Here is a 246,180-nt window from a genome sequence, read left to right on the forward strand (position 1 = left end):
GTGATCAATCAAGGCCTACATGTATGAGTCTCAAATATTTCACCTTGCATGGACAGGAACCAACCATGTAATCTGACAGTACCATTTTAAAAGCACATCAGTCGTCCCTCACTGTATTCAATCACTTGCTGTTACACTGTTGCATCGTTTATAGTGCTCACTCAGTCAAGACACTTAACTCATGGTGTCACATACTTGATGTCATTCACCAAATAGATAATATTACAATAAACCAAAATATGTTTTACATACAGTAGCATATAGTTTGATTCATACCTTTATGTCACATTTCTACATTCAGTTTAAAGAAGGATTAATGGGGAATTTGACGTTCAAAAATTGTGCCCGTACAGAATTCTGGATTATTATAATTATGGTTGTACAAGACTACTGTGAGGGAAAATAAACACAGAGGTGCAAACACAAAAGTGGGTGAAATTGTAAGCACAAGTTGTTCCCTTGGATGGAGAATGCACCTATGATGTCAGTAGAACTTATTTATTTATTTGAATAATAATCTACATACTTGTTACCTACGTGTAGACATGAATAACGTTGCCAACATAATTAAGTCACCAATTATATTTTGCTCTCTGTTAAGGTGCGCCATCACCTGGTTTACTGCATTTTCATCTGCGTGCACGTCGGATGTTACCAGTTTTTATATGTGAGGAGGTGCACTGTCACGGCTTATGTCTTCATCTGTTATGATGCTCCAACACCAGATTTTGTAAAGAAGGCTAATTTGTCACTATCTTGGCTTTGATAATATGCATTAAGCTGCATGTTTTCATTTCTTTCATCCACTACTGACATTAGGTTATACCACATCTGATTATGATGGGCAGGGCCCAGTTTGAAAATCTTGCATTGAGGCCCAGTGGTAAATTGCATAAGTTGACTATCTGATACAACTTTAACTTAAAAAAAAGATAAACATAACTTCTCCTCCTCCTCCACACCAGCGACAGCCAACTTAAATTGTGCCATATGTTTCATTAAATTCCTTCAAAGTTTTCATGACATACTGTATATTAGGGCAGACATGGATGTAAGCTGCATCTTGACTGGTTGGCGGAGGCATACAACTATGAGGTGGTAATCCTTATCTAATCCAAAGAGGTACTCAGTATTGTTTTATTACACTAGTATTGTATCAAATGTTTAAAATTCTGGTATTGTGACACTTGCTGGACACCACTAAACTTTATCAAATAAGACAGAAGAATCAGCAGTACTAATGAAGCACAGACAAATTAAAAATGCAACTTCATGAATGGATCTGGGTGACATTTTGAGTTCATCACCACAGTGGTCTGCTGTGGATTACTCTGGCCAGGTGGGTCTGTCACTCGTTTGGCTCTGAAAAGGTCGAGAGCCGCTGATCTACCAGCCTCAGGATCAATGAAAACTGTCTGACTCATTCATGCTTCAGCAAATTGATTTCCAGCTGGACACGGTTTTTGCAATTTCAGGGGCAACAAATTAGTTGAATTCAGGGAGTCTGGGCAATCAGCCAGGAACTGGCAATACAAAAAAAACCCCACAATGCATCAATTCCACTGAGAGGTCAAACAAATAAAAACATGCCTCTGCATTGACATGATAATTGGCTTTTTCAGATGTAAACAATTACAGTTATTTCCATAGAAGTGCTCACTCAAAATATATTGACAAATTTGTGTTTACAAGTGTTGTCTGCAGCCGACGCAGGTGTATTGAGTCTGTGCAGATTATGAATGAAGGTAATCTCATGCTGATCTCGTGACATAATGAACTGTGGCAGGACTTTGTGTCTCTGACAGGGCAGATGGAGAGAGGAGATGATGGATGGAGGTGAGGACAAGGAAATGATAAAAAAAGAAGAAGAGAATAGTTCACTGGTAGGAGAGGAGAAGAGGTGGAATTCAGAGGAATAAATTGGAGAGATGAGATTCCTGACAGGGGAGCAGAGGAAGGCAGGGAAGAGTAAATTAAGAGCAGGGGAGAGTGATTGAAAAGGGGAGAAAAGAGAGTAAAGTGGAGGAAAGGTGAGGAGAAGAGTCCAGAAGAATGAATCAAATGGAAAGGACAAGAAGGCAGGATAGGGGAGAGAGAAGGAGAATTGGAAAGGCAGGAGACGAATTGAGACAAGAGTTGAGAAGATGGGATGACCTGAGAAAAGGGGTGTGTGTGTGTGTGTGGGTGGGGGGGGGGGATAAAAGAGGACAGGAGGGGAGAGCAGATGAATGAGGAGTCGGCGGGAGGAATAAATGAGATCCGTGAACAATTCATCCACTTTTCCACCTTCAATCATAGATTCCAGGGATCTACCAGATTGATGGAAAAGTGGGAAACAAATGACTTGTCTTGTCTGTCTGATGCATAGAGGACAGCTTTGATGAGCGGAAGGGAACAGCAGAATTTGTCTGTTTATGTATTGATTCATGGAGGTGCTAATTTGTCATTGTGACAAGTGTGGAGTTCTGGAGCACAGCTGTGACTGGATGATGGGAGGCTGCAGGTTTAGACACTCAGGTGACAGAAAATTATGTTGGATAGAGATAAAGATAATTAACTTTCCAACTCAACCGTCTCCTTCTTGTTTGTTTGTATATGCCACTTCTTTAAAGCTATTAGAAGTGAGTTTCAATTGATTATGAAGCAGTTTCAGTTTGATACTGACACCTCTATATCAGTCATTCCCAAACACTGGGTCGGGATCCTCAGGTGAGTCACATGAGATTTTATGTTGGTCCCCAAAATAAATAAAATACTGCAAATGTAAGATTCATATCTGCAGTGCAGTTTTAATTATAAAGCATTTAAATATGTTTTACTGATGAGAAGAAAAAAAACTTTTAAAAACGCACTTATTTTGTTTCATTTATGAAGAAGCTAAAATGTCTAATATTGTTTTCCTGATAAGAGGAAACAACAATCAAATTTCTATGATTTCAGCTTCGTGAGTGTAAATATGTTTTGATTTCTTTATGAAACTAAACTGAAAATCATTGGGCTGACAGACTGAATGATACTGAGAATAGTTTAAAATTATAGTATTACCTATTTTTCAACTATTGTCATATAAGACAGAAGAAGAATTAGTTTTTGGAATCATTAACATTTTTCACCATTTTCTGACATTTTAAAACAAAGATCTATCAAGCAAAAATAAAAATAAAAAGTGTCAAGATAATATAGGGTGATGTAAAAATGGTCAGGAACATTAATTTATTCACAAATGAACTACTATCAGAATTTATTCATAAACTGACTTGTGTCATGATTGTTTATCATTTAAAAAAACTTGGTCCACCGGACACTGCTCTGTATGACCTGCAGAAGTTAACAAGACCATCAACAAGAAGATTGGCTCTTTCTATTTAGTTAATTTAATGCCTACCACCAGGTCATTTTGTCTTTAAATCAGATAAAACGAGCCTCTGTTTTTATATTTTCACAGGCAAAAGTTACATTGAGTAATGCATTAGCCAATGAAAAAGAAGAGAGAGGAGATTTTTGTTCAAATAAAATTATTTTTGATGTTATATTTTGTGGTTATTGCAGTGGAAACACTATCACTTTTGTCCACAAGGGGCTCCAAAATCACCAAAATAGAAAAGTTCTTTGTAGTGGCTGTAAATTCACTGCTTTCTTGACCTAAGATTTTCTTTATAATTTTGTCACTCTACAACATGATGTCTTGGACATTTTGCAACAATTAAAGGGATTGGATTTTTTTTTTTTTTTAAGTGATAGTCAGTATATTACCTAACAGCAGAAAAATGCATTTTTGCCACCTTAAAAAGGTTTAAATGCATGCTACATTCAGAATATTTTCACCACTTTACCTCGCTGTCGCTGTTTCTCCATTGGCACTCCATTGGCAAAAATGGTAATTTTATGTTGCAGAACACAGGAGTTACTTGTCAGCCTGCTTGTGTTATTGTGTGACTTCAGTGTTTTAAAGCGTTAATTCACATTCACCAAAGTCACACAATAATACAAATAAACAAACTGACAGAGGCAATGATAGACCAGCAACTCCAGTTAAATGACTGTTTTTGCCAAAAGAGTCTGGTTGATTTTGGTATTTGATATCTTGCCTATTAAACAATGGTTTCCCATCATAAAAGTCTTCTGACTGCAAAGTAAATTGGTGAAATATTCCAAATATAGCATACTCTTTAATTGATATTGATTTTTTTAGGTAATAATAATAATAATAATTAGGTTTAATACGTGTCACTGCTGACCCTGTCCACAGCACTGCATTATTACAGGAACCCTAAATAATCAGATAAACAACTCAATCAGAATGAAATTAAGATTAAACCCTTAATTTGATAGTTTCTCTCTGGTTGGAATGAATACATTCTGTTGCCCCAGGTGGAGGTAGGTGACATTTCACAAACTTGTTTTGGGTTTTAAGCAGGAGGTGTCAGAAAGGTTACCACAGGGATAACTGGCTTGTGGCGGCCAAGCGTACATTCATCATCTTTTCTGTAAGAAAGCTTCAAAGATTTAAAGATGCTAATATTGTTCCCAGGATATTGAGGCCTATCTCAAAAATTACAGAGAGGAAAGACTTTTTCTTCTTCTGCTTTGTTTACTGGCAGCTGGCAAACCCAAACTGCTTCTTCTTCTGCTGTTATATTTTTGGCAGACCTGATGCTTAAAATGTTGAAAAAAAAAAAGTTCAGATTAATTCTTTGGGGCATATTCAACACACCTGTTTAATAAGAACAATGTATTTAGTGTCCATGTAAACAGTTAAGGTGGATTTTCAAATCAAACTTATTTTAATCAGATTGAATAAATATTATCCATGTAAACATAGCTACTGAGTATTGATAAGTACAAACACACTTCAAATGATTTAAACTATCCCTTTAAACTAGTTTATGTTTAAATATTGGCTTATTTAAATTGAACAATGTACAAAGTCCCAGATGTCTAAGTTAAAACTAATGTGTTATTAGGACCTGCTTCACATTGAAAAATCATTGACAAATTTAGCCCAGTTTTAGTCTATACATCTGGCATGTGCAACTATTTCTGTTATTAAATATGTAAAATTAAAGAGGGGCAAATATTAAAAAAATTAAGCGGTCAAACTTTTGACATTTATTGTAAGAAAGCCCTTATGATTTCATGTGAGGGTATTTACTCCACTCTTGAGGCACCAGCGTACTTCACCAGAACAGCTTGTCGGATGGTTAAAAGTAACCCCCTCTACACACACACAAACACACCGTTGGATTAGTGCACACTGTCCAACAACTTCTATAACTTATTCAAAAGGACCATCCAACATTAACACCCACTTCACAGTGTGATCGGTCTACTGTGCAGAGGTGAGAAAGGCTTTAAATGGGTGCAACACTATGAGTATCTTCCAGGAGAGACTGTCTGGACATGTATACCAATATCAACAATGTTTTTTCATATTTTCGTGTCTCATCTCTTTCTATGACAACCTACTTCTCACCTATCACTTCCTTGGAGTCCGACTGTTCAGAACAACTATTAACACTTCTGAGCATGTGTGATTGTATCAGTCATCATCTTGATGTGGAATATAAACAAAGCTGTACAACTATAAAGTGTTAAAGCTCTTTTCACAGCGTCCAGTTCTGTCAGATCGAATTTGTCCGCTTAATATCATTCTAGAGAGCAGCTCTGTGCACTCAACTCTCAGATGTCAGAGTTTCTCAGCAGCATGTGAACGCACCACAGCAGCAAATCTTTCAAACCAACTCAGGTGTTCAAACTGTAAAACCATTTAACAAAAACAAAACAGGGCATCGACATAAAATCAAATATATATATATTGCTCCTCTGGCCTGTAGTGCTGTCTATCCATCCAGACAGTTTTGGTAGGAGTTGCAGAGTTTTGAAGATATCAGCCATAGAGATGTCTGCCATCTCTCCAATATAACGGAACTAGATGCACTCAGCTTGTGGTGCTCAAAGCAACAAAAAAACACATTTGAAAAACTCAACAGCAATGTCTCTCTCCAGAAATCATAACCAAGATTCACTCAAGATAATCCACAAACCTTGTTGTTTGTTGCTGGGCAACGTGCCTGTTGGCCACAACTGCAAGGAGATTTTTCCGACTGATATGTCCTTTTATTTTGTTAGGCGTCAGCCTCTAGGGGACATAGCAATTATAACAGGAGGAGTATAAGCAGTGGTGGACAAAGTACTCAACCCCAGTACTTGAGTCAAAGTATAGATACTCCTGGTCAAATATTACTCAACTACAAGTGGAAGTTGCTCAGTCAAAATTTTACTTGAGTTAAAGTACCAGAGTACTTGTTTTTCAAAATACTTAAGTATTCAAAAGTACATGCTTTTAAAAATACTTACGTATTCAAAAGTACAAAGTACAAAGTACATTATCTAATATCAGTATATTTTGTATTTTTCTCACAGTACATTTACAGAAGCTTGTAACTCTCTGAAACCATCTAATGATGCACTGACCTGCTTGTAGAACCACTCTGCTACACAAAGTCTATAGAAACACCTATAAAAACTTCAACATAGAAATACAATCAAAAACAAAAAGGACAGCTGCTGTCTACATTAATTATGTGGTATTTTTCACCCCGATAAAACAATCCAACATTAAAAGCCTACCTGGAATTATTTCTCTTTTCTAATTATAATAACATCTTGAGATTCAATTATGTCTTTCTCCTGCTGTCACCATTACTGAGTTTTGTTAGAATGAAAGAGGGAGAACTTGCTTGTTCTTGTTACAGAGCGCCTGGATGATGTATCTCTGCTTTTACATCAGTCCCAGTTGAGAGCGGGTACTGTGATTGGTTTCCTTCTGCAGGGCCGTGCAGAGACCTTTGGAGGGGCAGGTGCTCAAAGTTAAAAGGGGGCCACGAATTTGCTCCATGGTGCTGGTTCATAATCTGCCCTTTATTATTTGTAGTGCTAATAATAAAGTAAAAAAAGAATTAAATGATATAGAAATCATGTTATTTAAATGTATTTGTGCTTTTATCCAGCTTGACTATCCGCTTTGTGCAAGACAGCAAGGTTATAAAAGTTATATATTTTATATTTATGCATATTATATTGAATTTGTGTGTATATATACAAATGTTAGAAACAAGTACTGATATGTTTAAATGAGAGGTTGAGAAAGTCACAATTCAAATTCTTCTAATTATTATTGTTATTGTTGTTGTATTTATACTATAATAGTCCAAAATTATGTGAATATGCATGTATATTGCATAGTTTTAGTGAAATAACAGCCTATGCCTCATTGCCTCTAGAAACATAGGAAAAACACTGCAATTCACTTGACAGTAAAATGATACATCTCTCTAATGCACTTTGCCCACGACAAAAGAAACATATAGACACAAAAAGAGGCCTGACATACTTTTTCCCCTCAGCACGCTGTGTGTGGTTAACTAGCGGCTATAACTTATGAGAGGTGTGTGCAGAGTCACACACACAGACAGGATGCTCACGGATCGTATCACGGTTTTGAGTCACGGATCGGATCATTTTTCAGATCAGCAAAAAATAAAAAAGTGGTGGGATTAGGGTTAAATTATTTTAAAAACGCACTTGTCTTTGATCTTTGTCTGTAATTATCACTATAGTTATGTAATGTAATAATAATGATAATAGTAATGATAATGGTAATAATATTAAAAACTTCAAACTTATACAGTGCTGTATGTACATATATTAGATCATTATACACTGTACAGTATAACACACAACTATGCTCTGTAGTCTGGCTCAATGTCCCGCTTACAGCAGCACATCTGATTGGTTAGAAGTCATGATCAATCAGCAGACACACTGTGTCACAGACGGGGTGAGACAGAGCTGCTCTGGTGAACAGAGAGGAGCTGTGTAGAAGTTAAGACAGCTGATATCACCAAAGTTTCAATGATCATCACAGTTTTATGATCTGTTTCTTTGGTGATAGCATAGTTACATAAGTGAAAAAAGTTATGGTCTGGATTTCACTCAAGGCGATGTGACGGATTTCAAATCAGTCGCTCTTCACAGAGATGAGCTGCACACAGCAGCATCAGTCCTCTCTGTTCACTGCAACTCTGCATTGAGATTTCTGGTATTATAACTTATACAAAAGTAACAGTGACAGTAAAACTATGATGCTCACATGTGGTCCGCGGATCACACGCGAGCTACAGGGCACATCTGGGCAGTGAGGGCACATCTACGTGGATCATGTGACCAACCGAGGGTAGATCTGAATTATTTTGTTTTATTTATTATTTTGGGCCACACAGACAGACTTTTACACACACACTTACAAAAAACAAACAAACAAAAAAACACTTTGATAAAAGGGCACTTTGGGCATCAAGGGTCAAAGGGGCAGGTGCTCCATTACCCTCCGATCGCCCGCCCCCCCCCCCCCCCCCCCCCCGGTACGTGCCTGTCCTTCTGTGAGGAACCCAGCATGTGACCAATTGCATTTCAGAAAACAAAACACAGTAACAGCTGACTTCACAGCTCAGTCAAAAAGTAACAACAACCTTCCTAGAAATGTAGTGGAGTCAAAAGTACAATATTTGTCTTTGAAATGTAGTGGAGTGAAAGTCAGAAGTTTCCAAGAAAACCAATACTCAAGTAAAGTACAGATACTCAAAAATGTACTTAAGTACAGTGCTCAAGTAAATGTACTTCATTACTGTCCACCACTGAGTATAAGGAGCAAGAAAGTCCACATCTAGAGGGGGCGGGGTACTTTTGTGGTCATGGTAACACCAAACATTTTATGATAAACCTAAACATGTAGTTTTTGTGCCTCAACATCACCAAACTGTTGACCCTTTAACTGACCATGTCAGATACAGCAGCTAAAGGATACCTTCTGCATCAGTATCAGATGCTGAGGGGTGGTGACATGTTGACAAGTTGGGATGAGAACGTTCTGAACTGACAGAAAATCTCATCTTGAACTGCTGCTGACTTGGTTAATTATATATTATGTTATAATGTGGCCTATGGCATAATGCAGTTGAATGTATTTGCTTCTAACATATTGTATCCTGCTCTTCTGTATACCAAGAACATTCTGAAATCTCCAGCAAGACCTAAATTATTTCTCTATTTTAGGGATGCACCGATACCACTTTTTGTCAGACCGAGTACAAGTACAAGTACTTACATTTGGGTACTTGCTGATACCAAGTACTGATACAAGTACTTAATAATGCCATTTAAGTTCTTACAGTAACTTTTAAAACATATTTTATTTTTTATTAGATGGTCACTTTCTAAATGTAACAAATCACTGTTTCTGTTTCCTGCTACAAGTGTAACCATGGTTACTGTACACATTACATTTTTATGTTATTTGTAGTAAGTTACTTTACAGATTTTGCGGTCCTTATTAAGCTGTGCAGTTTACTGTATATGATATATTTCAGTATAATAATTTCACAACATTATTTGTGGACTTGCAGAATTAAGTTTACTATTATAAAAAGTGGTATATATGATAATTATTTCATTATCATTTACAGCATTTTAACTAGTATTTTAATTATACATTTACATATGTAGTATTAAAGTTTCTTCTACTTGTCTCTCTTGTCTAAGAGCTAATAGTTCCTACCTGTCATTGTTTACGGGGGACAGGTATGAGTGTGGTGGCAGGTGTGCAACAGTTTTGTTTACCCTGCTGTGAACCCCTAAAGGCCCCAACACATGATCAGCGGTAAAAACACTTTGTGCTGGTTGTCCCATTGTTTTCCTTTGGAGAGCAATGTCGCCCGACCAAGCGGCACCGCTTGGATCTGCCGCTCAAAATTCAAAATATTTGAACCTGACCTTGTTTACCACTGACTTTTCAAAGCGCAACCAATGAGATAACAACTGAATGTGACGACGCAGGCAGACGAGACCGCAGATGTGTCGAAGTGACTCAAGAAGAGGAGACGGTGACAGATGGTCGACTCTTGAAGGAAACCTCAGAACCGCAGAAGATCTCACCAGAGTGATCATTTTAACGTCACAATGAAGAGACGACAGAGAAAAATCTTGCGAGAACTTCGCAAATCAAGGGTTCCCTTCCAGACACGAACTAATAAAAGTGTTTCAGGGTTCCCAAAACTCAGGTTGGGTTATAAGATTTCTGAATCATATCATTTATGAACTTAGCTACATCTAGAGATAAAGTTAGCTCAGCCGTTTGTACACCTGTTTTGGTGAAGATTAAGTACACAAAAATAAGTTGTAGTAGCTTATTACGAAGTAAACGGGGTTACAGACTGGTGGCAGTCGGGTTTTTTTCTTCATCTTCGGATTAATTTGCCGAGGCATTCAAGTAGTTTACACTCGCCAGGACTGATCGGATAGCAGCTGGCTGCGGTCTACAGCTGTACTCTGTGCTTTTATTTCGGTTTTACATGGACTTACATAGGATTTTGTGGACAATTTCCAACGTTGCTGTGGTCATTAGTGGATGATGCTGGGGACAGCCAGTCTCTCCCTCAAGAGGGTAAGCATCAGCAAATGCCTTGAACTCTGTATCATGGCGGATCTTTAGATGTTTACTTGTATCTAGCAGCTACTTTTCATGACGTGGTATCGGGTGTGGGCTATAGGAGTAGTTTTGTGAGTATGAGTACAAGTACGTGAGGTCAGTATCGGACCGATACCCGATGCTGGTATCGGTATGGTGCATCCCTACTCTGTTTTATTCATTACTAAAAAAATCTAAGACAACACGTTACTGGCTAAGATAACTATGTATATTAGATATTAATGTGCATGGAATAATTGAATTATACATGACTTTTCTTTGTCCAGTGTCGAGCCCTGTGTGAAACGAAAAGTAATGGTAATGTTATTTAAAGTTTGGAGTACCTTCGACATCCATCACGTCACCTTGGTCGTGCAGGTGACTTCTGGCACATGATATACGTGGGGTAGGTATTTTAACCAAAACCATGATCTTTCCCCAAGCCTAACAAAGTAGTTTTTGTGCCTAATCTGACCACCGTTTTGCAACATAAGTGACATGTGTAATGTCAAGTGATCTAGTTGTGCAAGTGTCATCACTATTATACGGCTTGTTAAGTACTGGATTATGATTGGTCACTTACAGCATTCTAAGGTCTGTTCACATTGAATAATTTTAAATGAATATTTTGTGTAAAAATATTGATTTTTACAGTATGTAGCTGTGTAATAAGCATGGTAATGGATAGTGAGTGGCTCATTATTGCAAAATAAATTCCTTACTTTGTGGTCCACATTAGTTTCCTGTGCTGGACCTTCCACCTAAAACCTCCTGTTGCTGTCTTGAGTCCATCAACATGGAAATTAGGTCAAGTGTTTTCACTAAAGCTTATCTGGGCTTTAAAAGAGGAGTCGGTCACCCTCCTCCTTCACATTGCTGATTTGTGATTTGACCTGGCAACCTTTTGACCTTTCAGAGACAAGCTTCTCTAACATCAACTGTTGGGGGGATGTGGTGAATTGATTTTCCTGAATGGACTATTAATATTGGAGCTTCACAGGAAGTTTGGTGCGGTCGTAAATGGCAAAACATCTCATTAATATTCATATATTGTTGTATGAGTGCAAAGACGTCCTCACTGAGTGCTTTTAATGTGATATCTACTTCTTCAGATGGCTCTGCGGCAGCATGCTGCTGAGTGAGAGATAACAATTAGGAGCCTGATTGATTTTTTCTCCATCTGTGTGTTTGAGGGGTCCTAAGTGTCTGGATTATTTATGCACAGTGTTGCTCTTGAAGGCTTGTAGTCCACATCAGTCTGTGGCTACTATCAGATTTACACATTGATTACAGTGAGTCACCAACTACGGCTTCACTACTTTTAGCTTCCAAAAGTCCTTGACCAAGAGCCAACATAGAAATTGTCCCAGCCTGCATCTGTAGAGCAGGAACAGCGGCTGTGAGAAATATTCTGTTGCATTTTTATAAAACTATAACAACACAACACACAGCATTTGGTGTCTGATCATCTGCAGCAGCCAAACATTCTGTCGAAGTGTCCTTCAATAACACATCAAGCAGTAATCTCAAATCACTCAGTGTGGCAGCGACAGAAAAATACCAACATTCAGAAAGTTGTAGAAAGAGAGCTCTCAAGGAGTGAAACAACTTCTCCAACCAGATCTGTACTGTAAAGGGATGGTTTGGATCATTTGAATGGGGAATTGTGTGAGGTACTTATCAATGCTCAGTGTGTTAGCTACAGTAGATGACAGTCTGCACATCTCTAGGAGAAGCAGAGAGGGACACCAGCATGGAAGCCAAGCAATAAACTGCTGTGGACAGGGTCAGCAACAAAAGATATTTTAGCCACGTAAAGAAAGTCCACCTAAAAAAGTCAATATCAGTTTAAGTGTACACCATATTTACAATATTGTCAACTCTTAACTTTGCTGCCAGACAGCTTTTTCAGATTGGAAACCGCTGTTAAAGAAGCCAAATATCACTCTCTCCAAACCACCCAAACTCCATGGGTGAAATCAGCAATTTTACCTTGCAGAACATGGGAGTTGTTGGTCTACCACTGCCTTGATCTGTTAGTTTGTTTGTGTTATTGTGTGACATCTGTGTCATAAAAGGATAGCTTGGATTCACTAAAGTCACACAATAACACCAACTACCTAACAGATAGGCGCAACAGTATACCAACAACTCCTGTGTTGTGTGAGGTAAAATTACTGATTTTGTATATGGAGTTTGGTCAGTTTGGAGAGAGCAATTTTTGGCTTGTATAATGGCAGTTTCCTGTCAGAAAATTCTGTCTGACGTCAGACTAAAGTGGTGAAATTATTCTAATTGTAGGGCACATTTAAAGTGTTACTGATTCTTTTAGGTAGACCATATGCCTTTTCGTTGCTGGCCCTGTCCACAGCAGCAAACACCTGCCTTCATTCAAACTGATCTTGTATTTGCACTTTTTGTCCCAGTTATCAGTCTAGATTGTTGCATTATGTGATTAGGTTTTTCATGATGAATGTGCTAATATTCCAAATTTCCCCTGGTAGGATAATAAAGTTTCACTCGACTTGGAGAAAGTGTCATGAAATATCAAAGACTGCAATTTACACAGAATGCCTTATCATCAATATGCATGTAGTGTAAGAGGTTCACTTTGACTGCTGTCAGTGGAAACTTCTATAATACAGGACGTCCGTATACAGTATATATAATCCAATAATAATCCATAATGACATGCCTATAATGACATGTTAATGTTTCTTTTTGAAAATGTGATATTCCTGCAGGCAGTGGTGGATCGTAAAAAAGTACATTTACTTAAGTACTGTACTGGAATACAACTTTGAGGTACTAGTACTTTATTCATTAGTAGTATTCTTATTTTATGCTACATTATACTTCAACCTCATTTAGGAGGGAAATATTATACTTCTTACACTACCACTACAAAGATTTGATACCCTAAATTACCACTTTGCATCCAACTATTTTGACTTAAAATAGTTAGTGTCTGGGCTACCTAATAATTTTAAGTTGACTTGATTTGAAGAGTCAAGTTGAGGTGATTTTGTGATGATTCAAAATAAATAAATATTTCTTAAGCACAACTAAATTTATATCAGGTTTATTTCACTATAAAGGTTTATTTGTTTTGAGTCATCGCAAAGTTACTTCAGCTTGTCTTTTCAAATTTGGTCAACGTAAACTTTTGAGGCAGCCCTGAGACTAACATCTTTTACTTTTATATTATTATAGCACTGTGACATATCATAAAAGTTTATTATTTGGTTTTTATGTTAAAAAAATAACTAGTAGCCATATCATGTATATAATACATGTAGTGAAGTGAAAAGTTCAATATTTCCTTCTGAAATTATTAGGATTATTATTATTATTATTATTATTATTATTATTATTATTATTATTATACATTAAGATAAGATAGCACATATAGTATTTAAAATTAGCCCCACCTTCAGCAGCTGTAACATTAAAGTGATAAATATTTAAATTATTACTATTAACTCAGCTTGTTTCTTCAAAATAATACATTTTAAAGTGGCCTAGACACTAACTATTTCAAGTTAAAACATAAAGTCAGATAGACTTGATAAGCTGAAGATACTGAACCCAGTACTAACCTTCTATGTAGTTTGTAGTGTTTTTATTTTTGTGCAAAAAAAGCAACCATGACCTTAAAACAAACAGCAAGTTTTCATCATTTATGTTTTCTTCAAACTAAGGAAGAAGGGTCTCAGCAGAGTTTCAACTTTCAAACAATGCATGCTCGGAAGTCCACTAAGAATATTTAACAAGTTTCACATAAAAAGACTTAGAGTTTTGATTACATTACAGTGTATTAGTAGGTACACTGTAAAAAAAAAATCATACAGGAATTTGGTGGAGTCAACTAAACTTTTTCTTATTAATTTAACATTAACATGCAAGTTGCAATTTTTCAAATTAAGTAAACTTAAAATTTCTAGTCGTTATTTTCAGAACACTTTGTAACTTAAAAACATGAGTTCTTCTAACTAGAAGTCTTCTGACTCGAGTTCAATCGACTCATTATGTTTCTGAAGAAACATGATGGGCATATTAGTAAATTTCCCATTATGCATTGTATGAGAATTAAAACCATCCTGAGACCCTTCTTTTCCATAGTTTGAATAAAACATATATAATGAAAAATTGCTGTGTGTCATAGTTGCTTGTTTTCACAGTAATTAAAACACTGTGAATCAAGAACAGCTGAAGCTTAAAGGGACAGTTCATTCCAAAATTAAAAATATATATTTTTCCTCTCACCTGTAGTGTTATCTACCCATTTGGATAGTTTTGGTGAGTTTTGGAGATATCAGCCATAGAGATGTGCGCATTCTCGGCAGTACACTAGGACTAAATGGCACTTGGCTTGTGGTGCTCAAAGCTAAAAAAAAATACATCTAAAACATTCAACAGCAGTGTGTCCGTCCATAAATCATGACCCAGTTACTCAAGATGATCCACAGACCTTGCTGCGAGTCCTGTCGTACTGTCCTTCTAGAGTTCCTACATGAAACCGCTCACAACAAGGTCTGTGGACTATTTTGAGAAACCGAATCATTACTGAAAAGAGACATTGGTTTTGATTGTTTTTTTTTTTACTTAATTTGTTGGTGCTTTAAGCCATCTAGTCTCATTATGTTGGAGAGAAGGCAGAAATATCTCCAAAATTCTGCAACTCACACCAAAACTATCTAGATAGATAAATACCACCACAGGTATGATGAAAAATATTAATTTTTGAACTGACCCTTTAATCCTTGGTGTGAAATGGAGAACTGATTCATGAAACTGACAAAAGTTGAAGTAAATCAAATTTGTTTATGTTCATCAGTTTATTTTTATAGTATTATAGCACTGCATCATATCATAAATCCTTTATTTTTCATGTTAAAAAAATAACTAGCAGTCATATCTGTCAAATATAGTGAAGTAAAAACTACAATATTTCCCTCTGAAATGTGGTAGAGTAGAAGACTATTACTTTGTTACTTCCCACCAATGCCTATAAAAATTCATTTCCACACCTGATAAGTTGATAACGTGCACGAGCAGAACACGCACGCTGTACCTGCTTTCCTGAGTTTCCTGTTCCTGAACACGGACACGATCACCAGCAGGTTCCCGATAACATCCACCACGATGGTCGTGATGAGGACGCCGGCCAGCAGGGTCACCACCCAGGGGAAGGACTGGTGCTGCTGACCCGGAGCCCCCTCCTCACCCTCCGGCGTGGAGTTGCGGGGCACAAGGGTCCCCTCCACCATGGTGGGCTCATGGTCCTCCAGGGACATCAGTTGCGGGAGGTGCCTTGGGTCGACGAGTCGCATCGGGTCGTAGTCGCAGAAGGTCGGTGGTCCATTCAGCATAACGCACGGCTGTGACCGGAGACGCTGGAAGTCAGTCAGAGTTGAGGAGGTGCTGATAGAAACTCAGTCTGCTTAATGACGTCATACTACATGCTTGACGACATTTGTAGTTTTTGCTATAAGTGAATGGCTTTTAAATAGTTTTAACAAGAATTTACAAGTGTTTTGGAGCGTTTTACGCACGAAGAGCAACTACCTAGGCAATGAAGGCCGAACTAACGCACAGGAGGGATATGACCCATGACCAGGTTCACAGATTGTTCAGTGGGAAACTTGGAAAACTTCCTCTAAAACACCTAGAAAAGCTCTAACCTGCTGCGACTCCACATCACAAAGACTGTAATGTTGGACTAATGTGAAGATAAACGGATTAAATTAAATTACATATACAGTCTATATTCCAGTAACAAATGGGAAAACATTATATTTTGGTTTCATAAATTGTTGTATTTTTTTTTATCATGCCTGGTTTCAGAGGATGCTGCAACGTTCTCAGCATCCCTGCTTCCCGCGTCCATCAGCCTAGGCGCACCGGGGAGCTGTGCGCATCGCTGCGCGCAGTGGTACCTGAGCGACGCGTCTTTTATGCGTTTCCAAACGTGGCATCACAGTATATTTCTGTCACACTAGTATAGTTTTATCTTTAATTAGTCTGCCTGTGTTAGTTCACTTGTCACTGGTGTAAACGAGAATTCACAAGCGACAGATATTTACGCTCAAGAAATCCTTAGTGATCAACATTCGGTGATAGAAAACGCAATAAAAGTCCTGTAGGTGGAAGAAAACGAGGTTTCCAGTCTGTTTCCAGTCAGTCAGTTCCCATTTAAACTGGAGTAAAAACCGCAGATGAGAAGCTTCTCAGTTCAGCCGCTTCCGTCTGAGAATCGAGTCCTTGCGCGCAGCTGGAGCAATGTCTTCATTCACAAATCCGCTCCGATGATTCCCGCTTCATTCAGAATCTTATGCCACTCTGCAGCCTCTCTCAGTCTCCTCCTCCATTCAGAGCAACTTCGGCTCTGAGCTCTGGGTCCTAGTCGAGGAGCTTTTACGAGCCTTAAAGCATCCGACAAAGATGCGCTCCCTCTCCGCCTCTCTCCTCTTTTCTCTCCTTCACACACGCACACACACACACACACACACACACACACTACACCCCCTCTTCTTTTCTCTCCTCTACGGTCTCCCTCTCTCCCTCTCTGGCTGCTGTGTTTTGTGTTTCTGTTTCACACTGTCCATATGATCCAGCAGTGATGCGCTTTCTTTACGTCTTTTCTCTCTTTCCCTTTTTCCATCTGTTAATCACTTTTTCTTTTCTTCTCTCTCTGTCCATCATCTGTTCATCTTTCCAGAGGTTTTTCACCTGCGCGCTAAATGGTTTCATTTGATCCACAGAGATGCTCTCTCGCGCTCAGCTTCTTATCGCTTCTTTTAGATTATGCTGCGCGTGCCTCTCGGGCGCGCGCCTCCCGCTCCGTCCTGAAGGCCTCATCGGACGGTTCATCTTCCCCTGTGGTGTGGAGGAGCTCTGAGTCCATGTTTGATTCTCAGCAGTGAACTTACCCTGACCTTTCAGTTATTTTCTGGAAGAGGAGATCTAGACATCATGGCTGAATAAAAGATAGATAGATAGATAGATAGATAGATAGATAGATAAAGTGTTACAGAATTTCCTTATTTTTGTGTAATCCAAGTCTCCTAAAGCCCCAACATGCCAAGCTAACTAAAAAAAGTTATTTACACCATGTTTGTAGCCTGAATCTTCACTGTAGATCCTTAGCTTGGAGTCACGTTCACACGCACATGCACACTGTCTGAACTGGGTGTGTGTGGTGTGACGGTGTGCAACTGTTGGTCACCATCCACATCCATTGTTGGGGAGAGTAGCATTTTGCAGAATAACAAAATAATCTGACCCTCAATCAGCATGAGGGTGAGTAGATAATGACTGAATTTTCATGTCTGGGTCAACTATCCCTCAATAGCGATGTTTTAATTTCTCACATGACTTTCATGAATCCTTTTTGTGGCTTTCTTCACATGGTTCAGCTCTGTCCAAAATGACCTACTAACCTACTTTATTTGATAATTAAGTAATGGAAAGCTGTAAAAATGTACATGTTGCCTTGAAGTAACACTGTCATTATGGATTTCATTGGTGTTGTGTATTTAGGTTTATGTACTGTTGAAACAATATAAGATAGGGTGTAAAATGCACTGATAACTATATTTTAACTCATAATCAGTGAGCCAAAGATGTCAGCAACACAACAACAGGCCGTATCTTAGGAAAGACACACAACAGGAAACTGCAAACAAGCATTTAACTATAATAAATTATCAAACAGTGAAATGTGACTGACTGACTTGTTTTGAGGAGGGTTAGGACAGGCTGGTTTGATAGACTGTTGATGTAAAATATACTGAAATATGTTTACAATTTCAAACACATTCTTTCAGGCTGTTCCACAATGATAGAATAATGTCTGAAGATAACATTCAGACAAGCAAATTTATGAAAAAAGAGTTCATTCTAAATGTTTTTCGATTTCAAATGGAATAAATTTGAAATAATGAGGCAATTTGAATATTTTCAATTAATATTATTATAAATTTGATTAAAATTTTAAACAATAACTCTTTTTTATTACTTACAGTTATAATACAGTATTGCTTTAAGGTAATGTCCCCTAACATTTATCCTAAAAATAACTTTTTTGGAACATTTCTTCAAATAATGTAATACGCATGTGTATGTGTGTGTGTGTGTGTGTGAGAGAGAGAGAGAGAGAGAGAGAGAGAGAGAGAGAGAGAGAGAGAGAGAGAGAGCAAGAGAGAGAGAGAGAGAGAGATGTCGTCTCTATTGACCTACGTTAGATTAACAACAGGATAACCAAAGTTATACTTTGGTGTTAAGTGTCAGTGATACCATATCAGATTTTGAAATAAATGAACAAAAGGCACCAGTAAAGTCACAGTTCACTGTGCAGCTGTACCAGGTAATAAATAATGTCAGCAAGTATATTTGGCTGTTGGATGCTGGCCAGTCATTTAATGGCAGATAAAAATGGTAACACCGTTATTTAAAAATCCCCTTCACAGTTATTGCCTTTCTGAATTTGCTTTATGGGCAATCAAAGGGTGAGAGAGCTCACACTAGAATTTCTGCACACATACACCTGTCCTCACAAACAGCATTGATTGGCTAAATGACAGTGGTGTAATTTCAAGCAACATTATGTAATTATTCTACCTTAAACAGCAGCTTCATAATCATTTTGATGCTACACTGACTCATACCTATGACTGATATCACCTTTACTGTTTCTCTTTTTGTCTTTTTTTCATGTCTTTGAGTGTGTGCTATACAAATAAAATGTGTTATTATTATTATTACATTATTACTACTATATTATATACATTATATTATTATTATATTATTACTAGAAGAAGCCACTCAGTAGAGTGTTGACTCCCACCAGGCAACAGATGGTGAAGCACCTACTGCAATGCCACCACAACTGTCAGATGCAATCAGTGGAGATTTGCAGTGAAGTTCTGCCAACATTAACATGACCTCCACAAACATTGTCCCAAACTGAAGCAAGGTTTCAAACTGAAGCAGTTGTTGATCACTTGTAGCCCCTAGTGGCCAGTTAAGAAGAGTGAGAAGTCAGCTGTCAATGCTCATATAAACTAGACTAAGACTTTTTAAAGACTAGACGAGACTAGTTATCTAGAGGAGGACAGAGGACTGATAGAGAGTTGAACATTATGATGTCACAATGAAGTTGACCTATTTGTGTGTCATTTTGTCATAATTACTTGTACAGCTTTACGGCACTAAGTCACAAATCACCAACTTTGTCACTGACTTTGGTGAAACTGGATCATATTTTGAGGAGAAATATTTCTGTTTTTCCTTGTGATGTCCTCCAGCTGCTCTGCCTTAACCCTCTGTGATTTATGGAGTTTCCTGATGGACAGATAGATTTACTTGTTGCTAAAATAACTGCCAATATCTAGGAATATTAATTGCCATTAGTTCAGTTAGCCATACAGCTAGCTGACTCGGATCAGACCAGACTGGGAGCTCACTGGAGTACCTGGAAAGTATTGGTGCTTACATCACTATTGCCGGGAGGAGGATTTTTTTCAGGCCTGAGGTGCTGGGGATCTAAGGTAACACACCAGATGATTTGTTAGACGGAACCATCTGGGAAGCCATTCATAGAAACTATTTGGACGAGGGCGGACACTTTCAAGAACACTTGGCAGGTCTGTCATGTCTAACACAGGCTAACTTCAACCAATCAGATCAACTCACCGAACCGAAGCTGAAGCTGGCCAGAAGAAGAGCAGAAACATCTTTTCCATCGACAGAATCCTTCAGTGTCGTTATTTGCTCTTTCAATGAAGAAATATTCTCCAGTTCTGATAGAACCGATGCTATTACAGTATCTATACTGCCGCTTTGAGATGAGTTGTTTCTATGGATGCTCCTCACTGTCAGTGGACCTAAAACCACACCTGTAGCTGCCAGTAGTCCCTCCAAGGATGCTGATTGGTTCGCACCACCTGTGGTGCGGACACAAATGGATAGCTTGGACCCTGGCAAGATGGTTTCTCACATGATCTTGTGATCTCATGAATCCAGCTGCCTCACAAGGTAAGTGGGAATGAAGCGTAGTCTCACTAAACAGCTACTTCTCACTGACTCACAAGTCAGTCTCAAAATGCTTTGCTCAATGGAGACTGAGGACAGTTTCTCAGATGTCATTGTTAAAACTGTGTGGAAACAATCAGAGTTTAAAAAACATCTGGAGAATCCGTCCAGAATCTTTAGGATGGTCCTTTATATTGGGGCAGTGACGCACAGAAGTTGTATACCTGCCACTAAGGTGAATGGGGCATAGTATCCAGTAAAGTATGTCCTTGAAAAAACATAACAGGCATGGATTTGTTAGTGTTTCTTGGCAACCTTATGCTCCTCTTTAATCAACTATTTTCCACTTAGCAATCCCCAGGTGTTTGGTAATCAGAGAGACTTCCAGTTGTTTGGTATTGTGAAAATAAACGGGGAGTGGCGTCAGAATGGGCACTGATGTAATGCACAGCAGACTTGAAAATGGGTTCGGCAGCCTCAAACTTTTTTGGGCTTCTGAAAGGGGGGAATGCCAGAAAAAGTTTGGGAACCACTGACTTAAGTTCAGAATTTTAAAAAGTTACATTACTTCACTGCCTATTATGGCTGAAATCTTGAAAAATTCCCACTCAACAGAGAACAGTTAAGGTGCACTGTAGTGCTAAAACTGCCACAATCAATCATTCATTCATTCAGACTCAAAGGCTCTTCCTCAGTGCAGCTTTAGATAAATACTGAATGCAGTACTCCCCCACCTCAAACAAAGAATAACATCACCTACTTTTTGCCTGAACTGAACCACCAATAGCAGCACAGGACCTATAAATAACCTCAGATTTAAACTATTCAACACATGATACATGACGGAGTGAAGAAGGAGATGAATCTAGACCATCGACACTGGTCCAAAAGAAGAGAAGAAGAAGAAGAAGAGGAAAAGAAAGGAGGTGGGAGGCTGGGGGTAAAAAGAGACAAGATGGTGCCCAGAGAATTTAAATCATTAATTTTCACATCAAACACAACGTTTGCCAAGTCTTTGGATTTTCATCCAAACAGGCCAAATATTCCTTTCTCTCATCTGACATGCACTTTGTTGGTGCCTAAGAGGCCCGGGTCTCTGTGAGTAATGTGACTCAGTTTGTGTTGATCACACGTTAGGCACACACACACACACTTAACACACGGAGAATATGCAAATATACCTGTGCTTCATTGGGATGTTTGACCAAATGTGGAGAAGCTGCTTTATGAGTGTTAATGCAGCATGAATACACAAATGCTCAAAACACACGTGGACGCACACTCATGTCCAGAGATGCCTCATGTGTAAAGAAAAATACATAGAAAGAGATACAAACACACACTAGTTGTTTTTTATTTTGTTAACATATTCTGTCTCCTGCGCATCTGCATAAATAGCTCAGTTTCAGATCACGTTCACACTCAGCATGTTCTGAGAGGTTTATTTAGACCCTGAGGCATTTACTTGCAGAGTTCAGTCAAAAAACAGCACAGAAACACACCTGAAAATGATGAATGGATGTCTGATGATCTGCAGTGGAGCGTACTTAGAAAAAGTAGAAAAACTAAATTAAGCATAAACACCGGGACTGATTAAAAGTTCACTTTCAGATCAGAGTAAGTTTTCCTAAACTTTTCCATTTTTTTTTTATTTTATGTGGCAGATAATTTACTCTTGGAGGTACTAAATATAACAAAAGATCCTCCAAACTAAACATCCATCTTCCAAAAGTGCCTTTATCAATGGGACAGCCTTCTAAAATAATCACATAAGACTGCTAAAGAAAAAATTCAGTGTTTTTTAATCTAAAATCTCTATTATTAATGGATCATCTTACTGCAGTCTTGCACAGGTGTACAGAAGGTGTGTGCAGTGCACTTTACTGTTGAGTGTGTTTAGGTGCACAAGTTAGGTAGGTTTTTGAAGTGGGGGTATCCATAGTCAGTGGAGAATCGGTGTAGGAAGCTATGCAATGTCCTGCTGTGGACTGGGTCAGCAGCTTTGTCTAACAGGAAACTGACGTGATATAAGCCAAATATTGTCATTTTGCCTCAAAAGACATGAGTGCTGCTGGTCAATGACTGCATCCATATGTTAGTTTATTTGTGTCACTGTGTGACTGAATCCAAACTAAGCCTTTAAAACAAAGACTGTAGGTTATACACTGTCTATGGATGAGTAACTCATACAACCCACTTAGAAAAAACAAAACTATCCCTTTCAGGTTTGATAAACATTAGGCTTCCGAAATAATTTGGTTGTGGGTTAGTGAAAGTTTCTGGTTATAGAAACCAAATTTGTCGATTTGCAGTGACCTTTACAGTTTTGTTGTCAGTGTGAGACTTTGGCAAGAAGAGGGTGTCCAAGAGTTCTTGCTGTTGACTCGTCAGTAATCTGACCTGCTTGCTGCGTCTTGTGTTGTTCTACTTGCATGACATTTGGTTGTGTTAGCAAAGTTGTTGACTTGCTAGTTTTTGATCATAAGTAATGTAATCAAACACACAGCTGTCCATATTTACAGAGATGTATAAGTGATTTGCATGAAGAAGCTGAGGGCACTAAACTGTGAAAAATACCAAATCTTACGTGAGACTTTGGCAAGTTACTGCATCTGGTTAAGAAACAGTCCTGCACAGAAACTCCAAAAGTAAAACAGAAACTTGTCCTTTTTTGTGATAGCAGAAAAACGTTTTTCTTTCTAGTAGAAAGGAAGTAGTTCTAGTAGATTCTAATGCAGAAAGAAAGCAGTTCCAACTTGAAAATCACAACAAGATGTGTGGATTATCTTGACTAATTGGATCACCATTTCACGACATTGCTGTTAAATTTTTCAGATATATACTTTTTTTTTGAGACCACAAACCAAGTGCCATCTAGTTCCATTTTATTCACACTAAACAATATAGATGGATAAGCTCAAGCTAAAACAGAGCTTCAATTAAAACATAAACAAAAGATTAATAGATTTAAAAAAAGAATAGAGACCATATCACATATCATCTTGTCAATATAAATAACAAGAATAAAACACGTAAGAAGACACCATCCAATACTGTAATATCACTTGAAGGCAGTGCTGCTGCATTGTGTGCAAATTTGACCAATCCGTGTAGTTTCTCAAGAGTTCCACCAGTCAACAGTAGTCCCCCTACAAACATCACACATGTACGTCTCAATGAACTGACTAAGTGTTTTCTTTTATTATTCACTATGGTTTTTGCATTTATATATTTTTTATTGTGTCATGGGTACTGAAAAGAAAACATTTGTTGTTGTAATCGACTTTTATTTTATCATTTTGTGCTGTTTTTGAGTTCCAGCTCCAAAAACATTTGGCTTCTCAGGTTCACTTCTTCATTCACACAAAGTAGATTTTTAATGATTTATGCAAAATGAATTGCAACTTTGTACCTACTATACAAGCCTGTGGGGGCAGTGTTATGATCTGGTGTTGCTTCAGTTGCTCAGGTCGAGGTTCAGCAACATTATGTGTCCAAAAAATGAAGTAAGCTCACTACCTGAATATACTGAATGAGCAGGTTTTTCCATTGATGGATTTTTTCTTCCCTGATGGCACAGACATATTCCAAGATGACAATGTCAGGATTCATGGTGCTCAAACTGTGAAAGAGTGGTTCAGGGAGCATGAGACATCATTTTCATACATGGTTGGACACCACAGAGTCCAGACCTGAACCCCACTGAGTATGATGTGCTGGAGAAGATTTTACAGAGGTCTGACTCTCCCATCATCAATACAAGATCTTGGAGAAAAATTAAAACAACTGTGGACAGAAATAAATGTTGTGACATTGCATAAGCTTACTGAAATGATGGCATGGTGAATGTGTGCCATAATCAAAGTTTAAGGCAATCCAATGAAATATTCGAGTCTGTGACTTTTTTTTGGCTAGGCAGTGTATTTTAAATTGGCTGAATTATGTATAGAAGGTGTTTCAGTGTAAACAATAAATCCAGTTTCTCATGAATAAATAGTTAATGTGCTGTGACACTTTTAGCAGCCTCTCTTATTGATTCCATTTATTCGTGTAATTCAGGCCCATTTTGCTGCAGTAAATCACCTGTTGTTTCCTTTTTCTACCATCCTATAGGTGCAGAATAATAAGGTGCAATTTTAGGCCATATTTCCCTGAAATATCTGCAGCCTTGCATCAGAGGTGTGGGGCTGTAAAATAGGTTTTTCCTGACTTCTGACCCCCTCTCTCTGTCCGCTGGGCTCATTACTGCCCATAGTCACAACAGGATTGTGTGTGAATTGCTCTACTATTTCCAACAAAACAGAACGGCAGCAGAGCTCGGCCTCACGTGACGACCCGGCACATGGAAATACATGCACACACAAATACATGTTCAGGTACACACACATTCCCACAGAGACTAACATGTATTTACACACACACACACACACACACACACACACACACACACACACACACGCACACACACACACATGCTGCTGCAGAGCCATGTGGATTACATTAACGCTCTCTCACGTCACATCAATGGTGTTTCAAGTTGTTGTTCCAGGAATCAATGCAGTACAGATAAGTGTGTGTGTGTGTGTGTGTGTGTGTGTGTGTGTGTGTAGAGATGGAAATGGAAGTTGTCAATACCAAGGCCTCTTCATATGCTGCACACCCAAAGAGGCACACACACTTGTACCTTTTGATTAATTTAAGTAGATATTAATGCACATGTTCAGATCTGCATATTTATGAACATTCCTTAACCTATGAACCATACATAATCTATGAATTGAATATATGTAATAAGGTGTGTGCCGTTTTTAAAATCCTACAGCTACACACCAGTCACATGTATATACTTATCAGTGACAAATTAAAGCAAAAGCCTGAATAAATGAGAAACATAATAAATGCAGATGCTTCTACAGAGGTCACAAGGGGTCACTGAAAGGCTTAATGAGTATGGAAATTATGTGAATCATATGTATGTAATATTTAAGGGCCTCACAGATGCTAAATCTCAACCTACTAAAGCAGGTTTTGGAATGACACCTCATCAAAAACATTAAATGAGTGAATATGTTTAGGAAGAATTTGGAAAATCAGTGACAAGAAGCACTGAAGCTTTTTCGACAGATTATGGTCTTTTTTCTACAGACTTTAATTTTTCACCTGTATGAGAGAATTAAAAGAGATTTCTCTTGTTCTGTTCAGTATGATTTGTATTTTGCACATTTATACATGCTGCAAATCAGTGGTGAATCATCCGACCTGGAGGGAACAAGCCACCTTTTTCTGGTCGAGAACCATGGCCTCGGACTTGGAGGTGCTGATTCTCATCCCAGCCGCTTTGTACTCGGCTGCAAACCGCCCCAGGGCATGCTGAAGGTCCTGGTTCAAAGGAGCCAAGAGGACAACATCATCCGCAAAAAGCAGAGATGACAAAGGGTAGCCCTGCCGGAGTCCAACATGCATCGGGAACAGGTCTGACTTATTACTGGCAATGCGAACTGAGCTCCTGCTCCAGTCATACAGAGATTGTATGGCCCTTAGCAAAGGGCCCTGGACTCCATACTCCCAAAGCACCTCCCACAGAATGCCACGACGGACATGGTTGAATGCCTTCTCCAAGTCCACAAAACACATGTGGACTCCCATGAACCCTCAAGCACCCTGCGGAGAGTATAGAGCTGGTCCAGTGTTCCACGACCAGACCGCATTGTTCCTCCTGGATCCAAAGTTCGACTATCGGCCGAATTCTCCTCTCCAGTACACTGGAATAGACTTTATCAGGGAGGCTGAGGAGTGTGATCCCCCTGTAGTTGGAGCACACCCTCCGGTTCCCCTTCTTAAATAGAGGGACCACCACTCCAGTCTGCCAGTCCAGAGGCACTGTCCCCAACTGCCACGTGACATTGCAGAGGCATGTCAACCAAGATAGCCCTACAACATCCAGAGACTTGAGGTACTCAGGGCGGATCTCATCCACCCCCGGTGCCTTGCCACTGAGGAGCTGAGGAACTACCTCAGTGACTTCAGCTTGGGTGATGAATGAATCTACCTCTGAGTCCCCAGCCTCTGCTTCCTCTACGGAAGGCATGTCAGTGGGATTGAGAAGATCCTCGAAGTATTCCTTCCACCATCCAACAGTCGAAGTCAACAGCTCCCCACCACCACTGTAAACAGTGTTGGCAGGGTACTGCTTCCCCCTTCTGAGGCGCCGGACGGTTTGCCAGAATCTCTTTGAGTGCGACCAATAGTCCTCCTCCATGGCCTCCCCGAACTTTTCCCATACCTGAATTTTTGCTTCTGCAACCGCCCGAGCCGCAGCACGCTTGGCCTGCCAGTACCTGTCGACTGCCTCAGTGGTCCCATGAGCCAACCAAACTCAATAAGACTCCTCCTTCAGCCTGACGGCATCTCTTACCTTCAGTGTCCACCACCAGGTTTGGGGATTGCCGCCGCAGCAGGCACCAGACCTTACGGCCACAGCTCCAAACGGCCGTGTCAACAAAAGAAGTGGACAACATAGTCCATTCAGACTCAATGTCCCCAATCTCCCCTGGGATCTGGTCAAAGCTCTCCCGGAGGTGAGAGTTGAAGACCCCTCTGACAGAGGGTTGTCCAGACATTCCCAACAGACCCTCACAATACGTTTGGGCCTGCCAAGTCTGTCCAGCTGCCTCCTCCACCAGCGGATCCGACTCACCACCAGGTGGTGATCAGTTGACAGCTCAGGCCCTCTCTTCACCCGAGTGTCCAACACATACGGCCGAAGGTCAAATGACACGACCACAGTCGATCATTGACCTCTGACCTAGGGTGTCCCCATGCCATGAGCACTGATGGACACCACTCGGATTCAGATTGGTGGGACCGTTCCTCCCAATCACGCCCCTCCAGGTAACACTGTCACCACCCACATGGGCGTTGAAGTCCCCCAGCAGAACGATAGAGTTCTCAGTGGGAGCACTTTCCAGCACCCCTTCCAAGTTCTTCAAGAAATCTGGGTACTTTGCACTGCCATTTGGCCCATAGGCTGAAACAACAGTGAGGCACCTATCCCCGACCCAAAGGCGCAGGGCAACTCCAGAGTAGAAGAGAGCTCAGCCTCTCTCAAAGAGTCGGGTTCCAGAGCCCAGACTGTGCGTGGAGGAGAGCCTGACTATCTCTAGCCAGTATCGCTCAACCTCCCACACTAGCTCAGGCTCCTTCCCCCCAGCGAGGTGACATTCCATGTCCCCACAGTCAGATTTCATGTCCTGGGATTGGGTCTTTGGGGCCCACGACTGCCACCCAAACCACACTGCATCAGCCCCTTCTGAACCCCCCCTGTGGGTGATGGGCCTACAGGAAGGCGGGCCCACTTCGCTCATTTGGGCTGGGCCCGGCCGGGTCCTGTGAGCGAAGACCCAGCCACTAGGCACTTGCCTGGTAGCCCCAACCCCGGGCCTGACTCCAGGGTGGGGCCCTGTTAACGCCAATCCGGGTGACATAGACGTCCCTGTTGTTAGACCATTCATTGGGGGCACTGGAACTGCTCATAGTCTGACCTGTCACCTAGGACCTGTTTGCCTTGGGAGACCCTAGCAGGGGCAATACGCCCCCAACAACATAGCTCCTAAGATCATTCAGGTACTTAAACCTCTCCACTACAATAAGGTGGCAGTTCAAGGAGGAAAAACAAAAAGTGAATAATAAAACAAAACATTGAGATGTGCATGTATGATGTTTGATTATTGAGTTTGGAAAAATTTCAAGGTTGTATAGAATTCAGGGGGATTGGCTGAATTTGTGTGAACTGTGTGACCACTACAACATCCTGGAGGGGCTGAAAAATGCAACAAAATGGAAAAAGAAAGCCCCAATATGCCAAGTTGGCTAAAAAATGTTATTTACACCATGTTTTTAGCCTGAATCTTCACTGTAGATCCTTAGCTTGGAGCCACGTTTGAAGACTGATCAAAACAGTGTTTCAGAATCTCCAAAACAATGGAAGTGAATGGTGACCAGCTTTCAAACAGTTTTCAAATGCCTCCATACTGCTTATCTGGCATAATTCAAGACTGCTAAAGTCCTGACATGCTGTTTGCACACTGTCACACCACACACATCCAGTTCAGACGTGCATGTGAAAGTGGCTCCAAGCTAAGGATCTACAATGAAGATTCAGGCTAAAAATGTTGTGTAAATAACATTTTTTTAGTCAGTTTGGCCTGTTGGGGTTTTAGGAGACTTGTACTACAGCAGATGAGCAGTATGGAGGTATTTTATGTTTTTATTCTGTTGTTTTTTTACATTTGAAAACTGGTCACCTTTCACTTCCATTGTTTGGGAGATTGTCGATTGTGACACTGTTTTCCTTTGACACTCCAGCAGTGTTTTGTGGACTTAAAAACTAAACCAGACCTTCAATTGGCATGAGTGAAGAAATACTGAAGAAAGATTGGTCGGTGTTTCATCATAGTAATGGAGGAAATTTAAGATACAGAACATCACAACATTTTTTTTACACCTGGAGAGCAAGATTTGTAGGTCAGGACATCTCTGCAGCTCTACAGAACTTCATGATAATGCTGTTTTGTCACACATTTTTCCTTTATCAAAAAATTGAAGCTTCTGTGATTTTGATATTACGCTTACATATATACTGCATATTGCCATATTGCAATTTTGATAATACTACCATTAACTATGCACCCCTATTAAAAAGCTGTCTTTGTAAATTTACTTACCATTGATGCTCTTTCAGTATTGACTGAAAAGGACAAATACATCAGTCACTTCTGATCAGTAAGTCCAAAATTGTTAAATCATTCCCCCAGAATCAATAGTGGACTGAAAGCAAAATAAAAAACATGTGAATGTTATACCAATCAATCTTCTGTTATGCATGATTTAAATCTTCATCATAGGTTTCTGCCCAAGTCATTAATTCACTGATCACTAAGATCAAGTTAAAATGAACTCTCAGGGCTGGTTGTCTCTTTCCTGCTGTGTAACAGCAGCAGGACTGTTAACTCATCTCTCATAACACACACACACACACACACACACACACACACACACACACACACACACACACACACACATGCAAACACACACACACACACAGGCACACTGGTTGTTCTAAGTGGATAATGAGGATGATACCCGGGGTGCTGAAATAATTGAAGCTGTTTGATGTCTCGTCAAATACTGTTCACACACACACACATGCACACACACACCTTTAACACACTCTCTCCCTTTCTCTCTTTGTCACACACACATACACACACACACACATACCTAACCTTTCCTAAAATACACATACCAGCAGGACCACAAATGCAGACTCACACACCTTCACAGTGCTTGATAGATGTTTGATCCCTCATACTGTTCCGATAAGCTCAATATACAGGCTTTTAATAAAGCCTGACAGGATTGTGTGTTTATGTGTATGTGTGTGTGTGTGAGTGGATGGTATGGTTGCTTTGGAAGAAGAAAGAGGTCAAATATGCAATAACTGTGGTGCTCTAGTCTATTCTAAATATTTGGCACCAGATCCAGTAAAACAAAAGTATGAAAACAAGACTAAGAACCTCCAATTTTTCCCAGTGGTCACTCGTAGTATTGCAGCAAAACATTCCTCTACAGTCCAAAAAGCAATTTCTCCCATGAGCCACCATTATATAAAGAGTTGTCAGTAACACCTGATTTGTCAAACTGCAAAGAAGAAAAATAGAAAATCATGTCTCGGTGCCGATGTTTTTAATGTGGCGGGCCGCAATAAATAAAACACTATTCACTGACCCACAGAGAGTCACTGAAACACTGATCACTGACCTGCTGTGATGGAAAAAATACTCACATTCTTTACTTAGGTATTTTTACATTATGGTATTAGTGTTTTTACTTAATTACAATTTAAATATTTTGCATGTTATTGTTTTCTTTTTGGAAAAATCAACATTTTTATTGCTTTTGTTGTACTTTAAAGGTATTCTTATCGGTATTTTTTGATTACTAAATACAGACCTGCAAACTCATAAGAGGAGAAAAAGGTGGCATGTTGGTAAACCAGTCCCCTGTCCTCTGGGGGTCTGGGAGCGTCTGTCCTGCTCCAGAAGAAAAATGTTGTGATTTTAACATGTGAACCAAACATTCTGGTGACTGTTTCAGTTAGTTCCATCTTCTGTTTGTGGTTTCTGCAGACATTACTACCTTCACTTTTACCTTTGTGCTTGAAAAAAAAAGTAAAGTAAATACAGTAAAAGTAAATCTACATTAAAAGTAAAGTTACTTTACTGAGTATTGTTAAACTTTTTTACTACTACTCATAACACAAGTTAGATATTATGATGTTCTGGACCTTTGCTTTAGGAAATTTTCTCTAACTGGACCTCTTTGAATTTTAGTTGAATACCCCTGAAACTGATAACAGTGGGCTTGTTGTAGGGAGAAATGAGGTTGCCTGTGCAGTAGGGCAAACATTTGGGGTCAAACTCTTGAAGTTACAGTAAAACCATGCTGCTTTTCATTATTAAAATGAAGGACAACACTTGATATGTGATTACATCTTTGCAACTTTTCATTTATTTAAAACTTAACTTTAGAGAATGGGAACAAAGGCTATGGAGAGTCTTTTGAGCGCACTTCTGTAGCTCAGCTTTGTCTCTTGAAGACAAAGCTGAGCTACAGAAGTGTGTGCCAAGTGCGCTCACTCATGTCCATATAAGGAAATGTCCGTCACACAGCAGGTGGAGGTGACTCCCCTTATTATAGCTAATAACAGACGTATCCCCTTAGCCAACATGTTGTCTGTCTCCCTCAGATATGTCAACTACAAGTTTTGCCTATCTTGGCCACCCTACATTTTATTGTAATTGTTTTTAAAAATGAATTTAAATAAATTAAAAAACTGTGATGCTTTGGTGGAGGAGAAAAAATTCAGGAACTTCAGGCAAAGGTGTTGATGTTTTGTCTTGTTTGAAAACTTGTACAATGCTGCACGATGTTTGGGCGGGGGGTTGACACCATCGTCATCGTCATCATCTTCTCCTTCATTCTCCTCCGGAGGAAGACGTGCTCGTGCACGCACAGCAATGTTGTGTGACAACGATGACAGCACAGCATTTTGCAACATTTTGCATTTTGAACTTGAATTTGAACCAGAGCTTCCAATGGCCAGTGGTGCGTTCAACCAAGCCCTTAGTGAGGATGTGGGCAGAGTTGTACTCCTGCTCAGAGTGCGTTACAGGAACCGCCACTGGTGTCAGCAGGTAGCTTCGGAGCGGGTATCCCCGAGGAAAAAACCTCTGCCGAACGCTCATCGCAGCATCTTGTCCCACAGCCGAGTCGGCCCAGATGTAACTGTTGTGCATGCTGCCAGGCCACTTGGCAACGACATCCACAAAGAGTCCTCTGTGGTCCACCACTACTTGGGTGTTGATGGCGGAATACCCCTTCTGGCAGATGAAGGCCTGGTCATCCATGGACGGGTTGGACACGGGGATAAGGGTCCCATCCACCAGTCCAATCACCTGGGCAATGCCAGCCATAGCGTGGAAGCCCTGGTGTTCCTCTATGATGTCCTCTCTTTTCGCAGGCATCTTGATGTACTCTTGTGCATGACACACAAGGACCTTGGTCACTGCCTCCACACTTTGTGAAACCGATGCCTTGCTCAGCCTGAATCCGTCTCCCACCACCTCCAAGAAACTACCCACTGCGTAAAAACACAAAGCTGCCAGAAGCTGTACCTCTGGGCTAAGAGTGAAGTTGCACTTGGTAGCTCTGGAAATGTACAGGGACAGGATCTCCTCACATGGCAGCCGGTACTTGGACAGGATGGCACTGTCTGAAAGGACATCAAGCGGACTGAAGTTTGTCCTTATAAAATGGTTGACATGAACCAAATGGCTACGCAGACAGCAAGGCCTTTGGTTCATTTGATTGAGCGCAATGATACTCTGTATTTGTCACAGCAGCCATGCTAATATGAAACAATAGAGCAAACACAGGTGCTGCCAATTAAGGCCATTCAGAGTAGCAGAGCTTTTCCAGTGAGCCAACATACACAATAGCAGCACCATGATTCTGTTGGTTCCCAACACAGAGACTAAACTGGCCTTGTTGGATGTGCATACCCAGGATACCTTGTGGAAAGACATGCCCCTACTTTGCCGTGATTGGCTCTGGGCTATACCCATAGACATATTGGCATTTGCCAACCACCAACTCGTCCACATATCTACCGTACCAGATCTTAAGACAAGTCACATTTAACATGTAGTTAATTTTGTGAAACAGTTGCAGTTTGTTTAGGTTTAGGTGCCAAAACTACTTGGTTACATTTTGGAAAAGATTATGGCTTTGGTTAAAATAAGTCTTTTATGTCTTTTTTTTTTCTCTTTCCATCTGCTTATGTATGTATGTGTGTATGTATATACATATATGCATGTGTGTATGCATGTGTATGTGTATATATGTATATGTATGTATATGTGTATGTATGTGCATGTATACCTGTATGTGGGTATGTACATGCATACATTCTTCTTTCTTTATTGTCTTTCTAATCATGGAGATATGGGGAGGATTAGATGGGCAGGGGGTACTATGACAATGTCCTAGGAAATGTCTTACAGTGTTCATGTTAGGACTAAATGCTGGACTTAAATATCAAAAAAAAAAAAAAAAAAGTCTTTCATAATTGATGTCATTTACAAAATGAAACTTACTTACTTAAAAGTAATTTAAAACTTGATTTAAGTGAATGTTGACTTTTGGTTTTACACAGGACATGAACCCCCGTCTCCTGGTTCAAAGTCCTGTGTTGGACCCATCACTCCCTTACAGGCTGTCCAGTTCATTGTACTCAGTGTTGTGCCTGAACGCGTTCAATGAACGATAGTTCATGAACTCGTTCATATTTTGGGCGAACGTGAACTGAACGTACAGTATTTCTGCCTGATGAACGTTACTGTGAACGCGTTCATTCTGATGTCTGTGAACGGCACGCTCATTCAATTTAACTTCATTCAATAGGGTGCCAGATTTTCATAGAGCCTTCCAGGCGAAAACCCGGCTAAAACACACCGTAAACAGGCCTTAATATGTAACGGAAAAACACCCAATCTGGCAACACCAGCCACCACAGTGTCGCACCACCGCATGCATCATCAAAACAGCATGAAGGCGACAACAACACCAACATGTAGCAGCAGCACTACCTCAGACTCTTCATATGATCACTGAAAACAGTTTTATGAGAAGGTCGGTGAGGATTGCAATGGGAAGAATCTTACATTTTGTGCAAACTTTGCCCGCTGGGTTTCAAAAAGCAACTCTGCACATCAGTTACATCACATGTGTCAAACTCAAGGCCCACAGGTCACATCTGGCCAGCGATTCAATTACGGCCCGCGAGATAATTTCATGTGTCTATTATGAATGGCCCGTCGGTAAATAGCGCTCCCACCACTCATACTACAAGTCCCACAATGCACTGCGTCAGCTGCCGCGCAACTCGAGAAATAAATCAGCTTGCAGTTGCGAAGACGTGAGCTTCTGTCAAACGACAATGTAAACAGGTTTGTCTGTTTAGACAACTGACTCAGTGAAAAGAAACACAAGTATATGAGGAGGGAGATGAACTGCAGCTCCACCTGAAACCACAGCAGAGAGAGAGAGAGAGAGAGAGAGAGAGAGAGAGAGAGAGAGAGAAGGAGAGAGAGAGAGAGAGAGAGAGAGAGAGAGAGAGAGAGAGAGAGAGAGAGAGAGAGAGAGAGAGATAAAAAACTTTTTATGATCATGAATCATATTAATGTACACTTCTGTGGTGCGCGATTTTTTTTACTCCAAGTCTGATTTGTGTACTTTTAAATACTTAATTTCTGCATTATTGTAAATCATGATGAAGAGTCAAGACTCTGTCTCTCCTCTTCATCTCCTCAGTGTGTGTCAGTGTGCAGTTTAACCTTTTCCTAAAACACTGTTGGTTCTGTGGTGTTAAATTTTAAATCTGAAGCCTGCAGTGCACCAGAGAAGCTACAGTTGACTTTTCTATTGATGTTCTCAGTGTGTTTTGACCTTAATGTTAAATTGAGCAGGTCAATATGTTCATCTGTACCTGATGGACTGATGGGTTTGTAATATTATTATACGATCATATTTATAATGCAGAGCCATTGAGGGTTTGCATGATTAAAGTGTGTGACATTTTCAAATGTAACCCCCACCTGGATATGTGAGCTTAAATATTCTGAGCTGAAATATTCTCGTTTTCCTTTGTTATTGTTGAAGAAAAAAAAATATTTTAAATCTTATTTATTTAATTGAGGACAAAGTTGTTGCAGTCTGGCTGTTCAAATTCATATTTCTGAATAAAACATAGTCAGTTTTAGACAGTTTAATAAATGTTAATCATGTTTGGCCCGCGACTCAGACTGTGTTTTAAATTTTCGCCCCTTCTGTGATTGAGTTTGACACCAGAGTTACATCAACAGCAAACCTGAAACGGCACATTGAACTCAAGCACCCGGTATATGTGCAAGCGAATAAAAAATCAAAAGATACTCCAACGTTAAAACTGATAAAATAATTGCTGTCTGTGGTTCTATATGGGCTGTGTCAATAATTTTGAAAAATAATAGCTCGCAGCAACATTTTGGAAAAAAAAAAAAGAATTATGAACTAGTTCATTTTTGGAACTGTGAACTTAGTTAAAAAATTTTGAATTATGAACTATGAACTGAACTAGTTCATTTTAAAATTTGCGAACTGAACTTTGAACTAGTTCATGTAGAAAGTGAACTTTCCCAACACTGATTGTACTGCTCCAGTCATAATTACTATAGCCACTAAAGGTCAGCATGCAACAGCAAACGTAAGCCGTACCCCTGAAATTGCCTCCCAACTTCAAGATATCCTGATTGGTCACTTCAAATCTATGATGTGGGAAATTAGCAGAGTTCATCTTGTCAATGTGGTGGGATTCAGGTCAGAACAATACTGAGGCTACCTGAAATGTGTTAATATTACTTTGTATGTTTTTGTATTTTCAAATGACTTTACATTTTCCATGTATTTGAAATACATTTGATGGGCAATTATTTGTAATTTGTAATAAGATACTTTTTTATGTATTTGTGCCTGTCTCTGCCCTGTTTTGGTCTCTATAGCCAATTTTCCAATTCATATATAATTCAGCTATTTAAATTATATTAAGGCTTAACATTATGCATAATTAGGGGGTCTCATCTCTAAGGCATGATAGCATCAATTAAAACATAATCACGGTCCAAGTGGCGTTGTTGTGTGTCAAAATCTAGTTTTCAGATCTTTTGTGCTTACATGGTACTTATTCCCTTTATTTTTTTAATCATATTCTCACAAACTAATTAAGACAGAGCAAAGCTGTGGTCAGATAGTCTACTGGATGTTCTTGAGGCTCTGGGCAGAATATAATGAAGCTGCCATATGTATTCTGTGACATAAACTGTATGTGATGGGTATTTGAAGCTACCAGGGTGCAGACAAAGGGAGGAACAGTGGTCACAGTTCATTTATGGTAAATTAATCGGGTCATGGTGACAGACAGCGCTGACAGACAGTGACGATACAAAGGAAATGCCTCAAGTATAGTATGTCACCACTCAGCATATAAATCAAGTGCTTTGTATGTCCAGGCATCCTCTCCTCCTCCCCCTCATCTTCCTCCTCGTCCCTCTAACAGTTCATGGTACGATTTAAGGAGCATTATGTAACAATTCCAAAAACGAGTACTGCAGTCAAAATAGCGTATTAATTCTTCCTCCGCCATTGACAAGATATCTTGTCATTTAAGACACAGTGCTTCCCTGCCAATAACAGGATAACTCGTCAATTGACGTTTTCACTGCCATGTAGTATGGGATACTGTAATAATGATAATAACAATAATAATAATAACTTTTATTTACATAGCACCTTTCAGACAAAACAGGCAACTCAAAGTTCTTTACAGTGTGGTATTAAAAACAACATGGGTAAAAAAATGGAAGACCAGGGTAGAAATGTATTACATTAACTAAAAGCTCACCTGAACAGGTAGGTTTTTAGTTGAGGTTTAAAAGTGCCAACAGAGCTCTCATGTCTGAGGTAACTGGACAGAGTGTTACAGAGTCCTGGAGCAGAGGAGCTAAAAGCAGTTTCCCCACTTGTTTTGTGGAACAGTTAAAATACCAGCGTTGGCAGACCAGGGTGCTCTTGTTGGTTGATACAGGTTTAAAAGGTCAGAAATGTATGATATATCATTAAGAGCTTTGTATGTGAGTAAAAGAACCTTAAAATCAATTCTAAAAGAAATGGGGAGCCAGTGCAGGGAAGCTAGAACAGGAGTAATGTGCTCTCTTTCCCTTGTCTTTGTTAAAAGTCTGGCAACAGAGTTTTGGACTAACTGACGTTTTATAATCAGTCTCTTTGGTCGGCCACTGAACAGTGCAGTAGTCCAACCTGCTGATGATAAAAGCATGTACTCATTTCTCTGCATCCTGCTTTGCTAGAAAAGGCATTACTTTGGTAACATTCCTCAGGTGAAAGAATGCTGTCTAGTGTTGCTTTCGTCAACGAAATTTATGACGAAATATCGTCGTCAATGAACCTTTATCACGTGACGAAAACGAGACGAGACGAAACGTAAATGGTGGTTATGTGACGATAACTATAATAAAATATATAAAGAGGCCTAAACGTAAAACAGGAGAGTCTGTGTTTGTCTGTGAGAAACTTTCAGACCTTCTCACAGCAGAGTGAACAGGTGAGGGAGGAGAGGAGGGCAGACTGATCACTAATCAATCACTGATACCGTCGTCCTCTTGGACTGATTAAAAAAATAAAAATGACGAAGTTGGTGACAAACCAAACCTGGGTGTCCACACAAATAAAGTCTTTGTGTGAAACACTGCAGTTTAACATCGTGCTGTTTACAGACAGTCTGCTGTCTGTAGTTTGACAGAGACACAGAGGGTCGTGTCTAGAAGGGAACCCTAGACCCGCGAAAGATCGCGCGAGTTTGATTATTTTAGTAGAAATAACAAACACAAATCTCGCGAGAGTTGTGCAAATAAAGAGTTACCTTCTAGACACGACCGAAAAAGGTGCGCAGCTCCAAAAATAGAAAATCATGTCTCGGTGTCGATGTTTTTAATGTGGCGGGCCGCCAAAAATAAAACACTATTCACTGATCACTGACCTGCTGTCTGTCTTGGTCATTTTTCTAATGCTGGCCTCAAAGCTTCAGTCAGAGTCCAAGATGACATAGAGACTATTAACCTGGGATTTAGTTTGTTGAGCCAAGCCCACATCTGTCATAAACTGCCTCTCTTTTGGCCCTAGCAGTAGTATTTCTATTTTATCTTTAGTTTTAAGAGACTGTCATTCATCCATCATTTTATTGCTTTTAAATAGACAATCAGAGAGGGAGAGAGGTCAGTTGGCTGAACAGAAATATACAATTGTCAGTTGGCTGAACAGAAATATACAATTGGGTATCATCTGCGTAACTATGGAGATTTATGCTGAACTTGTTAATAATGTCACCTAATGGGAGCATATATATGGAAAAGAACAGGGGACCAAGACAGCTTCCTTGTGCAATACCAAAAGGTAAGTCGTGAGTAAATCGAGAATCTCCTACCAGTTATATAAGATTGAAACCAGTCTAAAGCGCTGCCAGAAAGACCAATCCATCTGTCAAGACGATTGATTAAAACTGAATGACATATGGTGTCAGATGCTGAGCTTAGGTCTAAAAGGATGAGGACTGACACTTGATTCAAGTCACTAGCACATCTGAAGTCATTCACTATTTTAGTTAGAGCTGTTTCTGTACTATGATTGGGCCTAAAACTAGATTGAAACTTCTCAAACATAACAGAACTTTACTCATAAAAGGCAAGTTAGATATTGGCCTATAATTACTGATATTGTCTCCATCAAGATTTGACTTCTTCAGCAGAGGCTTCACTTCTGCTGTCTTAAAGGCAGTGGGAAAGATGCCTTTTTAAGTGAAGTGTTAATATCTTTAATATGGAGGGAGACAAGCTTATATACATTCTTTAAGAGTTTGCTAGGGACAGGGTCAAGAGCACAGGTGGAAGACGATGTTCCAGCAACAATCTTAAGAAGGTCAGTATTTGAAACACTAGCAAAAGGGGGCAGTAACATGCTGATTAAGTTCAAGGCTGTCCAAGATATTGAGGAATGTTTTTGGCCTTAGGGTCAGATGAGTTATTGACATGGACATTAATATCACCCTTAACAATTATTCTATCATAGTTGGTAATAATGAGAGACAAAAGTTCTGAAAACTCAGAGAGAAAACCTGTCCACAGCTTTGGAGGACAGCACACTATAAGAATGAGTATCATTGGCTCACACTTCTTTAAACATAGATGGTTTTAAGATGTTTAAAGTATGTGTGGAGATTCATTCTTGAGTTCAGGGGATAAACATATATTTATTCACTCACTCAGGGAATTCTGATTAGAAGACTGTAGTGTCAGATAGTAAAGACAAGAAATAACTTAAATAACCTCATTCTTTCCTTTCATCCAGCTAATTTTACTTTTCACCCTGTCCATGCAAAGCATGATGGTAGTTTTCAATGACCATCAGGTACTCAGACTCAGTGCTGCAAAGTAACAAATTAATAAGTGATTAATGGTAGTCTCATAAATGTCAGTTGGCTTCAGAGTATTTGCATAACATGCCTCTTATCTGTGGAATAACATGTCAAAAAACTACACTCTTAGAACTTAGAAGTTAGCACCATCACCTTTTAAAACATCCTATAATTTGCCTTCTTTATGGTTTGTCTTATGTATCCTCTTTAAATGTTTAGTGCATTGGGACCATGCTGAAAATGCTGTACACTTTAAATAAAATTTGATTGATTCATTCATTGATTAAATATATACTAAAATATTCATTTTAAAATATCATTGGTAATTCCTGTTACCAAACATTTAAGTTTTTTCTCAGCTAAGGACCCCTTACAAAATAGAAAACACTTCACTGGAATTTTTGAAAAAATACTTCTACTTAGTTATGTGAAAAAAGCAACACAAGAGGAATGTATTAGAAAGATATTACGTTTTTAAAATATTTGCACCATGTCAACACAGAATATCCATAATATACATAAACACATTGAGAGAGTGTTTCACACTTAGTGCATATATAAAAATTAAATGCAGATTCTGAATATTTTAAATTATATGAAATTATATTTATCTAAAATATAAATAATAGAAAATATGAACAGGCTGCATAAACCATTGCCAGAAACTTACCGACTGTGCTTCTTAGGAGACAGGTCCCTCATACCACCAGGTATATCCAAACAATGATTTTAGAGTTGAACTGCCAGGATTTATTGGTGCTCCAAGGACATTGCCTCTTTTAAATTGTTAATTGCAAGGACTACTGATTATCAACTTCTATGAAGTCTGCTTTAATTTGTCTGATGTGCATGAAAAAGTAACATGAAGGAACAAAAATATTCTCACCTTTTTATTTGCCTTGTACTCTCTTTTTTTCTGTTTCCCTCCTTTCATTTATTTATTTTTTACATTTTTAGTGCTGGTATCTGTTGTGTTTTGCTATGTTTGCTTTGTTTAATTTTGTCTCTGACATGTTGCGATTTGCTCTATAATGCCTAACATTGTTAATAAAATTGAAAAATCAGTAACAAACTTGAATTAAAAACAATAATATATTGTTACATTAGAATGTAATCTATTAACTATTTTTTTTATTTTTTTTAATAGGCTGTTTTTTTCTCTCTCTTGCTTGTGCAGTTGAAAAAAAGAGAGTTGTGATCATTTTTTGTTCAGACAGTTCAAAGGTCAGCCAATCAGTCTTATTAGTTTGAGCACGCGCCCTCTGTTGGACAGTTCCAGAAAAAAGGTTTTAATGTGTTTATAACAGAGAGCAAGAAGATGTAAAAGAATGCGTTCATGTGGATTTATGTCCTGTAAAAAAGACAGATAACTATGTAACTTTATTGACAATAAGTTTGGAGTATTAAAATTAATAGTATTTACCGGAAGAACCAGCTTTGTTTTTTCAAGTAGGTGCTCGTCACTGCCAAGACGTTAGCATGGTGCAGGGGGGCTAACGTTAGCCAGATGAAGCTAACGGCAGCTGCGTTGAAACCAGAAGAAATGTTTACCAACAGGTGAGCGAGCTAACAGGTGAATCACAGCATCTTTCCTCATTAAGGCAAGAGGACACAGATCAGCCGTTAGGTCCTCATGAGATGAGGGGAGGACTTTTCTGTAGTTTTTGATGTTATCCCGTCTATATAATTTAGGACTGTTGAAAAATTTCTGGCCCTGTTGGTGTCGCGTCCTGACACAATTCAGTCTCCATCAGGTGGGAAATTTGCAGTGGTGGACAGTAGTGAAGTACATTTACTTGAGTACTGTAGTTATGTACATTTTTTGAGTATCTGTACTTTACTTGAGTATTTGTTTTTTTTTGGAAACTTATTACTTTCACTCCACTACATTTCTAGGAAGGTTGTTGTTACTTTTTGACTAAGTACAGCTTTGAAGTCAGCTGTTACTGTTTTTTCTTTTCTAAAATGCAGTTGGTCACATGCTGTGTTCCTCACAGAAATAAACCAATCACAGTAGCTCCTCTCAAATGGGACTGATGTAAAAGCAGAAATACGTCCAGACGCACTAACAAGTACAAGCAAACTCTCCCTCTTTCATTCAAACAAAAAGTGGAAATGGTGACGGCAGGAGAAAGACAAAATTAAATCTCAAGATGTAATAATAAATAGATAAATATTCCAGGTAGGCTTTTAAAGTTGGATTGTTTTTATTGGGGTTAAAAATAAAACATAATCTCAAGAAAGAAAGAAATCTCAGTTATTTAACAGACTTGGAGAACTCCTTACAGTTGGCTTCAATCTAATTTTATGATGTGATTTTAATACAGTTACATCAGAAAATGACAACAGCTGTCTTTTTTGTTTTTGATTGTATTTCTATGTTAAAGTTTTTATAGGTGTTTCTATAGACTTTGTGTAGCAGAGTGGTTCTACAAGCAGGTCAGTGCATCATTAGATGGTTTCAGAGAGTTACAAGCTTCTGTAAATGCATCATGAAAACAATACAAAATGTATTGATATTAGAAAATGTACTTTGTAATTTGTACTTTTGAATACTTTAGTATTTTTTAAAAACATGTACTTTTGAATACTATACTATACTATATATATATAGAGAGAAGGGTAATGACAAGTAATGTATGATGATGTACGTCACTATGATCTTTTCTCATGACTTGGTGGTAAACAGCTCTGTTGGTCTCAGCTCCAGTGCTGAATGGTGTGAGATCATAAAACCTGTGAACTATCTATACTCTGGAACTGCTCCATCTAATGCTGTCTGCTATTTTGGATTTTCACTTCGACTTCACTTTACATCAGAAATTCTAGACTTGAGTATGATGAGGACAATCATTCTTTTAAATATGTGGTAATATAATGTATTGGATAGAGGTGTCAAAATTTTAATATTAAATCGAAAACTGATCAAAATGAGCTTTTAGTTTCAGTAATCCAATCAAAAGACAGATTCTGTGATTCTCCTATTTTTATTGACATTTCATTTCCGAAGAAAAAAAAGAATTTAAAATGTAAATGACAGTTGGCAGGGGAATGATCTGTTGATCTTTACAAATCAAAACTCAAAACAATGGCATGACCATCAGTGCAAAGACAAAAAAGAGCTTACATTATAAAATCAAATTGTGACCTTAGAATTGAAAGTCGTATTGAATCATGGACAATCTTGACACTAGTAATGGGTGGATGAATCCTAATGAAACTTTATGCTTTTCAGTTTGTGAAAGCTTCAGGACATTAAATGCAGCAAACACTGGTGGCCTGGTAGCTCAGTTGGAAGAACGTTTGCCCCATGTACAAAGTCCTCTGCAGCGGCCGAGGGTTTGACTTCTGCCTACAGTCCTTTGCTGCATGTCATTCCCCCACTGTCATATCTTCACCTGTCCTGTAAAACTAAAGGCATAAAAGCCCCCCCAAAATACTTGCAAAATGCAGCAAGCACAGTTACATTTGTTGGCTTGCAAAACGTACCGTAGCTCTTCAAGACTGTGGCCAAAGTAGTCGTCAACACCTCTCTCCTCTTTCATAGTTTTAGCATATACAGTGCCTATAAAAAGTATTCACCCCTTCGGGTGTTTTCTCCTCTTATTGCTTTTATAAATTGAATTATTATTCAATATCATTTGGCTTTTTTGACCAAATAAAAGAAGTAATGTTAAAGTGAAAACAACATTTCTACAAAGTAATGCTTGTGTCTGGAGGGTCCAGTCACTGGTGCATCAGTGTTCCTGGCTACAGTTACACCATGAAGATAAAAGAACACTCCAAGCAACTCAGAGAAAAGGTTATTGAAAAGTAGAAGTCAGAGGAGGGATACAAAAAATGTTGTATTGCATTATGTGTGCAATAAAAGTCTAAGAAGCCTGCATGTTATTAAATCTGTGATACACTATTCAGACGTGCTGCATTTGTAACAGTAAAAATAACTGTTCAAACACTGCAGTTATGAAATACTTTTGCAAACAAAATGTTAAAGTAACTTATTGATGTAGTTAAGCTCCTGTGTTACTGTCAGCTCATATGTTTTAATTTCATGGTTGATGTAACATTTCATCTGAACCTCCATCCTCTAAATATTCAAAGCATTTGTTAAAATTGCTTAATTAGATTTGATTCTTTAATTTTTTTTTATACAGTTGGATAGTAATCACAATGAATCTTGAATCTAAAAATCTTAAATACCCAGAACATTCATCAGTGTCATGTTTCTCTTCCCTGAGCTGGTGAAAACGTAGTGCCTCCGGACATCATAATCTTCATGAGGGTATCACGGCTCAGGTGTTTGCCTTTGCCATCAGGGCATCAGCCTCCAGCCATCTTCCTATCACTTTCTCACACAATGGGGTCACTCTTCCCAAAACACTGATTTGTTCCCAAAGTGACTCTCCTTCTTCCTCTACTGTGGCCACCTGAATATAATCCGACATAAATAATAGGGCTGGGCACTATATCAACATTATATTGTATCGTGATATGAGAGTAGGTGTCATGATAGAGTTTGCATATTGTTATATTGTGATATGGCAGCCACTTCCATCCCTTGCAGTACACAACATGTTGTCTGTTACAACCTACATTATTTATATCAACTGATATGAAACTTCACTATCATGATATGATTTGATGCCTTCCAAAGATTTTTCCAACATGCACAGGGGAGTAAAGTATGTCATGCGGGATTAGGAGTACAACACATTTGTAGAGGCATTGCTTTTACGTGATCTCCATAATAAGGGGAGCATGTTACATGTGTCTTATTTTTTTGATAATGCTAAGACAGAGACAGACAGACGCATGGAAGCATGAACACACTGTTGACATTTTTATCTGGGAGGGGACATTAATTCCTCTCCCTTATTTAAAGGCATCCCCACGTCTGGGGATATGTTGGATATGAATGTCACAAGTCAGTGAAATGTGAGCTGCTGAAGTCTGATGTCTTTTTAAAGCTGTTGAACTACTATTAACAAACTTGCTTAAATGGTGGCTTTTGTGAAAAAAATTACAAGCTGATGCTTGAAGATTTGAGCTCTTGTTAGATATTGATAACCCTCTGCTGTCTGTGCTTATCATATTATTTAGGGTTCACGGTCCAGAATTAACTTTTGTGTCCAGAGGCAATGTGCCTGGAGGATGTTTCAATTTTACTAGTCACTCAGTAGATTACCATCGCATGTTTGACTGGTAAGGTGAAATAAATTTACTAGTCATTTCCTGGCTGGTGGATGATGCTAATTTTGTTTTGTTGTTATTTTGTTGTAAATATCAGCCACTACCATCACTGGATGCCATTTTATTTGCTGATGGGCTGATTGCAGTCAACAAGGTGAATATTGGCCGACAGTGTGATGAGCCAATAAATCAGTGCATCCTGATGGAGAAAAAAGAAATCTATGATACCTGTACATTAATTGAATCAGTCATAGTACATTGAGTGCACTCTACTTAGTAGCCTAAATTAATTATGAACAAACATAAAAAGCTAAATTATTTTTAACCTAATTATTTTATACTGAAAGATAACAACTGACTCAGATCTGACCAGCGCGCACTAGTCTGACTCACCAGATACATGCTAATGGTATAAGTCCTGCCATTGGTCACTTGCTTCAAGTGGCATTGGGGTGTCCACTATCAATGTTTTTAAAATCCCTGGGAAACAAGAACTACCTCTGAGCTGTAACCTACACGCTGGCATATTAGTGTCTGGGAACAGTACATACATAAACAAGTTAACAGCTGTTACCTTTTCTTTTGCAGCAATGTAGTCATTAAGGCCAGAGCTCGCCTGCATGGAGCCACACCTTTCTCTAGTGCTGAGCGCTGGGAGGTCCGGCTGTGAGAAATTAAGCTATTCAGTAGATTTATAGTCACAAAATTAGAATGATATGAAGTTTTGTTTTATAATAATAATAATAATAATAATGATAATAATGATAATAATGATAATAATGATTAATAAGTCCAAATTTGCTGATTTCATTTTGTGAATGTAGATATTTTCTGATTTCTTCACTCCACACTGAAAACTGAATATCTTTGAGTTGTTGACAAAACAAGACATTTGAGGATGTCATTTTGGACTTTTCTTATTTTATGGACCAAACAACTAATTGATTAGCAGGAAAATTATTGTGAGATTGCTCCCTAGCTGTCAGTCCCTAGTCGGACTGATATAAGCGCTCCAATAAGCAGTCCATTTTCCGCTCCAACACTTCTATCCATAGGTGACTCTGGTTGCTGACTATTGTTCTCTGTTTGAGTAACATCACTTGATCAAGCCTTTTCTAACATTCCACACTACAAAATAAGTAATAAAAGTATGTATGATTTGTGCTGATATCGTATCGGATCTATATCGGTATCGGCTAATACTCAAGGCTGCAATATCAGTATCATATCGGAAGTGAAAAAGTTGTATCGGGAAATCCCTAAACCAAATAAAATCTCCTGTGACCCACCTGTGGGTCCTGACCCAGTGTTTGAGAATGACTGGTCTAGAGTAGAGCTGCACAATATATCATTTGAGCATTGTCATCGCAATGTACGTGTGCGCAATAGTCACATTGCAGGTCCTGCGATGTAGGAGGCAAATGAACTAAACGTGTTCTCATCTAATTTCAAGGGTACCTGACACACACTGTGCGCAGCGATCCACCAATCACATTTTGTTCTTAATCAGTTTGCCAAAGCAGACCACGCCCCTGCATATGGAATGAGTCACAAGATCAGTGCAGGTTAATTGTCCACAAGATGGCAGCAGTGCAGCATAACATAAAGTTCTATTCAAGTCATCTGGTGAAAATTCCTGTATTTTTTCATATCGCAATATATATCACAGGGTTAAAAAAAATTGCAATGTCAGTTTTCCAATATCATGCAGCCCTAGTCTAGAGTCAACTCTGGTTCTGTCCTGAAGATAGTCTTTCACCTTTGATTCTGTGGAAAGTTATTTTTTGTTTATTTATTTTTTTATTTTGATCAAACCAGAGTTGGTGATTGTTGGAAGTGTGGACAGACTAACAAAGATGGTTTTGATGAGTTTTACATGTTTTTCTGTTGAGTTTGAATTAAGTGTGTTTTCTGAGGAGTTAATGAGCCAATTAAGGTCATCTTAGTCGTCTTGAATTCAGAAGGTGAATGGTTGTATTTCTCTGTTTAAAATGGAAAGTGAGTGTGAGAACATGTCATTTCTGGACACTTTGTGAGTTTATTTTGTCTATTGGATGTAGTAAACGTACACAGCATGCAAAATATAGTGAATTCGCCATTTGCGCACATCTCCCAGCTGAGACTGGAGACAACAGGAGGAGATGGGAGGGGGGATGTAGATATTGCCAGTCGGCGATGGATGGATGATGATGATTGTTTGGAAAATTTTAATTTATCACCCAACTCGAGTTCACAGGTATAATGTTGAGACACAGCCCTCATTTGCATATGCTCATGATGCATTGCATTTGCATTGCAAAATACAAATGTTACATTTTGTTGTTGTTTTTTTAATGCAGAGTTGTTACTTTCTGTTCATGTTTGTGATGTGTATGGTCAGAAAATGGTGGTTTATGTTGGTAATTGTCATCTTGTGCTGGTTTAGAGATGTTTTACTTGACACCATAAGTGAGGGGTCTTGTACATTTCACCATTGCAGCTGGAATTTCTCTGTTTAAAGGAGAAGTGTTTGATTTCCAGTGGCATCTAGCGTTCAAACCTTAGATTGCAACTAAGAGGATTTACCCCGACACTGCCCCTCTCTCACCAAGAGTACGGTGGCCGTCAGCGGACAAAATGGCGAGCGAAAGCTATCTCACAACAAACTACAATTATGTGTGTAGGATGAATTACCTGTCCAGCAGAAAACAGGCAACCTCGGTGTCACTGTGAAAACATTTGTCCTCCATCAGCGATTTCCAACGTGTAAACACTATGCCGATGTTGATTCGTGTTTTTGCCGTTTCCTGTCATGCTTGCATTTACTTTCTTCGCGTCTCCGCTTCTTGGATGACGGGGATTCACTGTCCGCTGCTTTTTGTTCTGGTACAGTGTATGTATGATCCTCCATTTGTCAAAACTGTGCCAGTCAAGGTTTACAAGGCTAAATGATCTGCCAGCAATCACCCGCGTCTATCCTCCCGTCCCGTCTACTTCCATGTTTACGCTGCGGCGTCTACGTAAGGTCGCCATGGGCTTCCCAAGACTCACTGTTAGTGCAGTTTGTCCGCTCTGCACTGCCGTAGACGGCGCAGGATGATGATCTCTGTAAGTCGACCCGACAGTATGTAACTATAAATGGCTATTTCTAAAGTAACGGGGACATGTAGATTATGAGTTTACGTTGATTGATAATACTAAATAACATACTTATATATAATATATCTCATTTATGTACATAAATTCCTGTAATTATTACACACTGGTCCTTTAAGTGGGAACAAGAGTTCACAGTGCATAGTATACAGTGTAAGAAATAGATGCTTCAGTTTGTGTTATGCGTAGTAGAGAAGGAAAATGCAACAGTACATGCAGACCAGAAATACATGCACAGTATACACATACACATGAGTTTTATTAGTGTGGGTATTGATAGTGGAATTAAAAATTCTTTCTTAATTAAGTTTCTTAATAATATCAATGGAATTTATTTTTGGAAGTGGTTCCTAAGTTGAACCGGGTCTTGCTACCCATCCCTACCCTACCTTTTTTTTTCTTTGTGTGTGTGTGTGTCTCTTTCTGAAATGTCCAACCATGTTGTGCAGCAGCCATGTTGCAACAAATCAGGCCTTGTTTGAGAGCAGTGTTAATACAGCACTGCAAGGTGTGCCCAGCACATCTGGTCATTCATCTGATCCCTTTAGTGTCTCCATACAAAGTGCTATATTAGCCATGTAGTCACTTACAAGGCAAACTCTTTTTGCTCCTGGAATTGCACTGGGTTGTGTACCAATGTTTGTGCCTGTGTGCAGCTCTTCCATTTGTTTTGTCTCTAGAAGACCCTGTAGTTTCCACTCTTTGTCAGTAAAATGGCAACCAAAGACATGCATGACGTATGATGAGGCTGTCACTAAGTTGGGAGATAACTCCCTTTATCAGCAAGCAAGTCACGGGATCTCAGCTTGTGTCTGGAGGAGTTGTAGCATTTATCCACTGACAAAACAGCCACGTTCACAGCTATAACATCACACAGTGCACACTCAGGTACATCCCAAGTGTCTTAATTGCATCCATGTTACCGTCACTTGTGTCTTTTCCTTGTGTCTTAGTCCCTCCCACCAGGGATCCATGAGGAGGCTCAAAGAGATCATGCGAGGGGAGAGGAATTGCGGAAATATGTTTTTAGAGAAATAAGATGTACTTTGATGAGACGTCAGCTGAGGGAGCTGAGCACAGCTGGGTCAGCACTCAGTCTGCTTTAGAGACTTAGAATTAACTTTATTTATTTATTTGATATGGACAGTGCATGTTAATGAACATAAGTATAAAAATAATAGCTATAAATATGGTGAATTCTTGCAAAAATGGTCACCTGTAGTCCTTAGGTAGGTAAGAAAAACACTACAAACACATGACAATGACAATATACAAATATACAAAACACAAGTAAAAAAGACAATACTGTATGCAACATGTCAAATTATAAGTGATCACAGTTTTGGTGTACTTTTAGCCATTGTTTGAGTGGTAAAAGTGGGAACGAATGAATGAGTGAATGAGAGATATATAAATTTTATAATGATGGTGATCACTTGAGTAGCACTCACTGTTTTATTGCTGGTTAATGATCTTGATTAGGGATTTCAGCATACTGACCAGCATGCACTGCTATTTCAAGTAAGCAGGGTGGCTCAGGAAGGACGCCTCATGCCTTCCTTTAGCATTTTACTATATTTAGTTATGTAGCAATTTTTTGTTTCATTTTCTGAATACAGTACAAGAACAAATTTATTTCAGTGCCTTTGTCACGACTCTTTATGTTCCCCCAGTCTCTAGAAACCATGCATCAAACTTGGGAAAGAAATCTGAAAATATTAGACCTAACCATTTGTGGTGGCTTCATATTGTAACAAAACGGGCGGGAGCAACCTCAGTATTATGACAAATGTGACATATTTTTTTCTTTTTTAATCCTTATTTCAACCTGTCAAGACTTAACTCTGGGTTTAATCCATTTTTTGGGGATTAACACATCTGAATGTGCCCTGATTTATTCAGAGGGATGAGGAGCAAATGTTCAACACTATGAATCTCAACCTGATTTTTATGTGGAGTTGGGCAGCTTTTGCAAGCATGCCTCAAGTGAAATACAGGCTGTCGTGTCTGTCTAAACAAAAAGACATACAAATACTCAGGCTGGTTAAATGTGTGTGTATATATTTCTCAGATTTTAGAATACCTGTGGCTACCATCCCAGGCTTTTACTAACATATTGCAGTATGCCATCTAGGATGTTGCTTTTTATTGTCTGTCATGTCATGGGTGTGGCTTTGAGCCCAAGCAATTTAAGATTGAGTGAAATGTGAAAACATGTAGCAGGTTCTGTTCTCTGTCATCCTGTTTGGTTCTATCACCTGATGTACTAATACCCTTGCTGTCGGACACCAGTGATTTCATGTGTTTTCACTGTGTGTATGTGTCTGTATGAATGACAGGGATGGAAAGAGTGATTGACAACTGGTTGGAGAGGACAGGCAGCTCCACAGCTGGGGTCTAAAGACAGGAACTGGCATTACACACTTACTGTGTGTGCATCTGTGTGTGTAAGAGGGCAAAAAAAGTGTGAGCAAGGGATGTACCATGTTTAGCTGTGACAGGAAAAAGTAGGAAAAATAAAGGGTGAAGTGTCGGAAAAAATACTTTGTGTATTAAGAGCCACTTGAAGCCATTAATCACAGTCTAAAATTGCCAAATCATATTTTAAATGCTGCTAAAAATTGAACGTGTGACACTTTGTACTGTGCAATATGAACTCTGCATATTCACCTACAAAACATGACAACAGCTCACTGAGTGCTTCAACTTGTCAGACCAAAAAAGATCACAGAGTCTGTAGGTAACTTATATCGTTTACCCGGAGTTGATTTTAGCTGCCAGCTTGACACCCAGTGTGGCTGATGTTAGCAGTGCTAGCAGCAGCACTCTGCTCTGCTTTCAGGTTTATGTCCGTGTCTATGCTGAATGTGGTCACATATTGCTCCAGTTGAGTGGTTGCAGGGTCCAACATTAACAGTTGCCCGAATGCCCGGGGCAACTAAAAAACAACCAGCGGGCAAACAAAACCTGCCCAGGCAGTTCCTGACTAAAGCCAATAAAAATGGATCAAACAACAGCTACAGAAAGCAGAACTTGGAGATTTCATCTGTGATCTGGCATTAAACAGGTAGCTCACCTGTTCAGAGAGGGCATGGAGGGTGTAACCAGTACAGTTTAGCGATATGTTTAAATGTCCCAAAAGATCATCATCAACCTATCCATCAGCGATTGGCGATATCTTTGTCCCCTTCCAACCTCCTCCTGTCCTCTCAGGTGGCGAGTTCAGTATGCTTTGTGCATTCACTACGTCCAGTAGATAAAATAAACTCACAAAATGTCAAGAAATTACTTGTTCTCACACTTATTTTCCATTTGAAACTGAGAAATACAACTGTTCACCTTCTGAATTCAAGTTTCTCTGTTTTACTGAACTAAGATGACCTTAATTGCCTCGTTAACTCCTCAAAAAACACACTAATTCAAACTCAACAGAAAAAGATGTAAAACTCATCAAAACCATCTTTGTTAGTCTGTCCACACTTCCAACAATCACCAACTCTGGTTTGGTCAGATGAAATCCTCACTTTACCACATGGACAGAGTTTAAAGAGTCTGTAGGCTGTTTTCCTCATGGTCATCTGAGTGGGTGTGAACTGCACCGCTGGATGAGACCGTGGTGCAGAGCAGAGGCTGTCACTCTGTAGATTATTACATTAGCAAAATAAAATGACAAATATCGTCCTAAAAATCGGCCAAAAAAGCAGTGATAGATTCAGCCCATCATCCATAGAGGATATATTCGTCCAGTTGCCTAACCCTAGTAACTGGTACTGTTTAATTACATAGCACTTAAACATTTCACTGATCTGACTGCACTGATCTGTACAAATTTCCAGCTAAATATAATGTTGAGCTGAGTTTGATTTATTTTGTTAAAATAATACAAACAAAATAAAAACAAGCTATAAAAAAGAAAAAAGACAAACGGGATCCTCAACAGCACATTAATGACAAATAATGAACATAACTCATATTGTTCATGTTCAATAGGGGTAAGAGGAAGTTTTAAAAAAAACTTATGGTTCTACCCACTCTGTTCTTTACAATTTCTTTATCTCCTTTGTCCCTTCATTGTTGGCTATAATATAGCTAATAAATACTGCTCTCTGAAGACAAAAGTGTTGTGTAGTGTTTTATACAGTCAACAGGCAATGGATTTTAGTTAGAAATATGTTGTGAGTGAACGTATGCACCACACAGCCAGAAAAATAACCTCCCAAACAGGGCAAGTAGGAATTTAGATGGGGCAAGTAGGTTTGAGAAGTACTTGCCCTGCAGGGCATGTAGGAAAAAAGCTTAATGTCAGACCTTGGGTTGTACACCACTTTATTCTGACACAACCTACATTCAACCTTATTTCTGTTTTCTACATCAAAACACTGCCAAACTGTGCTGGTTTACAAGCTGTCATCTGACTTTGCTGATTAAGTCACCAACTAGTGGTGGGCGGCTGAATAACACCTTAGAGGTTATAGTTAACTGGCATTGTGCATGAAGAAAATATTGATAATAGTTTAACTGACTGGTATTTCTGGTGCCAACCAACGAGGTTGCAACATTACATCATGTAGTCACCTAATTACACACATCCCTACTGCAGAGTGACACAGAGAGTGAGAAATGGTCGTGTCTAGAGGGGAAAGAATGTGCGAGTGTGATTATCTTAACAGAAACAACAGGTACAAATCTCAAGAGTTTTGCAAATCATGGGTTCCCTTCTAGACATAACAGAGAGAGATGAGCAGCTCCAAAATTAGAAAATCATTTTGTGTTGGCCGATGTTTTTATTGTGGCTGGTTGCAACAAAGAATGTGTTCACACAGTCAAACAGAAAGTATGTTGATCTCATTTACAATTCTAAACTGCTTTTAGATAATGCTGCTATCAGTAACAAGTCACAGATATGCAGCACAAAGCTAAAATCTAGTGGTAACCCCCCTCCCCTACCACTTAACAGCTCATTAAAACCCCATCAACATTTAAGATGCAGAACAAACTAACAGATTATTCATTTGTAAGATCATGGAGAGAAAAGATAAAGTGAGACACTGAGTGTGCTGTCAATAGTGAAGTTCTGCAGCCACTTGCGTGTTCTTCATCCTCCACCGTATAAAACCCTGTTTATCAACCACACCTTAATTATTTGGGCTCAATGTTTTTGACATTGTGAAATGATGTTGAATGTTATATTGTAAATCATTCCCTTGGATGTTGCTAAGATTAAAGTAGTTCTGGCCTCTTCTGCTAACAGCACCTTCTCTCTCAGCAGGTCTGTCCTCCTCCTCCTGCACAGTGCTGAGGCCGTCCGGTGTGGTGTGTGGAGCAGGCAGGTTTGAGCTTCTCTCTCACTCTTTCCCTTCAGATCTCTGGAATGGGATGTTTTTAAATCTTGTAAATATGCAAAAAAGTTCACCACTTGTTATGGTAGCTCTCCCTGAATGTTTTAGTCTGTTAAAATGATGGACAGCCTTCAGATTTTTCCATCATTGTTAAAATAATCTGTCAGTGAGGAAAATGTCTGTTAATGTGATCTCTGCTGATGCATGGACTTTACACTGTACACATTAAGTTATAGACCTGCTTCTTACCATTTCCATAATCATCAAACTAGAGCTGCAACCAGCTGATTAAAAGAGTAACTGATTGATAGAAAATTAATCTATAACTATTTTGATAATTTACTAATTGTTTTCACATTCAAAGCAAAAATGCTCCCCATAATCAAATGTGTCAAATTATAACATTCACTATTTTTGTTATATTTAATGTTAAAAAAAGAGAAAATAATGTAGAAATTAAGCTAAGTCAGGGCTGGTCATGCTAAAAACTGTCCGGTTCCAGTCTCTGGCTGGTCTGTTGATGCGTCCCTACATTCTTGATTTGTCAGAAACCATTGTAGTTTTGTCTTTCTGTAGCTGTTTTCATGGAGCTGTTAGTGTCAGAGTCAGTTCAAATTACAGTTCAAATTTCCTGCAATATTCTGCTGTCTATTGAAAGCACCAGAAATAAATAGTGCCACAGCTAACATCAGAAGCTGAACGTCATATTTTATTAAATATACTATACTCATTGTGCTAAACAAGCAGTGGAGCTACATCACAAAGTGAGGACCATGTCTTTAATGAGCAAGGAGACTGAAATGTGTCAGGATTTGTGGGGGTCACCTCAGCAGGTCATTAGCTTATAAGACACATCCTATGCATTTTCATTGTCTGATTGCTCGTTATGACCCAGGTGGAGGTGCAGGCTATGCAGCTGAGGCTCAGGGCCTTAGAGCTGGAGCGCCAGCCTAGTGTCGCCCCCCAAGTCCCCTGCTGTGCAACAGACCCCACACTCTCCCTGCGACAGTTTCGATGTGAGCAGGCATATTGCACTGGTGCCACCTTTCAGGGAGTCAGAGGTGGACTTGTATTTTAATGCATTCGAGCGCATTGCAACCACATTGAATTGGCCGAGGGACGTCTGGACTTTGTTGCTCCAGTGTAAATTTATGGGGAAAGCTCAAGAGGTGTGTGCCACCCTCACTGTTGAACAAAGTTTGGATTATGATGTTAAGGCTACTGTTTTGCGTGCCTACGAACTGGTGCTGGAGGCATACAGACTAAAGTTCAGAAATTGTGGAAAGGATGTCAACCAGACATGTAGAGTTTGCGCGTGAGAAGGAAATGCTTTTTGACAAATGGTGTCAGGCCAGTAAAGTTACGGATGTTAGGCAGCTGTGAGAGCTATTGCTTTTGGAGGAGTTTAAAAGGTGTTTACCGGAGCGCATTGTTGTGTATCTGAATGAACAGAAAGTTATGGCCCTGGCTGAGGCAGCCGTCCTTGCCGATGAGTTTGTTTTAACTCATGAGAGTGTTTTTATGTTATCCGTGCACCGGGAGTCAGCGGTGAATGAGGATAAAACGGGGAGGGCGTATGATGTGTTTATACAGGTGGTTGTGCCAAAAGAGTTCTGGGCCCAGGTGTTAAGTCTAGCTCATGACCACAGTTTGTCTGGGCATTCGGGGATTAAGAAAACGTATCATCAGGGGCTTAGGTATTTTTTTGGGCCAGGGTTGAAGGGTGATGTCGCTAGATTTTGCCGGTCTTGTTATGTTTGCCAATTAGCCGGGAAACCAAAGCAGTGTATCCCACCGTGTTGTGCCGTACAAGGATTTCTAACAAAGGCCTACACTTTCTCCATAAACTTTTGGGCCTACATGTAACCATCAAAGCCTGAGACCGCATGTTGGCGCCCAAAAGAACAAAGAAATCAATCAACCCCCTTTCTCTGTGTGAATCAGCCGATTCAACCCCCAACACAGAGCCCCAGCTGACCAGCAGGGCTCCTATGAAATCCACAGCTCCCATTGGGTGAAATCCGCCATGCCAATGATGTCACACAGGCTATATTAACACGAAGCGTGAAGCCAACACACTGGTTCCCTTGCATCCAGTCCCGGTAATTGGTGAGCCTTTCGAGCATGTCATAATAGATTGTGTAGGTCCCTTACCAAAAACAAAAACCAGGAACCAATATGTGCTTACTATGATGTGCGCGGCCACGCGTTTCCCTGAAGCCGTGCCGTTGCGCACCTTGAAGGCCAGGGCAGTAGTGAGAGCCCTCATCAGGTTCTTTTCTACCTTTGGGTTACCAAAACGTATCCAAACTGATCAAGGGTCCAATTTTATGTCAAAGGTTTTTGCACAGGTAATGGCGGAGCTGTCTGTTAAGCATCAGGTCTCCAGTGTGTACCACCCGGAGAGTCAAGGCGCACTGGAAAGGTTTCATCAGACGTTAAAATCCATGCTCCGCAAGTATTGTACTGAGTCCGATAGGGAGTGGGATGAGGGGCTGCCATTGTTAATGTTCGCTGCTCGTGAAACCACACAGGAGTCTCTCAGGTTTAGCCCAGCCGAGCCAGTCTTTGGCCATACTGTGCGCGGTCCGTCTCCACCAGGAGAGGTGGCTGGTGAACAAGCCAAGCCCTGCGCACAGTATTTTACACTATGTAAGTTAATTCAGGCAGAGGTTATACAATGCTTGCGAGCACACTCGTGAATCCCTTTCCATGGCTCAGTCCAAAATGAAGCAACAGTATGACAAAAAAACAGTCAATCGCAGTTTCAAGCCTGGCGACCGTGTGTTAGTTCTGCTACCTGTAACTGGGTCCACTCTCGGGGCACGGTTCCGTGGTCCATATGAGGTTGAACAACCGTTGAGTGACACAGATTACATCATCAAAACGCCAGATAGGAGGAAAAAGTCCAGAGTGTGTCATGCCAATATGTTGAAGCCGTATGTGAATTGTGATGAATCCAGTGAGTCGGTCCCCGCCGTACCTGCAGCTCCGATGGGAGTGGTGGTGTCCCCGCCATACTGTCCCGAGGAGGATGGTCTGCTCGAGCGGGCCTTTCCAATGTCTTGTGCGCATTTAGGGAATTCCCACATTTTGGAAAATCTGGAGGGGCAGTTGTCATATTTGACTGAGTCTGCTAAAAGTGATATTTGCCACCTCATTCGTTGTCATGCCCCGATATTTGGTGATAAACCCACACAGACCACAGTCCTCCAGCATGATATTGATGTTGGTAATCATGAGCCAATTAAGCAGCACGCATATCGCGTTAATCCGGTGAAGCAGGCTGTGATGCAAAAGGAGGTTGAATATCTCCTCAAGAATGGTTTGGCTGTACCAAGCTCCAGCCTGTGGAGTTCACCCTCGCTTCTGGTACCTAAGTCGGACAAAACACCTCGGTTTTGTAATGATTATCGCAAGGTAAATGCCATTACTAAGTCAGATTTGTTTCCCCTCCCACGCATGGATGACTGTGTAGATCGTGTAGGGGCAGCCAAGTACGTCACTAAATCGGATCTATTAAAAGGTTATTGGCAGGTTTCCCTTTCATGCCGTGCATCTGAGATCTCCACTTTTGTCACTCCCGACCATTTCCTCCAGTATACAGTCATGCCTTTCGGACTGAGAAATGCCCCTGTCACCTTTCAAAGGCTAGAATATGGTCCTCTCAGGTGTTAAAAATTGCGAGGCGTACCTCGATGACATTGTGTGCTATTCTTCCACCTGGTCTGAGCATATGGGTACGTTACAGGAGGTTTTTAACCGTTTGGAGACTGCCAACCTGACTCTGAATCTGGCCAAGTGTGAGTTTGGCAAGGCTGTGGTTACATACTTGGGGAATCAGGTGGGGCAGGGGCAGGTGTGCCCTTTGTCAGCAAAAGTCCAAGCAATTTTGGATTTTCCTGTACCGGAAACACGGCGTCAACTTTGCCGGTTTCTGGGGATGTGTGGCTACTACTGTGGATTCTGTAGGAATTTTGCAAGTGTAGTTGCGCCCCTCACCAGTCTGGTAAGCCCTTCTAACCCATTTGTCTGGACCTCTGAGTGTCAAGAATCATTTGAGGCTGTTAAAGCCCTCCTGTGCAGCACGCCGGTGCTGGTTGCTCCTGATTTTGCGCACCCCTTTAAAACAGAGGTAGATGCCAGTGCGCACAGTGCAGGCGCTGTGCTGTTGTAGGAGGATGGGCGGGAAATTGATCATCCTGTGTGCTACTTCTCAAAGAAATTCAGTAAGCATAAAGTGAATTACAGTACGATTGAAAAGGCTCCAGGCATTGCAGCATTTTGAAGTTTATGTTGGGTCAAGTTCAGCTCCGATTCAGGTGAATTCGGACCATAACCCTCTCGTATTTTTGTCGCGTATCCGTAATAACAATCAGCGCCTCATGCGCTGGTCGTGCTGCAGGATTTTGATATCTAGATCCATCATATAAAAGGTACTGAAAATCTAGTAGCTGACGCGTTGTCTGGTGCAGGTCGGTAAGTATCAAGCATTTCTTGGGGGAAAGAAATGTTTGATCTTAGGTAGGGTGGTGTTATGACCCAGGTCATGAAGGGTGTTACTGTATGGAAATATATTACGTCAATGTTGTTTCCCCCTCCTTGTCGGAGGGTGGTGTTGTGTTCCTATTTGTGCTCTTTCCTCATCATGGGCGTCGGATGATGATTGGCTCTGAGGCTGAGGCTGCCTACTTAAAAATGGCACCTGCCGGCGTTGGAGCGTCTCCTCTGTTTCCCGACTCCCAACCAGACCGTGCCACGCCGTCCGTTTGTGCCGTGCGGCCTGGAGAAGGCTGATGCTGTGGTTAATGTGTTGCCTGATGCAAATGTAAATACTGAACAGAGAGCAGTCCTGGTAGCGGTAGGGGTGAGAAGCCCGTTTATTTTGTAATCCCTTTTTTCTCCTGTTTATGTTAGGGAGTCAGGTAAGATACCTGTATTTCGGTTATTTTATTTTATGGGTAGGTAAGTTAGTTAATTTAACCCCAGATCGTTTTGTTTGTTATTTTGGGCCATGCTCACACTGACGTCTTTCTACCATGTTTTTCTGATGTGAGTGATGAATAAATCATTCTTTGTCGGACTGCACCTGCCCTGGCACTGGTCATCCTTGGGAGTGGGGAAAGAGGGGAGACGCTTTTGTGTTGTGCTTAGGTGATGATGGAGCTTGTTATGATTAAACCCCAATTTCAGAAAAGTTGGGACCTTATAAAAAGTAAATAAAAACATAATGCAATGATTTTGCAAAAACCTTTTGATGTATAATCAGTTGAATATACTACAAAGCAAAGATATTTAATGTTCAAACTGATAAACTTTGTTTTTTGTAAATATAAACTAAGTGTGAATTTGATGCCTGCAACACACTTTTAAAAGTGAAATTCTTTCTCATTCTTACTTGATATCCAACTTCAGGTGCTCAACAGTCCACGGTCTCTGTCGTATTTTGTGCTTCATAATGCTTGACACATTGTCAATAGGAGACAGGTCTGGACTGCAACTCTTTTACTACAAAGCCACGCTGCTGGAACACATGCACAATGTGTTTTGGCATTGTCTCACTGAAATAAGCAGGGACGTCTCGGAAAAAGACGTCATCTGGATGGTCCTTTTGCTCTTTAACCCAGAGGACACAATATCCATGATTTGTGAAAACAATCTGAAATGTGGACTCATCAGACCACAGCACACTTTATACCACCTTTAGTGTCAGTCCATCTCAGATGAGCTCAGGCCCAAAGAAGTCTGCAGTGTTTCTCAAAGTTTTTGATTTATGGCTTTATACAATGGTGTGGGTTTTTAATGTAGTGCTGCCTGAGGGGTCAAAGGTCACACACATTCAGTGTTGGTTTTCAGCCTTGTTCCTTACATGCAGAGATTCCTCTGGATTCTCTGAATCATCTAATGATATTACGGGTTGTACATGGTGAAATCCCAAAATTCCTGCAGTTTTGTGTTGAGAAATGATGTGCTTAGACTGTTGGGTCTGTTGGAAAGTGGTGAACCTCACCCCATCCATGCTTATGAACAACTGAGCCTTTCAAGGATGCCACAGTAACACCCAATCATGATACTGTCACCTGTTTACCTGTGAAATGTTCCAGACAGGTGTCTTTTGAGCATCCTTCACCTTTCCCAGCCTTTTGTTGTGCTTGTCAATTTATCAGTTTGAACTTGAAATATCTTTTCTGTATACAGTATTCTGTTCAGTACAAGTTGAACAGTATTTGCAAATCATTGAATTCCAGTTTTATTTATGTACACAACTTTTTTAGAGGTGGGTTTGTTCTTCATAGCTTTGATACCGCTGTAGTTTGAAGGTTTCTCCTTTAAAAACCACTGCAAATGTAGATGATGTGATGTCACATCCAGATATTTGCAAGTGCTACAAAGAGTTTGAGAGCTGGAAGAGTTGGCTTGTTCAGATGATTTTGGGAAAACATGAGAAACACTTGAAGCAGAAGTTCGAGGAAGAAGTAATAGTTCGGGGGAAAGTAGGCTCACCCAAATAAACAAAAATATATCATCACAATCTGATGATATATTTCAGGCCTCCAGGCAACAGAAATTAAAGCAGTGGAAAGTGTTTTTGATATGCAGTGTGCTATAGCTACACGCACACATGCACGCACGCACGCACACACACACACACAGTTATCATGTAGCGTCAGGATCTGGCAGAAAGTTGCTGACTGGGTCAGATAAGAGCTGCTTCTGTTGTAATGAGAGTCTGAAACACACAGACAACTAACTGTCTCACCTTTATCAGCGTGCCTCCCTCGCTCACTTTCTGCTTCACACAAACACACATTCTTTCATCCTGTCACACTTATGTATTCACAAAATCTCAGACTGCCGGACAAAGGTATTCGCTGTGTCATCCACCCTTTATTCTGTTTTTTTCTTCGTCTCACATGTACATACACACATGGCTGTTCTCTAGTATCTGGCCTGAGTTGCACTTGTCGTTTCAGAAATGTGTTGGACTAATTTTGTGTTTATTGCAGCTTCTTTAACATCATTGTAATCGTTTTAGTGCATTATGACATGTTTTGCAAAAGAAAATTAGAAAATGAAATATCAGCAAGAAACTCAAGGCAAACTCAAATGATTCTCTGAATAATTCCATGTTTTACACAAAGAGAAGTGACAGGTTTGTTCATGGAGTGTCATGCTGCTGCATAATTTGCTTCTCTTTGTTGAGATTCAACAAGGAAGTTGCTTCATCATCGTCCTCAATGGGTGTAGATCAAAAGTACTTTTCAGAAAATTGAATCAGCACTTAACCTTAAAGCTTTTGAATTCAAATTCATTTTAACTTCATAGCCCTTGTTTTTCTCTTAGCTGTTACACTTTAAAGACACAATATTTTTGATGAGTTTCAGCCTGGATTCAGAGCTTTGTACAGCGCCAAATTAACCCTCTTGAAGTTCTCAACAGACCTTGTATTGAAGAGACTGTGTCATTTTATTTTCATCAGATGTTCCTCACAAATCATTGTTGCTGTTTCCTACTGCTAGTGTAACCATAGTTACTGTACACATCACATATTTGGGTTATTAGTGGTAAGTTACTGTACTAATTTTGTGTTCCCTTTAAATGTTGTAGTTTATTGTGTACGGAGTAGGAATAATTCTACAACATTGTTATGGTATAATTGTTACATATATTTAATTCATTATCATTTACAGCACTTTAACTAGTATTTTAATTTAACATTTACACACCATGAGCAAGGGGTCTTGTATGTTTCACCACTCCAGCTAGAGGATCTACGAGGTTGTTGGGACTTTTGTTCCGAGGGCAGACCATAAACTGTAAGAATGAATGAGTGAATGTTTGAATTTATGTTTATTGTTGTAGACAAGGGAAATAGAGATATATGCGAACAAAAAAAATGTGCATACTCACAGTTTGAATTAGTGCAGGAATCGATAGTGGAATGGAATCAAAAATACATTTTCTTAATGATGTTCATGGATTTGTAATTTTGGAACCACATGGCCACCCCTACTTCAAAGACAACACAGTTTTGCTTACTGTTATATCACTCTTGATACCATATAGACTTTGAAAAACTAAATGACAGTTAACAGGATAGGATAAAACCAATGATCTATTTATCTTTACAAGTTAAGACCCAATAATCTAACAACGGCATAGCTGTCAGTACTTAAAAAAATAAAAAATACAAAATAAAATCAGATTAGAATCGAAATGTGACACCCTGAGTAAATCATGCTTTCACTTTCACAGATACATTGAGACTCACTTCTTTTATCTACTGTTGAAACAAAATAATCAGTGGAATTCAAAGGTTTTGATTAAAACACCCTTAGATATGATTTCATCACTCAAACAAATCTGTTTTATCAGGATGAGGTAGGTGTGGTTTGATTTGATTAACACCGCTGACAACATAAACAGGCTGCAACTGATGAGCCAGTTAATAAAGTAGTTATCAGCTAGTTAACTAATAGCAACTATTTCGTTATCGATTAATTGCCTTTTTTAAGACAAAAACAAATCAAAATTCTTTGTTTCCAGCTTTCCACTATAACATTTAACTGGGTTGGGACAAAACAAGACATTTGAGGACATCAACTTTAGCTTTGGGAAACGCTGATCAACATTTTCGCCTTTTTCTGAGATTTTATAGACCAAACAACTGATCACTTAATCAAGAAAATTTGGGCTGCGCCTGCGACTTAAGCATTAGCCAGTCCCAAGAGTACTACATTTAATTTATTGATTAATCACAGAAAGAAAAAAATGCCTTGTATTCCCTTCAGGAGCTGCATGTTGCCGTTAAACCTGGGGGATTGTGGCAACGCAGACCTTTTTTCCAGCACACTGCTGCTAATTGTGCTGTAGCTGCCATTAGCAAGTTAGCTCATTTAGTGGTCCTATGGGTTATGGTCTTTGAGGTCAGTAGAGGTCGACAGGGAAAGCAGCACCTGATGGGATTTAACATTACAGCGGCTCTAACTGTACTCTGACTCTGGAGATAATGAAGACGCAGAGGACTCAGGTGGGGACTGTTGTGGTGGGCTCAGGAAAGGCAGGGTTGGACCCAAACGCAGGCAATGCAGGAGGCAGAGGAGAGCAGCTCAAAAAGGATATTTAATGAACAAAAAACCAAACAAAAGCTTACATGAATGACGAGGGTGAATCCAAAAAACAGGTAGGGAGGAACAAAACCAAAAATCCATAAATCCGAAAACACTGGGAAACACTGACCAAGACAGAGATGAGACAAGAGAGTGAGAGTCAAATGAACCAACAAAGGAAAGAGGACAAGACACAGGATTAAATACACTAGGAAGGGGAAGGAAAACAAGACACAGGTGAGGGCAGTCAAACAGATGAAAATCATTTGTGAACACAAAGGGCGGGAAGACAACAAAGACAGGAAGTAAAAACAGGACACACGAAGGAGGACTAGAAACTACCAAAATAAAACAGGAAATAAACCACCAAAATCCAACACCGTGACAGGGACAGGATGCATGAAGCAGTCAGGGAATGAATTTGTAACTTAGCAACTTAATTTAACTTAATTAAATTGATATCATAAATGTGTGATGTGACTGCTAAATCCTGATTGGTGCAAGTGTAAATCATATCACCTTTTCCCATGTGAGACCCACCCACTTTGAGCCAGAGAGAAAAGCAGATATTTATCATATGAAATAACTAAGACTGCTTAACTTTGGCTGAAAATGGTGTTTATGGGACCAAAACACGCACAGGTGGAAGCTCATTAAAAAGAGAATAATTTTCAGAACTGACCATTAACTCTCTCCAGATGAACAACCTTATATTAGCTGGCAGGAGAAGTTATCTGAAAATGTTGAACTTTTTGATTAAAATCATGGTGTTATTTTTGGAACATATGATATGACTTTTGTTGCTCTTCAAACGGCAGACTAAACAGTTTCAAATTGCATTACTTTAATATTGTGATACTTGGATTAGGTTACTGACTACATTTTTTAACAGGTAATTAGTGACTTGGAATACATTTTTAAAGTAATCTTCCCAAAATCTGTAAATATGACTGCAGAAAGAAAACAAGAGACACTGCTGTTAAACTTATTTTTTTTTACAACAAGTCGAGTTACAATTAGTTCCATTATATTCAAGAGAAGACAGACATTTTCAAAACTCTGAAACTCAACAAAACTGTCTAGATGGAGAAACAAATGAGAGGAAAGAGGTTGGGGATTTGTGTCCTTTTAAACATTTTAACACCAGTAGTTTTGCCATTTTTGGTTCATTTCTGTACACAGTTGGAGATGCAGAGAATATTTTGCTGCTCTGTACAAGTGATGTCTTTAAAAAGACAAAATGTTTGATGACCACAGCCACACTAACAGCCACACATGCTAACAACCATGCTAACAGCCACACATGCTAACAGCCATTCACGCTTACCTGCCTGCATGGATGAGTGTGAATAGGTACGTTCGAGATGAACTGCGCCTCGCCTGAAGAGTAGACAAGATCAGGCGGCCACAGCAGGAGGTGGAGACAAAAAGCTGCAGTCAAGTCGGACAGTTTTCCACAGACTTACGAGAGAGTAGAGGAAAAGACATGAACATCCTGTTAGATCACCTGTACCTGTAGTCTGCAGATCATGATCATAGCTGAAGAAATAAAATGCGTTCTTGATCGCTGATTGAAGTTAAAATAGAAGAGATCCTCCTTTTGACACGACTGGCCAGAGACCGGAACCGGCCGGTTTTCAGCATGACCGGCCAGGTCAGTATCACATATCCGATTCTGTGCCCGTCATTGTCACACACATGTTCTGCACGATGGTCACATCATGCACGCAGCAGACAAACTGACCATGATATCACCACAGCGCTGATAACAGCTACACACTCTGACACGTCTGCTTGAAGTTGGTGTCAGTGACAGATTCCAAGAACAAGATAAAGAGAAGACAGACAGTCTACAATGAGACAGAGCAGCTGACAGTGTCGCAAAACAGCCGTAAAGTATGTAGCTCTTCATGCTAATGTTAGCCAGCAGCAGACTGCTGTTCACAGACTGACAGTTAAAATCTCACCTCCTGTTCTGTCTGAAGAATAAACAACCTGTGTTGATGTGTCTCCTCAAACATTTTCTCATCCAGACTCCTTTAACTTCTGCTTCTGTTTTTCTCACGGCAGCAAACTGTTGCATCGCGTCCGTCTCTGGTTTGTTTACATCTGCTTCCACAGGCGATCACGTGAAATCGCATCCTGCGAAATCCCGCGAGATCACATTCAGCTGATTCATAATCTTAATGTAAACCTATAATAAGCCCTGGCTGTAACCTGGAGGACTTTGGAGAAAATTTAAATAGTATTTAATGAATATTTAATAGCCAGTGTCATATTATGAACATCTAATTTAATTTTTACAAGAAAAGTTGCAAAAATGTTTGTGAATGCTGCCAATTACAGTTCTTAGAAAGACTGAAAATCGGAATCGGTCAAAATCGGAATCGGCAGGTCAGACCCTTATAAAAATCGGAAATCGGAATCGGCTAAGAAAATTGCAATCTCTAATAGTTACATATTGGTTATAAATGGACACTTTCTTTGTATAAAAGGTATTGTGTGTTGCAATGCCGGCATGTGGGCTACTTTGCGACTAGATAAATGATATGCAGTTAAACATCAGATCATACTGTCACACACAGTTATTTCTTACTGTATCATCATTCATTTCCCACCTGTATTGCTTTCATTTCATTTTTTTCACACAGTTGTGTTGAATAATGCATCAGTCCTGATCCAATGACAGTGTGATCCCCATGCATTTACACTTTACATTAAATGTGTTTTTCCTTGTCTGGATAAGAAGTCCAGATGCAGATTGCATTTTAATACCATGTGTGAATGGAGTCTTTGACTCTGATCTTAGCTTTGATTTGCAAATTAGTTAGTTGTTAAATCCAATTTTCTTCAGCTAAGGGCAAATTTGAAAATAAAGTCTTTCCCCTGTGACCTGTTGAAAGTTTATCCATGCTGTAATTTCTTAGCACCTAAACTAGGGGTGTAAAAAACAATATCGATACTAGGGCTGAAACAATTCTCTGAGTAAATGGAGTAATTCAATTACTAAAAAGCCTCTAGGCAAATTATTTGCCTTGATGCTTCATTTAAATCTATACAGTGCACTGTGTTACACACATAAGGATTGGTACTGAAACTCAGAGCTGAATTATTAAAGACCCCAAGTATTGACAAGCTCAGACGTTTAAGATTTAATGTAATTTATTATCACACGGCTGCAGCCTGTCTCCTTTCTGTGACCGTGCAGCTCCTCCATACACACACAAACAGGATGAGGTCAGTGTAGTGAAATGAAAGAGGTGAAGTAACAAGTGGGCAGCATTTCACTGTTTTAATTCTATTTAATTCTTCTCCTAATTTTACTGTTCAGTCACAAACTACCTGACTCTGCTCACCGTGCTTTTCTCCTCATGTTTCTACGCCTCACTCTCACACACCTGACAGTCTCATTGTGGCTCATCCTGTAGTGGTATATTTTGTGCACCAGATATCCCATCCAGGGTAACAGCTATCCTTTAGGCACGAGACTCATTCCATCAACTGTAGTTCATGCCTCAGACTTGTTCCATCCAGGGTAACAGCTATCCTTTATGCACGAGACTCATTCTATCAGCTGTAGTTCATGCCTCAGACTTATTCCATCCAGGGGGACACATATCCTGTGCGCACGAGACTTATTCTATCAGCCGTAGTTCGTGTCTCAGGCTTGTTCCATCCAGGACAACATTCCCTTTTATGGAAGATCATGATGCCATCCGGCAATGTTAGTGAGGCTGGGGACCTTGGAGGTGCGCCTGGTGCTGACCATGCAGAAAAGATATCAGACCAGCTGCTATGATGTCATTTAAACAGTACAGTGTTCTTTTCATGTAATGCATTAACCTGTATTATCATTTAACTATTTTTAAAAAATATAAGATTAAGGCGTGCAAACCTAAGGGAGACAGCAATTTGTGAGAAAATGAATGACATTATGATCCCATAAGGTAAAATGTAATACACAATTATGTTTGATTATGAGCCAAAATGTTCAAAGAGGGAGGAGGCTCCTAGAGCCTCCTAAACAGTATATAACAAGGTGTTTTGCACCTCTTTCTTCAGTCTAAACCTGGGTTTGACTCAAGCTTGTTGATTTTTCCACCTAGAGAGATCAATAAACTTTGTGTGGCTGAACTTTGTTGCTTCTCCAGTGATTTTTCCAGACTTTGCCTGATTCTTATTTTTGATGGATTAAACTTTGGGAATATACAAGTGATAACAGTGAATTTTTATCAAGGTTTTTAGGGTGTTGTGGCTTTAAGCCCAGACCTTACTGGCCTATTTTTCTGAGTTTTTTGTCACAACAATCCCACCCCGCCTCCCTCTGTTTCTTTCCCTGTCTGTCTGATCTATTGACTTTCTTCATCAGCATGATGGTCACCCCTAATGACAACTCACATTTTGAGTTTTCTCCATAGATACATTCACCTGCGATTCAGTTTTCACAGCAACAGAGCTACATGTGGAGGAGGCTTGTTGTTTACAACTGTGTAAGTGGTCTGTACACTAAAAAGGAGACTGTGTTCATAGCAAGGTTTGTAGTAGGCAACTGGACTTAATAGAGTTCTTGAATGCATTTCGCCTCTCATCCAAGAAGCTTCTTTAGTTCTGACTGACTGGTTGGGAGTTCAGCTATTAAACCTATGTGGGGTCATTAACACCTAGAGGGTCATGTGACTCATGATCCCGCCCTCCCATTGTGTGAACTGTCAGGGTCACCTGGAGGGAAGTGTGAATGAGAGTTGTTAAGGTCCCTGCCATCATGACTGTAGGTTGGTATCCAACTGCCAGGGAAGTGATCTTAAGACTGCATTGTATGTGGCAGATAGATTGTGTCTTAGACCTCCTCCTCTGTTGAGGGATGGCTGCTCCAGGTTAACAAAAATGGCCTCTGTAACTCCTCTCTCAAACCATCTGTCTTCCCTGGCCAAAATACGAACGTTGCTATCTTTCAGGTGTAGATGGACTGCTGAGTCCTGACCTGAGGAACTGGCTCTCCTGTGTTGTGTCATGCGTTTATGCGTTTGTTTTGTCTCCCCAATGTACAGGTCTGTGCACTCCTCACTACACTGGACTGCATACACTACATTTTCCAGCTTGTGTCTGGGTGTTCTGTCCTTGGTGTGGACAAGTTTTTGCCTCAGGGTGTTGCTGGGCTTGAAATGTACAGGAATGTGATGTTTGTTAAAAATCATCCTGAGTTTTTCCAAAACATAGAGCTGGGTATTGATTCAGATTTCCCAAATCGATTCGATTCGATTCACAAGGGCCCGATTCGATTCGATTCGATTCCATTTCAATTCAGTTAGGAATATTTCAGTCACAATACCAGTTTTACTTGAATATGGAAGAGATTATCAGAAAACTAATGCTGTAAATAGTAGAAGAACCCTATAACTTGGCGCATTATTAAAAATATTAATGTTTACATTAAGAATTTAGCCCAAAGCAGTTACATTAATCATGTACTTTTTATTAAACATGACCTGACCAAAACACTCAAATTTAATAATTTAAATCAAATCAAGTCAAAAGGCAGGCAGTGTAAATAAGGTGGCTACAAAACCATTGTAAACTGAGGACATTTACTTTGCTGCCTGTGACTGTCTCACAAACCTTTTGTGCAATATACGACAGTGGTTGCAATGCAAACCTAACAACTGTATCAGAAGAGAAACCAAAAAAGACAAACAACCATATAAATTTATAAAAAATTAACAAATAATAGTAAACAACCAGAAAGTAAAAAGGCTCTGAATTGTCTTATAGTGCAATAAGTCAGGTTTTTGGTACATGTTGGAAAAGTCTTGTAAATTCTTGTGAACAGTAAACTTATATATAGTATAGTATAGTATAAAATAAGATACTGAAAAAGCCCTCTGTCTTACAAAATGTTTAGTGAAATTTTATATTGCTTTTGAGGCACTTTCATCCTGAACTCTGAACTCCCCCTTGTGTCTGATTGTGACTGTCACTGCATTCAAAAAATCACAAGAAAGAAATATCACACAAAAATATTTGACAAGGGCTCTGAATTACTTATGACAATAGTGTAATAAATGTAGCTCAGCGTAAGTTCAATCAGGAAGACCTTCTATTACACTGCCTTCATTCATAATTTTACTTTACTCCAGCTCTCTCCTCCTATTCCCTCTAATCAGCTGTTTGTGGGCGTTCACCTCCGTCTTTACTATCCAATCAGATTTTGCCACGGTCGCGATAGCCAGTCAATTTGCTGCTGCCAAACTTTAAATCGCCTCTGTCTTTGCTCCATCAGTTGTCATTCAGTCAGTCGCGCGACTGGCTCATGTTTTACTCACCATTTGCTCCCTGGTGCGCCCAAGTGATTCCTACCACAACCTCGATTCCCTCGAGGGCTCCAGCCCCGACTTCCTCCCTCTCTTCTGATGGCCTCCAGACGAGGACGAGCTTCTTATCCCATATTCATGAACCAGCGTTTCTCCTGCAGCGGGCATGCACTCTTCCAAATTGTGAGTTGGCCGAACAAGTGCCGTGTTCATCAGAGTTTGCTCCCAGGGCAAGATTTAACGTCAGTCGGCCCCCGCCGTGTGCTCACGGCTGCTAAGAAGAAGGAAACCAGGCTTCCTCAGTGATGAGAGGACGCCTCCACTGCACCTCGATCTCCGCTCCCTCCTCTCCTCTATCCCAGGCGACGTGGACAACTCCTTGCCCTCCTCCCTGCAGTCTACCGACTCTACTCATGCCATCGACGCACGCCTCCAAGCGCCGGAGACCGCCTCAACCCATTTCACTCATTTTATAGCTTTCTTGGAACTAGAGGATTTTCTACTCCTTCTCAATCATTTACCCTAATATAGTCATTACATTAGATCTGGCTTCATTTCATCACTACCGTCAAGTCAGCGCATGCTTCGTGTGGTGTCGTTGAAAAAAAAATAATAAATAAATAAATAAATAAAATAAATAAATAAATAATAAAATAAAATAATAATAAATAAAATAAATAAATAGATAATTAAATAAACATAAAATTTGACCAATCACTAGCCTCACTCTCCACTGTTCCTACTCAGGGAATTCCTTATCAAACGTTGGTCTACTATCTTTCAAGAAGGTTCTTGTTAATGTTTAATAATAGATTTTGTATCCACAGCAAATTCAGGACAGCCTCTTCAGCTGCCTCTTATGCAAATCAGTGCATTCTCCCTCATCCCTGCTACAACCAGGCTGCTGGTCATCTCTGCTTCATGTCCTACATTTATCCAGACATCAGTGCTGTGTGCTAATCAAATACCTCTGAACTCTTATTTTCAGTTTAAACAACATATAACTGGTGGTGGTGCATGATCCATGGTGTTTACATCTTCTCTATTTCACTTCTGTGCAATTTCAGCGTTCGTCTTGTTCTCTGTACCTTTCCATTCTCATCTATTCGATCAGGCGTTCAGCCAGCATTGCCTTCCTATCCTGTCTTATTCTAGATAAGTGAAAACTGGTCAGTGGACCTCATGAAAAAACCTCCATGCTGCAAATCTGTCTATTTCCAACGACCAGGCGATCGCCGGCGTTGCCTCCCTATCCTGTCTTTCTTCAAGTTAAGTGAAAACTGGTCAGTGGACCTCATGCAAAAATGTCCATGCTGCAACTCTGTCTATTTCCAATGACCAGGCCAAATGCCGGCATTGCCTCCCTATCCTTTCTTTTGGGCTACAAGCGTCGCCTATCTGTGCATCTCCGTCTGTTTCTTTGATCGTACACCTTTATTTCTTTAGTTGGTCTGACCTTCTTCCAACCCTATCCAGATCACCCTTTGTTCAATCTTTCAGTATTTTCTAGTCCTCATCACAGTGTTTACTACTCCTCACCTCAGGCATACTTTTCCTTTTACCAACCCTCTGGTCATTCAGCCATTCTGTGGCTGCTTTCTTTTTTTAGGGGGTTAGGTTTTTCCTTCAGTCAACTCTATTTCCTTCTTCGCATGCAGCCTATTGCGGTAGACCCCACATTGGTTATGCTCTCTCACCTCTGCTTGCACAATCCTAGTTGCTTATTTCACCCAGTCCATCGTATTCTGATCGCATTTCTTTATTGCTAACTACCATCTCCTTTTCAGCTTGTTGTGCTTTCATTTTTATTTCTGTGCCTAACTCTATGGTTTATTTCATTAGAATCGTGCTGTCTGCTGAGGTAAGGATGCATGATTTAATCTGAGTATCCTCTCTTATTATTTTATTTTTTTTGGGGGGGGTTCTCTTCACTACAGCTTCATCACCCCCATTTATATATATATACATATTGTTTCACCTCAATGGGGTCTAACCACCAAAGACTGCTCATGTTCATATATCATGCACGTGCCAATAAACCATTTCTCTTTTACTCTTAGTCTCTCCTGATTGAAATCATGTTTTTGGAATATGTTAATGAAAAAGGGCACTAAACTCAAACTGTCCATGAAACGAAAGCCCCTTCATGAGTGTGTTTCTCACTTGTTGTAGACTGTAAGATTTTTCTGCAAGAAAAGGAGCTGATCTACATGTTGTGGAGTGAGGCAGCTCCTTTTTGCCGTAACAATATTGCAAGCGGTTGAAAACACTCTCTCAGATGGGACACTGGTCCCGGGTATACAGAGGTACCACTTTGCTTGGCAAGCCAAAAGGGGATACTCCCCAGCATGCACCTTCCACCAGTTCAATGGATTTTCAGAAAGTGGAACATGTGTTACTTCCCTGTATCTTTTCACTTCTTCCTGTGCCTTGTCAGACAGGGTTTTGTGTGATACAGTGTCTTTTGGCATGTAGGCTGACCCGAGGAGAAACATCAGTGCAGAAGATTCTTTTGGCCTCTTTGGTGGAGTAGGCTGAAGGGAGCTGTCTCTCTGCTGTACAGGCACAGTTTCCTCAGCTTTTTTTCCTCAGAAAAACAATTAGGAACTCACTGTGGAATTCAGCTTCAGGATCTAATGCTGACGCTACATACAGCTTGTCCTTCAGGGCTACATATCTTGAAGAGATTTAACATATTTAAGTCATATTTATATCATAATATTGGATTTTTGTTATACATATGCATGCACAGAAAACAGACACTTAAGCATACCTTGAATTTAAGTTGTCATATGCAGCAGTCTTGGTGTCTTTAATCACTGTGGAGTCGTGGGGGGTACAGCTCATCTGGTCCAGCAGCTGCGCATGCAGAGGTGCAATGATGGATAGAGTTGGGGACCTCTCCTCAGACATTACCAGCGTGGCTGCTTTCAGTGGCTGCAGAGCTTTCACCACATCTTCTGCGACTGTTATGTCAGCCTCTGTCAGAGTGCAGAGATCCTTTTCATTCCTGCGTACTTCAGGTGACAGTAGAGCTGCTGAGATTGCTGGTTGCTGCTCAAGGAAACAGTCCAGCATCTCCAGTGTGCTGTTCCACCGTGTCACCACATCAATCACCATCTTATGTACAGGCAGGCCCAGTAACCTTTGCTTCTCTTTAAGCTTGTAGCTTGCCGTGGTGCTACGATGAAAAAATGATGCGATGCGCCTCAATCTGCTGAGCAGGCGCGCAACAGCTGGGACTTTGAGAGCTGCTTGCGAAGCTAAATTGAGTAGGTGTGCGATGTAACAGCAGATGTTCACAGCACGTACAATATTTGCAGAATTGTCCATCATGTTGGCTGGCTCTTTGTCTGTCAGCTCCCATTCTCCTATCACTTCGAACAACAGTTCAGATAAATTACTCGCCGTGTGGCTGGTTTCAACTGCCCTACTCTGTAAGACATGAGACACGAGGTTCCAGTCACTGTCGATGTAGTGAGCAGTAATGGTCAGGTATGAATCAGTTGCTCTGGAGGTCCAACTGTCACAGGTCAGGGTGACTCTCGCTGCTGACTTAAGCGATGCTGCAATGCTGTGTTTCATATATGAATACGTTTGGGACTGTCACTTCACTCAACTGTTTGCGTGTCGGTAAAACGTAGCGTGGCTCCAGAGTCTTAATAAGGCTGCGGAAACCATCATTTTCAACAACGCTGTATGGTCGTATGTCCTTGCATATGAATGTTGCGACAGCCTCGGTTATTTTCTGGGCTCGAGGAGAGTTTGCTGGTAACTTACGTACAAATGCCTTCTCCAGCTGGGTTTTGTTTCGGATCCGACGTCTTTGCAGACTGTGTTTCGGGGTGATGTCTCATTAAATGATTTTGGCGATTCGTTGTGTTTCCACAATATTTCACCTCCATGTTGCATATCTTACATATGGTTTTGCTCTTGTCTTCTTTTAGTTCATTGCTGCCTTCGTGTTTTCTAAATCCAAAATGCATCCAGACATCTGCTTTCAAGTTTATTGGCGGTGCACTCATGGCTCCCGCCATGTTGTTAACAACGCTCGTCACCTGGCGACGAGATCTCGCGATACGAGATATCTTGCGAGAACTGCTGGTCACACGAGACTACTCTGGGCCGTACTACACATGGTAGAAAAGACATATTAAATAATCGATTTTGGGATTTTATGAATCGATATTGGGCCATGCACAGGAAAATCGATTCAGATCGATTAATCGATTTTTTAAACCCAGCCCTACCAAAACACCCGCAATGTAAGGAATATGAATGTTTTTCTTTTGGATGTTGTTTTCTTCTCTCTCAGACCTGTTTCTTTTGTTGGTTTTGATGAAAGCCCAGTTTGGGTATCCACAGGTTTTGAGAGCTGCACTGATGTGGTTCAGTTCCTTATCCTCCCCCTAGCAGGATAGCAGGGACCTTAATGTCTCTCATTCACACCCTGACAGTTCACACAATGGAAGGGCGGAATCATGAGTCACATGACCCTCTAGGTGTTAGTGACCCCACATAGGTTTAATAACTGAACTCCCAACCAGTCGGTCAGAACTTCTTGGATGAGAGGCGAAACGTCTTCAAGAACTCTATCAAGCCCAGTTGCCTACTACAAACCTTGCTATGAATACCATGACCTGGATCTGGATCTGTCACACTGTCAGACTTTCTCACAGTACAGGTGAGGGAAGGGGAGGAGGGTAGATTGATCACTAATCAATTGTGGATGCCAACATCATCTCGGACAGATTAAAAACATTAAAAAAACAACATTGGTCACAAAACGTACCCCGGCGTGTGAAACTGCAGACTGTAACATCATGCTGGTCATTGACAGGTCTGCTGTCATGTGTTTGAAACAGTGAGACAGAGTGAGAGAGGGTCGTGTCTAGAAGGGAAAGGCCGACCCACGAAAGAAGTTTTATTTTATTAGAAACAACAACCACAAATCTCGTGAGAGTTTTGTAAATCAATGGTTACCTTCTAAACACGACTGCCAGAGTTGTGTCGCTCCAAAAATAGAAAATCATTTTGTGGTGGCTGATGTTTTTAATGTGACAGGCTGCCATAAATAAAACACTGTATCACTGTAACACTGATCACTGACCTGCAGTGATGGAAAAAGTACTCACATCCTATACCTAAATAAAATCATTCATACCACAAAGTAAAAATACTTTATTACAAGAAAAGATCTTGAATATTCTACATAAGGTACTAAAGTAAAAGTAATAAGTAAAGTAACTTTACTGTACCTTACTTAGTACTTTTTACTCAAGTATCAAGGTAAAAGTAGGGGTATTTATGTTTGCACAAAACATGAACAGAACATGTAGGTCACTTTTTTTAACCAAATCAGAGTGCACCAGAATGCTTTGTCTACATGTTAAAATCACAACATTTATTGGCTCTTAAACAAAAGTATTTTAATGTAAAAAATTGTAGAGCGTTCAATATTCTTATCCGATTACTAGATTGATCACCAGAATAATTGATAGATTACTTGATTACTATAAGAATTGATAGCTGCAGTCCTAATCGATGCACTTAAATATTGTGATACTATGTTTTGTTATACTGTATTGATGCTCAGTTTTGTTTTGTGATATTGTGATACATGCAAAGATTTATGGTAGTGGCACATTTTGTGTTGTGTTCAAATAAAATAAACCTTTTTAACTCATAACACATGAGAATATGCATAAAATCTGACATGTCATCTATAACAGTTTTCCAAAAAATAGATTAAAAAAAAAAGCAATATCTCACTTTGCTTACAGTGTTGCAAAATACCACAATATATTGACTCTCTATATCACCTCTGTATGGTGATGTGTATTGGATTGCCATATTCTTACCAAAACACAGCCCTGACAAGGGGTGTGACTAGGGGAATCTCTGGGTACCTCATGATTCAATCATGATTCGATAATAAAACAGTTCTCGATGCAGCAATGCTGCATGTCAGGTTCATCCATCCTCACCAAAACTCAAGAAGTAGCCTAGTTTAGAAGTAAACATGATGCACATGTTCAGCAGCCTTTTTATTTGAAAAAATTAACTACATTAATTAATTAGTTTGAAAGAATCCTTCAGTCCCCTGCATGTATGAAAACAAAGAAATGAGGTGGAGGCAGAGTGTTTCACTGTGTGTGGTGTTCTTCATGTTGTGTCTCCATCAGTGGAGAGCAGCGTCTCTGCTGCACTGTCAGCTCTGAGGAAAGACCTCGCTGTCCAACATGCAGAGCAGGTACAGAGTTTTCAGGCTAAACAAACTGAGCAGAGTTAAATGCCATGGTGTGTGACACCCAGCTGCTCTCGCAGCATACAGAACAAAATATATCTGTATATAAAATGTCTCAATCTTCACTTATTCACAGTAACATTTAAGTACTGCTTGTTGTCATCATCTAAATTATTTCTTGTAAAATACCTGTTGATCAGGCTAAAGACTGTTTGGCCCAGTAAACTTCTCAGTTGGTGAGACTGAAAATGATTTTACATCACCAGTGTGCATGGGCAAATTCAAATTACCTTGGATTTCATGTGATTACACTAATCCTGTCTGGAAAAGCTTTACGTTTTTGCACTTCTCTCCAGATGGTGATGAACCCCACAGATGTTTTTTTTTTTAATAAACCTTGTCTACTTTAGCAGACGCTGAAAACATGAAACGGCAAGATGTCTGATATCTCAGTGTTCATAGAAGATAATATCTTTATTCATATTCTCTTTACAATATTGAAAAACAAAACAGAAAGACAGAATCTTAATAAAAATCTCTCACAGAGAAACAACAGAGCAAAACATGGGGAGGCCCACATTGATACAAAAATAAACTTTGAATGAAAACAAATGTAAGTTACATTCAAGTGAAGTCATTCTGCACAAGCAACAACCTACAACAGCAACACACAAATACAGACTGTATGTACAACACAATATCTGCAGATTATTACTAGTCTTTTTTTGTACAAAGGACAGAAGAAATGTTCTTTTCAAACAGCAGTCACAGTTAAACCACCAGTGATAAACAGACATCGTACATTAACCCATATTAACCCATTTAGGCAGCTGGAACAGCCTGGTTAAAATGAAACAACAAGAATTCCCTGATCTTGCTCACAAAATAGCATCACAATGTTTGGACTGAAACAACACAGCAGCACAAACACTCACATTTCTGATGGAAAACACAAGTTTGATTCAGCACTCCTTAAGGAACAGATTATTCACCCTGGATATTAACTTCAAAAGGCTTTTTTTAAATGTGTAAATGCACATTTTTCTTCTTTTTTTCATGACAATGATTTGTTGTTGGCTCAACACCGTCTTCTGTGAGAGTGAGTGACACTTTTTTAAACATTAGGTTATTGCTGTGAGCCTTTTCTCTATTATTCAAACTTGAAAGTTGTCTCTGGCTAAGCAAGAAGAGATTAGTGTAATTGTTTAATTTTGGGAAAATGTGTTTCTCTTTTTGTCTAATTTGCAGTGAACTTAAAGATATGGCCATTTAAAGGAATACTCTTTGGAATACTTTCTGTAAATTTGCTTATTTGCACTTAACAAGAGTTGGATGAGAAGTCAATCATGTCAGTTCGTCTCTTTCAGTCAATACAGACGTCTCACTGTGACATGCTTCGCTTAGCATAAAGCAGTGGTTCCCAAACAGGGGGGAATGGAACCATGCAGTGCGGGGTGCAAAAGACCAGGGGGAGACATGAAGAAAGAAACAAAGTTGAATGAATATGATCTACAAGAGTTTGGTTATTCTACCCTGCCTTAGTTCCTATTTGACAAAAATACTGGGGTGGGGCGGGGCACAATTTTGGAAAGGGGGGCATGCTAGAAAGTTTGACAATCACTGTTTTATCATATCATTATTACTATTTAATGTATGTTGATATTATGTGCCAACAAGCGTGCCAATGATGTGGCAATGTGCCAATAAATCAATTTTATTGATTCCAGAAGCTCCCAGCTCTTCATAGTGATAGTGATTTATCTGATCACGAGAAAATGTTATTGACAAATAAGATCCAGAGGCTGTACTGTCGTCCTGTCCTCACAGAGAAGCTTCATAGATTGGTGAATACCTTACTCGCTACAGCTAATGCTGAACTGCATAGTTTGAAGCTTTGTTCATAACACTGACATTCAAATCCTAAATCAATATTTGAATACTTTGCAGCTTTTCTCCTTTTTTGCATGTCTGTTTATTAATTAAAAGTTTGTTTTATTCAAAATGTATTGATCAAGACAATGTGATCAGTTCCAAATTTACAGCATGTTTTCATCTAACTAAATATTCTGCTTCAGTGGGTATTTGTTGGTGTTTCAAACTGTTTGCTCTTCGACACGCCACAAAAGAAGCTTTGAATGGAAAAGAAAATGACATTTGGTACATCCCTTCTTTGATACAACATCAATACACAGCTGAAAGGTATTTTCTTTTTAGTCTGATGGATACTCCTAATTTAATATACACATCATGAAGCTACAGGTCTTCTTCATTGAACTTGAAGAGATGAAACTGATATTGATCTTCTCACCCAACTAAGTAAGACGGCAAATAAACAAGGTATTCCTTCAATAATATTTCAGGATACTCTGGTTGGATAACTGGGCTTTTTTTGAGTCTGTTGTTCTGTTTGTTGTGTTTGTAAAATATGCTTTGCTAGAAGACGGATTTCCCATTTCAGACGAGAAAGATTTGGCCTGTGTGTACCAAATAAACAGATTTAAGAAGTGATAATCATCTAAAATCTGTCAAACGTGATGATACTGCACGTATGGTGGAAGCCATGGAAGTCTCTGTTAATACAGCCTGAATTCTGCTTCCAAACTTTAATTTCCTTCAGTCTTCCTTTGTCAGAAACAGCTCAGCAAGACTGCAGTAAAAACAGCAGCGACTAAACATGTATTAATGTTTGCGGTGTGTGTACTTCAATTTAGTCCATTATGGTGCCAGATGGGAGAAAGTTGGGAGTTAGGACATTAAGAACTAATGACAGAGTTACAGTGAAAACATTTTCTCTGTGACTGACAACTGAGCGCTCTCTGAATCGCCCTGACGTCCATTAACACCCACATGCCTTTTTCTAGTACGAGCTGTGCCCTCATGACTTGTTTATCCCCGCAGCCTCCAAGAGTTGTGCAAAAATTCAGTCGATGCAAGCTTTGATATTGAAAGCATCATCTGCATCCCCGACACGTTTACATGGAGGCAGCAGCAGTAAACACTGTGTACACATTCACCCTGCGCTCCATCGTTTGCCAAAACACAAACTGTCCAAACAGCTGGAAAATCCGATTTGTCTTTTAGATCTGATCTTTGTAGCCATCTATCTGCGCTGGAATTCACAAACCACCTGATTAAGGTTTTGTGTTGTTTGGACTGTATAATCATCTGCTGACATGGGTTGTTATGCTCACATCTGTATGTGCTGTATCTAAACAAAGTGCACACACTACACACTGTATGTTTGATTTATTAAAAGGGACAATCCATGGCTTCTGCAGTAGGCTTCCCTTAGTGATTTGACATAATTAGAAAACAGTCAAATCCTTTAAGACCTGAAATGATTATTCAGTTGATCTTGTATTGAACTGATTGTGGCTCAACAATAAAACTGAAAAATCTTATAAAGTAAATAACCAAATGTGCAGATAACACTTCCTCAAATTTAAATGCTTCTTTGTTTCTCTCCATCTACATTATACATTAAATACCTTTTAATCTTAAAATAAGGAATTTTGGAGCAAGTTTTAGTTTCCATTTGAATTATTTTTCACCTTTTTGGACAATCAGTTGAAAAATAAAAAAAATGAGCTGAAATGAAAAGTTTTTGAACAGAAATTAATTCAACAATTGTTGTTTAAGAACTTATATTTCATGCAAAAATGCCAAATAATTGCTAGTTCCAGCTTAACCAGAATAATGACAGTCATTAGTTGCTGCTCTTAATTATTTATAATTTAGTTTGAAGTGATATTTAATTGAGTGTTGTAGCTCTCCACTGTCAAACAGTTTATTTTAGAAAATTCAGTTCAGGCTGAACATCGACTCTACTAATCCGTTAAACACATTCACTTTTTAGTATGCTGCATTCAGCATAATAAGTTCCTGACCAAAACAAGGATTTCTTTTATCTGACGCTTGCATATTTACACCATTTAAAATGGCTGCATAGACACTTCTTCACTGCTGCAAAAGACTACTCCACATTAAGTGTTCCCTTTATCATGGAGGGCAACAACAGTGCAGAGCTTAACTTAATCACAAACACTAACGTATCCTCCAAAGAAAATACTGAAATCTAGCTCACACTAAATAAAATCCATGAGGACTAATCTACAGAATTTACAGTAATGAAAACAGCGATACTAGCAACACTGAAAGATAACATACATCTATTTCACAACTAACATCACCTTGTCCCTCTTGTTTATGGCTTTCATCATTTTTTACGAGGATCCAGCCCCCTTCTTTGTAACAGACAGCAACATTAATCAACAGCGACAGTAAGCAGATTAAAGAATTCAATGAAATGTTCATCCTGCATGAAATGTGACATTTTTGATTTGAAATTGTGAGCCAATGTTAGACACACATTAAACCTGTGTGTTTTTCTAACACTCTTGCAGTTCTTTTATGACCAACTAAATCACATGAACACAAACGCAGAATGCAGAATGGCAACATGATAAACCCTGTTGGTGATTCATCTTTCATACAATGCACCAAGCCAATTCAAAGCTGTTTATCAGGATTTCATCAGAAAGGCATTTCTGAATGAGCATTGGTGTCTGAATGTCACGCTGGCCACTGTCATGGCAACTGTGTTTCCTCCTGTCTGCTGTGGCATGTTCAATCACATCATACGGCGCATAGTAAACATACTGTTATCAATGTTTGGCAGAGCTGAGACTGATGTTTTCAAAGTGGTTGGCTTGTTAGACAAGTGTTCCAGAAGTGAAATCCAGGAGATTGCAACAGTTTTTTGGAAATGTTTCAAAAGCAGATTCATCTTCTGAGAGCCAGATTCTCCCATGTTGGCAAAAAAATTCTTGGCTTTTGCCTGATTTTGATTTTGAAAGTGTCCACAGTCAAGTTAGTAATACTGTTCATAATTTCACAACCTTAACAAGTTAACAAGTGCTCTCGGCGGCGTCTCTTTGACAAAGGGATGAACTTCTGCTGAACTTCTTCTGCGGAGGTAACTGAGGAGTCCTGATTTACCCCCGTCTAGTCTGGCATAGCAAGGCTACACCACTTTCAAAAAGTCAAACAAATGAAAGACATCTGAACTATTGTTTCACATGCGGCTCTCATCTCCATCAAAGTGGAAAAAAGATTCAGATCTCACACTGTGATAGACTGCTGAGCTGCTGTTAGTTAGAGTCCCATCTGAGAAGTGTGCTTCTACACAAAGCTGCCTTAGAATGGAGTTACTTGGACTGTTTACGTTCCTGTATGAAACTAAAAGTGAATTATCACTTGAAAGGACGTAATTTGCCACAAAAGGCTTCAAAACAAAATTTCGCCTTAAAACATCACCTCCTCACAGCTTCCGTAATCACTCTCCACCATACTCGAGCCGTCGTAGCTGCGCAGGTTCTGCCCTGCTGGTCTCGTTTGAGGCTGGGCAGGGTTTGGTGCAGGCGGCGGACTAGCCTGCTCCGCGTATGATGGCATAGCCACGCTCAGACGCATGCTGAGTCTCTTGTAGCCTCCTGAGACGTTATCGAGGCTGCGGGTGTGCTGGGTGGGGTAGTAGCTGATGGCGGTGTACTCGTTGGGACACTGGGAGCTGGGGAGAGGAAGTCCATCGGGACCCAGGAAGTCATCCAGGTTCTGGTTGCTGTAGCAGGGTGGTAGGGGAGCACGGCGGTCACAGCGTTCCAGTGGGAATGGGAAGCCACCGAATCTAGAGTTCCTCCGTGAATCCATGGTGGAGGTGGAGTACGTGTCTTCCACAATGTCAAACTGGGGGAACTCCTGGACTGCTGGACGGCCATAGTAGTCAGGGTCTGCTGGATAGACTGAGGAGAGAGGATAGATACAACAGATGTGATCAAAATCCAGATGTGTTGTTAAGATTTACTGGTTTATCTGTTGGTCAGTAAACACTATGTATTTTTTTATTGAAAAATAAACTTATCATTGCTCTTTGGAGGACAAACTATGCAACGGTAACACTCATATACCTCAAACTTATACCCTGAACCCAACGGGACCAGACAGGTTTGGGTTGTGTCAGACCATATTTATCACATATTTCATGGGCTTAATGTCAGGTTTGAGGGAAACCTGTTAAGAAAAATGTTGGGCTGTAATTGGGTTTGGGCCAAAATATGGTATATATTGGTTTGTTTTGGGTTTGGACAGAATTTTGCCAGGCTTGGGCCCTTTTCAGGCTCAACTTTTCAGGCCTGATTAAAGCTGTACTGCACTTTTGTCAGTTTTTGCCTTGCATATCCTAAACTCTCCTTTGCTCTAGGAATTAAACTGAAATTTAAAAGCTTCCACAAGGAACTTTCATACTGTGTTTATTTTGGAGCCGCCTGTGGACAAAAAGGGTAGTGGTGGTGTTTCCACTATAATAACCACAAAATATAATGCTACTGACTGTAATTTCCCTGGGAAAATGCAGACACAAGCTCCTTGCAGTAGCTTTAAATTTACCAGTTGTCTTCCCAGATGGTGAAAACTGGGAAAACACAGACAGACACAGAACTATTCACAGCATATTTCAGCCCAAGCCTGATTACAGCCCGATTAAAGGTCATCCTGTAACCTTTACCTTTATTTTAAGACATAATTTGCAGTTGCAATATATCACAGTTTATGTTTTTGCAATACTCATATCGCCAAATCCCAGCAATATTGTATCATGACTCTTAAATAAATATTAAATATTTATAAATAGTACTTTAACAGACAAGCATTTCTGGTGCCAACAAGAAAACAACATCCCTACTTTGCACAACCTCATAATCTACATGTAGAGCAACAGAATGCATTTTAGGTCAAATATTTCCCCTGCTTTAATAAAAAAAACTAAAAAAAACTAGACACATCAAAATTGTCTGTTAAAATGAACATGACACTATGCCAGTCCACACCCACCAGAAAGAAAAGTTCACCAGTTACAGCTGTGACTAGCTGCCACAGACACAGATCAGCTCTCAGACTGAACAAACAACTCTAATCAACACTTATCACTGAAAGATTAATGCCAATAAACGCTGGGGTGGTTGTTGCTGTCTGGATGGATTTGAGCAAGCCCAGGGGTTTAAAGAAGATTTGACTATTTGCATATTAAATCCTTCGCTGTGGGTTTGATTAGTGGAACAGGAGGAGGGGAGATCTCCAAAGAAAGTTCAGTGTCCTACAGTCACCACATTTACTGAAATATTTAAGACAAATGGCTGATCCAGACTTCTAATGACTGCAAAAGCAGATTAATCAACAGAATTATAATCAACTTACAATTCAAGGGCAGCCTTGATGATAAGCTCTTCTAGCCTTTGGTACATCCCCCTGTGTGCTTTTTACACTTAATCACATCTATTTTCCCTAACCTTGAAACACTTATTTAATGATAAATTATGTCCTTGTCAGTGTGCTGCCCTCGAATAAGAAGTTACACCCAGCAGACCTTTTAATCCTCTTCTGCAAGTCTAATAACAGGAGTGTGTGGCAGGTGAAGAGTTTGATCATGGAGGACAAAGCTTGTTGATGACCTTGCAGTGATTTATACTTTTGTTATTTTCCCTTTCAGATTGTTACCTCTGCACACAATATTGTTGTGAGAAAAGCAGTAAACAAGTTGTTGGCACTTTAACTTACTGACACACACCAATAGACAGAAACATAACCTGCAAACTTTTTGATAATTGAGTAATACTGAGTAGAGGTTGTGATTTTTCATTAAAAATGCCCAACATCCACTTGTTGCAGCTCCTCCAATGAAACTATTTGTCTTGTGTTTTATATCATTGTAGCTAAGGCTGGGTTAAAAAACATCAGTTAATGGATTTTCCTTTGCCTGGTCCAATATGGATTCATAAAAGAAAGAGATTTTGTAGTGTAAGATCTTGTAGCATGACATTTTGCTCATTTTAATGTGTTGGTCAGGTCATGTTCAATGAAAAAGTTTATTATAATGTTAACTACTTTGGGGTCAATTCTTAATGTAAACATTAATATTTTAAATAATCCACCAAGTTAGAGGGCTCTTTGTACTATTTACTGCATTAGTTCTCTGAGGATCTCTTTCATAGTCAAGCTAACTTGGTAATGTAACTGAAATATCCCCAACCAGAATTGAATCGGGACTTCGTGAATCGAATTGAATCGAATTGTAGCCTAAACCTCTTTGGGGTTTGAACATTAGAGGAAACAGCCAGTAAGACGTCTACTTGAGAAATTGTCATTGTTAGGCATTTTTTAAACATTTTTTTTCAAAGGAGCTATTATCAAATTATTAACCAGCTATTTTAGTAACTGATTAACTGTTTTGAGACATTTACAGCTGCTGTGACCTGACTTCAAACTGTTTTATGTTGTTTTAGTATTTACTCAGTAGCTTATCCTGTTGAATTTGGCACCACTATGTTGCTAACATGGTTATTCCCACGGGTTTGGGTGCTGTCGGACCAACTGTGTAACACTGGGCGACAGCTAAGTGACACTGTGTGGATGTTAAGCCTCATTTGAAAAAATGATATAATGAGAGTAGGTACTGACATGCTGTAGTTGTTTTTTCATGTTGCTTTTGTCTGCAGTGCAGGTGACTTTGTTTATGTGTGGCCCTCAGCTCTGGCTAGTGTGAAGTGTGTGTGTGTGTGTGTGTGTGTGTGTGTGTGTGTGTGTGTGTGCGTGCGTGCGTGTGTGTTGCTGCTGTGTGTACATGGGTCTTTCTATGGTTGTGTGTGTGTGGTGGAGGTGCTGATCCGTTCTCCGAATAACTGTCGAATAGTACCCAGTGAATATTAGAAATGCCCATCCCTAGCTCATATATCTATTAATGGAAACAAATAAACAGGCAAACAGATAGTAATGTCTGTCTTAATAAGCCACTGTGGTCTAAAAAAATTAAATAAAAAAAAAAATAACAGCAGAAATAACAATAAAGTAACAATTATAATCACAATAGAGTAATAATTATAATCAGGAGTAAAAATCCAAAGGAGGGAGGCGTTACAGCTCAGCTCCCGCTGCTGTCCAGCTGACTGTGAGCACCCTGCAGCGCTGAGCGCCTAGCAGAAGAGATGGGAGGCAAAATCTGAAAACAAAACGAGGATTCTTGAGGATTACCTCTTCAAATTTCTCCTCCTCATCCTTGAAATCTCAAACTAACAAGGCAGACACATTATACAGTTTGTTCAAACAAAACGACATGAGGAAAGTCTCCTGCTGTCACTTGTGGTACCAAGAATACTAAACAGACTACCAGCTGCTCTTATTGTGAAAGAGAAAGAGAAAGTGAGACAAAGTGGCAGAGGGAGTTAGAAGGAAAGAGTGGAAATAAGACAAAAATGAGGGAAAGTGAGCTACTTAGAGGTAAGTCTGAAAGATGGATGGTGGAGGAAAAATATACACCAAGAGAAAACCAAGAGAGTAAAAAATGGAGGGCGAAAATGAAGGGTTGGGGAACAAACAGGTGAAAATGACAACAGACACAAAATCTGGAAGAGAAAGAAGCAGGCAAAGACTTCAAGAGTAGAGAGAGAGAGTGAAAGATGGAGTGAATGAAAGAGGGTGTGAAAGGGAGATAGAGGTCAAAGAGAGAGGTAGGTAGATAACAAGAGGGAGAGAAAGAGAGGCATATAAAGGAAGGAGATAAAGTCAAAGTATATGCACATTGATGAAAATGTTTCCAGGCCAAAGAGATGAAAAACTGGCAGCATCTTTAAATCTCGCTCTGCAGACTTAATAGACATCAAATGGATTCAGCATTCAGCTCAGTCTCTAAATCTTCGCTTGTTATTTCCACACTGTGCACAGTTCAATAAGTAGTTAAGAGCAAGCGCAGTTTATTTTCTTATGCTGGAAAGAACAGACAACTGAAACATGGTTGATTAATGGAAGAAGTTCTTTGTTAACTTAAAAGACTCAGATTGTTTTTACAAATCTATTTTAATGCCCTCATCACATTCCCTTATGTACTGTATGTTACTGTGTTGTCTCACTCTTTGCTAATCATTCTTTTTCTGTGGTCTGTGACTCTACAACTGTAAATCCTTACAGTTATCTTTATATGCTGCTAATCTACAACAGCATGTATGTCTAAGAAATTTAACATCACCCAGATTATGTCTTTTGTTTTTTGAATAATACCGACTTGTGACAGCTTAAATATTTTCTAATATTAAAATACTTGCACCTCTTGATTAAGGGGATAGTTTGGATTGTTTGAAGTGGGCTTGTATGAGGTTATTCATAGTCAGTGTATTAAGCTAAGCAATGTACAGCTGGGCAAAGGGTCAGCAGAAAAACATTTTACCTGCCTAAGAAATCTATATCAATTTAAGAGTGTGTTACATTTACAGTATTTTCACAGCTTTACCTTTCTGTCAGACAGCCTTTTCAGATGGGAAACTGCTGTTATAGAAGCCAAATACTGTTCTTTCCAAAGCCACCAGATTCTCTGGTCATTTTATCTGACAGAACATAGGAGTTGTTGGACTACCATTTCCTTGATTATTGAGTTTGTTTGTGTTATTGTGTAATTTTGGTGGAACTGAACCAGAACTTTAATCTCACCTGAAAAGGTGAGCCCAAAAAGACCCAAGCCTGACAAAATCCTGTCCAAACCCGACATGAACCTTTCCCTCATTAGCATTTTTCAGCCCAAGCCTGATTATAGCCTGATATTTTCTTAACAAGCTTCCCTCTATGTACCAAATAGAGCTGACGCTGACAGACAATACATGAGGAGAATTTGAACTGTCAACAATTAAATTGGGGAGAAAAAAAAAACTAGTGATACTCTTACAGGTAAGTCTCATTAGGAAAGTATATTTTTAGGACCAACATGGACAGGAGGAATTGTTACACTGACCAGTTTTGTGCTTAAATAGTCTTGAGAAAATCTGAAGCTATCCTTTAATCTACATACCTCTCTAAACTTAAACAACAGGCATCAAACAGGGGATTCAGCTCCGACTCAAACTTTATTTCCACACTTCAGTAAGTGCTTCAGAACTTGAGCAGCTCTGTTTCTAAAGCTGCAGAGAACAGAGGGGTAAGCAATATTGCAATACTGATAATAAATGGCAGAATTACTTACTGTTCACTTAAAGGCTTTTTATACCAAAGTAAGCTCTACTTAGAGGTAACTTTTTTACCTGAAGCAGTTTTTTTTTTTTTTTAATTCACGTCCTAGTGGGAGTACAATACCCTGAAAAGTAACTCAAGGCCTTATGAAATGTGAATAGAATAGACTACTATGCAAATATAATATTTGTATTTATTTGTTTGCCCTTTTCATTTTACCTGTGAAGGAATGAATGTTTGCAGCCTTTGGGCCTCTCCTTTCAATTTACCAAGGAAACAGTGTGTAAAAGAGAAACTAAAAATCATAATTAGTGTCAGAATTCACCACAAAGGTTTGTATGCCTGCAGCAGGGGGTTCACTTCAGTTTTCATTGGCTGCTGAGCCAGAAAGATTTGTGAACTGGGGACGTACAATTTAGCGAACATGCATTTATATGCTCCCACATTTTTCCTCTAACAATGTATGCTTCTAGTCATCCGCCCCCCAAAAAATTAGTATTTAAACGGTGAAAGGAAAGGAAAAACAAAATCATGATTTGTTAATTAAATTCCCTATCCTTGCCATAGCTGAAAGGTTCAGGAGGGGTGAACCAAGGGGAAAAGCAGAAATCTGATTTGAGAGCTGAAATTAAGCCAAACGTCTCCTTCAAAATCAGTTTAAGCTTTGTGAAAAGTACATACTACCATGTAAAAAAACAGGTAATTTATTTTTACAAAAGCCCTATAGTGTGCTTTGAAACACTTTTGGAGACTTCCATTTTGAATTTTTGATTGAGACCATGTTCCATGCATGTAATCACTTCTACTCCACTGTCTTCATGTTAAGCTGCATTTGATTTTGAGTCTGCTGTATGTAACTTTCTGCAGATCACTGTGGCTTTTCAGTCTTAATCGGAAAATGAATTCAGAAAATCTACACAATGAATAAAATATTTGGTAATATTCATCCTCCTGCCTGCACACACTTGACTAAACGGAGAGATTGTGAGTCATCACCACTTTGACAGGTCACAAATAAAATACATCTTTTCTAACAAATGTTCAAGGAGGATAAGAAAAACCTTGACGATGGAGAGTCAATGGAGAATAAAGCCTCTAAGCATGTGTTTAATTAAAAGTTTTCAAAAGTGTATTAAAACAACAAGTCCAGGGGGCTGCCAGCAGCAGCCAACTGAAAAATTAATTAATAATCAAGATAGCTGCACAAAAAGTTTTATAAAGTAAAAAATAGATAAAACTAGTCAAACTTAAATTTGTACTGAAATTTGTACTGAAATGGCGAAATGTAATGAAATGAATCGTAAAAATGCCAATTGCTTGTAGGGGTGGACAGAATAAATGGTACAGAGAGTATACTGGTATGAATATTGACTATAGCATATTGACTGGTCGAACTCTCACTTTTCCTTGACTCAAAAAAGCTTTAGCATTTTTGTCCCAGGATTCATTGTGATCTGCCTGCACCAGCTAATCGCAGAGGAATTATGAGAGCCCACGCTGCTTTGTTTTGAAATGAAGAAATGGCTTAAAGCACTGCACAGTCAAGCTGGCACACTGCTTATATAAAACATGGCAGCCGTAGATTAGAGCATAACAGCGCATACTATAATATTCGGTCTCTCCAGAAAGATGCAATTGCAGTAATTCACACAAATGCAACATATTGTGAATTCTGTGACTTTGCAGTTTTGTCCAAATGCTGGAACTTTTCTACAAATTTGACCAATCATTTTTGCTTCCTGCAAGTTCCACCAATCACAGCAGTCCCCTGTGCATCATACAGTAAAAATATATGTGTTTGTATGTGATCACTGATAATTTTGTGCTGTTTTTGAGTTTGAGCTCCAACAAGAGAAGATTTTACTTATACTTTCTTAAATTTATTTCACTTCAGTTCCACACACACTATCAGGCTGCTCTGTTTTTGTTATAAACTACAGTGACCAGTTGTGTTATGAAATTTCTATGGCTTCTCATTTTTTCAAAAAAGGAAACTATGTATTCATGACCTGTTCATGGAGATTTATGTCCTCGAAAAATCTTTCATCTCTGTTTGAAGTTAATCCTTTTTCACACTATTTATACAGTTTTATTTATTATGTGTTTGTGCTTTGTTTTATCTCCTTGTGAAGAAGGCATTATTATTATGAACTTGGTAAGAACCAATAGGCTTGAGGCTGAGAACCACAGACAGGGTAGCAAAGTCATAAAGTATTAAGAGATGGCTAATATAGATGGTTTTGGTGTTTTTATTATGGCATTTGGTGACAGTGAGACAAATATAGAATACCACCAACCTTATCCTTTAACCCCTACCTCATTAGTTTTTAGTTGTTTAGAATTGCAGTAATGTAAATATAAAATCATCTTCTGGCAAGTCAGTGAAATTTCAGTTTTGGAAGGTTTTAAACAAAGCAGCTTATTAGAGGCCTTAAGCTCACATTGATTGTTGACAGTCTCTATGAAAATGATTACTTTCTACAAATGTATTCTTCTTTGAAACAAAATCAAATCTTTTTTCCTTGTACATTCTCTTTTTGCTTCTCTTTCTCGCCAGCACCATGTAATTTTACCATCTTGGTTTTTGATAGCCGTAAATCGTCTCATGATTTCTGACAGTTTTATGGGCCTCTGTCATTGGATGCTTCATCACCAATTTAATAATAGTGCTGGTGATACAAGACAAATACCCTCTTTTATGTTTTTTTTTTTTGAGTTTTTGAGCTGAGAACATGTGTGATCAGGAGCCATAAAAGATATAGATGTAGCTCCAGGGTCACAGGAGGAACCAAAACCAAAGTGTAGAGGATTCAGCTGCCGTCCCCTCTAACAGGGAGTCTGGATAACAAGTGAAGAACTACAGGAATGTGTCCTTTAGTCTCTGTGATAAGGTCAAGCAGATGAATGACCTGCCAGGCGGGCGTTGCCTGGGGAGCGATGGCATGACGAACGCTTGATCTGCCTCTCTTCATCTGTCTCCAGAACATAGCAGTGGATGTATGAGTCACGGCTCTGCTGTATTGATTTCTTACATATAAAAAAAAAAAATGCACACAAAAGGCGAGAGAGACAGAATGTGAGAAAAGCGAGGAGGACACAGAGAGTGAGAGCATGACCAAAGAACAAAAGAGGAGAAAGAAATTGAGTGAGTGTGATAGAGGGAAGGAGAATGAGACAAATAGACCAGGGGGAGAAAGAGGGAGGGGCAAATGAAGAGGGAGGGGTGGAGAACAAGAAAAAAGAGGGTGTGACAGAGAAAAAAGTGAAAAAGACACAGTGAATGAGGGAGAAGAAGAGAAAGATTGGCAGAAGTGAAAGAAAGGGAATGTGGTATAGGGTAGACGGACAATGGGACTCACACAAGAACATTTTTGTATTCTTCTGAGGGCTGCTTGTGTGTTCAAAGTCAGATTCAGCAGTCCTTCCTAATTGCACAAACTTGTTGTAAATTTGATGATATATGTGATAAATGTCACCTTTTCACAGGTGTGCATTCAAGAGATTTGGTTGTTAGCAAAATGAGTGCCCCAAAGTGGTATTTAAAGATATCTGTGTTGCTCTGTTAGGAGTTTTATTCATTCACAAAGATATCATCCAAGATTAAAAAGAAGAATTTAACTTTGAGGAGGGTGAAGTCCTGGGCCTGCGTGTACAAACAAGACATGTGCATGAACTTAGTATGACATTTAGGGCTGGATACTGAACTCTGCATCTTTAGAGGAACAGACTGTAAAACATGGCAGCGGTAGATGAGAGCCTGAAAACAGCACAGATTATAATATTGCTTTCTTTCTTCTTCTTCACTGACTCTACAACAGCCCGTCACTTTTTACAATCTGAGTTACATCAGTACTGCAAAGTTCCATTTCACATTAAATTAGGTTGAGAGAGTAAAAAAGAGAAAGAGCAACGTTACCCCTGCAGCTTGCTCAGGTCACAGTGAGTCAGGGTGACAGTGAGCTTTAAGTCTGGTTACACTGTTCAAAACTTGACACAACACTCGCTGCTGTTTTTAGTGCAGAATGCAAAGCTGGTGAGGGCTAGAGATATACTGACACCACTTTTTTCAGACCAAGTACAAGTACTTACATTTGGGTACTTGCTGATACCGAGTACCAATGCGAGTACTTAATAATGTCATTACAGTTCTTACAGTAACTTTTAAAACTCACTGTCATTCACAGCACTTTAACTAGTAGTTTAATTTAACATTTACATGTATAGTATTAAGTTTCTTCTTCATGTCCCTCTTGTTTAAGAGCTAATTAGTTCCTACCTGTCATTGTTTAGAGGGGACAGGTATGAGTGTGATGCCATGTGTGCAACAGTTTAATTTACCCCAAAGAGTGAAGTTGTGTGTACTGTGCTTTCAGGCTTTTTTTGATGAAGAATAAGTACACAAAGAGAAGTTGTAGCAGCTTATTACACAAAAAAGATGGTTACAGACTGGTGGTGGTGGTGTTTTTTATTCATCTTTGGATTAATTTGCCGAGGCATCAAACTAGTTTACACCCACCAGGACTGATTGGGCAGCAGCTGGCTGCGGTCTACAGCTGCACTCTGTGCTTTTATTACAGTTTTACATGGACTTAGATGGAATTTTACAGACAGTCGCCAAAGTTGCTGTGGTTATTGGTGGATGATGCTGATGATGACAACGTGACCAAAAAAGAGGGTAAGCATCAGCAAACTCCTTGAACTCTGCGTCATGTTGGTTCTTTAGGTGTTTTATCAACTTCCTTGTGTTGAGTGGCTGCTTTTCGTGATGTGGTATCAGGTGTGGGGCATCAGAGAAGTTTTATGAGTACATGAGGACAGTATCAGACCAATACTGCTCAGACCAGTATCAGACCAATACTACTGGTATTGGTATCGGTGCATCCCTAGCAAAGACAATATGTCTAACCTGAAGCTAAAAGCTGAGGAGTGTATTGTGTTTGATATTTGTTAGCCCCCTCAGCAGCTCCAGATAACATTAGGCATGCTGCACATCTGCACCCAGTGCCTAGGTTCAACCCTCCATGGATGATAAAACTTCAAAGTAAGAAATCGACCACTTCAGGTAATTAATTAGCTAATTAGATAAGTTGCTGTTGTAGATGACTGGGCTTTTTTCAATTCCTTGGTGGATATTAGCTTAGCATTCTTCTGGTGTTAGCAAACATGTAACCACTGGCCTGCATCTGAAATTGCTTACCTTAGGTGACCCTACTAACCTCAACCCGGAACCTTTGTATGAAACTGTTGGAACGTGAATTGCAGACTGTTTATGGGAAAATATAACAGCATGCAATCACTATGGTAGTGTCAACAACAGGAAGAATATCACGTGCTGCAGGCTGTAGGATGGATTGCAGTGTATAAAATGCTCTAAATAAATTATATATTGCTCAGAAATAATAACATTTGTTATTACAGAGAGTAAAGTGCCAAAAACAGGTACCACTGGATGCATATTCAAATGTGAACAATAAGGACGCATTTATAACTTTAATTATGATTAATTACTTTAGTGTGATCAAATTTATCATTGTTTTTATTTACACTGGATACACTGATTTCAATTCAAACACATATCACTTAACAAATCAAGTGAGAGTGGGAGTGAGAACCAAGAACTACAAAGGACAAAATAGAGGGAGACCAAACAAAGGGAGATATGTAGAGGGAGACAGGAGAAAAGAGCAAAAGACAGCAGTGAATGAGGGAGGGTGTTCGGGATATAGAATGTGATAGAATAGAATATTAACAAAGTCATACAGGAAAAAAGAGGAGCGATAGAGCTGGTAGACGAGAGAACCAGAGGCAGAAAGAGAAAGTAGAAAATAAAGACACGCTGAGAAATGAAACAGAAAAATCACTTTGTTATTTCCTGATGTTATCGCATCCAATCGGCCTCATCTATGAATGTTTCATCTTCCAGAGTTTAATCAGCATTGTGTGTTGACAGATGACTCTACAGGCTATCTGGTGTTTCCCATGATGCACCACTCCGCATGACAATTAAATACTTGTTTACAGTGACCTTGAATGACTGAATAATTCAGCCTGTCCTGACCTTTTGTGTTACTGTGCGCTGGCTTTGCAGCATGACAGGAAATGCTGCAGTGATTCAGTTTACATGTCGTTTACTTTTTTTTTTCAGTGCAGTTGACATTTTACCAAGTGATTTTTCAAAGAGTCTTGCAATTAGATTATTTTTCACCACTTAATTGAAACAAACTGCACAGCTAACAAAATGCAAACAGCCCTGCATGAAAATACATGTGACAGTACAGTGACTCACTTGCAGCAGATATATTAATTTTCTCTTTTAAGTTTTATGTTCACATAGAAAAAAAAAATCTAAATGAGTTATTTAAAATGTGAGTATACAGGCAGGCTAAAATCACTCATTGTTTGAGGCACTGATGAATGATACAAAGCTACTCACAGTAGGTGAGTGAAAGAAAATGTAGGCAGTTGTGTGTTTACTGCAGCATTTCCTGTATAACGTTGTCAAAAGTATCGACAATTCAACACTTTTTCAGTACCAAGTGGTTAAAACAATACAGTATCCATTAGTCTACATTTTCTAATGTACTGAAGCTATAAAAATTATATAAGTGCTCATTCAGACTCAGATTCTTTCTGAGATTTTTTTTTATTATAGCATTGAATAGAATTCTGGTTTCATTTAATTCTAAACCAGACAGGAATTTTGAGGCAGATATTTGTACTATTTGTACTTACACTATGTAAGTACTGGAGATAAAATCCCTGTGAACATGACAGGGTAGTGTAAATGCTTAAAGGTGCTGTAGTCTGCTGTCAAACAGAGAAGAAGAACCCCTGCAAGCAGCACTGAACAACAACAACAACTACCACATGTGTAAGATAACGTGCAGCTGCAGCAACCTCTCCGCTTCCAAAAAGCAGTGACACACAAAAGAGGTTAAATCATGAAACTGTGGACTTCTTCTACACAGTGCAGCTGAACGCCAGGCTATAAAATACAGACCTACAGATGTGTACTACTAGTCTGTAAAATTTAACTGTTAAAATAAGAAGGGAAAAAGAGGGAGAGAAAAAGCAACCGACTTAATATTTGAGCAGAAATCACTTTTGCATTCCTGTCCAGAAATGGGAACCCGCTCTCCTGACAGTGATTTGGCTCAGTGGCTCAGTAAAACCCCCTCTGTCTTTTGTCCTGGAACCTCAGAAGAGTTTTCATTCCAGGAAATCAGGATGAATTTTATTCTTGTGTTTGTATTTTACCGTGGTATCAAATTAGGTATAGAGAATCATGGAAATTTGCTAGTATTGGTATTGACTGCTAAATTCCTGGTATTGTGACATCCCTCACGCTAATGGTCATCATCCTAAAGTAATACAAAAAAAACAAATACCTTCGTAGTCCATATCCCAGTGGTTCTTCCTGATCGAGTCATTGTCGGAGCTGGATGGTGGCCTGGCAGGGAGGTTGGGGGCAACGCTGCACACAACTGGCCCCTGCGTCTTTGGAGAGGAAACCCCACCTCCTGACGAACTGATCTGGCTTCTTGGGCGAAGCGACCGAAACGGCGAGTGGTCGAGGTCATTGATGGGACTGACCAATGAGCTCATCTCGATGGGGTTGACTTCCTGGTTGTCAGCTTTGAGGCTCTTGGCCAAACTGGGCTGGAAGTAGCTGCGGGTGTGAAATAATATGAACTGGTTTCAGTTAAATGTCAATCTTTGGAGTGATTACAGATACTCAAATTTATGCCTCCTTTATGAACTGGCTTCTTTTATTTGGTTTGTTTTGTCTTTTACAAAAATCTGCACAGACACATGATTCCAAATGGATGACTGCGCTGCTTTGTGACTGCTGGAGGCACAGTTGTTTGTGAGAATTAATACAGAGTGTCAGGGTTACGTGCCTATCTGCTACTTTTGTACATACTTGGCCCTCTAGTTACTAACAATCGATTAATCCAGCTTTTACTAGATGTTTGGGATGCTGGACGAGAATGGAAGAAATGTTTTAAAAATTGGAGGGCAGATCAATTTTTAGCCTGCTGTGTTGCAAGTAAAGCATGTTTCCAAGGGAGAGAAAGTTTCTTCACTCTTGTATTATTGAAGGAATGCTGTTTCGGATGAAATTAAATCCTCAACTTTCTTTTCTCCTCCTAGTCAGCTCCTTTCCCTTTGGATGTCCACTGGAAGCACAAAGGCTTTATAACTACACAATGCAGAAAGTCGGAGGAGCTGCAGGATGAATTTTGTTCTTTCTGCTGTTGGAAAAGAGTTGTGATAAGTTGTTTTAATGCTCTTCATCAGTGTAACTTTGTCTTTGAACTTCATTTTAGACACAAATCTGCTCTTACCCATTAGAGTCCTGGACACAGACAGGCTTCTTCTTCTTCTGCTGAACATAGCGTTTCCTTATACAAACAAAGATGGCAACCAAGCAGAGTAATCCAAACACACTGGCACCAATCTCTATGATTTCCATATAGCCAACCGATGAAGATACCTGATAGACAGACAGGAAAAATGGATGATGGATTAAGTATAATTTACTTTTCGATGTTAAGTGGCAATTCCCTCAACAGTTATCTCAAAAACTACAAATTCTGTGCTACTTTCAAGAACTGCAAAACAACAGTAAATAAAATCAATATATGCTGTTGTGACTCACCAGAGGCAGCGGGTCACAGTGGATGGAGCCATCAGTGACTTTACAGTCAAAGCCTTCAGCACACGGGTTGGGTGAACAGACTTCTATCTGATTGTGACACCTGTAAGAATAAAGGAAGATGGATTTAGGACATTAGGTGATGACAGGAATGATTTTGTAGTGTGCATGTAGTTCAATGATTTTTGGTGGATGCAGGACAACATAACTTTACCCCCCTGGCAATGTTTGTGCTCCGGTAATCTTTAATAAAGACTAAAATAAGTATGTTAGCAGCCTCTTGAGGCTGTTATGCTCATCACACATAAAAAAAGTGGATCTTTGAGCTACAAGTGGGCTACAAGGGGCTATAAGTGATTCTGGAGAAAAATATTGTTCAGTCTCATTCCCAGGTTGTCATTTACCAACACTTTAAGTTGGTGGCTCAGGTATTTGGCTCAGGTCTCCATCAAAAGCTCTTTTGTCCAACAGCCTGTTATCCTGGAAGCAAACACCCAATACACACTCTCCCTGTAGTTTTTAGGGTTAATGTGTGCAGGAATAGTGGGTAGTTTTTTGAGCTATGGGCTGTTGGAACAATAGCAGGGGACTGTTAGTATGTTAACAGTGGTATTACCTTGAATAAACTTTAGATTTCTCTGGGTTCAACCAGCTTAGGAAAAGCACACTTAATTTAACAAATATAAAATGGGTTTAGCATTTTTAGACAATTTTTATGTGGAAATGTCACATAATATAGCTTGAAAATGTTGACATTTTGGATGTAGCATTTATTATGCTAGTCTGATAGCTTTAGCATGTTAACATTCTAACAAACAGTACGTAACATTCAGCCTGTTAGCTTGTCAGTGTAGTATCATATAGTTTACATATTGACATAAATTAAATAAAAAATTAAAATACTTGCAGTTAACATGTAACAATTTATTACACTTGTTAAGTTCCAAGCAATAAACATCAGTCAAACTTTATTTCTAAAGCACTTTTCATACAGGTCAGTATGAATATACTGACAAATGACAGATAAATTAAATCCATTGAAGAAGTCATTCACCAAGCTCTTCACTGCATCTCACTAAGTTTAGAAACAGCTTTAAAAGGCCTGAAAGTAGTGGATTATTTTAGTCAGGCTACACAGAAATAAACTCATCCTTCATCTGACATTAAATCATGATTGAGGATGAAAAGTTAGAAACCTTTCCCATGACAGAAGCGACATGTATTCACATTTTTACTTCATCACTTGGACTTTGCAGGTCATGGAACTGTCAACTGTGGTCAAAACTTGAGCCGTTTCTCTCTGAACAGTTAGTGTTTATGACCAGCCTGCTGTGGACTGCTGCTGGACTGTCTGTGAATATGGAGTGTGAACAGGAGTGCTACAGTGAAGAGCAGCACAAAGGATGCCACCTTGGCCCGGGAGTGAAGGTTAAATTTGGCTGATGATACTGAAAGCATCCATCTTCCAGGCCCAGGCACAAAACACAACCCTGAGGACCCACTGGCAGAGCTCTGATTGCTAAGTGCCACTGCTGCTGTGGTACTGACAAAACCTATCATTTTGTTTTACATAAAACTGCCTGTTGTTCAGTTTTACCCACTCATTTCCCAGGTGCTGAATTCCCTCGCTGTACAGCATGAAGTATATTCCAGCAGTTACAGAATAAAATACAACATTCAGGATTTTTTCTTGCACTGGGAGTTTGGTTTTGGAAAGTTTTTTGATGAACTGAGTCTGTATTTTTCTTTGCATTGGATATTTTGGTTAAATGCCGTCCACATGAATCAGTCGTTCTCCATTCAAACAGAGGATGTTGTATGTGCTGCTGTCGGCCGTGCGGACTGATTACAATGTGACGCAGATGTTAAGATAATTATGAGGACGCATCAGAAAACATTCGCAGCGTGATAACACATATCTCTGTGTGTTTTAGAAGTGGCACAGCAAACACCCACTTTCTGCAATTACGATCCTCCGGTGGTCATTTTTCATTCACTGACTTAATCAAAACTCTACCTGGAACACAGGCCGCTGGGAGACGGCAAGGAGAGATGCTATTCCACAGGCAGCCTTAATGAAAGGAGGAATATGCAAATGCTGCTGTAATTTCATTTGAACGTGACTGTTCTCTTCGTGAGCCGTTGGAGGTGTGAGTGGAATACAACGAGCAGTAGGCTGATGAATACAGTGCGTGACTGTGTGCACGCAACAGTGTGTGTTACAGAGTTGTGTTCAATCACATACGCATGCAAATTCAAGACCATGCACCGTTTTATAGACTGCGTGCGTGTGCTTCAGTACAAGTGATGCCGCATATAATGAGCTGTGTGCGGTTGGCCTTGTTGGAATCATGATAATACCTTTGTGTACCTAATTATGATTTTGTGAGTGACGTGATCTATTTAACCACAATACGTTTGGGAGAGCTGCAGCTGCAGGTAATTATTCACTTATTAATCTTTTGTTTTGAATTAGGCCTATTTGATAAATTAGTCAGTCTGTTAAAGGGAATCCACTTTATTGTAACTTTAATTTCATTTTAACTGCTCTAGCCATCATTTATAATATAATTGTACTCAAGAAAAATGCTGAGTTTTTGGAAATTGCTATGTTGTTAACTAGAATGACTATCCAAACTGTAGTGAAGGCTTTAAAAGAATTTAATAAAAGTGCATTTTGATGAAATGGGAGGTCTCACTATATTGACATGTATGATTCCAGTGAATAATTTCCAGTGAGAAAAATGCTGTCTTCATTGAGAGACGATTTTTACAGAAGAGAACAGAGGACTGATAGACTGCTGAACATCATGATGTCACAATGAAGTTGACCTTTGACCTTTTGGATATAAAATGTCATCACCTCATCATTGTGTCCTACTGGACATTTGTGTGAAATCTTGTCATAATTAGCATACGAATTCTTGAGTTATGACCAAAAATCTGCTTAGCGAGGTCACAGAACCTTGACCTTCCGAAATCCAAAATTTTGAAGAAATTCCCTCTGGGAGTTCTTGAGCTATCACATTCACAGGATTGGGATGGACAACCCAAAAACATAATGACTCTGGCCATGGCTATCGCTGACGCAGAGGGATAAAAATATATCACAAAAGTTCAAAACACACGAGCATCAGACGATCAGTTTATTAAGTCTATCCATATTTATCTGCTTTTACGTAAAGGTAAAAATGACAGTGTAAACAATGTAAACTGTGATGAATGTGAACAAAAGACAGTTTGAGTAACAACTGCACCAGTCAATGTTAAGTTTTCTTTCGAATAAATTTGTTAAAACTGTTTGTTTTCAACTTGTGTCATGATAGTGACACACAGGAGGGAGAAGTGCTGCCCAGGAATCAGAGATTGAGAACCAGTTTCAAATTGCCAGATCCATCTGTATTTATCAATGTCAGCATGTTTTTCTGACAGTTGCGCATCACTAAACAATGACGTCCTCCTGGAAACTTAAAACAGGAGGGGTGCATGGCGGAGAAACTACTGTTTCTCAGCAGAGACAGCTGCTACAGAGGGTAAAGGTTCTATGTTGTAATTTCAACATTCACTCAGGTAAGTTTACCAGATTTCTTCTTTAACTAAGAAAACTTAAATGAAAACAAATTCTGTGCAAATATTCTCACATTTCATCCATTTTATATGATGAGTCACAGACAGAGACTAAGACTAATCAGGAATCAATCCAGTAATTGATGAAGAATCGGACCAATAAGCAGAATTGATAATGGCGTTGGTATCAATAAAATCTTGTCAATTCCCATCTCTACATGCCTGCATGCATCCTGTATACACACTGGTGCTGCTGCTCTCCTCTGTAGATCCGCTGTCAGCAAAGATGTTGTGACAAACTTTTCCTCTTTCAAGTGTTGGCAGAGACGGCATTAAACCTTTTCAATCTGGAGTCAGCCACTACATGCCGTGTGAAATATGTGTTTAATCAGTCTGTATTGTTCTCATTGATGCTGGTGGTACATGGGGTATTTTGTTAAGTGCTGCATGCTGCCATCATTTCAAGTCAGCATTAAGTGTGACATAAAGAAATGGAGTGGAAACAATGCCCCAGCAGCTTTAAGTGGCACTGTACCATGTTATTAGAAATTGAAATCATGGATAAGAGCCAGAGGAAAAACCCAATTTGTTGGCCTATAAACTATAATTTCCCTTTTAAGAAAACCTGTATAATACAAATGACCCGCTACAAGAGGCCATTGTGACATTTACACTGATGTTACTGTAGATCAATCAGCAAATATGGCATTTTTAGTTCATCAGTGACTTCAAGTTTAAGCAGTTATTAAACTAGTATTTGTTGACCAATAATAAATGACTTCAGCACTGAGGATGGCTGATGCTGCAGATGCTGAACCCTGAAATTCAGTGCTTTCAAGAAATATTTTGAACATTGTTGGGCATTTTGAAGACATTCAAGTCAGGATTTTCCTCAGAATTTAAAAAAAATGTTTTGTAAACATGTCTTTAATATAGAATATTGGACACTACACCCTTACAGTGAAACCAAACTAATGTTTTAGAGTGACCTTATTCAATGAGTGGACCTCAGGCCAAGTCCTGTCCTTTGATCATTTATAAATAGGGAAATAAAAAGTATATTGTTATGATTTTATTTTAAGTGTATGGGTGTTTACAGTGTTTATTTGAATATCATGATTATCAGCTCTTTAAGCTGAGAAAATGTAGGAGAGTTTTAATAAATGAAAAAAAGAACTCTCAACTTTGTGTTTATTAAAATAACAAGCCACTTCTACTCTGTTATCAGGAAGTTGCATTGTTATTTCCTGTACTTTTATACTTAATCTTTCTTCTCAAACAGTGAACAAACTAATAAAGAGACATTGTTTTACACATTCAAATTCCTTTTTTTTCTGATCTGGCCTTCTAAAAAAGTAATGGAGTGGGCCTGTGTTAGAGCATCATCAGCTCACAGCACACATGTTCAACAATAGATAAACTACAGCAGGATTTTCCCAGGGATCCACTTTTGAAGACTGACATACCATCACAACTTAATCTACAACAGACCTTATTTACAAATCTTGGTAAGATTTAATTTGAGCTTTAATCACCATTTTCACTTCCATTTCTCCATCACCTTATCATATCGTCACTAGAGCTACAACGATTAATTGATTATTAAATCAAACAGCAGCTGTTTTTAAAATCAGAAAAACAGTTTGAGTAATTTTTAAAGAAAAAAAGTCAGAATTCTCTGATTTCAGCTTCTTAAATGTGAATGTTTTCTGGTTTCTTTACTACACAACTCTTTTTTTTGAGTTGTTGACAAAACAAGACATTTGATGTCATCTTGGACACTGATCAACGTTTTCTGACATTTTACAGACCAAACAACTAATCGATTAGTGGAAATTATTATTAGGGGACATTATTGCCAGATCGATATTTTTCACCATTTTTCATGAACAAGTGATCGATAAAACGTGAATACAGATTGATTGGCAATAAATTATTTGCAGGCCCTAATCTTGATCCATGTACAAACATATACAAAACAATATACAACATTTTAGACTACTGAATTATAAGAATATAATTAAGATACTATTCTTCCATAGTCTTTTTATTTATTTGGCGACCCAAATAAAATCTCCTGTGACTCATGTGTCCAGTTTGTGGGAATGACTGAAATACAGCATATAATTAAAGAACATGTTAAAAATACAAGAAAGCAAAGAAATAAAAAGTGTACATGTGTATGTGTGTTTACCGTGCATCAGCGTTGTCCAGTGAACAGTTGCACATGTAACCTTGAACCTTGGGTACACACACCCTGCCGCTGGCACATGGCTGGGAGGCGCACGGGTTGTCGGCCAGCTCGCAGCGGGCGCCATGGAAGAGTCCTGCACACCTGCAGCGCGGCTCTGCAGAGTAAATAAAACATGCCCAGACGTTTGAGACAAGAGCTACTGATCAAAGCCACAGTCGGTTTCCCCTACAGGCAGTAAATAATCAAGGCAAAGGTCAACCTGATCCAGCCAGAGAACACCGGAGTGGGTTTGATATTTAAAGAGAAAAAAATCACCCCAAAAAAACTTCAGCTGTTGTTGTTGTTTCTCTTCTTCCTGTGGATAACTGCTCACAAACAGACAGCAGCTACAAAGGACTCTGTTAACAGGAATAGTTTCACTGAAAACATCAACATCATGTTTTGTCAGTAAGAGTAAGAGCTTTTTTCTCAAGCCACCATTTTGCATTCAAGTTCAACAATCACACAAAAAGAAAACCAATTGAGAGGAGGAAAGAGACCAATTTACCCCCACAGGAGCTGGAAATAGACCAGAGTGCAATGCAACAAAGATATAAACTGTTTTCTGACTCTCATTCTCATGGTGTTGCTCTGCTTTCTCAAAAATGGAAACTGATAGCAATGTTTTGGAAATGCAAGAAAGCACCTAATGAAAGAAAAAGTAAATCACACCTTAAAGTTTTAAAATTATTATTATTATTTTTTTTTTGTTAACTGGCCGAATGGCTCCTGAATATTCATATTTTACCAGCCACTAAATAAATTACCACTGTTGACAATAAACATAGAGTGACAGATTCCTATCAATATATAATTCCTCCAGTGTCGCACATTTTCCTATTGATGTCATTGTTACCTTTGACACTGTGTTTTTACTAATTTTATAAGAATGACTCATTATGAGCGCCTTCATTTTGCAGGGGCTATATGCATTATTCTTACTTAGTTTATTTATTAGAGAACAAAAAAAAAGAAGAAAACAGTGAAAGGGAGCAGGCAGAAAAAGAAGAAAGGAAGGAACAAAGAAAGAAAGAAAGAAAAAAATGCATTCCAGCTGAAGTTCAAGCTACAAGATTTTTTAGATTCACTAAAGGCGACTGCCACATCTGTACCGTTTCTTCTTTTTCCCTGTGTACTCAGGCCGTCGACAGCTCTAGGTACACTAGATATGTTAAAAGCCACGGAGAGAGCGTGGGGAGGATACCAGTGGGTAAATAAAAGGATTTTTTAAATTTATTATTATTATTATTATAGTGCCTCGGATTGTTCCATCCATTACGTTACACTTTCACTGTCAGTAAGCTGACAGTGTTTGTTTGTGTGGCCCTTTTGCAGTGCCAATACTATTTTTTTCATCCAGTACAGCACTCCCCATTTTTTCCTCAAATTACCACTGTTTGTTGGCTGGTGAATGCAAAAGCAAATCTTCCCACCACTTGCATAATTTACCAGCATTTAGGTCGTGGATGTGTTGCTAATGTGCTAATTTTGCGATCCTGCTGTAGATGGAACTTTTATGTTAAGTTTTAAAGTTCAAGTCATCCACAGAGATGCTCAGAGATGTTTTGAAATTACACATCGTCTAGATGAAAGTATTTGTCACGTTAAAGAAGCAAGTTATTGTTTCATTGCAGATATGAGTCACTCTGCACTGTTACATGGACACTTGTGTTTTGCTGGTGGTTTGTAATGAAACCAGTTATTAACAGTTTCATCACTGATATTGCGCCAACGTTGTGGGAACCTTCTGCCTTTATTTGCTTATTTGTCTTGATGCTTTTGTCCAAAAATACTAACATTTACACTCACATACACACACACACTTTGTACCAATGAGTGGTTCAGTGTCTTGCACAGGGACACTTTGACATGCGGGGTCCGAGATCGAACGACCAGCCCCGGAATTGATGAAATATGATATGATAATACAGTATGGCCACCCTTGTTTTTAAGGGTGGGGTGATGTGTCAGTTGGACACTGGGTATGAGAGCACATCCCTTGGAGATTTCCACATTTATCCTACATGTATATCTCCTAATATGACTCATGACTGTAATATTAACCTGTAACCTGCTGGGGATCACAACTACTGTTTCAAAATATTTAGATCAACTATTTTCATTTTCAGAGCATGCAAGTTCATGCTTGATCTTTGGGGACTGTATGTATGGATTATTCTCAAACTTAATGGTCTAGTAATTGGCTTCTGGAGCACTCAACACAAACAAACAAACAAACAAAGATAATTATAGGATGACAAGTAACAAGAATAATGCAGTACAGAATAACATCACAATACACTCGCATCTGCGCCTTTTTTATTCCATTTCATTCCCCCAAACACACTATAGCTGCAGAAGACAGCTCTGGTCCTCATTTGATGCTCCAAAATTGAAACAAGTTCGCAGTGCGAACATACAGGCAGTTTGACACGCATCAAGATGCTTTCAGTGTGTTCTGCCATTTAGAACAATGGGTGTACTTCAAAATGTGAGTGTCAGGCCCCTTTAGTGTGTTTTGGTCTGAAGACGCAAGGAAAAGACACAAGTGAGGGAAACATGGATCCATAATTTATGCAATAATTCAACTGTGCAATACTGTCTAGTATTCTGTACAATAACTCAACAAGGCAATACACACAGTATTGTTATTTACATCATCATATATTGTAGCTTAATGTACATTTTGTACATAATTCTTACATTTATTTCATTATTTTTATTTATTCCTACATTTTTTGCTGTGATATACTGAGAATATTTTTATTTTCCTAATTCTTATTTGTATATATTTTGTTACATTATTGCTCTGTTCTGTCTCTGCTATATATTGTAGAAGAATGTAAATATTTTTACATATTTCTTATTTTCTATTGTCTTATTTCTATATACTAATACATTTTTCTATTCTTGAATGGGAGCTTCTCTAATTTCCCTCTGGGACTTAATGAAGTATTTCTGATTCTAAAGCAGAGACTTAGGATGTAACCTCGGTCTTCTATCCACTTCACTTGCTCCAGTTTGATAACCTTTGACCCCTTCCAAGTTAGTGCTGTGACCAGTTTTGGTTTGAGGTTTACAGACAGCTGATTTCGTCTGGGGTTTGAGGTTCTTTACCAGTGTGGTGTTCATTTCATTTGTTGATGTCTTCCTCAACCACTTCACATCCTGTTTTACTCAGAAAGTAAACAAAACTGAAGCCTCAGTAAAACAGCAGGGGAACAACTTCATATTCTGGAGTAAAAACAAAAAAACATCCACAGCCCTCATTGTTTTTGCCGCCTGTCTGATTACATTAGCCTGACCTGGAAGGATCTTTTGGGAAATAATGTTTACTTGTTGTTCAGCACTGCACCTGAGAATCTGTGCCTGAAGCATAACTGAAATGTGATTTGATGTGATATGATGAATACAGTCCTGAGAAAAGTAATACCTGCCTGTGACCTTCTGTCCTGTGTCCACTGGGGGACCCAGCAGACATTTTCTTATTGTACAAAATTCTGTAGCTCAGTGACCTAACAGGTAAAGCCACAGTGAAGAAAAACCAACATGTGTCAGGTTTTTGATAACAGCTACAGGTTGGTTGGTTTGTTTACACTGTTCTTCTAAAGCACAAAGATCTATATCTTCTTCATAGCTTTATGTTAGGATTCATATCCACCTTCCTAGAAAAAGAGGAAGAACATATTGCCCTCACACAGTCTCATAAACTCATGACAATAATATTACTTTAAAGCTGTTTTTCTATCTGTAAAATTGCAGTGTGTGTTATCAGCTGCTATTCTAAGTAAAGAATAAGGCAAGGCAAAAAAAAAGAAAAAAAAAGAAAAAAGGACGCTGCCATCCTCCATGACACCAGGTTTTTTTTCATCTTTTATGTTTTGCCAAGAACTGATGCATTTGTCCCATTAGTGATAACCTAAATGATAATAAAGCAAACAGTCACATAAAGGGCCATGGGTCAGATAAGTATTTCATCCCAATCAAATCTTTCAAGGCAAAGTTGTGGTTTGTCTCTGAATGACAGTACTGCCGCTTCATGAACTTTGGGAAATATTTGATGCTAGGAAAATGCAGTATGTTGTACTCCTTCCTTCTATAATAATAAGAACCTGACTGATCTGCAGGGTTCTACCTGAGAATCTCTGGCCCTGGAAAGTAAGGTTAGGCAGATCGAGCCCAAAGTATCGATACCTCCGATACAACATCTTGTTTTTGAAGATCAAACTGGCTGTGCAAACAAGGGTGTTTAATTTGTCCATAATTTATTTAATGGCAGCCTTAATGTAACCATTATGTTACCAAATGTTTCTGAGATGCACTAAATTAACATCAGTTGAGATATGAGTTCATATTTTTAAAATCTAATTAAAGAGGCTGTTCTACACTCTGTTAAGTGTGTACATGAAACTTAATATTTTCTTTTTATGAACAGAGGAAAAGTCTTGTACAAGAGGTGTAAAAGGATTTGCTGTTACCTAAATCAGTATGTGTAATGTTCAGAGTAGGTGGGCTGGAAGCCAACACTGCATACTTTTGTGTGCATCTGTTTTCCTCTGGTGTAAAGCTTTCATACAAATCTGTTTTGTTTTTAAAGTGATATATGAAGTAAGTTAAAGGTCCAATTAGCTATCAACTTCCTATGAACAATGTGCTCTTACATGAACAAAGTTGGTGCAGATTTGGATTTTTTTCACATGACACATGCTTGCTATTTGTGTTTCTGTTTGATCTCCTCTGGTCTGAAGTGGGCAGGACTCAGTTGGGAATAGGTGATGTAGGTGCACCAATCAGAATTTAACATTTGACTGAAATACAGCAGATAGTTGTGGGGTTATTTGCTCATGTTGCCAGGCAACAGTCAACCAAATTTCATCACATTCGTGATGAAGCAGGTAAAGTTTTTGAGTTAAACTCAAAATAAGTTGAAACAATTTTTAAGGCTTCAATCTTAAGTTAAATGAACTCTTCAGTGCACTCACCTCCGCTGGCCTCCTCCTCACAGACCCCTCCGTTCTGACAGGGGTTGTTATCGCAGGCTCCTGCCCTGTTGCAGCAATGGTACACCCCGAAGACTCTTCTGCTGCCCATCCCCGCCCACTCTGCTGTGTCACCCACTCTGATTGGCTCCCCATTCAGCTCCAGGCCTTCCAGGCAGCCGATGAAGTTATGAGGGTGCCAGTGGATGTCCAGCGTAGACCCGTGAGTCACAGAAGCGAACAGAAAAGCACCATGTGAACGCATCATCCGGCACGGCTCGGTCAGGGTGGTGGCAGCTGGATGCTGCTGGTCCAGGGTCAGTTTCAGGGCAGTGGAGTTGACTTCCAGCAGGACGCTGTGCCACTGGCCGTCTGACACTGGATCGGATCTGATCAGTAAGGAAGCAGGGGAGGTGTTTCCACAGCTGTACCTGAACCGCAGCTCGCCATCAGTCAGCTAAGGAGGGAAAAATAGCTTCAGTTAGCAAAATGTTCATAAGACTCTTCAGAGCTACAAGACCCAAAACTTTACATTCACAAGAAGAAGCTCTCATCACATTAAAGTTGTGGTTCGGACATAATTAGGTAAATTGATACAATAAAATAAGTCTAATAAGGGTCAAATTATTTTCTAAAAACATGCTTGTGTCATTTTATGGTTCAGGTAGTGAGGCTGAGCTAAAATTAACAATTTTCTGTGAAAAAATAGAAAAAAAAGCTTCTGCTCATTCACTGCTGATAATGATAGATGTAATATTTTTCTTTCTAAATAAAATATAATTTTTTTTGTTATCTAAAACGAATTGTCATTTAGTGATAAAGGCAGAAATGCTGAGATAATACACTCAAATGTTTTATAAAATAATCTAATGCTAAACCATGTGATGTTGCACCACCACACATGAGCAAGTCTGATTCATTACTTTGATAATTAACTTTTTATCTGACTTTTTCTACATGTATTTTGATACTTTTACCATAACGTGGTATCTCAAACATTTATTAGAGGTGTAGATTGAAAAAAATCTAGATGAGCTAGATTTAGGTCTTTTTTGTTGCTTTACTTTGCTGTCAGACAGCCTTTTCTGCTGGGGAACTGAAGCTGTGATCTATGCTCTCTTTAAAGCAGCCAGATTCCTTTTACAAAAACAGTCATTTTACATTGCAGAAGTTGGGACTCGCAAGTCTACAGCTGTCTTAATATTTTAGTTTGTGTTATTTTGTGACTTTGGTGTATTAACATGTTAATTTAGATCCAAACTAATGTTTCTTGCTGCAGACTGAAGCAGCAGTAGACCAGCAGCTCCTGTGTCCTAGGAGATAAAATTATATGTTTTTTTCTAGGAATCTTGGTGGCTGTGAAGGGAAACTAGACGGTGGCTTCAGGAACCCATCAGAAGAGGCTGTCTGACTGCAAAGTAAAGCAGTGAAAATGTCCTAAATATAGAATACACTTAAACTGATATTGATTTCTGTGAGGTAAAATGAGTGCATTTGTTAAAGGAGTCTGGAGCAACAGAACGGTTTCACGTCCCTGTTGTTGGCTCAGACTCAGAGGCAGATTAAGTGAGGGCAGAGTGCACCTGTTTGAGTAGGACAACTGTTTTTTTTTTAAATAATTGGTAAGTGGAATTAATTGCTTAATTAATGTAAATGAGCATAACCACACCCCAATATGAGTAAACTGTAACCTAAATATTACACTCATAGGAGTGTACCATTTAACAGGATCTATTGGCAGAAATGGAACATGATAAAGGTATGTCTTCATTACTGTATTATCACTTCAATTCTTCTACCAGCATGGCAGACATGTTAGTTGAAATCTGCTATTTCACTGCTAGATGCTCCTAAATCCTACACTCTAGTCCTATAAATGACAATATTTCAAATTTAGATTCAAACTAGTTTCTAATACTTTTTTAGAGGCTTACTATTATGTACATCTCATAGTTAGAAGGCTGTTGTGGATTTGGGTTTCCAGAGACTTTAATAAATGTATTAAAACACAATACCTTGGAAGAGTTAAGCTCTTTAACTTTCTGTTTGTAAAACAGAAAGTTAAGATCGCCTAACCTCTTATCAGCTAAAGTAGAGGCTCCAGATTACACATTATGTAAACAGTTTTGTCTCGGCTTATATACTCTCTCTTTTTTATGAGAGAGTGTTTGGGCGAGTGGGGAGAGATAAGGACAAGGTTCTGTTGAGTTAGAATTTTAATTTTAAGTTAGTTGTCTTGCTTTTGAAGAATAATAACTGTGACTTTAATTCAATATACTTTGTATTCAGTACATTTTTAATAAACTCAGATGAAACTTTAAGGCAATATTGTTTTTTACTGAGTCATTCTAAAGTATAACCAATGATCATCTAACCAGTGATATTTTTTTTATGTATGCATTCACAGTTTATAAGCTCCAAGTAATGTTTTTATGATTCTCTGCCTTCAGGGTAATTCTGCTGTCCTAATGAGTTTTCTTTTTTCTTTTCTTTACACTTTATCACGTTAAACTGAGGCGACAACTTTCGATTTAGAAATCAAGTGAAAATTCTTTCTTCTCAAAGACTCAAACCGAACAGAAATTCATTTGAAAGTTTACATATCTGGGTGTGTTAAACATGTCATCATCTGTGTCAGTTCACTTGGAATTTTAGACTTTGTTGTTCTGTATTTTTGCATCATATTGTAATGCTTATTATATTGATTTCTCTGGTGAATTATAGTAATCTTTGCTGGTGTTATTAGCCCGCTGGATGCATTGATTTGCTGGTTTGAAAGTCAGAAGACGTCTAGACATCTTGGTTAAAGCTGGGCCAAAGTGAAAGGTTCTTACATGTTTAGATCACTGTTTAAACAGCTTTATTTCAACATGGAGTTAGAATCTTCTCTACGCTGAAATAAAGTCCTTTAAATGCTGCTGAAGCAACATTAAGATGTAGCAGTTTTAACCTGCAAATCATCAACGCTGCACTTCTGTTTTGTGTTTGGTCTGGTCTAAGCCATAGACTATATAAAGATGGATGACACGTCCCCACCTCCTCCCACTGTACAGAACTGAAGCCATATCCCAGATACAAGCGCTGCCATCCTGCACTGGTGACGTCATTTGGAGCCAGAGTCTGTGCAGCAGGTCCTGCCTACACAGCCAGCCTACTCAATCATGTGAAACCACCTTTTTGTTGCATCGACCAACTATTAAAACCAAATTAATCAGAAAAATTAACACCTGCAGGGTTCAATGCTAATGCTTTTTTTTTTTTCATTTGCCCAGTTGGGCAAGTGGGTCAAAAATTATTTGCCCTAAGTCAATTTTTACTTGCCTTTGCACAAACTGATTTACTTACGAATGAATATACATACATATATATACATATATATTATACATTATTTAATTAATCTCTATTTTGATAATTGGTTAATAAGTTTGAGTAATTTTTTAATAGAAAAACATCAAAATTCTGATTCCAGCTCCTTAAATGTTAATATTTTCTGCATTCTTTATTCCTCTCTGACAGTAAACTGAATATTGTCTTGAGGACGTCATCTTGGGCTTTGGGAAACAATGATCAACATTTTTCGCCATCTTCTGAAATTTTTTAGACACACAACTATTGATCGATTAATTAAGAAAATTATCGACTTATTAACTGTGAAAATAATCATTAGTTACAGCCCTACTACAGTTAACTGTCATGTTTAATGTAGAGCTGCAACGTACATAAAATGTCGCAGTGAAAGTAATGAAAAATGTCCATCACAGTCAAAGGTAATGTCTTTAAATGTCTCATTTTGTCAGATCAAAGCCCTGATTGGACCCCCTAAAATGACAAAAATCATCTTTGGGAAAAATGTATTTGACATGTACTCTGATGTTTTAATTTGGCTTAATGTCCCACCTGTTAACATGGTGGGGGGGCTTTACTGCAGCCAGCCACCAGGGGGCGATCGAGATGTTTTGGCTTCACTTTTGGGGAGCTGTCATGTCATCCATCTTTATATACAGCCAATGAACTAATTATAAAATCAGTGCTGCAAGCTTGGTAGTTAGTATGGAGTATAACAAATACTGGTATGTACTGTGTTAAAGATTCAATATTTATGCACCAAAGTAATAAATAAACAAGGATGTGAATTAAGCAATAGGATCAAATGAACCAGTGCCAGCAGCTGACAGCCTGTGGAGGTTTAAGAGAAAGACAAACACTTCTGTGGTTTTGTTGACAGGTCCTTTGTGTTACAAATAAAAATCTGCTCTCACTGTTGGCTCCCCATGTTCTCCCGGTACAACATCACACAGGGTGCAGAGTCACACACATTTATTCAGCACTTCATCAACATCAGCGGGATCCACTCAACGCTTCTGCATGCTCAGCATTCCCACAAACTAACAAGCCAGCGGCTTTTTTTTATTCATGTTTTCTTTATGTAATGGAAAGCTCCTCATATCTCCCCCATTAAATATACAGAGGAAATGTGTATTTTGCAAATTGCCAAGCATCATCCCATTGCGACGCTGAAAACTGCAATGCATTATTGATACCAATCTGCTTGGTTCCTGCTTCTTTAATTGCTGCAGGATGCTGAGCTTTTCTGTCTTTATTTTGCAGATCTATTTTCCGTCTTGAGGTTGTATTTTTTTGCTTTCTCTTAAAACTCTTTAAGTAAAACATGGACAGGTTGCTCAGCATTCAGCCTCTGCAGGGCATCCTCCGGGCGACGCTGCTCTGTTTTTAGTCTAATTCCCCGTGGCTGGAATGATGAAAAATACCAACAGGAATGATTAATTTTGGAGGAACAGATCCGCAAACATCTTCCAATGGATCACTGATAGCTCACAGTGAGGAGAGGAGAGATGAGGGCTGCTCTGGCTTTGGCTTATCATGGAAAGATGCCGAAACGCTCCCTGGCACAAGAACAAGTGAAGACCTCGAGACATCTGAGGCGCCTGTCGCTTGTCTTTTGATCTATTTTACATGACTTGGTGTGACTTCTGGTGTGATTTATGGTGGATATTTGAAGGGAGATAGCACAGTTTGATGCTCTCAGGATTTTACAATATCAGCACAGGCGGTGTAGTGCGGGCACTGTGTCAAGTCTTACTCCACAGGGACCGAAGCTCTACAGTATCAGTGCTTCATGACTCCATAAATCACTAATGCTGCAAGCTTCCTGCAGGGAGTTTTAATACTGCTGGGCAAAGCTCAATATTCAACATCGGCTGCTACATTCATGCATTCTGCTTACATGTGATGTATGTGCACACTTGCACACAAACACAGGCTGGGAGCACGCCGGGGGCAGCTCTGCGGCTTCACTGAGTGCACTCACTCGTTTGTTGTGATACATAATAGCATATGGTAACATGGAAATAGCTTTGTCCACTAAGTGAAAGGTCACATGTCTTATTCTCTTAAAGGGATAGCTAGGATTATTTGAAGTGGGCTTGTATGAGCTATTTGCCTATAGACGAATCTGGCCACCACTTTGTGTGTGCCGCCATTGCTGTGGCGGCACGTCGTGTCCAGTACCCTTGGTGTCTGTTGGTTGTGTGTAGACAGGAACCTCAAATCTGCGAGACTCTTGCAAGATCTTGTGGGGCTGGAGTTTCTCTCTAGACACTGTGTTCTGCGAGGTAAAATTACTGATTTCATGGAGTCTGGTGACTTTGGAGAGAGCAATATTTGGCTTATATAATGGTGGTTTCTCATTAGCTGTTTGAATGCAAAGTAAATCTGTGAAAATATTCTGAATATAGCATACACATAGGTTTTGTGTTCCTACACTTTTACCACAGTCACGTTCAAGCACTTTTCAAGGAGCAATCTGAATCTTTCCCAGCACCTTCGAGCTGTGCAAAATGACATTTCTATATGCTCAAAATGATTAGGCTCCATTTCATTTCTTCGTCACATTAAATCAGATGGTATTGCACAAGCAAGGCTCGAGCAGAATCATCCTCATCTTGTGACTTAATCTGACGCTCTTTAATCCTTTCTGAAAAGCAAACTATTTAGAGAATGATCTGTTTTGAAAGTACTGCAATTACAAATTCAAGCAGTTTCAAGCACTTTTCAAACCTTGAAACTATGACATTGAATTTGAAGGAATTTCAAGGATTTCCAGAACCTGTAAGAACCCTGTAAGCTGATATTGATTGTTTTCAGTTGACCTCCTTTTAAGTGGCTAAAATACCTTTTGTTACTGACCCTGTCATTGCTTCTACAAACTGGGGGCAAGTACCTCATACAATATCACTTCAAATAATATGAACTATCACTTTCACTCTTGTACTGTGTCCTTGAGCAAGACATTGAACTTCTTCCTCCTCGTAGTGAGATAAAAGCCTGAATTGGCTTGAAAGTCAGACAGTTTGTGTGTCTGCAGCGAGCATGAGAGATAAATGTTGGTGCACTGATTTCACACCGGTGTGTATCAACATCTTTGTTCACCGTTGAGTCCACAAACTGCTCTGCTGTCAGGTCTGCGCTGTCACTCCTCATCAAGGACGTCGTTTTCCTTCCACTGACAAGTCACCATTACTTCTTCTGCTCGGCTTACCATGGCGACTTTTCATTCGAGCAGCTACAATTTCCATTTCAAAGGTGAAGACTTAAGAGAGATGTGTGCAGACATAAAAGAGAATTAACAGCAGCAAATAAGTCAGAAATTTAATTTGTATTTTCTTTTTTCAAAGGCACAGCTCTTGACGGAGCATACTGATGAGATTTATGAGAAGCCTCTGAGACGTACGGCAGCTTGTGTCCCAGAGGGGAATGAAGAGCGCAAATGGTGCCTTGTATGTCTACGAAGTTTCTTGGAAGTCACCACAAAATAACTGGGCGAAGGACTTCTCAGATGACCACATTCAGAAATTCCTTTTGAAGCCATTTCTGCTCACAATGAATCAAGGCAGGGACACATTCTTGCACGTGCGAGGCGAGAACCAAAACCCAGGAGGTAGAACCTTGGGAAAGACTGAATGCTGCTTTTGAAGTTTTCCAAGAATCAAAATGATTGAATATTCTGCTCGAGTGCACACGGATGTCACACAAATGAGAAGAGCCCACAAGGGGAAGTACCATGCTGCATTTCAAGTCCATAGAAAGCCTTTTTTTGGTTATCTGTTTAGAATTATTCATGTCTCTCAAAGAATACAACAATTCATTATTCTCTTTCAACGTGTCTGTTTAGTATGGTACAGTAGACCTTGTACTGCAGTGCTGGGATGAATCCTCCTTTCCCTTGACAATGCCAAAAAAGCACATCAATAAATCTTGAAGCTTTTCATTAGGGCTCCTGCAGAAGCCTCGCTGCTTCCCTCAGCATGTATTTTGAGGGAAAAGGGCAACATGTGACTCACGTGCTGCGTTCAGAGACAGCAGCTCTCACAACTCCAGTTAAAAGGGCACTGATGTTCTGATTACGCCGGGAAAGCGGGGAATCATAAACCCAGACGTGTATCGCCGGCTTCATAATCCGATGTGGAACTTTTAAATGTGGGCAGGGTGGGAGTTCACCACTGCCTCTGATATTCAATCAGGCATTTAAAGCACATAAACACATGAAACAATCTGCCACCCAGAGATAAAACAGGCATTCCTGATATGCTCTGTCTAACTTGTGATCATCTGCAGGATTTGGCAAGAGAGAACTAGCAGGGTTTGGACAGTTAAAAAAAAAAAAAAAGTCGACAACAAACTCTCTCACGCTGGCTTTTCTTGTCAGCACAGCGAATGTGAAAAGGCCCAGGACACAGCTGGTATTTCACGGTGAAGAAGGGCACGTTGTCTGAAATGTCAGCGTTGCCACAATACAACAAGTTTAAATCAAGTTGATTTTATTTGCCAAGTTTCAGGATGTCAACAGGTGCTGTGTGATGCTGACAGTGCTGACCCAGATACAGAGCGGAGAGCTCGGCTATTATGGGATGTGTGTTTGCAGTAAACACAGAAAAGGACAAACAGATTAGACACAAAATGTTCACCAGATATCAAATATTTCAAAAAATGTGACACCTGTGCTGATAACATGACTGCTGGCACAAAGTAGCAAATAAAATATTGACATTTGAGATGGTATCAGTTGGCACAGTTGGAGTAGAACATCCAGTGTTTGTGAATCTGAGCTGGAAACCTTTTGGATTGAAAAGCTTTGCGTTCCCCAGTGAGAACTCCCGCAGATTAAATCAGCTGCCCTCAGATTTTATCATTCTCATGCTAAGTCAGTGCCAAACAACAACATTATATAATCAGCACATGAAAATTAGGAGGAGATTTAATCGCTCCACAGCAGCTATATTCCAAGAGCAAAATAAATTACCTACCAGCTCAGGGGAGAACACAACAAATATTTACACCTCCTTCAAATTACTGAAAAATAATGATTTTCTTGTTCGTTTATTTGTAATTGAATTGCAGTTTTTTAGCATCCGACTGACAATGAGGTGAGCTTTGTGTGTTGTGAACAGAACAAACACTGACAGGTGTGTCTTTTCTTCACTGGTTTGTCCTTGGTCCAGTTTGTAATAAAAGCTGCGGTGTTGCTGAGAGCCCACACTATTTAATCAAGCTTAAGTGTGTGTCAACTTTTAAATCACTTCAGAAAACATAATTATTTCAATTAATATGACTGCATTTCATCGTCAAGTAATATTACTGTCATCATTAGCCTTTATTGTTATTGGCTTATTATTACTGATGCTGATATGGTGTAAATGTTTTTGCTGGTTGAGATGAAAAAAAAAGATTAACGATATAGAACAAGATAAGTACAGAACATCAGAGTAAATGTAAAAATAGGGATGTTTCTGGCGACTAACTTCCTTGTTGATTTAAAGAAAACTTTAATTTAGACTAGTCGACTAGTCAAGTACATTCCTACTTTAAAATGTGCAAAGTTACTGACCAGCCTTGTATTAGCTAAACTAGCACTAGCACTGCATCTCAAGTTTTAAAAGAATTTGGAGTAAATGTCTAATAGAAAATGTAAATGAATGCTTGATTCCATCCACCATCATTATGCAATTTGATTATTAGGAGTTGGCTCATTGAAATAAGCAAAACCTAACATTTGTTTTAACTGTGTAGAGCAATCATGGGTGCATTATAGAGCTATGAAGAGTCAGACCAGAAACAGCTGATCAGTCATGTGAGTTAAAGATCTTGTAAAACAACAAAAAATGTGTGCTCTGAGTTTGTCACACCATAGACACATGGTTGGGTTGGGTGGTTAATAACACCCAGCCAAATTTGAATTTAATTTAAGAAATTGCTAAATATAGAAAATCCGGTCTTAAAATCATGTCACCATGCTCGCTAGTCATCACCAGAAATACTAGTTGGTTAAACTATTTATCAATATTGTATTCATGCACAGTGCCAGTTAACTGTTGCCTCTGAGCTGTTATGCAGCCACCCACTACTAGTTGGTGCTGCAGCTCTGTCTCATCCAGCACATATGCCCAGATGGCCAGATGTTGTTATTAGCAAAGTAGAACAGATGACAGCTCTTAACAGGGCGGTTTGTCAGTGTTTTGATGTTGAAAATGAAAATAAGGTTGAATGTAGACTGTCAGAGCTGGAGCAACTGGAGTAACATGTGACCACATGCAGCACAGACACAGATGTTAACCTGTAAGCAGAGCAGCTGCTGCTGCTAGCACTGCTAACATTAGCCACACTGTGCGGCAGGCTGGCCACCAACATCAGCTCCAGGTAAACAATGTTGTTTACCTGCAGACTCTGATCCTTTTTGATCTGAAAAGTTGAAGCATTTAGTGAATTGTCATGTTTAGAAGGATGATGTGCCATCTTCGTACTGCATGGTGCAAAGTGGCACACATTTCAGCAGCATTTATAATGCAATTGGAAGAACGTGATTGACAGCTACAAACGACTCTTAATACACAGTGTTTTTTCAGATGAGGTTTAACTATATCAATAAATGACATGAGCTCAATTTTACCTGCTTTCTGAGTGTTTTCTTGCTGTTAGACTGGGTGACTAGTCTAAATTATTAAGTTTGCATTTACTCGACAAAGAAATAGTCACCAGTAACATCCCTAGAAAAAATGAGCAGTTTTCTCTGATCTGAAACACTGGGGGCTCCATTTAGCAGCTTTACTGGACATGTTCAAACCACCAGAGCCAGAGGATGATGACAGGATGGTATATTGTGTCAGGTTGTTGGAACTGAAGTGAGCTTAAGTGAATTGCTGGGCTGATTTGGACTGACAGAGTCACTGAAGGTACATATATAACTGACCATAAGGGAGGGTGAGGGGCGGAAGAGGCGGTGTTGTTTGTGTGTCAGTTTGTGGGGCTTATACAGTGTTGAGGGATCATGGCTCCGGCACATCACTGAGCCATGTTTCAGGTCCGCTCAAAAAAACACCTGAACACAAAGATTGTGAACAACAGTTTCACAACTCTGCAATTCACTACATAGTTCTCACTCTTTTCACGTTTTCAGCAACTATGTTCTGAAATGTATAATGTGTTTAGAAGAAAACTCAATTTCTCCTTTACTAGTGCTTAAAATATTTGCTACATATGTTTTCATCCCACATTAACCATTCATTAAAGGCAAAAACCACCTTTCCACCAACAACAACAGAACAGCTGTAGGCGGACAGAACAGAAACATCCAGTCACATACTGAACTTTTGAAACAAACAAAAAGAGTCTGCATCTGTTTCTAAAAAATATTTCAGAAGATGTAGTAAGCCATGAGAAGAGTAACATCTGCCACAAGTGGTTCAAAATAAATCCTGTCAGCTGTTCCTCTTTAAATGCAGCCTTAGAGAGAGAAATACCTGTAGAGTCCCCCAGTCCTTGGTGCTGTTGGTGGACATGATGAGGCCTTGCTCCTGGAAAGTCTTGAACCTCAGTGACAGTTTGAAATCCTGGTTGTCCTCGTCCATCCCATGGAGGTACTTCAGGTAGGACTTACCATCGAACCTCACTGCCGTCTCTGAAACACAGAAACACAAAAACAAGCGACGGTGAGCAAACATGGCAGTGAGATGACGACAGGGCTGCCACGGATTTGAGCTCAGGACCAGAACTCCTTTACTCAGTATCTTGGATAAACAAGTGATATTTCAATTCAAGTAAATCATGTAACATTCTTTGCAAATCAACTCATCTATTTGAGCCTTAACTTGAAAGATTCTCAAGCCGACATTTACAAATCATAAATTCTCATTAACTAAGCTTTTTTGGGGCATCATGCTCCTGAACAATAATTACAACCAAATGACCCTTTTTCACATTCTTATTCAAGGCAACAAAATTCTGAGAAAAAGAAAAAAAACATTGAGCTGAGCTTTATCAGTTTTCAAGGCATTGCTGTTTTCCCACCTTCACTCTGTACTAAATGTGACAGCCAAGTCTGCAGATGAAACGTTGTAAACTGAATGTAATGTGTGATCTCAGATCTGACAGACAAGACTGAAAAGAGAGAAAAAAAACATGTTTTTATAAAATTTGTTTGATCTTTTTAACTAGAAAATTGCAAAAAGCTGTAAAACCAAAACAACCCCCAGGAAAAGAAAAAAAATGAACAAGAACAAAGTTGTCTGCGACCGTCTGGTCTGGCAGAAGTTTGAGCATCAACAAGGACAGACTGAATGAACGAGGGGTGAATTCATGAATGGATGGATCAATGATGATCCCAACTCCAACGCTGAGCACATTAGTGTACAGACAAAACTTGTTCTGCTTCTTTAGTGGTTCTCAGATGAAACTTTAATGATGCCTGTGGGGAGGTTCAGTAACAACACGTTCTCAAAGTCTGCTGGTAAAAGAAAAAAACAACTTTCCTCTTTTCTTCTTGTATCCATTAACTTTTTATTTTTTGACCTTGTGGTCCACACTGCTCTCTGAAGGAAATTTTAAAAAACACCAGTTTGTTTGATGAAGTTTGTGTGCATCTCAAAGTGCCCAGTTTGAAATCCAAACTGGCTTTGTGGAGAGGGAAATGAGTGCTGATCATCTGCTGCTGTGTGCTGGAAGTGTAAAACAAAGTGTTGCTGTATAAACACGACAGCGGCCAGTCAACTTTCAAAAGATAAAAGTTAAAAAGAATAGCTTACAAACAACTACTAAACATGAAATTTAATGACAAATACAAAAGGTACAACTTTTTAATCAAACTTTGAATGATTCAAAAGGTCAAAAATTCAATAGTTGTTCATTTTGTCAGTTTCTTTATTTACATCGTTAAACTGTCTAACCTTTAGAATCAGAAAAGCAGGAGCAGAAAATCTTTTTCATTTTTATGCAATAAATGACTTGATTGATTAGCCAAATTGCAATAAGGGAAAATACATTTTAATACAATGTGTAAATGCATTGTGATGGTAGAATGTGATCAGATCTGTGTGACCACATCTGGAGTCAGTCCGGGTCACACTGTGTTCAGATCTTAGGGAGGTGTAAAAGCAATTTGTACACAACATTGAATTGATACAGATATTAATTTTTACCAAATATAAAATATAGGTTGCTGATAGTGCAACTGATCTGCAGATAATTTATCAAGCCACAGGGCAGCACACCAGGACAATCTGACACAATATTTTATACCAAGAAAGGAATAATGTATAACATTTGCTGAATTTACAAGAGGGGGCAACTAATGAAGAATTTGTCGTAGCGAGTGTTTAAAAACTCAGCAACTCACAAAACTGTACAGATCAAATTTTCATACCAGGTGTAAAAGGGGTGAAATACTCTTCTGGATTTATTTCACAATAATGACCTGCTCAGTGCACATTATCGCTCTTATTACATGGTTATTTACCAAAAAAAATGTAAATTTGACACAGAACATTAATTCCAAAATAATTTTATGGAATTAAAAATGATCTTACTGTTCCTCCAGAGTTTGTGATCAGAACTGCAACAAAGCAACAGTCTGATCTTCATAAAAACAGTCCGTTATACAGAAATAACAAACCTTAGAATACTGTATTTAATAAAGCTGTGTAATCATTTTTAATAATACAGATTTCAAAGTTAAATGTAGAATTTATTTTTAGGTTCCACATGCAGACTGTATATCGATCACCGATGATGTGATTTATTCAGCATTTTGTTTAGCAGGTTAGACAAAAAAGATCTATTTTCTCTCTAGGTTGCTTTTGATGACTGGGTTCTTTTTAAATAAAGTAACTTGATTCTTTAAATAATAATAATAGCAATAATAATAACACTACTACTACTACTACTGCGAATAATAATAATAATAATAATAATAATAATAATAATAATAATAATAATAATAATAATGGATAATTTTAAGTAACTGGATTCTTTTTAAATAAGAACACAGAAGGTTCAGTGGATGCAACTAAAACATCTTAAAATGCAACATTTTTAAAATATGCATGTTTTGGTTATTTGAAGAAATAAAATGGACTTTCAACATCAGAGCACAAACTGCAGTTTAACAGCATGGGTACCACTGCTGTTAGATGTTTTTCTTTCCTGTTCTCCATCCTCACACGACACCTCCTTATCGAGCCTCTTAAGACCAAAGAGGTATCCGATATAGTCAAAATATGGTGGCGATAACACATTCAGAAGATGTTCCCGAGGGAAGAAGACACTAAACAAGCTGATAATGAGTACATATCCTGGAGAGCCCCTAGCTGACTTTTGTTCTGTCCTCACACCACTAATCCACACAGGAATGCCAACACAAATCACTGGGGACGCTCAGATGAGGCGGCGCCGTTGCTCAATGATAGAGATGTTCTGTTGGCTGTAATAGAGGCTAACTGAGGGCCCACATTCATACTCCATATGTTCTGAAGGATCTATAGGAATTGTTGGGGATTTATACCCTCAGTTCACTCTGTTTTAACGAGTAAGAACAAGAAGAAGGCTCTCTGAACTCTGGCAGCAACAGATATCTTCATCCAGTTGCGTGAAAATAGAGGTCTGTTTAATCCGAACCAGCTGATGGAAGATGGGTCTTTATGGTTGCAAAGTCCAGCAGAAATGAGGGAAAAACACACAACGCGCTGATGCTCATAATTATTTTTTTCTTCTTCTATTCCAAACTGGTACAAATACCAAAAACTCACCTCATCCTCAACCTCACAACAGAAATCTCAGTGTCACTGTATGCACTGAAAGGTTCCCGAAACACTCCAAAAACACTCAAACCTGAGGAGAGTGAAGACCACATGGTGCAAATAGCACAACAACGGGCCTCATAGAAGAACATTTTTGCATTCTTATTGTAACTTTTCTTACTTTTTTCATACCATGGGCTTGTATGAACATGCTACCTCAGATTGAGCAAACACTTGTAACTTCAGATAACATGTTAATAATCAGTGTTCAGTGTAAATGATCCACCTGTGTGTATTTGAGTGCAAACACATGAGACTTGTAAATTAGCATAATCAACACCCCAACAATACCATATAAGACTGCACTTCCTGCCCCATATGTCAGGAAGTGTTCATTCATGAAAGCCAAAGAATAAAAAGAAGAACTTTATAAGTTCCAAGAGTGAAGTCCTGTTTTGAGAGACCCACAAAGTCTATAATTTTAGCACTGTTAAAGCCAAAGAACAGGAAAATGAGTGCTGTTAATGCTGTGTTACCTGAGGGTCAAACTGTCACTGACTCCATATAAAATGACTCTTTTTTAGAAACATCATGCCACAGCAAGGTGATCAATAACTGCAACAGGAGGAGGTCGAGGGGAAGTCTTACTATGTGATGTTCCATCAGGAACTGCAACAGAGGATGTTCCCCTGGACAGAGACTTATATAACCTGCATGTGAAGATAACGCCGACCAGCCTGACAGCTGGTAAAAGACAATTTAAATTAATGATGATATTGTTAGGCTTTATGTGTAAATTTAGAATTATATTATGATTTTAAAGGCAGTCAAACAGGACAAAGTTGACATAATTATAAAAAGTAACTTAACTTTTCAAAGTCAAAATTTCTTCTAAGTAATGAAATATGTAAGGGATAATGTAGAGTGAGTGGATCACTATAGAGAAATAAACAGGACAGGTCCTGCATTACCCTGTCAGGGTTTATTTATCTATAGTGACCTGATCACTCTACATTATCCTGCTTATTACACAGCTACTTACTAAAGAAATCAAATGTTTGACATAAAAGGTTGATTTAAATATGATTTTATTAGTTTAGAAAAGATTTCAGTGCTTCCGCTTGAAAAAACAATGTTTGTTTCTACAGTTAGAACTGTGTCCATAACAACGGTAACTCTGTAGCAAAGATGAGCTTACTTAGCATTATAATTCACATTAAACTGAATATTTCACAGTCATGGCCCATACCATGTTCTGTTTAGTATTTACTTCATGTCTGTCTTCTTTAATTTTGTCAGTTTCCTTGTCATCCAGCTCCTTGTGTCTTTTCACCTCTGATCAGCCATTAACCATGAATTCAAAGTGCTGTTCCCAAATATATTAAAATTGATATTGGAAGATTTTTTTTTCTGATGTAGCAACAGAAAACTAATGGTTTCTTGCCGCAGGGTGTAGATGTCTTTCTGTAGATTGAGTCGATCAGACTGGCGTCCATAGCAACAGTCTGCTATGCAGAAATCACAGACCTTAGAATGCTGTAATTGACCAATCAGAATCAAGCATTTGACAATGCTATGTAATAAACAATCATTAGTAAAAACTGTGGAGTACAGCAGATGACCTGCACATAACTCCTATGACAGGACAGGACCACCAAATTCTGCCTGAACCAAAGAGAAAATTCAAAATGCAAGAAACTGGTGAGGGCAACAAGTTCTCCTCAGTGACTCATATAAACCACTTACAAGTCTGTTCATTCATGTGGCTCTTGCCTGAAGCTCATTGTGTGCTTGTCACAAATTCATGCTACATGCTAACTGTGAGCAGCTTTTCAGTATCTAGTGTTCTTATGCAGTCAGTATACTTCCTGAAACTCTTGACTTCTGAGTTTACTGTTGATTGACTCTATTGTTGACTCACAGCAGTAAAAGATTAAAATTGCAGATAGCTAATGTTAGCAGAATGCTAGCTAACTAGCTAGTTCAGAGCTGATGTAGATAATCTAGCTACTAAGCTAGTGTTTTGCTAATATTAGCTATCAGACGTAACTAGCTGGCTAACTATTGATGTAGATTAGTTAGCTAGTCAGCTAGTGTTTCTCCAGCATTAGCTATCACATGTAACTAAATAGCTAACAAGGTATTTTGTTATACTTTTGCTGACATTAACTAGCTTAAGATGACTATATGTTTGTTGCTTTAACAGAAAAATGTCTTTTCACCTTCTCCAAAATGTGGCTTTCTTTTCAACATAAATAAGCCTAGCACACAGCATATCTAAGTAAAGAAGAACAGAAAGGACAGGTTGACTGATGTATAGTGTGTTGTTGCGTAGTGCTGTTACTTCTCAGGTACATTTCTGTGCGGCATGAATGAGCAACAACTGTATCTGTGTCTGTTTCTCCCAATTTCTTTTGTTCCCTATTTGGTTTCTATCCTTTAAAATATATATAAGTTAGTGTGTCTTGTTTATAGCCTTTCAGTAAGCCCCACCTCCTGCTTTTTCTTTTAATTTACTCAACATTGTCTTTTATGAGTCTTGTACTTTCATGCAGAAATAAATAATAAACAAAAAAAAACTCCTCAAAAGATAAAAATGACCAGTTTTACAGTATAATAGAAAAAATAGAGTGTAAGTGTAGGTGGCTGTAAATCTGCCTGCACCTAAGTTTTCCTCAGATTTTCTTCATGTGATTTTCTGTTGCACAACTTCATCCACAGTCGTGCAGAGCATGCACGCTCTGCTCTGTGTGAATATTAACAGTTGACTGAAATGACTCTGCTGGAGCAAAAGTACGGCTCATTAACTTATTCAATGCTGTAGTTTTGAATTGGATCAATTGTCAGAGAAGCAGGAAGACGCTGCAGACGGTCCTTCTGTTCTTTAAAAGAGACAAGGGTGATGACGTGTGTGTTACAATGTTTGTGAAACTCAGTCATTCCTGTTGATAAAAGGCTCCTTCCATGGTTGACACACTCTTACATCAATATCCACGCGCACACTCCCTCATTAATCCCCCTCCAAAGCACAGGTATACATGGACACACATACACACATGGACAGACAGACATACCGTTACAGGGGCAGACGCTCTCCCAGGTGTGCTGTGGGGTGATGTAAGCAGCTCTGGCAGTGGTGAAATGGCTCAGTCTTTCTCCTGTCAGCTGGATAGCATTCCTGCAGCCTCGCGGCGGACAGCCGGTGCCCAGACACCCGTTGTGGCTCACCCTGAGGATGCTGAGGCCCAGGGTGTCCTCGATGTCGGATATAATACCTACATCAAAGAGTTCAACTTTCAGACCACACATTCAAAGAGACTCTTGGTCTCACAGGATTATCTGCCTGACTTTGTGCATCCAAATTACCAGTTGCCAGTTTTTTCAAAGAGTTCAACTCTACTGAAGAACTGTACCTGATATTTATTGCTCTGTATTTCAGCATAGTTGATACCTTGGAATTGCAGTAATTTTCCTTCAAAAGCAAATTAATGATGTGTTTTGGGGCTGAATGTCATTGTTTTAAATCTGAAACTTTACTGCTTGTCATTTCCAAAAAAAATAATATGAAGGACACAAATCTAAGTTTATATCTTTTGTGTTCTTTCTTATTCAAAATGCACCATATGTTTTATTTCTTCCATATCCTTTAACACTAATTAAGATGCACGATAATATTAGCACACCATCAAAACTGTGTGACAAAGGTGTTGAAGAAGCAGTATATAAGATTTAGTGACATCTAGTGGTGAGTTTGAAGACTGCAAACACCTCTCTTCACCATCTGCTCTTACACTTGTAGGAGAACCTACAGTGGCTGTGAAACTCCCTCAAAATGCAAAATATCATATCTAGAGTTAGTGTTTTGTTTGTCTGTTCTGTGCTACTGTAGAAACATGGTGGTGCAACATGGCAGTCTCCATGGAAGAGGATCTGAGTCTGTGGATATAAACAGCTCATTCTAAAGTAAAAAAAGACACAACAATTTAGATGATTGTACACTAATGAAAAGATGCTAATGAATATTATTTTCATCATTTTTTCTTACTTTTCAATGGTTTTGATTCTCATTTCTTGCTATTTTACTGGTCGATTGCTGGCCTTATTTTTTTTTTTATTTTGTAACCTGATTGGTTTTAGGAATATTTTTATGTGTCTGTTTTATGCATCTGTTCTTGAGGCTGCAACTTTTGTAGCTCACTCTCTGTGCAGCATGCTGTGCATGCATCTGGAATTAAATGTGATATAGAAATAAGAGTTGTGGTTGCTTGCTTCAGTTGGGCCTTAAATAAACAGGCTGGTAAGATGAATCTTTAATTATGCTTGTGTGACTCGAGTATGTCTGCGGTGTGGAGGTTTTATCAAAGTTGCCATTTGCAGTAATTGCTCTGCATTTGTCACGTGAGGAGGGGCCAAATCTGATCCCTGGAACATTATTAACTTATTTGCCCATCTGATGATTTAGGGGTGTCACAATGTCATTATAAAGCCAAAATCAATTGAAATTAGCTTTCAGTGTCAATAATAGAAATCAAAGGCAGAACTATTGATTCTCCCATTACGTTTTCTTCTCCCCAACTCATCTACTTTTGGCCAGTGGTGGACAGAGTACTGAAAATCTGTACTCAAGTACAAGTACTGTTATGCTACTTAAATATTACTCAATTACAAGTAAAAGTACTGGTGGTAGAAAAATAGTAAGTAGTAAAAGTAAAAGTATAGTAAATAAATAATAATAATATAGTAAAAGTATTAGTATTAGTGAAAGTATTATTCTCAAAAACTACTTGAGTATTAGTTACCTTTTAACTATTGATGTTTAATACATTACCCATAGCAGCTATTCAATGAAACAGGTTTCTGGTTCTTCAAATCTTTACTTTATTTAATTCCTCCAGACTCTCCTGCTCTGTTCTGCTCTGTGCTCACACTCACCTCTACATACTAGGGTTGCAAATTTTGCACATTTTCCTTAACTGATAGCCAAAAATGCTGACAATCAATTAGTCGTCAATAATTTGTAAGAAACAAAACACATTTCTATTTTTTGTTCTCATTTTCAGTTTTTTCTGTTTTGTTTGTATAATTTCTTGTCTCATTTATCTCATTGTTTTCATTGACCTCTTTGTGACCACATAACCTTATTGGCTAAAAAACATGACTTTTGAGTTTTGACTTTTTGATATGAATTCAGATTGTACTCAGTACTCAGTTATGATTTTAAAAACTAGTAGAAGAAGATTACATAGTGAAATGCATACTTAAGTACGGGTAAAAGTACAGCCTTGAAAATCTACTCATAAAAGTACAAGTACCCCAAAAAAAACTACTTAATTACAGTAACTTGAGTATTTGTAATTGGTTACTTCCACCCCTGCTTGTGGCATCTGGTGTATCTCGAAGACAAAAACAACACTATAAAGATGACACAGCATAGCTTACCGGCTGCTATATAGCTGTTTATAAAGAATTTGAACATGTTAATGATATTTGTCAGGGTATAAAAACAATGAACTGCTTATCTAACTGAGTTAGGGCCAATTTAAACTACTCAGTATGTATCTTTATTAATCACCTGCGAGTCTGCTGGTGGGCAGAGTCTGGACTTGTCCACTCTGAGGCCTCCAGACCAGCAGGGCCTCCAGGACCTTGGTGTCAGGTAGCTGCTGCAGGCTGGCCAGGTGAAGCTCTTGCCTGGGTAAACTCAGAGCCTGTCCAAGGCTGCGCTGGAGGCCTCTCCAGTGGTCACCCAGAAACTCCTCTGGTGACAACCCAACCAGCTGCAGCGTCAGGCCGGAGTCCAGTGTCCTCTGGTCAGCCGCCCACACGTGAACTCTGACCCCCGTCCAGACGCTGAACTTCCCATCAGTCACGCTAACGTTGAGGGAGTAGGAGCCCTCCTCCAGGTTTTCATCTGCCCAGATTTTGCCATCGGTCATGTCGACAGAGAATCTCCCCTTGTCTGGATTTTCTGACACTAGCTTGTAGGTCAGGACATCCTGCAGGTCCTGGTCTGAGGCATGGAGCTTTCCAATGACCCGGTTGGCAAACAGCCCACCAGAGGTAGTGATGAAGACCTCCAAAGGCACCACAGAGGGAGGATACTTGCTCTGCTCAGTGACGTTAATGTTGACCACACAGATGGAGGAGAGAGGAGGGTGGCCGCTGTCTGTCACCTGATTTGTACACGGACACCACAAAATACAGATATTAGACTGATAATTGAATTGCAGGGTTCCTACTCATTTTCCATGTCAAAATTGTTGGAGATTTTACACAAAGTTTGCATCTAGCTTTTTTTTCTCAGTTGGAATCCTTCTGAAATGACTTTATATTTGAAATTTGAGGGCTTTTTTCAGCCTCTAAGGGGGGGGCATGCAAAACAGTGTTTGGGAACCACTGGTGGAGCTTAGCTTAGCATAGAATAAAGGCTGGAAAAGGGGCTTTAAAGCCATGATGAAGACCTACAGTGGTCCAAACATGTCTGCAAATGATTTAAATTGAACAATCTAAAAACAGTCACTCATGCACTTTGTGTAAGGGCTCACAAGCAAAGAAGTTTGACACCGACAAGACATAATGAATATGGTGGAGTCTGCATAATTACGTTTATTGCTGAATTGAGTTGAGTATTGATTATTAATATTTATAACCTCAATGAACAGTTTATGTCCCACGATTCCCTAGATGCTGTGTGTGGATGTTTTACACTGACCAGAGGCTGGCTAAAAACAGATTTTTAAAGCATGGGAAAGGTCAAATTAAAAATTCTGTTATCTGGATCAAAATATCATCCATCAGCAAGTTAAACCCAAAAAACATTTGTATCAGCCTACAAAAATCCATCCAATGCAGTCCACTAATATGCAGATTCAGCTGCATTTAAAAATGCTTTCAGTTCATAATCTGCCTCAAAGCTGTAACCTCACAATAACCTTTTATTTCTGGTGGAAAGACATATCAGGGTAAACTTTATTAAAACTTGCTGATCATTTTTCATACTATAAACTACTCAGTTCAGATTATTTAAAGTGGGTTGTCAGAGACACTTATTCATAGTCAGTGTATTTCCTACAGTAGATGGCTGTTGGCACTCACAGTGTGTAGAAGCAGCAGAGCTGTGCACTGCACTTTAATACTTTTGTGGCACTGACTGATTTTGTTTCATAACTGTCGAGTACTGAAACATGCCTTGTCATTCTATACCAAATTTCAATACTTTAGGAGTAAATCTCGAGGCTGTGGTTTATTTTTTAAGTTCCAAAAAAGACTTGAAACAGACAACTGAAGTTTAACCATATTGTGCTAAATCGGTTTAGATTTTATATCATGAAAGTGCTTTGAGTCTGTAAGACAGGAGCTGAAACTAAACTTAAAATTTGTACAGAAATGTGTAATGTAACTTTTATTTTTATTAAAATGGATTTTATGGAACTGGTATTGAAAATGTATTGTTCAGGAATTGATGTGGAAGTCAAGGTATCACAACTGGTAACAATATTGAAAATTCCTGACTGATGCTGAGCCCTAAGATACAGAGAGGAGTTCCAGGACAGAAGCGGAAGTGTACACTAGATTTTCATCACTTTACGTTACTGTCAACAACCTTTTCTTATGGTAGACTGTTGTTACATTGTCACAAGCCAAATATCAGAAATATCTCCTTTGGCAAAACATTCATTTTACCTCTCAGAACACAGGAGTTGCTGATCTACTGCTGCCTTGATCTGTCCACACTCACTGTTCACTGTCCTGATCACAAAATAATAAAAACAAACTAACCAAATGAGGCAGTGGTAGACCGGCAACTTCTGTGTCCTACAAGGCTAAATTGCTGTTTTTGCAAAAGGAGTCTGGTGTAGATAAGATATCTTATCTTGCTTTGCAGAGAGTGGTATTTGGCTTGTAAAATGGCAGTTCTATAAGAAAAATCTGTCAGAGAACAACGTAAAGCAGTGAAAATATTCTAAATGAAGAGCAGACTTGACTGATACTGATATTGATGCATAGCTTCATACACCGTTACTCCTGCTGCTTCTCCAACTGAGGGTGAGTCAACTGACATCTACTGTACAACCCCACTTCAAAACACCCAAACTAACCCTTTAAATTCAATCAAAGTGGTGGACTTCATGAATAAAACAGCTTGATTTTCACATAAACACATACCTGTCTATATAACTCTAATGGTAATATGCAGAGGGTGTGACCCCACATCCAATAAAAGCTGAAGAAAATGCTACTGCTGTGACTTTCTGGCTCACTGCACAGACTCAGATTGTGAGGTCAGTCCTGAACCACAGCAGACAATAACAATTACCACTTCTTCTGTTTGCCAGTGTGATTGCCACCTCTCCTGACAGCTCTGTCAGCAAGACAGCAGCCGAGGCCGCGAGGGACTCTGCAGTACATCAGCATTTTATCACTGAAGCAGGACTACAATAAACGCTTTGTAATTTCTTTCATAGTGTGTCAGAATGTGTCAGAATTTCATTTTCTGGTCATGGGATTCCAGCAGAAAGTTGAAAATGTGAATCTCAGGGGTGAAATGTGAGATTTGGCAGATATGACAACAGATTTTTATCATCCCACTGGGTGAAAACAGCACAAGAAGTCAAAGTTATTAATCTTACAGTAATGTGAGAAACAGCTGAGCAAGCAGGGACTGAACTCGTATGTGAATCAATATCAATATCATATCCTGTCATTGTTACCTGAATCTTGAGTTGGTGTTGGGGTTTGACTTTCTTTCTCAGTGGAGCAGAGAGCGACAGCAGGCCGCCCTGGTCGACATGGAAACGCCGGTCCTCGTTCCCGCTGACGATATGAAAGGAGAATGGCGGGCCGTTCCTGGGCGTGTCTTTGTCTGTCACCACGAGCTGGAGGATGGTGCTGCCAACCGGCTCGCCCTCCTGCAGAAGACAAGGTCCATTAATTCTAATTTAAATTCATTTTATTAATTTCTAGTTTATTTCAACAGCTGTTCAGGTTTGGTTTAAACTGTGTTAGAGGTGTTAATTAAACTTTATGGTCATTTTTGAGCCTGTAGCTTGTGCTGCTGTTAAATTCTAGATAGTTAGTCTGCCCTATTTCATTTAAATTGGGTGGTTATATTAGAATAAAATAGAAAATATGAGAAAGACTATATCATCTTACACCACCTGCACTGCTCCAAGCTGATTTCACTGTTTTCTCCTCTGATTCTTTCCTGTCAATATGGTTTTTAGACACGACACCGGTGTCTTTTGTTGAGAGTCTGAATCCTTGTTGGGCAGCATAAAGCCATCCACTGCACAAATAATCAGTGGATTTGTAGCCTCTTGTGAACGGCTGTAAAACTGGGCTGTTTGACTACAGTCTCATAAATTAGCAAATGAATAAGATAAATGACAAGACTGTCTTTTGTCTTTTTGACTCCCCACTGTCAAACCAGTCCAGTTATAGAGATTAGTCCAGGGCTAAGTGTGTATGAACTTCAGAAATTGGTATAAATATTAGTAATTTGTAAATAATAAAATCCATTTCATCCACTCATTTCAAATAAAATAATTCTTAACCATTAAGTCAAATTCATTATTTCCATTTGATGGCCTTGCTGCCCTGTCATTTGGCCTTCATGCCCTCAAAAATTGACATCTATATTACCACTGATCATTTTCTATAGCATTTGATTCACTTCTTAGATCAACTTCCAGTCAGCTGGTATCGACCTTGTTGATTGCTCGGCCTATTGGCAAATAATACAACATTCACTGATGGCAGTGCTCTGTCACATCAGTTTTGACCTCACTAAATAGTTGTGTTGGTTGTGGCTGGACTCAGACAACAGTAGCTGGCATATCGAGCTGCTGTTGTGGAGAGGAAGTCACTGGATGGAGACATCTCTGGTATGAAAGCAACAGGTGGCCTGATTTTTATAATGAAGATTTCTAAACATCTGTACTGGCCCAGACTTTAACAGTCAGTACATTCGGTATTCTATGAAAAGTCACTTTAACAAAGACTTAAAAGTATCAAATCACACTGAACAGTTTGTTGTCTTTCCACTTTATCAAAGTTTTATTAGCACTATGTGATAATGTGGTTGCATCTGTTTTCAAAGCCCGCACTTTCCCAATCAAAAGGTTTAGTATCTGCTTGAGTACCCAAATTTGGCAGGTGATTGGATGAACCATCTGGCTATCACATCAAACATGGGCTAACTCCAAACTTGTCATTTTCATGGATTCTTCTCGCTGTTGTCAAACCTAAAACCACGCCTGTAACTGCCAGAGGTCCCTCATAGGATGCACATCTTTTGGTGCAGACACAAAACGGATAACATGAAGCCTGGCAAGATGGATTCTCACATGATCTTGTGAATCCAGCTGCCTCACAAGATAACCAAAGTTCATTAACCTTATAAATTATACATTAGTTATTTTTTCTTTCATATATCTTTCCACTAACATAGCTCATTAATTCAAAACTTTGTTGTATTAAAAGTACTGAACCACCAACAAAAGTTTGGAAAAAGGCTCCTGCTTGCAACTTTAGTACCACAGGACAGTGTGACTAAAAAAATAATTAAGTCCTTAAGTTGTTCACCATGACTGATTACCCATCCAAAGCCATATTAAGGGGCTCTGTCCGCTGATTTTCATAGCATACTGACAGTAATAGAAAGCAGTGTTTCCCTGAAAGTGGGTTATCAATCTAAAAACATATGCTTTGGGAGGAGACCAGCAGTGTAATACAAACAATTTGGAGTTAATGGGCTAAAACATACAGCACCCCTGGTGTGGTATTTCAAATTTCAATTAGAGCACGCATCAACAGCTTCACCAGACTGTGAGGAATGTACAGAGTTTTTTTGGCCAGTCATACTAAAGAGTATGTCAGGGGTAGGAGGTGGATTCCTTGTGCACGGTTAATACTGGAGGTGATTCACCTTCTCACACTTCATACACTGTTTTTTTCAGGTGGATCCAGTGTGATAAATACAGGACTGACAGGCTGCAGTGTGATTAGACTGATTTGTGTCTATTCCTGCATCAAACTGTCTTTGTGTCTGATACACTTCGACCACTCTGTTTTTCAAGCATGGTTTAATTCATCATTCCGTATCACCTCGTGAACCAGCACTCTGACCTCTTTGGCTCCTCTACACCATCACAAAACCACAAATGAAATGATTAAAGCAATGTAAAACACTTAACAAGTACTGTAGAACATCTGAAAACTTTTAATCACACACAACTGAGACAACGGTCTTGACTCTAGAAACACCAGTGATGGACAGTGAAAGCCTAAAATTGCAGTTGTTTTTTTAATGTTGGTTTATAAGGATTGCTTATAACTGACAGCATTTAAAGTCACTCTGCATGTATTCTTTATGGGTATATAGAGTTTTTTTGAATCTATTCTCATGGCATATATTTGTAAAAAAAAAATAGATGGTCAAAGGTAGAAATTCTACAAATTGTAGTTTTAAATTGTTATATTTAATGTGAAGAAGTTGTGGGAAAGATTTTCATTTAAATAAATATCTGTCAAGTTAGCATATAAGGTAACACAATGATGATCGAGTCTATGGCCCTATTAAAGGCAGTCTGATGTGAGCGAGCGAACAGCTGATTGCTTCAGTTTTCCTGAATAAAGACATCCTAACCTGCTCTGCGTTGCAGCCAGCAGGCTGAGTGATATGTTGCTTGCTTGGAAAATGCTTGCCTTGGTTCTATTTCAGCAAAGTTCACATACCTCTGACCTGTTTTGTCTGGTTAAAATCGATGGACATCCCTGACATTTCTGTTTCCCCTCATCAAAGCAGTCAAAAGGGAGGACAAGAGACTAATGAGGTTGACTTCTTTACTAAGACAGCAGTAGTTTGTTTTGCTGCCCCCAGATTTCTGGGACATGTAGTATTATGCATTTGCTGTTACGACCAGTAACCACAGGTGTCGCCAAATCAACCAGGACTGAGATCTTAGAAGTTCCCACTTGAAAGCTATTACAAGAAACTTTCAGATTTTGTTGATCTTGTGTGTTTCTGTGGACAAAAGCAGTTGTGTTTCCACAGTAATAAACACAAAATGTAAGTTAAAAATAAAATAGTCTAAATTAACACTTCTTGTTTCTTTTCAACTGTCTAATTTAATACTTAACTTAACTTTACCTGGGAAAATGTAAACACAGGCTTGTTTTAGCTGATTTCATGGAGAAAAACTGGTGGCAACCATTAAGAACAATTTATCGAAATATCTGATATTCTCTTGGATGTTCTCATGTGCTTATGTTGGTCATACACAGGTGTCAGTATCAAAATGAGACTGTCTCATAGCTAGAATAAAGCTCCTTGTAGTGGCAGTAACTATAAACTGAAATACAGCAATTGAAATGTTCTTAAAACAAAGGTTCTAGATGTTTAAAAACTTTAACTTTTCAACCCAAATGTTCACTTTTAACCAAGACAGCTTTTGACCTGTAAATCACCAAATCAAAGCTTTTATAAATCTAAATCCATCACTTTGTAAGTGACAGAAACATGTGACAGATGCAGCTCAGCACAGAACTGAACAGATCACTTCAGTGGAGTTAAATCCTGTTCATAGTGTTCATGTGTCTGTTTAACATTCTGGAGTGACGACAAACTTCAGTCAGTATTTGCAGTAAATCAACACAGATGCAATGTGTTGTAGCACTTTTGCATCCCTTGAAGACGTTCTGCAGAGATACAGAGTCACCTGTCCATCTGCTGCTTTTTACTCAAGCATTCAAATTTGACTGCAGTGTAACAGCTCCGACGCTTCACTAAAACAGATGTGCCAGCCGTAAATGTGGCGAACAAAGGCATGTGATGGCTACAGCAGAGAGGACGCTGACGCTGCTGATGACCTGTAACAACTGTCTGAAAAAACATGACAACTCTGTCTTTTACTTTAGCAACATCCATCTGCTTGATGCAATCAGGGCTTCCTTCACAGGGCTGGCTGTGGAGACATCAGCAGATGGGATGATATCATAGAGTTTGGATTCATCACCACACAGACGCAGACGTTTTGGCTCATGAAGCAGCTATTCTGTGACTGGATGGGAGTTTCTGAGCTGGCAGAGCTGCAGCAGGGTGAGTGATGGAGAGCTGGCAGAGAGAACTTAAACTGTCAGGGAGCGACAGCCAGTGTGTCTGCAACAGTACCGCCCAGGGCATGAATACACACACACACACACACACACACACACACACACACACACACACACACACACACACACACACATATGGGTCTCAATTATTGAATGGAGTTACAATCCATTGTGATCTTAAGTACGAATTGAGTAAAAAAAGACAAGTATAAGTAGTTATTTACAAAATTTTTCTTTGACATGGAAATAATCAAATCTGTAAGCAAAGTGTAGATTTGACTTAAATCGGTGTTCCTCAAACTTTTTATACTGTGTACCACCTCAGAAAATATAGAGCTCTCCAAATATCACCTAACTGTTTTGTGCCATTTGGTGTGAGCAGGTGCTGTGGACACTTCACTTCTTAAGCAGCCACTAGCACAAGAACAAGTTCATGTCATTCATATTCTCCTCCTGATCTGCACTTCTCTCTGTAATAGTTAATGTTTGGAGACACGATTGCAGTGTTTTTGAAGAACAATGATAATAATAATGATAATTTTCTGACCTCTTCATTTCACCCCTGCTGACTATTTTGCCATCACAGTTTAGCTTGTACCTACTGGTCATCATGGATGACATGTGAACGAGCTACGTGCTTGATTGTGACTATGCGGTGCTCCCATAGCTCAGTTGGTAGAGTGTCACCCCATGTACTGAGGCTGTTGGTCCTCTGCTGCGGTTGCTTGTTTGTTTCCCGCCTGTGGCCCATTTGCTGCGTGTCATTCCCCCTCTCTCTACCTCCTTTCCTGTCATATTTCTGCTGTCCCTATCCAAATTAAGGTAAAAGCCCCCCAAACATAATCTTTGATTGTGACTATGTGGCAGATAAACAACTCAAAACTTATTTTAACTTACATTTTAGTTATCTCATATTTGTGTGCTTTCAGTCAAAATTTTGCAACATTTTGATTGAATAATATATTTTTGAAATAATTCATTTAATTTTAAGAAAGTGGTACATGTATGTACATGTTTGTCTTTGTTTGACAGCTCATTGTTTAGTCCAGTGAATAACACGTGTTGTCTGGCTTCAGTCTCCTCTACCATCACTGTGATCTCATCTTCCAAACAGTTCACTCTTCTCTTTTGGTCCATGGCTACTCACCAAAAAACTCAAGGGAACTGTCTTTACTTAATCTTTGAGTTTCTCTTAAGCTTCTCTTTAGTTGAAATAAGCTCAGAAAGGTTTTGTCAACCTATAATCTTTTATTGTATGAATAATTTATTGGAATAATTTAGGTATTCGCTTGCCTAAATGATGCAGCAGTTGCTCATCTGCAGTTGGTTCAGAATGCAGCAGCAAGACTCCTCAATGCAGAGAAGACATCACTCCAGTCCTCACAGAACTACATCGGTTCTCTATCGGGTAAAGAATTCAATTTAAGATCCAACTGATTACCTTCATGGTCGAGCTCTACCTTACAGTTCAGAACCGTTAACCCCTTATGCTGCCCTGAGACCCCTCAGGTCACAGAATCACACTTTGTTAAAAGTGCTGAGGCCCAGGCTGAAAACAAAAGGACACAAAGCTTCTGCTGTTTTGGCTCCAACATTATGGAACAAACTCTCCTTCTCAGAGCAACTGAATCAGTACCCCAGTCAAAAAGCTTTTAAACACCCAGACTAGCATTTTTATCAATTTCATATTAAAGTTTATGTAAATATATAGATTTTAATATTTTAATGTTGTTATTTTATATCTTGTTTTCTTCATTTTAATTTTCTGCACATGTTGAACTCTTAAATTGTAATTTTATTTTTCTGTGTTTTAACTTGTGAAGCACCTTGTAACTCTGCTTTTGAAAGTTACATAAACTAAAGTTTTACTTGTTATTATTATTATCATTTTCTTTTCTCCTTTATGTAAGCTTGAAACTTCAAGCTTTAGAAACTCAAAGAAATCTGTTTAAAAAAAAAATAGTTTGCTCAACAATTTTTAAAAAGTAAGATGTGAATTGTGTCAACAAAAGATTATATTGTTTTAAGTTAAAAGAGTTTGAGTTTGGCGCAAAACTCAAAAATGTAGTGAAGACTGTTGCCATGAAATTATGAGTTTTCTCAGCTTCATTTTTTACATCATTCTTGACAAAACCCTCCTCTGTACTTCATTACTGAATGGGACATCACTAATTGTAAGGCAGGTGCTGTCAGTGAGTTAAGTTGAGATTTATAGATCACAGATGTTTAAAGGGATAGTCCACCCAAACATGAAAATTCAGTCATTATCTACTCACCCTCATCAGGCTTATTTTGTTAGTCCACAAAACACTGCTGGAGTTTCACAGGAAAACAGTGTTGCAGAATCTCCCAAACAATGGTCTCCATTCACTTCCATTGTTTGGGAGGTAATGACTGAATTTTCATGTTTGGATGAACAATTCCTTTAAAGTACAAATTTTCTTCTCAGAACCTGCTTATGGAATTTTTTTTAAACTCAGTACCTGAACTGGTATCATCATCATTTTTACTTATTTTTATACTCAAAGGCATGAGGGCAACTATGTCACATTGATGTATGCAGCGATACAAGCTTTCACACACACATGCTCACATACTACAGTGGAGGTAAAAGTTAAAAGTTTTTCCACTGCAGCACACGTCGGCCTGTAATTAGAGGTTGGAGGTGAAAGGGTGGCCCTGATGTCCTGCACCAACATACACACACACACACACACACACACACACACACACACACACCATCTCTAGCAAATCATGACAACTGATCTTCCTGTCTCTTTGATCCAGCGGAGAAACTTCGCTCTGGTTTTGGCTCTCTGAAGAGTTTCACTCTTGAACTCTCAGCTCGCAGTTTTAATGAGCTCTGGGCGCTGCAGTTATGACGGAGCAGCACTTACAGCTCAGCATATCTTTACTGGAGTGTGTCTGAGAATGAGAGAGCGAGTTATAATGATACAGAAAGACAGATTGATTGATCGAGGATGACTGATTTTTAGTAATTTCTCTTTAATTGCCTTTAGTCATTAGTTCATCTGTCTTCATTATCAGCTTGTTAGGCAGTCAGGAGCAGAGCAGGTGGACGTTAACAGCGTTGCTCGGGGAATATTTGGCACGGCTGATGGCTGTTTTTCCAGAATACCTTAAAACGTACAAGCTTTTTCAGCTTACTAACACATCATGACCAGATGAAGTGAACATCGAAAAAAAGCGAGTCCCTGTGCTCATATTTTTCCACTGAGCTGTCAGATTTAACACATGACTGCGACTGCTGCTTCCCCCCTCGGGACACCAGAGATTATTTGTGGGAGCTGATGAGCAGATGATTCTTACCAGAGCATTCTGGGTGATTTTTTTTTCTTTTTTTTTTTTTAACTTTTTGTTGATGCAGTGGTTTGAGCAAAGTTTGTGTTTTATTCTACTGCCGGCAGCGTGGTTTCAACATGTTTTTAACTGCTTCAGGCTCTGAATGTGGTTGATTTCAGAAAACAAAACCAAGGCACCTAAATACACCAGAGAAGAATCTCTCAGACTTGCCTATGGTGTCCCGCAGGGGTCAAATAAATGAAAGCAAAAAAGAGCACTCCTAATTATTGGAATACACATTGTAACTTGTAAACAAAGCGTTCTGATGCTCTCTTGGATAAAAACAGAGAGAAAAGATAACTGTTATAAATCAAGTTTTTGTTGGCTGTAGCACTGTGCCAACACATCCTCCCTGCTGTGCAGACACACTCACATCCTGTTGAGAGGAATTCAGTTGTGTGTGCTATTATCTTGCATGTGTCCTGACACTATAATCATGCCTAAAAAGTTAAACCCATCAAGGCCTGATGCCAACAAAATTCTGTACGAAACCGACCCGAACCTGTCCCTCATTAGCACATTTCAGCCCGAGCCCAATTACAGCTCAACATTTTTCTTAACAAGCCTCCCTCTATACACCAAACAGTAGGAGTTTTCAGTGGCAGGGACAATACATGCAGGGAATTGGAAATGACTAAATTGGGGAGAAAAATTAAAATAAATAAATGAGTAAATATAGTACAGCCTGAAGCCAACGTGAGACCGTGAAATATGTGAGAATCCCATCAGGTCCCGTCGAGTCTTGTCAGGTTTGGACACAGATCTCAAGCTCTTAGCCTGTGTGACCAGCAGACCTGGAGCTTGTTGCCCTGTGTTGTTTGTGTTTCTATGCAGTCTACAGTCTAAATCAGTCCACTGACATATGAAAAAGCCAGCTGTTTTTACATGTCATTTTTGTTCATGACTATGTAACAATGTTGTCATCATCTGTCAGCCCATCAGTCGCATACTTTCTTCTTCTCCATGATGATCAGTCAAAGCAAAATGAACAAATACAAACTGGTTTGCGGCTTAAGATTTTTTAAAAAAGAATGGCTGTCAGTACTGGACCAATCAGAAATAATCAGTGCTGCAAGCTTCATCCTTAAAGTTTTTTAACCAGGGGTTACTAAGCTTTCTATGTCAGAATAGATGCATATTAGATCACAGACCCCCTGAGGAATCCCCACAGAGTCACTGCTTTATTTTTTAGCTTTGAAGATAGAAAAGTCTTCATAGTCAATCAATGATCAAACAAGTATAACTGCAAATGACATCAATCAAAACAACCAACCCTTTTCCTCCCTTGTTGTTCCAGCTTCTGAAAAATGTGATTAAAGTTCAAATATTATGTTCTATTATCTTGCTGTGGACCACTGATTTAAACTCTGGTCCCTGTGGTGGAAATGCATGGACTTCCTCCAAAGGCTCCTAATCCCTGGAGAAAGTTCCTGTAGTGGAAACAGCTATACATGCAGAAGAAGCAGCCAGGGTAGTTTAGCCTGGACCTGCTGATCTGTGGAGCAGCTGTGATAAAATTCTTGGCTTGACAAGACACCATCGGTGTATGGGATGTTACACTGAAAAAAAGTGGAGGTGTTTTGACACTCATCTTATGCTGCTGGCTACAATGCTTTGAGTTGTGAGTCACTTCTATTTCATAGAGGATGAATAGAAGTGTCATTGTGCTGCATTAAAACAAAGCTTAACTTAGTTGGCATCGTTGTCAAACTGAAAACAGAAGCGCTCAACTCACCAGAGAATAAGGATCTGCTGTTATACATGACATGAATGTGTGTGTGTGTGTGTGTGTGTGTGTGTGTGTGTGTGTGTGTGTGTGTGTGTGTGTGTGTGTGTGTGTGTGTGTGTGTGTGTGAAAATATGAGCTGTTCTCATGACGACAAACATGTCATGTGAGGTGTTCTGGTTGTCATACCTGCAGCAGTAGACTGTGGTTAACCTGTGAGAAGACAGGTGGGTTGTCGTTGACATCGGTGACAGTGATGGTGATGAGAACCGCAGAGGACAGAGGAGGATCACCTTCATCTGCTGCCTGCACTGTCAGCGAGTAATGAGGGGTCTAAAGAGGAGACAGAGATTAAATTCAGCATGTTTTTGTCCTTTAAGTCACTCCTCTGCTACATTCTTCGTTTTTTTTGGCCTTTTCAACAAATTAATTATCTTTATTTCAAGTTTGAGAGTTAAAAATATAATAAATCTTTATAACTTTCTCATTTGTTTTTTACTGATTTAACACAAAGAGAAACCCACTGACCTCCTCTCTGTCCAGCGCAGTGCGGACAGTGATTTCTCCACTGCGAGGATGAATAGAGAACTGCTGCAGAGGGTCTCCGCTCACGAGGGAGTAACGCAGCAAACTGTTGATTGGACCATCCAGATCAGTGGCTGTTACCTGAAGGTAAAGAAAGGGAGGAAAATTGAGGAGAGGAATAACACTTCATTTTCTTGTCTGTCTGGTCAGGGAGAAAAAGGACCAACAGATCCACACATTACTCTGGTAGCACCCAATCCAATAAGGTCAGAGGTCATGGTCAGCTACAGAACAGCATCTCTCTGAAGAGCAGTTTTTCATTGGTTCTGGGTTCACAGTTCTAGTTTGTTGTAGCCTTGTTACTAGCTTGAAAACAGATAAATTGCATTAAATAAACAGAACTCCCTTTGGACAGCCAGTATCAGGGATCAGGTACTGGTCAGTCACAGGAACATTTCAGGTACAAATATCAACATAAACCAGCGCACACTCAACTGATTACTGTGATTTTATTAGAAGCAAACAATACGTTTTGCCCGTAGCTTGATCAGGTTCACTCAACAGAATCACATGAGCATCCACAGGTGTGATAAATATATATGGGTCACATGACCAATTATCACAGTCATTTCCTTTTTTCAACATTTTTCAAAAAATAATTTTCCAGTTCATCCAAAGAGCATAATAATTTACACAAAATTACATTAATCAGAAAACATAGCATGATCCATAAAGAGTCACAAGAATAAAATTTTAACCTAATCCCATTATACAACTGACTGAGTTGAAAATCTTAAAAAAGAGACAACAGGTCTTCCTTCTGTCCCTCTACACTGATAGGTGGACAGGGGGAGTGACAGGGGACCTTCCATTTCCTTTCATTACTTTGCTGATGATATTCAGATCTATTTACCCTTAAAAGCTAATGGCAAAGAATCTATACAGCCATTAATAAACTACTTAAATGACATTAAAACTTGGAAATCTTTAAACTTTCTAAAGCTTAATGGTAATAAGACTGAGACTGTCATTATTGGATGGCCTGACTAACTTGCCGATTGTCTTCACACTCTCGGCTCCCTTGCTTCATTTAATTGACCCCCTGTTAAACAGTTTTTTTTAATTAGACACACAGATTAGTAAGACTCTTGGCTAATGTAAAGCCCTATCTCTCTTCTAGAAATGTTGAGAGTGTCATTCACGTCTTCATTATGTCACAACTGGACTACTGTGATTCTCTGTACATAGGGTTAGAACAGTCGTCTCTTTCTCAACTTCAGTTAGTCCAGAATGCAGCTGCTCGATTTTTAACAGGAAAAAGGATGTATGATCACATAACAGCAGTTTTGGTCTCTCTCTCCACTGACTTTCTGTCTGGTTCAGGATCAGTTTTAAGATTTTATTGCTTGTTCTTAAAGTTTTAAATGAGATGGCACCACATCTATCTGAACTCTTGCATCCTCAGACTCCACTCATAGAAACGAGAGCTTCTAAACAGTTGCTCCAGGTTGTTCTTAGATCCAGATGCAGAAATAGAGGTGTGTGTGTGTGTGTGTGTGTGTGTGTGTGTGTGTGTGTGTGTGTGTGTGTGTGTGTGTGTGTGTGTGTGTGTGTGCGCGTGTGTGTGTGTATGTATATGTATGTGTGTGTGTAGTTATACATGTTAATATACATGTATGAATATATTTTTGTTTTGTTTGGTCAACCATGGTTGTTTTAAATGTGTTATATAAATAAAACTGACATTGATGTTTCTATCACAGAACCATAATCACGACACTATCACAGAAATTGTCACCTTTATTAGTTGGAACACAATGTATGAGGTTGTTTTAGCCTTGTTTTTTTAACCTATCTATATCAAAATTTTGTTTTGTGTGGATTTTGTCAGAGTGGTAAGATTGACATTGTTTAAAGAACTGTGTAGAATTAACATTTTTCTATCTTCTGTTTTGATTGAAAGCATTGAGTCTAATTATTCATTAAAAACACAAAAAAATGAAACAATTACACCGACTGCACCATAATAATCTTTAATGACAGATTGTTCAATTTGTTTTCAGAAACTAATTTTGGGCTCAATAATAGATAAAGATGACTCATTAAGATTGAGATGTCTTGCAATAAAATCATGGGCTCATCCTGTCTTTGTTTTCCTCTTCATTGCTGTGGCTTTAGCTCATTCTAACAATGAATCCTATTATTTTCTCCGCTGACAGGCAACAGTCTGCCCCAATTATGTGAAAACAGTTAAAACATCTTTAAACAGTGACATGTTGCAGTTAAATGGTGAAAACAGAGAGATGGGAGCAGGACAGAAACGAGAGAACATGAGAGAAGAAAAATGTCAAATATGAAACCATATGATTACAGACTCATCATCCAGCCGTGGTTCAACCATCAGCGAACCACTGAGCTGTGTTATTGCTGTGTTATCTCCGCTGCTGGCCTGACAGATGCCGGCTGACATGTCGGATAACTGTGTGTGTGTGTGTGTGCATTAAATCTGTTTTTTACACATCTACGTCATCAATGGGCTGCCAGATCATCTTATACCGCTGTGTTGTTATAGTGTGTATGGAATTCTAAACATACGTGAGTCAAATTCTCTGTGCTTGTCTTAGACTTGTTGGTGTGTAATCATTTTTTTCCATTACCTGAATCATTGGCGAGCTGCCAGGTGCCAGACGCTGTCATACTGCGTGTTTGTGTGTCGGTGTGTCTGTGAGTGAAATGAGATTATCCAAGTGCATTTGCTTGTATGATCAACAAATATTTGTATGTTACACCTCTGATATGTGTGTGCTGATGCATGGTACTCATGTGCATTCTGCTCTGAACTTACAGATAACAGAAATGTCCTTTAGTTAAATTGAACCTTGGAAATATATTTAATTTAAAAACCAATTCAATTCAGTGATTCAATTAAAGATTACTGACGTTGTGTCTATGTTGTATGAATGTGCCCCACATTATGTGTGTGTATGTGAGTATACCTGAAGAATTTATCATATAGTAATTTATATAATGTAACTTTCACTTAAATGTATCTTTTTTTAGAGTGCATCACTCTGAAGACAACAGCTGTCACTTCACCTGCTCAGTTTCTGGCTCCTTTCATGTGAGCAGTAGGAGCTTTTAAAGCCACAACTTGAGCTGACTTTTTTCACAAGTTGAAGTCAAAAATCTTTTCTATGATTTTTTTCTACAAACACAAAAGTTTTTTTTTGTTTTGTTTTGTTTTTTTACCAATTTTGTTCATAAATTGTGTAATATCTGTATTTTAGAGCAGTGTTCTACAAACTTTTTATACTGTGTACCACCTCAGAAAATACTCAGCTCTCACAGTAGAGACATTTAGCATAGTTTTTATTTTGTAACCACATTTCGTCTTGTTTTTATTTGTCAACAATATTGCATTATATATTTTATTATAGTTATCGTCACATAACCACCATTTACGTTTCGTCTCGTCTCGTTTTCGTCACATGATAAAGGTTCGTTGACGACGATATTTTGTCATAATTTTCGTTGACGAAAGCAACACTACATACCATCAGTTGAAGATGTACCACAGTTTGAGAATCTAGGTTCTAGAGATGCAGATGAAACATCAGGACTGTCGCACAAGTAAGACTTGGACTGGTCACAGTAAAAGGCCACTCTGAAATGTGCAGTTTAATCTTGAAAAAATGCATTTAAAAAGATCACAACCCACCCTGCTCTGCCTATGATTGGCTTACCCAGTTATTTTTACCCTAACCCTAAGCAATCACTCCTCATGCCCAAACCTAACCAAACAAACTAATGAAGGCAATGAGAACCAGCCAATCAAAGGCAGAGCAGGGTGGATCATGATTTTTCCCACCTGAAAAAAAATTGTTTGATATATCCCACACTGCCCAAACTCATTTTTCCACTTTCTGCTTTGCATTTTTCCTGTCAATATGTTTTTTTAGACATCAGTGTGTTTTGTTGAGATTCTGAAATCATACTGGGCACTTATAATTTGCTCTGTAGCACGAAAACATCAGTGCTCAGCCGCAGAGAGCACCAGTGTTTTCCGATGCACAGAGGCCCGGCACAGAGTGGGGCTGCTCAAATCCACAGCAGCCGGGACACAGTGAGGCCGCTCACATACCAGCCCCTGAGACTCATGCTGCAGCCGGGGACAGAGCCCCCTGAGCCTGTTGGGTGTTTCAGCTGGGTCAGCTAATGTTAACCACACTGGTCACAGTGATGTCATACATGTTAACATAATATGAAGTGATAAAAAAAACAAAAAACAAAATAAAAACATAAAGTCGATATTCAGCTGCAAAATATACCTTTCACAAAAATACTGTTTTCTCAGTTTATTGTCTTAAAAAGTGGATTTTTTGATGCAACCAACCAACAATCAAGTGCTTATAAAGTATAATAGAAGATCTGTTCTTTCTTTTGATACATTCCATGTTAACAAATTCATAGAACTGAATATTCCGTGGGTGTTGGAAAATCAGTGGATTTTGCCAAAAATGCTGCTGCTGGCTTTTTAAAAACTTAAAAAAATGCTGGTGAAGAAAGAGTTAAACAGAAAGATGCAACCAATCTCCTAAAGTCATCAGTTTTACTAAACTAAGATGAGCTTTAACTGCCTTGTTAACTCTGTAAAAGACAGAACTCAACAAACTCCACAAAATGATGAAATTCCAGGCCTGATATACAAATATCTGCATCCCTTCCTGCATATCTTTCTGTGTAACTACACTTGTGCGTTAGCTCTTACCTTCATTACCAAGCCTCCAGGCGTCAGATCCTCTGATATCTCCGTGCTGTAGTCGCCTCGTCCGAACACTGGCGTGTTGTCATTCACGTCGGTCACGTTGATGATAACCGTGGTGATGTCGCTGAGGGACGACTTGCCACGACTTCCCTCTACAGAGAGGTAGTACTCCCGGGAAACCTCAAAGTCCAGCGGTTCAATGAGGGTCAGAAGGCCTGTAAAAGCACAGAGAAAAGACTGAATTATTGAAAAGTGAGAGAAGATGTAGCACAGATCTGATCCATGTTTGTACAACAAAAGCAGATAAATTTAAAAAATAAATTGATCGATTTTGCGGAATCTAAATTGAGAACCACAGAAAGTGAGACCCACTGGTGTGAACTTCTTTTCTTTTCTACCTCTCTATGGTTTATTTCACTTTGAAACTTCACAGAGCAGGTTGCTGTGTGCAGCGCTCTGATGTAATGTTACAGGATTTGTTGGGGATGATGAAATATTTGATTTTTAAACACTTCAGAGCATACTGAACATAAGTACAGACTTTGTAGTTTGTATTTTGTACTACAAAGTTCACTAACTGGACAAAGCTGCCCACTTCACCTCATGAGCAAAACACAGTGGATTCATAAAACATGTGAAAAGTCTTGATTTTGTTCTGTGTGGTTCTGCAGCCTCTTCGCCCCGTTAGTCTCACCAGTGGGTCCACCATTACAAATACATGTTGCATTGCTGCACACTCTGTCTGTAAATTCCAGTCAAGATTTCAAAGTTTTTCTTAAAACTACCACATAAAGCACGCTGAAGTCTAAATTAATGGTGAAGCCCATGGGCGTTGCCCAGCCTGGGCTGATTTTTTAACAACCCCCAAATTATTCTTTGTCCTCTTTATTAACCCTCCTCTAATTGGGTGGTTGGACGATGGCAGTGTAGTAATTTTGTATCTTCAGTGAATGCAACAGAGGCAAAACCTATATGTTGAAGTAGCTACCTCACATAATCAGTGTGAGGAAATGATGGTCAACATGATGTTTTACTGGTAAAATGGTTGAAGCTGAAGCAGTTGCACAAATATCCTCTAATGGTGAGCAGGAGAACGAGGTGTGTTTATGTCTGCACTGAGTAACTTTAGATCCAAGTTATGTGAAAATGATATGAACAGGGCATAAGTTAATTTGTTAGTGTTGAGTTTGTATGAAGTGTGTTTTCATTGAGTAATGAGGCAATTATATTAGTCTTAGTCTGGTAAAAGAGGAAAAACTTGAAATCAGAAGGTGTGCGATTGTATTTGTATCTTTAATAAGGAAAATAGGTTTAAAAATAGTGCGTTCATAACTAATTTGGAAAGTAAAGAACAGTTTTCAGGGATTTTAGGGGCATTACAATTTTTCGATGATTATGATGTGTACTTTGAATGTAAATAAGGCGCCATAGTGTGTAAAAAAAAAAGCTAAAAATAGAGCTTTTAAGAGTTATGGAGGATCCCCGAGAACCCTGTACAGAGGTCTGGGCTAAACCCTGGATATCCTCAAGCCCTAGAAACACCCCTGGTGAAACTGTATATAACATGGCATCTTGGGTTTGAATATTAGAGCCTGTAATGGCCATTATACCCAAGGCAAAAAATGGATGGATAGATGAAAAAAAAATGCCAGTAAAAATGGGAACCATTTTTAGGTCCATCAGTGTGTCAAACAATGTCAAGTTTGGCTTGAAGGTGGCACTAACATGGAGAATGGCTGGCTGTGTCTTTAAATTTAACTAGTCTTTAAATTGTAAGCGGCTCTCCTCATCAGACTCCACTTTCATCAGTCTGGGCTATAATTTGTGTTTCAGCTCTGGCTCAGTTTAATTACAGTGTAAACATGCCTCAAATAAAGCATGCTGACATGGTCATGTGTAACATGTCATCAGATGTAGAACTTTAGCATTAGGGCTGCAACAAACAATGTTATTGATTATTGACTAATCGGTTGATTATTATCCTTAACTAATTGGTAAATTTAGTTTATGTGATGCCCTCCAATTTTTCATTTTGTGCAACTTACAGTACAGAACACAACCATTTTCAGAATTATACAAAAGTAAGACAATATGTACATTTTTTAGTTGTTGTTTGATAAATGACTAGATGATAATTTACTTGTGAAAATAGTTGCCAAATACTGACATGCCATTTACACACCATCATACCACACACACCCACGTGAACATGGCTCCAAGCTAAGGATCTACAGTGAAGATTCAGGATAAAAACATGGTGTAAAATGTAAATTAAAACATTTTTTGAGTGAACTTCGCATGTTGGGGCTTTAGGAGACTTGGATTAGCAGTATGGAGGTGTTTTATATTTTTATTCTACTGTTTTATTACATTGGAAAACTGGTCACTATTCACTTTCATTGTTTGGAAGATTCTGCAACACTGTTGGGTGAACTATGCCTTTAAAAAGCCACTCACAGGCCTGTACAGCAACAGATTTTAGTCAGAAAATCTGGTCCAGATGAGTGACTCGTGATTCTTATTCACATTTTATTCAATGCATTTCCATCCTCACCATCACTGCTTTTCGATCTCAGCTGTCATCATCCCCTCTCTGTGTAAAGTAGCGGGATGCTGCTCCGCCTGAGCGCACATCATGTGAAATGCAGAATGTATATTATGTAGAGTGACAGACATAACACATATTTAAAATGGATGTTCTTGTGGTACAAAGTGCTTTGGATGAAAATCCCCCCCATAAGTCAAACACACAGTGCGTGTGTGGTATCATGTGACATATCTGGTGAACTCTCACTTTTGTCAGCTCAGTGAAGCTGTGAATTTAACCTTTCAGGAACCATAAATCTCTCCACAGCTGGCTGCTGTCCTCATGTGTTATCTGTCATCCACATGTGAAGTTTAACCTCAATTTATGGCGGCGATAAAAGAGGCGTCAGAGTCCTTAAAGGGGATATACAGTGTCATGTTCGCTCTCTTGTCTGTTATCGAGTCACTCCCTTCGGTTCGGTTTGAAGTGCTCATTTATCTGACCTGCCGTAAACCTGCTCAGCTTTAACAGATAGACCTTTTCACCTCCGCCTCTCTCCTCCTTTGGTCATTTCACCAATAGGACGTTGTTATTGAATGTTTGGAGTGCAGTTTCTAGTAGAAATGACTTGCCTCCAAGCTGGAGGACTGACTAAGACAATACATATTTTTTTCTGTTATTTGTAAAAGAGAAGAAATGAGATCAGGTAGAATGAGTCAGTTTGCTAATTACTAGAGCTGAAAAGTTGAACAATTCAGTTTGGAAATTTGATGCTTTTCTGTGTTTTGTTTTTTGATTTTTAAATAAATGTATTTAAGTTTTAGGCGGTTGGTTCAACAAAACAAATGATTGGAAGATGTCACCTTGAGCTTAGAGAATATCTGATGAACATTACTTTTTAATCTTTATAAAAAGAAATCCATACACGACTTTAGAATCTGTAGGATAAAGTCAAGATTTTGGTATTGGAACTATATCTGCAACAATCAGTCTATCGAAATAAAATTAGTTAAATTAAAACTATTTTGATAATTGTCTCAGACATTTACCAAAAAATAAATGTCAAACATTTGCTGGTTCCAGTATCTTAAATGTGAGGGCTTGCTGCTTTTCTTAGTAATATATTACAGTGAATGAAGAGTCTTTGGGTTTTGGACTGTTAGACAAAATGTACAACATTTTTCAATACTCAATCATAGTGAAGCAATTCGGATGATGCCATAAAAGTATAAGTTCAGTACCCAGCCTACACATTTGAACATGCTTTGGTTGAGTGCAGGTTCAAGGGGAACAGTTCGCCCCCAAGTCAACCCCCCCCCCCCCCCCCCCCCCCCCACACACACACACACACTTTTTTGCACACTGTTTTTTTCGTTTTTCAAATGTATTCTTTTGGTGCTTTAAAGACCACAATCTGAGTGCCATTTAGTTCCCAATAAAGTTGAGAGAAGGCAGAGATCTCTATGGCTGATATCTCAAAAACTCTAAAAAAAAAAAATCTAGATGGATAAACAGCACTACAGGCCAAGGGAAAAATATGTATTCTTGATTTTGGGGTGAACTGTCCCTTTAACAGTCCATGTAGGGAGCAAAACACATGGAATGCATTGGCTGAAATACAGTTTCAGAACCTACTGACTATTGTCTGACTATAAGTTAGCTTTTTATAAGCTATTTAAAAAAATACTTGAATTTATGCATAACTTAATTTGGTTGAAGATGTCTCTTGGCTTAAACTCCATTCTTGCATCTCAAGTTGCTGATTAGACTGTAAACAATAAGTGATGCTCCTGAGACTTAGTCCAGATATCCATTATGTGGACGTCCACTGGCTACACTGGAATCCCCAAAACACTGGCCATTACCCCAGTCATTGTTAGATGACAGCCACTGGATTCAGAGATCGACTATATTTTGACTTGGACATGGACATTATGGCTTTATATCCATCTCAGTCTTTCTGTGTCCCCTTAGTTATAAAAAACACAATTAACAAGTAAACTTGTAAATCCTAATCACGTGTCTCAGTTACCAACAAACCAGATCTAAACATGAAATAATTTGTGTTCTGATGAACCACTGCCACTTTTTATAGATATGGCTGTTTGGAGACAAGACAACCATAAATTGTTCCAACTTCATGTTTATGACACTCAACATGTCTGAGGAGACAGGATTTCTCTGTTAGTGATCTTATTATACCACACAAAGCCTGTGTGTGTCTGTGGACTGCAGCGCGTCTCCAGCAGAGTGTGTGGGTGAGACACACAACCTATTTTCTTGGGCTGCCAGCCAGTCTGCTGAGCCGCACTTCATTAAGATAAAACAAAACGGGATCCAACAACAACACACGTCTACCACCCCCTCAAACTAAACACCTCCAGGTTTCAACAAGTAAATTATTTGTACCTTGTACACTCACAGCACAGATCTCACTTTATTGATTTTTCTAAGATCAAGGAGATTTGTACAAGCAGCCTGAGTCTGACTGATCCAAGCTCTGTGATTTATTTATTTGTTTTTTTGTACCTTTTTCTACTGAGAGAGAGTTGGCTGAGCTCCTTTTTTTTATCAATGCAACACATCTCATTCATGCTCTTCTGTGCATTCATACTCAACCAGCACATCCACAGTCTTTACTTTTCACCGCAGAGAAGCTCTGCTGCTCATTTCTACACATTCAGACACTAATCACGGATCGAGTGCTTCGCTCAGGGAACTCTTGATGGTGTTTGATAAGAACAGACTGGCTGCTTTGTACATTTATTATCAGGTCTGAGTCAAACCTGAGTCCCATTTATGAGGCTCTGATCCAAATGGACTTGCATTCTGTATTATCTCTGTGTGTATTAGGCCAGCGCTGGCAATTCTGCAAATTGACAAGGATGACCACTTTATGGCACTATTAGATTTTTACAGGATGGACTGTTGCATCAGTGGCCCCATTTACAGGGCTTTATTTCAAGTGTCTCATCTCAATCAGTGCGGTCACATCTGCTGAAAACAGTGGAGCTGCTTTCTTTATTTGGCTTTAATGATGCAGGGACAACGACAGCTAATTACAGTGCAACTTCAGCTGACATTATCACTGGGCCTGTCCCAGACCCAGTATCTTTTCAGTTGAATTAGGTTTGGCCCTACAAAGGATTCACATTCCTTTTTTACAGTTCAGTGTGCCACACTCAATTCAGCCTACACCAGTATGTCCAGTGTCACCTGTCCTGCATACTCCACACTTATTAACACCAGGAATTAAGGATTTATTTCAACCAAATCAGGGATCCTTTCCATAATGCTGGGCTGAACCAGACCCATGTCTGAACCCAGGATTCAAACCCACTATCTTCAAACCTACGACCTACTCTTCCATCCACTTTTCTCCATGGTCCAGCTACTCCTATCCCAGATTCAAGGCCTACATATCCAGCCAGGCCCATGTCCAAATGTGGAATTCAAACCCACAATCGCAACCATTCTGCCTGGTCCAACTTCTGTTTGCCGTGGTCCAGAGCAGGGATCTCCCTGATCCAAGTCATTCGTTCCCATCCAGGCCCGTGTCTGAAACCACAATTCAAATGCACGACCTTCTTGCCACCTACTATAACTACTGTAACACTTACTATAACAATATGTGCCTGCCAGTGGCAAAATCAGGTAACAAAGGAATGTGTCACCCACCCTACACACTCTGCGGTGAGGCGGCTGCTGCAGCACATCACCTGCACTCCATTTCTGTTACCCATCTCTGCTTCCATCACTGTTAGTTTTGTCATTTGTGATGATTCAAATACTAGGTTTGTAAAGTTCACAGTCTGTCATGCTGTTGCATTTCTCTGAGTACAATGATGTAGCAAAAAAACATGAGCTGAAACTTCTTTACTGAAGATGAATCTGTGCCAAAAATTGCCTTTCCTGAAAAGGCCACTTGATGCTGGCCCCTAAAGTGAGTCAGCCCCTGTAGAATCTCATATGAAATTGCCCAGATTTACTGCAGGAATGAACATGTCTCGATAGCTAATCTCCCCTTTGATGACATCTGTTTAAATTATATTAAGACTTAACGTTATATTTTATTAAGGGCAGGACAGTTTTGAGTGACAAGTGCATGCCGTCACGAGTGGCTGGTTCATAAGCTTGCAGCAGCTCAACCTCTTTGCCCTTTTTTGGATTGGCTTAGATTTAGTCAGAGTCAGGCACTGCCAAGATGGCTCTTCAGAAACCTATGGTCAACGTCAAAGAGACTACATCTATGTTTTATATAGTATATTTGTACACCAGAATATTTGAAACACTTTGCTTTGCAACCTAGCAGGGAGTGTTCTTAAATTTCACTATCAGCTTGACCTACTGACCTATAAGTAAACTAATAGTAGAGGGAATTATAGCAAGTGAAGTTGTGCTGCTTGGATTATCACAACACTGAAGCATCCGAGCAGCACTGTGAGGAAGTGTTCTGGTTTCTAGACGGCACAATTATCAACAAAGAGGAGGCTGCTTTAATCTACAACCACAACACATCTGAGGAATCAGCTGCCAGCTGCAACCCATATGAGGCAGTGCAGAAACCCGGAACAATATTCAACCAGTTCTAACCTCTAGTCAGTCTGGAAAATGGATCCTTCTTGTTCTAATTATGTTAATGATTCACTGATGTCCCAACAGCTGTACATGAAAGGATTTATTGGCTGATGCATCTTGTTGAACTGGTTTCTTGGTGTGAGCACTAGGCTTGGGTGGTATAAAGGCATTATGGTATACTGGGCTATTAAGAAATCCTGACAGCATGATTTTCAATACCATTGTAAACACAGACGCTCCTCTTTCTATTAGACTGACACTGAGACACTGTGTTATAGAGTACATCTTATGCCACCCGGGGTCAGTCTCTGTGACAGCACAGCTGAGTAGACAGCTTCCATGTACAGAAGAAACATGATGTTTTGGGGATAAAGTTGGAGGATTAAAAGAAGATAAAAAGAAGAAAAATGCACATGCATTCCTCTGTTCTGGATTATGCTGTATTCAGTCCAGATAATAAAGGCAAGCTAACAAACACTGCAGACTGCTGACTGGTCAGTGTAGTGTTTCGTCCTAAGTGTGTAACTTTAGTGAACATCACAGACGGTGGGGGGCAGACTAATTACTGGTGACAGAGCTAAGGTGAATGCGTGCTGAGCAGAGGGAAGGGTGAGGAGTTAAGCTGTCATTCTGGCAGATTATGTACAGAGACTGTGCTGTGAATTTACAGATTAGGTTTGAGTTTGTCAGTGAATGAAGGCTACGGTTTCTTAAGACTGAAGCAGAGTTCCTATGTGTGTTGTTTCACAGCTGTGGGAATAGTGCTGCTGTGTCGATCAGCTCCGTCTACGTTGTGGGAGTATTAAGTACAGTGGAGAACAGCATAGTTGAGCCATTTTACACAAATTTAATACAAATACAGTTGAATGGTGTACATCCCGTTAAAATATCATGAGAGTACGAAGGTATGAAAAAATTCAATTTTATTGTGCCTTATTGTATTTTTTCATCATACTGTGTGAGTCTTTACTTTGGTTGTGCTGGATGGGAATCGGGGGCTCTGAAGAAGAGGTTGATTTTACTTATGATCATGTTGTCTGTTTTGTTTGTTGTCAAACAATAAAAAAAACAAAAATAAAATTCAACAAAAATCCCTTCTGTCAACCTCAGTTGTGAATATTGCAAAAGTTCAAAATGCCCATTAAAGTTAACTTCCAGTAAAATGAACTTTGCTTCCATTTTAACATGCTTCGACAAACTGGCAGACAAATCTTTGCCTCTCTGACTAGAGGTGAACCTTCCTTGTTTTCCTCCTTGAATAAAAGTCTTGGCTGTGATTTTTCATCAATTTTTGACTCCTTCCACCACCTGCCGCTTACAAGCTCAACAAGCTCTTTTTGTTCACTCAAAACAAAACCTTTTTGTAGTATTAGTGTAAATAATTCCCCAAATCCAGCAGATTTCCCTCCACATTCACACTATGTAATCACAGAGCAGAAACAACCACAGGCAGACATTTTTCTTTGTAACAGTCATGTTGGTGCAAGTAATTATGCTAATGTCTCAGATTTATTGTGGCACTGACTTACTACTGTTAAACTCCTGCACATTGTGTCTGTAATATAAACGGTGATATGGTTTATGTGCAGAGCTACAGCAGCTCCAACACGGCTCATCGTGCTTCCCGCTGCCAGCTTTCTGTCAATAAGGGTTCATATCTGTGTTTTGTGTTTTGCTCAAAGCAGTCTGAGCTCATTCTGCACAGCGTGATTCAACTTCTCAGAAAGAAGAACCTGGGTGAAGGTCATTTGTCATTGTCAAGCTAAAGGACTCTGTTTCCCACACGTCTCATTGTACACACACACACACACACACACACACACACACACACACACACACGCGCGCGCGCGCGTGCTCAGTGCAGGTTTCAGAATGTCAAACTGAAGATTTAATACGATGTTTTAAATGCTGCGGGTAATTTAATTTGACACTAATTTAAAACTAGAGGAAAGAAAGCTTTTCTTGAACTGTAACTGGGCCTTACTACGCAAACATTTATATATGTGTACTTGTGAGGACCCTTAACTTAAAACCAAGTCTTGATCTTTAAATAGCCCTTTGAAGAAGTGAGGACTGAACAAAATGTCCCACTTCCCATAAATGTCCTTACTCTTACATTTAAAACCTACACAAATCCTCATGAAGAAAACAGCTGTTCCAGCTGAGATTATACTAGTTTAAGTTACAGATCCATAATTTTAAAGGGATGGTTCACTCAAAAATGAAAATTCAGTCATTATTCATATTCATGCTGAGGTCAGATTCAGCTTTTTAGTCCTTTAACCTTTTAGTTCAGACAGTGTGCATGTGGCTCCAAGCTAAGGATCTACAGTGACGATTCAGGCTAAAAACATGGTGTAAATGACACCTTTCAAGTCACTGAACTTTTCCGAGTCAACTTGGCACCACCAGTCTTGAATTACACCAACACTGCAACACTGTTTTCCTGTGAAAATCCAGCAGTGTTTTGTGGACTAAAAACTAAACCTGACCTTCAATCAGCATGAAGGGGAGTAGAAAATGACTGAATTTTCATTTTTGGATGGACTATACCTTTAAAGGTTCAGATGCCAAATCACTGCACAGAAGTTTTGATCTCAACTAAACAACATGTTGCACAACAATCCACCAGGAACATGTATATGCATGTATTTGACTGCTGCACCTTGTCAGAGAATGTCAAAGGTAAACATTGTTCATTTGTTGAGCCAGAGACGTCTGTGTTGGTGTCCCCACTGAATTAACAGACAGGTCTCACTGAAATGAATAAAGAGGCAGTATTTTTGTACAGTTCACATCATTATGAATGAGGCTTAAAACCCAGCTGATTAGTCTGATCATTTTAGTCTTATTTTAGCCCAAGGGTCTGTAATCTTTACTGTCAAAAAAGTAATTTTGGGCCAAAAAAGATTTGTCCGGAGCCTCTGTTTTCCTCTGAGATGTTTTTGTTTTTGGATTTGGCATCCATAGTGAGCCTAGAAGGACTCAAGAGTAGCCACCGGCAAAATTTAGAGAGAAATGCACCAAGCTGTAGACATAAGCTATGATGCACATTTCTGCTGATGAAATAGGAAAACACTGGACCATACACTACCCACTTTTACAATAGAGAATGTAAGAATATCTATTGTAAGAAAAAATATCAGAATCATTGATAAATGAAAATTAACATGTTAAAAAAAGTTTTTGTTTCTTTTGGTCATTTTAGTCAAACATATTTCACAAAAGATTGTGTCTCATGAAAAGCACAGGCTGTCTGACCCACAGTAAAGACAACATAACAGCTCCCTCAGCTTCTCTGTGGTGACTCTTACACTATCTCTTACCAGCTATTTTATTGCCAGATTTTCTTCCTCTTTGATAAAACAATACTTTTTTTTTTTTTCAAATACCACCCTGTTTCTTTACCCCAAGCCCTGTTACCATTAATTTCAAGTAAGTGCTTCATTGAAAAACAGCCATAAAAAATATAAAACACAGCATGTAGTTAAAAATATTGAATTGTAAGCAAATTCAGAGGATGTCTTCCCCCTCATTGAATCTAATGTAACAGTTTTTTCATTACTTTGGGACAAATATAATAGCTAAGAACAAGGACAACAATGCTAAACAAATGTGGATAAACCCTATCCTGTGAAATGATAATAAATGATCTTGCAGCCTTGATAGAGAGAATACAGGACTGTTATGTACATGAGAATTTGCAAAAGTGTATACAGTCCAAGAAATCTATATAGAAAGCGTCAGTAGCCAACATCATAACTGAAAACTCTGTATATAGGTTATAAACATTCCAGAGGAGATGGGAAGAGGTGGTGCTAAAGAAATATACGTATAATGAATGAATATACATGTAGTGGATGACTATGTACAGTATGTGCACGTATTACTTTGCAATATTCAGGAGATTAAAAGTAAAATGTTTCTCATGTATAGAGAAAAATGGTCAGTTATACGTGGTAGAAACCAAAATTCCAAACTTACTGTCTCATAAAAAATGGTTTGATGTAGGAACTTATGTGAAGTATAATTTTAAACAAAGTACAAATGGTTATGTGCACAGTTAGGTTCAGGAACATTACCACTGGCTTCAGAGAGTGGTAGGTTTAATGTCACTCCAGAGGAGGACACACTCTGTGTGCTATGTCAGCTCGGTGAAACTGTGAGTGAGAATCATTTTTTGTTTTGCTGGCCAGCATATGAGAACTTAAGGGATGTACTTTTTACTAAAATGTCCTCTATTTATGCTGATTTCTTCTGGCTGGACAGTTATAAGAAGCTTGAGCTATACATTAGAAAGTTGGGGTTATACAATACTGCTAAATTTGGTATCGATCCGATACCACATAAATACAGGGCAAGTATTGCAGATACCAATACTTTTTACTTAGAAAAGCAGCTTATCTACTTGTGTGTAGGGGAGAGTAATGTGTCATAGTTTATGAAGTGAATGCATCATCAATGTGCAAATTTGAATGAAAATTGAAAATTTGAATTTTCATGATCATTGAATGAATTTGTGATTTTTCCTTTAATTAGTTAGTTAGTAACACAGGACAAATAAAAAATACTTTGTATTAACTAACTCAATATTTGCAATTTTATCAACAAACTCAATTTGCAAACATGAAATCTGCACAAAATTATCACTGGAGAACCGAGCACTGACAATTTTACTTTTTCAGTTAAGAGTTTTGTTCAGTTTTTGTTCATAAACAATATGACAAAAAAATTCCCTTTCATTATGTACAATTGTTTGTGAAAAATAAAGTCAATAGTGCAAATTAAAAAAAGTGCAAATAACTAAAGAAAAGCAAAAACTACTATTGGCTCTCATTCACGACCCCCAAACCCCCAAACCCTCCTGTGTCCAAGGAATTATTCCCTGAGGTCCCCTTCTGGGCCCTGTCCCCATATTGAGAACTACAGATTTATAGGTTTTTGTTCAGAAAATAATAACATGTTCACATTTTTCCCTTTTATTGCACTTCTTCTCTGACTTCCTAATTGTCCTGCCTTTGAGAAAATTCTTTCAGCTTGCAGTATTTTTGTCTGCAGCTGTAAAATAACTCCAAACTGTGCTCTTCTTCCTCTCTGCCATCATACAGCCAGCAGCGCTCTGCTGAGTCGAGTATCTGCACGATGGCAACAACTCACAGCAGGGGAGGAGGGGGAGGGGCAAAGTGAGCATGAGCGAAGTGACACAAACACTATGATGTAACGGGATTTGTGTACTGAACATAGAGAGGAGAAACTAAAAGTTAACTATTGATCTCATCACGCAAGTATTGATCAATACTGATACCAACGTTGGTATCGATACCATCGATATTTAAGATAGATCCGCCCACCACTATTAGAAAGGATATGTTATTTGTCAAGCTTGGGAGAGAAGGCAGAGTACTCTGTTTTAGACTGAGTTATGAATTGGACTGTGATTTTTCTATTGAAAGGAAAATGTTTGAGCACTGCAACTGTATTTGGTGTCTTATAAACCCATGAGGACTGGGCACTGACACAAGAATAAAAGGAAATCAATCAATCAAAAAATATACGTCTATAAAGTATATACAATATATTCCCTCTACCTTATTTTTTTAGTAACAAAAATAAAGAGAAATTAAAGAGATTAAAGTTTTTTTTTTACTTTTTCAAACTACATTTTACTCTAGTCTTTTTCTGTCAACAATATTGCATGTTAACATGGTTAGTGTTGGTACTGTGCCATTACCATCTCGTCATCATCTTGTTTTAGTCATGGAAAAAATGGTTGTTGCCAAACATATTTAATTGTGTTTTTTGTTGACAAAATGTACCGCAATACAGATAATACAAATGTATCCCAAATATGACTTGAACACTCAAACATGTCTGCGTATGGAGCTGTACACCCGGGTCTCATTAGTAGACCTAAATCCCCTCGTGCTATTTTATTTAACACACTGACATCAACTTGACACTGCAGTAAATTACAAAGTAGTTCCTATATCCAACATATTTCCATATACCTGAATCTGTTTTCATGTTTTCTATTTGTAGTCCACAAACAGCGGCACTTTTTTGCTAATTTATCACAGAATTGTAAATGTATATCTCATGTGTTTGTGACTATGCTATCCGTGTCTCTCTTTGTATCAGATGGGTGTTTCAGTCATTCGTCCTGCTTTTTGACACTTTCATGGACTGTCAGACACTTTGCTGTGATTCACTGACACATTACACTGTCATGTTGGGGAAAGCACCGTCCATCTGGCACCTGCACTAAGATTTGACAAACTGCAGTACGGCAAGTGTTTGAGAAAAAAAAACAAAACAAAAAAACACCTTCTGATCCAGGGTCAGTGTGAGATTTACTGTTTACAACTGTGTCCTTCACGGCATCCTTGAGGAGAATTACTGATGACATATGAGCACTCATAATTTATGTGTATAATTTTGAATCATTCTGTGGACATCAAAAAACCAAAACTCATAAATTATCGAATGCGATCTGAACAAGCTAGTGACTTGTTCTGGATTTTGTCATATCATTGATAAAAAGAAAGAGAGAGAAAACTATTGATTAAAAATTTACTTACACAAAACAAGGAAAACTTTACTTCATACTGTTCAGTTAAGAGTTATTTAACTTTTTGATGAATCTGGTTGCTGGTTGCAAATGTTGTGCACATCTCTTAACAACTGATTAATCATTGATAATTAATAACATACAAAACTGATTAATTGTTACCATACTTTGTTCAAGAAAGTAAACAAACACCTTACCTAAAACTACAGTTTGACATAAGAGATGCTGTCATGTCAGTCAGTTTATCCACAGTGATTATAGATACAGTTGGTGTCTCCATTAAGAATTGATAAGAGGCAAAAACAGTAGTTCTCCACAACAGTACCAAGATCGATCACTTCTGGAACCAGGTTCACAGCTGGGCTATGAATCAATTGAGACTACAGTGTGTGTGTGTGTGTGTGTGTGTGTGTGTGTGTGTGTGTGTGTGTGTGTGTGCGCGCGCACTGGTTATACTCAGTTCTGTATGAATTTTCATTACTTTCACTGACATGTCTTTAAACAGATGCTGACTCAGCAGGTCAGGCCAGTTGACCCCTATGTACAACTGGTTTGAAGATGTAGCTGCACAGCAACAGGGAAGTAAAACGGGTTGAATTGAGTGTAAATTAGAAACAAAGACAGGTGCAGATTTAAAGCCCTGTACACCTCAGGTAGTGGTTCAGCTCTCGGTGTAATTACATACTGAGAGAGTAAACAAAGAAAGGCGAGAAGAAAACTGTGTGTGATGTGTGCAAGGCTGATCAGAGGACTTATTGATCAGTACAAGCTACACAGAGAGAGAACAAACAGGATGGACCAGCAGGAGATGTCCTAGATTGTAAAGTTACCATCATCCTTTTACATTTAAAAGGACCAGTTCAGCTTTCCAATGAAAATTATGACTTTAAATACGTCTGTCTGACTCACCATTTCATAAATTTGGGGTTGAGATCCAGACCCATGTAGCAATGATACATGAATTGATGTTCATGTACGATCTCGGCCTGTACCCACAATCTGTTGTGACCAAGCAGATTTGTCCATGTGGTCACTACAGATGCTGATCTACAGCACATATGTGAACCTGGCCTCAAATCACACTGGAACAACCAGAAAATGAAAACGGGTAGAAGATTCTGATGCCTCCACCTGCAACAGTTTCATACAACTGTGACTTTTTGTGTTCCCTACACCTGATTGAAATCATTGATTCATTATAAATCCCATTTGCAAGTGTCCCAGGAGTTTGAGAAGTATGGCTCTATTGATACAGTATACAGGTAATGAGAAAAAATTGCAAGGAAAGAGCTATTACCTTTATTACCTAATAGTATCCAACACAGTTATTCAAAAATATATCAAAGTCAAAAACTCGGCCATCTTGAAAGTCAGCTATCTTGAAAGCGTTGGCCTCCAAAATATAATCAGTTCATGTACCTGTTATAGAGTGTTAGCACACAAGATTTGGTGCAAATCCGTCCACCCGTTCAAAAGTTATCACGCAAACAAAAATCTGTGACGGACAGACGGAAGGACGGACGCACAGACTCACGTACGGCCGGACAACCAGAGAACAGTATGCCTTCAGCCCGGCACCTTCGGCGGGCGGAGGCATAATGAAGCCAAGATTGAATCAATAAACAATTATACAAACTGTGTATGTCATGTACTTTTTTTTTCTACACCATATGATGTTACATGTTACACAGATGGTTTGTGGAGTAAGTGAAACTTCCTGAGCATTTGTCAAAACAATACGAGTCATTTAAAAAACTAGCAGTCATATACATTCCCTCTGGGACTGTTAGTATGTCACTTTATTAGATTTTAATATTTTTCAGGCAAGAAAGTTTCCATTTAGATTCCCAATATGCAGCCAGTTTATCCAAATAATGCATATTTGGATTTTTTTTCCATTTGCAGTGTTTTTGTATTGAGTGTCTCTACTGCCCCAGAATTGTCAGATACCACGTTGTTGTATCCCATGTGGTATTTTTATTATAAATGGAACAATGTGACATTCTTATTTTCAAGCACAGGACAGAACAATCCATCTGTATCTATATGAGTATCTACCATTCAGAATAAATGAGTCTTTAGCTGCAACATTCTGTCCCTGTTTCATGGGCCTGTGTCTCAGGGAGACAACAAATTTCTCTTTTGGTCCCTCCCCAAAGTTTGGAAACTACTGCTCAAACTCAACACCAAAACCCTCTGGAGAACTGACTGTGATTACTTTCAGTTAGGGCTAATTTCTGACGCTCGATTTATTGCTTTAGAAACGTCAGCACTCTGCCTGAGGTATTTTAGTTTTGTTCTTCTATCTAGCTCCATATGTCACATGAATAAAGGAATTTTCTATGTCCAAAGGAGCTCAACAAAATTGCGAAGTCTAATGTATTTCTACCAGTGTCTGTTTATTTGCCCAGTTTAGCATTTCTTCTGCTGCAGGATGCGGTCTGAGATTCTGATGGCCACGTCTTGGCTTTCCAAACTTTTAAACTCCCTGCTCTCCCCAAATAATGAAACCTAATGCAGTGGACAGTAATCAATGAGTGCAGTTCTTCTGACCAGCTGCCCTTTAATGATTTATTGGCAGCAAGCCGTGAGACGGTCCCACACAGTCCAAAGAGCAGACTGCAGTTCACTCACAAACTCTTCAAGTTTTTAAATCCAGCAGGGGACGAAAACAAAAACTCAGGGTACTTATCTGAAAGTCCAACTCTCTGACCAGAACCTTTCAAAGCAATAAAACTTTTATTTCTAAAAACAAAAGGTTGACACGTTCATTTTGTGTCAGCAGATTTGCTCAAGCATTAGATAGAAATCATAATACTGAATTGAGACAACCAATTCTTCAACAAAGAAACTGGCAGGAAGGTGTTAAATAGAGAGCATCTAGTCTTTTAATCCTCTTATTACCTGTTAAAAATCAATAAATAATGTAACTAGTTAGAACTGGTCCTCATTTGGGATGTTTAAGGTATTCAAAGATACTATAAACAATACAATGACAGTATTATTAATTAAAAAGACTAAACTAATTACTGTAACCCTGTGACTAAAATGCTGGCAGCCTGCAGCCACCTTGGAGGGAAATAAATTATAACATCAAAACTTTAGTCGTGTTTGCTGTGGAGGCAAAGCACATCCTGTGTTCAGAGTTTACATACAGATGTACTGCCCACAACAAACTCACCATGTCACCATGTGCTGCATGCTGACTATGGAATGAAAAATGAAGTCTGCCATCAGACATTTCACACTGAAGTATACTCAAGAAATATGTTTTCTCTGCATCACATTACTGGTCCGAGCTGCTGTTAAATATTTATTAAATATTTTTTGACAGTACATTATACATGTGAGCTCCTGCGTTTTTTCCTCTTCCTCTAATTATTGTACATGTGGGTATTTCTCATGTACATTCTTTTTATTTATTTATTTATATTGACTAGAAAACATCTCATAATGTCTATAATCTCCCTCTATTTATTCTTATTGTCGTGTTTTTCTTGTTTTCCTGTTCTTGTCTCTTTTACTGTTTTCTCCTCTTTTACTAGTTTTAGTGTCTTTTGCTTGTGTCTTAGTTATATTTCAATTTTGAGGACTCAATACACTGAATTTAAGTTGCCTGGCTGTCGTCATTCCCTGCATCCACACCTCAAAACCTCCAAGAGAAAAGCTCCTGCCCTCTCAAGACATCACAATATAAATGATCCATGATATCAGATCGGTCCATAGACCAGATACTGCATTTTAGCCAGTATCAGAGGCTTCCGATCCCATACTGTTATCACTAAAGCAACAACCCTGAAAGGGTGGCTGATAGGTTTGGAGAGTTTCTTGCAATGATTAACAGTAAAAAAAAAAAAAAACAGCTTAACGAGCCCCACAACACAGGAGCAGCAATCTGGCTCTGCTAAACCAACTGTGTGCTACCTGTTCAGCACCAAACAGCTGACAGAAACAGTTAGTGTCTGGCTAATTGTGAACTGCAAGGCAGAGTTGCATTCTCTACCGACTCACACTCTGTCATCAATGTGTTTCTGTTTGTAACTACACCCAAGTGAATGAAGAATGGATCATTAAGATGTAAGATAAATATATAAAGTGTATAACAGCAGCCAGGACATAAACTGGTTGGTTTTTGCAGCAATCCTAGTAAATATGCTATTATAAACACTTTACAATCAAATGAACACGTCACATCTTTTTAGACTAGAGAAGGGTATATTTAATCCTGAATACAGAGTCTTAAGTCTGTACAACAATATTAAATGTCTATCTTAGTCTGAGCAGTTTAGCAGTCTTCTCTGACAAACACAGTAAGTGAGTATCCATGTAGACTCACTATTGAAGGGTTCTCTAAATGGTTTGGGATGGCACTTTATGTTGTGAACCCTCCATGTGAACATGTAAACGGAGTGGGAGTGAGCAGTAAGAGGGTGTAAGAAAATCCACTGCATTTGTCTCATCTGAGCCCTCAGAAGGCATCAGTTCTATTCTCCTTATTCATTAAAACATGGACACTTTTTTCTGGAGTTAGTCTGGCTGTCAATTTTGTGCACACAGTAGACAACAGGGATGGAAGTAACTAATTACAAATACTAAAATACTCTAATTAAGTAGTTTTTTTGGGTACTTGTACTTTTCTGAGTAGTTTTTCAAGTCTGTACTTTTACTTGTACTTAAGTATGCATTAATCTACTTAGTTACTTTTAAAATAATAGTAGAGTACTGAGTACAATTTGAATGAATATCCTAACCTTTCATCTGCATTTCTCTAACCAATCAGGTGATCTGCCAATGAAAACCAGGACATACAAATGAAAAACTAAACAAAATGCTGCAGCAGCACGTGTTTGGAGTAAGGATATAAATGATTAATCATTAATGAATTAATTACCATTAAGAATTGAAGTGAATTCATGGACATTTAATCAATAGTTATGACATTAATATGCACCTGTCTGGTGGAGTCATTTGTTGAATAAGGAAAATTAAACTTTAACATGACAAAACATGAAAAAGAAATTGAATATAAGAGGACAAAACATGTTTTGTATCTTATGAATTAATAGCTTATTACTATTACTTTTACTTGTAAAAGTAATATTTTAGCAATGTTATGGTACTTGTACTTGTGTACTGATTGTCACTACTCTTTCCACCACTGCTAGATACAGAGAGAAGAAAAGAGGTAAACTCAGCAGGTGTTACAGCTGTTCTCAGAGAATGAGTCAGTGTTCCTATGATGAATAAACTGACCTTTATGTGTTCAGTCATTGAGGTACAAGAAATACAGTCATGAATCTTGTGTCTCATTTTTTAACCCTGTATCACAGAAATGTTTTTTGAATCAAATATTGATTTTATTTGACTGTGTAAAGTGCAAGAAAGCTCTTTTAAAACTTGTCTGACCTGTCCGTGAGTCCAGCAGGAACCGTCTGTCCTCATTGCCAGAGACGATGCGGTAGGACACAGGATCCGGCCCCCCGCCGTCTCTAGTTAGGGCGGAGACGCTCACGACCTCAGACCCCACCGCCAGGGATTCTGGGAGCTGAGCGGTGTACTCCGAGCTTAGGAAGACCGGCTGGTAGTCGTCCAGGGAGACCACATCAACCGTCACCGTGGCTATGGAGTAGAGGTGGCGAGGCAGGCCGCGATCGGTGGCCTTCACCTTCAGCTCAAAGGTGGGCGGGGTGTCAGGAGTCAGCGGTTGTTCGAGCCGCAGGATCCCCGAAAACTCATCCAGAGAGAAGTAGCCGCTGTCGCCGGCCAGGAGGGAGTACTTTACCTCAGAGTTTATACCTGGAGGAGGTGAGGATGGACATATGTCAACAACATACTAACTGAAAAAAAACATTACAAAGCACTTTTAATATGCCACTGAGTTTGTTTTCAGTCATGTAAGTATAAGCTGTATATTGTTGCTGAGAGACGTGCTGCTGCATGACACCTGGAGTCTTTTCTGTGAGAGAGAAAACAAATTAGCCAAGAAATTGCAACTGTTATCAAAACCACATCTGGATTTCCACAAGATGTGGTTATAATTAAAAGTGAAGACATGTCAAAGCACAGGGAGGGAAAAGACAAAAACATCCATATAACTTTCATCTATATGATCAAAAGATGAAAAGATTTTGATGTTAAAACTTTTATGCACGTACCAAAAGACACAGTGATAAAAATAATGATCATCATCGAGTGTTTAACGGGACAGCTTGTACTGTATCTTTGTGTATACAGTAGATGACGCTCTTTCTCCTGACACTGTGAACAAGTCCACCACAGTGGCAGAAGAAGCGTTCAGATTCTTTACTTAAGTTAAAGTGCCAATAACACAGTGTGAAAATATTCCACTACGAGTAAAAGTCCTGCATTCAAAACCTTACTTAATGGCATAATATGCAACATGTTCTTTGAAAACAATGTACCGACTCATTTAAACATAATCACTTTCAATTAGAGCTGCAATGATTAACCAATCACTTGACTTCATATGATTAAATTAATGATTTAATTGATTTCATAATTAAATTAATCATCAACTTTTTTGATAATCAATTCATCGGTTTGAGCATTTTTTTAAAGAAAAAAAGTCTAAATTCTCTGATTTCTGATTCTAAAAAGGATAGTTCACCAAAAAATGAAAATTCAGTCATTATCTACTCACTCTCATGCTGATTGAAGATTTAGTTTGTTAGTCCACAAAACCCTGCTGGAGTTTCAATTAAACCCCCAAGCAACTGAAAAGAATGATGGTTTGATGGTTTTCAAACGTAAAAAAAAAACCAAAAAACATAAAATGCCTCCATACTGCTTGTCTGCTGTAATCCAAATCTCATAAAGTCCTGACATGCAAAGCCAACTAAAAGAATGTTATTTACACCGTGTTTTTAACCTGAATCTTCACTGTAGATACTTAGCTTGGAGTCACGTTCCTGTGCACGTGCACACGGTCTGAACTGAGTGTGTGTGGTGTGATGGTGTGCTAACGGCATGTCAGGACTCACTAAGACTTGGATTACACCAGATGAGCAGTATGGAGGCTTTTTTTTTCCAGTTGTTTTTTTGTTTGAAAACTGGTCACCATTCACTTCCATTATTTGGGAGATTCTGCAACACTGTTTTCCTCTGAAACTCCAGCAGTGTTTTGTGCGCTAACGAAATAAACCCGATCTTCGATCAGCATGATGATGAGTAGATAATGACTGAATTTAGATTTTAAGGCAAACTATCCCTTTAGGTTTTCAATAAGAAATGTTGAATGCACGGCTGTTCTTATAGTGGGAATCAGTTTATTCTGCTCCAGGGTAGCATGTGTCATTAAAATCAAAGGGGTTTATTCCTCCGAGAGCATGAATCTGGTCCACAAATTTCATGGCAATCTACACATTTGATATTTCTTGAGGAGAAATTGTTGCTGGTGGAGCTTGAAGAAAGTGCAGGAGAGCCACCAGAATACATAAAAATGATCAGACTGGGACCATAAATATCCAGAGCACACTTAATAGCAATCTGGCCAGTAGATGTTTAGATGTCTTGGTTTATACCAAAGAGTTGGACAGATGGAAATATAGACTGATGGAGCCACCAAATGACAGGCATCGCCATCTGTAGTCCCCTCCAGAGACAAAGCCAATTAACACACAACCAGCAACACGAGAGCAATGATGTTTAATTAAAGAGCGTATTTTTAAAGCTGAGGTCAGGACCCATTGAAAGCTCTCAACATAAAGTTATAAAATTGCCTAATTTTACCTCTTAAGTCCTTTAAAATTATTCACATAAAACAATGATAAAAAGAAACACTGCAGCCTGTATGGTCATATAAATTATGACTATGACAAATGTTTGCCTTGTTATTATCATGAGTGAGGAGAAACATGATAACAAACCACACAGGTCAATCATCACCTCTATCTGCGGCCTCATTAAAAATGTTCCACTCACCCCCACGCCTCGCAGAAACACAGAACCTGTGAGGTTGGCTTACAAGCAGACAGTTTTGTTTTTAAGAGGTCACATGTTAAAACGTTTGAGAACTGTTGTTGTAGGATAATTATACGGACTAATGGGAGTGCCGTGATTAAAGGTCAACATTTTTAACTCAAACGAGGCTTCAACAAACAGCTGGTTTGACAACTTCTGGAGAGAAGATGCATTTTTGTATCGTGTCATTGAGTTTATCAAAGCAGCGATGGTCCTACAGTTATAACAAGCCATCATTTCAAATCCTGCATTACAGAGGACAAGTGGTTTGACTGTTTCTGTTTTCTATTTTATGTTTCCTGATGCTCTCTGTAAAATGTCAATTAGAGGCAAAATGCCCCAAAGAAATCTGATTCTGAAAAAATAAAACTGCTCCATATCCAGTTTCTAGACAGAGATGGACATTTTTTCAGGATTCCCAAAGGACCTTCATGTGGGATGGATGGCAGGCAATTACACTACTGATCACAGGACTGGGAAGGGATGGGAAAAAACATGGGCAGGAGCAGGAATCATCATAACAATAGGTCAGTTTTTGTGCAGGCTCTTGTCCGTGGATTGACGGGAACAGTATGGGACAGGCATCAGTCTTCCAGGATTGGGACTGGACAGGAGGGGATTGGGACGGGACAGGAGTGAAATCCTTTCCTGTGTCATCTCTATTCATCTTTTGCTCTCAACAAGTGGGCTGTGGAAGCAGCAATACTGCAGAGTGGTTAGATTAAAATTTTGGCGGGAGTTCATTTTTAAATCTAGTTATTTTTATATCTAAATGTCTTCAAGAATTCACATAAATAAAAAACATAAAATTGAATTGCATAATTTCACATACATTTGAATAGAGCTCAGCAGTGACTGCCCACTTTTTCCACAGCTTTGGTTCAGGAGGTGAATTTCCCGTTCATTCACTCCACTGACGTTACAGAAAAGTCCTTATATAGAGTGACAGATCCAGACTTATAAGCCTGGAATCAAACTAACCAACTAGGAGATGATGTCTGACTATAACACATTTCATTTGGAGCAAAAAAAAAGGTTTAGAAAACGTATAAAAGTCAAAAGTACTAGATTGTGTACATCATTTCAAGAGTGAAGTGGAACGACCTGTTGGAGGGGGTGGCAAACATTTCCATAGTAACAGCAAAGTCCACCAATCAGAGACATTTCTGTCACACTTCAAAATTATGCAGACTTGTGGCGTCTACAGGAAGAAACCATCTTTTCGCTCTCATACTTCATGGTAAGTCTACTTTGGACAGTTATGACCAGGCATGTGTGCAGATAGACCCCAGCTAGTGCTCAAACACCTGCCCTTTTTGCCTCTGACTACTTCAGTGCCCTTTTTGTTCTACATCTTTTACTAATTTTATGTTTTACTTTTTTAATATGGCATGGAATGGAATCAATTTCTAATTAAACACCTGTTGTAATGCCTGCAAGTGCAATTACCCACAGTGTTACACCTTCACAATGCTTTTGTCCAACAAACACTCCAAATCCCCCAAATATCAAAAATACATTAAATGTATTCATATAATTAAAAGAAAAAGTATCAAATGTGTGAAGCTAAAAACTACAAAATGTTTTAGATGAATAATAACTAAAAATGCTAAAAATAGTTGATTGACTGATTTTAGTTGACTGATTAATCAGTTAATTGTTTCAGCTGTATGGTATGGACTTAGTAGTTTCATTTATTTAAAATTTATAAACTATCCATACGTTTTGGGCATTATATTCCTAGTTTGTAAAGTAACAACTAAATTTGTCAGATAAATGCAGTGCAGTAAAAATATTTTTCTCTGATCTGTGGTGGAGTAGAAGTTAAGAAGCATTTAAATACAGTGCTTTAGTTCAATTTTAGTTACTTTAGTTAGCTAACTGTAAGATCATTTAAACAGCTGAATAAGGCCTACGCTAGGCCTAGGCGACACAAGCTAAAAAAAAAATCTATCACAATGGTGAGATTCCATATCGGTCAATATATCGATAATTATTGATCAAATAGGTTGTGATAGTCGACATGTTGTCATGTTGAAGATACTCCAATGAGTGGAAGCAGCTGAGTGTTAAAATGAGTAAATACCATAACATTTTGAACAACATTTTTCACCTTTTATGATAACTGCAGTTTTTTCTGAATTTGTCGAGGTGTTTTTGATACATTCTTTGACATTTCTTTGGCAAACAAAACATTCAATAAAGAGAAACAACATTCATTAGTCACTGATAACTGTGAGAAAGTTGCCAGTGTGGAGAAAGAGAACAAGCTACTGCACATCTGAAGGAGTGGCTGACTTGTTTTGACTGCTTCTGTTTCCCGATCCAGCTCTGTGTGTGTGTGTGTGTGTGTGTGTGTGTGTGTGTGTATGTGTGTGTGTGTGTGCATGTGAGTGTTGTGTGCATGTGTGTGTCTAAGTCTTTGTACAGGCAGAACATTTGTATTTGTGGGTGTCTTTGTGCCTTTTTATTGATCCTTGTGTTAACTGTGACTATTCAAGTGTGAATATGTGTGTGTGTGTGTGTGCGCACACAAGCGTGTGCAAGAAACTTCAAACACCACACTGAGAAAATGAGAAAACTGTCTGTTTCACTTTACTTTTATCTGACTTTTACTGCTCCAACAGCTGAAAAACAACCAACCATCAAAGGAAACAAATAAATAAAACGTTCAAACACAGCGGTGGAAATTTGTACCAAACTGCGTCAGCAAACTAAAGCCAGAGGAGATTGGTTCTGATGGACTCGGGAATGTAATCAAATTGTGTGCTAAAACGCAAAGACAGAATGACAAATTTGTTTGAGAGAGATAAAAAAAAACAAGAGGCTTAAATAAATCATTGGTAAGAGAAATATAAAGAAAAGTCATTTAGAAGTAACACAAAGGAAACAAATTCACGCTAGTCAGCAGTTTCACTACAGAACTAAACTTGGAGATTTGTGGGTTCGTTTCAGCCGTCATATTAGCCTCTATGAGGGAAGAGAATGTGAAGCCTGTGTGCTGTGTTCACACTGCAAGCTTTAGTGCTGAATTCAGATTGATTGCTCTGATCTCTTCTACTTTGTTTGGTTATTCAGATTTTTTTTTAAATGTGGCTAATATGAGAATCCACTGTGAACTGGTCACGGTCCTGTATTGACCGATAGGTGCAAAAAGCAATAAAAGTAAAAGAAGTTTTGCAGAAGTAAATATAGAGTCTGCAGTCAGCAGTTGCTGTGCAGTCAAAGCCAGCAAACAGCAGGTATGATGATATGATATAATCCCATGTTTATCTCACATCTGTGCTACACTGAACATATAACACATGTAGAACGTTCACAGAAACCACAAAAGGCACAACTGAGCACTGAATATTAGAATCTGCTTCTGAACACTACATATCCACACAACAAAAAAAAAGCAAAATGTAAAATTACTGTGACTTATTAAGTGGAGCGAAACACTAATGCTGCCAGGGTGAAGGGTTAAAATCCCTGTGCAGCAAACTTCTCCACCCACAGCACAGCTGGAGCGACACAGAATCAGGTGGGCATTTCAGAGAGCCAAACTCTGTTGAGAATGGCTTAGTCTTTTATTATGTGTAGAATTAGTATTACCATGTTCAGTCACTCACGTACTCCTCAAACACACAAAGACAAGCTCGTCCATTAGGCTTTAATAGTATTAAGGATGACTGATACCAGGACTACAGTGTTGTCACAACATGTTCTGGCCTGACAGAAACTATTTAAGCTCTTTATGGTTTCATTGTGTTGTAACTCTGACTTGGACGTTCACAGCGTCCATAATGACATTAAAAACTCAGCCTACCGGTGTCTGGGTCCTTGGCGTAAATGACAGCGACGGGTGTTCGGATGGTCGTGTTGTCAAACACGGTGACCTCGTAGTGACTGGAGGAGAAGTGAGGCGGGTTGTCGTTCATGTCCTGGATCATCAACAGGATGTCTGCCTGACATGACCGGCCCCCGCCGTCCGTCGCCTTCGCCACCAGGTTGTACTCGATCTCCCGCTCCCGGTCCAACACAGCCAGAGTGAACAGCTCACCTGGGGACAGGTTAAATTTAACACAATACATATCCATTTATTTGTAGTTTCCATATTTAATGTTTTATTTTTTTCATTATGTGTAGTTTAGTTTATTTGTTCAGTTTATTTGCATATATAACAAAGGCAATAAAAAGTTTAAAAAACTTTGAATATCAGGGATGGAAGGCCAAAATGGCTTATGAAGATACATACTCTATAGAAATCTGAATTAGTCAGCCTTAAAAAACTGAAAAAATGAAATACAGATTGCATAATTCATCAAAGTCAAAATAGTGATGAGAAAAAAAAAACAGGCTTGGTTCTACATTATCACAGCAGCATTTTAACTTCAAATGTTTAGTATAAAGCTTGTTAGCATACTATGTGCTAACAGGTAGCTCAGGTTTAACATGTTAGGAATGAAGAGAGAGTAAACAATAAACATAAATTGAATTGTATTGGTGAATGAATGGTCCTATACATTGTGTCAGACATATGATTAGTGGTTTATTATATTTATTATATTCAGCATGCCACTGTTATTATAGTATTACTCTCAAAGTACAGCTAAGGCTAAATTTAGTGTTTAGTATTATATGTGATATGATCGTGGTGGTCAGCTGGGAATTTTGACCAGTTGGGACTCTTAATGAAAAGTGGGATCACTTCAGTGTACAGGATTCTTCCTTTGGGATCCAGTAATTGTCAAGATATTTCAGTCTGCACCAAAGTGTTTAGCCCAGCAACTGACACACTGATATCTTCATGGCAATGAAAACATGAGAGAAAGATGTTATGACAGACATGGCATGTGATGGATGTCAGTGAGGCCCTCTTCAAAAGTGTGAAAAAAAGAGATGACAGCAGAAATGTTTTTGGCTGGTTTGAGCACAGAGCCTCTCTGAGCAGCTGCTGAGTGCCGCTGGTATCAGCAGCTCAAACACTCAGCACAGTTCACTTAAGAGGGGGCACACATGTTTTGACCCTAAACAGACACCATCATACCTGTCCTGGGGTCGAGATGGAACTTGTCTGCGTCGGGACCGTGCAGGGTGTAGGAGATCTGGCCATTAGCTCCCGTGTCTGGATCTGAAGCCGAAACCTTCAGCACAAACATGCTGGGGGGCGAGTTTTCCATCACCGCCTCCGTGTACACCAGCTGGAACAGGAGGATAATAACAATAATCAGACCTCCATTTGCATAGCACTTTTGTCAGTCAGGCTACTAAGTGCTGGACAAATAAAAAGACACTGCTACCGGGCGCCAGTAATGAAGAGAAAAGAGGGTGATTTAAACATTTTAGCACTGGTCAGAATATATTATATGAGCTGAATTGGAAGGAATTGATCTTTACATCAAAGGTTACTATCAAAAGATGCATGTTTAATATTCAGATGGCTGTTAAAGAGCCAAAAGCTCACACAAGGTGGTCTGTGTCACACCACAGCAGCACAACGGGCAGAGTGGGCCACTAATCGTAGGGTTAACACCTCAGTCCACCTCCGCATGTTCTCATGTTTAAGTGTCAAAGTGTCCATGATCAGGACACTGAAACCTAAATAGCTTCCAATACAAGGGCGGATTTTTTTTCAAGGGGGAAGCCTTCATTATGGGTCTTCAACATGGGGTCTGCGGTCCTTAGGGTGTCCTCATAGTTAGTAATATTCAATGCAATGTATGTGGTGTGTACTGTGGTATGGTATGTGTGTCCATGCTTTGTCTCTTGATTAGCTAAGGAGTCCATAGACTAAAAAAACTCTGCCTTAAATGCATGTAAGCCCATTTTTGGTGCATTTTCATTCATAGAAAGTCAGACTTGTTTGTGAAAAAGAAAAGAAAGTTAAGAAAGGTAACATAAATCTTGGTTTGTTTTCTATGGAAGCCCTGAGAGGCTACGTCTGATCTGTATTGTTTTCTCTCCTGTGTTTATGGCTAAAAAACAGGGGAAAAAACAGTTTGTTCAGTATTCTTCTATGCACCTGTCTACTTACTAGTTGTGCAAAAGATTTCCCCTTGAATGATTCAAAAGATAGAAAATAAACTCCTCTTGGCGACTGCGGTGTCTATGTTTTGTGACTGTATGTAGATTTACTCACAGTGGAGTGCAGTTTTTTTTTGTCAGACTTTTTGTTTTTTCTTTCTTTTTTTTCTGTTTAGGCTCCTGTGTGAAAAGGCCTTAAAACTGTTCATGTTTTACTTCCAGGTGAGTTTTAAACAACACTTAAGTTTCAATAAACATTTTAAAATCATCCCGAGAAACAAAAAAATCACCTGCCAAATTATTTTTTTCACCTGTATTAACATAAAAAAAGTAACTTAGAAAAATTATTCTGGAAAATTTGTCAGTTCATGATTAAGTTGCAACATATCAATAAATTATAATTATTGTAATTATAATTATTCAGATATATTTTGACACAGCACCTGTTTGTGTTAGACTCCATTAAAAACAAAAGGTCACAGCTGCATATATTTTCATATTTATACTGTTTATACTTGACAAAATCACAATAGAGCTTCTCATCTTATTTGAAATGAAGAGACTTTCCCTTCAGAATTGATAGCAACATGTTTTTGGTTGTGTGTGGGGGTTACAGAATAAAATATAAATGGAGAGGAGGGTTTGGATGTACTGTATTCACTTCTGTTACTGAAGCTGCAGTGGTTTCTATGTGAGAGGAAATAAGAGGGTTTATAGTTTGGAAGGAATTCTCTTCTGATTTCATCCAACAACAAATTATTTCATGAAGAAAGTTAAGTTCTTACATTACAGGTTGGTGAAGGTTAACAAATATAATCATAAAATACAACATTTGTCCTGCTAAAACCACAATTTTTCAGTGTAATCTTAATTTATTCTTCACCAAAACACTTGAACGGAGGCCAGACTAATGAGATTCTTTATTAGTGAAGGTTTTAGGAGGCACCGCGAGGCAGACAGGCTGTGTTACTACTAGTGAAAGGAGAATTAATTTACTGAGAAACATTACTGGTACAATTAAAGGTATAAAGAAAATATACAAAGAAAATAAAATCTAATCTCAGTTAACCATTCCCAGTAGGCAGAAAGTCCATTGTCTTGTACTGAGCATCTCCCAGGTGGGAGTGTGTCTGACAAGCTGCTTTGAAGGATAAATAAGGACAATGTGATGCTCTGATGAGGATTAACTGAGAATTAAAGGGTGAAAAAAACTCACATCCTTCCTCACCTGTTCACACAGTGGACTGTTGTCATTGATATCCAGCACGTGGACGTCCACAACAACTGGAGCCTCGAACTTCCCATCTGTGGCCGTGACTTTGAGCGTGTATCTGTCCTTGGTCTCTCTGTCCAGATGTTCCTTCACGATCAAACCCCACTGGCCCTCGTCCGCCTGGATGATGGCAAACTGGTTCAAAGGGTCTCCGTCTGCATGTGAGATGAAGAACTCAGTAATTAGATATACAGATGGTTTAGATTTGAAAAGTGTCTTTAGTGACACAAACAACATGTAAGGAGGACCACAGCTATCATGGGAAATACTGAGGTCATGCCATCTGCATTTTTTCTGGGAATAATGGAAACATTTTTGCAAACCAGGGGGAGTTAGGGCCGATGATCATTTTTAAAAAAAAAAAATACTGCACCACCATGTTTCCGCAGTAGCGGATCTCGTTCTAAGGTAACGAAAAACACAATGATTCTTATATTTAGTTGACTATACACTAATGAAAACCTAATTATTCAATGGCCTAAACAAGCTCATTCATTTTCTGTAACCGCTTATTCCGTAAGGGTCGCGGGGATGCTGGAGTCTATCCCAGCTGACATTGGGTGAGAGGCGGGGTTCACTCTGGACAAGTCTCCAGTTCATCACAGGACTGACACATAGACAGACAACCACTCACATTCACATTCACACCTACAGGCAATTTAGAGTCACCAATTAACCTAGCATGCATGTCTTTGGACTGTGGGAGGAAGCCGGAGAACCCAGACAGAACCCACGCAGACACGGGGAGAACATGCAAACTCTGCACAGAAAGGCTCTGACCCAGCTGGATTTGAACTCAGGATCTTCTTGCTGTGAGGCGACAGTGTTAACCACTGCACCACCATGCCGCCCCTAAACAAAAGCTAAATTAGATATTTCCAGGAATCAACCCTTCACGTGATCACGGGGTCATATGTTCTGGAGGATATCAAACTATTGGAACGACATTTTCCAGACCAGAACTGTTGATTTAGACCCCCTGATGGCCGTTCTAACATGTGGCCAACAGCTATGTTAACAAGGTTCAGAGGTTAAAGTTCTTGATCAGAAGTATCTTTAATGTGTTTTTTTTTTTTTTTAACAGTATGCAGTGTGTGTTTACAGTTGATTTAAAAAAGACAGATTAATGACATTCTTCCTGATCTCAGATTATTGGTTATGAGTTTGAGCTGAATATAAGCAGTGCAGTGTGTAGCACTTTGGCATCAGTGTGTTTTACACAGGTGAAAATATATAAACATGTCAAGGTAAGACAATCTGCCCCAAAAGTGGCTGACAGGTCTCAAAATAGTTGCTTTTTATTTATATTTCAATTGACTATTAAGTAGATCTATCAATATACAAATAAAGAATACACACATTTTCCCACTGAAAATCCACAAAATGCATTTAGACCTCTGTCTGGAGATGAAACTGACTAACAGGGAAACTGGAGCACAGTACTTCTAAAATTGTGATTACAGTCTTGTATGCAAGATTCACATGTCACACAAATGTGTTGAACATATTTAAATGTTAAAATAAAAATGAGGCAGAAGGGAAACAAACATGACAGAATAAGTGTCCCCTTCAGAGTCACCAATGCAGAAAAACACTTTTAACACCAACGAGTTGTTAGTTTTGGAACTACTGGCGTTAGCTTTTTTGTGTTGTACCTGCATCAAGATGGAAGGCAGATAAAAAGGACTGAATTTTCAATCTACAATAAATCATCAATCCGAATGTTCGTGTAAATTGAGCAGGAATTCAGCGAGTTATTTCCTACAATTTATGTGAATGATGTTTTCTAGTTAGTTTCCTGTGCTGTAATGTTTGCTGTTCACATAAAAGAGATTGGTTGTGCTGTTTGTTTGTTTTCTTCTTTTGCTTTCATTATTGCGTCTCTCTAACATTCTATTACCTTCTGAGTTATATAACGTTTTTTTTAATTCACAGTTTTATTTAATACAGCAGCATGTTTGATATTGAATTTTGACTGTGTGTTGTTCCTGATGAATAATTCAATCAACTTCTGTTTGCCGTCTACATTTTCCCTGGTTTGTTGTATTGTGGGGGAATGCTTTAACATTAGGCTGACTCACCTGTGTACTTTGCATGTGAATGTATTCTTGTCTTTCTCACAAACCTTTGAATGAAAACATAAAGAGTTTATCTCTGGTGAGTACGGCCGTGTGCGTGTATGTTGCCACAGGTTACATCACAGCCAGTTAAACCACCTGTTTGACAGGTGTCACACACTGAAGAAGCCGAAGTCTAGCCTGCTCACTGACCGAAGGCTTCAACCTCAAGAAAGAAAACATTTCAATTATTTACCACTGTTGAAAGTTGCCACACTGGTCCTGTGATTGAAGTTCTGAGGTGAGACGTTGGTTTTCTTTGGCAGTGACAAAATATTATTTGAGTGCTACTGTTCATAAACAGCCTGCAGCACCGTGAGAGACAGGTGAAATAACTTGAAGCGTCAGATTTACAGGGCTTTACTAGATGACTATGATAGAAATAAATACATTTTCATTAGTGTATAATCATCTTTATGCTTTCATTAGAGCTGCACAGAGGTGTGATGATTTGTATCTGTGTAACAAGAAAATGATCTGTCTCTGTGTTCAGAGGACCAGAAGTGGGTGTAACTGATACCAGAAGTCGCATTAAATCAGATAAAAGTTTTATTTCATTTTCTAAATATTTACTGGCAATGCAACTGTTGTGCCTACAAAGCATCAAACTGATTTCATATTGGTATAAATTAATTATGATAAATATTTCCACATCCTCATACTGTACGTTTCATGCATCTCCTCTGTTTTTAATTCTAACTATTTTTACTTTTTCTGAACAACAATTGCCAATATTCCGATAGAAAAAAAATATCTGTTTGGATTATTTGGGCTTTCCCAAATAATGTCTTGTATTGTATTATATAGTTCTTCAAAGTGCACAGGTCCACTTCCACAAAGGCCACCATATGGCACTGCCATGTTTCTATAGTAGTCCAGAATGGACAAAGCAAATACTATGGTCTTTTGAGTTTTTCACGAGTGTCACAGCCACTGCAGTTTCTCCAACACGCTTGGAAGAGGAGAGTGAAACTTCACTTATATCATCAAATCAGAAAGGCAAAAATGATTTTTTGAACATATGCATGGTTATAGCAGATCATCTGAAAAATGTTTCCCACAAAATATTATGCAATAATATAATTTGCAATTTGTTTTCTGTCATACATGCAAAGGCACATTTTTTGGCTAAGGGTAAAAATATAATTTATCATCAAAAAGGATTGGAGAAACAAATCTGAAAAATATCACCTCTTAGTTTAAATTATTTTGAAATTTCATGCAGTAAAAAAAAAAAAAAAATATTATGCATGATTTCTACTGTGAAATCAGAATAATCAGAATAAAAATCAGATTTTAGCCAAAATCCAAGATAAAATGGATGTAATTTACAGCAAATCCTACAGCACAGACTGACTTCGTTTAAAGCAGTTCCACAATAAAGTAAATATTACTTTAAATATGAAGGCTTTTATAATCACAGGAAACTTTTTTATGTGTTATAGGATACATTTTTGATCAATTCATCATGCAACAAACAGACTGTAGCCACTGATGACAACATCATGAATCGTGTCCTTTGTAATACTACAAACAAGTTACACAGGGTGTTTTTAAGGCTTAAAATCAAAGAAGTCAAATCTGCTTGTTTTTTGCTGAAAAAAAACCATTCATTTCATTGTGTGCCTTTCTGTCACTGAATGCAACATAAATTGAATAACTGAACAGGAAATAATGAATGAAATGTGTAAAAAAACAAACAAAAAAAAAACACAGTCAACAGTTTTAAAACCTTGCCTGGTGTTAAGTCAAAAATCCTTGCCCCTGATGAAAAACTGCTGAAAATCACAGTAATGAATTTTGAATTTTGTTGTGTAAAGCAGCAACAGACACTACTGAATAAGTAAAGTCCTCACATCAAACATACAGGTGGTGGGCAACTTTAATATCTAGTGTTTGTTTCTTTTTGGCAAGCTGGGGTAAAAGCATCAACAAACCCCTCCATTTAGAAATAAACCCAATGCAAATATTCCTCTGTTGAACTTTCTAAAAGCAATGTTGTGACAGCGAGCTCCTTTACAGCAGTCTGCCTTTAACTGTCTGGAAGAAAACGGAGGATTTGCATTAATGTGAGGTTTTGTTTTTGTTGTTAGCTGCAGGGCATCTAGTTGGTATTCCCATCTCGTCGGCTTGTAAAACTGCTTCTCTTTGTGATTAATCTGTAGCTGAATAAAATAATATCAGGACTCAGCTGAGGGCGATTAACAGAGATTTAATTTCACCTCATTAATGCCTTGAATAAAGCTCATAATGTCACCAGTCTTCAATGGGACAGCAATTTGGCTGACACACACACACACACACACACACTTTCACAGAACACAAAACACACAAATGCATGATCATAAGTCAGTATGTTGACACATAATCACACTTTTGTGCACACATATAGACAAACTACAGATAGATTGATATGATATTGATATTGGTGGCATATATATTATCCCTTTTTGTTTACAGAACATGATGCAAGTTTCCTGTAGGCAGCACTTGATGTATATTTGATCCTTTTTTTAATTAAATTGCTTCTATTTTTTTTTTTTTATTATTCACAGCTGTTGCTACTTATTTACAAATACCAGTGAAAATGTACTGTTTCAGCGCCCTCATGTCCATTTTGGATCTTATCCCAACAGCTGTCAGCATGACTTAATGTAGCACTCTTATGTGTCTGTTACATTACTCATTCACTTACCTTACCTCATGCAATACACTTTATATTTACGCTGTTAAATCTTTTTTCTGTGCAATATATATTTTTCTGCTGTAAATCCTCCACTGTGATTTTTTTTGGTGCTATTATTCTGTGCAATCTAAGCTGCCTCTCTGTGCAAATTGCCTTTACACTGTTTACACAGTTTTTTAATTATAACGCTACACATCATATGTGTACTACAACTTATGTATCACATACATATATCCAAACATTTCCATATCTGTATAAGTGAAAGGTGTATATCGTCTGGAGTGTATCGTTTTGTCAGATTTAGTACTTTAGAATTTATATTTTTAATTATTTTAAATCTTTTAATTAAATTTTTTTTTTTTTTTAAATAACATATTTATGGAAATGTTGACCTTTTAAGTTGTGTCCCAGATTTCCATCAACTAGATTTTTACAAAAACATGATTTAATCAAGCATAAAAAGGGTCAGCTATACCCTAAGGACCCCTGTCTCAGTTCCTGGTTTAAAAAGGCGGGAATACTGCTCAAGCACTAGAAAATTTTCTGACAGAGCTGACATCTACATTTAATAACAAAATTAACCACAAGGCAGTTGGCCCATTACAAGGTTTGATATCCAAGAGTTTGATCATTTATAATAAAAGAGTCAAAGTCTAAGTAAGTCATAATTAGTCTAAATTCCCCTCAATTAAATTTTTGTCCCATTTCTCAAGAATGAGTGCTGTATAAACAAAGAATATTGACCTACATATCAACATCGGAATATTTTTACTTCCTAACATCCAGGTTCAAACACAAACTTATTGATTTGCACAAATAAATACTAAAGGAGCAACAAAAAGTCACATTCACAGATTCATAAGAAGACACTTTTACTTACACTTAGATGCACTCACCTGTGATGTAACACGTCACAAGGCGGTTCTCCAGTGACATGTCAGCATCTGTGGTCGTCATGGAGACAATGACTTCACCAGGACTGCTGTTCTCCACCACCGAGCCGCGATACACGTCATCAGAGAACTTTGGCGGGTTGTCATTTTCATCTGTCACCGTCACCTCCACCAGGACGCTGGACGACAGCTTGGTGTCGCCGCCGTGGTCCGTGGCGACCACATTGAACCTGTAAATCCTGGTCGCCTCACAGTCTGTCTCCCGTACAGTGGTAATCCAGCCGCTCTCACCATCGATGGAGAAGACCTCTGTGATGTCCACCGTCATGTCGTCTGGTACAGACTCCAAGCTGTAGGTCACAAGACCGTTGGTGTCTGTGTCTGGGTCATTGGCGGTCACCTGTGGGCAAAATACACATTTAGTGAAAATAAACTCATTTGTTGTCTTGCTGGGTGTTAGAGTAAAATCTCTGCTCTCAGTAGAGATATCTGTCTAGGCTGTTATTAGCCTAGAGCAAAACACTCTTGTCATTCTGATTTTGGATCATTTTCATCCATTATTCAAAGATGGATACCCTTGTAACCAGGGCTGGTTCAATCATTGTTTTGGAAGTCACAAGTAAGTCTCAACTCTTTGCACTCAAGTCCCAAATCAAGTCAAATATAGAATAAAATTAGAAGTTGTTGAATTTGGAATTTTCAACCTGCAAGTTTTACAATCCAAACCAAAAAAAACTTCCTCTTGAATTTGTTAATCAACTGAGTGAGTGTTTGCTTTTATTTCACTTCCAGCAGTGGTTTTGTTTACAGTTGAGAAAGTGTTCTGAAGTTCTCATGGAGTCAGTTGACTCCAGACTAGCTGCTGATCTTGAGTAACTTTGGTTGTTGAATTCTTCTGTTTTGTCTTTTATCTCGACACGATCTCAAGACACGATGTTTAAATATCATTTCTGTAGTTGATGGAAGTTACTGGAAGGTATCTAAACCCTTGCTTGGCAAAACGTTTCAACCTGCCTCTATTCCTCATGTGTGATAAGCTAACATTTGATGGAGTTACCTCTTTGTTGAACCAGCAAAGATGAAACTGATCTTGTTCATCTTATTTAACTTCTGATGATACCACATACAAAAAACTGAATTCATTTTGCTGACCACTTCCAGTATGCCCCTGGTAAAAGCAGTTAGTTATTTTACTTTTTTGCTTCCCAATCAGACTGTAAAACAAATTTTACATACCTGTTACCTGAACTAAAAAGTACAAACCTTGCACACTTACACTCCCTCTGTTTACAATGAGTACCTATCAGCTACTTCCAAAGATAAAGAAGCAAGATTTTCTTGATCTCACCTGAATAACAGTGGTTCCAGCAGGCATGTTCTCAGCCAGGAAGGCCCTGTAAGGGTTGGCATCAAACACAGGCTGGTTGTCATTCACATCTTGGACCTGGATGTTGACTGACACCAGTGATGCAACATCAGTCCCGTTGTGGTTCCCCTGAGCGATCACATCGATCTGATACCATTTTGTCTTTTCATGATCAATGGTTTTCTGCAGAAGCAAAGTTCCACTTTCTTTGTCCAAAGTGAAGACTTTGTCTTTGTTGCTTTCCACCGTGTTCCCGTCTACCAGGCTGTAAATGAGGGGCATGTCAGAGTCTGCCCTCACAGAGCCTATCTCTGTCCCGATGGGGATGTCTTCTGCAGCTGAGAAGGTGTAGAGAGGCTCTGAGAACTTGGGAAGAGGAACCTCAGGGGGGACCACATTTACCTGAACAGGGACTGTGGAGTTATAGAAAGGAAGGCTGCCATCACGAGCTTTGACTTTGAAGTTGAAGATCTTGTTTTCCATGCCAACCAGACTCTCTTTGACACTCACAACTCCAGTGAAAGGGTTGATTTCAATGATGTCTTCTGTAACCTCTTCGGCTTCATCTACTGTGTAGGTGACATCAGCATTTTTGCCATCATCTGCATCATAAGCCATGATTTGAATGACGGGAGAGCCTTTATTTACAGTTGACTGGATTGACACCTGGTATTCTGACGCTTTAAACTGAGGTACATTGTCATTCTCATCTGTAAGAATAATCTTGACCGTGCAAAAGGCCACTCGTCCACCACCATCTTTTGCCATCACTTTGATAGCTATGACTCTCTGGGCAGGGTTCTCCCTGTCCAGTGGTTGTGTTGTAACAATCTGGCCATCATTGTCAATGGCAAATTTCTCATCAGCAAGCTTATTTATGATGGTGTAGTCAACGCTGCCATATGGCCCATCATCAGGGTCAATCGCTGCCAGTCGTATTACTCTAGTTCCTGCTTCTGCATTTTCTGCCAGCTCTGCTTCATAGATGCTCTGCTTGAAGTACGGACTGTGCCTGTTGCTGTTCATCATGTCAATATTGACGGGTGCTGTTTTCTGAAACACTCCGTCAGACACGGCCACCGTCAAGTTGTAGTAAGGATCCAGATTCCTCTTACACACATTAGAAAAGGAGATGATTCCTGAGGATTCATTGATGTTGAAGTACCGGCCTTCATTCCCTGAGAGGATTTTGTATTTGAGGTTGTTCACATCCCCGGTGTCAGGATCTGAAGCTTGGATTTTGATGACTATATGGCCACATTTTGCCATTTCATCCAATGTGGCTTCATACTGGGATGTCACAAAGTCTGGGGGGTTGTCGTTGACATCAGTGACATTTATGAAGACGTAGACTTCACTGCTAAGAGGAGCAGTGCCATTGTCGGAGGCTTTGATTTTCAAATTATAGTGTTTTATGCTTTCATGGTCCAGCACCTGCTTGGTAACAATTAATCCACTATGAGGGTCTAACTCAAAGAAATCAGTCTCGTTCTTCTCTGTTTTCTCTATCCAGAAGGTGACATCTTTATTTCTTCCAGAGTCCCTATCAGAGGCAGAAATTTGTACCACAGAGGTGCCGACTGGGAGGCCCTCATCAATGCTCACAGAGTACATTAGCTTTGAGAAAACTGGCGCATTATCATTCACATCCTCTACTTCTATTTCAATTGAAGCCTCTGAGAAAGCCCCGGTCACAGAGTCAGTAGCTCGAACTGTCAACACATGCATGGTCTGGCTCTCGTAGTCAAGGGGGTTGGTGACAGTCAGCACACCGGTTTTGAAATCAATGTGAAAGTGTTTTGAGGCGTTTTCCTCTTCAAGGTTGTAAATGAGCCGATAGCCCTCTGGATTCCTTGCCTGGACGTGTAAGATGGTGGTGAACGGGGGGACGTTTTCTGGGACTTTCAGGGGATACAGAAGAGTTTGGAAAACTGGGTTGCTTTGATTCCTCACTTGAATGCTGAGCTGTGCTGCTGTGGTGTGACTGGGCTCACCCTCGTCTATAGCCAAGATTGTCAACACGTACTTATTCAGAGCTTCAAAGTCAAGAGGCCTGTGAAGGGACACATCGCCTACATCAGGATCTATCCTGAAGAGGTTGTAGTCCTCCTCCAGTGTGTACATGATGGATCCGTTCTCTCCCAGATCTCTATCGATGGCGGTTGCTTGATACAAAACATCTCCTGGCTCAGAGGCTTCAGAAATCATCATTGAAAAAGGCAAATTTAGAAACTGTGGAGAGTTGTCATTGACATCATCTATAAAAACCTTGACTTGAGTTGTGGCTGTCCTTGGCGGCATTCTCATATCTTGTACCTTTACCATTACATCATAAACATCTTGTTCCTCTCTGTCAAAAGGGATTCCTGTTGTTTCAAGTATGCCTGATGTCTGAGAGATTGCAAACTTTCCCATTGGGTTTAACACAGAATATAAAAGAGGCTCATTTAAGTAACAACCTGTGGTTTTGAAAGCTGCCAAAGTTTTGACTGTCTTAAGGTTTTCTGTAACGCTGGCTGAATACGCTTTCTGCTCAAATTCAAGATCACTGGCTGTTATGTTTGTTACGTTTATCTTGACGGTAGCTAAGTCTTTATAGAGGCCGTCAGAGGCTTTGACAACCAGTTGGTAAAATGGCCTAAACTCAGATACATTGCTCACAGTTATAACTCCAGTATTGGGGTGAATTGAAAAGACATTGTGAAGATTCCCCTCAGTGATGCTGTATGAGACTGCCGAGTCCGCGTCATGGGCCATGATGCGCACAACCTCTGTATCTCTGACAGCTGGGAAGATGACGGATGGCTCGTACACCGGGGAGGTGAATTGTGGCGGGCAGTCATTCAGGTCCAGGATGCGAATGGTGACCTTGGCAGGCTCTGCTGCATACAGCGATGGCTCCCCAGAGTCCTTTACCTGCACACTAAAGTGATACTCTGCCTTGGCCTCAAAGTCAACAGGTGAAATTAAAGAGAAGGTGCCCATGCTGGAGTCTATCTTGAAGATGTTCAGGGCCTCCTGTTCGAGGATCTCATACACCAGTAGAGAATTTGCATCTTTGTCTGCATCTGAAGCCTGGATTACCAGAGGGGTGTTTCTTTCACCCATGACCATGCTGTTGATGTGAGCTGCCTCGCTTATTTGCCCCAGGTACTCCCTCTGCTGGAAAACAGGGGCGTTGTCATTCTCATCAATCACGTAGATGTAAACGAGAGTCTTGGATGAGGCTCCAGCTGTGGTGGAAGCTGTAACTTTGAGCTTGTAGGAGGCACAGTTCTCAAAATCAAGGTGTTTTTGGACTGAAATCAAACCAGTGTAGGGGTTGATATGAAAAGTCCCATTTGGGTTTCCATTTTCTATCCCATAATGCAGTGCAGCGGGGCTGGAGGCTGATATGGTGACCACCGGTGTTCCAATGACACTTAATTCACTGATCTCTGTGAGGTATTCCTCTGAGGAGAAGACAGGTGGGGTTTGGTCAGAGATGCGGATGTGGATGTGGACGGAGCAGAGGTCGCTGCGCTGAGGGAATCCCTGGTCAGTGGCCTTTACTGTCAGATGGAACTGGTCCTGAGGCTGAAGGTCCAAAGGTTTGGACACACTGATGGAGCCCAGCTCCGGATCTATGGAGAAGATATTGTCGATATTCCCTGAAAGAGAAGAAATAATGTGTTACACAAACGAACTTCTCCAAAATGCTAACAATGTTATCATTTTTATCCCAGTACCCTTCATTGACCCTTTTCATTGACTTATACATCTCTGGCTGAAATGCTCCTGCTATTTTAATGCTTTTCTTCTTGTAGTTTTTGAGGTTTATGGAGTCCATCACTTTGATTTCATCTCCTATACACTGGTCTTGAAAGGTCAGCATTAGATTACTTTCAGTTTTGATAATAACTGGGAATAGAATGATGCAATAACTTCCAGGCACTATAATACCACGTTAAATGTTCACAACATGATATTTATGGCAATTTAAAAAAAAGATGATTCCTACAAAAAATATCCTTTACTAAATAATAAATATGGTCTGTAGTACTTTTTGGTCGTATAAAGTTTGTTTTTCCTTTTGCCTTGAAGTTCTTCTGCTTTCCTTCTTTAATAAAACAGAATAAAAGTAGCCCAGCCATTACCTAGACAGGGGTCAGGCCATCTAAAGGCATGAGAGTTAGTGAGATAGGTATGATATGAGAGCGGTATTGATCATCTGAGCCAACTATCGCAAGAAAGGGAAAATATTTGACTAGGCCTTTGTAAGTAAAATACAATTAATCTGATAATAGTTTCAGAGTACTTCACCATTTTTCAATATCAACTTCCATCTTTTATAAATCAAAGTGCCGTTTTCTTGGCACTTTAATTTACTGCAGTGATTCTTTATGATTTGAAAGTACTTATTTCATTTACTCTCCATGTTCTTTTTCTCTAGTTTTAAGGAAAAAGTGTTCAAAGCTGAATCTGAAACCGTGTTAGTTGTTACGGTGGATGTTCTTTGCTGTGTAAAGTACACTGAGTAGGTTGCTCTGCTTTGATCAAACATTATCAACAATATCTCCAGGATAAATCTAAAGAAAAACGATGAAAGTTGTAGGGCTTAGCTGTTCCACAAATCTTTCAAAAGGTCAAGATTTTTTCATCATAATGTTTGATGTGAGAAGCAAAAATAGAGGCAGTAACATTGTAATCTCTCAGGTATCGTGGTGCCCTTGAAGCCTCTGCTCCAGAGGAGCTAAGTAGCCTGCATTCAAAGGCTGTGGTTGTGTGTGGTATTAAAAACCATCAGCAGCTCCCATGTGTGAAAATCCATTCGTGAATGAATGCAAATCAGAGTGAAGCTAAAAAGGAGCAAGCATGAATGAAAGATGAAAGTCTTCCCTGTGCCGTTCACCTGAGTGCAGAGAGTAGCTGATGTCGGCATTGCTGCCCATGTCCTTGTCCAGGGCCTTGACCCTGATGACCTCGGAGCCTGTGGGGGCCTGGTTGGAGATGCTGGCCTCGTACCGGGGGCTGAGGAAAGCTGGCGAGTGGTCATTACAGTCCTCCACCTCAACCACCACCTTCACAAAGTTCCTCTTCACTGGGATCTCCTGGTCACGCACCTGAGGTGGAGGAAAGAAATGTGCAAATGTTTGTGACAGTGGTGGTAAGAGATTAAAGCAGGCAGTTACAGTCATAACTGTGGGACATACATTATTAATAAATGATAAAATAATAAGCACTGCACCAGTTTTGCTTGTTGATACATGCATTTTTTTTCTGCACTTCATTTTTATTTTGTATGTATTATTTTATTTGATATTTATGTGACTCATCTTTTTTATTTTTACTTCACTTTTTCAAGGCATCTATTTATGCTGCACATGTAAAGAGTATTTTTGGAGCATATTTGCTTTTTCTTTTCTAATGTATTTGTGTGACATGTTTTTTTTATCTTTGATGTATCCTACTGAGATAACTGTGTTGTTACCATGACGATGAGGGTATGAACAGAGATCATCTCATAGTCGAGCTCCTCCGTCATCACCAGGACTCCACTCTTTGGGTCCAGGTGGAAGAACTTGGTGCTGTCTGGGTGGAGGCTGCTGTGGATGGAGTACACCAGTTTGCTGTTGGTGTCGGCGTCCTGCGCGCTGATCTGCAGGATGTCCTTCCAAGGAGACGTGTCCTCAGGCACCCTCACCTTAAACACACCGAGACAGAGGAGGACATGGGTGAAGGTTTTCAAGGTGATGAAAAAATAAACAAACAGGGAGAACAATAGGGTTTGAAAAATGGATAGAAAACTGAATTCCTCGACTTTGACGTTTCAATTTAAAGACAATTTTTATTCATAAAGGTGGTCTGACGAAGGACAGAAAACACTGCGAGGACAAGAAATTGTTCTGTAAGAGCAGGACAAGAGAGGGCGTTGATTACTGTGATTTAGAAAACAACAGTGATGCAGCAGTTTGCACTGTCTGACAGATGTCCTGATAATCACAGTAAAGAATGCCTGCAGAGCTTGATAATAATTCTCAACATGTGTCTAAATTTAAATTAGTCTCTACCCTGCTCCATGGTCACCACAAAGGCTCACAAAACTGAAAAATCTAATATTATTATACTATTATACTATTCTATCTAATATATAACTTACAATACAGATAAAGCATACTTCAGATAGGTTGGGAGGCTATCAAGTGGCCATTTTACTGTCTGACTCTAATTAATCATAATATGTATTATTATAATTATATTTATATGGTGCCACATCATAACAGAAGTTATCTCAGGATACTTTCCATATAGAGCAGATCTAGGCTGTACTCTTTATAATATTTACCCAACTTTTGCCACCATATCTACAGCCCCAAAATACCCTCTACATTATGGGAACTGCAAAAAAAGTGCCAACAATAACAGAAGTTACTGTCATTAATCAAACAAAAAAATATATAGAGTACAAAAATATAGAGTACTATACAGATCTCTCAGCTTTCCACCATACTTGCCAACCTTCAGAACACAAAAACAGGGGAGGATTTCAAAACCCAGGTGGGTCCTACCCCCAAAAATGTAAGTTTCAGAGACTGAAGCAGTCTCAATTTAATACTGATGTCTCTACATGACCTACATGAGTTAAGGAGACCGTCCGCAAGACTATTGGCTCTTCTACAGTATGTACATGCCAAGAAACAACATTTGGTGTAACTGTCTTGCTGTCCATGTGAGCGCCTTCACGGCTTATACACCCTGGTCAGAAACAGGTTGTGATATTAAACAAATAAAGAAAAAATGTGTAAAAAAATCCAAAAAAAATCAAAAATCCAGGAGAATTGTGAACCCTGTAGGAAACTGGGATAGGGCAATAAAAAAATGTGAGTCTCCTGAGAAAATTGAGAGGGTTTGCAAGTGTGCTTTCCACACCTGGTTGTATGTCTGACATACCCATAATTATATTTAAAGAATGCAATTTTGGGTATCACTGCTGTAATAACTAGCCTGTGAGCTCTACCACTCTTTTCTGAGATTCTGAGATAAAAATGAAAATCTACTGGCCCTTATTTGACCCTTACCTTGTACAGCGGCTTCAGGAAGACGGGACGATGTTCATTCATGTCCAGCACTCGGATGTAGGCCTGCAGTTTGGAGACGGAATACACAGGGTTTGAGAAATGGATGCTCAGCATGAACAACATCAAAAGCGGACGGCAGCATGTCAAAGCTGCTTCACACACAGCACCTGAGCTGCTGCTGCCAGCAGGACTTAAGATTAGATTTTAAACCAGAGACTTTCAAACTCAAATGAGGACATACTGTATGTAAAGGTGCTGGATGTTTGTGATTTAAAGCTGCTGGTGCAGCTCAGTATGCTGAATTGCACAATGACTTCAAGGTGTCAGCACATGTATGGATTGTTTTCTCAACTGTGGTGGAAAAAGCTGTTCTCTAGATTTTTTGTACAAGGTTTTGTGAAGGAATTTTCCTACTTTAGAACTAAAGGCAAAATGACCAAGTCACATTTAGGGTCAGTTAAAATTTTGCTGTTGCAGTTTGGAGAAGCAGCAGGAGCAATGGTGGCAGAAGCTAAGCAATGTACTGCTGTAAACATGATCAGCAGGTTTAGGCACCTAAAAAAATCAATATCAGTTTAAGTGTAAACTAAAGCATCCAACCAACATCTACTATAGGTAATACACTAACTATACCTCATACAACCCCACCTCAAAAACCCCTGCTATGCTTTTTGTTATCTATTATCTAAATATAGTGAAACTTTGAGAAGAATAAATTAGTCTGATTTGAAAACAGTAAAGGTAGATGTCACAATCTGACAAAACATGCTGAATTCATGGTGTTGTTGATTGTAAAATTAGTCAGAATTTAGGATTCTCTGATCACTGCACACTGACAGCTCAATTTAACTGATTTAGATTTACAAGTTCATGGATTGATCTCCGTTAAGACTCACATCAGCACCCAGGAAGCCTTTCATGAAAAGAATTTAGGATTCTCCCCTGGAGGAGTTGACTTCCTACTCAAACCAGAATCATCCATCATCCAGTCATCCTGGCATCAGGAAAAACAGTATTCTCATTTGGTGTATTTTGCATATCTTCACATCTTGATTGTCTTAGAACATTCTTTCCTTATTTCCTCGGCCAAATTACCTGTTTTCCTTCATTTGTCCTTATTTTTTGCAAAAATGAGGCAGATTTTTGTAAAAGTCAGTTCATGTTTCTAACCTGTGTGGTGGCAATATGGTGGCCATCGGTGACTCGCACTGTCATGTTGTAGTTGGAGCGTCGGGCCGCATCGAGCCGGCGGGCAATCGAGATGGTTCCTGTATTTCTCTGGATGTCAAAGTCCTTTTCCTCATCGCCACCTAAAAGAGAGAGACAGATGAGGGAGAGACAAAGACAGACAGATGGAGAGAAAAGAAAGAGAGGATTATTCCATCAGGTGTTGATGCTACAGTACATGGGGGTTATGAATCAGGCCGTGTCGAGCTGTCAGATGTAATATCTCAGATGATGTGTCAGACTCTGCAGGTCTGATGTTGACTGGTTACAGGAATGATACATGTTGGCATCGTCCTCCAGCAGCCGAAGACTAGCAGTGATTTCCCTGTGGGGGGCGCTGTAATTAATGATCCACTTTCTAACTTTGAAAGGACCAAACTCCTTTAGCTCCATCCCATTTCTGAAGAAACTTTGAGGAAATATTAGACTATTCATGTTTTTATAGGCTCAAATGTTGTCAACTTATGAACCAACTTGGCTTGAAACCAAGTTTTCAAGCCAGTGAATACATCATCTCATCCTGGCTCAATTATGCAAACTGACCATTGGAAATGCATGTTTGTTAGAATTGCTTGGGTGTCAGTGTTTCTGATAAACTCATCCTGTTAGAATTACTGAGTTAAAATTGAACAAAAAACAAAATATGGAGGAAAACAGAGAGAAAATAGATTTTTCTTTCCTTCATATGAATCCATCCATCACAGCAGGACATTTTGATGGCCTCTTATTTACAGGCAGAGCCAAGAAACCAACTGAGACACCGAGACCAACAGCAACAACACTGTCTGTCTGATCGCCTGTCTTATGCCTGTCTGAGTTTATGTTTAACCTTGACTGGTTCTCTTTCCTGTTCTAGTGCCATAATAGAAGAGGCAGATGGTGTGGGGATGAATGAATTGATTATTTTCAATAAAAGAATGGAGGGTTCAATATACATTTAGTTGGAACTGAAGTCAGGTCAGTAGAAAGTTAACAGCTTTCTTCTTATCGTTATCTTGTTTATCTTGGCTTTCTGCCTGTTTTCTTCTGTGTATATTTAGAAAAGTAAAACTAAAATCAATAAATCAACACAAACACTGATGCACATGCTTGGAAAAACACACCACTCATCACGCCAGTCTGGGAGTTTCAAGAAGCAGCAAATTATATAGTCATCTTGGTCTGACAAAACTGGTCAGTGTGTGTTATCCAGACTATTTCATGGCGTGGAGTGTGACACTGGTGGTGCTGAAGAGCAACACTTTGATGAGTAGGTTCTTATATTCTTTCTACAAGGATGATATAATTTACATCTCCTCTTTCTTCTAGCAAACAAATAGTGTTGTTTTTAACTTTTTAGCTAGCTAGAAAACAATATAATATTCTGTTAACTTGTTAGCTAGCCAGCAAACAAATAGTTAACTAGCAAACAACGCAACATTGTGTTAACTTTTACACATACTAGTTCCAGACAGCAGTCAAATTTATTTATTTATTATTTTTAATGTATTTTAATTTGGGTAAGCAGGCATTTTCATACACATTAAACTCACACTATACTTGTATTTGCTAAACTTAGTTTTAATTGTGCGACAGAGCTCATCTTAATTTTAAATATGGATTTACTCATTTAAAACCTAGATTTGCTAAACTCTAATTAGAACTACTCTTAGATTAAACTAATCCTTTATTAATGCAACCCAGTCCAAGTGCTCCAACGTAGCTTTCCTTTTTTATATGCACCGCATTTATCCTGTTCTATCCAATTATTTACCGACCGCACACATGATTGTTTGTCTTCTTTGTGCCAGAGAATCATACTGTTTTAAATCTGCAGTAACACTGACTCACTCCGTCCATCTGTTTCCCTTTATCCTCTCTTCCTTTTCTTTCTTTCCTTCCCTCTGTCCTTCGTCCTTTTCTCCACTCGTCCCTCTTTTTGCTGCATCCTCTTGTTTTTTTCTTGCTTCATGGCTTTCTACTCTCATTCTCAGCAGGTTGTGTGCATGTATGTGAGGAAGGTAAACCTCATGCCTGCTCAGCCAGATGGTGTTTGTTATTAAGATATCCACCTCACAAAGGGCTAAACACACACACACACACACACACACACACACACACACACACACACACACACTTTTATTCCTCTAAATATATTATTACTGTATGTGATTAAGGCTGCACTCTGTCATCAAATCAAATCATATTATCTTTGCATTTGTGTGAAGAGAGAGGTGGAATAAAGCACAAATACATTTCTCTAATTTTCTCTTTTCCTCACATTATACACAATTGCACACACTCTGCACACTCTGTTTGTTCTTGATCGATAGATAATTGGGTCATCCAAAGGTCTATTCCTGTTGGTTACCTCCTTATGACTGAGCTGAACACCGCAGGCAAATTAGCCACATTGACAGCTCGGTTTAACTGATTTAGATTTACAAATTCCTGGATTGACCTCCATTAGGACTCACATCAGCACCCAGGAAGCCTTTCATGGAAGAGAAAATGGCTGAATCTGTTGTCTCAGCACAGACAGAGGAGTATGTTCTGTGAAAGCAATTTTTCACTTTACCGATCATCTGCAGGAACATATGACATATCTGCCAAGGTTGGATGTTCCATTCCCTCTGGAGCCAGCCATGCAAAAGATTTTACACATGGTACTGGGAGAAAAATAGTGTACGCTAAATGTCATGTTACACAGGAAAAAGGATCTTCTTTGCAGGAATTTCTCTGACATTTTGATCTATCCTTCCACTCTTCCATCCATCTTCTAGATGTTTATCTGGGTCAAGGCTGCAGTGACAAAAAGGCAAGCTGAGCGACCCTGAGCCCATCAGTCATTTAACAGGCCATCCTTGACTTTCCCACCATGCTTTCTTATATGTAGATTAACATGTCACATAGGTGGAAATCACATGCAGAGCAGAAGGAAAGGAGGCCAAGGTTTAATAGAAAAAAAAAATAACGTGAACACAAAACCTCTTAAGGTTCTTCTTTTGTTCATTTTTTGTTTTCAGCAGCTGCAGCAGGAAGCTGTTTGATACCTGATCAGCACCAAACAGCAAACAGTTAAAGTTAAAGATTAGCAAATGAAGGAAGTGGTGCATCTAGTTGGTGGAGACCAAACCAGAGCTAAAAGAAGAGTGAATACAGGTCTGTGCAGATTCTTAATGTGGGCTCTGTTTAGTCCAGTTGAACCAGACCCTTGGTGTGGTTCCTTTGGATTGGTGTGAACGCCAGAGTAAAAAAAAAAAAACACTGTCTGGCCTGTCTTGAAGGGGTGGTGGGTGGTTTCTCCTCCTGTTCTGGTGAATGAGTAGCTACAAGTAGCTATGAAAATGTGGACTAGCAGGGGACAAAGCTGGAATAATGACTAAGTGAGAAATGCCTACACTATTAAATCATTTAACACCTGCTGTCTTGTGAGACATTCATATGCACGCTCTGATAAAGTCTGTACATATGATCTCCAGATCAACACCAACATGAACAGAACCTGATGGTGCTCCATGATGAACAATATCCAGGTAGAAATCGGGCCATTTGTTGTCTTTTTACCCTCCCATTGTGATAATCGAACATTTCCACCACATGACTCTCTGGACCATTTGAGTTTTGCCTTTGTGAATGCCAACAGGACCAACCAGACATACCAAGCCATGCATCATCCTTGCATTGCTTTGACTGAGGAACTGGACCTTTAGGTGTGAACCGATCCTTAGTCATCATTATCCAAAAAAAGTTGAATTAAGGGTCATTGGACCTGGACTTGGTTTTGCTTCTTCCATTCTAAGAGTGACAATAGGACTTGTATTTATCAGGTGGACACAAACATAACTCCAACTGAATGCTACAGTGACTCCGAGCCTTAAAGTTGCAATAAAAATGAGTTGGCCCGTCTATCTGCCCCTCTTAAGACTGATTTATAGTTGCATTTAGGCTCTATGCAGAACCTACACCATAGCCTTGTCCTAAGCCAAGTGTCCTAGGCCATTGTGAGCATTTTTACTGTGCGCTGGTGTATCTGGTACACTGCCAAAATGCTAATTGGTTGTGGGGTTTCCATGCAACTGTGTTGAGGGTTTTTGTGTGCTTGGCGAATGATACTGAGTGGATAATGTTGGAGTTAGAGCAAATAAATGTTGAACAACAGTTGACAGGAGTTGCATGCAGAGTTGCAGCATGGCATATACACTAATCAGGCATAACATTATGACCACTGACAGGTGAATTGAATAACACTGATTATCTCTTCTTCATGGCACCTGTTAGTGGGTAAGATATATCAGGCAGCACGTGAACATTCATTCATTCATTCTTTCATTTTCTGTAACCGTCTACCCCGAAGGGTCGCGGGAAACTGGAGTCTATCCCAGCTGACATTGGGCGAGAGGCGGGGTTCACCCTGGACAAGTTGCCAGTTCATCACAGGGCTGACACACAGACAGACAACCACTCACATTCACATTCACACCTACGGGCAAAATCACCAATTAACCTAGCATGCATGTCTTTGGACTGTGGGAAGAAGCTGGAGAACCTGAAAAGAACCCATGCAGACACAGGGAGAACATACAAACTCTGCACAGAAAGGCCCTGCCCCGGGGATCGAACTCAGGACCTTCTTGCTGTGAGGTGGCAGTGCTAACCACTGCACCACCGTGCCGCCCACAAGTGAACATTTTGTCCTCAAAGTTGATGTGTTAGAAACAGGAAAAATGGTAAGGATTTGAGGATTTGAGCGAGTTTGACAAGAGCCAAACTGTGATGACTAGATGACTGGGTCAGAGCATCTCCAAAACTGCAGCTCTTGGTGGGGTGTTCCTGGTCTGCAGTGGTCAGTATCGATCAAAAGTGGTCCAAGGAAGGATCAGTGGTGAACCAGCGACAGGATCATGGGCAGCCAAGACTCACTGACAGTGGTGGACAGTAACGAAGTACATTTACTTGAGTACTGTACTTAAGTACATTTTTTGAGTATCTGTACTTTACTTGAGTATTTGTTTTTTTTGGAAAATTCTGACTTTCACTCCACTACATTTCAAAGACAAATATTGTACTTTTGACTCCACTACATTTCTAGGAAGGTTGTTGTTACTTTTTGACTGAGCTTTGAAGTCAGCTGTTGCTGTTTTTTCTTTTCTAAAATGCAGTTGGTCACATGCTGTGTTCCTCACAGAAGGAAACCAATCACAGTAGCTCCTCTCAAATGGGACTGATATAAAACAGAAATACGTCCAGACACACTAACAAGCACAAGCAAGCTCTCCCTCTTTCATTCAAACAAAAAGCGGTAATGGTGATGGCAGGAGAAAGACTAAATTAAATCTCAAGATGTTATTATAATTATTAATTATTCCAGGTAGCTTTTAAAGTTGGATTGTTTTTATCAGGGTGAAAAATACCACATAATTCACGTATATACTGCCTCTGAAGACAGAAAGAAATCTCAGTTATTTAACAGACTTGGAGAACTCCTTACAGTTGGCTTCAATCTAATTTTATGATGTGATTTTAATAGTTACATCAGAAAATGACAACAGCTGTCTTTTTTGTTTTTGATTGTATTTCTATGTTGAAGTTTTTATAGGTGTTTCTATAGACTTTGTGTAGCAGAGTGGTTCTACAAGCAGGTCAGTGCATCATTAGATGGTTTCAGAGAGTTACAAGCTTCTGTAAATGCATCATGAAAACAATACAGCATGTATTGACATTAGAACATGTACTTTGTAATTTGTAGTTTTGAATACTTAAGTATTTTTATAAACATGTACTTTTGAATACTTAAGTATTTTTAAAACCAAGTACTCTAGTACTTTAACTCAAGTAAAATTTTGACTGAGCAACTTTCACTTGTAGTTGAGTAATATTTGACCAGGAGTATCTATACTTTGACTCAAGTACTGGCAGTGAGTACTTTGTCCACCACTGCTCACTGATGCATGTGAGGAGTGAAGGCTGGCCCATGTGGTCTGATCCAACAGACGAGCTACTGTTGCTCAAATTGCTGAAGAAGTTAATGCTGGTTCTGACAGAATGGTGTCAGAATACACAGTGCATCACAGTTTGTTGTGTGTGGGGCTGCATAGCTGCAGACCAGTCAGGGTGTCCATGTTGACCCCTGTGCACAGCCGAAAGCACCAACAATGAGCATGTGAGCATCAGAACTGGACCACTGAGCAATGGAAGAAGGTGGCCTGGTCTGATGAACAACAACACCAACACAATACTAGGCAGGTGATCATAATGTTATACCTGATCAGTGTATTTAACACAGAAGTTGCTGCTGCAGAAGCAGTATAGACTTTACTGGGTGTTCAGACATAACACAAAGCAAATTTTGGTGGTGCAATTTCATAAAATGTCAACCGAGACAGGATGGAAAACAAAATAGCCCGAGTCTTTGAGTTCTCAGTTTAGTCAGAGGGTGAGCTAAACACAAATTGCTAGCTAGTTCATAGCTGAATTCTGTGTTTATTTCCCCCAAAAGCCCATAGAGCCACTGTACAGACTGAACACATGCTCCAGCAGCCAAATTTGCACAAATGTTGCAAGAGAAAATTAGTCTTGTTTTCTGAACCCACTTTTATTCTAGCGCTGAGCAATTAATCAAAATATTATCAAACTCGGCACAATTAATATTGCATAAAAGGTAAAATGTGTCACAACATACCATTATAAATGAAGCACGGTTGACCTACACAGATGTCCTGGCCTACAAGTCATATTTTTTAGTTTCATTCATTCATTTTTATATTTCAGTTCAAATTAAATGCAAATATTACCGTTCACACTAAAATCTTGACTCATGTCACAGTTGCTGAATCTGTCAAAATAATCGCAACATAATTCTTTTGTATATTGTTCAGCCCTACTTTGCACTTTTAGGCAGCAACAGACTACTGGCCAGAGTGTCATGTATTTTGTTGTTGATTTCAGTGGTCCTCAGATGATTTAGGACCCTTCTGACAATCAATCCAAATTCCCTACAAACGCAAAAATGTCAAATGTCAAATACAAGGCACCAAGTAATGAAAAAATCAATATTCTCTTTCTTTAGGTTTGGATAATGATATGGCCTATCCTTTATGCTACCTTCAGGACCGTTTCTTGGCTTCTAGAAGAACAAAGAGCATGTTGTGTGTTTTATCAGTCACTTTTCTATAATAGAGTATAATGAGAACTACAGCCTTTAGGGACATTAATGTTGCTTTATTGTTTTTTTTTGTTTTTTTTTGTTTTTTTTGTTTTTTGAAGAAGCTTGTGGTGTTTCCTTAGAGAGTTCAGGCTGGGTGGTAACTGCTGTGTGAGACATTTTATATTATACTGGTTGATACAAATAAATTTGACTTGTATGAATTATTCTCAGTGCTTTTCTCCCCCATAGAGGATCAGCAGACAAAATGATTGAAACTGCATTCTGCACAGGATATCGGATGAGTCAGATATCATCGCTGACTTGCTCTCTTGATGCTCAAAGGTTCAAACTTTGCAGACAGCAGACGTTCCCTTCAGGGCAAGTTGAGGAGGTGAAGTTGAAATGACCACAGAACAGATGTCCTTTTTTTTTTTACTGCAACTTCCTCCAGTAATTGCTCCAAGGTATAATACAAGGTACTTCAATTTCTCAACTTGTGCTGTCTCAAGGCCTCCTCCAGGTGCCTGACCTGCCACAACAGCTCTGCTCAGGAGAGGACCAATAACCACATGTTGTCCTCAGCGTGCACACAGAGAATCAGGTCAACTTTCCTGCAGAGAAAACATAATTTCATCGGATTTGATCTGCAGTTGTATTCTTTGAGTCACTGCTCAGAGGCTGGAACAACAGCTGAGGGTCAGAAATTAAGATCGATTGATTCTTTCCTTTGAGACGCTCTATTTTCACCCCCGCTGTGCAACAGAGTTACAAAAACTTGTACCTTTACGCTGAATTCCTAGAAAAGTTGGGCCAGACTTCCACTAGGCATTTCCTCAGACACCTCACATCACCATACCACAGTTTCCAGTCCCTCTTGGTCAGACTGACAGTTGGAGATATCAAAGATGTTATCACTATCAGGTGACCTGATAAGACAACGTTGGGGGCCTTTAAAATGAGGTGGACCAGCAGAGAAATGGAGGGTAAAGCCAGAATATTTTCACACCAAGTTTGGTGAATTCAAGGTTTATTTCAACTAAACCAGAGTTTGAATGAAATGTTTTTTATAATAATAAAAATAACTGTTTCTGTAAATGGAGCATGGTGGCTTTGACGAGAATGATATATCAGCTACTTCTGCTCAAATAAAAAGGATCTTTCTTTTTAACAAATAGTTTTGTCTCTGTCTCAGTTCATAACGTTGTCAGTGACCCTTAGAATAACAATCTGAGCCTGTCAGTAACAACACAAGCACTTTTAACAAACATACGTTGATAGTTTCATGTTACATTGCAACCTGTTTCATGTCTGTCAGCTTCAGCTTGATACTGAACCAGTGTCAGAAATTGCTTGAAAAAATCCCTAAATTACCACTTAATTGTAAGGGTTTGTTTTGGGTAACAATAAACAAGATAAAACCAGGCTGTTTCTCATTTTTCAGTCTTTTTGCTAAACTAAGCTAACAGGCTGTAGCCATATATTTACTGGACGGGCATGAAAGTTGTATAGATCCTTTCATATAACAAATCCACGGATTTTCTAAGATGAACAATTCCATCCATTACATGGAAATCCAATCCTTTAAAGCTACTAAAAAAATCAGATTTTGTTGATTTTGGAGCCCCCTGTGGACACAGCTTGGCTGTTGTACTCATTGCACTAATGAAGGGGAAAGAATTATTTTCATGCAAGTAGATTTTGATTCTCTGTGTGTTCATACCAAAAACTTAAATCAGAAAACACTGCTGGGTTCAGAGCCAGAGAGACCTGAACTTGTCCACTCTGAGCAGATGCTCAACCCTCCCCTGCAGGGGACAGACCTCATCCTCCAGCAGAGAGCCACGGCCTCGGACCTTCAGGTGCTGACCCTCATCCCAACCACATCACACCCAGCTGGGACCCACTCCAGCACACAGAACACGGCTCACAGTCCACTATCCACACACAACAGAGACGTAGCCCTCGTCTGCTCTTTGATATCCTGTTGCTGATTTTGTGTTTCCACTTGGCTCTAAGCACAGCGTGTTGATTTTGTGCACAAGAGCTGTTTGAGTTATTTTGACAGCGAGGGAAGTCTTCATTTGTCTCTCTGAGTTATCTCATGGCCAGGGAGGCTTGATAGGCATCTGGGTTCTGCTGCTGGAGAGGAGGAAGGTAAAGCAGGGCAATAAATACCTGATCATATCTATGTGGCAGAGGAGTCCTCTGACAAAACAACATTCCCTCATCTGCCAGTGACGAGATGAGGGTCAATGATAGACGACTGAGGGGCAGACTGGGGTAGAAGAGAGGAGAATTGAAAAATACAGTGGCTAGTCTCCAAATCTTATCAGTCAATCCTCAAAGAAAAAAATTAAACACTGAATGAACTCATGTTTCCCACACAAAAAACACAAGTTGAAAAGAAGAGAAGAGAAGAAGGTTAATCTGACTGACTAATTACTGAGTTTGTTCACAGACCAGAGGTGAGAGAAAAATACTGCATAATTACCCAATATTGCTTCAGCTCTGAGTGATTGAACACACAGCTGTCAAAGTTACTTCAAACACATAAACAACAATGCTGGGACATTGTTCAAATTGTTCATGTTCAAGTATGAACTTATTTCATATTAACCATTAATATTCAGGATTTTAATCCCATGAAAGTTTATACTTGTCTTACACTTTACTCCAATACATTTATCATACAGCTGTAGCTTGTGGTTACTTTGCAGTTTTTCATACAAAATATTTTCATACATACAAAACCACTGACATATACAAGGATGAATGACATGACAGCTCCATGAAAGTGAAGCTAGATCATATCGATCACCCCCTGGTGGCTGGCCGCAGTATAGGTCATAACCCTTACCCTCTCCATGTTTGTAGATGACATGCCCATAAAATAACAGGAATGCACTGATCGACTGGCCAGAGACTGGTGACTGGTGTGTGTGTGTGTGTGTGTGTGTGTGTGTGTGTGTGTGTGTGTGTGTGTGTGTGTGTGTGTGTGTGTTCGGTTCAGCAGCTCACACATTACTCCATCATAAACCTGTATTGATTGACGACAATCCAGGAAACATTTAGTCTTGGTTGATCTAAATCTGATCTGATTACCCTTCGTTTATCTTAGAAAATAACCCAAATGCGTTTATTTTCTCAAGGCTGTGGTCATATAGACCACTAAATTACAGCCCCATACAACACTACACATTATGACAAAGACATACTTTGTCATAATGTGTATAACCAGTTAAAATGAAAACCAGAAGTGGTACAACACTGGTCAAAATCACACAGAGCTCAGCATGATGGACATGTCAAGTGTGCAGCGACACAGACAGTAACATCACAGCTACACACACTCAGACACATGCTTGCATGAAGTTAGTGTTAGTGACAGATTCCAAGAAAACGATAAAGAGAAGAGAGAAAGTCTACAAGGAGATGAAGCAGCTGAGCAGCTGACAGAGTCACTAAACACCAGTAAACTTTGTAGCTCTTCAGGCTAATGTCAGCAACAGATTGCTGTTCACAGAGTGACAACAGCTACAACAACCTGTGTTGATGTGTCTCCTCAAACATTTTCTCATCCAGACTCGTTTAACTTCTGCGTCTGTTTTTCTCACGGCAAAGTTTTACTACAGTAAACTGTTGCACCATGTCTGTCTCCGGTTTGTTTACATCTGCTTCTACAGGAGATCACAAGAAATCAAGTTCCTATGAGATCTCACAAGATTGTGCTCAGTACACATATATAAGTAAGTGAATAAGTCTGTCTTCAATTATGAGCATCCAATTTAATTTTACATTGAAGAAACGTTACAAAAATGTTTGCATATTCTGTCAAATATAGGTCTTGTAATAGCTTTAAGGTTCAGCCATTTTTTCAGTCTTTAATGATTTACCAAACCATACTTTTTAGAGACTTGTGTGTTGCTGCTGTGACAATGTGCACTTAGTCTCTTCAGGATGGACAGGACTCGTCTGCTTCGTGACATAACGTAACACACCAATGTCAAACAACGTAATGTCCCACGTCAACAGCTATGAGACAACTGAATGTCCCCTCAGGGATGCAGAGAGTGTTCTGTTGTGCTCTGCCGAGATCTGGCACAGATCGAACTTGGCACTGCAAATTGAACAGGAGGAACCTGGGTCTTTCTCTGCACATGCCGCCCAGCCTGGCAGGAAATGGCCTGGCAAACCCTGATGTGTTTTCCTGAGAGGCTCTCAATGGGAACGAGTCACCAATACCTCCAGAGTCACAGGGCTGATTTCCACTTCAACTAAAAATGTTGTCACGCTGTTTATTTTTCATAAAGCTCTCTGTGACCGTCCTTCTCATGATTTTCGGGGCTGAGAGAAGCCGGAGCGGAGGGAAAAGGAGAGTGGAGGATGAGAAGTGGAGAGCTGGAAGAAGAGGAATGGCCAGTCGTCCCTCCTGTGGGGATCTGGCAGGTGATGAGAGGAGGAACGCTGCTGATTTATCCTCACAGAGAGAAAACGTCCTGCTGATACCACTGACACCAAGACCTTTTTTTCCTCTCCTCCTCCCCCTTTTCTCTCTATTCATCCATCACTCTGGGAACACTTTCACTTCTGTGGTGTCAAGGTTGTATTATTCATCCATCATTTGTTTGTACTTATTTAGGTTTCGTTTTGTTTATCTGTTGATCTAAAATCTAAAATTTCTATTCACACTGCAAAATTACCTCAGGAAATGTCAAGGGGTTAGCTGGTCATTATGTATTATCAGAGTTTCACCTGCCTGTCTAACTCAAAGGTGGGCTGCTGCTGTATCATTGGCTGCCACCTTTATTGAAATGTCCAACAAAACTGCAAAGGCTTTTATTTTATAAACCAATACTTTTGTGCTTGTTTTCCCACATTAATAAAATTATGATTAAAAAATATACGAGACTGGGCTTATTTAGCACACTTACTTTGATTGTTAATGTGTAATTAACTTATTTTACATAAATATTTCAATAGGAAACAATAGAAATGGATACTTTTCTCGGTCAAATTGTCATTCTGTCACTCCTTCATCACACTGAGTACATTGTGCATATGCCACACATGTCAAAAACATCCAGGAAAAACCCTGATTATACATATTTATAAACTGAACACATAACTATATACTAGGGATATACTAACACCAAAAACTCACAGTGTGATAATACCATGAAAAAAGTCTACACTACAATATTGATCTCAGTATTAAAAAACAAAGGAAAATTGCAACTTGATGTGTACAGAATTTTTTTTGTAAAAAATTAGTTTTTCTTTTAACTTAAAGTGATTCTGCTTTCCTTCTTAAATAAAATAGCATAAAATAAAATAAAAAAGTAGCCAGCCATGACCCAAGAGTATGCAAAAACTTGGGATGAACTGTCTTTGGTAATGAATGCAAAACCAAGCTGCAAAACCAAGCAGAGGGTACCTACACTGGTTGCAAAAATAAGTGCATTTGTATGTAGATTATGAGAAAACGATTCCACGTCTCACCTGATTTATGACCTCAGTAATCAGTTTGTTATTGAGTTTATGGTCCCAATAGCTAGTTTCAGTTCTTCTTCAATACAGTGTGATGTTCGTTTAGCAAATTATTGTCCCATTTACAACAAAACACATGCGCAATAAAATCAAAATAGCCAACAATGATCATGAACATGTGCCAAAAAAAGAATAAATTGTCTTTGGGAATGAATGCTTGATTTATGTATGTGCAACAACAAGACAAACACAATGCAGCAGTCAGCAGTGGCCCCTTTAGAAAATAAAATAAAAATAATTAAATAAAATAATTAACCATGCAACATCTTGGTAGATATTGTCACAGTCCGGTATAGAGACATTTTTGTAAATCTCAATATTGTGATATTTAATAAATTGTTATATCCCTACTTTTTATAATCTAAAATATATGTCTGTGTGCATGTAGACTCTATAAGTTGAAGGTGAGGGAAAACTGGGATGTCCAAGGTGAACAAGGTTGGTCAGAGCCAGCGGTCACACTCCACGTCCACTAATCCTTACTTACATGGCTCTGAGGCATGTCAAAAATTGTCCTGTCCTTTCTATGGATTAAACGATCACCTCTGTTACCTTTCAAACAGAAAACATGCAGCTTCACCGTCACTTCAAAGCGCTTTATATATCCTCAGAGGTTTTTCACACCACTCTCATTTTCTGCTGTCCCTGGTCACCTTGTTTGTTCTTTGATGTCTTTTTCTTATGTTTTCCAGCTTCAGCCACAGGATATGAGAGCTGCCCAGAGAGCAACTCCAAATGCTGAGTGAGGGAAAAGTGTTTTAACTACAGACTGTATAAAAGAGGTGGACTGAGCTTTCAGGTCTGAAAAGTAAAGCCAATGCAGAAATGCTTTAAAACTGCATTCTTTCTCATGGCCAGCAGGGGGCAACTCCACTGGTTGCAAAAAGAAGTCAGATTATATGTGAGCTGATGAGAAAATGACCATAATTCTCACTTGATTTATGACCTCCACAAACACATTTCCTAAAGAATTCATGGTTTATCACTAGTTTGAAGTCTTCTTCAATAAAATGTGATGTTCATTTTATACACTATGGTCCCATTCAGAGTAAAATAGATAATAAAGCTACATATGTTTTCAAACGGGGCTACCTTACGATTGACTACCACCTATCCTCAGCCTCTTGGGTCAGCTCCACGTCCTCCAAATATGTGCCCAATCCCAATGTCCACCCTCACAGACATACAGACTTTAAGGCATGTTCCCAGAAAGTCCACAGGGGTTTAGGGCTGTCCCACTGTCAAATCGTTGTTGAGGGCTTATGTGCATATTTTTTGAGCCATCTATGCAGCATTTCTGCAGATCTTGCCGAGGGAACTACCCACAATTCATAGCAATTCAATATATTGTACTGTTAAACACTGGGAAACCCCAGAAGCATTCAAAAACCAAAAAGGGGGAAAACAAATGTGTATGTGTTGTTATGACAAAAATTAGTAGATTTATGATTTGAATTTTACATGTTTGACCAGTATCAAAATATTTCAGGACTGAGGCAAATAAATCAGGCAATACAAATAATACAAACATAAAATGAAGTTAAACCATAAAGGGGAACTATTATGCTTTTCCTCTTTTCTGACCTATAAATGTTGTCACAATGTTGGATACTCGTGTTAAACGATTCCAAAGCGTCAAATATTGAGGTTCATGCATTTGGAAATGAGCCCTGCAAGCTGTTTTGGATGGCTCTGCATGCTCTGTTTTACTGTCTTTTTTTAATGGTGTGACGTCAATGCGTGCCAGACTTACTTATATGGTCATACCCCAGCATGTGCTCTAGGCCTGCCCGCTTCCCCGCTCTGCTTCGGAAGTTATATCGCTGCTCTGAGGGGTGTAACTACGAAGTGAGATTAATGTGTTAGCGAGCTAGGTTGAGTCTAAACCCAGGATTTTCAGTGTCATGAAGGTGGCTCTCTTTTAACCTGGTAACCATGGTAACTTATACTAAATTCATAACCTGGTCACAAGCAGGTTATGTTCAGTTTCAAATTAAATCGTCTGTAAAACACGCTATTCTTTAACTAATTATTGTCCTTAGCTTTTACACTGAGAGAGGATGTTAACATTGAAAAATTACTGAGCTGTATGCTCGTAATATCACCGAACGAATCCATATTAATGTAAAAATGTAACAGTGGCACAAACTGTCTGCATCGCGCTGTCATGGTAACCTCCGTTTGGTGATGCAGAGTCATTTTTCCCGTTTGCTCCAGATCATATTAACACTTTAAATTGACATGGTATATAATCCACACACTAAAATAATGATGAAACAACTACAGACACTTTGAATACTTTTTACTGTTATCTGTTTTGTCTTGGTGATTTTGCAGCTCAGATCACTGATTAGAAAATTCATCATCATTTATCACAGACAATCTTAAATCAGTTACACTCATTTTACGTTGGTTTGGTCAAAAACTTCAGTGATGTCCATGTCTCTGTCATCATAGGACAGTGTCAGACAGACTTCATCATGTTTAAATCTACTGTATGGAGTTTTATTGTTTAATGTGCAGTTTTCATGTTAGAATAAACGGCAGCATTAAGACCACATTTAGTCCATCAGTGATTTTCTGACATCATTCTTCTTCTCCTGCTTTATTTGCAGCAACAATGTTGCTTTTTGCCATAATGTATATTGTATATTTTCCACAGCTCATAATTATAACAACCTGATGATTTTGACTTAAGTAAGTGGCTCGTGATCGCTTCATTTCATGTGGAAGAAGAGTCAAATGACGCAACAAACGCCCCTTTCATGTGAGCGCGCACAGAGTCTGAAGACGAAAGCCTGGATTAACAAAGTGAGTTGATAACCACCATCGTGATACCCGTTATCTCTGATTGCAGTTTTAGGCTTTGTTGATCCAGATCATGCAGAGAAAGCCTGGCTGTGTTGAGCTTCCTTCGTAGTACACCCCCTGCTGTCTACAATGATTTCACAGTGTGAGTGTTAGCAATGGCTCCCAGAAAATGATTGTTCGGGTGTGAAGGAAAGTTAACTTTGTTTAGCTTTCCTAAAGAGGCGAGCACCAGGCAGAAGTGGATAGAGTTGCTTTTTCCTGGCCAGCAAAGGAAAAATACCTCTGTGTTTGTCTGTCTACAGCACTTCACAGGGGACTGTTTTGTCAACACGGGCCAATCACAGTGGAGTGGGCTCGGCGGGAGGCGTACATGGAGGAGGGTCAGGGGGTGGAGTAAATTACACAGACCGTTTTCGCGGGATGCAGAAAATACAAAGAAGAGATGCAGCAAGAGGCACAGCGTCCTGACGATCTACAAAGCTTTCTGTGCGGGCGAATGTGTGTAGCTGCTCTATAGGAGTCCAAAATCAAATACAAAGGCCCAAAAATGAGTATAATAGGTCCCCTTTAAACAACAAAGATAATTAATTATTAAATAGATACACCATGTTGACAATAAAATGTGTGCAAAAATAAATGAAAGGCTTTTTCTGAAATACGTTGTAAAAGATATGTCAAAAACTGCTGCCTCATTCCTGTTTCTACCATTTGGCGCCCTTGTAGCCTCATACTCAAACACTACCAGGTGATGTCGGCTAAAGTCTGTGATGGTTCAGGGTTTAAGGCTTTGGGGAGGACTTGGGACTGGGCCATGGTCCAAAGAAGAGTCCAAAGAAACAAGATACCGACAGCCTTCCAAAAAACAGGTGGTGTCACAGTGCGTTTACACTGTTACATGATTTGTCTTTTTCCTATTTTTAGACCCAGTGTCTCTCGTTCTAACAAAAAGGTAAAATGATCATCTTCCATAGTTAAATTGCTAACTAGCTGGCTGTACACAGCCTGGAGGACTAGGCTGTTTTTGACCTGATTCCCCCAGTCAGCACAGGCAGGCAACACTTATTAACAGACAGTGAGGTGGTCCACACATAGCCATCAACATGGTGCCCACCATGTTAGTTGGATCTACATTATGTCAATAAAGTATGACCTGCACTGCTAGTGGAGTTTCACACCAGAAAATGTTCAGTCAGTGCTCCTCAGAGCTCCTCAGAGATGCTTTTCACACTTTTGTTTTCCTGGAAACTCTCATTGCTGCCCGACACTGTTATAATCTTTCTCACTTCCCCAAAAGAAACAAAAAGTCACACAAGCTCTGTCTGAAGTTTACCAGGCCGATTAAAGAAAAGTGGTGTTGATCAAAGAAATAAATCACAGAACTAGTCTAGACAACACAGAAATTCTCAATCGATGATATGTAACAGTGGAAATATCAGAGTGTAAAGTTTCTTCCTTTAACTCACACTCTTATTGTTTGTCCCTGCACTGCTCTGCTCTGGTATCATTCACTGTTGCACTGACTTTGCTGACCTTTAGAAAATAACTTGTCTCCTGTTTATATGGAGGCTCATATGGATGGATGATGGTCGTAACCTGTTTGTATTCTCCAGAGCGAACTGGCACTCTACAACTCAGCACTTCAGTATAAGTGGCAATATGGTGAATGTCAGATATCATTTGCTAATATTTTATGCTTTTTGCCTCGGCTGCAGACAGAGGCAGAGTCTGTGTGATCTATGAGAAGTCATTGCGTAGTGCTCATTGAGTTCTGACTTCAGGTGCTTTCCTCTGCCCTTTTCTGTCAAATGGAGCATTTTGTGGAAACAAATATTGATAGTTAATATCCATCCTTTGTCTTCTTTTAGAGCTCATTACCCTCATTTGTGCGATGCTTGTTTTTTATCCGAGCTTGAAGTTTATTCTGCTATCCTGACCTCACCTGCCCAGTAAACAACTTCTGATCAATACTCTGTTCAATAGCAGAGTGCAGACACTAGAGTGTGTGTGTGTGTGTGTGTGTGTGTGTGTGTGTGCGCGTGTGTCTGGACACATGTGCTTATTTTCCCTCACCTGTGATGTCGAACCACTTCAGGCCGTGCGTCTCCGTCATGATGATGCCCACCATGTGAGTGACGGGCTCTGTTTCCATGACAGCAAAGGTGAAGTGGGGCTCGTCAAACGTGATTGGCTCGGCAGAGGGCACGGGGCGGGCAATCCACTCAATGTCGAGTCTCGCTGTGGATGAGCGTGATGGGCTGCCCTGATCTGTAGCTTTAATCTGGAAATTAACATACAAATTAACATTTTAATGAGGTTTTTACTAAAAATATAAATGGGAGACAATACTGGAGATCTTATGGAATAATGACACTCCATCAGACTCCGCCTCTTTGTTTAAGATAAATAAATAAATTAATAAGTAAATATATTTTAAAAATAATGCTTGCAGAGAGTGCCAACGAGATCAAATTTAAATTAATCTGATGCCCAAGCATTTGAATCAATAACTAGAGCTGAGTGGACATGTAAATGTAACACTGCACATAAAATTTTCAGCCTTTTTTGTTTTGTTTTCTTAGTTTCTCTTCAGTCTTTTGCTTAAAAAAATAAGATTTTAAATTTCATGTTACTACCAACCTGTTTTCACTCAAATACGGCAGGTTGGTCAATGTCCCTCTGTTTCAAATATAAATAAAAATAAACTTGTACAGAGTGATACCTCGTTTTATAGAGAGGGGGTCTGCAAATCCTATAGTGAGTTTAAACTTTAAGCCTTTTAAAAAAAATGCTACACATATTTATGAGTTGACAACAAGAACAGATCTGTAAAAAGATCTGTAAAGCTGCTCAACACTGAGATAAACACACTCTGATTGACTGTTCTCTACGTCAGTGGCAGAGGAAAAAAGGAGTTTTGATGTTTTTAAAATCCTACAAAGGCTTTTCTGCTGCTGATTAACCTCTCTGACTTCCACAATGCAGAGTGACGACAAGAAGTGAGAACACTCATTGGTTTAAGAGCAGGTGTTAGTGAGGTGCCTTTCAGACTATTAAGTACGGGTAATTTAGCCTCTTTGGCAGAGTTGGTGGGCTCGGCCAAGACTTTAAAGTCTCCACACCTACATCTACACAAAGACACAATTGAAACACAGCTCTTTGGAGAAAGTATTTACCACCAACCTGTTGAAATACAAACTCATTATCACTCTTACTGAAAGACAGGAGACATACAACTCTATGTGGGCACTTCATAACATATTAACAACAAGTCTAAACAGAGTTGTTGATACCTACCGTGACAATACTGTAATTTCCAGGCCAGAAATCACCGTGTGCTGTCACCACGCCCGTCACTGAGTCAATCTCAAAACGCTCATCCTTGTTGTCTTGAAGCTTGTAGGTCACCACAGCGTTTGAGCCCTCATCATCGTCACGGGCGACCATCCTGCACACTTCTAGGTTACCTGCCCGCTGGCGCTGTTCAGGCAGCTTGACATGGAAAAGTTTGTCGGTGAACTTTGGTCGATTGTCATTGGCATCAAGAACTCGGATCACGACGGTGGCGGTGGAACGCAAAGATGGAGATCCGTTATCTGAAACGATTACCTGAGAATTAAGAGGACAGAAGATTAATATCACAAAAATCATATTATTTGTAAAATTTAATGATACTTTGTATCCAACAAAACACACCTCTGATCTTCCACTGTTAATTACAATTTATCTAGTTGAAAAAGACTATTTGACTCTTTCACACTTTCTCTTAACCTGCCTCAGTGGTTGTGTTTGGATCTGTCAAGTGAATTTAAAGCAAAATTTTGAAATGTCACAGAAAAAAAGAAAAGAAAAAAAAAATGCTGGTTTGGAACAAATAGACTGGGCCATGCAAAGCATTATTTTGTCAGAATATGGGCGTACAGGATAAATTACTAAACAGAGTAGAAGTAGTAGAGGTTGCAAAGCAGAAACATTAGTTAACATATTTGCATCTCTGGTTCCCTTGTCGCAAAATCAATGGGTTTTCTGAATGAGTTCTTTGGCTATATTGCTGTGGCTCCAAGCTTAAGATCTCCAGTGAAGATTCAGGCTAAAAACATGGTGTAAATAATGTTTTTTTGGTCAACTTAGCATGTTGGGGCTTTAGGAGACTTGGATTACACCAGATGAGCAGTATGGAAGAGTTTTATGTTTTTATTATGTTTTTTCTGTTTTATTACGTTTGAAAACTGGTCACCGTTCACTTTCATTGTTTAGGAGATTCTGCAACCCCGTTTTCCTGTTAAACTCCAGCAGTGTTTTGTGGACTAGAGAATAAATCCATCCTTCAATCGGCATGAGGCTGAGTAGATGATTACTGAATTTTCATTTTGGGGTGAACTATCCCTTTAAGGGAGTTTCATGTTTTATTGCATTCATAACATACATCAGTAATTTTTTTAAGCTTTAACATGTCTTAAAAATGGTCCCTAACAATTGGCTAAATGAGACTGAAGAGGTTGTCATTAAAGGTAATCACACCCAACACCAGTCAATTAGGGCTGGTGACACTGCAGTCATGTGACCATGGTGAAGTTCATATACCCTGGAAATAGCTTATTGTGTCTGGCGATTGTATTCATGCATCAGAAATCATAGAAATTGTGTTCATTTGTTAACATTATGTTGCTGACAAAACATTTTATTTCCAAAAACTTTTGTTTGTCACAGAGTATATTTTCTGCACAAATCCAAGATCCAATGGAAAAATCCTTGCAGCAGTTTATAAAACCTGAAGAAGAAGAGGAAGAAGAAAGGAAACCAGTCGCCATGATTATGGTTATGGGGGGAAAATGGAGAGGTCTTCAGGATTATTTTGTTATTTTTTATGGAACAGTCAATGCCAGCAGTGAAAACAAACTTCTCTCAGAGGAAACAGGAAACAGCTGATCAGTCATGTGAGTTAAATGTTTGCTACTTATTCGGAATTCAGATATTCCAATCTTCCAATAAACACATTACCTTCAAACAAGTGTAAAAATGTTTTTGCAGACTTTGGGACATTTTTGAATTTTGCCAGTTCCAACCTTTCAGCCCTTTCTGATGAAATACTTGAGAATATGCATAAAAATATGTTGGTGTTAACACAGTTATTAATTTGGGTCTGAAAAAGTTTGTTTTAGGATGTCTCGACGATTCTGTATGGAGTATGCTCTCACAATTTGAAAGCTATGAACACTGAAGAAGAAGAGTGCAGTGAATTTTCATTAACTTTCTGAATGATGGACTCCTACTTCTTGACTTTCAGTGACATTAACGGGCAAACTACAAATGAAACATTAAATGAAGTGACGTGTAGTTTTGTGATTTACCATGAAACTGTTGTTGAGCTTTTTCTAACTATACTTGTGCTGGATGAAGACTGTTGTTCCCACAGATTACAAAATAGTTCATCCAAACACAAAAATACATAAGCAGATTTTCAGACTTGTATGATTTCTTCTGCAACCTCAAACAGTGGAGGTGAATAGAAATCCATTAATCGCCTGGAAGAGACTTGATTTCACTCATGCCAATGTTGAAAAAGAAATGCTATAGAGGCTGTGTGTATAACACATATGAGTTTCCCTTAACAGCCTGTAGAACACATATTGTTATGGATTTATTGATATTCTGAACCTCAGATGCACAACAAAACAGCCGCATTTGTTTTTCCCTGTCTCAGCATCAATCCGAAGGGAAGTGAAAATGTTTTCAAGAGTCTCACCTCAACACTGTGTTCTGGTTTATCCTCCCGATCCAAGGCTGAGTGAGTGCTGATAACACCTGTGCACACAAACACACACAGAGGAAGAATCAATGCTGTTAGTGTGTGTGAGTCTCATTCTTGAGAAGTGAGAGTGCTAATTACCCCTAAACAAACATAAACAGTCAGGAGTGCTACTGCTACTGTTATTATAGGTGTGTTTCGTGTCTGCCTCAGCCACAGCAGTAACAGAGCTGATCGCAGCTAAGCAAACACATTTTGGTTTATGGATGTTGTTTCTGCTGTTGTTGTTACTCATATCTCTCTGTGTTTGTAACCTTAACGTAGACCTCCTGAGTATATTGAGTTTAGGTGTTTATGTCAATGTTCTCATGAGTGACTTTTTGGAAAAGGACACCAGTTCTCTCCTGCCAGACACTAAAACTCGTTATCATCCAGATCTTGTTTAAATGCAAAAAACAAAAGATATATAATAGCAAATAATAACAATAAACTAAAGGAATATAATAATGATGATAATAAAAATATATTAGAGCATATCAGGATCTCAGCAGATAGAGTGTGCTCTGTTAATTTTTTGTGTCTTTTATATCAATATTACAAATCACAAATTTGCTCCAAGTGTCTTTAAAAGGGCAGTCTTGGTCATTACTTTGGTGTGCAGATCAAAAGTGAGAGTACGATCAAACAAACGTTTGGCTGTCAAACGTAGAGAGACCACACAGTTGTCTAGAGTTATCGATACTTGATCAAACTGGTGTCTATATCCAGCAAGGCCAATAACCAGCATCTCGGTTTCATCAAATTAAGGAGCCAGAACATTATGTGGCATCCAATTTTCCCCACAAACAAGCAGCCTTCTAATTTAGAGGCACATACAGCATAGTTGTAATGATGGAAATGATTTCCATAACTGCTTGTAATTTGGCCAAGAAGTGAAATATTAAGAGAGAAAAGCAGTGGAACAGAGCCCTGTGGTACTCCATCTTTCCATATTGGATTTTTTTTTAATGTAGAATTAATATAAACAAACAAGCTGACTCTGGGAAAGCTGAATAGATAAAAGGTACAGATAGATAGATAGATAGATAGATAGATAGATAGATAGACAGACAGACAGACAGACAGACAGACAGACAGACAGATAGATAGACAGATAGATAGATAGATAGATAGATAGATAGATAGATAGATAGATAGATAAAGTTTAGATAAATTAAATAATTTTCATTCATCAATTACTTTCAAGGTAAAGAATAAACTTCTATCTAATACCATTTCAAAAATAGCATAACCGTTTCACCACAAAGCAGATTGTTATATTCAATAGACTTAATTCTTACATCAGTATGATACCAAATCTCCACATACAAATCTCAAATACACATTTATGACAGACAAAACTACCATTTTGACCAGATTGAACAGCCAATAAGAGACAGACTCACTGACATGCACCACTTAACCACAGCACCAGACGGCTGACCAGCGGTTGGGAAATCAGCGTCTGTATCTCAGCGTCTGTGTCTGTATCTCTAACGGTCTGTTTGTTTCTGAGGCAGGATAGAAACTATGTTGCTCAACAGGTTATTCAGACAGATTTGGCTGCTTGTTGGGAGTCTGTTTATGTGTCTGAAGCTGTTGGTAAACCTCAACTTCTTCCTCGCGTCAGTCCAGTAACCTGCTTGGCCTGCCCAGCAGTCCCCTGGAACACTTATAATTATCATGTCATTTCTCATTATGATGTATAGTGTTTATTACACAGATTTTACATGTTTTTATCACTGTTTTTGATTTTGCTTTGTTGTTTGGTTTGGGAATTATCACTCAAAAAGATAATAATAATTTTTGTGGTTATTTTATGGGGAATGGGCTGTCAGTTGTTGGTATTTACTGGGAAATTATTACATCTCCAGCATCACAATAATAAAAAGTTAAAAAAAAAAAAAAAAAAAACTATATAACTAATAAAAATAAAAGTAATAAAAAGACAGAACAGATTTTTTCAATTAATTCTCCTTTTTTTATTTACCCAAGACATGTAAGACCAAATTAGTGTCATTTTTATGTTTAATAAAAAATATAATTGATCATATTTTTTAATTAAGACACTTTTGTTTGAACCTCCCTCTCTGATGTATTGTGTTTGGGTTTGGTCTGTCCTTTCTCTCTTTTCTACAGCACTGACTAAATTTCCCAGTTGGGTTTCTGACCTCGTCTCATCTGATTTAAAATAAATTAAGTGAAGTGTTTTGGGGCAGCTATTAGCCCTAATAGGGACATCAGAGACGCACTGGCAGGGGATAGCTGGTAATGCTGCTGGCAGCATAATAACAGGGGTCAGGTGGAGGAATGTGTGGATAAGAGTGAGATCAGAGAGTGTGTGTGTATGTGCGTATCCCCTTTCACACCAAAGCAAAGACCAAGGAAAACCCCATGTTTATTACTGGTGTAAAATGGTTATAGATCCTGCTTTACCCGAGGTTTGATGAGAATCTGACGCTCGTCATCTTTTAAAAAGATGAACACTGAGTTCTTGAGTAACAACAGGATCACAAGAGGGTTACTGCTGTGACCTTAAAACTTAGATTTGTACAAACTATCCCAACAGACATGAAATCCACATTATCTTCCTTGTAAAAACCTCCTGTGCTTTTGTAAATCTCTTCTGTGCCACAATTGGCTGTTGTAAAACTCCCCTGCGTTGTGATTGGCTGCTGTAAATCTCCTCTGTTCCTTCATTGGTTGTGTAAAAAGCACATGCTGTGATTGGTTTTTGTAGCGACACCCCCCTGCTTTTCATAATGAGACAAAATTAAAAAAACATTTTAAAAGTTTAATTTAAAAAAAAATTATTCATAGCTAATAAAAAAACATGTATTAATTGTAATGTACACTTCATCAGAAGAGCTTGTCAGGTGACCTAACAGCTTCAGAAACTAATCTCCCCCCACAGCTTTCTGATCAACATTAGGTGGCTGCATCCAACAACTTGTGTAACTTTGCCAAATCAATCATCTGAATGTTACGGTGAGTCAAAAGCCAGGGTTTAAACATCTCTATCAGCTCTCTTTAGTCATTCTTGTTGCAGCTATTTCTGTCAGTTTTCATGTGAACAACTGAGTGCACCACTAACCCTGAACATCTTTCAGGGAAGACTATCTGAAAATATCATCTGTTATCTATATTTAAGCTGGTAGCACTTTTGATTTCCAGCATAGTTGTACATGTCGTACGAACCAGTTTTTACAACTAGCATAACCTGATCTTTACACTGAAGGGTGACATGAGGCTGTATTATGAATGAGGATCACATATGTAGGTGACAGGTTTATTGTAAGAGACCTGGGAAACAGTTAAAGCCTCTGACAGACAGCAACACACTCATCAAGTTTCAATTTATCCATGTTCCAACTCTTAAGGTGGCGCATGTGTGACTGTTTCAGCAGGTTTAGCTCTGTTGTGATGTGCACAGGTGTGAAAATGGGCAGAACTCCAAGTACAAAGCAAATTCCTCCACTTCACTGCATTTTTAGAGTAGCAAAAAAGATGACATGACACAAATCATACCAGAGGTATTCTCCCCTGAAGAAAACTGTAGTGATTTCAATATGTAAATTCAGCATTTTCAGTGTTTTGAGATTATAACACAACAAGAAAACAATGCCTTGTTTCAATAAACAAATACATTTAATAAAAGGGAGAACTAGAATCTTTTTTTATCTTTAAGGTCTCTATCTATATTATTTTGCATACTGTTGGGTAGACTGAATTTCCATCTCAGGACCAAGAAAACTTTTTTGATACTACAATATCAGAATTTATTTAGTGATTATATTTTATTATCCATCCATTGTCCATAACAGCTTATCCTGAAGGGTTGCTGGAGGCTGGAGTCTATCTCAGCTGACATTGGACTCACATTCACTCCTACGGACAATTTAGAGTCACCAATTAACCTAGCATACATGTCTTTGGACTGTGGGAGGAAGCTGGAGAACCCGGAGAGAACCCAGACATGAGAACAAACAAACTCCACACAGAAAGCTCCTGCCTCAGCCACAAACTCAAGACCCTCTTGCTGTGAGGTGACAGTGCTAACCACTGTAACATATTACTCTACAAATGACAAAAAATAATGAAAGACTTATTAGATTTGAGATAGATGACTTGAAAGGACTTGACTTGCTTTTTATTCAAAATATGCATTTTTTGAATAATGTTGAGAAGTTACAGTTCTTTTATGAAACATAATTGAGTGATTTCTAGTGCAAACATGGCAACCTACTATGATGCTGCAGACCAGCAGAGGCCAGCACACAAGGCAAATATCACTGAGAGGGCTTGCCCCCCAAAAAAACTAAAAAACAAATCAGATTCAAGGATTATGTTGTCAAGTGAAAGAGAACCTCAGTATGCAATAACCACCACAACATCCAACTTCATCAGTCACCACAAAATAAGGAAAGGTGTGTGAATGTGTCTTTTTAGCTAACTTATTGGCTGGTCAAACTTTGGACTTAGGAAGCTAATGTTAAGTTGAAGCTGTTAGACTTCAGCCATTTAATACTTTTTAATTGTTGTTTATTTTGGAGGCTTATTGTCAAATATCAGTAGGATGTGGATGAGGATGAGGTGTTCACAGGCTGCAACACTTTTAGTTAATGCTGACAATAAATCTTAACTGTTCCTAACCTCTGTCTTTTAACTGATTTAACCCTCTGGAAGCTGTAGCACCTAAGAGCGCCCGCTCTATATGTCATGATACCACCCGGGAGCACCCGTCATTTTAAAATCAAAAAAGCTACCTGAGTTTGTTCTGTTTGATGGTACCTACAATACCATCATGGAAGACAGTGAAGATATTTTGTGTTTTTTGTTCGAAACCACATCACATTACACCATCACCATTTTAAATGCTGATTCTCGGTGAACTGCAGCAACATTTCAGATTTTACTGGGGTCTTCAGGGTTAAATGTGGAAACTGGTCAGCATAATAGGAATTTCTGATTTTTTTGGAGCATCCCTGTAACTCAGTTGGTAGAGCGTGCGCTCCATGTAACTGAGACTGTCAGTCCTCTGCAGCGGCTGCTGGTTTGACTCCCACCTCCAGCCCATTTGCTGCATGTCATCCCCTCTCTCTCTCTCTACCCCCTTTCCTGTCATATCTCCAGCTGTCACCTATAAAATAAAAGCAAAAAGCCCCCAAAATAATCTTTAAAAAAAAGAATAGCAGATTTTTTTGACTTGAGACTTGCTTTACTTATAGCAGGGACTTGGCTTGACTTGCTTGATTCTCACCACAGCAACCTGAGACTTGATGGAGACTTGAAGGTTAAGACTTGAGACTTGTTTGTGACATGTGTGACTTACTCCTGCCTCTGGTAACTAGTAGCTAATATTGTCAGTTAAAAGTAGGGGACTAAAACGCACAATATTTTCCTCTGAGTTGCAGTGGAGTAAAAGTGGCAAAAAAGCAAAAAACACTCAGGTAAAGTACAAGTACTTCAAATGTGTACTTAAAACAGAAGGCCTACTTCAGTCTCTGAAGAAGTTGCTGAGAAACAACAAGATTATTTAAAGATTAGACTGCACACTCTGTTAATATTTGTTTGATTTAGGCAGAAAATCCACCAGAGAGATGTCTGTTTGTTAGGACAGGGTGAAGGACGCAGACATGAGGAGGTGTGGGAGCTGCTCTCTGTGGACAGAGCTGGGGGACCTCAGTGAGGTGAAAGACCCTGCTGAGGGGCGTTCAGTCCTTTTTACGACAGAGCAAACAAGCCCTGCTGGGAGGACATCATTGGGACAGGTGGGGCACATTAGAAAGTGTGTTTTTGTCATTAAGGCAGACATGGGAGTCAGGGGTAAAGCCTCGTCTCCCCCTCGTCGCCTGTTTTCACTCAGCCGTGCTGGACTGCTGTCAAAACCAACGTGAAGATAAACAATGTTGTCTAGCATGTCCAGGCCCGGTTTGTTTGTCTCCTCATCTTTCTCCCCGAGATTCACTGCCAGGACAGCTATTCCACAGTGGCTACTTCCTATCATTTTTGTTTGTTTGTTTCTTTGTTTGTTTGTTTTTTAATATAGCCTTTATTTTACTCACTGAACCTTGGCAAAATCAACTTTTCAAGGGAGATGGCTTGAATGATGTGGCATTTCTGAGCAACATTTCAGCAATATCAATGAGGGAGGGGGAAGAGGACTCAGGCTCACAGGAGTCAGAGTCAGTCAATCGTATCAAGATTGCTAGGCAGGAGTCCAAATGCACCCGGGTTGGATTATGAGGGGAATTTCTTTCCTCAGCTAAGAATACAAAATTACCTCTTCAATCACAAATGTATGTAAATGAAGTCGTGCTTGTAAACAAACCCCTGGAAAGAGCAGCAAACAGCCCAATTCATTGCTAATTGAAACAGCAAATCCAGCAGGCTGGCACCCCTGGGCCTTTAAGTGCTCCCCATTATCAGATCACTATCAGATCTGATCTGAGATGGAAAACTCTCTGCCTCATTTGCTTACTTGATATCTGATCACTGCAATCATTAATGCGTGGACAAACTTTCTCAAGGTGAGTTCAGGTACAAAATGTGAACATTCGCAAATGTTTAAAACCTCAGTTGAAAGATGCAAACACAGTGGAAGAAACGGATTTGCTCTACGTGGCGCAAATTAAGGTGTTTCAAGAGAAGTGAAACATTTCCTTTATTCCAAACTGTTTGACTTCACCTCACTGATTAAAGGTGCTGTAAGCGATTGTGGAGAAAGACTGTTGATTGGTATTCAGCCTCAGTATCTGACAACCTGGCGAGAATACAAAACAGCCTGGAGGGAAAAGAGTTCAGTAAGGATAAAACTGGGGTTATTCTATTTCTCCTTATTGTAAACAATCACATGAAAAGATCAAAACCAACAATGTGTTAGTCCGTCTCTCAATACATTCTGACTTCCTGTCTGAAGCTCTCAGCTTTTATTAACAGGAGTAGGGGACTGTATTCAGCTGCAGATTAGTACACACTGGTGCTCCGGTGCATCATTCCTAAAGACTGGCTCGGGACCCACAGGTGGGTCACATAAATAAATTAAAAACTATGAAAAAGTGAGAGCCTCTTCATTCCACCAAAATGCACCAATCCACCAAAGTATTTAAATGTGCATGATGTCAATAACACGTGCCAAGATAATAAAGGTGATGCAGAAATGGCAGTAAAAACGGTTAGGAACGTGCATTTATGCACAAATTAACTCCCCATATTTAGATAAGGCCTAATGTGAATAAGGTTGCGATGGTCTGTCATTTTTAAAAAGTGGGTCCCTAGAAAAAAAGCTGCTCTGGTGAGTATTTATTGCAGCAGGAAGGGGTGACTGAGTCAAAATAAACATACAAATGTAAAGAAGGAACTAGGGCTGGGCACATAGTTGTATTTTATTTTAAATTACAATTTTTCTTCCAACAATCATGAAAATAAGATGTTATGCTGCATTCTGTTTTGCAATTATGCTCTTGTTTTTTCTTGTGTTATGAATCCAGTGCACCCCTTTTCTTTACAGTGGTGCACTTTTGTCCCTCCATAAAAGCCCAGACTCACTTTCAGCGAGGCTGTGGCATGTTCAGTTCAGCAGGCAAGTGAGCTGTTGTTTACAGGAAACTTGTCAAGTCAGCCTCCACTGGGACACATCATATATTAAATAAGTCTATCTATAATTATAATACATTATTATTGTTATTTTATTATTATTAAAGACATTTTACATTTTTCAGTTGAATTAAAGTCCACTGTTTAAAAGAAAGGTTCATGAGTTTTAAAGTAAAATAACTGCACATTTCCAAAGTTAGTAATCAAATAATTATAACTGACCAAAATACTCATGATTATTATTTTTTTTAATCAAGATACCCAAAGATGAGCTGTCAGCCTGTGCAACAGATTGGCACACTCATGTGCTTTTAATAGTTTTTGGACAGAGAAGCAATAAGGATGACAAATATCAGGCTTTGTCTACACACAATATTTTTTGTTGAACCAATTTCTTGTTGGCTTGGGTCTCTTCAGGGAATTTGTTGGCAGTAAGAAAAATATCACCAGACTTCACCTTTCATGATAACGAGTTCTTGCATTATGGCTGGTGAACACGTGTAAAAATAGAGAAATAGAGAGAGACAAACAAATGCTTTACCATACATCAGCTGAAGGATCTTAAAGGCTCTGCAATAATTTGGGGAATCTGCTGATGCAAAATGCGAATGAATTCAACACATTCCTGACTTGCCTGGCCTTGCAAACAAACAACCTTTTTTGCGAAACCCATAATGAAACCTACTCTGAACTTACATAACAAAGAGATGGTGATTTTCAGTCATTTTGGTAATTCGGCACACCCTCATTTCCTGCACAAACCTGTTATCGAAACAGACAGCAACTTCTTCAACAGCTCAACAAAAACAGATTCCATGTACACTCAGGCCCTGCTGAAACTTTTGAAACTAATTCTTGTAGGTTTAATCACACAGAGAGTGCTGCAGTGAAACATACACACATGCTTCAGGAGATAAAAGTTTAGTCAGAAACCTGTGTGCAGCCATGAGTCATTTTAATCCTGTCCAGACATGAAAGGTTTCTACAGCAGGCTGCCTCACTGTACATTAGTAACAGCAGGTTCATTTGTGAAATTAAGACAAGGTGGATCATGTTGTACAGATCAGGTTTCAGCAGCACATTTATATCTTTCAAGTTTACACAATCTTCCTCATTTACATGGATTAGCTTGATGAGTGAACGCTGGTATCAGAGCTCTCTTGTATTCGTCGTTGTCTGATGATTTTTCATTAGTATAGTTGGAGCTCAGCTGCCTTCAAGTAAAATATCACATTATCTGTGTAAATGTCAACATATCCTCTTAATGGTTCTCGTACCTCCCGTGAAAATTCCTCATTGATTTACATGGCCAAAAGTATGTGGACACTTGATATCACATTTGATTGACTGTTGAACATCTCATAATCAAACCATAAACATTTATTTGCTGCTCTGACAGACTCATTTCCCCTGGTTCCAGTCTTTTAATCAGATGTCGGAACCTGACTGCAGCTGGATTTTCTCACATTCAGCCACATTAGTGAGGGCAGATACTGGTGTGAAGAACTTGACTGGTCTGCACAGAGCCCTGACCTCAAGTCCACTGGAATGAGCCAAGACCTTAGTGCTCAACATCAAACTGGGAAACTATTTATTCATGGGGACAAACATAAACTGTTGACACAAAGTTGTGAGAACATTTTTTATCTAAAATATGTTGGGCTGAAACATTAAGGTTTCATTGGCTCTAAATGGCCAAACCCAAACAGAAAGCAGCCTGAGACAAAACATACACAAGGTCGTGTACAGGGTACATCCATGTGACAACATGAAACCTGAGGTGCTGTTGGTTAACAAGTTTCTGCTCGTACACAGAGCACTGTGGCATGATAGGCTGTAATCTTAACAAAGCTCAAAATTACACATACACCACAAAACTAACTGTGAGGGAAGCAGAGAAGAGTGACAGAAATGGAGGACAACAGCTGACAGCGCTGTCAGCCACCCAGCAGAAGAGAGGCTTTACAGTGCGCTGGGACTTTACACCTTAACTATGAGAAAGAGGCACATGGTTACTTTCTCTGACTGTGTGGAAATCTGATGTCACATCACAGCTGATGAGAGAGGTAGGCTAAACCATGAGACTCATGGAGGCTGCTGTAGGAGTAAAGTGTGGTACTGAACAGGAAAACAAGGAACAAACCACCAAATCTTCATACTGAACAGCGAAATCCAGTAAAATCCAGTAAAATCCATTTACATCTGATGCGACAGCCCTAATATTTTTATATACGAACCATAGACTTATGGAAGAACTAATGGAGATATAACATAAGAAGAAACAGCTTTTTTTTTTTACATAAATATAGGTCATCTACATTCAAAAGACTTCAGTCACTACAGTGACTACTTGACATTCAAAAAATGGAGTGTAAAACGTACACACAGCCACAATAAGCTTTTCAGCCAAACATATTTCACCCTGTGCTTCTCAGCATGAGTAAATGAATATCAAATACAGCTGCTTCTGAACAAAAAAAGTCTTGTTTTAATATGACACACTGCGGCTGTTTCAACACCTCCTGTCCTGCCTGCCTTTGTGCGACGTCTCTCTCGGAGCTGGCCCTCCCTGTCTGTAATCCTTCAGTATACTGGCCTCTGGGTGTGGACAAACACCAGAACTACCTGGAGATTATATGAAGAGAACTAGGCCTGTAGCAGCTTGTAGCACAGGAGCTAATGCTACGCTAATTTGTCTGAACATCAAAGTCCACATCAGGTGACTCAGCTGCAACTGTCAAACAAGAACACTCACATACCTGAGTGTCCTTTTTCTTTCTACCACTTTAGTTTTTTTCTCTTCACTACTGCAGAACTGTTCAGAACATGCTCGAGTGAGTCTGTGAGTGACCTCTGAAGGGGTCTCTCATTATGAAGTTTAATTTTCAGCTCTGCTCTCTCTGTGACATGCCCAGGTTCTGCATGACTTGCTCTGCTCAGACTTGCAACAGTGCATTAGGAGATATCAACCATTTTCAACCTCCTCATGTGGGAAATAACTCGCTGTTAGGTTTTACAGCTGCAGTAATACCCCTGAATCAAAATGTAAATCTGCCATGGGGACATACATACAGATATGTCAAAACAATTTGCGAAAGAGAAAGAACAGCAGTCCTCCAGATGTCTTGTATTCACAGAGGGTGTTTGAATCAAAATGTAGATCAGTCACAAGGGAGTGAGTAGCCCATATTTCTGTCCAAACTGCTTGTAAAAGTGACATTGACATTGTGCAGGCTCATCCAATTACATCCTATATCCCAGAGTGAATGTATAAATGCCTGCCCGCACTTTAGCTTCATTTCATGTTTCAGGGCCAAGCTGTATATTCAAATGTCAATACATACAGTCACAAAGTAATCTAATTTATTATTTTATTATATTATATGTTGGGGAGAAATGTTGGAATCATATAACATTGCCCATATGTACCATTTCTGTTGGATCATCTTGAGAAATAAAGCGACTATAAGGAACGTTCATATTGTGTTGATTTTGGGTGTCACCATGGACAAATGTGGTAGATAAACTCCTCCTGCTTCTTTTTAACTTCTTTTTAAAGTGTGAACACAGGCTCTTCTGGCCCACGTGCCCTAAATCATTTCATCCGGTTTCAAGGAGAATCTAATCCAGTGGCCAGCATTAAAGGAATAGTTCACCCAGTAATAAATATTAAGTCATTATCTGTTCACCCTCATGCTGACTGAAGGTTGGGTTTAGTTTTTTAATCCACAAAACACTGCTGAGATTCACAGGAAAACAGCACCACAGTCTCCCAAACAATGGAGGTAAATGGTGACCAGAGTTGGATTATGCCAGATAAGCATTATGGAGGCATTTTATGTTTCTTTTTTCAGTAATTTCTTTCTGTTTGAAAACTGGTCACCATTCACTTCCATTGTTTGGGAGATTCTGCAACACTTTTCCTGTGAAACTCCAGCAGTGTTTTGTGGACTAACAAAATAAACCCAACCTTCAATCAGTGTGAGGGTGAGTAGATAATGACTGAATTCTCATTTTTGGGTAGACTCTCTTTCAGGATAACTAATAAAAATAGTCAGTGTTCTCTCTGATGGTCTCATTAGCTTTAGACTGTTTCATAACCAGTTAAAACATCTTGTAGAAAGTTAAAAATAATAATTATTTATCATTTTACATACATACATACAGGACATACATAAAACTACATCTTTTTAGGTTAATTAAACCTGTTGGACCCCACCTATGTACATCCCACTGTCACATTGTTTGATCATAACAGAAAGTGTTTTCACTTTTACAGACAGACAGTGAGTTGGGTTCTCTATGGAACACTTTGGGCTTAGACACCAGGCTGACATTATATTTTTTTAATGAGTAGTAACTAATTTTACAATAGAAATTTTTGGACAAAATGTTCTGAAAAGAACTGTGCACTGGAGAGCAGGACAGGAGCACTGAAGTGACATAAGGTTGCCAGCAGTCGGTATAGCAATGTCACTTCTGTGTCTGTCCATATGTCTGTGTTTTGTTACATTATTCTGTGACATGCTGTATAGAGGTATCCACTGCTGTACCTCCAAACTACAGAGCAGCTTCTTCCCTTAGACTGAAGATGGTATTATGTTTTCTATGTCTGCAATATAAGATACCTTGTATCTTGAAAAAGTTGAACAAAAAAGTGCTCTAAAACTACAATCCTGGCCAGTTCTTGCATCACAGATGGAATAAAAAAAAAAAAGAGAGAGACTGTCCTCAGAGCAATGAAAAAGTTTCTCTAATCTGAAACCGCCTAAAGAAAGCATTGCACTGTATCAACAGGTCAAATCATATCGATTACTAGCAGAATATTTCTAAAAAGAAGAAAGAAAGTATATCCATTAAATAACAATTTCTGCTTCTACTGGAAATCAGTATAATTATTACTGGTGATTGTTTTGCATGTTCAAAAAATGTATTGCTTTGTAGTAGACAACACTGCTGCTGATTCACTATTAATTACCTGTTTGGGGATCCACATCAAAGTATGTGCGATGAGATTCCAGCATCTGGAAAGTAAGTTTCCCTTCCGATGAAGTGTCTGCATCTGTGGCCGACACCTGGATGACAGACTTGACTTTGTCCACGTTCTCCTGGACGGAAGCAAAATACACCGGCTGGGAAAGTTCTGGGGCATTATCATTAATGTCCAGGACATCCAGGAAGACGTGAGTCCAGGAGACCAGAGGCTCTGTGCCAAGATCAGTAACATAGACGGATAGCCAGTAGTGAGGCATCATCTCGCGGTCCAATGTCTCTGTTGTACGGATCACACCTAAGGCGCACAAAAGGGTGGGGAGTTAGTTTCTCCACACTGTTTTCACTTGTGATCAACACACCGGTATTTACTTGTTCTAAACCCGCTATTGTGCCTCAGGAACTTATCACTTATCAGTACAATTAATTTTATCCCTAATAACTGTATCCACCCTGGAGGAAAAACCAATCACTATGACTTTCATCTAGCTGAAAGTGCTTGTTTGCATTTTTAAAAAGTCTGGATTGACACCCAGAGGCTTGGATACATGGGTGACACGTTTGTGTTGCCAAAACTTATTCAAATTCTTATGGCAGGGTAGTTATCGTATGCTGGGATTCTAAAAACAAGAGAGATTGGTCTTTCTGCACACAGTTGCCTCCTGAAGCGGTTTAAATTTGGATACCCTGAGGGAGAGCTCAAAAACCAGCAACACAGAAAAAAGACACATATTTCAGGACGGTTCCATTATGACAGCGAACTCTATTTGCCCTGATTTTATCTGAGTCCTAAGTGCAACAGCGGACTAATGGAATGTATAATGTTATCTTGAGAGGTCGGATGGTATCCTCTGCAGAGGACATGCTGATGTGAAAAAGGAAATATCATGTTTTACAACCATGTACATGTCTCATCTTAGCCTAAGCTAAGGGAAACTACATGAAGAAATGTGTCGCTGAAGTCTGAACATCTAACATCTGCTGACAAAGACTGTGTGATACAATCACAAGATAAACAACAGCTACTAATAGCTGTGGTGAAATTTGTTTTGGCAAAAAAAAGATATGATCTGTAATGAGCGTTTATTTCAGAATTCAGTCTATTAGCACAAAAGCTTGTGCCTAATGCTTTACTTAATAAATTCCATACTAAAAGATAAGCCTGATGTATTGACCATGAGTGAAGTAGGCTACTGTTGCTCTCTTTGAAGAAAAGGCTAGACATTTTGGGAAATAAGCATATTTCTTTATCTAACTATCAAGGAAAGAATCTCTGTCCATTTTCTGCATCTCTCAAGAACCATTCATCTGATGTGTATTGCTGGGAACCCAAGGACACGTAGTGTTAAATTTTGGCGTACTTTGGACCAGGGCTGTGCAATACTGTACATCAATATTAAATCCATATCGTAATATGAGACTATATGAGATATCTTCTTAGATTTGGGATTTTTTTATCATGATATGACATAAGTGTTCTCTTTTCCTGGTTTCAAAAGCTTTATAGACTAAATGATTATTTGTGAAAACAATTGTCAATTTAGGCTGTTTGATCATGTAGATCATTAACTGCAGTCCTAATAAACAGCACTACTTCCTGATCGGGACCAGTAATCTTTGTTGGTTGATCAGCAATAAAGTGAGAAGAAGAGGAAGAACGTTAAGGCTGTGTGGCAACTTTTTAGAGAGCAACACAAGTAAAACAACAGACCAGCAAACTCAAGTCTTCCATTTCTTCTATTATCTCTATTAGGTCAACAGTAGAACTACATCCAAGTCAAAGTATGTCAGCTCTATAATATAGTTTAGGATCAGTGTGTCCAAAGTATTTTATTTATGAAGAACCCTACCTTAGATCAAGATAAAGAATATTCTCAGGTTCTCCTTATTACCAACAATATAACCACAACAAATAAACTACAAAAACACAGTGTTTTTACCTGTTTCCTCATCAATGGTGAACACTCCAAGACCAGAGCCTTCATGAATATGGTACCTGACAACTCCATCTCTGCCCAGATCCTTGTCTGATGCTGTAAGCGTGATAACTGATGTCCCCACTGCTGCATCCTCCATCACTCCAGCTTCATACACAAACTCTGAGAACACAGGCCTGTGGAGGTTCTCGTTGACGTCCAGAACCTGAATCTCCACAAAGCAGGAGGAGGAGAGAGAGCGAGGGAGGCCATGATCAACGGCGCGGACTGTAAGGTTGTAAACTGGCCGCCTCTCAAAGTCCAGCTCCCTCTCGAGGGTTAACCCACCCGTGGATGAGTCGAGATGAAAGATGCCACCCTCTGTATTCTTGAGGTTGTAGGTGACAAGACCTCCGCTTCCCAGATCCAAGTCAACGCTCTCAACCCAGACGAGGAGCGTGCCCACAGGTACATCCTCTGGAACTTTAATTTGGTAAACTTTGGGTACAAACTTGGGTGGGTTGTCATTTATGTCTTGCAAAACCACCACAAGGTCAGTCGTGGAGAACAACTGAGGACCAAGCTTGGCTTGGTCTCTGGCTTCGATCCGGAGATCATGCCTGAGTGAGGTTTCTCGATCCAGACGCCCTGTCACTGTCACCTCACCAGTCACTTCATCAATCCTAAACATGTCAGTAGACGTCAGCAGGGAGTACTGGACATTACCGCTCGTATCTGTGTCATAATCTATTGCACGAGCTGTGAAAATAATGGAGTCCAACTCTGTGTTTTCAGGCACATGTATCACATATCTTGGCTGACCAAAAACAGGAGCATTGTCGTTAATGTCCATGATATTCACTGCAACAAACTTCCATGCAGATGTTTGTGGTGTTCCCAAATCATAAACAGTGATGTTCAAAATGTAGAACTCCTTACTCTCTCTGTCTAATGGGCAAACTAACTGAAGGTCACCAGAGAAAGTATCAATGGAGAAACAGCCATCCTCATTCCCACTTGATATGGTGAACACCAGCTTACTATTAAACCCAGTGTCAGCGTCCGTTGCCTTGAACTGAATGATGGTGGAATTCAGAGGATGGTCCTCACTGAGGTCAATTGAACTTGGGAGGCTCAAGTCAAACTTTGGAGAATGCCGGTTGGTGATGTGAATATCAGAGAATATGTCATCCTCTTCTTGATTGCTTAAAATGGGTTTGATTGACTCTATCAGTTTATCAGTGAGCTGTTTGAAAATGCCCGTTTCCTGGCAGTGCACTGTTGCCTCATCACCTCTGTTGGTCACAGTTACCCTGACGACTGAAGCTTCAGAGCGATGTCTGCCATCAGTGGCAACAACTCGCAGAGTGAACGAAAATGCTCTCAGGGGAATTGGCTGTTTGAGGGTGATGGCTCCTGACACGGGATCGATGCCAAATACTTGGAGCTCGTTTCCTGACTCGATGACATACCTCAGCTGCTGCAGCTCATCTAAATCAATAGCTGACAGCTCAGCGATTGTGTGCCCCACAGGTAGATCTACAGGCACAGTGGTATTGCAACCCACCCTTTCGAACAGAGGAATGTTATCATTGACATTGTTCAGGGTTATCGTCACAGGGCATTCGCTGACCTGACTGAAGGGGCTGCCGCTGTCTGATGCCCATACTCTCAGGTGATAACGCCGTTTCATGAGCTCATAGTCCAAATGTTCGGAGGTTGAGATGACACCTGTAAACGGGTCAATTGTGAAGGGTAAGGGGCCCGAGTTGGCAATGGTGTAAGTCACAAAGCCGTTTTTACCTTTATCATTGTCTGTGGCGACTACTTTCAAGATGCTGCTGCCAACGGGGGAGTTTTCATCCAGTGTGGCCTGGTAGGAGGTCTGGCTGAACTGTGGGCTGTTGTCGTTTTCATCTGTTACTTCCACCACTATGTGAGTCTCAGCCTCACCATGATTGGCCACTACATCAAATTCATAGCGATTCTTTTCCTCATAGTCAAACTTCTCTGTTGTCATGATAATTCCTGTTTTGGGATTTATCTTGAATTTAGTGCTGTCTGGATTATTTTTGATACTAAAGGTAACATTATAAGGTACTGAGGTGACAGAAACCTTAATTACATGAGTTCTAGGGGGGGAAAACTCACTCAGTGTGACAATGTAGGTGTCTTCAATAAATGCCAACGGGCTGTAATGATAGGCCGGAACATGGATTTGTGTAATAGGAGAGAGCAAACTCGGGAAGCTCCTGTCTTTAGCTTGAAGGGACAGATTCAGCCCAAATGGAGTTTGAAACCAGTTAATCCTCTTTGTAGAGATCACTTGGAAGTCACTGCCCTGTGCCCCTAAGGGGATTATCTCAAAACACTTGTGGGGATCCCCTCCAACAATATTAAGGGATTCCACAGGCTTAACTCCCGCCTCCACGTGGACATTGATAGTTATTTTGCCGTCTGTGGAGACTGTGTGTTTGGGGGGTGGTATGATAACTGGAGACCCCACGGACATCTTTTGTACGTTTACTGTAACCCTTGCAACATTACCAAATTTCTGAACACCAGATATCTTCTTCGTCCTGTCCTCAGCTAAAACAGTGAGGTCGTATCTGTCTGTGCGGCTGTGATTGAGCTTTTTGACGAGGCTGACTGTGCCTGTGAAGGGGTCAACAACGAAAGGATGAGCTCTGCTGGTGAAGGAGTAATAAAACTCAGCGTTGCTGCCAATGTCAGCATCTGTAGCGCTAACCCTGACCACACTTGACTTAAGCTGAGTGTCCTCCCTGATGGCCACATTGTATGAGGCAGGATAGAAGAGAGGCTTTAAATCGTTGGTATCAAGCACCTGGACGAACACCTTTGTCTTCGCCTGGAAGTCAAAAGTGTTTTCAGTGGCCTCCACAGTAAGAGTGTAAGTGTCTCTGACCTCCCTGTTGAGCAATGCAGAGTTACTGCTGCGCGTTTTGATCCTGAGGAAGCAGAAATCCCCAACTTTAACTGCCTCGGCTTGGAAAAGGCCATCATCATCACCTGAGACGATATTATAATTGATTTCCCAAAAGAGATCTGTCACTTCAATGCCCATCTTCACTGGTGTTTCAATGTATGTCCGCGGGGCAGAGTTCTCGTTGATGGTGGCGTTGTAGAGATGGTGTGTGAATCTAAGCGGCGAGCTGTCTTTTCCCTTTCCCATACTCCCCTGACATCTCAGCACATACAGGAGTACCGCTGCTAAAGTAAGGAGAGTTTTTCCAAAAGATGCCATCTTTAGCAGCTCCATGAAGATCCTCAGACCTGTAGAAACAGAAAAAGAGACATAATATGCCATAAAAATCAGGAAAAGGAGAAGTCTTGGGTAAATGGACTGTGCTGACACATTTTCAATTAAAAAAAAGGCAAAACACATACAAGCAAAACAGCATTACATGAGAAACAGGTACAGACATTTCCCCACTTCCCTCTCCCACCCACACTCCCAGCCCTTAGCTGTTGTACAAGAGAAATAAGAATTGAATACAATGGCATGGATAATACGTCAATAACATCAGCACAAAGAGCAGTAAAAGTTATGTCATATTGACATGACCACGTTGTTTTGAGATGAGAATATAAAGAAGTCATTTCTGCCCAGAGAGGGAGTAAACTAACCAGTGCTACCCATATTCATATCATTTTCCCTTCACATATTGAATAAATAATATTATATTACTATTTCCTCTTGCTTCCTCTTTTATAAACAAGAATTGAAATTTTGTTGAAAAAAGTCAAAGAATTACTTTTAGGAAAAGGTAGCTAGCAAGGGGGGTATGGGGCAAATACTTGTTGATGTAAAAGTCCAACTTTGGTCGTCTCTTGCACATTCCAGAAGCACTATTCCATCACACACACTGATCCTACTGTACATCCTACTGTACAATTATTGTCAAAAAGAATTAGGCTTCTTTAGACCATACAGTCTGTAAATATCTATCAATACTGAAAAACATTCCTGACAGATCAGAACTGATCAGAACAAAAGTGTTGTAGGACATATCAAACTGTAAAATTACAGCATGTGACTGAAGCTTACATTTCTCTCATATGACAGTCTCAGGTAGAAACACATATTTTTCCAAACCCTCTTTTCTCTTTTTCCATACCAGGAAATGACAAAAATTAAATTCCATACTGCACAGGAGCCCATACATTCATACAGCAATGGCAGAGGCTGTCATACAAGGTGCCAACTGCTCATCAGAGGGAGAAACTATGCACACACCGATTGCTCAGCCTTTGGAGACATTTTGGGGTTTGATATCTTACCCAACGACACTGGGGATGGAACAGCCAATCTTCTGATTAGTGGATGACCCACTCTACCTCTGAGCCTCACGTTTATGGAAAAAAACTAGTACCTAAAGTAAATGGTCTTGTCTGTATAATTTTTTGTATCTGCAGAAGAAAACACATAATACACAGATAACTCCTGTGACTACGCTATTTTATAAGACCAAAAACTTCCCCCTAAGTTTCACAAAGAACAAAATGGACACAGAACAAACAGTGACACAACAGCAGAGGGGAAGGCTGTGGTGAGGCATCTAACTCCTGTCCCAGCATGCCTTGACTCAAAAAAAAGAAGGCAAACTAAAACAACACATTGTTTCAGGACCAGAAACTTGCCTCCGAGCCTTTTCAGGCAGGTGGAAGCCAAAACCGTTCCCCATAATTATTCCTCTGGTGGCGAAATACTAGCAAAAAGTACTCATCGAAATTATTACATCTAAGCCTTTGTCATCACAGAGCTATGAGGAGGGATTTGTAGTCTGATGACTCGGTATCATGCAGATGACAGTGGGTGGTTCAGTCCTGATCCGAGTGTAAACGGCTGCATGTGTAATATAGGTCTGTGCTGGTGATTGCTGTGTGTGCATTAGACGCTCCTGGAGGCATGAGCCACCAAATTGCTGCTTTTATTATCAACAAAGGATCAGAGATCCTACACTGCTGGACCTGCAGTATCTGTGTTACACAGGAGACTGGGCCAAAATGACAGCATGAAAAGTCAAAAATAGATTTAACTGTTTAAACCACAGCCTTGATCGTTTAAAGACAGACTGCTCATGAACGCTGCATTTACATTAGATGGCAGTTTTTCTTATGTTATTTCAAATATGCTATAAGTATGTTCTGAATAGAGGTACTCTGAGTAACCTCAGATGCTTTGAAATGAATGCATGCTAGATTCAGATTAGGTTAAAATCATTTAGATTTATTTCTGTACTTAAGATATAAATTAAAATACATTGTTCTGTTAAGTATCACTTTCAGTTTCCCTCTAAACTGATATAATGGTGAAAAAATTGTCACATCACATTCCAACAATCCTCCTTTTAACCGGATCTCTATCTTAATCTGTGTTATTCATACTTACAGTACATACAGTTTTGTATCTTAGATGGCATTGCGGATGTTATCAAAATCCCTGGAATCATTACTTTGATTGTACTCAGGCTTTAGAAACCCCCGGTTAAAAACACTGTGTGCAGACAAGGTTTGTTGACATTGTAGACTGATACCGAACACAATAGGGAGTGATGAGATAGATGCAAGAAAGTGTGCAAAATGTGCAAAAATGGCAGTTTACATGTTGCACTTTCTTACACATCAATTTTAGTAATTATTAAAAGTACACGAAGAGGAAACATTTGGATTTTTGATTTCGGGATAACTGTCCCTTTGACAGGACAGATTTTAGATAGATAGGAAAAAGGGGAGTGAGATGTGGGAAGGTCTCACTCTCATGAAATGTCACAGATCTGGGGTTCCCTTCTAGACGTTGTGTCTGCTGTTGCCTGCTGGCAGTGACAGATGGATAATGGGATTGACGACATTAAACATTGGCCCTCAGAAACTGATGAAGGTTCCTTTTAGGATGGTGATATTAATGTTCTTCAAATGTTACATAGTAGGTAGAAGAAGAAACAGACCACCTCCACCACATTTAAGTGATTCAGTACTGTGTAATATATATTTAAAATATATGAATTCACATTTTTCATCAGGTAGTCAAGATTTTCATGAACAAAGTTCCTTTCTGTTAATATTTTTGATCCACTTCCTGTTCTGATACTTCGTCAAATTCGTCTATAAGCTTCTTGCTCAAGTTGTTTTTAATATTTGGGACCCCTTTCTGGACTGTATTGGAAATGATGGGGCCCAGGCCCTTAGGAGTACAGACTAGCATCGACTGAGATCTCGAAATAGATCTCCATGTTGGTCTTTGTGCTTCATATCCACCATCTCTTCATTATGCCTGATCACTCCTGCTGAATATAATTCTATGATTGATCCTTCGATTGATATGCTTTTTTTAGTAAGTGTAGACAATGTGTTCTGTGTTGAGTGTAAGTTAGAAAAGATGGTATGTATTTCTAATATGCCCTTTAAATTAATCAATTAATTTTATGATCCTCAAAAATCAGTAAATATAATCCTAAAAAAATACTAGCATCTGTCCCTGGATACAATATGTAATTTAAAGCTCAGTTTCTATATGGAGCAAATCAAGTACAGCATGCAATACAGAGGTGCACCTCCACTATAAATTTCTCTGTATGTATGCAGTGTGTGAGATGAATATGACTATTAAAGCGTGTGATGATGAGGCGAGTAATGTTGATTTGTGGGATTCATTATACGTCTGCCGCAGCGTTCATTACATTCAAATGGAATTCATTATATTTCTGTGTTTTTCAATCAGACTGTAATCCATCCTCATCTCCCACTTAAATCACCCTCCTCTGGCTGCTCACTGAAGGTTTTAGCTGCTGATTTACTTTTTATTTCAGAAACACTACATGAGCAAATATTTGTGGAAGGATTTCTCATGAGTTTTGATGCTGTATATTCTAAGCCAGAGTAAATAAACTGGGTCATCTGTAATGTCTTTCAATGAGACTAATGTTTTCAGGTTTTTTCCCCAAGTTTTTCATATGTATAGTAATGCTTCTATTACCATTAGTACTATGTTTTTGGTATACCTTATAATTTAGATCTTGCACAGTGCTTACTTAACAGAGTATAAGCTACATAGACTACAATTAACAACAACAAATTAAATCACATTGCAAGGTTTTCAACAAATGAAGGGGGCGTACAAACCCACAACTGGCTAAACTAGAGGCTGAGAACAACAGTTCACAATGATTCAAATCCTTGAACAGATAAATAAGATTAAAAATGTAGTGTTTCTGCATTGCCTTTATGATATTTATCAGAAACAAAATAATCTGTTGTCACTACTAATTCATTCTAATTGATTCATCAATTCATTGTTGCAGCTCTAAAGTACATATCTTTTCACAGTCAGAATGTTATTTTTCTGTCATTGCTTTTTGCCAACGTCTGACTGTGAGTTTCCATTTGAAAAACCCAAAAAGGATGCAGATGGAGTAGCCATTTAAATGCTCCATATCACATTCTGGCTCAGTTTTAAATTAATACAAGCCTCATTTACATAACCTTTAAGATATTTTAACGCTGCCATTACTGCCATTTGTTTGTTTCTGCTTTTATTAATGTTTTATATATCTATATTTTTCTGATGCACAGAGAGAAGTCAGTATAATCACAAAGATCTTTCTGATTCTGATTCTTTAGCATTTTTAACATTATTTGGGAGACCTCTGTGTTTCTATGTTGGGAAAATCATTCAAGGAAAACTTGAAAAACTTGAAGAGTTTAAAGTGTCATTTAACTTAAAGGCCAGAATGATTCCCCCACATGTATGTCTAGTGATGGTCTAGCTACACTGAAACTCCTGTCCTGAAAATACATTTTTGCGATTTGTGTGAACTGACTCTTTAAAAACCAGGATAGCACATCTAAATCCCTGCTTGAGAATCTGAATTTAGACAGATTTGTTCTGTCCACAGGGATAAGTGTATTCAAGTGTTTTCAAAGACGGAATCTGTCTTAGACCTGTAATTATCACACAGAGGATTACATTATACCTCATTATGCCAATCCTGTAGATCCATATCTTACAGACTGAGATCAATATGAAATTTGATGTATGTGCACGTATTCTAATCTACGAACCAGACACACTGTCACACAAAATAAACAGTCGTCCACCTCTGCATGCATCCACGCAGTGAGACCAGCAATCTGTCAGGTATCTATTGATATTTTGGACATTAGAAGAATACACCTTCTGGTAGCACACTCATGAAGTGACCTGGCCCCTAGACTAAATTATGCTAAAACTATTTCAATCCAGCCTCGCAGATGAAAAAGATACCAACCTCAAGTAGTGACCCTGACTGCAGTAATCTGATTATCTGTCACCAAGTGCCCTGACTGAAGATAAGACCCCACATACCTGTCACCCTCCACTGAAACCACCAGCGCCAGTCTACCTGGAGACACGGACCTGAACTTTCAGAACACGATACTCATAGGGAGAGCTGTTTTCATAAACCCATATGAATTGAGAGATAGTTTATGACACTGGAATTCATAACTTTCAACCCTTTGTGTGTTCACTCTCATTTAGACTCATTGGCCTCGTGATTGGTTCAAATGATTTTGATTTTCTTTCATAATATTACACGAACAAGATCATTTTTACAGCAGAGTGAAAGAGGAAAAGTGTGACAGAGCTCTTTTCATCGCTGATCTCAGGGAGCAGCATTTCTGCCCTGCAGATTGTTCTGTGCAGATTGCTTTTAGCTCTGTCAGAGTGGCAGTGAAGGGCAAAGTGTTCTGCCCTGCGGTTTCTTCTGCTGTCAGTTCTGGGTGTTGTGAAATTCGAGATGGCATGGTGAGGCTGTGCATCAACCAGGCTCACATTAGCTCATGTATTTCCATGTTTCCTGTGCAGGTTTGGGCTTTTGGTTTCCATTAAAAACATGAAATCCACATGCAAAGGGTGCACCCGCAAGCATGTGTCAAACCTGAATTAAAGCCTTCTTGCACTTCATATGTTTTCTTCTCCCCCACTGGGTAATTCAGCTCAGTGATTCTCATTTTTTTTTCCTCAGCTAAGGACCCCTTACAAGGCAAATAATATATCAGGAACCCCCTCCGTGTCTCTCAGAATAATTTGTCTTGGCATGTTTTTTAACACTTCTGTAGTTTTATTTATGTGAAAGAATACATGAGAAATGTATCAGAAAAATGTTGGAGTATTAAAAATATTTGCACCATCTCAGAACAGAATAACCACAAAAATGCAACTGACATGAACTGAATTAACTGCAAACCTTGTATGTAAACAAAATATTAAAGGCAAATCAAGAGAAAAGGCCTAATCTTAAGTGCATTTCAGAACATACACAGACACACATAACAAGTGTTTGACTCCTGGTGCATATATAAGCTAAATAAAAATCAATTAGGCAGGCTTGACTGCTTCACTGGCAAGATGCTGCAGGAACATGAAAGATTTTGGCTGGCTGTCCAATTAAATACAGACATACTGGAGGTACTCACCATCACATTTTCATACCTCATCATACTTCTTCTTATTTTAAAATTCTGTTCCTCTTCATAACAACAGATCTTTACTGACTTTGTTGTTTCCATGGAAACAGTTGACGCATGTTTGAATAGCATAAGATTCCAGATTCATTAGATTCCAACATTATCTATGAACTACTTTAGATTTAAAAATTAAAGGTACAACAAGGAGTTTTTTTTTTTTTTTTTGTTATGACACTGTCTCACTGTCCACAGGGGCCTCCAAAATCAACAAAATCTGAAAGATACTTGTAGTGGCTTTCACATATTATTCATTAAATTATTTTGTAACATATATACACAACCTTATTTCTGCAGTAGAATCTCCTGGAACTATTTTTAGAAAGTAGTTCCCGTTTGAAACGCACACAAAAAAGTCTGTGGATCATCTTGAGTAACTGAGACACTGTTGAATTTTTCAAATGTATCAAGGCAGACATCTAAAAAAAAAAAAAAAAAAAAAAAATCACAAGTGTAGCTGGCTGATGTAAGCTACTGCTAATGCTAACTCCTTGAGTCCACTGAGAAGTCTCCAGCTGACGTTTTAATGTTTCCATCTGACATGTTTTAAAACAAGAACCCTGTGAAAGTGTAAATGTGAAGTTATCTGCCAGCTGCATATATGATATTGCAATAATGCTAACAGACTGAGACTAAAGCTAGCTTACATCTCAGCAAACATTGGTTGGATGATGAAATACAGCAGGTATACCTACATGATAGATGACAGAAATACACTCATTAACATGGGAAAAGAAAGCACAGGGACTCGACTAGTGCAGCAAACCTTGAGACAGGTCACCCAGCCAGACTGCAATCGCAGAAGAGAGCCAGGATAAGAGCTAAGCTAACTCAGCTTAGACCTGAGACAGCGAGCCAGAGAAAGATGCATCATCGTTGAACCACTTTGATTCTGCATCAGCTCACATCCTCCTCCTCAAACCTCCACAGAACAAATGCAGGTTCAGTAAGATCTAACAAGTTTGTCTGGAGGTAAAGTTACTGCAGCTAGTAAGCTAGTGTTAGTTAGGTGGAAATGCTAACATTTGCAGTTTATGTTAGAGCAGATGAAAATAGAGTTTAATCCATCCACCACACATGTGCTCTTGTGTTTCACATTTTTGAGTGACGGCAAAAAAGACATCCTCCTCCTTCCTCCTGCACATCTTCAACATGGAGAGAAATGGAAAGCTTAACAGCTCTAGTTATGATTGCTAAGCTATGACTGGACAGTTACTGTTTGGAGGTGGGGCTTGGTGAAAAGTCAGTTAGTCTTGTGTGTTGATTCGAGTTGTGATGAAAGGTTTGGGTTGACCACACAAGATTTTCAGATCTCGTATCGGGAATTTGGCATTCTTAAGTTTGGGAATGGCTGACCTAGATGAATGAACAGCACTACAAGTAATATGTATTTTTGATTTTGTGGTGAACCGTCCCTTTAAAATAATCCAAAATCTGAATAAACAAAACTGTACAGTACTGAGATTGTTTTCCTAAACTGAAAAGTTGGCTTTCTATCAAGTCACTTACAAAATTTAACACTGATGTTGCCATTTGTAGAAAAGCTTTTTCTTTCCATTCTGCTGTGAAAGTGAGTTTCTGTGGAGTCTGTAAACTCGACTGAACCTGAAATTGAGACAGAAAGGAAATGTTCATGTTTTCATCCAAACATCCAGTGCTGCAGGGAACAAACCTCAGGCCACTACTGCTGCCACCGAGGTCAGCTCACATCTCACTAACACCCACATCATCACACATGCTCTCACACCTCCCTCCTAGTGTGTGTTCCAAGTTGCAACCTGCAGCCACATGTTCAGCTCCAGCTTCGTGGATCACATTTCACCATCACCCCTATGGCTCCCAGTACAGACCGAGAACAGTATCTGCAGCTTCTTTCATTCCTCTGTCTGTCGGTGTGAGTCTAACTGAGTTGTCATCCTCTGCTGGAAGCTCTACAATGTTGAAATGTACTGCAGATGCACACGGTTTTAAACACACCTCAGGGAAGTTTTACTGTTTCATGTGTGCCGGCTCTCTGCTGCAGGCTGAGACCATGTGATCACTGCTGCTCATCACCTCTCCAAGGAGTGTTTCCAGTTGAATAAATCAGCAGATCTGCTGATAATATGAGCCTAATAAAGGTTGTATAAATTGTTTTTTCTTAATTGTTTAAAATACTTTGTATTTTTGCATTCATCTATGTGTTTGCATAATTATTAATTTACTGTTATCCTTACAGATAAGGTTGTTAAATAATTGACGCAGGGGGTCAGTGACAGCCCTGCTGTCGTACCTATGACGTAGGTTTCATTTGTAATTCAGTGAGGGGTTTTACCTGCTGATAGCACCACTGTAATCACCACCATCAATCATCCTATAAATACATCCACCACAGTAATTTTGTGTATATTCTGACACCGACTTTGTGATACAGAGCAATGGTGGTCTATGCAGACACTCAGAAAACTGGAGTTACAGTCAAGTCACTTCTATTTTGCGTCATCCCATTACTGAATGGATGAATAATGTTGTGTAACCACTGTCTTTACATTAGTCCTTTGTCATCATGCTAGGGTGGTGATCAGGGTGAGCAGAGGGTTTGTTAGCTGTGTGTTCACAAACAGGAGAACACCACTGAGGCCTTTTTCATCTTGCTTCATATTGTCTTTAGTCTGACTCACCCGATATACACTCTGTGGGTACAAATCTGCCATTTTATATTTTCTAATCTATCCTTTATTTAGCCAGGAAGGTCCTGTTGAGATACTAAATCTCTTCTTCCAGGGAGTCCTGGTCAAGACAGCAGCACATGCAGTTGCATATAAGAGACAATTCTACAGCCCAGAACATATAAAAACAACACAGTCAGTGGTGGAAAGAGTACTGGAAATCTGTACTCAAGTACAAGTACTGTTACACTTCTAAAATAATAGTCTACTACAAGTACTGGTGTTAGGAATATACTATACCTCAAACAACAGTTGAAAACATTAATAATTTATAAGATACAAAACATGTTTTTTTTCCTAAAGTCCTTTTTTTGTCATTTTTTAAGTTTAACTTTCTTTTTCAACAAACGCCTATGCCAGACGAAAAAATGTTAAATGAGGTGCAATTACTACTTAATCGATTAATGATTAATGATTTATATCCTTACTTCAGACCTGTGCTGCTGCAACATTTTGTTTGGTTTTTTAGTTTATGTCCTGGTTCTCATTTGTGATCAGATCACTTTATTGGCTACTAAAATGCTGATGAAAGGTTTGGATATTAATTCAAATTGTACTCAGTACTCAACTATGTTTTTAAAATGAACTATCTAGACTACATAGTGTAATGCATACTTAAGTGCGAGTAAAAGTACAGACTTAAAAATCTACTCATAAAAGTACAAGTACCCAGAAAAAATTCTTACTTGCAATAATTTGAGTATATGTAATTAGTTACTTCCAGATACAGGTCACACTAGTGACATCCATATCACGTCCCCACAAGCTTCTATTGGATGATTGAACTGCAGGATCTGCTACCTGCGTTTCCAGAGTCCCCAGGAAACAACAACAACCTCAGAGACAGCAACCTATGCACTGACACTGGAATATTAGCACACGGGACACTAATGTATGAATGTATACAAGCTAGAAGCTGTTAGCTTTTCTTCTGCAGTCAGGTCCCCCGACACTATTTTGCATCCTGAGCTTAACGCAGCCCTAGAAAACTGTAACTGAGCTACAGAAATACAAACAACCCAGAGCTTTTACCCTGTAGCAGAATTATAATGTGCAGATACCTTTCTCCATTTTGTGTTTGTCTGTGTTTGATGGGGTTTGGTCGGTTTGTCATCCTGTTTGTCATACAACCAACAGTAGGCATGTAGTATATGTATCCATAGGAACACATGCCCAGTATTAGCAGTAAACTTCTTTTTCCAGCAAGACAAAGATCCATTGTGTTGTTTTCCACTGTGCTGTTTTCTTAAGCATTTCTTGCTCTAGATTTTCTTATGATATTTCCTGCGTTTGAAAATGTCTTCGATATTTAAACACATTAGTCCAAGGACAGTAGATTTTGAGGTCATTTGATGTCAACTGTTTGACCTGTTAAGTCTGGTCACCTGCTTGGTTTGGATTTGTTTGATCAGTGTGCCATGGACAGTTCATTTTAAAAATACATTGAAAGACAACTGCCAGCATCAGAATGTTCCCTGTCGCTGTAGAATGTTTGATGTTTGATCATTGGTCTAAATCCAGGGTGCTACTGCAAAGTAGTGTCAAGGGGGACTCGTTTTGGGCAAAATGTTTGCACAATGGGAGGTGAGCTCTGGCATTAAAATGACTACATCACTGCAAAAGAAAAGCTAACAGCTCGTAGCTTGTTTACATTTGTACTTGTACTTATACCTATACCTGCAGTGTGTATCCAGTGTGCCATGGGCTTTATGAGTATACTGTGCACACAGAATAGAGTGCTTCTTACACATAAACATGTAGTATTTCAACCATTAATATTTGTATTGGCTCAAGAAATCTGAAATCCTTGAGTATACCAGGATTTCTTTTGAAAATACATTTATCTGGTTGCCTGGCCTCGAATATGTCAGTTCGTTTTTGGTTTCTAAATGGCAACGGCTCTGGTTGCAACTGGGTAAACCTACAACCAATCATGTGATGTAGCAATAAGTTGGAACGATTCTTGGTCTGTTTTCAAGCAGGAAAAAAATTGTGGCCTGGTCATAAACTTTCTCAAATTAAGGCTAAACAGAACAGTACAATGTGCCTCAAAACAATGATTCAATGCAGTAAATGAATCTTGATCCATATTTTATCAGCGTGCCTGCTGAGTTTTGGGAGAGGAGTTGTACTGGAATTGTGAAATGTGTGACTTTTCAAATCTGGAATGGTAAGTCTCCTCTGTCACCCACTGTATCAAACTAGACCCATATTAGATAAACAGTTGTGATTGGTCCGACAAGAGCCAGGGAAGGTGGAAATCTGTGTGTACAGTAGAGTGGCTGGATGAATCTGCCAGAGCAAATGAAAGCTGAGCTCATAGATTCATGTGGTTCCCAGGCTATTTATCAGGTGCTGCATCAGAGACAACCGTCTTATCAGAACTGAATGAATTCATTCATTCTCTCCACTAAGAGAATGAATTCATTCAACTCAACTAAGAAGAACAGGCATCTTTTGTAATGGAGGTTGCTTCCCCTTCCTAAATATTTGTGTGTAAACCTGTTGTGTCTCATTCAGTGGGATGTGATTCTCATCTATTATGCAGCTCTACTTTGTGATTCAACTGTTAGACTGGTATACTGTGCTTCGCTCATTATTAAGAATTGGAAAGAAACCATATTTGACTTTTACTCTTTACTCTGTTGCAAAATATATTTGTAAAAGATCAAACTCTTGTCCATTAAACCTTGTAACAGGCCAGCTTTCTAGTGATTTAATTCTTTACTAAATGTAAACATCAGCTCAAAAATCAATAAGTAAATAATGATGTGTGTGTCAGTTGTCGGGCTGATTATTATACAGTCACTGTCCACTTACTCATCAGTCCTACGTGCAAATTACTTTTAACCACATGGAGCACTTCACACAGTGTAAAGGTCGCCACTCGAATCCTGTGCAATGACTATTGCAACACAGACAAGTTGAATCATGGATCCATACAGCTGCCAATCTGGCTTTGTAAACCCCCAGGGTTTTTTTTATTATGGGAGGGCAGGGAATGTGGTTTGATCTGAGACAGCCAGCAGCACACAGCAGGCCCTGTCAGGCCCACTGGCATACAGGTAATTATCTCCATATGTTTGTACAAAGGTTTTACACCAGTAAATTGTGGTAAATGGTAATGGTAGAAAGTGGTCTTATGAGGGAATTAAAAGATTTCAGGATTTTTCTTTTTTCACTGAAAACTATACACCATTATTCTCCCTCTTACTCCGTCTCCAATTGTATTCATCACATCAACCTGTTTCCTGGTTTTTGTGAAGTGATTACACCCCCATTCTCCAGAAGAAAAGAAAGGAGCGGGAGCTGCCGGGATTCTGCAGAAATATAATATCTAAGGTGCTGTTTTGGATGTGGGCGTTGTAGAGGAATCAATAGAAACCAGATGGACCAACGTACCGTTCTCTGGATGAAAATACAGGTTTATTTATTACTCAAACATTTTTTGACATTAACATTTTTGCAGAAACTGGAGTTACAAACATAAGTGTTGTCATACAAAATGATAACACTACAGTTCAACCTACACAAGTTAGCATTTATAAGCTGTACATAGAACTTTAGAATGACAAACAACAAGAACATTATATCACTTTTTAATGTAATTATTAATAACTGGAATGACAAATTCATTCATTATTGACAGTATGACACAACTGTAATCATAAAATATGACTTCAAGTTTATGAAAACATTCCTATTTAAATATATAATATTAACTATATGTACAACATATCTTTAGTAAATTATTAATAAGGAATTTAAAGGAGCAGTGTGTGAGATTTAGTGGCTTCTAGTGGTAAAAATGCACACTGCAACACTTTGATTCACCCTCCCCTTCTAAGTATATAGTAGACTCTATGGTGGCCGTGACAAAGGGTATTGCAAATCTGTACTCACGTACAAGTACTGTTACATTGCTAAAATATTTCTCAATTACAAGTGAAAGTACTGGTGTTAGAAATATACCTAAGTAAAAGTACAAAGTATTTGTCGCAAAAACTACTCAGAGTATTAGTTATTTTTAACTGTTGATGGCACACTCACTTCTTCAAATAGGGTTACAAATGTGTGGTTTCTTGAACCAATAGTTAAAAACAACTAATTAGTAATGTAAGATAAAATACAAAACATGTTTTTTTACCCTCATTTTCATTTATTTCTGTTTTTTTGTCATTTTTAAGTGTAATCTTCCTTATTCAACAAACAGCTCCGCCAGACCAAACTATGTCAAATTAGGTGGAATTACTGCAATATTGATTAAATATCAATGAAAAAATTACAATTACACGTAATGACATCTTTACTCCAAATATGTACCAAAAACGTACTCATACCCCTGTACATGTTACATACTGGACCTGTATTTATACATACTTCATCACTCTGTATGAATACCACAACATGCAGCTGAAAGCTCTGTAAGAAATCCAGGAAGTGGACTAAAGACTGACACATTTGTCATGAATTCTTCTAGATTCTTGCAGGATGGGAGTCAATTTTACTATTCATCATGTGACTGAGATGGGACAGGAAAAATTGTCAATGGGAGCAGGTGAGGTGGGAATCATAATAACAATTGGTCAGTTTTTATATAACCATACTGTTCTAATATGAACAATATGAATATATTTAATGCTTGTTGGCCTATTTTCTTTTTTTATTGGGGGAATGGATTGGGGTCATTCTTGTGGGACTGGGACAGGACAGGAGTATTTTTGTGGGAGTGTGATGGGACAGGAGTGAAAATCCACTCTCATCTCACCTTCTTAAGCGGCCTAGGAGTATTTTTTGCTCAAACTATGAACACTTCAATCTCAACATGTCTTCATGAGTTAAGTAAGTTTAAAACTCATCTGCAAATGATTTGAACACGTGTATGAACACTTAATAAATGTTGTGTAACACACAGGATACGTTCATGTTGATTATATAGCATTAAATATTCTTACAGTTATTAGAAATAATGATAAAGTAATGCCCTTAAATCTCATTGAGGGCATCATGACTCTCCTAACTGGGCCTTATGGAGTCCAGCACATTTTTCTCCACATGAAGCTAAACTTATTTTCAGACTACTCCTCATTTGCATAATAGCAGAGCTCAATTTCCTCCCTATCTTAAAAAAAACATCCACCGTCTGTACTTTGGTACAATCTAGCACGGTAATGAGTCTGTGCTGCAGTATTAGGTCATGATGGATGGGGAGGCTTTACCCAATGTCAGTCTATTAAGTGCTCACTCTTGTATCTCGGTGAAAAAAACACTCCAAATTTGCAGACTACAAAGCACAGGTGATGTTCCGATCCTCCTTTAAGATTCACAGAGTGAAATAACCCCAAAATGTCAAATTTGACAATTAAGTGCTACAACAAGGTGTCACAGCAGCTGGTCCCATTCAGATAAAAGGTTGTTTCCAAAGACACTTGTTGAGACGTGCAGGTCTTTAGCATTTCAAGCCCCGTTAAAGTTCTCTGGGGTTTGAGAAAGTGTTTTGCAGAAGTGATGAGCAACAGCAATTACAGGACCACAGCTTGTTGTATAAAGCTGGTAACTGGCAGATAAATGAGACCAAAATTTCTGAATGTCATGGAAAGGGGTAGGTTTAATGTGACCTTATATTTCTTGTCAATCTCAAACATCTGGGTCAATGTGAGGATTTGGTGTTTTTCTTCATCATTTATGACAGTAAATGAAAAGTTTTGGGGTATATGAAATGTAGCTGAAAGCTCTGTAAGAAATCAGGTAAGTGGACTGGAGGCTGACATTTCTTTCACAGATTCTTTAGATTCTTCTACAGGATATGATGCATTGTTATTAATTAAACTACTCGACAGTATATATTAGGGCTGGGCGATGGGACAAGAAAATGTCACAATTAGGATTGCGACGATTAATCGATTAGGTTTTAAATATTAAATTGTCAACTATTATGATGCAAGTTTCAAGAATAAAAAAGTCACAATCATCTAATTCCAGCTTCTTAAGTGGCAATATTTTCTAGTTTCTTTGCACTTCTATGACAGTAAACTGAATATCTGAGGATGTCATCTTGGACTTTTGGAAACACATTTTTCACACTTTACGGACCAAACAACTAATCCATCAATCTAAATAATTGCCAGTTTAATCAACAGTGAAAATAAATGCTAGTTGCAGCCCTGTTCACAATAATTTTGAACAAACAATGAGTTTTATTTTGTTTCTGTCGCAGTTGAATGAGGCGTATTTTACTGTTAACAAGGCAATTAAGCTCATCTTAATTCCGTAAAAGAGTTTGAATTCAGTTTGTGATTTTTTTTTTGTTTATTTATTAGACTAAAAGGTAGTATTACTAGCCATATCTTACACAGTGCACCTTTAAAATATTGTTGCATTGCCTCAAAGTGGCCAAAAAAAACAAAAAAAGATTGCAAGATTAAGAAAACTGTATTCATCCATCAGGTGAAGTAATTGTTTATGATGTAGGGATACCCCAAGGAAACTGGTTAGCGGAGGCTGTAAGAACTGCTCGTTTTTCCTGAAGCTTAGTAATAATCTTATCTGTTGTCAGTGGGGTCGCTCTTCCTGTCAGGTGAGAGGTGAGAAGCCTCCACTGTAAAACGCCGCAGGAAACCCTGTGTCGATGTATAAAAGGAGGGAACTGTCAATCATTTTTATAGCCTGCTCTAAATAGCTGATTCCTACTGAGTCTTGCCAGACCACCATGAGAGAAAGCTAAATTGTGGGCTGATGTTGCTGGTTACATTTAAGTAGACTAGAAAACATTTACTCCCCCCCCCCCCGACATGTCCAGATACAAATTAAAATCAGACACTGATGGATCGGGGGGGTCAGAGGTTGGACTAGATGAACCTGGCCGAGACTCCATTTTTCTCCTGTCCTCGCTCTGACTTGCTCTGATTGGTTTAAAGTGCCTCCTAGCACTCTGCTCTGCTCTCACTTTATTACCTCTTCCTGCAGGACTCTTATCAGTGCTCAATGACTTTGACACTTGACCTCTGTACAGTCGTCTCTTTTGATTCATACATTAGCTTAGGGCTACATTATTCATGGGACGTTATTTCATAAAACATGAGTGACAGAATTAGAGGTTTGAGTTTTATGGCACAAAGCCAGCTTTTGATATGATCTGTAAAAGTCCACTTTACCCACAGTACTACTTTGTTTCAAGACTAGCTTAACCTAATCTAACCTAATCTAATCTAGCAATTCTAATTAATCATAGTAATAATGAACTTTATTCATAGCACGTTTCATACAGGGCGTAGCTATTGGTCCTATCTACTGGGTTTGATGTCCCCTCAAAGTTCAAGATGGGGGTGCATCAACCCCTAAATCCTGAGGAAAATCAGGAAAAAGCAGTTGTAAAATTCCCATAGACTTACAAATTTCATTGGCTGTTTAAAGGATCAATAAGAAAGTCTTAGTATATACTATATTATTCTTCATAATTTACATGATGAGGGGTAGGCGCTTTAAGTAATTAGCTAGCAAGCGCAAGCGTCATGAATTCAAACACTTCTGACCATTAATGCAGTTAGTATAGTAACTTGAGGCTCAACAATCAGAATTGGACACAACACAACACAGTGTCTGTCACCAGCTCTGTGTGGAAATACCGCAATACATTTAACAATGAGGATGCAATTGTGTGCTGCACTCGAACAAATGACAAAATGTACTGGACTGAGGTTTGCTGTGACATTTGGAACATCAGACAAAATTCCAAGTGAAGCCCAAAGCTTCAAGAACACTGGGTGCATACTTTATCAAAACAGTTCTGGGTGAAATTCTAGCAGAGATGGCAGCATATGATGGATTTGGCTGTAGCTAAATGCTGTGAGTGATCAGTAAATTTATTAGGCAGACTGGCTCTAACATAGCAGTACGCCTGGTGCCAGCAGTAGCCTCTGCAACCCAAACAGAGTATGAAATCTTTCTCAACTCAATAGAATGACTTTAAAAATAACTTGTTCTAATGAATTTAGTTGTTCATTATACAAAGAACCGCAAAATCTCACTTCCATGAGGCTGTTCAGTCAGACAGTGACAGATCACAGACAACACACTTTGCATTTCATTCTCGCAGCTGTAGCAAAGGTCAAGCTGCATGCAGCATGCACAGTTTATATTCTGTTCATTTTAATGTTGGTTCATGTTGACATGCCGTTCTCTTGCGTCAACAATTATTAATACCACCAGATAGACTAATAGACTAAAGTGGTCAGGTTTTGAACCCACAATTCTCCTTGTTAAATATCTGCCTGAATCTCTTGTGGCTCTGTGCAGGGTTTTGGTGGATAGTTAAAAAAAAGTTGCACTGATGGTTTTCTTATTTGTGTGACAGTTTGTATTTAAAAAAAATGGCAGCAGGGGATCTACAAGGCCATGAGGGATTAATAAATGACAAAGGATCAGTAATGTAAGCCAGTCCCAAACCATTAGGAGCCTTATAAACAAGTAATAGAGCTTTAAATAAATCCACAAAGATACTGGGAACAAGTGTTATGTTTTTCTTGTTCTCGCTGAAAGCCAAGCAGCAGAGTTCTGTATTAATTCTAGTTTATCAGTGAGTTTTTTTGATAGACTGGTTAAAAGAGTATAAAAATGCATGCAAAAGTTTTTCACCATCACGCTGGGGCAGGTGGGGCCCAGGCTTCAGACTTGACCTGTGAGGCCAAACTGGTCTCTTTCAGTTTGTGGACCAACTAATAAAACCTCTTTTATCTCATCATTTGATTTAAGATTTTGGTCTGCAATTAAAGCTTGCATATAAGCATCACTTAAATGTCACACATGTTAACTGCTACTTCCTTCATATTGTGATCTGCAAAAACTCTCACAGCTTACGCCTTTGCAGGAGTGTAATTTAAGATCAGACCTCTTGGATTTTTGTAAGGGTGGGGTTACAATGCTTAACCCCCGTCTGGAAGGGTTCGGGGGTTGGGAAGGGTGCGGCCTCCAGCCTAACCTCTCTCACACCCACAGCATGAAGCTGTGACATGGAGGCCTTTAACTGAAGCTGAGTGGTTATATTGGGACGCACTAACAGCCCTGAGACACTCTGGTCTGGAGGTACTTAACCCTGTCAGGACAACAGAGGAACCCTGAGAACAGGGTGAGAGTCCGTCTGAAGTAAATATACACTAACATTTGAGGTTTGACGGCAAACTTTGAGTTGTTTCTCCATGTCAGCAAAATCTAGATGGTCCACATTGCTGATATGGCAGTGGTTGAGTTTTGAGACCAACACAAAGTCAAATTTCAGTTTTAAAAGATTTACTGACTAATGTTTTGTTGATATAATTTAGTTTTCTTCTTTAGATAAATTTGAGCTTTCACACACAAATTGTTGGGTAAACTCATGGACGTTTAAGTGAACAATGGTTAATAATTTTTTAAAACCCAAACATTTGAGTTTATCTAAAAAAAAGAATCTAATCCCATCAAAACATTATAATCAGCACCACTTTGTTTAGTGTCTTTAAAAATTTAGTCTGAGTTTGAGTCTGATTCAAATCTCAAAACTCTTGTGAAGTGAATGGTCATGAAATTTTCTCAATGTTTTTTTTTTAACAGTATGGGTCATATTAAAAAACAATCTCTATCACTGTATATGTAATTCTAATATCACAATATTAGATTGTTTTCTAGAACTCCATTCAAGATACTCCTTATGCATGAAATAACCAGACAAAAGTGTCTGTTTTGGTCTAATGCAGCCAATTAAATAACTTGGGTACTGCATCATATTGTTGTAAAAATCATAAAAAAAACCAAAATTGCTATAACACACTCACTGTTTTGCAACACAGCTCACAATGTCCTCATGGAACCAAAATGTCTGCAGGTAGATAAGTGTTTGTTGCTGAATGCCAGAGGTCACAGATGACAAAAATATTAACTGTCATTTGCCATCTGAAGCTTTTTGTCTCAGTAAAGTAGCTCCTCCCAACCTTGCACAACAACTTTTATGTGTGCTGTTCAGTTAAGACTCTGGATAACACGTCAAGCTCCAGTCTTCAATAGCAGAAAAATTTGACTGTTACAGCATCTGTAAAAGCTGTGGTGGTGCACCACTGTGGGCCGTCATAAACATCGAGTGTGAGGTCATGGAAACGTTCTGGGGTGGGATTCAAGATAGAGTGGGAAACACTGGGACAATAAACTACATTAAGACTTAGACAGTATTTGTTTAATCCCCTTCAACTCTTTACCCTTGTGTTATAAAACTAGAGCATTTAGAAAAACAGAACAACTGCAGTAACATTGAACACTTTAACTGATTCAAACTGCAATGTCAATATTTCTTATGTGCAATGTTGTTAATCCAACTCTTCTTTTTTATATGTCTTTTTGTTTATAGTCTTCTTATTGCATTTCTTTCTTCTTATTTATATTGTTCCTATTATATACATTTCATCGTGTTTATATTATTCTTATTGTTTATAGTTCCACTTGTTTACACTGTTCCTACTGTTTATATTTCCCATAGTTTATATTGTTCTTATTGTTTATATTTGTATGTTTATATTTTTTCATTTTCCATAGACATTTTGCAACTCATATTCTTATAATTTTTACATTAAATGAAATTTATTTTATATTTGTATTCTGTTTTTTTTTTTTATCTATTTGCACTGTATTTGCTCCTTTTTCTACATGTACCATTTCTCCTCGAGCTGTTGTAAAGAGTGAATTTCCCCAGTGTGGGATCAATAAAGTTTATCTTATTTCCTCTTGTTTTCTTATTATTTATTGCATTTTTTTGCTATCCCCTTTGCTTTTGTAATACTGCATATCCCCCCGTTGTGGAATTAAGAAAGGATTATCTTACCTTATTATATCTAGTAAAGACTGTACAGCAGGCCTATTCAACTAGCAGCCCCCAGGCTGGATACGGCCCTTTTGAATTTTTCTATGGCCCGCAAGACTGCCGGTAAATCACGATTACATGTGTGTCATACATGTGATAAAATAAAATAAAGGTAGCCTACATCTCTGAGCTTACCCGAGCTGTTCAGGCTCAACGGTTCTAATCTGACTTGGATAGCTCTACATCAATGTTACGTCACACCATGCACCTATATGCTGGACAGGGGTGTGCTGTAATTGGCTGCCACGCTCACTCTGCACTTGCACTCAGGGCTCGCGGATGAGAGAGGTAAAGTCTGGTTAGCTAAGCTAACGTCGTGTTACAACATGTCGCTCTCAAAACCCAAGAGACGGAAAGTTGATTTTGAACATCAGCAGTTCCAGGGCGAGTGGACGGACAAATATTTATTTTCTTTACCTGC

At 39.1% G+C, this 246,180-nt stretch overlaps 2 protein-coding genes across 2 annotated transcripts; both read right to left on the bottom strand.

The window, feature by feature from the left end:
* Positions 1–71,045: 71,045 nt before the first annotated feature.
* Positions 71,046–71,867, bottom strand: LOC146327293 (E3 SUMO-protein ligase ZBED1-like). Its single transcript, XM_084718303.1, has one exon. The coding sequence runs from the start codon at positions 71,865–71,867 to the stop codon at positions 71,046–71,048; it is 822 nt and encodes a 273-aa protein (XP_084574429.1).
* A 6,946-nt stretch (positions 71,868–78,813) lies between these two features.
* Positions 78,814–225,924, bottom strand: fat2 (FAT atypical cadherin 2). The gene is made up of 28 exons (XM_084719817.1): positions 222,669–225,924; positions 220,715–221,026; positions 208,099–208,157; positions 205,650–205,961; positions 204,426–204,633; positions 186,815–186,954; positions 185,645–185,707; positions 184,057–184,269; positions 183,478–183,688; positions 178,569–182,236; positions 177,224–177,620; positions 171,480–171,679; positions 169,275–169,428; positions 168,054–168,287; positions 161,669–162,058; positions 142,593–142,804; positions 137,828–137,965; positions 137,489–137,632; positions 127,806–128,003; positions 124,667–125,267; positions 122,169–122,369; positions 115,825–115,982; positions 105,014–105,467; positions 99,993–100,146; positions 94,235–94,334; positions 93,921–94,069; positions 92,961–93,241; positions 78,814–80,330 (listed from the first exon to the last, which is right to left on the bottom strand). Exons 1-28 carry the CDS (start codon positions 225,922–225,924, stop codon positions 79,834–79,836), a joined length of 13,104 nt encoding a protein of 4,367 aa, XP_084575943.1. The 3' UTR covers positions 78,814–79,833.
* Positions 225,925–246,180: the final 20,256 nt, after the last annotated feature.

Source organism: Lutjanus erythropterus, chromosome 5 (genome assembly GCF_056507025.1).
Source record: "Lutjanus erythropterus isolate fLutEry1 chromosome 5, fLutEry1.hap2, whole genome shotgun sequence".
Classification (NCBI taxonomy): Eukaryota; Metazoa; Chordata; class Actinopteri; order Lutjaniformes; family Lutjanidae; genus Lutjanus; species Lutjanus erythropterus.

Bases quoted from the DNA above. Each gene is read 5' to 3' on its own strand.
- fat2 (XM_084719817.1), bottom strand. From the start codon at position 225,924: ATGGAGCTGCTAAAGATGGCATCTTTTGGAAAAACTCTCCTTACTTTA. The intron at 183,689-184,056 runs GTAACAACACAG...CCTCCACCTCAG, and splicing joins TTCATACCCTCATCGTCATG to GTGCGTGACCAGGAGATCCC. The intron at 142,805-161,668 runs GTCAGACAAGTT...GTGCTTTTACAG, and splicing joins CCTGCTGGACTCACGGACAG to GCCTTCTGACCCTCATTGAA.
- LOC146327293 (XM_084718303.1), bottom strand. From the start codon at position 71,867: ATGAAACACAGCATTGCAGCATCGCTTAAGTCAGCAGCGAGAGTCACC.